General features: G+C 41.2%; 7 protein-coding genes and 1 non-coding gene across 15 annotated transcripts; 6 read left to right on the top strand and 2 right to left on the bottom strand.

Annotated features, from left to right (window-relative positions):
• The first annotated feature begins 4,475 nt into the window (after positions 1–4,475).
• Positions 4,476–4,548, top strand: trnak-uuu (transfer RNA lysine (anticodon UUU)). The gene has a single exon. It is a non-coding gene; the product is annotated as a tRNA-Lys (tRNA).
• A 3,365-nt stretch (positions 4,549–7,913) lies between these two features.
• pcnt (pericentrin) lies at positions 7,914–41,954 on the top strand. Of its 4 annotated transcripts, XM_085440653.1 has the most exons (61): positions 7,914–8,137; positions 11,903–12,079; positions 12,583–12,723; positions 13,996–14,145; positions 14,246–15,132; positions 15,221–15,553; positions 15,905–16,307; positions 16,535–16,951; positions 17,041–17,259; positions 17,358–17,453; positions 17,544–17,687; positions 17,854–18,109; positions 18,213–18,292; positions 18,430–18,703; positions 18,862–18,962; positions 19,297–19,408; positions 19,558–19,684; positions 19,838–19,957; positions 20,054–20,126; positions 20,235–20,339; positions 20,459–20,570; positions 20,652–20,692; positions 20,791–20,922; positions 21,080–21,323; positions 21,466–21,604; positions 22,459–22,900; positions 22,976–23,173; positions 23,270–23,341; positions 23,757–23,861; positions 24,173–24,325; positions 25,037–25,183; positions 26,825–26,985; positions 27,095–27,267; positions 27,428–27,609; positions 27,726–27,888; positions 28,053–28,295; positions 28,762–28,994; positions 29,169–29,276; positions 29,832–29,852; positions 30,261–30,497; positions 30,589–30,762; positions 30,996–31,148; positions 31,805–31,984; positions 32,083–33,108; positions 34,278–34,448; positions 34,564–34,741; positions 35,004–35,314; positions 35,405–35,507; positions 35,611–35,783; positions 35,863–36,135; positions 36,327–36,484; positions 36,678–36,807; positions 36,929–37,720; positions 37,811–38,026; positions 38,141–38,356; positions 38,524–38,750; positions 38,833–38,909; positions 38,998–39,139; positions 39,240–39,367; positions 40,461–40,616; positions 41,551–41,954. In XM_085440653.1, exons 1-61 carry the CDS (start codon positions 8,090–8,092, stop codon positions 41,580–41,582), a joined length of 12,585 nt encoding a protein of 4,194 aa, XP_085296779.1. In that variant the 5' UTR covers positions 7,914–8,089; the 3' UTR covers positions 41,583–41,954. The 4 variants fall into 4 exon arrangements, with proteins under 4 accessions (XP_085296779.1, XP_085296780.1, XP_085296781.1 ...); XM_085440654.1 differs by lacking the exon at positions 29,832–29,852; XM_085440655.1 differs by lacking the exons at positions 40,461–40,616; positions 41,551–41,954 and adding an exon at positions 39,476–40,450.
• A 704-nt stretch (positions 41,955–42,658) lies between these two features.
• Positions 42,659–50,702, top strand: senp2 (SUMO specific peptidase 2). 2 transcript variants are annotated; one of them, XM_085441727.1, is made up of 17 exons: positions 42,659–43,035; positions 44,413–44,474; positions 44,561–44,670; positions 45,945–46,011; positions 46,146–46,227; positions 46,392–46,566; positions 46,700–46,806; positions 46,908–46,990; positions 47,425–47,473; positions 47,563–47,635; positions 47,719–47,862; positions 47,950–48,081; positions 49,315–49,539; positions 49,734–49,813; positions 49,929–50,013; positions 50,095–50,190; positions 50,337–50,702. In XM_085441727.1, the coding sequence occupies exons 1-17, from the start codon at positions 42,857–42,859 to the stop codon at positions 50,397–50,399; spliced, it is 1,812 nt and encodes a 603-aa protein (XP_085297853.1). In that variant the 5' UTR covers positions 42,659–42,856; the 3' UTR covers positions 50,400–50,702. The 2 variants fall into 2 exon arrangements, with proteins under 2 accessions (XP_085297853.1, XP_085297852.1); XM_085441726.1 differs by having other exon boundaries at positions 47,716–47,862.
• A 1,829-nt stretch (positions 50,703–52,531) lies between these two features.
• LOC146686313 (transformer-2 protein homolog alpha-like) lies at positions 52,532–56,323 on the top strand. The gene is made up of 8 exons (XM_085441146.1): positions 52,532–52,717; positions 53,961–54,106; positions 54,213–54,372; positions 54,587–54,775; positions 55,097–55,212; positions 55,292–55,456; positions 55,588–55,652; positions 55,745–56,323. Exons 1-8 carry the CDS (start codon positions 52,685–52,687, stop codon positions 55,753–55,755), a joined length of 885 nt encoding a protein of 294 aa, XP_085297272.1. The 5' UTR covers positions 52,532–52,684; the 3' UTR covers positions 55,756–56,323.
• A 1,132-nt stretch (positions 56,324–57,455) lies between these two features.
• Positions 57,456–62,718, top strand: ola1 (Obg-like ATPase 1). Its single transcript, XM_085441145.1, has 11 exons — positions 57,456–57,557; positions 57,857–57,954; positions 58,041–58,184; positions 58,258–58,385; positions 59,221–59,396; positions 59,500–59,580; positions 59,674–59,771; positions 59,881–60,021; positions 60,620–60,716; positions 61,390–61,512; positions 61,663–62,718. Exons 2-11 carry the CDS (start codon positions 57,857–57,859, stop codon positions 61,762–61,764), a joined length of 1,188 nt encoding a protein of 395 aa, XP_085297271.1. The 5' UTR covers positions 57,456–57,557; the 3' UTR covers positions 61,765–62,718.
• Positions 62,719–70,661: 7,943 nt separating this feature from the next.
• Positions 70,662–78,744, top strand: LOC146686311 (transcription factor Sp3-like). 3 transcript variants are annotated; one of them, XM_085442551.1, is made up of 9 exons: positions 70,662–70,873; positions 71,203–71,300; positions 71,920–72,150; positions 72,252–72,854; positions 74,181–74,393; positions 74,476–74,680; positions 74,788–74,977; positions 75,145–75,341; positions 76,784–78,744. In XM_085442551.1, the coding sequence occupies exons 1-9, from the start codon at positions 70,867–70,869 to the stop codon at positions 77,035–77,037; spliced, it is 1,998 nt and encodes a 665-aa protein (XP_085298677.1). In that variant the 5' UTR covers positions 70,662–70,866; the 3' UTR covers positions 77,038–78,744. The 3 variants fall into 3 exon arrangements, with proteins under 3 accessions (XP_085298677.1, XP_085298678.1, XP_085298679.1); XM_085442552.1 differs by having other exon boundaries at positions 70,662–70,913; XM_085442553.1 differs by lacking the exon at positions 71,203–71,300.
• A 1,385-nt stretch (positions 78,745–80,129) lies between these two features.
• Positions 80,130–111,926, bottom strand: uggt1 (UDP-glucose glycoprotein glucosyltransferase 1). 2 transcript variants are annotated; one of them, XM_085442550.1, is made up of 41 exons: positions 111,873–111,918; positions 107,541–107,679; positions 107,192–107,271; positions 106,366–106,496; positions 106,154–106,266; positions 105,899–106,073; positions 105,016–105,112; positions 104,830–104,908; positions 104,476–104,576; positions 102,309–102,408; positions 102,123–102,183; positions 99,800–99,891; positions 98,995–99,145; positions 98,581–98,700; positions 98,408–98,493; positions 97,908–98,043; positions 96,040–96,171; positions 94,896–95,060; positions 93,858–93,978; positions 93,476–93,574; positions 93,264–93,287; positions 91,895–91,989; positions 91,147–91,353; positions 90,875–91,006; positions 90,612–90,742; positions 90,442–90,537; positions 90,117–90,219; positions 89,914–89,993; positions 88,904–89,093; positions 88,482–88,640; positions 88,242–88,327; positions 88,019–88,103; positions 86,210–86,298; positions 86,023–86,127; positions 85,774–85,858; positions 82,954–83,136; positions 82,469–82,629; positions 82,242–82,356; positions 81,594–81,710; positions 80,954–81,098; positions 80,130–80,868 (listed from the first exon to the last, which is right to left on the bottom strand). In XM_085442550.1, exons 1-41 carry the CDS (start codon positions 111,901–111,903, stop codon positions 80,849–80,851), a joined length of 4,617 nt encoding a protein of 1,538 aa, XP_085298676.1. In that variant the 5' UTR covers positions 111,904–111,918; the 3' UTR covers positions 80,130–80,848. The 2 variants fall into 2 exon arrangements, with proteins under 2 accessions (XP_085298676.1, XP_085298675.1); XM_085442549.1 differs by lacking the exon at positions 93,264–93,287 and having other exon boundaries at positions 111,873–111,926.
• Positions 111,927–121,114: 9,188 nt separating this feature from the next.
• hs6st1a (heparan sulfate 6-O-sulfotransferase 1a) lies at positions 121,115–179,690 on the bottom strand. Its single transcript, XM_085442338.1, has 4 exons — positions 178,836–179,690; positions 129,175–129,397; positions 127,293–127,541; positions 121,115–125,268 (listed from the first exon to the last, which is right to left on the bottom strand). The coding sequence occupies exons 1-4, from the start codon at positions 179,333–179,335 to the stop codon at positions 124,957–124,959; spliced, it is 1,284 nt and encodes a 427-aa protein (XP_085298464.1). The 5' UTR covers positions 179,336–179,690; the 3' UTR covers positions 121,115–124,956.
• Positions 179,691–243,793: the final 64,103 nt, after the last annotated feature.

Genomic DNA, 243,793 nt, shown 5'->3' with positions numbered 1-243,793 from the left:
CTTCCAAAATAATGGCCTGTTGAAAATGCCCATAATTTACCTAACTTTCAGTGATTTCGGAATGCTCTAAAAAGGAAATTTTCTGTTTCCACAGAATAATTTCACTTTAAATTAACAGTATACAACCTCACGATGTTACCATGTCAATTTCAAGTCAGTCTGATTTTGCTTTTCAAAATAAAAGCTTTTTCAATTTGCCCATATATGACTTACTCTTGGAGCGAATTCAAAATGCTCTAAGATGGAAAATTGCTGTTTCCACAGCATAATTCCACTTTAGATCAATAGTATCCAACCCCACAGTGATACCATATCAATATCAAATCAGTCTGATGTTGCCTTCCAAAATAAAAGACTTTTCAAATTGCCGATATACGACCTACTCTTTTAAAGAATTCAGAACGCTCTAAAAATGAAACTTGCTCTTTCCACAGGATGAATCCATGTTAGATCAAAAGTGTACATCCACACCATGGTACTACTTCAATTTCAAGTCATTCTGATTTTGCCTTCCAAAATAATGGCCTGTTGAAAATGCCAATAACTTACCTAACTTTCAGTGATTTCGGAATGCTCTAAAAAGGAAATTTTCTGTTTCCACAGAATAATTTCACTTTAAATCAACAGTATACAACCCCACAGAGATACGATGTTAAGATCAAGTCACTCTGATTTTGCCTTCCAAAATAAAAGTATTTTCAAATTGCCCGTAGACGACCTACTCGTTTAACGATTTCAAAATGCTCTTAAATTGAAAGATGCTGTTTCCACAGGATAATTCCACTTTAGATCAACAGTATCCAACCCGACAGTAAAACCATGTAAATTTCATGTTGGTCTGATTTCGCCTTTCAAATTAATGGCCCGTCGAATTTGTCCATATGTGATATACTCTTTCAATTATTTCAGAATGTTTTAAAAATGAAAATTGCTGTTTCAACACATATTGGGTTTTCATTTTGAAAAGCAAAATCAGACTCAATTGATTATGACAGAATTGAATCATAAAGATGATGTAAAAGGAAGCTGAAATTGCCACTAGGTTGTAATTGATAGTACGTTTATATTTTAAGTCTGTGGAAAGATGTCATTCTAAATAAAGAAATTACAAAACAGCTTGCAAACCAACCATGACATCTTTCCACAGACTTAAAATATAAACGTACTATCAATTACAACCTAGTGGCAATTTCAGCTTCCTTTTACATCATCTTTATGATTCAATTCTGTCATAATCAATTGAGTCTGATTTTGCTTTTCAAAATGAAAACCCAATATGTGTTGAAACAGCAATTTTCATTTTTAAAACATTCTGAAATAATTGAAAGAGTATATCACATATGGACAAATTCGACGGGCCATTAATTTGAAAGGCGAAATCAGACCAACATGAAATTTACATGGTTTTACTGTCGGGTTGGATACTGTTGATCTAAAGTGGAATTATCCTGTGGAAACAGCATCTTTCAATTTAAGAGCATTTTGAAATCGTTAAACGAGTAGGTCGTCTATGGGCAATTTGAAAATACTTTTATTTTGGAAGGCAAAATCAGAGTGACTTGATCTTAACATCGTATCTCTGTGGGGTTGTATACTGTTGATTTAAAGTGAAATTATTCTGTGGAAACAGAAAATTTCCTTTTTAGAGCATTCCGAAATCACTGAAAGTTAGGTAAATTATGGGCATTTTCAACAGGCCATTATTTTGGAAGGCATAATCAGAATTACTTGAAATTGATATGGTAACATCGTGAGGTTGTATACTGTTGACCTAAAGTGAAATTATCCTGTGGAAACAGCAATTTTCACTTTTAGAGCATTTTGAAATCTTTAAAAGAGTAGGTCGTATCTTGGCAATTTGAAAAGTCTTTTATTTTGGAAGGCATAATCAGAATGACTTGATATTGATATGGTATCACTGTGGGGCTGTATACTGTTGATCTAAGGTGGAATTACCCTGTGGAAACAGGAATTTTCCATTTTAGAGCATTTTGAAATTGTTCCAGGATCAAGTCAGATATGGGCATTTTGAAAATGCTTTTATTTTTGAAAGCAAAATCAGAATGACTTGATATTGATGTGGTAACATCGTGAGGTTGTATACTGTTGACCTAAAGTGAAATTATCCTGTGGAAACAGCAATTTTCACTTTTAGAGCATTTTGAAATCTTTAAAAGAGTAGGTCGTATCTTGGCAATTTGAAAAGTCTTTTATTTTGGAAGGCATAATCAGAATGACTTGATATTGATATGGTAACATCGTGAGGTTGTATACTGTTGACCTAAAGTGAAATTATCCTGTGGAAACAGCAAAATTCTTTTTAAGAACATTTTGAAATCGTTAAAAAAGTAGGTCGTATATATGCTCAATTTGAAAGGGTATTTATTTTGGAAGGCATAATCAGAATGACTTGATATTGATATGGTATCACTGTGGGGCTGTATACTGTTGATCTAAGGTGGAATTACCCTGTGGAAACAGGAATTTTCCATTTTAGAGCATTTTGAAATTGTTCCAGGATCAAGTCAGATATGGGCAGTTTGAAAATGCTTTTATTTTTGAAAGCAAAATCAGAATGACTTGAAATTGATATGGTAACATCGTGAGGTTGTATACTGTTGAACTAAAGTGAAATTATCCTGTGGAAACAGCAAAATTCTGTTTAAGAACATTTTGAAATCGTCAAAAAAGTAGGCCGTATATGCTCAATTTGAAAGGGCATTTATTTTGGAAGGCATAATCAGAATGACTTGATATTGATATGGTATCACTGTGGGGCTGTATACTGTTGATCTAAGGTGGAATTACCCTGTGGAAACAGGAAATTTCCATTTTAGAGCATTTTGAAATCACTGAAAGTTAGGTCAATTGTGGACAATTTGAAAAGGCTTTTACTTTGGAAGGCAAAATCAGAATGACTTGACATTGATATGGTATCACTGTGGGGCTGTATACTGTTGATCTAAAGTGGAATTACCCTGTGGAAACAGGAAATTTCCATTTTAGAGCATTTTGAAATCACTGAAAGTTAGGTCAATTATGGACAATTTAAAAAGGCTTTTATTTTGGAAGGCATAATCAGAATGACTTGATATTGATATGGTATCACTGTGGGGCTGTATACTGTTGATCTAAGGTGGAATTACCCTGTGGAAACAGGAATTTTCCTTTTTAGAGCATTTTGAAATCACTGAAAGTTAGATCAATTATGGGCATTTTCAACAGGCCATTATTTTGGAAGGCATAATCAGAATTACTTGAAATTGATATGGTAACATCGTGAGGTTGTATACTGTTGATCTAAAGTGGAATTACCCTGTGGAAACAGGAATGTGCCATTTTAGAGCATTTTGAAATTGTTCCAGGAGCAACTCAGATATGGGCAGTTTGAAAATGCTTTTATTTTTTAAAGCAATATCAGAATGTTTTGATATTGATATGGTAACATCGTGAGGTTGTATACTGTTGATCTGGAGTGGAATTACCCTGTGGAAACAGGAAATTTCCATTTTAAAACATTTTGAAATCACTGAAAGTTAGGTCAATTATGGACAATTTAAAAAGGCTTTTATTTTGGAAGGCATAATCAGAATGACTTGATATTGATATGGTATCACTGTGGGGCTGTATACTGTTGATCTAAGGTGGAATTACCCTGTGGAAACAAGAATTTTTCATTTTAGAGCATTTTGAATCGTTAGAAGATTAAGTCAATTATGGACAATTTCAAAGGGCCATTACTATGAAAGGCAAAATCAGACTGACTTGATATTGATATGGTATCACTGTAAAAAGACTGTGGTTGGAAAGTGTTGATATAAAGTTCAAATAGTATTTGGAAATACGACTTTTGCTTTTAAGAGCATTATTAAGTCATTGAAAGAGTAGTTCAAAAATGAAGATTCACAGGGCTTTTACTTTGAAATCCAAAATAAGATGGCCTTGATAGTGACAGGGCACAATTAGGGTACAAGGCTGTGTCATATAGATCTAACATTAGAGTTTGTAAAAAAAAAAAAAAGCCTAAATTATATGTTATTATGTTCTTAACATATCTGTTAATTCACTCGAAGTTGGCTTTTATTTTGAAATCCGGTTTCCACATCCATTCCCGTAATACTTTGAATACACAGGGAACGTAAAACAAACTGGAGGCTGGCTTGACTGCAAGTCTCGAATTGGAGGCTGGCTTGACACAAGTAACATGATCCGGTTTGTAATGTGTTATGATGAGTAGGTTGACGGTGACTAACCTTTCGTATTTTAACGTCGCTCTAGGATACATGAAGTTACAAAAGGCTGTCTGCAGCGCTAGCTTAAGTTTAGCTTGCTAGCGTAGTTCGCTGCTAACATAACGGCCGTTTCGTCTTGACATCACGGAAGCTGAAAGAAAAGTTTCTGAGACTGGTGAAATAAATTGGCGGCGTTCAGTCTGGTTGTAATTCTTATTGTGTCCTGTGCGCCTTGTCGTCAGAGCCCGGATAGCTCAGTCGGTAGAGCATCAGACTTTTAATCTGAGGGTCCAGGGTTCAAGTCCCTGTTCGGGCGTCAGTCTTTTTCCCTTCGAACGAAGAATGACGAAAAGTTTAATTTCTGCTCTTCGACAAAAATGAACACACGAACGATATTCATCGCTGCAGCAGACATACCCATTTTAAAGCTGTATGTATGTTTTAAACCTTCAGTCATATAGTTCTTACAAGCTGCTTTGAGCAGTTTTTTCTAAGTTGCCTCAGTTTTTTCTCCTTTTATTAGTTTTGTTTAAGATAGTTTTCCTAAGTGCAGCAAATCTATTCTCTCAAAGAAGTCTACTTAAGATCAGTCATTTGGATCCAGTGCTGAACAGATGAAAGAAGACAAGGAGACTGTGTAGAATGAGGAAATATGCAAAGGAAGAACAAAGAAAAAATGGAATGGTCACCATTCCAAGTAGCCAGATGTCCTGGGAGGCGATGTATAAAACAAAGAGAGAGGTGGCAAAGGGAAAAAAGGCTTGTTGGACGTTTTATATGAGCATGGACACTGAGAAAGGAGAAAATAACTTGTATTAATTGGCTGGAAGGGATGTGCAGCAGGTTAGGGTGATTAATTATAAAGACAAAATTGGTATGAATGAGTGAAGACAATGTGTTGAAAACTTTGAAGAAGTACTTTTTCATTGATGAGCCTTACCACAAATTTAAGTGTATGAGTTGTTAAAGCTGGGTTAAGAAGAGAGATGACGCTCAGGCAAGCAACAATCAGGCTTCGGAAAGAGCAGATGTGACGTTTACTTTGAGAGTAATGATGGAGAAGGTGCAGAGAAGGTCAGAAGGGACTGCACTAGGTCTTTGTGGATCTAAAGAAAACAAGATATGATGGGGTGCCAAGAGAGGAACTATGGCACTGCATGAGGAAGTCAGGAGTGGCAGAGAAGTACGTGAAGATGGCGCAGGACATGAACTGAGGACCTGCTGTGATGGAGATGGTGGCACTGACAAAAAGACAGGACAAGCTGGTGGGAGAGTTGAAGATGTTAAGATTTTAAGCGGGAGTAACCACAATGGACAAGATCAGAAATGAGTATATCAGAGGGACAGCTCAGGTTGAGCAGCTTGAAGACGAAGTTTGAGAGAGAGGCAAGGCTGAGATGAGAAAAGAGGAGGACCACCGATTCATGGGTCTATCAAAGGAAGATGAAGGTCTCTACATGTGCAGCAGTGAGAAACGTCACCGCTGGTGGCTGATGAGCATGTATGGTTGCGGATTGGAGGCAGTTGCGGTGATCTAGGGGCAAGACTGCAGTGATGCTGATGTTGATGCACAGCCACACTCTTTATTTTGAAATCAGGTCTTACAAACATGATATCCATGGTAACTTGCCTGGAAGTAATGAGACAAAAAATGTCAATTTGGTAAACAGTGTAGCCATTTTTTCACTTTGTCTCTATGTGTCAAGGTGTTTGTGTCTATTTGCATGCTTGAGAAATGTAGTGTGAAAAGCACAGTGACTGAGCCCACCAGGTGATGACACGGCCACGGAAATGGGAGGTATGGCTTGGAGCATGATGTCGTGCATCATGGTCTGATCAATCTGGGCTTTTTGTGTCAACATCAGCTACACCATGTCAAACAGTACCAAACATATACTGTAGCTATACATGACATAAGCAGTGCTGTTACACACCCTTTGTGATGACTGTTTTGCAGGGCAGGACTGAAGGAGAAGAATCCAAGGAAGCTGCAGTTGCCTTGCCACGGGGTGCTGCGATAGTTGCAGTGCCAAGAAACGTCACCCCTGTCAAAAGTATCGTGTGGTTTGTCCTTTTTCTCATATATAATCAATAATTTTACAAATTAACAAATCTCGCAAAAAAAAAAATACTACAAGAAGCACATGGATAAATAATTTATTTAAAAAATATATACCGTTTCCTTGTCTTAAAACTCAAATAATCTATATAACACTAGATTAAATCAAACTGCACATTTTCAATTTATTTTGGTGTATATGGGATTTGGGATATAGTATAATGCAGGGAGGTAAAAAGATAACTTTACTTGGGGATTTTACCAGAGCATTTTAAATCTAATCCGTGCAATCTTGTACGCAGTGTAGGTCAGGTTGGGTCAGGCAGCAGGAGGAGGAGAACAATATTGAATACACTTAACAGACCGAATAGAAACAGAGGGGCACTGGGGTGTTATGAGATCTGTATCTCATAGTCTGCTGGAGTACATGAGGAGGCTGAGTTGGGACAGGTAGTGGTAGAGAGGGCAGGAAGGGCAGACCAGTGGCTGGTTGATGGAGATGGGTGGGTACTGTGGGTGGATGGTGAGGACCACTGATGAAATGCGACTCGTGCCATGTTTCTGATCATTAAAAGCTATGGGTTCTCTGTTGGACTAATATATGAAATAAAAATAAAAGGTTGAAATACAAGAGACAAGTCCTACTTTCATCAGAATGCATGGAGAAATACTTCCATCCAAATCCAAATTCAAGTTGTTCCAATATATTTTTTATGAAGTACTAACCACACAGACTTACAGCTTGATTTTGTGACTTTTATGTAGAGTTTATATTTTAAGCCTATTTTGTTTAAGTTGTACAGTGCTCTCGACAGCTGAGGTTGTTTTGAATGTACTATAGAAATAAAGTTTGACTTGACTTAGCTAAACTGTACTTCATGTCGTGGCACTTGGAGTAACTCAGACAAACTAAAGCCACAGAGTAGCTGCCATGGGACACACCTGTTTATTACTACTGGACTTAACTATGACTTGCATTACCTGCTTGGTCTGGTTTCTCTGCTGCCAAAAAAACTAAGGGTGGGACAGTGAAGAGAACCTTCAAACAATAAAAACATTAAATGTGTCCTATTCTTCTTTTGATTTGTCACATACAAAAGCCTAAAGCTGGGTTCTGAATTATTACTGGGCTTTGTTGGATGGATTTAGTGCTTAAGTGCTGGCTGCTGCTGATGCTCACCTCATTTGGGTATAGTCAAAACCTTTCTAACGTGGCACAATCATTGACTCCTAATAAACGGAAACGCACTGTTTGAGTACATTAGGCACCAATCTTTAATTAATATAAACTGTAGATCGTTGCTTTGCGTTTTTAATAAATATAATGTTAACGGTACTCATGTTTTTAACCTGCGTACTTCACTGCGAACGCCCCCTAAATGAAAAACTCGTCATCCAGCTGTGACAGGAGTATGATTTGTATGAGCTAACTGTGGTTGGCTACAAGAGACGTCAATCCAGTCTAGGCGGCTTAAAGCAGCAATTTGATTGGTTAACTGAGTGCTAGTTTTGACTGCTATATACAGTAGGCGGTGCTTTTAACTTATTTTTAAACAACACGAATTTAATTGGCTGAAGGTGAGGAAAGTAACTAATTAATTGGGCAGTTAGGCAAGGGGGAACCCGATAAGGGCGGAGCTACGTTGACTTGGCGGCCATACTCAATGTTGTCTGTTGACAGTTGCATGTAAAGATTTGTTCAAGGGTTAACTTATTCTTTGAAGGAAGGTTTAGCATTATTTTCAGTTAAATCAGGACCTATGTCCTAAGCCGTTAACGCGTTTATTTCGATCGAGTCATGGATGAAGATGAACGTCGGAGGAAGGTAGAAGCTGGGAGAGCTAAGGTTTGTTGCTAACATGTAACGCATGCTAATATTGAATGCTAGCACTTAGCAAACTCTTTTGTCATAGCCCTGCGTTTATCCATTGCTAACTACACTCACCACCAAAATGACTGCACATTTATTGTCGCTTGAATTACCTTTGAATGTTAAATTGCAGGCTCTCGCCATGTATTTCCCGCGGTTGGGCGTAGAATATGAGAAGCGAAGAGTAACATCATTTATGAAGCAGGTTAATCAGCTGGTAAATGAAGGCAGTTTTCATATAAGTTACTTGGTAGTTCAGCAGTAAACGCATATGTGATTGTTCCATTGACCATAGCAAATAGCTTTCATTTTTATTTAGACATATGTGTTAAGTTTGCCTTTAACTCGTGTGCAGTGAAGATGTATTCGGTGGGAGATTTGTGGCACTTGCTTGATTTATTTTGCTATTGAGAATGCAGGTTGCACATTACTCACAGGCCATTACAGCTCTAAACAACGTGGATCAACATCATATGTTTACTCACTGAAAGGGTTTACTTGTGCAGTGGTTATAACAGAGCCTCAATTCCAAAGTTAACTATTCACTAAGTCAGTCATCTGTGTTTCAAAATTGTGGCAAAACTTTATGTGAGCCTATCCCCCACTAAGCTCTCTAAACAAGTACTGTTTACTTGTATCTAAGTGACATAGTGCTCAAAAATCAGGAAGAAGAATTTTTTTTCTCTCATTCTTTTGTAAACTTGTCATACATGTCAGATCAAACTAATTTTAATGTTAGCCAAAGACCCCCGCCACCACCGAGTAAATGCAAAATGTTTTTAAATGATTTAATTTATTAACTGGTTACTCCAACCTTGGCAGAAAGAACTGCAATCTGCGATAACTGGAAATGAGTCCTTCACATCACTATGGAGAAATATTGTGCCACTTTTCTTTGTGGAATTGTGTGAATTCAGAGGTTTTGCAGCATGAAAAGCCCGTTTAATCCCATGCCAAAGCATCTTAATGGGAAAGGTCCCTCTAAAACCTTCATTTTGTTTTGTTTGAGCCATTCAGAAGTGAACTTGCTGGTGTGTTTCAGGTCATTGTGCTGGTGAGAACTAGTGAGTCAGACCTTCAGACCACAAACTGATGGTCTGACATTCTTCTCCAGGATTTTCTGAGAGAGCAGTATGCATGCTTCATTTAGTTATAGCAAGCCCCAAAGTAGCAAAAAAAAGAATAAATAAAAAATTTCAGCCCTCATCAGTTTTGAAATTGACTCCTCTGGTGTTTACAAGTAGAAATGGCAAGCAGCTGATTTCACCTTAATGGGAAGCCATATTATTAATGGCCTAGTAGTCAAAAATGGCTTGTCCCACATTGACAACAAGCCATGTAGTCTAGAAACAATGTATGAAACTAAGTCACCTTTTTAGGATAGCCATTTACACGGCATGTGTTATATGATATAATCCATCTATAATTTGTAATGGAACTCATTTTGGGGATAATAATAATAATAATAATAATAATAATAATAATAATAATAACAACAACAAAAAATTACTCAACTACAACATTTATATTCCTTATAGAAATCTTCCACCATGCCTCGGAGTCAGAATGTAAGTATAGAAAGTGGTGGATGAAGGAGCAAATCAATGACTTGTGGGCTTGTGGCTGTTTCTTCTTTGATTTTTCTTTTTGTTTTGTTTTGTTTCTGTTGAGTGATCAATCACAACTTTCTTATTTTTCTGCGCCGTGGGGTAATCGCTGTCACCTTTTAATGTATATTGCTCTTCAAACAATACAGCATCTGAAAGGAAATCTGCCTGCAGTCATGATCTGAATGCCTAAAATAGCCATGCACCTTGCGTATGCTGTCATGTTAGTTACAGGCCATCAGGTGGTGCAGTGCACCCATGAGATTGGGTGAGGTGGAGGATGTTGCGCGTGTGTCTCACACGAATGGTGTTGCTATGGTAATGCAGTGCTGTCTTTTGCCTTTACTATGTTTGTGGCATCGGTAAGCTCTGATTTCTCTTTGGCATTAAAAACGTGGCACAAATTTGATACAATCACCAACGTGGACAGCAAATTAACCCCTTGTTGGAGACAGCAGTCCCCTCCTGACCAATGATGACATTGTTGAGAACACCGTAGCAGCTTTCAGCAGTCCAATTGCATCTAATTTGACTAGAGTGAGCTTCAGCCAGCTTGTTAGTCAGTCTCAGTAGGGCGGAAGTGGCCTTGGGCTAAACACAGCTCATCCTGCTGTCTTTGAGGGCTTTTTTTCCCTTCTTTTTCTTTTTGTGGTAAGCGGAGGCAGTGAATAGGGTGATGGATGGAGAATGGGTGCGGTTTTAAGCAAGTAAGGAAAGAAAGCTGACAATTTAAGGTAGGAAAACATTTAAGGGTGCTTAACTTGATAAAGGGCTGCTTTCAGGAGTGGGACACTGAGGTTGTACAGTGATGGATGCATTTCAGGCTGCTTATAAAGCAGAACCTACAATGTGGCAGTGTAGTCAAGGAACATGTGATCAGAACAAGGTTTTATGCACACACGATATTGTTATGCATCACGCTTGTGAGTCATCACATAAAGCAACAAGTAGGTCTCCCAGGGCCATGTAATCTCAAATTGAATTGAGCATGCACACTCCAGTGCTGCTTGCCACACATAGAGTTCTGTCTCCTCCTCTCTATGTGAATGCATGTCCCAGTCTCCACCTTCTTTCTTTAGTCTAGACACATGCCATCCTCTACCCAGAGTTTGTGGATCCCTCTGCTTTGGATGTTGGCTGTTGGCAGTGAGTTTTTGGATGAAAGGTTGGGCTGACTGCGCTGTTGCCTGCAGACTGCAAGATCTATATCTGGACAGTAGAGCAACTTGTCCGATGAGGAAGAATGGATAGGTCTGACAGGCAGCAAGAAAGGAAGTCAATAATTGCTGTCAGATATTGATGGAAAGCTCTATGAGGGTCTCTGTCACAATGTGAACTGCCGTGATCTGATTTAAGCTGCTTAGGAAGAGAGACGGGGCATGAGAGAGGCAGTGAACAGAGGAGAGGGTGTGTTGCAGTCAAACCGACCGAGGTGAATTTCTATCAAATTGTTCCCTCTGGAATTTAAGATAAATATTGTAGCTTTAATGTAATTATGCATTTTTTTTTCTTGTCAGGTTTAGTCTCGATATACTTTTCCTTTTATAGCTACAGAGAGGACTTTAAGAGACCCTTCCAAAAAAAATAGGGGGAAAAAAAAGCTGCATCTGTGATTTTATTTATTTATTTATTTTCTTGAGGTTTTGATAAGCTGAGAAATACAAAGTGACAGTTGCGTGTCCTTTTTTAAACCTTGCTCTGTTTCTGTTCTGCTGAGAGGTTGTCCACTGTGTGTCAATGTAAAATCTGCACTTCTCATCAGCCTGTTCTCTGGAGATTTGAGAATATTTAGCTGCCTCACTTCATTTTGAACTTGGATACCTTGTCAGGCTATGATGTAATCTATTTTGGACTTGAGTGTTGGGATTACTTTTGGGCTTTTTTTTTGCTGCACAACTGACTCATCAAGACGAGGGGTTTTCCTTTCTACACTGTGGACTATCACTAACTTCACATGATGACTTTTGTCTGGTTTTGATTCATTTTGTATACATTTCCCTACCTTGAGGAGATAAATCTGGACTCTGACCTCATTTCTCCTTCAACCCCTGAGGTTCACCATGCTGATAGTGTGGTGGTGCTCTTTGGTGCTGACGTACGTGTCCATCTACCTCTCGCTGTCCTTCTTGCGCAGCTTGCTAGTTTCAGACAGAAGCGGGCGAAAAGCGACGGGGCGGGGGCGGCGAAAAAGACGCAGAAGAGGAAGGGCCAGGTTGACTCGCAGAATGACCGCTCGACGGAAGATCACCACGTAGAACCAGCTCTTCCATCAGCCAGTGCTACAGAGCATAACAACAGCACCAACCATGAGGTATGCCGCCAATTGCCTCGAGAGCTCATCAATAATAGTTACAAACACTGAAGCAATTTTGATATGTAGGGAGCATAAGATTATTAGTTTTAATTAAAACTGTTGGTTATTTTCATGACGGTCATGTCTCCATTCATACTCACAGTCCCCCCCCCCCCCCCCCCCACCCCACCCCACCCCACCCTGTTTGTCTAATTTTGTTTATTCACTGTATGCTTCAACAAGTGGTCTATGCCCCCCGTCTGTAAACATACATTACAGAAATGGGTCACTAACCATCACATTGCCTGTAGGCCATGTTGTCATGACAACCTGGCCAGGATTAACTGCCCCCCCTTTTTTTTTTTATTTTTATTTTTTTTCTTCTTCTTCTTCTCTACTAAGGCAGAGTTCACTAATGACATTAAATGTGCAAATTTGCAGCACATGCGTTTTTTCCTGACATTTCTTTTGTGGACTCAGGTACGATTAGACTTTAATTCTAATACTTTTTAATCCTTTAGGAGCCTCAAATGTCAGGGAAACCAGAGGTTCGGCAAAACGAAGCGAAGGATCAGCCGCTCACCCCCAAGCATAGCCCGTCCCCTGTGGATGACTTGAGAGAAGAGGAGTTAGCTGCACTTACTGGCAAAGAGCAGCTCAAGGTATACAAAGCCAGTATCTGGAGACTGCTGTAGGATGTCAAACTTTTAAAGTGTGTCTGGGGGAAAACTCAAGAATACCATAGATGGGTTCTCTCGTGGAGCTGGTTTTGTTTAGAAGAATAAAATCAAGGAGCGTAGGTCATTATTGTTAAAGAGGACAGAGGATTTACATTTGTTCTCGTGAGATGAGCCAGAGACGTTGACCAAATCTGTCCCCTGGATTGAGCTGTAGAGGTTGAACAAGTGGTGTGAATGGCTTTATAAAAACGTGAGTGATTTAGGTTTATCAGAATTGACCCGTACTTCTGCAAACATGTTTTTCCCCCATGTCCTGGTGCTGATTGGATTAATTACATAAAGGGCTTTGTCTCCATATTTGGCGCAAGTTAACTTCTTGAAGCATTTTCCAAGTTGGCTGGTTTGCATCTATTAGTGCAGTTCCAAGGAGCATGTCAGGATATTTGCATGTCTTTGTCTTGTATGGCATAATTCAGTAATCCGTAAGTAAGCCGTTTGATTGGAGTTCATCATCATGTTAAACTCAGCTGGCTGAAGCATAACTGGAAATGGAGAAACAAGATGGGGTTTGTCATGAATACTGTAATCTACTTGGGCTCACATTTTTAAGTTCTGTATTGACACACAGTAACCTCAGAACTGAGCAGTTATCTAAATCGGTTCCATTGTGTGATTGGAATTGGATGTGTTTAATTTGTCCTGATGCTTTGTTTGCTCACTAAGACAATGAAAGTCTTGTTATGGTATTGCTATGCGTGTGAGGAGGACTGTTTGTTTGGATTTCTGTGTCATCACCTGCCATGGGGGATTGTACCAAGTCTCCTCTTCTGCATGGCTGCTTGGTGCTCTGGACTGAAAAAGCAGCACAGTTGGTCTAATGTGAAGCTTTGTATGCAGAGGAATCTGGTTAGTGTCTTTGGCACGTAGTGTTTCACGTGTTCACTGTGTATTTAAATCTCAAACTAGGGGTGTTTTCTCTGTATATAAGGTGTTGTAAGTTAATGGTTTGATTCTTCCAACCAGATTGTGGGCTTCATTTGTTGTTGTAATTTGCATATAAATTGTTTGTTTTGAAGTATTTAGTCTGTTTTCTGGCCAGCCACAGAGGGAAAAATAGAAAATTAATTTGGAAGTAGGAATGCATGCTGGATATTTGATAATATGTTCTGCAAAAGCTAATGGAAGTGTGTGAAGTTATGAGTGTTTGATTGCTCGTAAAACTAATACCGGTACATACTTTTGTCCTGCTTGCAGCTGCTACAGCAGGCTGTGGAGAAGCGTAATGAAATAATTGCCAAACTCAGCTCCAACCTGCAGGAGGCACTGGCCAGCAGAGACCAGGTACAGGTGGAGGCACAGTCTCTTGCTGGACAGCTTCAGGCACTGCAGAGGCAGCTCCAGCAGGTAAGTGCCAATCAAACCGAATGTGGCTGTGGTTGTTATTTGTGCTTCGTTGCTCATGCACAACAACTGCTGCTTGAATGTCTTCTCGTCTGTCACACAGACCAGTGTGGAGTTTCTACGTATCAAAAATCTGTCAGGAACTGAAGCCCTTAATAATCAGCAGCCTTACCATGAACCGTCCTCCCAAGAGCCAAACATCAGTCATAAGGAAGCGCCATCAGAGGGCTCAGGAAGTTCTGGCTCGCAGTCTGATGCTGAAGGTGAAACTGATGTAGAAACTGTTCTGTGCAAGCTGAGAGCCGAGCTGGAGGAAGAAAGAAGAAACAGCCAGCGAATATGTAGCGAACTAGTAGAGGAGATGGAGAAAAACAAGCACGTGCTTTCTTTGCTGGAGAATGAGAAGCAAGAAAGAGAAGAAGAGCGAAAAGAAAGGGAAGCAGAATTGCAAAACCTTCATTTCCAGTTAAGCCAACTTCAAAGTCAGTGCCTTGAGATGCAACAATACAAAGAGGAGAAAGAGGTCCTCAACATAGAACTGCAAGAGCTCAGGAGAAGGCTTCAGGAGGAGGAAGATGCAGGGAAGAGTTATAGTGAGAAGCTTGCTAGCTCTGCCCTTTGTTTTCAGAGTCTTGAGGAGGAGATGAAAAGGCTCAAAGAGGAGCACACAGTGGAGGTCGAGCAAGTCAGGCAGCTTTTGGAAGAGAGGGAGAAAGAACTAAAAATCAAAGAGGAGGAGGTGGTGGGTTTCAAAGCGTCTAAGAATTGGCAGAACCAGGTAAAAGCTGGCGTTAGCTCTGATGAGACTGTCAGTATCGACGAGGCTAATCTGGAAAGTGGAGCTGACCAGGGCAGTATGAATGAATCAATGTCTGGAAATCTTCTGATGGAGCGCTACTTGTCTTCAGCTCCGCTTGCACACTTGCAGTCTTCAGCGATAACTGAGAACCTTGACCAGTGCAGTCAGCTGGACATATCTGCAGACCGCAGGTGAGAGCAGCTGTTATTGTTGCACTATCTATCAGCTGTAGATATTATATTATATATATTAATCTTCTTTGTCATTGTGTCTTCTCAGTTTTGAGCTAAATAGTGATGTGTTTGGAGAAGAACTGTTATCAATTTCCAAACGTCTGATTGAAGAACACGACGACCGCCAAAACACCTCTAGTCCACAGGACTCTCTGGCTGATGAGTCCAACCCTCAGTGGCTTCACAACGTCGCTTCGGGCAGGATGGAAAGGAGTAACGTGTCCGAGCAGCAGTCTGAGGACACTAACTTGGAAAAAGAACTGCTGAGTCAGCAGTGTGAGGAGCTCCGTGAGGAGCTGGCCCTTAAGGAGAGGGATCTAAATGTGTTAAAGGAGGAAGTAATCAAGAGTGCAGAAGAGCTTGAGGAGGCAAGGAGCAGGTAATGAAGTTCATGCCGTTTATCAAATGACTAATTCAAAGTCCTTTTAAAAACAACTCTGTGCTCTATACCTAACAATGATGTTGCTATTGTGTTAATACAGTAATATTTACTTCTAAAGTAAATTGCATAACTCTATTAATTTTGATTAATAATAAATATTTATCTCAAGGTGAATATTGTTAAATGTCCACGTTGGAAAAAGGCATTTCTAAGAAGTAAATCACTAGTTTACAATAAACATTTGAATGTAAGCTGGTTTGCTGTGGTTACATTTATTTCTTACTGTAGATTGATATAAATTTTATCTTTTTTTATTATTATTATTATTATTATTATCTGTCTTTTTAGGTGGGCTCAAGTCACAGAAGAGCTTAGGGAAGCTCTCCAGGAGCTCGAAGACGAAAAGGAAATGAGGAGACAATTTGAGGAGGAGCTGAACTTGAAAGTCTATGAACAAGACAGCCTTAGGAGCAAACACTGTGCCTTATCAGAAGAAAGAGAGCAGGAGAATGTAGTAATGTTGACAGTAAAGGAAACTGAAATCTCTGCTGAAACTTCCCTCCTCATATCTGGTACCTTTCCATCAGATGAGGATGAAAAACTGGTAGGGGAACTAAAGGAGGAGGAAACTGCACTCCAGTCTCATCAAAAACAGCAGGAGCTGCTCGTATCATCTCTGCAGGAGATAAAGCAGACTGCAGATTTAGAGAGCACAGAATTCAGAGATGACAACCAGCTGCAAACATTACAGGTATGCCAGTACCACAAGTGTGCAATAATTACAATGCATTCAAATATGATGATAATAGGTTTCTGAGCAATTAGATTTTTTTTTAATTTTTTTTCTAACAAAGTTGGAATGGTGGAGCTGATTCAGTAGTCATATTAGTACTAAGACATCAAATTGGAGGTTTTGAGTTGATAAGAAAATTATTGTATAAATAATTAAAACAGTTTCCCTGGCTTCCTTTTCTCAAGGCCAACTATGAGCATCTCATGTCACAACTCGAGGAGACAAAAACTGAGCACGAAACTGCATCGACGCTGTTGAGTCAAAGGACTACAGAGCTCGATACAGTTTTAAAGGAGCTTGAAACGACACGTGTGCAGATTTTAAGTGTCCAAACGGAGGTGGAGAGGCTGGAGAAGGAGCTGCAGCAGAGCCTCGATAGTCTGCACTGTGCTGAAAAAGAGAAGCATGAGCTAGAGTCTCAGATCTCCTGTCTGAGAGAGAAACTGACTTGTTCGGAGGAGGATCGGGCTCAGGCTGTGAAGGAGAGGGATGAGCACAGCAGAAGAGAAGAAGAGATGGATGAACAGATCAAAAAAATGGAACAAGTGCTAGAGGAGGAACTCGAACAGTTTGAGAAGCTGCTAAAAGCCAAGGATGTCGAGGTGAGAGATTACGTAACGCCATGCTTTAAATGCAAGGCAGTTTGAAATGCTAATGTGCAGTGATTTAACCTATAAAGTTATATTCACAGTTGGCTGAAGTGAAGGAAAAATGGGAGGAGGAGAGGATGGAGAAGGACAAAGAGATTTTTGATGCAAGACATCTGTTGGAGGAGCAAATGAAGGAGAAAGTAGACGAGGTGAAGGCTCTCCTGGAGAAGCAGGCACAGGCTGTGGAGGAGGCTACAGAAAAGCTGAAGGCATCTCATCAGCAGGAGATAAAAGATCTGATGGAGAAACATCAGCAGGAGGTGCGATTCATCAATTGCTGTAGGATTTGTAATAGAGTCAGATTAAATGTTAATTTTAGTAGCAAGCAATAATAAATATAATCTGCATGACTCTTTAGATTTCTGACTTGAATACTCGCCTGGAGACAGAGCTGCTGAAGCAGCGGGCCAGTATGGAGGAAGAACAGAAACAACAGATCAGTCTAATCAAACAGGTATCAGAGCAATTCACTCCTTCACTGCTGTGAGGACTCCATTCACCAAGAGCGCCATTTTAGCTTTTTCTGGCTCTTCTTTCGTGACAGGTAACTGAACGTGAGCACGAGCGGATGATCTCAGAGCTCAGTGCCAAACACAATGAGTTTGTCAGTCAGCTGAAGACAGAGGTTTCTTTGGAGCTGAGAGAGAGCATGGAAGCTGCTCACCAGGCTGAACTGCAGCAGGTTCAGGTATATTATATGCAGACGCACAAGCCAAAACATTATTCATTCAGTCAGCCTCTTCTTTTTTTTTTTTTTTCTTTTTTTTTAAATATTCCAAAGTCAGTGAAATATATTATTGTCCTCTTAAATACTGACTTAGATTCATCATTTCATTATGCTTTTATTCCTCTAGGCTCAAAAGGCCATTGAGCTTGAATCCTTGCGTCTGAGCCTGACCACAGTCCACAAGTCTAATCTTGAGCGCTCTCAAGAAAACGTGGAACAGGAGCAGACGTCTGCCCTCATCAAGGTCCAGGCCTCTATGCAGGAGAAATTTGACCAGGAAATTGCACTCCTGCAGGCTCGCCATCAGTCAGAGGTGGACCAGATCAAGAGGAAGAACCAGGAGCAGCAGGAGAGGCTGCTTGAGCTGCACCAACAAGACATGGGTGATTACACACAAGATCATCTCAGCTGCTCAATGATCTTCATTCTTTAGCTGTCTTTGTTTGAGTCGTCCGGTTTCTAAAGAATCGTTTCTCGTGTGTTCAGAAGAGATGAAGGAGCAGTGGGAGACTCGTGTTGCTCAGGAAAGGGCTTCAATGGATGAAAAGCAGGCCAAAGAAATACAGGTGAAATTTCATTATAAAAAGCAGCTTTTGTATAAAAATATAATTCAAAAAACTGCTGTGGCTTTTAAAAACATGCACTGTCTTGTCATTGTGTGTATTATTCTATTTCACTCCATTTTGGTTTTATTTTGTTTCAGGATCTAAGAGCACAGTGGGAGAAAGATGCTGAAGCCATGGAGGCAAACTTTCAAACGTCCCTTTTGGAGATCCAGAACAGCCTCAGTGCCACCCAGACTGAACTCACCAGCACCCAGGCCTCCCTCGCTGAAGCACAGGAAGCTGTGTCCCAGAAACAGTTAGAGGTACAGGAGACGCAAGCCAGTATAGAGGAGCTCCAAACCTCCAGTAAAGAACAGACACAGAAACTAGAGGAGCTGAAACGAGCCTTGGCTGAGAGAGATGCTGCTGTCTGTGAGTCCTTCCACAGTTCCCATATTCCTCAACAGTATACACTTTCATAAAGAGGCTGCACAGTCCTCTAAATCTATGATTTGAATTTGTGTATTACATTAATATATGCATAGTAATGATGAGTGAAGCCGACTCTGTTCTGGTTGTTGTTGTAAAAGGTTCCCTGGAGGAGGAAATTTCTTCTAATAAGACACTGCTGCAGGAGAAAGAGCAGCAAGTCCTCCACCTACAGGAGAAAGAACAGCAACTGCAACAAGAGGTTAGTTTCTGGCATGTCCCGGGTCGGTTCCACAAAGTCTGGTAAAAATGTATCCAAGCACCAAAGGGGCATGCCCTGCAGTTTGAACTACTGGTCTACTGCAACCCTAAATATGCATTTTATCTGCAGCTTTCTAAGTCTTAAGTCACAGTAAAAAGGATAATCTTTTTTTTTTTCTTTCTTTTTTTTTCTCAGTGTGTAAAAATTCTGGATACTAACTTATTAATATAATAATTACTTCCTGAAACATATTGACATCTTAAAAACCTGTTGGGTCATTTTTCTTTTTCTTTTTTAATTTCATAAAAACATTTTTCCAAACTTTTCCACCCAGGTTTCACAGCTACAGGAGGCGAAGAACTTGCTCAAACAGAGCTCGGATCAGGAAATCAGTCAGCTGTGGACTCAGCTGGAGAGCATGAGGACTAGTCGTCAGGAGTTGGGTGGTATGAATAAGCCTACCAGGCTAAAGCTTGGATTTTTTTTCTTTCTTTTTTTCATACACTGGATTTCTTTACATTCTAACAAACATGATATATTATTAGCAATGCCTGTTCTTAGTGATTGAATGATATGTCTGTTTGTTGTTTTACAGAGCTTAAGGAGCAGCTGCTTGCACGCTCATCTCGGGTTGATGACATCGAACGCCTAAAGATGGAGTTTAATGAACAGAAACGAGAAATTAAAGAGCAAAATGAGGCCGAGCTAGAAAACCTGAGGAGGTACCATAGAATCACCTGAAAACACAAATTTTTTTTGATGCATTTATTCCTGAATATTAACATTTAGTGTAAACAGACATCTGAATTATGGGTTTCTTTAAATTGAGCTTAATTTCTCTACTCCATCATGTTTTACCCTCATCCTGCTTTTAGGTATTTTGAGAAGCGGTTACATGCAACAGAGGAGAGTCACAAAGAGGAAATTGCTCTGCTACAGCTGAAGCTGGTAGAAGGTGCCTTGGAGGACTCTCTGCTTAAAATGACTGATGATGGGTATTTCACTTTATCTGGATATAAAAATAAGATTCATGCTCTGCAGTTTTGCACAAATGTTTTTGTGAATATTCAAGTCTTTGGTCTGTGCTTCAGTGCTCTGTCTCAGTGTCAAGCTCAAGGGGATAAAGACGTTTTGTCTTATACCGTTCAGCTGGAGAAACAGCGGGTAAGAGATGCAGATGTTTAATGGGTGCTGCTGTCAGTTAAATTTTAAGTCGATACATATTAAGTGTAATTGATTGAGAGGCTGTTTTGTTTCCTGTGCCTCATCCAGGAAATGCTTGACAGTTTGACACTTCAGCTTGAGGCGAAACACACAATGGACCTTTCTAATCTGCGATCCTCTTTGACTCTTTGCTTTGAGGAAGAGGTGCAGAAGGTCAGACATCAACTTATATGTTCAGCCTTTTATTAAAGTGATATCATAGTAATATGTGACTGCTTGTTGTCACCAAGTGTTTTTGGTTAACTTGCTGCATGTTGTAACTTGTACATCAGGTGCGCGCAGACCTCACTGATCATTACTATAAAGAGCTGCAGGAGATGAAAACTTGTCATGCTCTGGACCTTGAGCAACTCAGAGCCAAACTTTCTGACAGACATCTGCAAGGTCCTTCACATACTTTTATTTTTATTCATTTATTTTCTGTGTGTGTTGCAAAATGAATCAACTTGAATATCTTTGTTGTAGAGCTCACCAGAGTCCATTTGGAGGCAGCAATACAAGTTGAGGTGAGGAGAAGGCTTAATAATATAGATAACAAAGAGATTACATTAATGAGATTACATTGTTTGGCCCAAAATCTGAATGTCTCTATTGTTATAATTAGGCTGAAGTGGAACACAGGATATGGTCTCACACTGAGGAGCTGCAAACAGCAACGACCATCATCTACACTCTGGAGAACAGAGTGGCTGCTCTCACCGAGCAGCATGATGCTGAGATCCAGAACATGCAGAAGGTATTTCTGTAATCCTTCATACTCAAAACTATCCTACACAGTAAAAACAGAAAACTGAGCAGCAGGTGGTGTAGTTGCATGAAAATACTGATTTCATAATACAGTGACAAGCTTCGGTTTAGTAACAGCTATTTAATGTTCCTTCAATATAATGCAGATGAAACAAGAGTTTGCTGAGCAGCTTGCCCGTCTTGAGGAAGCTCTTGAACTAGAGAGGAGTCGAGCACAGGAGAATATGAACAAGCTGAAAGAAGAGCTGCAGGAGAAGTATGAATCTGAGATCTCTGTCCTGAGGTCACACCATGATGAGATGGCAACGGAGCAGGCACGGCTTGAAAAAGCGCTTCATGAGGAGAAGGAGAAATTGAAGTCTCTTCAGGATGCACTGGAAAATGATGAGAGTAAGAATCTCTAGGACTCGTGTAATTTTTATTTATAGAAAATGTTGGTGAATTGCATCTTCTAGCCAGATCTCATGTTTTGAAAACTGTATACAGAATCTACCTTTTGGTTCTCCATGAGTTTTTAATTTCTGCCTTCTAGGCCAACAGGTTCTGTTGTTGAAACAGAAAGTGGAGGCCAATGACGCAGAGCTGCAAAAGACCAAAGACTGCATGTCTGTAGAATTCAAAGAGCTGCTTCATGAGCAGGTTGAGATGCAGCTGTGCCAGGCCAGAGAGAGGTGAGCTCAAGAGTGTTGATTGAAGCTAAAGTTGTATAATCCAGAGTGTATTAAATAGGTAATCATATTGATTGTGTATGATTTTTTTTTCTCAATTAATAATGATTATAATAAGTGAGAAATACCCTTTACAATGGTTTGAAGCTATATTTCAAGAAACTTTTTATTATATTGAGTATTTTTGGTCATAAAGGGAAAAATATAAACCTAGGGTTCTTCAGGAGCTGCCCAAAATTGTCACGTAATAAACTGAAAAATGTTTTTTTTTACCTGGTTGTAGCTTTTTAATAAGCTGCCTAAGGCGCTGCTTTTTGTAACCGCGCCAGTAATATAAATTGACCATTTGCACAGTACAACCAAGTGCTCCAGCGGCGCATGGTGGACTGATTTATTTATCTCCAGGCCACACATCACCAGCTGCTAATATCTCCTCCTTCCTAGCCTTGCTGCACTCAAGGGTGTTTCTGCTTCAAGTGATGCAACAAGTTTGTTTCCACCTTGAGCAGGAAGGGTTTTCTTGTTGTTTGTTGGATGTTGTTGAAATGACTCCCTTTTAGATACTAAACTGAATCTGAGGCTGACACATGACATGCCCAGGCTTGTCTCGGGTTATACAGGAAGGAACAAATGCATATGGTTGCTATAGCAATGATGTTGCAGCTGTATAGGTAAACTGTAATGAAATGGACACTCAAAAAAAATTACAATTTCTCTTGCTGTACTGCTGTGAGGGTCTGCACTGCAAACTCAGGCCACATGGTAGTAAATCAAAAACTGAAACATGGTATTGGAAATGTCTCAGTTACTCTTCAAACATGTTAGCTTCTTGGTTACTTTTTCATGTCTTTATTCAGGTTCCAAGAGGAAAAGGCAGCGGTAGAGCAGCGTTTAATCGAGAAATATGAAGTGTCTGTGGCAGAGCTGAAGGACAAATATGAAGCTGAGCTGGAACATGAGAGGGCAACGCTACTGAACACACACTCCAAAAAAATGGATGCACTCAATGCCAAACACAAAGCAGAGCTAGATTCACTCTGTGCCTCTCACAAAGATCAGCTTTCAGCTAAAACAGCAGAGCTTGAATGTAAGCATAATGCAGAGCGTGTTGCCTTGGAAGTATCCCTCAGTTCCAAACTAAAGGAAGACCTTGAATGTCTTGAAGAGACTAATCGTGCTAAGTTGGAGGCTTTGGAAGCTGAATTGACTCTTAAACACCAGGAGGAGAAAGATGAACTAGAAAAGAGGATGCTGAGTAACATGGATACGTTGGAGGCCACCTACCTGAAAGAAGTGCAAGTAAGGAGATGGAAGCCACAGACAGTTTCTCTGTTTGTTTGTGGATTTTAATGTCTTTGTCCTTTACAATTGCAGACACTACGTGATGAAATGGCTCAGCTTGAGGAGAAACATCGCGAAGATCTGATTTTCCTGAATTCAGAACATAAGCAGGTAATAGAGCGTCATACTGCAGAGCAGCTGTCCATCAGGGAAGAACTGAGGAAAGAACTGGCTCATGTGCACATGGAGAAGTTTAAAGCCATGGCAGCCGAGCTCAGCCATGTTCACAAAGTGAGTAATGAAGAGTAGGGATCGTGCCCCCCCGTCAAATAAAAATACCAAAAGTTTCTTTTACCAAAACAATAACTTCATGTTTTATTTTTACAGTCTCAACTGGCTGCTCAAAAAGAAGCCTTGGATACTGAACACTGCAAAGCCCTGGAAGCACTCAAGAACCAGGTACATGCACAGTCATCATGATAACTACATCATGTTTGTTTTTCCACTGTCTCAAAGCCAAATAGCTGAGTACCATCTCATTATTAGGCTGGTTTAATGTCACAACAATAAGTATATAATTGCAGATTTCCTTTCATTTTTAATGCAAATATCTCTGAAAAAGATGTGTAACTATGGCAAACAGATGGTCTCTGCTTAAACATGATATAATGGGATTGTTGGCAGTTATTCATAACTTGAAGCCATTAAAACTTTATGAAACTGATTTGTTAAAATCCAAAATAAAAGCATTGGAGCAAAGTTTGTTTGGCTGGATAATCAAATTTGATTTGTTTTCATCTGATTGACTTAGTCTTGTGCATTAAGTACCAGGAGACTCTAAATCGGACTTGATTTGCATCGGTTTCTTTTGCAGGTTTTAGAGCTTGAGCAGCAACACAGCACTGCTCTGCAGGAGCTCTCGCAAACCTACACTGCTGAAAAAGAGCAACTAACCAAACAGCACCAAGTCCAGCTGCAGGTGTGTGCGTCACAGTCTGTCATAAATCCTCTTGCTTTTTTTTTTTTTTTTTTTTTTTTTTAAACCACGTGAACTAACATCCCGTTCTCTAAATTGCGGGTTGTTTTAACGGTGACCTGTTGGTTCTTGTCTCAGTGGCTCTAAAAGCCCATTAGTGAATGGACTACACTCAATTATTGTTGATCCTTCATAATGGTCTATTAGAGGCACAGAGTATTTATTTGGATTTTGTTTTCTCCGAAGCACTAAAAATTTGACCTTCTGACTAACTGAGTACTGCGGTATTAAATAAATACATGTGTCTGCTGTAGGAGCTGAAGGGAGTCTCGGCACGGGAACTAGAGGCATGTCGCAGGGAGCTTGAAGAGGAGTCGTCAAGGCAAAGACAGCACTTCCTAGAAGAGGTGGAGCTCCTCAAAGTCCAATCAGAAGAGCGGCTGCAGGACAGGATTAATCAACTGAAGGTAAGAGGAGGGGGAAAAAGAAAAAACTCCTTGGGATAGATGAAACAGTTAGGATTAGAAGTATCCTTTCAATTAAGATCTTTATTAATGCTGAACACCTTTGAGGTAGCCATGTTTCTCCATATAAGCAGTTTCTGTGAAAATACATTGATGTTCCCTATATTTGTTTCTTTATTTAACTCGTTTCAAACATTTATTATGGAATAGCTCCGGATTATTTGGAGCGCGTGTGTGATGCCATTGGCCTCTCTAAGCTTTAGCTGCACCAGTTCATTCCCAGGGATTTTTTTTTTTTTCTGTTGGACTCTATCCCACTGAGGCCTCATCCAAACCCAGTTTTCTCATAATCCCTCCATCATATATGTACAAGTGTTCGTGTCCGTCTGTTCTCTGAATGTGTGTGCTGATGGGTCGTGCATGTGTTCGTGTTGCTGCCATCTGAACAGTGGCTAAATGGGATGGATCTAAGCTTTTTATCCCCTGATGCAGAAGGTTTTAAGGCTGAAGTTGTTGTTTTGTTTTTTTTTTGTTTGTTTTTTTCCCCTTCCCCCCTCCAGACTTTTAGCATTTTACCATCTGAAATGTGCAAGCCAGTTGTCAGCTATAAGCCAGTCAGTCCAAAGATCTCTGGAATGAATGAACCTACTGTGTACTTCAGCTGTTGCTCTGCGTTTTTGAATTAATCTATACACATCACTGTTTTCTTTGAAGACGGAATTTGAAGAGCAGAAGGAGGCGGAGCTTGAAAACCTGAGGCGGAGCTTCACGTCTGAACAAGAGGAAAAAGAGCAGAGCTACACAGAGAAAATGAGTCAACTCACTGCCCAGCTGCAGCAACTAGATGCTGTGGTGGCCCAGGTACCAGTCATGCATACATACATATATGCATATAAATATATCTATGAAGTCTTAACTTGGATAGGTTGACAATGGCTGTTTTACTTAAGGGGGGGGGAAGGCAAGACTAACTGGGCGAAGTGGACAGAAAAAATGTTGTATTTTTACTGAAGGACTGGAAAAGGTCCACAAGAGGACTGAGGAGATGCAATGATTTGGAAACTAAAGCAAAGAGTGAGGGATGGTTATACAGACTGTGGATCTGTGGGTTAGTTTCCTTATTCGCCATATATCAGATGGTATCCTGTGGAAGATGAACATATTAATGAATAAAATCACCAATCTGGTGTTTTGTTTTTGTTTGCTTTTCAGATTAAGGTTAAAAGCATTAGTCGAATAATCGATTAGTAGATCAACAGAAAAACAGTTTTACTGCATTTGCTTTGGCTTTTTTGTTTCTGGTTTTTTTTTGTTTTTTTTTTTTTTTTTTTTTTTTTTTTTGTTGTCCCTCCCCCGAAGTAAAGCAAGTATTTGATTTCATCCTGATCTTCAGAAAATGACTTTTTTCTCTCTCACATTTTTGTAACTTCATTTGGACAGTTACAAAAAGCAGTTACAATAATAATAATAATAATAATAATAATAATAATAATAATAATAATAATAATAATAATAATAATAATAATAATAATAATAATAAAAAAAAATCATGTCCTGGCACATAACTGTATTCAGTTATGTATTTGGGATTTATAATTTATCCTCACTGACTTTTTTTTTTTTTTTTTTTTGATTGGTCTTGGTTATCTTCTAGGGTTGTAACAAGGAAGTTGCAATATTACCTGCATTAATATTTCCTAAAACCTGCAGTCCCATTCTTGGGTTTCACAAACTGATCGGTCTTATGACTGATTGGTGTTTGCATATATTTGTTTCCATGGCACCGGTCTAGCTTGACTCTTTGTAGTGAGATACTAACAGACGGCCACACTTGTGTCCCCCACGAGGTTAAAAAGGAGCGCTTAAGAGAGGTTGGGAGGGGGCTGTTGTCATGGCTACAGCATTGTTTTGGTGAGGCAGGTGACTGCATGAGATGCAGTTGTGGGAGGGAGCGGAGGGGAAAAGGGAGGGAAAACATGGTGAAAGCTGAGGGAGAGATCAGAGAGGCTGAGGAAGGAAGGGTAAGGACGCTTACAACAGATATGCAAGAAAACTCTTCCAGCTTTTGAGTGTTTGACGCCCTGAAGTTGGATTTTGTCACCGTACTGGGTTGGTACTTAACATCAGACACCTTTGATATTATATACTTTAAAATGAGGAGTATTTTTCTCTTCAGCCTTGTAAATGTCTTCTGTGTTATGCTTTTGGATCTGGATGTTTTTGTGGTTTTCCCATTTCCCTTGTTAAGACCCAGAGGCTTTAATCAGAGACTTGGATGGTGCAGAACCAGTGTTTCAGTCTTTTTATTATGTTTTGGGTTTAGAGGTCCTGCCATGCCCTTTTTTTTTTTTTTCTTTTTTTTTTTCCCTCAGTCTGTTACTTCTGTCCTCTCTGGGTTTCAGCTGCACACAGGTTTTAAACAAGCCATGGCATAGGTGAGAAACTAAAGGTTGGTCACAAGTGTAAGGAGAATTAACAAGATATCTTTGTTCGTTTTAACAGCTGCGGGCAGAGGTCGGGTGCCTGCAGGGAGAGTTGGAAGGAAAACGTGCAGAAATGGAGACCATGGACACGCTCCTTCAACGAAGGGAGCGAGAGACACAGGAGGGAGGGAACCTTCTTAAGATGCTCACTGATGACTTGCAGACGGCTAAAGAGGAAAGGTGTGCATGTAGTTGTGTAGTTAATATTTATTATAATTATATCTTAAGCAGCAGCTCTGAGCTTTCGCAAATCCTGAATGTTCTCATTTCTGTGTACCTGTTAACCCAGATGCAAATTGCACCGTACAAATGAGAAGCTGAGGCAGGTGCTGATCGAGATGCTCCGCGGCATCGTGGCAACAGAAGAACTGATTGGACAAAAGATCAGTGCCCGAGCCAAAACGTCCGAGCAGGCGACTCGCCAAAGGAGCTCAAGCGTGAACAAAGAGGCACAAGAATCAGGTCTGACTGATGTATTCTATAAATTTACAATGAATGCTAGGATTTTTTTTGTTTGTTGGGGATTAACTGAAAATTGTTTTATTTCTAAATGAACCAAGGATGACTCTTAGTGTAATTCATGTGAGAATTGGTTAAAAACACTTAATTTGCTCTTTTGTAGGTATTTCAGTTGCAGACTTGTCTTCAGAGGAATTGGAGCTCACTCAGCTGCTCTGTGAGAGTCTCCTGGTTTCAGATGGTGAGATCAATCCTGGTGGAGAAGAAGCAGCTCTAAGTGCTTGCAGCAGACTTCGACATACAGTGGACACACTGCTAGAGCTGCTCAACCAAGCCAATACGCAGGTAAAGGAAGTAGAGATGCTCTTCATTCCACATAGGGTTTTTTTTTTGTTTTTTTTTTTTTCCTGTTTTACAGCCTTGCAAGGTGTCTGATCATTTTATGCTGGTCATTTCTCCAGCTGGAGCAGACTCACAGTGTTCATCTTTCTCTGGAGGAAAAGTTTTCTCAAGGCAGAGAAGACTCTGCACAACTCCTTGAACAGCACAAGCGTCTAATGGAGCAGCTTGATCAGGAGGCCAAGCTTAAAAGTCAGCTTCAGGTGGAGCTTCACAAAGCAGAAGGTGAGCACTATGTCTTTGTTTGGCATACTGCTGCTGTCTTCTGATTATGCTGCACATTTAGCACTTGCACCACAGTTTAACAGCTCTGCCATTTGTAACGCTCAGTCGTGTTTGAGGTCGTTCCCTTTTTAAATAAACTTGTACCATTTGCATGATTTCTTCAGGTCTTCTTGAAGGCTACATGGCTGAAAAAGCAGCCCTAGAGGAGTCTCTACAGCAGAAGGAGACTCAAGAGGAGAGGCTTGTGGAGGAGCTAGAGGACCTGAAGGTGAAGCTACACCAGATGGAGGGTCTTACCGCAGAGCTGGACACTCTCAGAGTGAAGCATCATGAGCTGACTGAGGAGCATGCCATCCTCCTGCGACACAAGGAGCATCTCTCTGCTGGACTTGGGGAGAGAGAGAGAGGTTAGTGGAGGGGAGTACAAAAACATGAAATCATTTGTCTGCATAAAATGCTACATGACCTCTTTAGCGAGTTTGACTGTGCGCTTATATAATGTCTGTGCTCAGACGTGTCTTCTCTCCGTAGGCCATTGGCTCAATTTAGATCCTGACGCAGGTTTGTGGGTCAGAGTGGAGTATTAGTGTGTGAGAAGGGAGTGGGGATGAATATGCAGTATATTTGCAGTGCTGTGAGGTTGCTTTTTGTAATATTGCAATTACCAATAGCGTGTGGCAAAGCATCTTGGAGTGCTGTCATTTGCTGTTCTATTTCTTAAGGCAGATTATGCTGAATTGTCAGTATTTAACCTCACTCATATTCTGCCTCTGCTTTTTTTTTTTTTTTTTTTTTTTTTTTTTTTTAATTCATCTGAATTTAACTGAATGAAAACAATTTTACTGACTTTAATCCCTCTTTTTATTTTTCAAGCTTTGTTGGCAGAGACTGATCGTTTGTCCCAAGATAGGCTGGACTTGCAGCGGCAGGCAGAGAAGGACCACCGCTCTCTGTCCCTTCGTCTCCGGACTCTGGAGAGGGAGCTCGAGGAGCAGGAAACCAGAGGCCTGGAGACGGAGCTGCACCACAAGACCCACACTGAAGACCTCAACCAGCGTGTCCAAGCACTGGAGAAGCAGCTTAAACATGACAGGCAGTTTATCGAGGTGAGGCTTGACAAATTAAACTGGTGTGTAATCTTTGGGTTTGTTTGCATTTGGATATCATGGATTCTTTCTTGATTGTTTTTCCAAGGTTATTAAAGTGTCATAGACTATTTTCCAAGTTGGTGCTTAATGCAGCGGACAGGCTTTCACTGAATTTGTTGCCTTCCATAATAGGAGCAGGCTGTGGAACGTGAACACGAGCGGGATGAGTTCCAGCAGGAGATCCGCAGGCTTGAGGCCCAGCTCAGACAGACTCCTAGTGTGGATAATAAAGGATACCAGGTGAGGCACTTAACTGTGTGTGTCTGTAAATATTACAGCTTTTCTCAGCCTGTGATTTGGTCACAAAGCATTTCTTAAACTCAAAACAGAAGTACCTTAACAGCAGCTTTTGTTCTTCTTTTCTTTTTCCTTCAAACATTGTCTTATCAGATCTACTGCTATCCTGTAATTCAGCCTAAATTTCAAATTCATTACCACAGGCATAGTCTCAGTTAAAACTCTCGTGTTTGGATCAATGGCTTTGTTGGCTTCAACAACAGATGTCTTTTTTTGTGTGCAATGTTTTGTGATTTAAACACAGGTTAAAGTATTTCAATGCTCTGATTTATATCTACCCATAAATACTGAAGCACGATGTATTTAACCAGAATTTGTTAAACAAAATGTTTCTGTTTCTAGTGTGTCGCAGTTGTAGTGTTTGTTTGGTGTGATTACTGTTTGCAAGTCAGCTGTGGAGTACATAGTGTTACTGGTGTTGAAGTGATGAATGTGGTGTTTGCCAATGAGCCTGACTATTACCATGTGTTTATCCCTGTGCTGAATGGATTGCTGTAGTTTGAGGACTTGGTTCTGCAGGTATGAAATCTAACTGTAGCATGCTTGTCTTAGCTCTCTGTCGTGCATGGTGTGTGTGTGTGTGTGGTTTGCATCATCTTTTTTGTAGTGCTTATGTACTGGTTATAGGTTCTGCATTCATTAGTATTCAGTAGTCCATTTGCTAATATTCATTTGCATCTTTTTCATACGTCATCTGTCTTTCATCTTCATGTTGCTGCTCTCTGAAATGGCTTAAATTCAGTGTCCCAACCAGTGGCTGCAGATCTGGATTGGCTGTGTTTATGTTTTTTGTTTTTTTTTTTGTTTTTTTAAAGCATCTTATCATGTAAGCGTTTTGTTCTTTGGCTTGTTTGTTTTTGTTTGTTTTAAATTTGCAGTTTTCCATCTTAAAACCCTGAAACTGAATCAATCTTTCTGCCTCTGCAGGTTGAGAGCTTGCAAGGTGTTATCAAAGATAAGACCGAGGACTATTCTTCTTTGCTTGGAACCTGTCAGCAAGCCCAGTGCGATCTTGCAGAACGCAATGAGGAGATAGACAAGCTGGCCGGTCGAATCAGAGAGTTGGAGCAAGCGCTGCTCAACAGTGTAGAGAGTAACAGATGCGTCGGTCAACTGGAACAAGAACTTCAAAAAGCGAAGCTGAGAGAGCAGGAGCTTACACAAGTAAGGGCAAAGTGCACACTTTGAGTTCAGGTGAAGTGTTGGTGTGCATCCTCCCTCAAGAGTTAGCTGATGTTCTCGCTCTCTTTGTCAGGATAAACAGGCACTAGAGCAGCAGCAGCTGTCCAGCAGGCTTCAGATCTCAGCCCTGCAGTCCAAATTGGATGAGACGAGACACTGTTACCATGACAACATGCGTGACCCCACCCAGGAGCTTAAGGATGCCCTAGACACTGCTCAACAGAGTCTACAGAGCAAAGAGCAGGAGGTCTGTTAGGTTTTATGTAACGCTAGTTTTTAGTAGCTAAGAAGATTTGAGCAGATGTGTGGTGGCGGTTGTTGTTTGACACGTTTTGCTGTGCTGCCACCTTTTGGTTGGAAAAATGTTTGTGATGTCTTAGTCAATCTTTTAAAGCCATAAGTCTGATTAGTTATCAGCAAATGCAGAACTTGAAAATTGTATTTTGGTTTTGATTTAAATAGTTACGTTGCATTTCTTAGGTTGAGGTTCTGCTTGGCCAGCTGGAGACCGTGCAGAGAGACTTGAATATAAAGGAAGCTGAAGTAAAACACCTCACACTACAGCTGGAGCTGCTGACTAATTCCAATGCAGCACATGTTAATGAGCTCCAAGAGCAAATTACTGCCCTGAAGGTAAGAAGTGGGATGTGTTTCTCAGATGACTAAACAATGTAACTGACCTAAAATATGTTACACTATACAGTTCAATACAATTCAATAAGTTGCGTTGGTCCAACATTTGTACTTTCATGTAAAACCATGACTGCAGCAAAGAATACTTGTGCCATAATTATATTGTCATCTCAGCTTTTGAAGACTTGGTTTTTTTTGTGAGTCTCCTCCCTTCCTGCGGTTACTTTACTGTAGCCTTAGCTTACTTGCACACTTCATGGCTGATAAAAGTAAGATGATTACTTGTTGCATTTACTTTTCTGTTGCTACATCAACTTCTATCAAGCCTGCTACGTCAGACTGCTACACCCAAACAAAGCCTGACTGAAATTTTTTTTTTAATTATTATTATTATTTTTAAATGTGACTGAGTGAAGCAGTGCAGATGGGAAGACTGTTTTATCTGCTGCTCTGAGCTAGCCCTGTACCGTGAATCACAGGTTTTTACAGTTTAAAACGCATCGATAACATTTTTTTAATTTTTTTAAATATCAGTTTTTCTGGTTTTGCAGCAGATTTATTTTTTCTCTATTTAATATTTCCTCAGTTACACTCATTATGGTTACTTGAAAAACAGTTGAATCTGAGGATAACTGATAATGCACCACCAATTCCAGGAAAATGTGTCTGCCCTGACGATACTTAAGGAGGAAAAGGAGCAACTTTGCAAAGAAGATGAAATGGATGAAGAGACGCTCCCTTCAGCACTTCTTCAGGAGAAAAACCACGAGATCGACCACCTCAACAGTGAACTCCAAAGACTGGAACAGGAACTTGAGAATACCAGCGATAACAAGGTCAGTGTAAACGCTAACTAAATATTTGAGTGCACATACCTGGTGAGGCCATGATTTATTTTTAATGGAATCGTTTTGATTGTTTTTTTTGATAAAAGGTTCTGGAAGCTGAGCTTGAAGATCTGCGCTCACAGGTGGAACATCTTAAATCTGAAATCACAAGAGTGCGCCAAGACAAACAGGAAGAAGAGGAGCGCCTTCACGAGGTAATCAGTACGCTGCAAGCAGAACTCGCCACCCTGGGACCCAACCTGCATGAAGTCAGTGACTCTCAGGACGGTGACAGCATCAATCCTTCACCCGCCCCCAGCCCCGAACCTCAAAACGATACCATCCAAGAACAAGAGAAGAAAGCGGGGCCGAACAGCCTAAAGCATGAACTCAGCCTGACTCATTCTACCGCCTCCCGATCTCTTCGTTCTCGTATCAAGGCCCTTCAGAGTCAACTCGAGACTGCAGTGGCAGAGAAAGAGGGACTGGAACGATTACTGCTCACCCAGGAGGAAGAGTACAGAGGGCACGGGGAAGAATTTGGAAAGAGGCTAAAAGCTGAGAGAGAAAAGTCAGATGAAATCCAAAGTCTCCTCTCCCTGAAGGAAACTGAGCTGGAAGAGGTCACAGCCCAGCTAGAAGAGGAGAGGGAGAAGAGGAAGCTATCAGAGGAGGAGCGGAACGGCTGGAAAGTTCAAGCAGAAGAGGCGGGTACCCTGCAGGAGGAAAAAGCCCGCCTCAGCTCTCAGGTTTTGGAACTCCAGACTAATGAAGAGGAGAGGGTGCGAGAGATCAAAACTCTAAAAACAAAGGAGACGGAGATGGAAATGGAAATGGGCATCCTCAGAGAAAGCAGTCTCACTCTTGAGAGACAAGTCCAGGAGCTACGAGCAGAGGTGGTCGATATGGAGGAACAGGTGGCTCAGGAAAGGGCAAGAATTAAAACCCTGGAGACTGTGAAGGGGGAGCTTTCTGCTGAACGTGAGGCACTGAGGAGGAGAGAGGGCCAGCTCCAAGAGGAAATTGAAAAGCTACAACAGGAAGTGACTTCACTGAGAGCCCTCATCCAGGACCTGACAGTTAAGCTAAACGAAAACGAAACCAGTCAAGAAGAGGCTCAAAAGGAAGTGCTGGTAGGTGTTGGTTTAGTTTTAAAGAACAAACCTTATTATTGGCTCATTCACTTTGAACACAGCTATCTGTCATCAGTGATGGTCTAATTTGCGGATACGTCGGCCATATTTCTGTCTCCCATAAACCTTTACTGTCTTTGTGTGTATGTACAATTGGAAGGTTGGTGGTTCGATCCCTGGCTGCTCTAGTCTGACACATTCATTGGAGTATGAACATGTGTGACTGTTGGATTAAAAGCATTTCAGCATAGGAAAAAAGTGCTTGTATGAATGGGTGAATGAGACACGTTTGTATAAACCGCTTTGAGTGCTGCAGGAGAGTAGAAAAGTGCTATACAAGAATCGCTCAATTTATCATTCAATCTGTAATAACCATATAATATTAAAATGTTTTAACTGTTTGAGTATTTCATTAAACAGAGCAGTAAAACATGCTCTAATCTTCAGTTTTTAAAATTGTAATAGTTTCACTGAACAAATCTGTTTATTGTCACTCAAAAGAGTTATTTTTCAAAAATGTCAGTTGTCCAGCAACCTCTTTAAAATTAAACAAGCCTCAGTACGAAACAGGAAATATTTTGCTGCTGCTTTTCTTTTTCTTTCCCCTCCGAAGCATACAGCTGTGCCGCAAGACCACATCTGGTTATAATTAGGGGCGTTGCTGTTGTGACGTGGCGCAGCACTGAGAGATAGCAAAATCTTGACCCGCACAGAGGAAGTGACATTAAAAAGAGGAAGCAGGAAGAAAATCTTTGGTAGCACTGGCTTTTAAAGCTGTGTTGCACTTTATTTTTCGTGTTTTGTTCTAACTTGGCAGGATGTGGTAAGAAAAGAGAGCATGACTTATTTAATGCACTGGTTAGTTTGTAGCATGTCTCTGCATTTTATCGGAGCTTGTTGTTTTTGTTTTTTACTAGTTCACAGCTGCTTTTGGCAAATTTCTCTCTTCATGTTACATTGATGTAGTTGTTTGTAATGCGAGTGAAAGATTACAGCTTATGCAACAGATGCATACACTGACTATACTCAGTAAAATGCTGTTATATTTGAAAGTGTTTAAATCTGGTTATATAAGGTTTGTGTATGTTTTCTTTTTTGGGGGGGGGCTAAAGGAAAAGGGGTGTGATATGACACTTAATGTTTCTGTGGATGTCTTTCTTCCACTTCAGACCCATGCTGAGGAGACCTTGGCTAAAGCAGACACTGCCTTGAGACAAAAGGAGGTTGAGCTGTCCAAGCTCAAGGAAGAACATCAGGCTCTGAGGACAGAGCTGACTGCACTGAGACAGGGTCTGAGTACCAGTACAGAAAGGGCTGAAAAACTGCATGAGGAAGTTCAGGTGGGAATCGGAGTGGACCACACATTATCAGATAAGATGTATAGTGGTTTTAATGTGGTGGTCTGAGTGCTTGAAGCTTGACTGCTGCGTTTTAATGTCACAATTTCTCTGGCAGACCAAAGATCGTGCTCTCATTGACCTTGAAGCGGACAACCAACAACTGAAGGCAGAACTTCAAAGCGTTCAGGAGGACTTGGCTGCACAGGAGGAGGAATTGGCCTATCAGCAGAGAGAGCTGCAGCAGCTCCGACAGCAGGGCCAACAGGACACACTTCAGGGATACCCACATAAGGGTGAGCACTAAATAAGTCTTTGCACTGATTGTGTGAGGGTAAATATTGATTTATGATTATGTGCAAGCCTATAAAAAGCAATGACAATGGAAATCTATTTGACCTAGCCTTTTATGTTTACAAGGAACAGTGGAATTTGGGTTTTAAAATAAGAAATGCAAACTTTGTTTAAAACATGATTTATAGAGCCCCCTGAACATTTTAACAGAAACATGTTCTCATACTGATCTTTTTTTTTTTTTTTTTTTTTTTCCGCTGTCAGATATTTCTGTCGGAGCTTTCGAGGACATTGTGTCTCACCACGAAGACTCTCTGAGCTCTCCGGAGGTTTTAAGAAGACTCGAGTGCTCTGAGGACCGAATCCTTGAACGTTTCCACACCTCTGAGCTCAGTGGCTTGAATAACACAGGCCTGGACCTCCCCCAGGTCAAACCCTCTCCCAGGGTTGTAATGGAGCCTCCTTCACACTCCAGGACGATCACCCCAGACCCAGCTACACAGAGTTCCCACTCGCCACGCTCTGTGTCAGTGTCTGAGAACTACTCCATCCTCGATTCACTGGATGCCGATAAAGTATGTAGTTCGAGCTCAGATATGTAAACCATGTGTTCATTTCTTTTGGTTTCAGTTCTCACTCAGATTATTATGTTTTCTTGTTCACAGGTACGTGAATTGGAAGGACTTGACCTAACGACTCCTTCCTCACCACTTGGCTCCACCTCTTCCTTGTCGGCACCTGAATGGGCCAGTGACGGATATGGCAGCAGTGAGTATTTCCACACCTGTGACTTGTGAGGATTTTGAGTCACTTTTATATCTGGATATTCTGCATAAAGGCAGCTGAACGTCGCTGTTCTCCTCTTATTCAGATGTGAGTTCAGAACTGGGTGCTAGGCTGAGACTGGAGTTGGAGCAGACTGAGAGACTGGATGCTCAGTTTATTGAGTACCTCCGCTGTAGAGGAGTTGACCCCACCGCTAACACGGACAGTGCTGCGGGCAGTATGAGCTACAGTGATGATCTGTTGTCACCTGAGCTTCAGGTAGGCTTCACACACATTTGATAAACATGTTAAACTAACAAAAAGCCAGATTTTTCTTCACTTCACTTTCTTCACGCAGGGACTGTTGAAGAAAGTTTATCAAGAAAGCTGCAGAATTCTGACCTTGTCTCAGCGTCGTGTCAATCCATCAGCACAGTCTCATGTGTTGGACTTAAAAGCCTGCTCACTGAGTCTGTCGCAGCATCATGCTGAAGATGGCTCTGCTGTACTGCACCACCAAGATAAATCATCTAATCCTCCCATGAGCTGGCAGCAGGAGAAGAGGGCATTGCAGGAGACTGTGATTGCACTCAGAGAGCTGCTCTGTCGAATGGCACAAAGACACTCCCAAGTGAGTTTCAAGCGCTGGTTCAAAATTTCTTCTATTTAAAGGATAATTTGTTTTAAATCGGTTATTGGCATGAAGATATTATTTTTCATTCAGGTGTAAGATGAGTTTAACTTAACATGGTGCATTAACTTACCTTGTATCTGTATAAATCTTTTTTTTTTTTTTTTTTTTTTTTTCACCATCTTTCTCAGACTGATGACAGAGTTGACAGTAACTGGCACAGAGATCAATTGCAGACTGAACGACGGGATGAATCCCAACTGAGGGCAGAGCTGGAGGAGAGCCAGAAACAACTCAAATGTGCACATGACGCTCAGCAAGAGCAGAAGAACAAAACGATGTCGCTCAGGTATGTATTACCTGCTCAGAATACAGGCACTTAAACAGGCCTCCCCTGTGAATCAGCATTTTGCAAATCAGATGGGTTTCAACTTCATTGTTGAGGCATGTTAAAGGGCCCCTTTCCTAAACTTTTTTTTTTTTTTTAATGTTTTAGTCTAAATGTAACTATGGTAAAGTTGGAAATGACCAATTTTCTTCAGGCTGACGATAGAAGAGGCTGAGGAAGCTTTGAGGAGAGAGCAGGCCAGAGTGTGTGAGCTTCAACAAGAACTGGAGCAGGAGAGGGCTCTAAGTCTGCGTAAAGGAAGGGAGGAGGAGGAAAGGAGAGAGGTAAGAGAGCACTAAAAATGGACACTACTAAAATTTTCTATTCGTACAGAAAACTTCAGTTCGCTACATTTGTAACATCACTACCCAATGTTTGTGTTTTTATGCAATGTACTCTGTCTAGAATGTACAGGTGTCTTCTGAGAAGCTGAGGTCAGAGGTCATGTCTCTAAAGGGGCAGGTGGAGCAGGAAAGGGTGGCCTGTAGCAACCTGAGACAAGAACTTCAGATTGAACAGTCCCGCTGTTTGCTGCTAGAGAAACGCCTGGAGGACACTCAGAAGGAGCTAGAAGATGAACGCAAACTTTCTTCCCAGCAACAAGAGCTCAGCTTGCAAGAAAAGACTCGTCAGGAGCTCCTGCTGACTGAAGCAGAAACTCGCTTGACTGAAATTCACTCGAAGCTTGCAGATTCTCACAGGAAGCTTGATGAAGAGCAAGACCGCTGCTCCAGGCAGGTGGATGAGCTCAGCCGTAGACATGATGCCGACGCTGCAAGAGACAGGAAGTTCATCTCGGACTTGCGCTCCCAGCTAGAGCAAGAGCGAAGGCAAGGGGAGGAGTTGGCAGCTGTGGCGGACAGACTGAGGGCAGAGTTACTACAGAGCAGGAGGCGATGGGAAGAAGAGGACAGAACGAGGAGGGAGGAGCTTCAGAAGGAGCAGGAAGCAGCCACCCGAAATCGTATCACAATTGAGACTCTGAAGGAGCAGAAACAGGAAGCAAACCAGGCTTTAGAGGTGGAGCGAGAGCAGTCCAGGCGCCAAGGGGTGGAACTCGCAGAGCTGAAGGAGAGACTCCGAGTGCTGAAGGACAAAGAGAGGGAGAGGGAGGAGCAGTGGGAAAGGGAAAAGAGGAAGGAGATGCAAGAGCAGATGGAAAGAGAGAGGCGACAGGAGAGGATCAACAGCAAACTGGTAAGATGCATCAGCCCAAATCTTCTCTAGTGTACTCACTGCCTATGCAAATCCATACAGACACATCATTGTGAACATTTCTGACTTTAGTGTGAGTTGGAGTTGTTGAGGCAGCAGGACCAGCAGCGTATGCAGGAGCTGCAGCGCACTCTGGCAGAGCTGGAAAGAGACGAGAGAGAGATGGCTGCTCAGCGCCTGTCTGGACAAACAGCGGGACAACAACGCGAAGCTGAACCTTTCCAGCACCCCCACACCAACCTCCATACTGATGGTGGCCAGGCAGGAGTGTTAAAGCAGCACCAGCAGGTATTCAAGTGCTTTAATCCCTATGAGGAATCCAAACTATTGTGACAAAGTTTTTCATTAGGATTACATTTTAGCACATGTAATCATTGCTAAATGAACTTTTTGTCACCTTAGACGCCGTCCAAGTCGTCTTCCAACCTGTTGGAGACGTTACTGAAGGAGAACTCTGAGTTGACAGAGCGTGTGACATCACTGAGCCAGGAGAGGGCCACTCTCAAACACAAACTCACCTGCCTGGAGCGACAACTGCGCCGCACAGAGAATGAGCTCGCCAAGGTCACCGCGGAAACCGAAAATAGGCCTGTCTACGACATATCCAGCCAGAGCAAGGTCAGTAGGCAGCACATCAGGATAAATTAGGGGTGTAATAACCATTTTTGCAACAGCTTTTCAAGAACAGATATTGACTCCAAAGGACCTAATTGCCATTTCTGGCTTCGCTGTACGCTGTTGGTTGTATAGGGATGAAATGTTGACAGCGTTTGCTTGATTTGCAGCTTCAGCGTTACTATGAGCGCTACCTGCGAGCTGAGAGCTTCAGGAAAGCTCTGGTGTACCAGAAGCGTTACTTGCTGCTGCTGATAGGAGGATTCCAGGAGTGTGAACAAGCCACGCTGTGTCTTATCGCTCACATGGGAGCTCGACCCTCACCCCCAGTCTCCTCCAAGCGTAGACCCCTCGGACGATTTAGGGCTGCAGTGCAAGTCATAATTGCGGTCTCAAGGTAAGAAATGTATCATCATATACATATTAGTTGTATTCCCTAGAAGGCAGAGATTATTAGTTAATTCCATGCACTTTTTCAGAATGAGGTTCCTGACGAGGAAATGGCAGAAAGCAATCCGAAGATTATCAACTGGGGTTGTCAATGGGCATGCTCCAGGTCAGCTCTGTCTACATAGTTTAGACTTGCGTGTATTATCCAAGTGAGTATGAGTGCATAGGTAATTTAATTTTATTGTTCCTGGCAGGGCCTAAAGCTGAAGTTTTAAGGCAGCAGCAGCCAAGATCAAATTCTGACCCGACGCAGATCCGAGACAGCAGCGCCATCTACATAGACACTCTGTCAGCGCTCGTCCCACCCAGCAAATCGCCCTTCAGGCTGCGCCACAGGTTTGGCCTCGCTTAGCAGATTTTATTAGAAACTGATATGATTCAATTAGTTTTTAGGTTTTTTTTTCGTCTTCTTAAATACGCTTTCTACACTCTTCAGGTCACACTCCAGTACCCCTTTGGCCTCTGTACAATCAGGTGGAACAGCTCAGGATCCAGAACAATCCCTGACAGAATATATCCGTCATCTAGAGAAAGTCCAGCAGCGGTTGGTGGGAGCCAAGCAAGGTGAGTAGCATTTAGAATACGAAAGAGGGGAGAGGGGGGGGGGGGGGTTATAAGGTATTCACTGCGAACACAGGGTGTATCCCTAATGGTAAGTTCATTGGTTTACAGGTGGGAACACTGTTGCTGTATGTCTGCTTGGCCATAGCAAACCATGACAGATTGAGCAGTGCACAGGCTTGAGAGAAAACACTGTGGTGATGGTCTTCAAACAGCTCAACACTGACAGCATTGGGTTTGCCTTATTGAGCACAATTTAAGGGGTTCTGAACACTTAATTTATTTGAATATCAAACTGGAAGATGTTTCAGGGCACTGGGATATAGCACTTGTACCAGCATCAGACTACACAATAGTAGCCTAGGAATGGCCCAAGTGTACTTTCAGTACACTCTAAAGAACACAAGATAATACTTGTAAACATGGAAAAGGGAGGAAAGAGTCACACAATCATCTCTCTTGGAAGTGCCCTAAACCAAATTAACCAACCAGCCACGAGACGGCTTTACTGACAAGTGACTAAATTGTATCGGGCTCTTTAAAATGACTTTCAGCTGCTCCCTGGTCACCACAGCAGGTTGCTCCACATGTTTGATTTGGCAAGGTTTTATGCCAGATGCCCTTCCCCGACATAACCCTGAAGGAGTTATGCCGGGGAGCTTTTGCCTGGGAAGCAAAAGCTTGCTGGTTCCTTACATAAAGGAGACCATGTTGGGCTTTTTGCATATATAAATGCACTTTGTGCTGTTGAAGAAACTCCCAGGTACAATACATTCTGTTAAAATGTATTGCAGGCATGAGCATTCTAGTCTGCTTTGTCTGCCATTGAAAGAATTTGTCAATCTGACTGTGTGACTTAGCAACCCTCTAAAAAGATAAATGTTGTGTGAGCTGATCCTGGTGCTTCATGCATGTCTCCTAAATAAATCACCCTGTTTCTTGGAGATGTTTCCTATGCATTTTTATAGCCATTAGTCTGGTGCAAGTCAGTTAACCATTCAGATAGATATAGATATAGACCATACTGGTTTAAAAAAATGAAATAAAATTGTTTCCACATCCCACAAAACCTGTGCTCTATCATCTTCCAACCTAGTAAACAAGACTCATTTATCCCCACCCCCCAAAGAGGAAAGGAAACTACAGTCACCCTGTTCCCCTGATATGATTGGTTATCGGCAGCACTGGCTGCAAGAGAACGGGACTTGGCTGTACCTGAGCTGCTTGTCGCCCCTTTACCTATATGGGCCAGGTGAGTGTGAGTGTAACACACTCACTCCACTGAAGGACAAAGTAGCACAGTGCTCAGGGACTGACTTGTCACTAGTCACCGAGCACAGTCTATTACAGGGGATAACTTTGGTCTGGAAATGTACATGTCCTGCAGGGTTGTTCTATAAAATTGAATTCAAACGTATTAAATAATAATTTTTGAGAGACATGTCATGTGGTGTGCTGTGAGATCTGGCTGTCAATGCAGTGAGAAGCTAAGCTGTCAGAAATGTGATACTGAGGCATGATGATGCCATAATAAGTGATGATTCAAGATTTAAACCGTGGCTGAGCACATGGCAGAGCTTCCTGTCAACACGGTGAACGAGTTGAATGCATCTGGAAAAGTAGAACAAAGGAGGTACATAGTTACATCGAGTACAATGTCTGAAGCCCAGGTGGCTCTGTATGTGTGAAGAAAAGAGGTTAAGCTGGTGCAGTAGATGCATAACGTGGATGCAAAACCCTGCAGAGCATGAAGTCACTGAGTGGAATAGTTTATTCCATTTCAGCTACATTTGTTTTTATGTCTTGTTTTATTTAACTTTGTTTGTGTAAATGTTGAACTGTTTTGAGGTGCACTCTGAAATTTTGAGGGAATAGTGGCACATGCTCATCTACTTATCTCATAACTTTCGCCATCAATGCTCCTGTGCCTTACTGCTTTTAGTCTTAGAGCTAGAGATGCAGTTCTCTAACAAGAATTATGTCAGTGCTATTTTTCAGTACATTGTCATAATTTTAAAAGTCAAGTATTTTGTTTATTAACTAGTTGGAAAACTACTAAATAACTACTACGTTTACTGAAAGGAACTTCTAGTCAAGACCATTTTAAACTTTAGCTTGGTTCCTGTTTATGTAAGGTGCCAGTTTTGTTGCTGCATCTAATTTTTCTTCTTCTCCCCTTTCTGTAGGTTCATCTGGTCTCCTGCCTGATCCAAAGTAGCCTGAAATCTAAAGACTGAATCTGCCTGCATATTGTTTCAAAACTGCTCATGCCTTACATCTTGTAGAAATGTATAGAAATTATAAGTTTCCTGACTTTTATACTAAATTATTTTTTAATTATTTTTGGAGGGTAATTTTTCTATCCTGTGTACTGCCAATATTTTGAAAGTCACTCTTTATACACTGTTTCTCAAACACTGTTTGCTTTTTTTGTGCTCTGTAAATGGTGTTAATGTTCTCCACACGTGTTACTAAATGCACTAGTTTTATACTCTAAGTCTAAGATCTGTGCTAAACTTGTGCACCATTATAAAATGTAAACCACGTCCATGTTGTTTTTATCATAAAGTAAATAAAGTGTGACTATGAACCAGATGGAGTGTTTCTTGCAAAATCTCAAAACACAGGTATCCTGATAAATATTGAACAATGGCGGGGTGTTTTAGTTCTGTTTGTAGTCCACTGTTAGGCTTAATAAAGAGTTGATTTAAAACAGGAAGTTTTTAGTGCACAGAGTAAAGCAGTGAGCATTTTGGTATACTAAAGCTGTACAAAGGTAAATCCAGTCAGTAAGGAACTTCTAATTGGGTAGTTTTATTTTTGGTCTCTTTACATTTTCTACAAAAATAGGGATTTTTAAATACACATTATTACATTAGTAACAGAAACATCAGCCACTAAATCAACTATTAATGACAGCCACATTTGAGAGAGGTTAGAATACTGAGGTATTTGGGATTTTTTTTTTTTTTTTTTTTTTTTTCCCGTATGCTGATTTAGTATTATGTAACAAAGAATGGACCTATGCTAGAGGTTTGCTGTCAGCTTTGTAAGAAGTAAATAACGCTGAAATTGTGATTTAGATTAAATGAAACCAATCTTTAAATAAATCTAAAGAAATCCATGCTCTAACTTCTCCCACTTGCTCTCCTAATGAGAAAGCTGCCAAAGATACCGCTCCGTGATCAGGGGTTCGTTTGTTTATTATCTCCGCCACGATGCTTTATGTTTAGTATTTTATCTGTCGTCTTTAGACTTTACACTTTAGAACACCGCCCACTCGTTTTGTTTTGGTGTGTAAAACGTTTGCCCTTCGCAGAACGTCAACACGGAATGACGGACGTTGTTGGCGTTTCAGCACAGCGACGCTAATGCTAAGCTAAGCTAATGGTGGGCGGTGTGTCGTAGATTGCGGTTTGACATCTTGCCTGTGGAGAAATAGTCCTGGACCGCATTGAAAACGTCGTTACAATTTTCTCGTATTTGTCTGGGATGTATGGATGGATACTTGGCGGATTCTCGTCGCTGTTTGAGCCCATTACGGGGCAAAACCCCACGGAGTGGCCTGGGAAAGGTAGCGTTAGCGCAGAGGTACCCACGCGACCAGGCGTAAAAACAGCAGCTTGGCGGCAGGAGAGTCACTGCAGACCCGCTAAACGGAACTACCAGAGGTCGGTGATTGAAAATGGTCTATATTTTTTTCAGTCCTAAATAGTTCACACTTCGTTGGCCATTTAATCATTTGTTTGGATTGTTGAGGGCAGTCATTCACCCTTCCAGCTAGCTAACATTAAGTTTTGAGTTAACTTTAGATGGAATTTGTTTATTCACAGCAGGTGAATTTTAAAAAACTATTTTACTGAAGTTTGCTGACAGTATGTTTATAACGGTGTCAGTGGACACCCACATCACATTTAATATCAAGTACACTCATAGCGAAAGCGGAAGTAGTCTAAAACAAACTATTATGACCGTTCCAATATTAACTTATTTTTGTTTAAAATCCTATTTAAATCCAGTAGCTTGCTACTGTAGCACAGCACGGCAGACTTGAGAGTAATTTTAACTGATTTTGTAAGCCTGCTGGTAAAGGTCGCCCAATGATATCTGCATGGTTTTGTTTGGGTTCAGGCAGCACAGTCAGCAGTTTGTATATACTATCAGTACACAAACAAGCTCTAGAAAGACTGGAAAAGAAACAAATACAGTGGCATCATTGTAAATTTTGTTGGTAGAAAAAAGTATATGTTAAACTTTGAGAATTTGATACATTTTTTTTCTTGAAATGTATTTTTGTAATTTGTGAATGGACATAAATGCGTAATTTAGTCAAAGTATTTTAAAATTTAGCAGCAAAGCACCTCCCACAGTGGGAGTAGTTAGTGATCACTCCAAGCTACCAGTATGCAGAACAAGATTTATACAGTCCTCTTTTACAGTTAAAGGTCTGTCTCAAGAAATGGGTCTTTTCTTGCTGTTTTCTTCATTATGTTTTTTTTATGATTGTACTGACAGGTTGTGGCTTAAAAACCTAACTGGGGCCAATGCCTGCAAATTAGCTGTAGCTAGAATTCCTGTGTACATAGCATTGGTTGCATTTTATATGAATGCATCATTGCTAATATGTATGGTCACTGGTATATAAATAAAAGTGCTAATGAATAAATTCAAAACCCTTGTTTCAGTTTCTCAAACATTTGTTGATGCAAATTGTGTCTTTATCTCATAGAAAGTGCATATCTTTGGGTTTTGTGCAAATATATTGATGTTTGAACTCGTCACTTTGGGCTGTCCAAATCTGCGATGGCCTTTGGAACTATTGCCAAATTACCTCCAGGTTAATGGATGTTAAACCCTCGTTAGAATTCAAGAAGAACACAAAAAGAAATCCCCTCATAATTAATAGCTACATTTCCTCTGCGCTTTTATTCACAAAAGGTTGCCACAGCTGGTAGTGTGAGATTTATTTATTTATTTTTTTAAAATCTCTTTGCAAGATTATGTATTTTTGAAAACCACTCATTTCGAACCATTTTCTGTTATTACAGCGTGCATGTTGCAGAGAGTGTTTGCCAGAGTGAGCAAGTCGAAGTGAAAAGACGCAAAAGAGGTTTGTTAGAATATAAAACTGCTTAATATTTTTTGCTTCCTGACGTGGAATTCGGTGATCGTGATTTGTGGTGTCCTGTCTTTCAGATGTCGTCATCAGCTTCATGAAGAAGACTGTGGCTCGGGTAGCAGGTTTACTCAGACTGCGGAAATCACTGACGAGGTGTGAGAAGCCCAGATCTCATGAAGAAACACAGGTGAGTGCCCCGTCTGTGCTTCAGACGCATACATTTGGTATTGTTTGCTACAGTGTATCAGAGTTCATCGAATAGACAAGTACTGTAATGACTGGGAGTTCTAAGCTGAGGTGTAATGATAGGTAGACACACACCACTTCTTAGGGCGTTTTCACAGCTACTCTAAGGAGCTTGGAAAGAACAGCGTCTACACTTCTTTAAGTTGCTTCAAGATGTTTCACCTCTCATCCGAAAAGCTTCTTCAGTTCTAGGGTCAAAGGGTGGAGAGTCCCAGATGTAAGCCCCGTGGGAGTGTCCCCCAAGAGGGACAATGATCCTCTACCTAGTCAGACGACTCAAGGTGTTAAGATGGGTGTAGGTCACAATCAGCCAAGGTTTCGGGTGAGGTCATTGTGAAACCTAACCTAACCCCACCCTGTCATGTGATTTCCTGAGGTTAGATGGCCCAGGATGTGAGTAGGCGTTAAGGCGTCTGGGAAGGGATCTCAGAACTGGATTATAGATGGCAGACAGTTGGTGCCGTAAGCAACCGCCTCTGTTCAAAGGTGGTCGTTCACAGTGGACGTAAATGGCTTCTTTCACTCCTCTTTCAAACCATCTGTCTTCTCTGTCCAAAATGTGAACATTGTCATCCTCGAAAGAGTGACCTTTTTCTTTTAGATGTACAGTAGATAGACAGCCGAGTCTTGTCCCATGGAGGTGGCTCTTCTTTCCAAGCTCCTTGAAGTACGATGACCTGGATGTCTGAGAACCTTTACAGACAAAAAAAATGTCCCATAAGCCTTGCATTCTGGGATGCAGCAAGGTACTATAGATGTGCAGAGGGTCTGTACAGGCTAGCAACTAGCTGTGAAATGAATGTCAAGTCTCCATGTTGTCAAATAATCCAGAACACAGGCCCTTCTTCCTGTATTTACTTTTGTTGCTCCCACCCCAGACACATCTGGCCAATAGGACAGAACATTCTCACATGGTTTGTAGTCACGCATATTGGTTCACTTGGAGCTCACTCAGATTTTCTATGTGAAAACAAACCAAATCACAGGGAAAAGCTACAAGTTAACAAACTCATCAAGTGATTCGGACCTTTATGGAGGAGCGATTATGGCTAATTTAGGCAAAACAACACTTTAAGTCTTTTGGGAGTCTCTTTGTGAGATGTGATGCATACTACATGTGCTGCTTTATCCATGTGGATACATACAGTTTCATAGCTAACTTTATTTATCCGTGTAACTCTCTGTAATTCCATTGAATTTCCTCTGTTGATCCAGCCTGTCGCTCTAATGGGCATAGATGAGCTCCACACCTCATGGCTGAACAGTACTGAATGGAGAATGGGTAAGCGAAGATGGACCTTTTAGTGCACAATTCATGATTATACTCACGTCACTGTGTTTCAACCAAGCTTGTCAGTGCAGAATGATCTCATCCTTATACCCAATGTCATTTGTTTTGATGTTCTTTCTTCAAAGATAAACCAGTAGCTGGAGGTAATGAGAGTCAGGGAAAGAATCCTTTTCAGAGCTCTTTACCTCCTTTAATGAGGAAATACAGGCAAGTGATTCAGTACTGGAGATTTATGTAAAGTACAAGTCATCCAGTACCTTTTTTTTAGCCTTTGTACTTGCAGTCTTCAGGCTGTTCTTTTTCTTTTATGTTACCACCTATTGAAAACGGGTCCCATGCTAATCTACCTCCCTCTTTTTATTTTAATCCAGTGGGACAACGCTCCCTGTAGGGCTTCCAGACAGAGCAAAGGACAGGGAGAGGAGAGGATCCCTCCAGCTGCTGTCCTCAAGGCCTGTGCTCAGGGTGGGAAATGCTAATCCTGACCCAACATGCAATGGCTTTGGACACAACCGCTGCTACAAGCCCAGTCTTACTGTGGAAGAGGTAAATTAGTCAGTTATTTGTATATATGAAAATATACTTAAATTCCACTTTTCCCCACCTCACAGTGCCAATAATCAAACTTTAAAAGTATGAACCTCTGCACGTTCATTTCTGATATTTTTGGTGTCTTCAGGCCATAAAGCAGAATAATAAGGAGCACTACAGGCGGCTGCTGGAGATGGTGACAGAGAAATACAGCAAAAGCCAGCCACTACCTTTTAACCAATCAAAACCACAAGAGTTAGTATTAGCTTTGATTTTTACGTGTTTTTTTTTCTTTTCATTTTAATATTTCCATTGGCCATGAGCTAATAAGTGGCTTATTTTGTATTTATCCTCAGAGATCCGTTGTCACAGGTTGATCACAAAACTGCTGCTTCAGTAAAAACTTTTGAATCAGTACACAGGAAGACGGGACAGATAGGTGGGGCACTCGGCTATCCATTACAGACAAAGCTGATTTGTTTTTATTCATTGTTGACGATTACAACTAATTGCAGATTGTTATTAGTTTAACTTCACCCTTTTTTGTAATCTATAAATAATTTTGTCAATAACACATGATCAAATATCAATTAATGAATATAATTCTTTTGTAAGGTTACAAGTGGCTTTTACTTGAAAAAACAACTTTAACAATCACAGAATTGTCCAGATACTTAGTTGGGGGGGATGGTGTGTTGATTAAATCATGACTGTTTGATCTCTGGTTTATTTGTAATATTTTATTAGAATAAATAAAGCCTTTCATATCACACAGTCACTTCACCCAAAGTAGGTTTAAATGCATGTATACATATTGATCAGTAAACATGTTGCAGTGACTCTTCTGTTCATGGTTTATGGTTTATTTCACAGCTGCTGCAAGTCTATTTACATGGAGAAATGCATCTGCGGCTAACGACAGGTTGGTGCGGTGCTATTTTTATTTAAACGACTGCGTCATGCATAACGAGGAATGATTGCTTTAACTTCTTTTATGCGACTCGTCTTCAGCAGGGGGAGTTTCACCTTTAGTAAGCCAATTAGTGGACCCTTTGAGGACCCACAGCCTGTTGGATATATAAAGGTAGTCACTCCTCCTCTTCTCTGACATGCCACAGCATGGATACGAGTCTGTCCTGTCCATAATCTTGACCTGTGTTGCAGCAGAAACATCCAGCAGATTTGGATCTTTCTACAGAGGTAGCTACTCGCCTCAACCTCGTGGACAGAGACGCTCCTGCTGTCGGTCTGCCTGACACACATTCTGCACATACAAGGCACAGTGAGGAAGACATACCCAGACTGACCAAGGTAAGAGTCTGTGTTTAATGTGGACTTTTTATGCTGAGATTATTTATTTATTTATTTTTAATGTGTATATTGTCTGTGTGTGTGTAGGAAATGGCAGCAGAGGTGAGTGGAGCTTTGGCTCAAAGTGATCCCAACCGTGTCCTGAGTGCAGCTTTCAAACTTCGCATCACACAGCGAGACCTGGGTACACTACAAGAAGGCAGCTGGCTCAACGATGAGGTGAGAAAGTAGAAATGCTGGAAAGGTTTTTAAATAGAATAAATTTCATGGTTATTTTAGACAGTTATTTAATCTAAAAGCTCTTGAAAACTTCACAAAAAAGTACACAGCACAAAAAGTCAAAAACAGGACAAGAGCAAGTTTTGCACAAAAACAATGGAGGAAACAATCATGTCTGTATTTACCTTGATTTTCTTGTTTTCATAATTGTTAGATAATTGTTGTTAGTTAATGTGAGTGCTTGATTTTTATTGTGTGACGCATAATTTTATTTATCACGCCCAGGCCAGGCAGCCTTATAAGGCACCAGTGACAAAGGAGCTGAGCCAGTGGACTAACTAGATATTCTTTATTAATCATAGGGGCAGTACAAAAGAAGGTGTAATTCATTCTCAACCTCTCATAATCCCCATAGCCTCTTGCCATCCTAGAGTTCAACAGTGATGTTTGGCATAATTTGAATACATCTTCACAATTTTGGCGTTAACAAAATATCTAAAGTATTTGTCTTATATGTTTATCTTTCTTCAAATTTGATTCACATTGCTACTAAAATGTCATTGTAGAGATACTGTAGTGGTTCAGCTTCCTCAAAAACACCAAAGAGCTCCACAGCATTCTTTAAATCCCTGTTTTTTGCAGCATAATTTAATATAGAGTTATCACATGCATCATGCATTTGTGTCCTAAGAAAAACCCAACATGTCAGCTAAATCTAGCAGCTTCATAGTTCGTAAATGCATCAAGATATTTGTGTCTGATCCAGTGTTACAGGCCAGAGGTTTCTTGCTTCTTAGTGTGCCTTTTTTCCCTAAAATTAAAATTCTTACTTATTTAATTATGTTTGTAGCTGACCATCATCTATAGCACTAGCTGTTTAATACATTTAATGTCTTACAAATTATCTTCAGACTCAACCAGTATGGTAATATCATCTGCATACAATCAAATGCCCAGGGCGAAATCACCCATATAAATTGGATTCCTTAATTCTAAGAGCTAAATAAATTGTACACAGGGTAGGAGAAAGAACATCACCTTAATGCCAAAGAGTGTTAAACCAACCAGTATGCATATTATTAATTAATTGCATGTATAAATACTAATTTATGTTATTTTGTTGTAAATGTTTTGTTAAAAAAAAGCTGTAGACTCAGATTATTCAATGTGTGTCTTTAATGAGTGTTTATGTATGGCATGTTTTATATTACAATTTTTGTGTTCTCCACCAAGGTGATGAACTTCTACCTTTCCCTGATTATGGAGCGAAGCTCTGGTGAAGCAGGGCGATTAAAAGTCTACTCCTTCAGCACCTTCTTCTTCCCAAAGCTGAGGGGTGGAGGAGGCGGGCAGGCTGGAGGACACGCTGCTGTGAAGCGCTGGACCAAAGCTGTCGACCTCTTCACGTTTGACCTCATTCTGGTCCCTCTGCATCTAGGCGTCCACTGGGCATTGGCTGTGAGTCACTTTGGATCTACCAGTTTTTGACTTGCTCTGCCTAAAAATACCTGTAATATTGCAAAGGCTCACTCTGTACATCTAAACTGTGATCAGTATTTTTGCCAGTCATTGTCACAAATCAAATGTTTGCACTGTTTTTATTCCAGAGAAGCAGAAGTGCACATTTTAATTGCTCACCTTTTTCTTTGCAGGTGATAGATTTTCGGTCAAAGACAGTGAAGTCTTATGACTCGATGGGCCGGAGACACGATGACATCTCGAGTCTTTTACTGTGAGTCGTCAATTTTCTCTTAAGCTCCATTTTACTGGCTACGTTAGACATGTTTTCACTATAGATTTGTTTTTACTGAAGCATTATAAATGATGTAATTGTGCTGATTTTTCAGACTCTACCTTATAGAGGAGCACAAAGCAAAAAAGGGTAGAGAGCTCGACTGCACCAAATGGACTGTTGGAAGCTTGAAAGCTAGTGTAAGTCTGTGATGAATGAAGTAACACTTCAAATGTGTTATTCCTCACAGTGAAATTAATGACTCTGTATTATGCATGTAGGAGATTCCCCAGCAGAAAAATGGAAGCGACTGCGGTGTTTTTGCCTGTAAATATGCTGACTATATCGCAAGAGGACAGCCCCTTACCTTTAAACAGGTGTGTATTCTGAAATCCCTGCCTTTCTTGGCACATTGCAGCATATCAGTGAATTGGTGTGAAACCATGTATGAAAGTCCAATTTAAATATACATATGAACAGATAACAAACGATATACGAATAACATCTGCTTCTTACTTTACAGTGCCACATGCCTCTCTTCAGGAAGTTGATGATTTGGGAAATTCTTCATCAGAAGCTGCTATAGAATAGAAGGGTCGCATCCATTGTTAATGGCCTACCAGAAGAGACTGAGTCAGTGGGAACAACCTCTCGTGTACAGTGACTACATGTGAAGTAAGAGAAGAATAAATGGGCCAAAGAAGTGGACTTTACCGACTGAGATCTAACCCAGTCTCGCTCTCCAGATCTGGAGTAACAAAGACTAGTCTTAAGAGTTAATTGTTGCTTATCGTGTCAGGGACATGTAAACATTTTGTATTCTCTGAGTTGTAATTAGAGACAGTATTTGTAACAAGTGTGTGTCTTAAAGAAACTTTGGCACTACTGACTGAATGACTTGTTATTGATTGTGTTTCCTTATTGTTTGAAGTGCTGCTTGAAGTGCCTTAAGTCTTCTCACACTGAGCTCGGCATAGTTTTTTTTTGTTTTTGTTTTTTTCCCTTCAGTTGGGAAATTTGTTATTTACAACCCAACAATCTAGGTGTAGTTTACCCCTCCCAGCTATGATCAGAGTGGACAGCAGATGACTGGGGTGAAACTTAATCTTTTTCTAAAAATATAGACAATGGCAATTAAAATACCTCCTCCAGACATTTGTCTGACAAAACGTGCATGATTGAGTGCTTGTCGTAATGACAAGATGTATGATTCCCGATTATTTATGACTGGATGAGTGTATTTTGGAGTGTCTGTGTATAGTTTTTTTTTTTTCTTCATGACTGGAGTATTAATAGTTGTCTCTCCATATTTACCATAAAGCGCTGTTAGAGCTGTGAATCTGTTCAATAAGTATACTGCAGCAGGCTATTTAGGGCTGTTACAAAGACTCGAATTATAGTATACTCCATTTAAAAGACAAACTACTGTACACACATGCATGTTTGTGCTCATGTCTTTTTTCTTTTTTTTTTTTTTTTTTGCTAAAATAAAGTATTTCTCCTCTTTTTTTTTAAAATTATGTATTGATTGATTTATCATTAGATTAAGTGAGATAAAGGCAAATAATCTGTGTCTGTGGACTGGATCAGCCACAAGAAAAGGTGTTGAGGGATATTAGGAAAAGTATTGCAAATATATAAGCCTGGAAAATGGAGGTTAGTATTAAAAAGAAATACAGAGATCTAATCGCAAAATAGTGTTTTTGCAATGTCCAAGGCATGTTAGGTTTTTAAATTTTTTTAAAGTCTTATGAAAATTAATCATCTCATTCATGAATATTAAGAACAGTGGTTTGATAAATTGTTTGTTCATAATAATAAAGCTGCTGTACAATAATTCTTTTCCTTTCCATCATTATAACACCAAATTTAATATAAATAAAAATTATTTCTCAGGAAACCGATTTTGATTTGTTAACCAAAAAGTCCGAGTTTGATTACAATCCCAAAACATGTTTTAAAGTTTAATAACAAGTGTTATTATTATTATTATTTTATTAAGACTGAAGTGTTTTCTCTTTAGGTGATAATAGGTAGAATGAGCTCAGGTTGATCTTTAAAGAGATTTTTCCTTTTTAAGGTGAAGGAGAGAGCTTGGATGTAAATGTGCCCCTTATCAATTTGTATGTGTGGAAAATCTAATTTCCATACAATCTATATCATTTATATAAAACAACAGCTTCTGTGGTATCATCAAACACACTGAAAATTATTTTTATTACTGCATTTCAAAAAAATACTTCTCAGTAAAAACATCATATTCAAGAAAATTCCCCTTTGAATCCAAATACCTCTCTCCACCAAGTTGCAATAATAAAGGGATTTTATACATCTGTTAGTACAAACAGGATAACTGAGGACTGAAACTGTGCTTATCATCGGATTAAACCTGGAAAGTTTAAAGGGTAATTTAGAAACACAAGTCAACAAGTCAAATTTAAATAGAAAATCTACTCCGACACATAATAAATATATTGGATATAATATAGTCACTCCGTTATATCGGAACCTCTTTTCGATTAGATTTTGCTAGCTCTTTTAGATTTAGCTAGATTTTATTGCCCCCTTTTGTAAGAAGTTGTTTTTCCAAATACAGTTCTACATTCCATTGATTAAGGGATCTAATCAAAATTATAAGAATACGCTCAAAATATACATGATTTCTTTAAACTTTATTTATGCATATTTGACTTAGGCGCTTTTAACTTGAAACTCAAACCGGAAGAGGAAAGCGTCCTCCTTAGGCGCAGACCGTTTCTGTTCAGGTCAAAGCAGTACGCGTTTTCGGTAGAGGCAGCAGTAAAATTAGTCTTCAGAGCAATTTTAGCGTTAAATATCTTTTAACGCATTTGCTAAACGTGTTATTTTATAATGAGCGACAACGAGAAAGAGTTCAGGGAGCAGGTGAGTTCACGATTCATGACAATCAGCGTTAGGACGAAATAAGCTGTTAGCTACATTTGCAGATCTGTTTAACGGCTATATTTTCTTTTTAAACAGGCCTCGAAATTAGTAAAAGTCGAGTTTATACAAGGATATTAAGCACGTTGTGTGAATTATAGACTTAGATTCTTAAAGTTTATTGGGGCGTTTATGTGAACATAAGAGGGCTAGCGCTTGCTTGCTAAGCTAAAGCGTGCGGCCTGCTAAGCGCAGCGGTCGGTAGAGGAGGCCGCCACCTGGCCGCGGGTGCTTTCACTTTCTCATTTACTTGTTATCTAACGTTGCTTATTGAAAATATAACTAGCCAGCAGCAAACATATGTGTACAGTTAATAGTTAGCTACCTCAACGTTCAGCTGTTTGTGAGTAAGTTGTAGTTTAGTCCCAATGAAGGCCAGTTAAACGTAAAAAGTGCACCTTTTCATTCCTAATAATAATGTTTCCTAGTTTTTCTTGATGTTTTTTTCCCTTTTCTTTTCATTTTTTTAAATTTCTGGTTTTAACAGACACCAACATGCCTTATCACCCTTGTTTGTTCTTTGTTAAGGTTGAGGTTGGAAGAAAGAAAAAGGCGGAAGACGTTTCAGATGTGAAGTTATTGTTGTTTGAAGCTGATGGTGTTGATGCATGCTAATGTATGGGAGAGATGCTGAAAAAAGAAGCGATCAAGAGCTGTCCCCGCGTCTAGTGTTGTAATGGCAGATGGTAAAAGGGGGAAGAGGAGGAAAAAAAGAAGTCATATATTCAAACGGAAGAAAGAAGAAATGAAGGGTTGTTATGAAGTAATGAAGTTAAAGAAGTTATGAAGTTAAGATGAGAAGTTTTCCAGGGTATGAGTAATTTCCTAACAGCCTGCTATGTTATTACTCTATTTCATCCTATTATTTTTCTCTATATCATGCATGATTTTCCCTCTCTGTATCAGCCACATCACTGGTCAATTCCTCCATTCTTTATTTTTAATTAACTTTTTGTGCAGTCAATATTTAAGCTACATTTCTTAATATCTGCTTGAAATATCTTTAGTATTTCACCTAATTCCTCAATATTTAGTCTCAAACCTGTTAAATGCGAAAATGTGGTTAACTTCTTCTGAAAAGGGCATTGAAGGTGGTGAGCGGTGTCACCTCCAGGCCCTGTAGTGTTGTTGTTTTGGTACATTTGGCTTTAGAGTGTTTCTGACATCTGCAGTCTGGTTTGTTCAGGACTCTCGGGCCGGCTCGCGGAGCGCATCCCCTGGAGGCTCACCTAAATCCACTAGCCGCTCACCAGCGCGCTCCAGAGGTGGTTCCCATCATTCCAGATCCAAATCTCAGTCCCGATCTAGATCTCGGTCAAGATCTAAATCCAGGTAAGTCAGGTTTCTGATTTAAGGTACATAACAAGATAATCGTGTGAGATTTTGGTTTCCTCACCTGTGATTTTTTTTTTTTTTTTTTTTTTTTTTTTGTCTGCAGGTCTCGATCCCATCGAAGTTCACGCAGACACCACTCCCGTTCCCGCTCTCGTTCCCGCCGGCGCCGCTCCAGGAGCCGATCTCGTAGCTCTGAGTACCGCCGGCGCAGGAGCCACAGCCGCTCCCCCATGTCGAATCGACGCCGACACATTGGCAACAGGGTATGGTGCTACTTTGTTAACTTGTACTCAAGGTGTTTATGGAGACGCGAGTCATCAATTTTTAGATTAAACAGTTTAATGTTGACTGTGTGATGTATAGTTTAAGGTGTGTGTGTTTGTGTGACATTGTGAGATATGTTGACATGTCACAATCATGAATTTCTCATCTTAAATTATTTTTTTTGTCCCCACACATCAACGTTTCTGCTCACAGGCCAACCCAGACCCCAACAACTGTCTGGGTGTGTTTGGTTTGAGCCTCTATACCACTGAGAGGGACCTAAGGGAGGTTTTCTCTAAGTATGGCCCGTTGGCAGACGTCAACATTGTGTATGACCAGCAGTCACGTCGATCCAGAGGCTTTGCCTTTGTCTACTTTGAGAACTGCGAGGACTCCAAGGAGGTCAGTAGAATAACATAGGGATATGTATTTAAAAACTTAAAATAGTTGGCTTATTTGTCCTAATATAGTTAACCTCTTTGCTGTTAAAAAGCTATTTTAGTTCAAACTAAACTTCAAAGAGCACATCCATGGTTTTGTACAAGGTGAACAATAGTAAGTAAAATAGCATAAAAGACAAATGTGAAAGTGAAACTTGTTTAATTATGCAGCTCGTCTTGTCCGTCCAGTCTGCTGTTTAGTGTCTACAGAAGAGTGAAACAATTTGCAATGCAAACAATTTCAGTTAGTCTGCTTCTGACTGTGCGTGTGTGTTTATTTTAGGCCAAGGAGCGAGCTAATGGAATGGAGCTGGATGGACGCAGGATCCGAGTGGATTTCTCTATTACCAAACGAGCCCATACTCCCACTCCAGGAATCTACATGGGACGCCCCACATAGTGAGTGCTTGTCCACTGGGGAGCTTGAGATGTTATATGGTTACTTGAGCAAAATTGACACACTATCATTTGTTTTAAGTGGTGGTGGTGGTGGTGGTGGTGGTGGAGGAGGCGGCGGTGGCGGCGGCGGTGGCTCATCACGTCGTGTCTCAAGGGACTACGACAGGGGCTACGACAGAGGCTATGATAGAGGCTACGATCGTGACTACGATCGTTACGATGACCGCGAGTACCGTTCATACAGGTTGGTGCTTTTTCCAGCACCGTTTGTATCCCAGTGTTGATCACGAAGATTTGATAATGATGCATGATTGATAAAGACTCAAATTAGTCAGTAACTGTAACTAAATTTTTTTTCCTCCCCTCATCCTACAGGCGCAGATCTCCATCTCCTTACTATAGTAGAGGATATCGCTCTCGATCACGATCCTACTCACCACGTATGTTTAAACCATGTTTCTGCCATTAGACTAGTTTATTTAGAAAACCTTCAATTTGACTCAATCTCTAAACTTTATGTATTTTTAAACAGGTCACTACTGAGCAACAAGAGAAGAGGCGACAGAAGTGTTACTGTTTGGATGACAGTGTTTTGTTTTAAATCTGACAATATTATGTATGTGGTTTAAAAACTCTGCATCTGTTTGTGTATCAAAAGTTTAACAAAATTGATCCAAAAGAACCCCCTAAATTTCTCCCTGAGCACAAAAAAGTCATCAGGGAATCATGCTGCACCAAGTCTGTGCGAAGAATCCGTTTTTGGTTTGTTTATTTTTTTCTGAAAAATGGGAAAAAAAAAAAATGTTTTGTTTTGTTTTTGAAGACTCAGTGTGATCAAATGAATTGAAAGCACAGTCAGTGGTTGTAAAAAGGCTAGGATGTTCTCAGTAGTTTTTGTTTTGTTTTTATGTATCATAGCTGGATTTTTCTGTGCCAGTTTTACACTTTCTCATTTTGCTCTTTGTTGGTAGGTGATTTGTTAAACTGTCGTGAGCCTAGTTTGCCCCTCATTAAGTTTTAAATGCCATGTTTCTTTTTCAGTTTGTTTTTGCTTGATCGAACGTCCACTTTTGTTTGTATATAAGAAATTAAAAAAAATAAAATACTTTGACCATGCTGTGCTCTTTGTATTTAAGATGTGCTTCCATTTTTTTCACACCTAAATTGTGTTATTATCAAAATTGTCAGAGTTACTGGTTAAAGCATTAATTATTGAACATTATTTGATTAAACTAATGTCTTCCACCAGTAAGAAAAGTATTGCTTACTTACTACAAACAATATAAAAACAAACGTTTGGGTTTTATTTTAATAAATTACAGCAACAGCTACACGCAGTCATAAGCACTGCTGCTCCCTTTAGGGGTCAGCACAGTGGATCATCAGCCTCAATCTCATCCTATCTAGAATCTTTGTTACAGCAACACTGTAAATCCTCCACAACATTTGTGAATCTTTGCTGTGGTGGTTTTGTTTTCCTCCTGCCTGTCAGCTCCATGTCCTTTGTCCATTATATTCCTCTACAATCCACTCAACCTGATCTACTCATCTAATGTACTCATAATCTTGTCCATGAAAATCTTTCTGCTGTCCTTTTGTCACAAAACACCCCTGTCGCTCATCTTCCCTCCACCTTGCCTGCCCTCTTCTTCACTTCTTGTGCACTTTCTGTTGCTATGGATAGTTGATCCATGTGGGGAACAGGCTAAGCAGAGAAGCTCAGACCTCTCTCTGTCCAGCCACTGGGACACCAAAGCATTCTTAGGATATCTGAGAGACATCTCTCCAGCATTTCTTGCTTCTGCTGTCTTTCATTCCTCTTCTCTCCAGTGCATACTTCAACCTCTCCAGGCTTCTCTTCTACCTGCTCCCTATATTCACTTAATTTGAGGACATTGTATTTTGAAAAAGTAGACCCCTTTCTGTTGTTGTCCAGCGTATTTTAATAAGAAATTACCTCAGATATCCAGTTCTATCGAAGCTAGTTCAGAAGTAAAGTCTTTTCTTATGGGTTCTGGCCATACTGACTTCGTGTTCTTGAACGCATTACGCACACGTCACGGTGAAACAGACCGCGGAGTAATTTTAAATACTCACGAGACGACTCACGTATCGTATAACAAAAGAAAGGCAGAAAAGTGCATTTAAATTAAATAATTTGGGGCAAAATAAAAAATATATGTCCAAGTTGAGTTATGTCGTGGCATTTCCAGCTCTTCGCCCGACCAATCAGAGAGCCCTTACGTCAAAACACTTCCGCTTTGCTCCCCAGCTTGTCTTTCCAGTAGAGCGGCCGGTGTGAACACGCATCAGGAGTGGACAGCACGTAGCCTGCAGGTTTTAAGGTAGCAAAAGAGACGTTTTCTTAGCCAAATAAATGTTGGTGTCTTTGTAAAGTTCGGACGGTACAAACAGGACTATGTATTCTGGTTTAAATTTTCCCATCTGCTAGCTAGGAGTGGTTCCAGTTAGCTACTAGCTGGCGTTAGCATGCTGTGTTTGAATGAGCATATGACCCTACACGTTTTTAGTGGAGCCAGCTGACATGCAGCAGAGCCGAGGAGTTGGTTAAAAAAAAACTCTGCTTTTTTTAGTATCCCAACACGAGTGTCTTAATCTGACCATCTTGTTTTAAATCTCGTAGATGCCTCCAAAGAAGTCAGAAGCTCCGAAGCAACCTCCATTGATTGGACGATTTGGAACATCCCTAAAAATAGGAATAGTGGGATTACCTAATGTTGGGTATGTAAATTTTATAGCATTTTTTCCTAGCTGAATGAGTGGGAAAAAGTGTTAGGCGTCACCATTCTCTCTTAATGCTGTTGCAGGAAATCCACATTTTTCAATGTGCTGACTAAAAGCCAAGCTGCTGCGGAAAACTTCCCCTTCTGCACAATTGACCCAAATGAGAGCAGGGTACCCGTTCCTGATGAGCGATTTGATTTCCTCTGCCAGTACCACAAACCTGCCAGGTGTGTATTGCAACAGCTGGTTAGAAGATGTAAGGACATCTGCATCATCTGATGATCTTCCTTGTCACTTCAGTAAGGTTCCCGCTTTCCTGAATGTTGTGGACATTGCTGGTCTGGTGAAGGGAGCTCATTCTGGACAGGGACTCGGAAACGCCTTCCTCTCTAACATCAGTGCTTGTGATGGGATCTTCCATATGACTCGTGAGTTACAGTTGCTGCACAAACTACTGCAGCTGCTGTGTAGTAACAGCTGAGAGAGAGCACAGGTGTCAGGGCATGCTGGAAATAAAGGTCTTATGGGGTAATAGGTCCATCTTAAGAACTTTTCTCAGTGTACTTTTGGCTTTGACTAGGACTGGGAATTGAAGCCTAGTTCCAAACTGTTTCCATCTACAGTTTAAAGGTGTGTTCTGATTCTGAACCCTTAACTGGATAAGCAGTTGAGAATAAAGATGGATGAATGGTTATGATGGGGACATTTAAGTTAAAATTAAAAAAAGAAGAAGGAATCTTTATCAGGGTGACTAATATATATTAGAAGTGAAATCTGTGTATTAAATCTGAGCAGTTTGCGTTTGTTTGTTTTTTTAATATCCAAGACCAGAGGTGTTATCCAGCATTGTCTGATTTTGCATTTGTGTCCATATCTCAATGATTCTGTTTCATAAATTGGTATAATGAAATTTGTGGTCATTCGAAGGTAATGTTAGGCAGATCTTGAGAGACTAAAGAACAATTAATTTTTTGTTTCCCTCTCACCAATTAGTCAATAAATAATGAAGGCAAATGAAATAAAAAGGCAAAATAATTGGCTCTTGGCTTATTTGTTAGTTTCACTTTTCAAAAAAGTGAAAGGGGACATCAGTTTGCTTAGAAATAAATTAGCAGAATTGAAAATTTAAAATATGTTTTAAATTGATTAACAATCTATTAAGTCTTGCTGTTGCTGTACTTCTCCAGTGAAAGTATTTGCATTTTTTTTTTCTTCAAGCTATGTCGTTGCACCGACAGTCTGCTGACGCTTGTTTGTGTTAAGGTGCGTTTGATGATGAGGATATCATCCACGTGGAGGGCAACGTTGACCCGGTGAGGGACATCGAGATAATCCACGAGGAGTTGCGGCTAAAAGACGAAGAAATGATCGGTCCAATTATCGACAAACTGGAGAAGACTGCTGTCAGAGGAAGTGACAAAAAACTAAAACCTGAATATGTAAGTGAAGGTTTTTTTGTAGAAGCATTTACTTTTTGTCTTTTGTTGATTCTGAATTAAATCGGTCTGTATATGCTGCTTCACATGCTTCTTTTTGCTTTAGGATATCATGTTGAAAATAAAAAACTGGGTGGTAGAAGAGAAGAAGCACATCAGATTTTACCATGACTGGAATGACAAAGAGGTACTGATGTGTTCCAGTGTAAACAGTTTTTCTCCCTGAGACCCTATTTGAAACGGCTTTTTCATAAAGAACTTCATCTCTAACTCTTCACAGATTGAAGTTCTGAACAAGTACCTGTTTCTGACTTCCAAGCCCATGATCTACCTGGTTAATCTTTCAGAGAAAGATTACATCAGGAAAAAGAACAAGTGGTATGTTTGCTTTCACCCTGCGTGTCTACATGTCGCATATATTAATCTTACCGTCCTCTCATTTCTTTGCCATTTGAAATGACTCATCCTGCGGCCTGTTGTTCATCAGGTTGGCAAAAATCAAGGAGTGGGTAGATGCTCATGATCCTGGCGCTATGGTCATTCCTTTAAGTGGAGCTTTGGAGTTTAAATTGCAGGACATGGAGGAGGAGGAGAGGAATAAATACTGCGAGGAACAGAAGACACAGAGGTATTTGGTCATTAGTCTTTAAGTTGTTAATATCATGCTAAACTTGAAGGGTACTTTCTTTATGGGTGTACTGTGAAGCAAGCAGTCTCTGGTATTGTAGGTGCAATTCCAGCAGGGCAGAAGAAATGTGTAGATGCCTTTAAATGCATTGCTCCCTGAATACATGCACATGTCAGTTAGAATGCAATGCACAATTTGTGCTGCTGTAACTTTCACAGCAGGGTTTATTCATGGGTAGTAGTAAGGAACGGCTCAACACGTTGCATGCATAAAACAGTTTTATTTAGGCAAACTCTGTATTGCAATCAGAGGAATAATTGGGGAAGACATGGCACTTTGAGGTGACTTTAAACTGAACAACACTAAAAACTTTGATTTTAAGTTCATGGCTCACTAACCCTTTAATCACTCTTTGTTAGTTGCACCTTTCTGCTGTAATGATATTAAATGGCTGCAGGCAACTTAATACTGAGTACTGAGTAATTAATTAAAGTTTGCACTGGTCCTTATTTACTAATGTGCTTTGAAACGTCCGTACCCTGTGCAAAAATTGAATTTGCAAACCATTTTTTGTTTTGTTTTGTTTGTGTGTTTCTAGTGTTTTGACCAAAATAATAAAGACCGGCTATGCAGCGCTGCAGCTGGAATACTTCTTCACAGCAGGACCAGATGAGGTGCGAGCGTGGACCATCAGGGTGAGTGTTTTGACGTGTGTGTGTGTGTGTGTGTGTGTGTGTGTGTGTGTGTGTGTGTGTGTGTGTGTGTGTGTGTGTGTAACCTTTTTAAAAATACATAATTAACTCTTGTGATTGAAGATAAACCACTCTGATAGTTTTGAATTTCAGAGATCTTCACTGAGTTTAAAAAATAAAAAAATAATTTATTCAAAGAATATTTTGGAAAGCTTAATTTTCCAATGTTTTTTTTTTTTTTTTTTTTTTCCTAATTTGTGATTAGAATGTTGGCTTGTATTAAAATTCCAACATTTTGCGTCATTTTTGTTATTTTTTTTCTGACAACCAGCTTCACTTTTGTTTTCCGTTATTATATTTAAGTAGTCAGTGAAGATCTGACTTGTAAAACTGAGTGATGGAAACATCTGACATAGATTTTTAAATATATGTGATATTATATTACTTTGGCTTTTGCCATTTGGTGTCTTCAACAGTTCTATAATTGAATACTGATAGAAATTTTATTGTTTCTTTGTTCAAAACAGAGCCCTGAAGTAAATTTTTGACAGTTGTCATCATTTTGTGATGATATCAGGAGCGCAGATTGTTACTTTTGCAGAATTTCTTAAATGTGATGCATTTAATAAATACATATTTTATTTATAACATGTCCTGTTGTGCTTTGGTCCCACAGAAAGGTACAAAAGCTCCTCAGGCTGCTGGAAAGATCCATACTGACTTTGAGAAAGGCTTCATCATGGCCGAGGTGATGAAGTTCACAGACTTCAAAGAAGAGGGCAGTGAAACTGCAGCCAAGGTGTGAGCTTTTGTTTTGTTTTGGGTGTTTTTGTTTGTTTGTTTTTCCCCAGCCCAATTATTCCTGAGTTGCTGCATGTGCTGAATTTCCATCAATAACTGTTATTATTCTGGAATATATCAACTATAATTTTGTTTCTTTCTCTCTCAGGCTGCTGGGAAGTACAGGCAACAGGGCAGGAACTACATTGTGGAGGACGGGGACATTATCTTTTTCAAATTCAACACACCCAATGCACCCAAAAAGAAATAAGACCACAGAGTCACTGGGTTGGGGGAATCAAAACTCAGAATACAGTTTAGTCCCACAGAGCACACTGTCTGCTGGTTTTCATACTTCTTTTTTGATTCTGATGGCTTCAGCTGTTCGAATCAGTTTTTGGTAACAATGCTTTAGTTGTTCATGTGTTTTTAACACATAAAAGACTGTTTTTTGATAATTTAATTTAAAGAAAAGCTCAGACTTCTTTTGAGACAGGTTTCTGTTTTGGATTTTTTTTAAGACTTAAGTGTTTTATTGCTCCGAGCAGCTCATCTTTTCTCTCTTCATGAATTGCAGTCATGGCTACAGCTGATTAATCTGTAAGCTTTCACATTCTAATGAGCCTGTTGTTTGGTGCATTAGTAAGGGCAGGCATGGCTGTTCTATCATAAAAATACTCATAATTGCATAAAGCAACAACGTGCTGCAGGTGAATTAGTTTTAGATGTCATCCCTTAAAATTTAAAAAGAGCAGCACAGTTCTATTAAATTTAAAAGGTGCTAAAATATATTGTGTCCAAAAATCAATCATCATTTCTTCTTGGGAGAACGAAAGCCATCGGTCGGTGTTTCATTGAGGGTGGGGCTGAACTGTATTGTGCTGATAACATGAGGGATATTATTTTAGAAAGAGGAACGGAGACCTCGGTGGCAGTGCCTCATCAGATTCCTGAAGAGAAAGCTGCTTTTATTGATTTACACTCCTGACGTAAAGGAGTCCACCCCGCATAACGAGAGAATGCACCATTGTGGATCATTTGGACTGTACAGCTTTAAATTGCATCATGTTTCACCTCTCTCACTGCCCACAAACTATGCTCATTTTCATAAACATGCTGCCACACTGTGGACTAAAATAGAAATCTTTCTGACCTATGGAAACCAGTGTACAATAAGTATCACCCTCATCAATATGCATGTGTCAATAAAAGGAGATAAACCTGTTACGGTTTTGTATGTTTATTTTCTTTCATTCCAGGCAAAACAGATCGTCGTCCCAAGCTACTCTCATCTCTTTATATTTTGATAGGAAAAAGTTGCAGCATCTATTGAAATTATTTGTGAAACATGTACAGTTGTTTGTGGCAGTGCAGTATATATAAGGAAAAAAAGCTCTTTGGATGTTTGGGTCCATTTCAGATCAAAATCAGGTCCAGGCCTTGAGGAGGTCGATCGATGAATGTTGGTGTTCCACTGTGTTTTTCTATCCAGATTTGCTTTTACTACATTGGCAGTGTGTTTGGGATTGTTCTCATGCTAAAAAAATGAAGGCACTTCAGGCACTTTTTAGTTGGTATTAGGGCTGCCACAAACGATTATTTTGATAGTCGACTAGTCACCGATTATTTATGCGATTAGTCGACTAATCAGATCATCATCCACTGGACGTAAAACTACAGCTTATTGCACCATGCAGCATATGCTCTTATATAACTATCATTAGCTTACAGCTTTAAGCTTTTAAGGTGCTAACTAAAAATAAAGACAAGATGATAGTTTATTCAATTTTAATGAAATTTGCAGATTGTTTCGGTGAAGTTTAATAAACTCCTTGCTATCTAAAATATAACAGGACAACGGAGTATATTCTCCAGCATCTCACACTTCTGATAATCAGCTGTCTGCTTGACGTTTATTCAGCTGTGTAAAAACTATAACTTTAATCTCAGACAAACCGATTTACTCAGGAACAAATAAAATACTGAAAAAAGCCAAACAATAACATTTTTAATTTATCTAAGTGACTCATATATATTTAACCTGAGTAGCGGAAGACGGCGGTGGGTTTGAAAACAATTTGCCGGGAGTCCGGTGTTCTCACCGTGCTAGTGACCTAGCCCCCGGCTCGCTATCGAACTGTCTCCGAAAACGTCGGAGCGCTTTTGAAAATATGTGGTGTCCTGATAAACTGAGCCGATATTTGAGGTTTACACAGCTACATTCTCGGCTGAAAATATGTTAAACGTTTATTTTGTGACCCAGAAAGAATAATAAGAGTAATATTAAAACTAACTAGAAAAATTTGCATTTCCTGCGAAAATGCAGTGTGGATGCTTAAAGCTGAAGCTGTATGCAAAAACTAGCTGAAAAAGCTGAAAAGTTGCAGAAATTGTAAAAACTTTGCAGAAGCAAAAGAAGTTTGCTAAAATGGAATAACTTAGCAGAACTGCAATATCTTAGAGGAAACATAATACTTGGCAGAAATACAATAGCATAGCAGAATTTAGCAGAAATATTGTAACTTACCAGAAACATGATAACTTCTCAAAAATACAAGAATTTAGGAGAAATAGTATAAGATAACAGAAAGAATATATTTAGCCAAAAATACTTAAACATTACAGAAACACTATGATTTAGAAAAATAGTACAACAGAGCAGAAATATTGTGATTTACCAGAGACACTGTGATGAACTATGAATATTGTAATTTTAAATTGAGACTATGTTTTAGCACAAATATTATAATTTGGCAGAAATACTATAATTTAGCACAAATACTATATTAAGCACAAATCCTATAAAAAGCAGAAATGGTATGATTAAGCACAAATACTACATTTAGTAGAAATACTTTGTTTTAGCACAAATCCCATAAAAAGCAGAAATACTGTACTATGATTTAGTAGAAAAACTATAATTAATCAGAAATACTAAATTTAGCAGAAATACTATATTAAGCACAAATACTATGAAAAGCAGAAATAGTATGATTAAGCATAAATACTACATTTAGCAAAAATACTATATTAAGCACAAATCCTATAAAAGCAGAAATAGTATATTAAGCACAAATCTTATAAAATAGCAGAAACAGTATGATTTAGCACAATAGTAATAAGTTAAACAGAAAAATTGGAAAAGCAAAATGGACAGCTGAAAAAATGCTGAACATGCTGAGGGTCCCTCAAATATACTTGTTAAATGACAAAAATCTGCAAAAAAATTTATTACAGCCACACAATCACAAATATGTACACATGAGGAAACACACATGCACAGAGAGACCCACACACAAGATCCAATTCAGTCAACCAGTCTAAATATATTGAATTTAAATCTTAGAATGAGATCATCCCATTAAAAGCCTTTCTCTCTCTCTCTCTCTCTCTCTCTGTCACACACACACACACACACACACACACACACACACACACACACACACACACACACACACACACACACACAGGGAGAGAGAAGTAAGTTTCTAGGTCAGCCTGGGAGCTGCTGAATTTGAATCCACCAATCAGAGAGCCTGTGTACTTTTTCCCGCCAAAACAGGTGCATCTTTTTACACACGCAGCAGAGAGAGGCACAGGATTATTGCAGCCTATTTCTCATAGTTAGGACTCCCCTCAAACAAATGACCGTAATTTCCTAACCGTAGGGGCTAGAACGGTCATTCTTACACCGTTTTGTTCAGAAGAGATGGGGGAATCTTCAAGTGTTGACAATTTAATATTAAAATATGAATTTTTAGAGATATATGACATGGATGACTTGTTGACTTAGAAGCCACGAATTCCCAAATATGCAAATTTGAATGCCTGAGACCACATATGTGATTGGCTGGCTGGGAAGCCGTGCAGGCCCTGATTTGTGGATTTGAATTCCTCAGCCCTCAGATATGATTGGCTGGCTTAGAAGCCACGAAGGCCCCAATATGCAAATTTGAATGCCTCAGGACACTTATTTGATTGGCTGGGAAACTGTGCAGGCCCTGATTTGAAAATTTGAATGTCTCAGTCCTCACAGAGGATTGGCTGCCTGGGGACCTGGCAGAAATATATAGAAATACTATTATTAAGCATAAATACTACATTTAGTAGAAATACTATGTTTTAGCACAAATACTATAAAAAGAAGAAAAACTAATTTAGCAGAAATACTATATTAAGCACAAATCCTATAAAAAGCAGAAATACTATAATTTAGAACAAATAGTATAAAAAGCAGAAATACTATAATTTAGCAGAAATACTATGTTAGGCACAAATCCTATAAAAAGCAGAAATACTATAATTTAGCAGAAATACTATGTTAGGCACAAATCCTATAAAATAGCAGAAATACTATAATTTAGCAGAAATACTATATTAGGCATAAATCCTATGAAAAGCAGAAATAGTATGATTTAGCAGAAATACTGTATTTAGCACAAGTACCGAAAAGTACCAGAAATACTATGATTTAGCAGAATAGTAATAACTTATTGAAACACAAATGCACAGAGGGACACACAAACACAGGCTCTAATCCAGTCAACCAGTCTAACTATGTTCAATTTAAATCCTACAATGACATGCTGTCAAATAAGGGCAGGGTCCTCTCTCTCCCACTAAACACACACACACACACACACACACACACACAGGGAGAGAGGACTAAGTTTCTAGGTCAGCCTGGGAGCTGCTGAATTTGAATCCACCAATCAGAGAGGCTGTTTACGTTTTCCCGCCAAAACAGGTGCATCTTTTTACACACGCAGCACAGAGACATAGACCTGCTTCTTTCAGTTTATTTCACATAGTGAGGATTCCCCTCAAACAAATGACCATAATTTCCTAACCATAGGGGCTAGAGCGGTCATTCTTACACCGTTTTGTTCAGAAGAGATGGGGGAATCTTCAAGTGTTGACAATTTATCATTAAAATATGAATTTTTAGAGATATATGACATGGATGACTTGTTGACTTAGAAGCCACGAATTCCCCAATATGCAAATTTGAATACCTGGAGCCCACATACATGATTGGCTGGCTGGGAAGCTGTGCAGGCCCTGATTTGTGGATTTGAATTCCTCAGCCCTCAGATATGATTGGCTGGCTTAGAAGCCATGAAGGCCCCAATATGCAAATTTGAATGCCTCAGGACACATATATGATTGGCTGGGAAACCGTGCAGGCCCTGATTTGAAAATTTGAATGTCTAAGTCCTCACAGAGGATTGGCTGCCTGGGGACCTGGCAGAAATATATAGAAATACTATGATTAAGCATAAATACTACATTTAGTAGAAATACTATGTTTTAGCACAAATACTATAAAAAGCAGAAATACTATAATTTAGCAGAAATACTATATTAAGCACAAATCTTATAAAAAGCAGAAATAGGATGATTAAGCATAAACACTACATTTAGCAGAAATACTATGAGCAAAAATCCTATAAAAAGCAGAAATACTATATTAGGCACAAATCCCATAAAAAGCAGAAATAGTATGATTAAGCATAAATACTACATTTAGTAGAAATACTATGTTTTAGCACAAACAGTATAAAAAGCAGAAATATTGTAATTTAGCAGAAATACTATATTAGGCACAAATCTTATAAAATAGCAGAAATAGTATTATTTAGCACAATAGTAATAAGTTAAACAGAAAAATTGGAAAAGCAAAATGGACAGCTGAAAAAATGCTGAACATGCTGAGGGTCCCTCAAATATACTTGTTAAATGAAAAAATCAGCAAAAAAATGCACAGGGAGAGAGAAGTAAGTTTCTAGGTCAGCCTGGGAGCTGCTGAATTTGAATCCACCAATCAGAGAGGCTGTGTACTTTTTCCCGCCAAAACATGTGCCTCTTTTTACACACGCAGCACAGAGAGGCACAGGATTATTGCAGCCTATTTCTCATAGTGAGGACTCGCCTCAAACAAATGACCATAATTTCCAAACCGTAGGGGCTAGAGCGGTCATTCTTACACCGTTTTGTTCAGAAGAGATGGGGGAATCTTCCAGTGTTTACAATTTATCATTAAAATATGAATTATTAAAGATATTTGACTTGTAATGCACCATAACTGAGTAGAGCGAAGCAAAAACTGCCTTGACTTGCCCTCAAACAACGCTTTCTAACTCGAAATCTATTTGGAGTATCGATATCATTCTTTCACCGTAAGAGACAGCAGGCTTTGGTGAACAATCATGGAAATTTTCAGGTCTCTGTGGAAATCCAACAAAAAGTTATGACGAGAGAAAAAAGTGGTTCATTTCCACAGTTTTAAATCTGAAGAAATCTGAGCGAAGGACGAATTTCCTACCCTCAAACAAGTCCAACTCATTTCAGAACGGTAATAGGTGAGAAAGAAATTCTTGAATTGTGAGCGTCAGGGGTGTCTGAAGATATTCGGGGACAAGCCTCATGTCTTAACTTTGCTTCGTTAAGGAGATATGACGATTCGAATATGCCTCTCATTACAGAAATCCAGCGGTGATTTTGAACAAGCTCTCCATTCACTTTATATGGAGAGTTTTCTGACCTTGTGTTAGTCTGAGGAGATTTGCAAAAATTCTATAAATCCCACAACAATGATGGTGACATTTTCTGAAAGCCAGCAAAAATACCTACGTTTTGATGTATAATTTGTGGAAGTTGAGTGAAAATTGAGCAAGTAGCAGGAAGTTGTTCGGACATGAAGTGAAAATTGCAAAACCTTCAGTGGCACACTGGAAGCCAAGAGCATAGCAACCATAACAACACATGTATTTTGTGAAAAATCACAATTTTGCAACTCAAAACTTTAAGAGGCATAAAAGTAAAACAGTAAAAGATTTGAAAAAGCTGAATCATACCTGAATAGCCCAATAATTTGTGAACATTTTAAAGTTTGAATGGTTGTTCTAGGTGAAAATATGAGGAAGTAGTTAAGTTTCAAAAACAAGCAAATTTTAGCAGAATTGCTGAAGTTTCCCATTCATTTCAATGGGACAAATTAAAGGAAAAAAGCTTAATATTTTAAAAAGTATAATAGTTAAAAATAGCAAAAGTCATAGCGCACATTAGCAGAAATAGCAGAATAGTTTAAAATTTGAACGGTGAAAATCGGCTGAAAATTGTGGAAGTAGTTAAGTGCCAAAAAGTGTACGGAAGCAACTAGAATAATAATAAAGAATAAAGAGAAACAGGAACTCAATAGTGTGGATGCTTAAGCATCCACACAACTAGCTGCCGCCATTGTTGGAAACTGAGCTGGGCCGCGCTATGAATTCTGGGACACAGCTGCTTCTTCTTCTTCTTCGGGGTTTAACGGCAGCTGGCATCCTTGTACATGCAGTGCTGCCATCTTCTGTTTCAGTCCGTTATTACACTCTTAAATCCTGCTACTTATTCCTGCGTCTTTTGGGATCTTACAAAGCTTCAAACGACGCGTCGACTATTAAATCAGTCGTCGACGATTTTGATAGTCGACGTAATCGTGACTAGTCGACAAATCGTGGCAGCCCTAGTTGGTATTGCATGGAGGATCAAAATCTTCCTGGGATTTTCTGCATTTATAATTCCAGCAATTTTCACAAGATCTCCAACACCATTGGCTGAAACGGAGATCCAAACTGTGACTCCATCTGTTTTACACATGGCTGTAGACACTGCTGTACCTCTCTCCTTACCTTTGTACATATTGAAAAACAAAAACATATTACCAAAAATGTCAAATACGAATTCATCGCTCCATAAGGCCTGTTGCCACTGATTTTATTTTCAGTCTTTGTGTAATTTGGTATACCTCAACCTTTTCTCACCATTTCTCCTCCTACACAGTGGTTTCTTCATAGTCAACCTTCCACTGAGACCATTTCTGATGAAGCTTCATTGAACAATGGTGGCTTATCTCTCTGTTCTTTGACACTTCTTTTTTTGTCCTGCTAGTAACCAAAGTGTCTAAGGACGCTACCAGAGCAGTTGTATACTTTTACACGGACACGAAAGACTGCTTTGCTGTACTTTTCACACGTTCTGGAGGTCGGTCTTATTACTTCACTGGGCTTCATGCACTAAGTGATACAGTCATGTGGCAGCTTAATTCAAAGTTGGTGGTTATAAAAATGTTTTTAACCTATTTTCATATATGGATAAGCTTTCATCGTGGACCCACACATGAAATTTAGCCAGAACAAATAATCTGCTCACCTTCAAGGCCATTCATAACCTCGCTCCTTCTTACCTTTCTGACCTGTTAACCACCACTTGTTCTGCCCGTTCACTTCGTTCTTCTTCTATCCAGCTTACTGTACCTTCCTTCCGCCTCACCACCATGGGAAGCAGAGCTTTCAGCTGCTCTGCTCCCAGGTTGTGGAACTCTGCCCCCAGAAATAAGAAATATTGGTTCTCTCCCCCAGTTTAAATCCCAACTCAAAACTCATCTGTTCAAATCTGCATATTCACTGTGAATCCACTGTTTGTTCATTTTATCTTGTGCTTTTATTTTATTGTTCTTATTCTGCCATTGTTTTACTAAGTGTTTTATCCTATTGTAAAGTGTCCTTGGGTGACTTGAAAGGCGCTCATAAATAAAATGTATTATTATTATAGAACGAATTTAATTTTTAAACGTTTATTTTAACATATTTTTATGGGTTTATAAACTCAAAAGACAAACAGATCTGCAGTGGTTGAAACATTTGGACGTTTTAATCCCGAATTAAGTGAATTAAAGAGCTCCCGATGTTTGATAGCACTGCTTTCTTTAATTATGTGGCATTTGGGATGTGGAATTAACTATTACAACGAGCTAGCTCTCGGTGTGAAGCTGTGATAACACGTGAAGCTGCCTGGTTGTAATTATGGAGGTTAAATGACGTTTGCAGTGAACATAAGTAGTTTGAACTTTTTTTAAAAAATCCCCTCGTATCGCAAACGTCTACGGCTTTAAAGCGAAAGCAAATCAAAAGAGATAAAGCAATACAAAATAAATAAATAACTATTTTTTTTTGTACTGGAGCGTCTCCGTATTCAAACTAAGCCCTGTTTAAATTTCAACAACTGCATTCCTTCTCTTGTCTCCTTCAACAAACAGGAAACACTCGTCCTACAAAAAAATGACTGGCGCCCGATTTTAACCAATGACGTTCCACCACAACCTCCGCTCAGCCAATCGACGTAGAGAAGAAGGGCGGAACGTCCTGTAATGTGATGCAAATTCGACGGTCAAGCTTGTTAGTCCCACCTTTTTGTGTTTCCCGCACCGTCAATCAAAATAGAAAAAAAATCGACCCGAATTCGCCGATCAACACTGGCCCGCCTTTGATAAAATAATCATGTTCGGAGTTTAGTTGATCCGATAATCCCCTGGGTTACTACCACTCACGCTATGACTGGTACGTAAACGTTCAGCACATCGAAGCGTGCAGCTAATCGGTGAGTTTGTGAGAGCTGGAGCCGAGCGAGCTACGTCTTTTTATCTTTAGCTCTGCTGCTAACGAGCTCGATATGGTTAGCTGACTGAGCTAGCTGGCTAGCCACGGAGTTGACAAAGTAAACAGTCGAGCTCGGCCCCCCAAATTTCTTCAGAACCTCCGCTGCAAAGTAGAATTTCGCAGTCGGCTCCTTTTGGGACCGGAGAGTGGGGATGCTTTGCGGGCTTTTCTGGCAGGCAGGAGTTGAAGATTACAGAGTTTTGCTGAGTTTCCCCCTCTCTCCCTGCTAGCGCCAGAGCAGCCTCTGAAACAAGGAGAAATGGCGTCCGCGGACGTGGACAGCAGTCAAAGCGAGTTTCTGCAACCCGGCGGCGCCGCGGAAACACAGGTATCCGACATTTTCTAGCTCGTCTTTCTCGCTCGCTTTCGATTTCTCGGTTGTGTTTTGTTTTGGGAGCATGAAGTTCACAGGTTTTAACATTTTGATGGCATGGGGAGAAAGCCGTACACTTCCTGTGTTCCCCTCAATAACGGCCACCCACTTTACCCCTGTAAAACCCGCCCATAGTGGGTAGGACACTGAAGTCAGTCACTTGGGTCGGCTCGCTGGAAGATAGCCGGTGTACCTTGGGCTCGAAGGATGCAGGGGTGGGATAATGTAGCACGGATAGCGTCCATAATCAAAACAGTAGCTTGGAGTTGTGTTGTAATGGCCACCCATCCCCCACACCCTGCTCTCGGCTGTATCTGAGCCTGCTATCTTCACTCTGTATATGTGTATGTGTGCTGGTAGTGCTCACATCTTTCTTGTGACTTTAAATGCTGCATGATCTACTCCTGCCCGTGCTCCACTTGTTCCTTTCGTGCATCTGCACAGTTTCTGAATCCAAACCTGATTGGTAGACAATAGCCAGACTGTGATCTAATCTGAAGCTGAGAGGAGTCACTGTCTCCCTGTTTGAAGTGTGATCTGTCCCTGTTAATGTGACTTTTGATTGTGCTCCCAGACGACAGATATGTCAGCCATTCAGCTGACGAGCTCAGATCGATGGGAGGTGTTGACTCCCGTATCGGCTGGGAAGGAAGACCAGGGAGTCGTTCACATTCCAAACTCGGGGATTATCACGTCCAACGGGCAGTACGTGCTTCCTATTGGGAGTATTCCCAGCCAGCCCATATATGTTACAGCAACCGGGAGTGAGGCTGCAGCAAATGGAGTGTCGGGCATTCAGTATCAGGTAAAAAAAAAAAGATGAACAAAGAAAAACATATAGATCAGAGCACTCCAGCATAGGTGATCAGCATGCTCAAAGCTGCCCCCCCCCGCTCTGTCTTTCAGGTCATCCCTCAAATCCAAAATGCAGATGGGACAATTGCAGGATTCCCCACGCAGGGTTTGGATGACGGTACGGGGCAGATTCAGCTACTCCAAGATGGCAGCCAGGGCAGCATTGGAATCAGCTGTGCCACGACGGCAACCACAGATCTCTTGACACAGGCGGGGCAGGTTCAGTCGATCCAAGGCGTTTCGCTAGCTGGAGGTTCGGCGTACACGGGCACCATGCCTGTAGGGCTTCCTGGCAACATAACATTCGTCCCTATAAACAGTGTGGATCTGGAGTCGCTGGGGCTGACCGGGGCTCAGACGGTCCCCATCGCAACAGGAGTCACACCTGAAGGCCAGTTGATAATGAGCAGCCAGGCTCTCGACACCCAGAACCAGGACACCGGAGCCAAACAGTCGCTGGTCACTGTGAGTGACCCGAGCGCCAACCAAGAGCTCTACGTGCCAACAACCACTTCCTCTTCCAACTCCGCCCAGCTTCCTGAGACCATCGACGGCACAGGAGTTCTCACCCAGGCGACTGCCGTGTCCGCAGGCGTGTCTGATCTGTCGTCCTCGGAGAACTACAACTCCCACAACCACCTGCAGCAAATCCAGGTCAGCGTGTGTGGCTTTAGCAGCATGTCATGTGAATGTGTGTCATGCCCAATGGTCTCTGGAGACATTTGATTACAATTTAAATTATAAGTGAGCAATTTAATAAAATGAAGCAATCTCAAAAGGAAAAGTTTTTGGTCTGCACTAAAGCCATAAGTGGGGACAATAGGTCCTGGAATATCGTCATTCCTGAAGACTTATTTGTTGCAAGAGTTGACAGATTCCCAGCTTTAGTCATACTGTTGCCAGTTTAATGGGAAGGTTTTGCACAACAACCCCACAACACTTAGAAAACATTTGTTAATGAAAAAGATACTAAAGAAAATCTATAATAATAGTAATAATAATAACCTGTAAAGTAAACACAATTTAATAACTTTGTCGTTACTGGCAACAGAATGTGAAAAATGACACCCAGCCCAAGTAATGAGGGGTTAAGCAGATTCTTCTAATCACCCCAAGGCTAATAATGTCTGTGAGGCACTGCTTTAAGGTGTGCATTTAAAGTTTACAAACTCCTCTTTATGTTTGTTGAAGTTTTTATTGTGACTGATGTGTATCGCAGAACATATTTTGGCCAAGACCACCTGGTGGTTCCTATGGAAACGCACCAAGAACCTGGGCTCGACTGAGGGCTGAAATCATGTTAAAATGATGTAGCTGGCTAAAGTCATTTGATTGCACAATGTCTCTATTATTTCAGCACAGCGTGTCATGCTAGCAGTCAACTAAAGGACTTATGAAACTGTTACTCACAGCTGTCTGAATAATCAACATCCAACTGCAACACAAATGCATTCACAAAAATATTGTGGCCTCAACTCATATTTGGAAATTGTTTTTTAAATCACTGCACACTGACACATACTGATCACACTTTTCCTGTTCTTCCTGCTGATGGTTCCTCTCAGTCTGTTGCTGATGTCCACTTTCTTTTCACTCGAAAAATGCAGTTCTTTGGTTTGTCAGGCAATAAAAATGTAGCTTTGTGTACTTTCATCAGTTCTTCTTTAGATCAGAGCGCTGCAGTGCATCTCACATCTGTCTTTTTACAATTTTGGGGGGATAATTTCTAGTAGATGTGATTGACAAGAAGGCATCTGCACATGATACAAAGCAAAAGGGCCTAAAAGTGCACTGCTGATAATAGGTTTGGTTAATTTTTTTTCATGCACTTGTGTTATTTGGGCCTTTACATAAAGCGGTAATGTGCAGTTTCTCCGCTGCAGAAAGTACTGCATTCAAAAAAAAAAAAAAAAAAAAAAGGGGAAACATATGAATTCTACTTTTTTGGCCCTTGTTTAAAAGTGTAATTTATTCCTGCAGGTGTCATCCTCCAATGCCACCACTATCTCACAGCCCATCTTGCAGCTGTCTGGGGACAGTCAGGCCCAGGTAGCCCAGGTGGCTCAGGGTCAGGACCTGACTGCAGGAGCAGGTCAGACTCTACAGAGCGTGCAGCTGGTCAACCCTGGGACCTTTCTCATCCAGGCCCAAACTGTCACTGCTACTGGACAGATCCAGTGGCAGACCTTCCAGGTAAGTTCAAGGGGCTGTTTTGCTCTTTCAGGTGAGCTTGCTTTGCCATAAGATTCCCAAAAACATCTGTTTTCTCTCTTAGGTTCAGGGTGTCCAGTCACTCCAAGGACTTCAGCTGCCCCAGGGTCAGGGCCAGGCCCAACAGTTGACTTTAGCCCCAGTCCAGACCCTTCCCCTGGGCCAGACAGGCCAGGTCAGCCTGCCCAACCTCCAAACAGTCACAGTTAACTCTATAACACAAACTGGGGTCCAGTACTCGCAGGGAGAGGATGCAAACAGTCCAGCAGGTACGTGGCTGTATGCTTGTGCATATATCACTCCTCATTTCATTCATTTAGTTAATCCCTTACAGTTTCTTAAATCTCCCTCTTTCATTCTGTTTTCCTCTGCTCAGGTATCCAGATAAAGGAAGAGCCAGACTCTGAGGAGTGGCAGCTGAGCGGGGATTCCACGTTGAACCCCAGCGACTTGAACAACCTGCGTGTTCAGATGGGAGACGAGGACATGGAGACGCCGAGCGGGGAGGGCAAAAGGCTCCGCAGAGTCGCCTGCACCTGCCCCAACTGCAAAGAGTCTGGAGGAAGGTGGGCCTCTGAGAACACACACACACACACACACGCCATGGATAACAGGAGGTGTAGGTGCTGAGCTCACCTTTGACCAGCAGAACAAAAAAGGAAACACTAGTAAATGCAAAGTTTGGAAAATGGAAGCACTTCCCTCTTATCTTCACTCTCCCTCGTTTCCACAGGGGTTCAGGTATGGGGAAGAAGAAGCAGCACATCTGCCACATCGCCGGCTGCGGCAAGGTTTACGGGAAGACATCCCACCTCCGAGCTCACCTGCGCTGGCACAGCGGCGAGAGACCCTTCGTCTGCAACTGGATGTTCTGTGGGAAGAGATTCACCAGGAGCGACGAGCTGCAGAGACACAGGAGGACGCACACAGGTGAGATCACCTGTCGACACGCTTTTTGTTTTGAAATTGGGGAAAAAAAAGAAAAGAATAACAACAAAGTAACAGTTTTATGGTCGGAGCTCATGTGGGGATCGCGTTGCCGTTACAATGTTACAGTTACAAAATGTTTTCATGTCTGCTGCTGCTGCTGTCCAGAGCTTTGGTTTGCGATCACGCAATGTTCAGCAAAGACGTGTGAAACACGAAGGGAAAAAAAAGTGAGAAACCGACACTTCACAGCAGATCATCAGCGATATCAGTTTTATTTTAATTGTAGTTGAAATGAATTGAATCAGCTAATAAACACTTGAAATTACATCATTGTTCATCTGAGCAGTTAAGTAGCAGATAATATCAACTCAGCACGAAGCATTTTTATTAAATCATTTTAACGAGGCTGCCGTTGCTGTGATAAAGCCTGAGATGTAGTCGGGGGCTGTGATGACAAACTTATGATGTGTGCTTGTCCTTAATTAATACTTTGGGTTAAACGACAACTAGAGTCAGGCTCTGATTTCTTTAGAAATCTGACCCCATTACTGCGATCACATTTCTATCACAATGATGCAATATGTGACCGTCTGTCATTAATAAATCATTAGATCCATCAACAGTCTTCCAGCAGTATTAATGTAGAGGTGTAGCTGCTCAGTCTTGCTATCTTGGTAAAGCCTTTGGGTTCCTTTTTGGCTTTTATTTTGAAAACCCTCTAAGTCGGTGAGGGAGGAAACCAAAGTTTAGGATCTGATCCCAGATTTTGCATTGAGTCTTGGGTCATATGGTCACCTGATCAACCAGGTGATGTCGTGAATCTGAGTAGATGGTGATGAAGGCTCTTGCTCACGTGACTCCAAGAATCCAGTGGTCACGATGAGTGAGATCCACACTTCCTTTGAGGAGATGGAAGTTCAGTGTAGAATCAGATTAGAGATCTATGGTTTCAACATCACATATTTTTTAAGATGTATGGAAGAGAGGAAAGGTCACATGACCTCGACAAGGGCTGCAAATCAAGTCGCGTTGCAATAAAGTTGCTCTGTAGCATCTTAGTGAGGAAAGGCAACTCATTAACGGCATCCCTATTGTCCAGTGTGCAGCGTCATCATCATGCTGTAGGGATGTTTTTCTTTCTTTTATTTGCTCAAAATCAAGATTCATGTCAACATGCTTTATATTGTGAGGTAAAGGCCCTGAAATGTTATGACTCTAAATTAATGTGATGCTGAAAACTATTTAACAGTTACACTAAGAAGAGGGTTTTGGAAAGGAAATGCTTAAAATGGGGTCCTGAGTAGGCTCGAGGGAGCCGTCCCCACTGCTAAGTGAAGGATCTGATGCTAGAAACAAGCGACAAAGTCTCCAAATGCTCCAGTTCAGTTAGTTGCAGACAAAAATGTGCGTCGCCACTGATGTGTGCTTGTTGGACCCTGCAGGGGAGAAGAAGTTTGTGTGCTCAGAGTGCTCCAAGAGGTTCATGCGGAGCGACCACCTGGCCAAGCACATAAAGACTCACCAGAATAAAAAAGGCGGGGTGCCCCCCTCCACGTCTCCGCCCACCTCCGACGCCATCATCAACACGGACGGAACAACGCTCATCCTCCAGGCCACCAACGCGCACGACCTTGTAGCCAATCAGGAGATCCCCTTGCAGCTGGTCACAGTGGCGCCCAGCGAGGTCATGGAATGAGGGGGTGGGTGGGGGTTGATGTGGTGAGGTGGCTTTTTGAGAACTGGCCTATCAAAAGGGACCTCTTGGGCTTTTCTCTTCCCCTCTTCCCCCCCCTTTTTTTTTTCCTTGTTTTGTTTTTTTTACATATGAATATATACCTAAATGTATATGACAAATATATATATTTTAAGTAAGAGTTATCTTGACTTTATGTTTGTTTTTTGCAGTCTTTTTATAGGCGGGCAAAAAGAAATAACATTAAAATGTGTTTGCTATGTACACACGCTCACACACACACACACACACACACACACACACACACACACACACACGAAAACACACATTAACACTCAAAACACGACATGAATACTCAACACGATGAAATGCCTTATTTTGTATTATACTCTTGTATAAAATGCTGGAGGTGCATGTTGGTTTTTTGTTTGTTTTTAAAGAAAAAGCTTTGCAGATGATGTAACTGTAACGGGGGTAAATGTGTTTGTGAAATCGGACCGAGGGAAAAGGAAGCCGTGGAAACTCTCGGGGAGAGTCGTGACAAATCTGAGCGCCCTGTTTGAAGCGGCGCGGCGTCCACACCGCTGCCTTGATTTGTTCTTTTTGTTTTGTTTTTTTAAAAGTAGTTTTTAAATGTTTTTTGGAAATGTGCTGATTCGCTTTTTTCTTGAGAGTGAAAAAAATCCAGCAGTCTGGTACCACCCCCCTCCCTTCACTGTCGTCGTGCTAAAGGTAACCAGCTGCTCACAGGGGCTTCGCGTTTGGCGTTACAGACTTTAGTAAGACGGCAAATCAGGTTATTTTCCAGCCCAGTCAGGGCAGCGGTGCTGATGTCACGCCGCGCGCTGCTCGACGCAGAGCACGGGCGCAGCTGGCTGGTCAGGTTAAGATGACAGTGCCACCATTAACCGGTTTGAAGTTTGCATTTTTGCCTCAAGGACGAGGGGAGGGGAGGGGGAAACAAATGCAAGCAACTTCTTTCAGCATCTGTTTTCATGAGCACGCCGTCCGCTGTGCTTGTCAACATTTAAAGAAACACCACATCCTTTTTTTTTCCTTTTTGGGGGGGGGGGTTAATTCTTGTTATGTTTCAGTTCTCCACGTCTCTTTGCTGGTCTGGGTGTCGTCTATGTTGAAGCCACACGATGATGGGAATCATAGGTTTTAAAGCGTTCTGGGTTATTTGTTGGCTGCAGGAGGAGTCTGCACACACCAGTGTTGCCATGTGAAGAAAACGGATGCATCAAATCGGCCTCATTAAAGGCAGTTCTACTTTTTTTTTTTTTTTTTTTTTTTTTTTTTTTTTTTTTCCCCCCCCTGCTTCTTTTTGTGTCATCACATTCCAGTTGCACGCCACACGCTGTGGGATTCGTTTTGCAATAACCGCTCTGTTGGTAATTCTGGCCAGATGTCACTCAAGTGAAAAAGCAAAACAATCAATGCCATTGTTTGTGTGTTTTTATTTTTTATTTTAATTGATGTAATCCCTTTGTTCGTCCTCATCTTTGTAGCATTCATTTACATGTATATTATCTTATTTTCACATTGTTCATAGAAGCCATTAGTTAACTGAATTTTGTTGTATCAAAACCTTATTTTAAGTGATTTTTTTTTTTTTTTTTTTTTTTTTAAAGAATTGGTGTAAAAATTGAATGTTACCTTTTTGTAAAACCTTTTTTCAAATGGATCACAATAAAAGTCTGAAACCTTCCAGTAACACGTTTTGTGTGTCGGGGGCAGAAATGGGACGCCCTGCACCAAGAGAGTTACGCTTTAGAGAGTATGCAGATGCTGATGGTTGGTAGAGGTAAGATGACAGTAAACAATGGGGGAAAGGAAGAGACCAGCAGTGATGTGCAACGAGATCACAGTATGAATCGCTGCTCTGGAAAAAGTAGATCTGTAATATTAAACGGCATTGTGGCAGATCCAGATGTTGCCATCAGATCTGTTTTTAAGAAACTCAGCTGTGCATAATGTGAGAACAAGAACCATCACGACATGCTACATGTGTGAGAGGGGTCGTTTCCCAGTCTTATATGCAAAAAAGGTACACTGTTAATATCCATACTGTCTTCATTACACTTCTAGCTGTGACATAATCACAGTGGAAACTTTAGTCTCACAGTAAATGCACCTAAGAGATAAATTTGATAATCCTAGGTGTTTTTCAGAAAGGCTGGTTTCTCATGTGGATTCAGATTGGTGCAAGGAAGTGACATCACTACTTTGTCATCCAGGAACTACCTACACAGTCTAGCCATTGGCCTGCATAATCAGTCTGATGATGCCATCCTGGTAACGCCAGCGCAGCCTGTGGAGGTCTGTGTGACTGAAGGATATGAATCCCCCAGATCACCACTGACCCACTGCCAAACCTGTCATGCTGGATGATGTTGGAAGCAGTGAAACATTTGCCCAGCTTCTCCACACTCTTTCAGGCTCAGAGTGAATCTGCTCTCCACATGGGAGAACGGAGTCCCAGCGTCAGACCGGCCAGTTCTGGTGTTCTGTCAAGCTGCGCAGTGCTGGGGTGAAAAGGTCCCACAAAGGGACGTCAGGCCCTCACACCACCCTCGTGGACTGATTCAGACAGCCTGCACATGAATACCTTGCTGGAGGTCATGTTGTAGGGCTCTGGCTACTCTCCCGTTCCTCCTTGCAGCTCCTCCACAGTCTTGAGGCTGTGCTGGGAGACACAGCAAAGCTTCTTTTGACAGCAAGCATGGGCTGCAGGTACTGCCTCATGCTGCCAGATGTGACAAGGACACTAGGCAAAAACCAAAACTAGAGAAAAAGCAGTCACGAGGGCTACAGGGGCAGTCTGGTTGTTGCCTCTGATGTCACTGTGATTTGCACCAGAGCAGGTGATCTGGACTCACAGTGGTTCATGCTTCCTACCAGGACAGAATGATATCCCTGAAGTTTAACGGACTTGCTGTTATCATGTGATCCAATGTTTCCTTTTTCAGCAGTGTACTTATCTGGCTGCTAACTAGCTTTCTCACCAGGATTAGGAGAATCTGCATAGGACGTAAATAGTTAAAGCAGAATATTGTTCAAGTAATCACATGTAAACAAAAATACACTGGACCACCCATTAATCGGAGTTTATTTAACAAAAATATCTGACAGCCGAAACAAGATGAAGATGACAAATCCATCAATGTTACCAAAGAACAGAAATCACTTTTGCTTTAAGCCAAATTTTTAAGGCTCCTCTTCCCTTTAGAGTATAACTTTGATCAGCTTCTGACTTTATGCTGCAACATCTGTACCTGAGAGTCACAGTGACAACAATCCTACTGATTTTGATGTTCATTTTCAGGTCAAACACCTGTGGGTGAGAGTTTACAGTGCTTCTCCTTGTTTTCTTTAAAATCACAGCCTTCACGTGAACTTGTATCTTTATGCAATCCAGAGAAAAACCAAACAGCTTCAAATGAGCGAATGCAAAGTGTTCCCAGCACCAGATGTTTGACATACAGCAAATAAACACCAAAATGAACCAGCAATACCATTCTCTGAAGTCCTCCTCCCTTTGTGCTTCTACAAAAGCCAGAACCAGAATCCCAATCAGTGCAAACAGACTGACATCAACTACAGGGAGAAAAAAAATGCACGATTCGCTTCACAAAACACATCCTCACAGTTTGCACCCACACAGTCACCGAAACCTATAAAAACAAAAAACTGGACATTGTTTCAACCAGTCGGTCAGTCTGTCAGCAGTCCCCGAGGCAGGAGAGGAGCGTCGTTCTGAAGCAGACTCTTTAAACAGAGTCCAGTTCAGCGCCTCATCGTAGCGAGCGCCTCACAGCTCCGTGTGAGCATCTGGCAGAGGACAGAGGAGAGAGACGTTAGTCTGAGTGATTAATGCGGAAAGCTGCGCGTATCGGTTTCTGCGAGCGAGGCGCACCTGTGTCCTGCTGCTTCGCCATGTGGTTCGCTCTGTCTTGGATTCTGGCCTGCAGGCGTTTGATCTCCTGGTCGTAGTCGGTCCACTCTGCCACGATCCTCACCGCAGCCTGCAGCTTGGGCTCTTTGGTCATCGGGTTGTTGCACTGATATTGGGAAAATGAGAAAAAAGACAAAACAGCTCATATCATGGGTCACATAATGTGGTTTGGTACAAAAACAGGATGCAGCATCAAAACTGATTTATGTCCACCTATAAAACGACTATTTAAAACCTTCATGGCAAGGCTGAGATGGTTTGGACATGTGCAGAGGAGGGATAGTGAATATTCTGGGCAAAAGATATTAAATATAAAACTGCCAGGCAGGAGGAAAAGAGAAAGCTTCATGAATGTAGAGGAGGACAGGCAGAGAGTTTGTGTGACCGAGGAGGATGCTAGGGACAGGGTGAGATGGAAGCAGATGATCTGCTGTGGTGGAAGAAGAAGGTGGTCTTATTTTTAATGTGAACTCATTCTTAAGCCTGCCTGCCCTCTAGTGGCTGTAAGGATACATGTGAATCTTTAGAAAACTGCCATCAATCCTCTGTAACTCTGACAAACTGTACAGAAAACAGTTAAATAAAAAGAAGCATTCTTTACCAGATCTATTGTTTTGGCGCTCTTCTTGGAGCTGTCATCACACCAGGTCTCACACCACAGCCACTCCTGAGGTAGAGACTTTATGGGCACCTGGTGGATCATGTTGTTTGGAAGATCCTGGAAAAAAATCAAATCATATAAACAAACAAACTAGTGAGAAAAAGTGCAGAGCTTAACTAAAAGCAGAGAAGGGAAAACTATTGTTAGGAAGGTTGAACCATCATGTACAAACAAGCATTAGAAGCAGCATCTGCTTCCCCTGTGTACTTTCACAGTTGGCTGTCTTTATGTTTTCTTTCAGCTGCGTAGTAATCAAGTTGCAATCACAGACTACAGTTTGTCCTGTCGCTGTGCTCAAGGACATCAGAGCCTGAAATGTAAAAGCTGCTGAACAATGCCGCAATCATAAAACCAGCGATGCGCTGTCGTGAAATCAGAAGCAGAGCAGAACATGACGAGTAAACACGAGCGGCGACAAGGAACAGACGCACGCTAACGCGAGGCTGCTCTAAAGTCTTCACTGAAAAACTGGAGAAGAGTGTTCAATCAATCTAAAAACATATGGCTGTTTTACATAAAACACGTGGCTCTGATGTCACGTGTACATAAAAACACGAATGCAGACAGTGAGTGAAGAGAGCGTCAGACCTGGTCGAGGTTGGAAAGGCTGTTGGGGTCTTGGCTGAGCCCCTGGTACTGTCCTCTGAGTCGATCTCCTGCAGCTATTTTCCTGAACTTCTTCAGATCGACGACGTACAGCGCGCTGCAAACGATGGTAACACGTGAAAGTTGCAGGAAAGCATGTTTGCAGATAGTTGATGTTAAATGCTGCTGAAACTTGATTGCGACACTGGAGCTGAGCGATCAGCGTCTACCTGATGTGGTATTTGCGTCCAGCGAGGTGGCTCGCCCAGTATCCGGACTTCCAGAAGCGGTATCCGTCCATCTCCCTGCGGCTCTCGCAGAATGGAGTGTATCCGTACGGAGCTCCCTCCAGGTCGAAGTCACGCAGCTCCTTCAGGTCTGTGCGCACGATCTGAAGCAGAGGAGGAGGTGTGAACAGCTTAGCTGGCACAAAACAGTAAAAATAAAAAGTAGAGAACATATCTCACATAAAAAAAAGGAAAAAAAAAAAAAGGAGTCTAGGAACTCATGTGGAACAAAACTGAGTGTGCACTTCCAAACTTTTCTATAAAACTACTTCCAAACCTTTTAGTACTTCATGGCAGTCATGAGGAATATTATATTGAACAGGTTCTCTGAAGCTGACAGTTTCCTCCTTTACTGAATAGTAAAAGAACAAATATTTGGACAGATGCAGGATGAGTGACTGTGTTTGCACAGCTACATGTGAGCAAACCTGGTCAGCATCCACGAACAGGATCTTGTCGACGGCCAGAGGGAACAGCACGTCCAGGAAGAGGATCTTATAGCCCCAGATGATCCTCTGCTTCTCCGTCTGCTGGTGTAACCAGCGGGGCCACTTATACTGGACCAGCTCGTACTGGAAGCCGTATTCCTTTGCCATGTGGGGGATAAACTCCTGAAAGATGGTGACACACAGGAACAGAGCTGTCAGCATGTGCACACCTCATAATTTTCCCCTTTGACAATATGGGGCCATAAATAATTCATAAACAGGCTGACAGCTGACCGACAACTGACCCCTGACAGATTTAATGAAAATGGACTCAAATATCGAAAATGCAAAATTAAATAAACACAATGTAAGACCAACCCCCCCCCCCAAAAAAAACAAAACAAGACGGTAACTTCAACAGACAGCAAATCTGGCCTTGCTATGCTGCTCTATGAGGTCGTAGAAGGACACAAACTGCTCCCAGCCAATTGGCAAAGAGCAGGCTATGTGATGGCTAGAGACATTATTGCACGGACCAATCAGTAATGGCCTAAAGCATTTCAAACTTCACTGTTCTTCTGGACTTCAGAAAACTCTTACATCTGTAACACTGAAACTAAGAGTGGTAAGCTAAGTGAAACGCAGTCATTCTGTGGTTGAATAGTTGCTCTAAATGTTGAGTTTTGTGTTGTTTACGTAGGATTTCTAGAAATTAGTGAAATATGTGGCATGACAGATGATTTTGTAGGACAGCAGAAATCAAAAGTAAAGTGAATGCCACATGTTTGTATAAAATTGTGCAGTAATCTACTGAGGAACGAAACTCATTCATAGAAATTTTCAAGTGAAATAAGTATGATTACACTCAGTTTTAGCAGATTTTATTATTCTTAAATTGTTTATATATATTGATGTTTATTTTTAACTAAATCTTATTTATGGTAACTGATAGGTTTGTAGCTTGAACCTATCCGCTGGAACGTTGAGGACAATATAATTACACTGCAAAGCAAGACACCAGTAGGCAAAGTTCTTCATGTTTCTCGTGCACGGGAGAGACCGGACAAAGCGCCGTTCCTTCGCCTGACCCCAGTTGCTCTCGTCCGTTCTCCCGTACCACTGTTCTTTTATTGAGGTTACATGAATATGCATCGGTTCATTAACATATGACGTCTACATACACACAAAGAGTACCTTGCCTGTGTATGTGGGTGGGTGTGTGTGTGTGTGTGTGTGTGTGTGTGTGAGATCCAGATGTGACCCTGTGAAGACTCCCCAAAGCTGGTGCCAGGAGTCTAGCGGTCCATCTGAACAAAAGGCTCTTATACTTAAACAGATATACGTGTGCTTGCTATACCATAAATCAATAAGAAAAGATACGACCTCTCCTAGGAGGTGTGATCTACGCTGGAACACTCTGTAGAGGGAGTGAACGCACTCCCCCTTCATGCTACACAGAGCTGTTACAGACCTCCTAGGATGAGACATTCTTTCAATCTACAAATGATTATACACCTCTAAGCATATATGGTTAAATATTTCTAAGCATAAATGACAATCAACAATACAAATCTAACAGTAACAGTGATCTACCAATTTAATATTTGTGATGTATTTAATTTTCACTGACTTACTTTTTGTTGAATTCACATTTATTATGACAATATGTTTTCTACACTTTGCTGTTACTGTTTTTGGCTCAATATTGACTTAAAAATAATCTCTTTTCCTATTGCAGCCGTCTGCTTGGTTCTTTTATTGAAAGAAGGCTGTTGTTGTGCCGTGCTACAGAAATAGCACAAGCTGCTCGATTCAGTGTTTATGAATGGGCTTAAATCTTTGAAGACTAGTATAAATGTTTGGTGCAGTCACATCAAAGCCACATTAGATAGATCAGACACAGAAGTGTAATTCACATTTCAAACCGTCTACGGGTGAAATAACCGCTGGCGATGCCCAATGCCCGGGACCTGACAAACTTTCTAAGCTTCCGGGCGAGCAATTGAAGCAACAACCAATGAGAGAGCAGGATACCGCTGACTGACACATGACCCGACAACCAGAGCCTGGAACTTCCACAAGGGATCAGCCGTCAGCTTCAGAGTGATATTCAATAACACTCCGGTGGTTTCACCGCGAACAAATGGGTTTCAGGTGTGACGCCTTGTGGGCACAAAAAATGTCCAGTTAGTGCTTCTCAAACGTTCACTGCTGTGTGTCACATGTGAGTAACTTCGGACAACCTCCTGACCCAATTTTCCTGAAATAGTCCAGAGGTCATGTATGAAAACAGCGTCAGTGAGGTGGTTGTTACATTTCTTCACACTAGCTGCACTCGGCAGCGTTAGGAAGGTTTAGTCTGCTTTTATGGTGAGAACATAAGAGAAATGCTCCTTTGGGCCTATTCTGTCACAGTACTGTACCGTGGGTGTACTGTGCTTTAAACAAATAACTTGTTTTCTAGTGAAATACTAAGTACATCCCACATTTCTCTGTTTTCCTGCAAGCAAAGGTTGTTACGCTCGTGTTAAAACATGCAATACATTCAGCATCCTATCCACTAAACTGCAGCACCTTCAGAAGCCAACAGTATCTCCCACACAAATTATTTTTAGACATAAAAACGAAAGAATATTTAAAAGAAAAATCAGGGAGTAATCCGATCCCTGCTGCACGTTTCTGCTTGAGCTTCACATCGATGTTGGACAGAGAAAAAGCTGCAGCCATTGGAGAAGATTTCCACATCAGTGACGAGATGCCAGCTGAGTTTTAAAGTAACACCAGAGGCAAAAAATTGAATAAAATAAAGTAAAATCCTACCTTAAAAGTGGGAGACAAGTAGTTCTTGAGGAACCAGAACTTGACGGGAGTTTTGGTGTGCTTTAGAACTGACAGCATCATGATTCTGAGAGAGAAGGAGGACAGTAAAAAGACTGGTGGCAACAGAACTGGGAAGAAAAAGACTCTAAAATTAAAAGTATAAGGAAGAAGCAGGGATGTTCGCTTTCAAGGATTTTTGGCTGACACAACAATCCCCTTTCTTTGCCTGGTCACATCTCTGACACCCACCTGAGGAACCTCTCGTACAGATGCCCCGAGGCCACAGAGAAGATGTTGATCGTATCTTCCTTGTCCTGCTTAGGCTCTTCAGTCTTGCCTCCACCCGTGAAACCTCTGAAAGACAAAATGAAAAGCGATTATTTGACAGTTTTGAACATCTGAAAATGAAAAATGAGATCACTGTTTTGAGCTGCACCTGGTCAGAGAATTCCAGAAACCAGTGTCGTTCTCCTCCGTCCCATCACTCAGCAGCTCCTCGCTGAACTTGTCTGGCTTCTTTTGGACCTGATCAACACACAATCATAACTCAGTCAGTCACAACATACTGTGGGAGGAGAAAAGAAGAAAATCAATTATTCTGTTTAAAATATGAATCAAATATCATATGACGTGGTTTTGATTCAGGACTGAAACTTACACAAAACATTAGTGGTTGAGTTTTTACTCTGACTTAAATTTTGTATTGGCTTTAAGATCACACGAGATCGCATGTTCACATGTTGCCATGAGTTCAAGAGTGCAATTCTCGATATATTAAGTCAAAGTGCTTCAGGTGATTGCTTTCTTACACAGCTTTGCTCTTTGGGCACATTATCAAAGCTAATGCTAAGCTAATGCTGCGGCGATGTTGCCTTCAAAAACACGAGTAATCCACAGAGTCTCAGGACCCTCAGATTCTGGGAGCAGAGCTACAGACATGGGGTGGATACTGGGCCAGATGTCATATTTATGAAAGACTTTCACAGTAGTTTAGTCACAAAAGCTTTTCATCTTTTTATCTTAAATTTTGGAAATAGAATTGTAGACAACAGACAAGTATAGTCTCTTGTTTTTGCTGTTGTTGGTTCACCAATTAGCCACAGAGAAGAGCTAACAACAAAGAGCTGAAGTGATAAACAATGAAGTTTCCAGGATAGTCACTGTCTGTACTTTTCATGCTGCATCTTCCCTCTCGGTCACGGCAGGTTTAGCGCCTGCTTCTGCCAGAAGTTACTTCCTGTTAAAGGGGTTTTTTTCCTTCCCACTGTCACCAAGCGCTTGCTCATAGGGAGTCGTCTAATATTGTTGAGTCTTTAGATTACAATATGAAGTGCCTGTCGCTCCCTTCCCCTCCCAGCTCACTTGTCAACCAATTAGCATTCAACCTACACAAAGCATCAACCACACCTATTGTTGAAAACCTCTCTCCTGCAAAAACCTCCACTCATAGACACAACAGCAGGTCAACAACCTGAGAGTAAAAGCTGACAGTGTTGTTGGATTTTACCTATATTTTTGCATAGGAGATGAGACTGTATTTACCACACAGGGGTCAAGGGGCATAAGCAAGACCTGGAGTGAAGACATTGTTCACTCTGGCAGCCAATATTACAAAAACTGGCATGCGTTGCTTGTGGCTAACCTTTATTCCCTCACTGTGCTTACTCTAAAGGTCGACTGTGAGGCAGCTGCTCCTTCTTTGAGGAAGGGCCAAACAAGCTGTTTGGTGGGCATTATGGAAATGTGTTACACAGTGATGTAGATGAATGGTGGAAGACAATTTTGAAGCATACTTTTGCAACTTCTCAGAATTTTTGAGAAGACGAACACGAACAAAACACTATAAATCCCACTAAAGCCCAAAACTTATAATATGGGCTTTTTAATGTGAAAAACAAAGAGGTGAGAGAAGCTTAATGTGTATGTGCTTTTGTCTGTAGTTGAAAAATGCACTGGCACGTGGGCACATCTGTCATATGCAAATACCGCTTCAAAGTCTGATTTTACTTTAGTCATCTTTGCACAAATTACATATTTATTCAGCTCAAAACGGCTCAGTTCAGACTGCAGTTTCTGCTTCTCGTTAAAATTTATGAGAAACCTGAGAAATTGAGCAGTCTGGATATTCTGCTCACCAACTTTCCATCCTGGATTTATCCAGCTAACAGTGCTGAAGGGCAGATTCCTGCCATTGCTTCTGTGCTTTTGTGCCAGAAAGACGTCACTGCATTGCAAGTGAACCGACCTTGACTTTAATGATTCTGCTCTTGAAATTGTTCAGCACGACTACAATGTCGTCCGAGTCCGCTGGAGAGTCTGTGCCGTCATGGCTGCAACAGAAGAAAGAAATGATAATGAAAACATTAGAAGAGAGATTTTCAGATTAATTTATAAAACCAGGAGCAAAGAGGAGTGGCTGACATTTCATTTATATGTGACAGAATATAGCCAATTCTGCACATTATTACCTGTAAATCTTGTAGATTTCATCAGAGCGCCCTTTCCTTAGCTTCAGGATCCAGGCGCCTGGGTTGGCTTTGAGCTGAAAGTAACCCTGCAGAGCAGAACAAAGGAGATTTACAATTTCAGGCTGAGAGAATATTAATGTCTAGGAAAGTAAAAAATATGTTATTTATCAAGTAGAAAAGCATTAAAGTATAACAAATCAAAGCTGTGTTATAGAGAGGGCCGTGCTTTGAAGCGATTACCAGGTTTGCCATGACGATAGTGTCCACGATGACGGGCTCAGACTCGGTTCCCAGGGTGAACTGAAGGCCACGTGGAGGCTGACCCGAACTGACGTCAAAACAATGGCCCTCCAACAAAAGGTGCTCCAGCTCATACTCTGCTGCTACAATATTCTCCACCTGCAAACACGGAAGCACAGCCAAGGAAAGTTTACTTCATGCAGCCCGATATCAGCGCCCAGGGGCTCCACAGACACACATTAATAATGGTTCCCAAATTAGCTGAAGGTCTCAATGAGGACTGGACTCCAAAATGTTCAATATATAAGCTACTTATATTATCTATATGTTGTCCAGCCAGGTGAGTTACTGAAACAGCAAAATTAAATAATTAAAAACAAACAAACAAGCAACCCTGCCTAAAAACAGATGTACTGCTGTACCTCCTGCAGGTAAATGTTGTCCAGATCATATCGAGTGTGCACAGACTCAACCATCCAGCTCTCGGGAGTGTTGAGGTTTAGAGTGAAGAGTGGAGACTGGGGCATGTCCAGGAACTTTGCTATAGGCCCAGGAGAGAAACTACCATCAGCCTGAAACGCCACCTCTGGCTCTAGGACGTAACGATAAAAACTGGAAGACAAACACACAAGCAGAAAGCAGGTGAACTTTTATATGGTGGAGGAGTCTTTATACCACGTCCTGCCTGCTTTAACAGAACAATCCTGACTTATAGTAAGTGCCATATGCACATGAAGCAACATCAAAAGATTCAGGAACGGTAACAACTTGTTAGCAGATGTCCATATCAGAATCAGAATACTTTATTGATCCCTGGGGGAAATTATTTTTTGTTACAGTGCTCCATTTTAAACCAACATTAAGACAAGACAGACAATACGCTAACTAAGAATAGTACAATATATACATATATATACATACATACATACATAAGTCACTTATAAATAAATAGTTGGAAAAGAAACATGTGTAGCTGTAGCAGCAAACAGTGTGTTAAGTGGATGCGTTGTACAGGGAGATGGCCACAGGCAGGAATGATTTCCTGTGTCGTTCAGTGGTGCTTTTCGGTAATCTCAGTCTCTCACTGAACGAGCTCCTGTGACTGACCAACATGTCATGGAGTGGGTGGGAGGTGTTATCCAACATTGTCTTTATCTTGGACAGCATCCGCCTCTCCGACACCACCTTGAGGGAGTCCAGCTCCATCCCCACAACATTGCTGGCCTTACGGATCAGTTTATTAAGTCTGTTGGCATCTGCGACCCTATATTATATTATTATAAACCTGCATAATAATATGATATTTGATGATTCTGTACTTTAACTAAAGGATAAATGAAAAGTGATGTGGGAGAGGAAATAGAAAGACCATGAAGGTGTTACCAGGATGTACAATTTCAGCATGGAGTACAGAAACTGCTTGTTTTCTCACCTCTTCAGGGGCATTTCTGACAGCTTTGACTGGCAGTTCATGAAGACACGCAGGTTGACGTTTACCAGCTGCTTTATAACCTGCAGGAGGCGCGGAGAGAAAGGTGTTACACAGAACAAAAGCAGAACACGTTGGAAATAAATCAACTGGACATACAAGCATGATGGATCACAAATTCAAAGGAGTTATCACAGATAACCTACCAGAAGAAGAGGAGCAAGTTTCTGAGCTTCTCTGGTTACTGGATCTACCACGGCAACAACATCAAAATATACATCTCCCTCTTTGGGACGAATCTTCACAGCACTGCCAGCAAACAGCAAATCAACGAGAAAATCAAGCAAACAAAACCTATTTAAGATCCTCCTGCTTTCTCCAGAAAGAAAAGCAAACAAAAAAACTTTAACCGACCTCTTCAAGGTCTCCCTTCTGAAATAAACCATCAAATCACCCTTGTGAAGTACTCACTTTTTAAACCTCTCAACTCAATAAAGAAATCTTGCTCATCTGATTTATACACAGCTGTACCTGTAGCGGTCATCTGCAAAGCCATACTCCACACGGGCTTCTCCTTTAGGCTGAGACGAGAGCAAAGCGTCCACCTTCATCACAAGGTCGCTGGCCCTGAGAAAAATGAAGTGTTAGCGCGACAAGAAAAGTTCATCTGTAAACTTCTTCTTAGAGGAGCCTGAAAATACCTGTCCTCCTCGATTCCAAAATTCTGAACTTTGCTTTTGATGCGCTCTCCAGAAGTCTTTAAGATGATGCTCTCCAAAAGCAGGAAGTCGTCCTGGTTAAACACCTCCGCCTCCTCCAGCGGACCTATGATCTGTCAAGAAGAAAACAAAAATACTGACTGAATAACTACAGCAAATGTGGGTAGATGGACATTTTTGAAATCAATATAAGCTATATTTGAACCTATACAACATCTAGGACAGGTTTAAAATTTCTGACTCACTCTTCCGTTGCTGATAACTGCTCTTTGTCCTTTCTTCAGTTTGAGCACATCTCGACAGTAAGCAGCGTGGGAAAGCAGGAAGTTGAACTTGGAAGCCTCATACGCACTTTTAAACAGTGACAAATCCATACCCTGAAGAAAAAAACATAGATATTTTTGTAGGCAGCTGACAAAAGGACAAATTAGGAGTAAAAAAACTAGGATGGCTTAGTGCCTTTGCACTAAGCCACTAAGCCATGATCCTGTTTAGATTCTGTGTGTAACCCTCTCACCCCGACAGCGAACTCGCCGACGTCGACACCCTTCTGCAGGGCCGCAGCGGTCTCTTCTTTAGCCATCTTTGTGATGAAGTTCTTGGCATTATTGGCAGTTTGTGTCTGCATGGCGGACCAGATTGCTCTGGTGACGCGGGTCGTCTCAGCAGACACGTCAGCTGACGGGTTGTTGATCATCCCCAGTCGGACGTTGTTGCTGGTTTTCTGTTGTACAAGAGGGGAGAGATGGTAAGCTTCTGCAGGCTTTAATGTTCTGACCGTCTATAAGCTAAACTCCACATGAGTATCACTGTAAAGGAAACTATGATACACAGAGTGGACAGTCTCAGTTTTAAAACTGGTTCACCTCTTTTTAACAAGCATGTGCATTTATTTGGTTAATGTCACAGACCACGTTTCATTGCTTTGCATCCGTGTTTTTCTTCGTGCGAAGGAACACAATTACTTTTTGGCATTCTGCCTTTTTGCTTTTCTCTCCTTCAAGTTCTACAACAATAAAGTCATCACTCTTGTGTCTGCACGCAATGATGCTATAGCGAGCTGCACATTAGCCTAGCTGTGTATAAAAGTCTGCAGCAGCCACAGGCTGCAGAATAAAAACATCAAGTAGTAGCTTTATGTGGTGGTTAGGTCACATATCCTTTGTGAAAAAGCAACTTTTGGAAGGTATCAGAATTTGTTTTATACAGTTTACTTGACATCAAAAATTGTATAACAATTATTTTAAACACAGCTCATTTCATACCATGTGTTTGATGGCGTCATAAAGGAGCTGGCGTCCTGAGGGTTTGTCAAAATCTCCCACTACCCAGAAAGTCACAGGACGAATGTAGGCATCATCTGACAACCACAGAAGAAGAAAGACACGAGGTAAGAATAAACAACCACAGTTGTGCTACAGATCAACTTCAGTGGTATTAATGGTGTTGGCAAACAAAGATAATACACTCACTGGCCACTTTGTTAGGTACGCCTGTTCACGGTTCATTAAGTTCAAATTTATTTATAGCCCAATATCACATATAGAAGTTCAAACAGCTTCACATAAAAACATCAAGGATCAAGATCACTTATATCTAAAAAAAACAAACAAGCAAGCAACTCATCAGAAACACACACACACACACACACACACACACACACACACACACACACACACACACACACGTTATTTACCATACAGACCATAGGAATAGAGAAGAAAGGTCATTTAAGTGACTTTAGCCATGGGATAGTTGGTAGTGTCAGACATACTGGTATGAGAGTTTCAGAATCTGCTGATCTACTGGGATTTAGAGAATGTAGTCAGAAAAAGAAAATACTCAATAAGCTGCAAATTTCTAGGTGAAAATGCCTTGTTGATGCCAGACGTTGTTGGAGAATAGCCAGATAGGGTAACAGTAACTCAAAAAACCAAGTATGCACTATGCAGAACAGATTCTCTGAATGCACAACATGTTGAACCTTGAAGCATATGTGCTACAGCAGTGGAACACCACACCGAGTGCCACTCCTGTCAGCTAAGAACAGAAGCTACGCCCAATGAATCAGGATGTTGCACAGCTCAAATCATCTCAAACTGGTTTCTTGAACATCACATGACCGCTCTACTCAAATGAGCTCAATCCAATAGATCACCTGTTTGATGCCATCGTGTTGATATGGACCAAAAACCTCTGAGACTCACTTCCAGCACGTACAAACAATTAAGACAGCTCTGAAGGAACCAGCACTATCAAGCTGTACCTAATAAAGTGACCACTGAGTGTTAAAGTGCTGCTCTCTGCTCCAAATTTTGCTTCCTTATCACACCGTTCAAACTTTTCATGCAGTTTCTTTGAAATCATACTGGGTGAACTATCATGCTCTCCCACTGGAACAAACAACGTTATAGTGAGCAGTTACATAAACAAATTTTGGTACTCATGCTTGGAGACTGGTGTACAATTATCACATGCATAATTATTAGTCATTTGTGTCCTTTGAGAACTGAACACAGATGGAGGAGTGGTGGTGGATTCACAAACACGGTGCCAACAATGTCGTTAACAGAAAACTGAAAAAAAGAGCAAGTGAGTAGGAGGGGGAATAATGTGGAGAAAAAGGGTGATTACCATGCCTGTTGGTGGTGGTCATCCCTGATGCAGGGAATTTAAAAACACATGAATAAGAGGCGGAAGTGGAGGAGGAGGAGGAGGGGACAGAAGGAGAATACACCAGGAGAGAGTTTAGCTTTGAAATTTTTTATCTTCACAAGTAACAACAAGAAAAAAAAATCCACAGGCATGCTTTTCTACTCAGTGATCAGATGCCAGAGTGCTCTTACCTTTCTTTGTCATATAGTTCATGCTGTTGGCCACAGCTGTGTTCTTCTCTACTGTGTCTAGCGTTGAGAAGCGAGCGTAGTCATCTATGAAGTAGTTATCTGCAAAACGAGATGAAAAAAAAGGAGTAAAGTATCGATTCTGGAGCAAATGTTTTTATAATATACAAACTTTTGATTACATCATATCTGTACTGCAAAAAACGCCAACAAAATAATAATCATCAAATAAATAGAAATAAATAGTAGCAGTAATGGTTGAAGAATATTTGGAAAACTAACTGTGCTTCTACATGAAGCTTTGAGTCATCCATGTCACAGACAGCACATTAGTTTCTGAGGATGATCTAAAAAAAATTGAAATTTAAGAAACCCTCATACTTACTGGTATCAGACAGATCCAGGTAGGTTCTGCTGGTGGACAACACTCTGGGGTTGATTCGAGGAACAACACTGGGCTGGTTCATGATGAAGTCGACGACATCGTGGTCTGTAGCCAGCTCGCCCTGCGAGTGACATGAGAGGAAACGTGCGAGGTTAAAGTAAAAAGTCAGAGTCGTCGCTTTAGCTGCAGAGCTGACAGTCATGCAGGAGGTCCTTCTCTGCAAGATTTCCCTGCTCACAGTTTAAAAAGCACTTCTTAAATGTTAATGGCCTTTTCACTGCAGTTACGGGTGCTTGTTTAGAAAGTTTTCTCTGAATAAGTTTGAGTTAAACATTAAAAAAAAGAAAAGAGAAAAGGTAGGTAGGATGACTAATGCTATGCTGACCAGTAAGACTTCTATAGCCACCAAATTAAATGCTGCTTGCTGTGTTTAAATTCCTTAGAAATCCTTTGAAAGAATCAATTCAAAGATTTGGCTCCTCTGTGTGATGGGCTGACATTAAAAGAGGAAAAATGACAGATGGCATGCTCACAAAGATCCTGCTGAAAAGAGAATTTGTTTTATGACCTCAAAGACAGACAGTGTACTTTAGCAAGTTTACTTTATGGTGGCTTAACTTCTGCCTTTAATTTTACACTAAGATTTTGTAGCAGGTCCAGGAAAGAAAAACCTAATTAAAAGAAAAAGGACTGACAAATAAATATATCTTATGAAGTACTTTTTAGAAAAAACAACAACACATTTTTATTGTTAAAAATGAGAATAGATTTGAAGTTTGCTTGTGAAATTAAGGCAAACTATTTGTGCTGAAATGCAAAATGCAGTTTTCTGCATATTGTTCAAAATAATACAAATATAAAATATCAAAAGATGAAACTGAGATATATTATTGGTTGTTTTGAATTAAAGTCCAGCAACAGATTTTTTTTTTTAGAAACTGTGACTGATGCTCTAAAACCTGTATTTTAGAATAACCCTTAATAAAATAATGATATGGCAGATAATGAGCTTTTATTGTAAATGTGATTGTAACTGACCAGGTAGACGGCCCTTTGGTAGAATGAGGTGGTCTCCAGGATTTTCTGCATGGTGACAGTTTCCAGTTCATCCGGGTCCAGCTGTTCACGCTGGTAAGGTATCCCGTTGTACATGACCACAGGCAGCGGGCCTACTCCTGTTTGCTCATAGTATGCCCGTCCTTCCTGAAAGGGAAGAAAGAAAGAAATGTTATCTAGTTAACCCTTAATTATTCGGCTCTGCAGTCAGTTTTAGGTGACCACTTTAAAAAGGCTGTTCTATTTCTCTTTTAGAACAAAATCACACTTAATATTCTTGCATCTAAAAACCTCTTAAATACATGATACTATTGTACAGTTGCTGCAATTCCACCACATCCCAAATGTGCTCTACTGGATTGAGATCTGATGACTGAAGGTCATCTGAGTACAGTGAACTCATTCTCATGTTCAAGAAACCACTTTAAGATGATTTTATCCTACTGGAAGCAGCCATCAGACGACAGATACTCCACGTCAGATTCCTTTTCTTAGCTGACATGAGTGTGACGCAGTGTGGTCTTCTGTGGTTGCTGCTTCAAAGTTTAACATGATGTGCATTCAGAAATGCTCTTCTGTATACCTTGGTTGTAGCCAGTGGTTATTTGAATTACTGTTGGCTTCCTATCAGCATGAAGCAGTGTGGCCATTCTCCTCTGACTACAACAAGGGTTTTTTCTCCTGATGCTCACTGATTTTTTTTCTCTCCTCTTTTTTCAGACCATTTTCTATAAACTCCGGAGATGATTGCGTGGGGAAAATCGGAATAAATCTGCAGTTTCTGAAATACTCAGAGCAGTCCCTCTGCCACCAAAAAACATCCCTTAGTCAGAGTGACTTAAAATAATCTTTCTTCCCATTTCTGACGCTCAGTTGAGTTGGTGCCGTGTGATTGTCTGCTCAGATATTTGTGTTTGTGAGCAGTTTAATGTGTGTACCTAATAAAATGACCACTATTCATCCACTGATGAATTATCAAACTACTCTTGAGTTGCTCAGTTATCCTTTTATTCTGGTGCTACATACAGCTCTTTTGACTGTAATTGTACACTTAGATTTGCTGTGTTAATAAAAATGTAATTTTAGATTAATAATATGAACAGAAAAAACATCCTGCTCGACTCACCTTCCTGTTGCTGTCATAGCTGGAGTCGGCTCCGAGGACACTGCTGACTTCGACGTAGGGAAACTTCTTCTCCAGCACTTTAACTACATCCCCGACACTCAGCCGACCACCAACTGGCACACGGTTAAACATCTATAAGAGGGAGAAGAGAAGAGAACGGGATGAACAAGTGGGCAAGGCAATTTCATTTGTATAGCACACTTTCAGCACAAGGCAATTCAAGGTGCTTTACATGATTAAAATAAAACAAAAAATAAAGCATAAATCACTATAAAAGTAAAAAACAAGAAAACATTTACAAGAAAGCATTTACAATAAAACAATAATCAAGACAATAATTTATATTAAAAATTAAAACAAACATATAGAGAGCCATAATAGGATCAGTTACTCATAAGCAAGTCTAAATAAGTAAGTTTTAATTTTAGACTTAAAAGAGTTCAGTGTCTCTGCTGCTTTGCATTCTCCCGATAGAGTATTCCAGATGTGAGGAGCATAGAAACTAAAAGCTGCTTCTCCATGTTTAGTTCTGGTTCTAGAGACGGTCAATAAACGAGAGCTGGAGGACCTAACTGATCTGGATGGTTTGTACCATGATAGCAGATCCCTAATGTACTCTGGTGCTAACCCATTCAAGGACTTATAAACTAATAAAAGCACTTTAAAAAGTCTATTCTCTGAGCTACAGGGAGCCAGTGTAATGACTTTAGAACTGGAGTAATGTGCTCCATTTTCTTGGTTCTAGTGAGAACACGAGCAGCAGCGTTCTGAATCAGCTGCAGTTGTCAGATTGATTTTTTGGGTAAACCTGTGAAGATACTGTTACAGTAATCAAGGTGGCTAGAGATAAATGCATGGATGAGTTTTTCTAGGTCTCCTTGTGTCATCAGTCCTTTAATCCTAGAAATGTTCCTCAGGTGATAGAAGGCTGACTTTGTTATAACTTTTATGTGGCCCTGGAGGTTCAGGTCTGAGTCCATTGTTACACCTAAATTTCTGGCCTGGTCGGTAGTTTCTAGTTGGACCAGTTTGAGCTGATTACTGATATTTAATCAATCTTTTTTGGGTCCAAAGATAAGTCAGTTTTGTTATTGTTCAGTTGAAGGAAATTATGAGACATCTAGTTGTTAATTCGCTCAATGCATTTATTAAGAGTTTGGATAGGTTCAACATCACCTGGTGACATTGAGATATAAAGTTGAGTATCGTCTGCATAATTGTGGTAGTTAATATTATTGGTGGTTATAATCTGGCTTAACGGGAGCATGTAAATGCTAAATAAGAGGGGCCCGAGGATGGAACCCTGGGGGACCCCGCATGTGATTTCTATATTTTGTGATGAAAATTGGCTAATTGACACATAGAAGTTTCTATTCTTAAGGTAGGACTTGAACTAGTCGAGTGCTGTACCAGAGAGTCCGGCCCAGCTCTCTAGACGTTCCAGTAATATATCATGATCAACGGTGTCAAACGCCGCACTAAGGTCCAGTAGTACCAATACTGTGGATTTCCCACGGTCAGTATTTATACGGATGTCATTAAACACTTTGACAAGGGCTGTCTCGGTGCTGTGGTGCCTACGAAAACCAGACTGATAAATATCAAAGCGGGTGTTCATTGTGAGAAAGCTGTTTAACGATAAATGGAAGATTAGAGATTGGTCTGTAGTTTTGCATTAATGTGCTGTCTAGGTTCTTTTTCTTTAATATTGGTTTGATAACTGCTGTTTTTAAGGCTTTTGGGGAAGACACCTGATAGGAGGGATGCGTTAACTATTTGGATCAGGCAAAGAGTAACAGAGACACAGATTAGATAAAGTCTTACAAAGGTCTTTTTCACTTCCTAGTTTCTGTGAACAATGGACTCACCGACATGACGGCTTCAAATGCATTCTGACTGTCCACCTCTTCAGTGATGTAGTTGTAGGCTCGGACGAGTGCCACACCGGCATCTTGCATACCATCTATGTCGTCTTCATCAGACACCACAAACACCAGCCCGATCCTAAACACAAACACGGAGCAAGTAAGCTTCCAAAAACAGTTAAAATGCAGAGCGTGTGCTGCCTGCTTCATCAGTATTCAAACAAACTGACCATCCCAAGATGCCACATGCAGCGCGGTATCAAAGGTCTTCCAAACATCCCTGACAAAACTCTTAAATTAAAAATGGATTTTTAACTACACATTTCTACTGACTACCAATGCTCTGCAGCACCTCTTTTATTTTATTTATTTATTTTAGTTTTCTGGTTACTGTACAGCAATAAAAAAGTGATATGTTGTGCATTCAAATTCATAAAAGCTGATAATTAATTCCCAAGAAAATGTCCAAAAAATGTATACATCTTGATGACAGAAACACCAACCTGAGGGGTATATTATTAGCATAAAACATCTCTGCGACGCTCAGCAGTTCTACAGTGTTCTCCTGGGTCGGATCCAGAATGATCACCTGCAACAGATGCGTGTTAGCATTCATCAGAAAAGCTTCAGACCTATTTGGATTCACAGGGGTCTGATTAATAAACTGCGCTCTTACCAGATTGTGAAAGTTCTTGCGGATCTGCCTGATGACTCCAGGGAAAGTTGGTCTGAGCAGCTCCTGCACGTTGGAGGGCCATGAGCTGTACCTGTAGTCGGTCTCCAAGTTGTTAATCCACTAAAAAGGAGAATGCAGTGAAGAGGAAATGGTTTAAATTAAGTTTAAAAACAAGAATGAGCAGACAAGAGCCAACAAGAAATTACTTTTCACTGCTAGCGGAAGGAAAGCACAACGATAATTTTGGAGGGCTTGAAATGCCTCCAAATTTTTTCAAATAGAAACTTGATTGCACAACAAAAATCTTCCAAACACAACACATTTCTTTCCAAGCTTATTTTGGTTAAGTCCCTCATTTGCTGCAGCATTCAACAGTTAGTTATTAGGGACGTGTGTGAACACGGACACTCTTACACTGATGGCCGGGCTGCGGATGTCGACGGCGTAGTCAGAGTCGGAGGGCTGGACGTTGAGCTTCAGGATGTCGTGAATAAAAGGTGTCTCGATTAGCAGGGAGCGCAGACCCTCCATCACCCGGGCCTCGCTGCGCAGCACTTCAAACACACTGCAGGTAGCAAAGGACAGAGGCGAGTTAAGTGGTGCAGTGTGTGTGTATTGTAATCAAGAATTTGAGCGTAGCATCTAGACTGCCTTATTATCTGAAAGAGATGTATAAGTAGAGCTCATTATTTTCAGTTTTGATCTGGCTTATTTAAATCATTAAACAGCAGGTAAGATGTGAATGTGAAATCAGATTTTAAAAACATGACAAAGAAAAAGCAACAATCTCCGTTATTATACAGTCTCACTCTCAACTTATTTTATCGATTGGTCGAGCACAACCTATTAATACCTAATACAAGAACTAATTTTTGAATATTCCAGTAAACCCAAGAATATCACTTGGGTACAGTTTTCCATATGGAAGCATTTGCTGCTTCTGTGACTATCATTCAAATCTTTTCATGCCCCGTTTTAGGCCCAGTTGTCTTAACATTCCCAGGTCTTAAGAGCCCAAACACACGCACACACACAAAAATCTTTAATTTAATTTTACTTTACATTTTGTTCTAAACAATTGTTAAAGTATATAATCAGTCAAGCTACGGTCTTGACTGATTATATACTTTCATTTGCAAAAGGTTAAAGCAACACAGATGCATTTCTGTGCTGTAATTACTGCAAATTAGATGCTCAAAATATGGCTTTTTATGTGTACCTGAAGATGTCCTGTGCGTCCAAATCTATATGCAGCCCGTTGATGAACAGCGCTGAATCCCCGGGCTGCAACCCCAGAGTTCCTTTGAAAAACTATGGAAAGAGAAACGTCAATATGACTAAATATCCTGTTTGTGTCAAGCTCCCCATTCAACACCAGCTGAGCTGTGAGGCAAACAACATCAAAACCAGCCATCATGTAGTCAATTATACTGTAAAACTAGAGGCAACAGTCAACACAAAGCCACAACGTTGACAGCTCTAAACAAGCACTGACAACTCTGTTCAAAATCAGCCTGTTTAGAGCAATTAAACCCCACACTAAACAAATCTAATTATCAAAGAAGGGGTGTGTAAATGTGTGTGAATATGTCTATGAGAAGAGACCCGCATGTGTGTTTGTGCGTCTGCACAGGCAAAAAGAAAGCTCAAAGTCGTTCTGGCACAGTCAAATCTCATTACAGAAAGACAAAGACATCAGATTAATCATACTCCAGACATTGCAATTACAACAAGACATGATTAACACAAATATTGTTCATCCCACTTAAATTGTGTGAGTGTGTGGATGCATGCCTGTGTGTGAGAGAAAGACAAAGACGTGTCTGTGTGCGAGCAAGTGCACGTGTCCAAACTACTTCAATCAATAATCATTTCTCGCTGTAGGACTCTGCGCGCCTGCTGAATGAATCACCGATTCAGTAATTAGGACGTTTGTCTGCTCAGCCCCACCATCAGCCCGAACTCCTGTCTGCACACCAAGATAATGTGAGCACAGCTTCAGGAGAGGAGACCAAGCAAAGGAGAGAGAGAAAACACTGACAAGAAGAAGGGGTGAGTGCCTATTCCACTAACAGGCGAAGCAAAACACACATTGTCAAAAACTGAATGCTTTCAAATCAGATGATGTTTACAATTGATCACAAAGTAAAAGGTAAAACAAAACCAGGAGGGGCAGTTTCATTTTGAGAGACAAAAGCTACTTGATTGTGGATGTTTGCAATAATGCTGTATGTCTCGGTTCGTCCTCTTTAGTGGATTAAATTGGTAAACAGCTAAAGCTAAATTATCCCTAACCACTAGAGGACACAGTCTGCAAGATTAAAAGAATAAGGATCCTCGATAATGGAAAGACAAACATAGGACAGATGATGAAATCGAGCAGTTTGAAAGCAGATGATTTAGTCTTAGCCACTGAACTGCTGAGCTAAAAGTTAATGATTCAGGCTGATCAAAACTCAATTTTAGAGTTTTTTTTACTCTCACTTTGTGAGGGGCAGCCAATCACAAGAAATACTGCTTAAAAGGGGAGCAAATCTATAGGGGAAGGAGCTAAAGCGACGTCTTTCAGACAGCGGATGAACTGAGCAGCTGCACCAACGCCCACTATAAGATTTATAAAGGTTATTTTGAACTGTGAAGCATACAAAGCTACTCCAGGGAAGCCCAAAGAATAAAACATTTCTGATGGATATGAAAAGATCTCACTTTATGCCAACGAAAAGGTCTTGGAGGCACAAAAGAAGGAACCAGAATATCAATGATGTAGCAGCTTATGATCCACCAGAATTCACAGGTTATTGTAAAATGTAAAGTTCTTAATGAAAGGTCTAGGTTTTGTTGTAACTGGTAAAATCCACCGAGAAGTCAGGGAGGATCACAAACAGCCATAAGGGGGACAAATTAATCTTGTTTCACTAAAATCACACTAATATTCTTTAAAGAAGCAGCAGATCTTGTGAAAACGAATATGACCTTCATCTTGCACCAATTCTTGTGAATTGTGGAGATATGTATGGACAACAGATGCTTTGCCATCACATAAGCCTATCAGTCCTTCGATTGGATGAGTCAATAAAAAAACAAAACAAAAAAAAAGAGCCTTGTAACAGCCTCGTCATCCGGTCTTTGCAAGAAGACAAGAAAAGCTTGTGTCCTAATGAGATTTTTATGTGACATCAGTATTGTTTTTTCCCCAAGTCACACAGCAAAGACGTATGACATCAGAGAGAGGAATATAAAGACTAAAGACACTGACACATCGTGTTGAGGTTGGGATCGGAGGTAATGTTGCATAAATTAAGTCAGCTTAATTCATGTTGTAACAATTACATGTGGTTTCTAAACCTGAAAATACCTGAAATGATCAAGTCATTTAGTGTTAGTCTAACAAGCACATGAAGGCCTATTAACTGCATTCATGATGTTAAAAGAAAGTGAAAGAGACTAAAGGGTTCATTTTCATCTTTAACCAAAAGCAGAAATGTTTTCATTGTGTTACAAAAGGGCAAGTGGGAAAAAATAGAAGATGATCAAACATGTACCTTTTGATTCTCGCCAATCTCTTTACGGATCTCCGAGTTGACCACAGTTTTAGTGATTGACCTGGGAGAGAAAAGGAAGACTGAACTGTGAAACTGCTGACTATCCAAAATCTACACAAACCAAGCTTCTTATTGTAGTTACTGCTCATGTGTGTGTATCTGTGTGTGTTTTCGTTTCTCCTCTACCTGGCCTTGGTGGGAAAATTCTGACTGAGGTCTTTCATAACATTGAGGGCATCAACAGCAGGAGCAGCAAGAATGCGAGCAGCTGTCTGGAAACTCAGATCTGTAAAAGAGAAGGTGGGTGGATGTTCAGGCAGGCGATGAGGGTCAGAATGGGAAAGAGATGAGTGGAAAAATTAGTAAGAAGAACAGGAAACACAGGAAAAGAAGAAAAAGAAACAATGATCATAATTAGAAGACATGTGAGCACTTAGACATAAAACAAAGACAAGGGCTGCTTCAAAGATCGTTAACTTACTCTTGATTATTTAAAAGGACTAAGGCTATATGCTTGCAGCTCTGTACAACACAGACATTTCATATGGGCAAATTACGATTCACATTAAAGTGTCGATGCTGAAATGTTTGTGTTGAGCAGGAATAATGTTTATGATGTTCGCCACCTTAAATTGATATAAACGCAGATATACTTATCATCACGTTAATTTGTAAGTGTGGAAAAGATAAAGGGGTGTATGGAGCTTTGGTGTGCAAGGAGGGAAGAGAGCAGTGAGGATTATTTCAATGCAGTGAGCATCTCTGTAATGGTGTTGTAGTCTGTGTGATTATTAGCCTCTGGAGGTCTCCCTCTCTTTGTAAACAGGCTGAGCTAATGAGCCCCACAGGGTTAGGAGATAAAGACAGACGCCCACATGACAGTCTGACAGTCGAGTTCAACCTCCTCATCTCCTCGGAGCCTTTATTTGCCAAATATAAAAGCAGCCGAACGCTCACATCCTGATTACACCTACTGATAGGCTGACCTTTTACATATGGAAGCGTTTTCTTTAAGAAACATAAACATAACAGATGAGCTGGAGCCAATATAATTTTTTATTTGCTCGATAACATCAAAAAGAAAATGACAAAATTAAAAAGTATATGTGATTGCATCTGTGAGAGTGAGTTTGAACTGTTAATCAATATATGATGTCATCTTAATCAATGCTTTTATATTGCTGCAGACAAAGCTTTCATGTCTTCAAGGTATTATGGCTCAAACGCATCAAGAGGACAGTGATCGATTGCAGTCGTAGATCAGAGATCGATACAGATACATTTTCAGCTGCTAGTTTGATTTACAGGTGGAATGACATCATGGTTAAAGCAACAGAAGACAACTGGAGAAGCCAATGTTAATTTATTTTCATTTATTCCTGATCAAAGGGTTGTTGAGACAGAGAATAGGAAAGCATTTTTAACTTTCTAATAGTTCAGGAAACTCCCATGGTTAACAGATGATTTAAATAAATACAGTATATGTACGGTGCTAGCATGTGAAATTACAGATACAGTTTATTTTCTCTCATATAATACTGTTTTGAGGTGGACCCATTTCTTGGTCCACCTGTTTGACTCGCATTAACCAGTCCTCTACCTATAATGAAAACTACTACCAACTAGTTGGTAATAGTTAAGCATATTGGGCATTTTTTCTATTTAACACATGTTAGGAAATCCCAGAAAAGACATGGGCTTCTAGGAAGCACAGGCTGACTGCTTTTACTGTAGGCGGCGATTATGTTTTCTGCTGTCTGTAGTCACTCCCCAAAGGCCCATTCTGTGCTAGAAAAAAAAACCTTGAAATGATCTTTTTTCCCCCCATTTGTGGAGTAAGGAGGGTATCTTTAAAATGATTGTGTAACGAGATACTCCTGTGAAATTGTAAGAACGTCAGAGGACGCTCTGGGTCAGCTAACAATTGATTTGAATTTAATGGGTATGAGGACATGGGATTTTTCCCATCGGATAATTGTCTTTGTCAGCCATAGCTATGGAAGTAATAGATAGAGAACTATGTTCAAGTCCTGCAGGTATATTTGCAGGATCATAAAATTGATTCTCTGAAAAATTAAGTCACAGGAGCAATGCCCACAGGTGTTATCTGTAGATTAAGAGGGCCTCACAGTTTATTTTCTGCTAGCCTGTCAAGATGTTGACTCGGTCAGTTTTGACAAGTTTGTTTCATTGTGCTGTATCATTATTTATTTACACGTGTAATACCAGAAACAGATACTTCCTTACAGAGCCTGTTCATATTGTCAAAACCAATCACTCAGAAGGAAACTGCAAACACAGAAAAATCTGCTGATGTCTGAAATAAGACAATTAAATTTGGAAAGAGGCCCACCTTGCATTTGCCAGACTTTCAGAGGTGCCATCTCGTTGGTGCTTTCAACTAAATGCTTCCTCAATTCTTTAAGCTGTTCCTTGAGCTCCGGGTAGAGGGTCCTAGTGAGAAAGATGGACAGAATGCATGCATCTGTTAAATGACTTAAGTGCTAATTAAGAAAAAGTTGTTGGATTCACAGATTGATTTGATTATTTCTGGTTAGTTGAGCACAGATGTGGTCGGTGCTTCAAGACAGGAGGAAAAAAAAAGAAAAAAAAAAAAAAGAAAGGCTTGGCTGAGAGAGTGTGGTGCAATTCCTGGACCTAATCCAAGCTTTGAATTTTTATCATAGGCTGACACAGAGTCACTCACTTGAGTTTGCCAAAAAGGAATCCCTGAACCTCATCCACTGGATCATTCTCTCCGATCATTGTAGCATTCACCTCCGCCCCTGAAACCACAATCAATTAACTCGATTTTCAAGTCAGGACTCCTCTGGGATTACAACACTGTGGGCATGTGTGTATCGACTGTGTGTCTTCCTGTGAGTATGTACACCTTGGACTTGTGTGTCATCCTTTGCTTTGTACTCCTGGCTTTTGATGGCCAGCTCCACTCCATACCCGGACAGATACACCTTCTTTCCTCTTGACTTCTGCAGAAGAAGAAGAAAAATAAGAAAAGATGGGACATCACATGCTTATAATTGTGTCACACACAGAAAACGCTTAATTGCAATTAATTGCATTTGCAAACAGATTAAAAGACACAGTTATGCTAACCTGATGACAAAACAAAAATTTTTTTTTTTCTTAATGTAAAAAGCTCTGTGAACGTTCTTGTGTTCCCACTTGTAAAAAAAATAAATCCCACTCACATTATAAATGCATGTGCTTGCTGACTATCTTTCATGTGCAGACAACCAGCTTGCTAAGTACTTAAGCCACTAACTGTCCCTGGTCTGGCCCCAGAGCTATATGCACAGAGTAAGAGTTAAATGTTACAGCCTTTCTAGTGCCCAGGACTTCCTGCCTGAAAGACAGATGGTGAGAATAATTTAGCATAATCAGGGGGAGGAAAAAAAGAAAAACACTATCAAATGGATTTGCATGTGAGGGGAAAGTAATCCAACTTGAGAAACTTGCAGTCTAGCATGAGGAACTGGAGAAGCTCTTTTCATCCCAGGTGTAAATGAGGACCGTCTTAAACTGCAGATTTTTTTTTGTAAGACGAGGATAAAACACAGGAGCCCAAAGTAACTTTGGGATTTCACCACATGACTATAAACCAACTTACACTTATAAAACTATTCCTGACATGGAAAACATTTGCTTTATTGATAATTTCACATACCGGTAGTAGTGACCTAAATACGCTCAATCTCAAACTATCTATTGTGATCTTCTCATTTAAATTATATTAGAAGTAAAGCAATTCTTACAGGCAGGTAGTGGCGAAGCACGTAGGTCACCGAGCCTTCATTAACTTTGGATAGAATGACTTGGTGAAGCTTCTGGAAATCTGCCGTCCCAAACTGGGCGTAAAGAATCACAACAGGAGCATCTGGATTTGAACCTGGGTATTTATGATCACCTTTAAAAAGATATGGCTTTGTCCTGGAAGAGAGAAAAAAAATTTAATCTTAATAATATAATTCGTAATCCTTTTGCTTTAGATGTATGTGACTTTTTTTTACCTTTGAGGTGCACTTTTTAGGAGTGCCTCTAACTTCTCTGCATCACAGGTCTTCTCTCCGTGGATGCTCAAAAAAGCTGAGCAGCCAGAAGGAGGAGGCTCAGTGGACGCTATCTAAAAATATACACCCAAAAAGCATAATCAGTACTAATATCATCCTACTCACATGTATGCTCAAGCCTTCAAAACAGCTTTAAATTGCCCTGCTGTTACCTGTTGGAAGGAGTGTACTGTTGCAGAGTAAGCTCTCAGTGAGAGTGCGAACTTCAGCATGTTTAACTGGACGGAGCTGAGCAAGGCACTGGCTCTCTTCATGATCAGATCATAGTAGGCCTGATCTGTGTCTGTGTGGGGACAGCAAATGTGCACACGTAAGATTTCGGTGTGGTCTCGCCCCTCCCTAGAGGACCTATTACCCTTCATATTTAATTACTGTAATCTATATTAAATAGCTTTGCAGAATTCACAATTCAGAATAATCCTTTTTTATGTTACACTGGGCTGTGAGGCAATAACCACAGATCTTATCTCGCTTCAGGGTCACGCTCCCTGCAAGCAAACTTTCTTCTAATTCGCTGGGCCTCACAAACGGAAGGTCTGAACAGCAGGTGGACGGGGCTGCTGTGCTGAGAGAATATCTGTTCTCACTTACAACATAAGGTGCCATAATCAAAAAAAGGAGAAAAAACTGTGTTCAGAGCAATCTGAAGCCTGAGTTTTCACTGGGATTACTTGCACAAGCGCTGACCTCAATATCGGAAAATCTGACCAAATTTAATATGAGTAACCACCACTGGTACAGTATATATAATAAAGAGAATAAGGAAAAGCATAATAGGTCCCCTTGAAATTGTGTTACAGCAGTTCTGGTCTAACTGAGATACACTTTTTATTGTGTTATTGCTCCAATGAGTATGTGGCTAAAACCCCGACAATGCAATTACTGCCAAGATGCTGCATACACATCATAAATTCAGCTGCTCACAGCGCAGAAACTAAAAGTGAAATCTTGTCCACAGAGTCCAAAGTTTTACTTTACCGTCATGCTCTCCTTCTATGTTTTGATTGGCCTCTACAAAGTCCCAGAACTTCTCCTGGCTCTCCTCTGCCATGAACTCACTGGGGAAGGAGAATATGAAAGTGGCGGTCTCATAAGCTGGAAATGCATAGTGTCAGCTACTGCAAACAGCACAACACCTAAAGCCCTTAATTATTCACAGTCTTCCTCAAGGACATATCAGTGAGACAGAAGTGTAGTTTAAACTCACTTAGAGGACAGTCACATGAATGACCTCAGAACACTGATTTATCTATTATCTCCTTTTGAAATGTAATTTATATGTAATGCAGCCAAAGTGCTGCTCCCTTTGAGCAGTGCAGTGTCATACCTGGCCTCCAGCAGCAGCGGTGTATCAGCCCATTTGGTTGTAAGAGTGGTTGTGACAGCCTTTGAGTCCGCACCCCCAGATGCGACAGAGAGCAGCGAGAGCAGCACGATCCACAGAAGCCACATCCTCAAGCCTACACCTGAGGGAACAGAAGAGTTGGGAAGTGAGGCTAAAGATTTCCACATTGCTGTTAAAGTCGAGCTCAAAATAAACAGTGTGAATGATAGTATCATCCCGCCCATTGTGCTATGCGGTAGTGAAGAACGGAGCCCACTCAGCCACCAAAGTAGATTATAATGTTATCTGGCTCTGTACGAATTGGCTGAACATCTCACTGCCAACAGAGATAAAACACAGAGGCAGATCCTAACAAACTACAAGCTCAGTGACCACAAAGATGCCATTGAAAGATGAAGACAATAAAAACATGGAAACGGAAATACAACACAATATGTAGCCACTGTCAAACCTTTAATAACAATAAATCATTTCCTTTAACAAATTCAGCTCTGTTTATGCAGATTTCCAAGAATGCAGTTAATTATCTCTCAAATAAAAACATACAGATATAACATACTACAACTACTGTGTATAACCAACATATATTATTAATTGTATATTAATAACATTTAGTTGCTTACACTCTGTCCTAATGCGTTGGTGCTACTGTTTGCTGACACTTTTATATACTAAAGATGACCTTTGAATTGAACATATTTAAACCTTGGTTTTCTTCATGGATGGGGCCATATGGACTTAGGGAACACAGGGATCAAATGAGGCCGTCTATGTGCAGTTCTAACCTTTGTACCGTGGTGATTTTTTTTTTTTTACCTAGAATTTGCTTCAAAAGACCCTCCGTAGGATACAACATCTCAACTCAGAGTAAAAGCTCCTGAAACAAGGAAATGTTTCAAAGAGACCTCTGAAGAAAGAGCAACAGCGCTTAAATAGAAAACACATGTTGCCATTTTTACACATTTTTGCTTATCATATAATTTCATTTTTGCTTATCATATAATTTCATTTATGCTCTCATGAGTTCTTGCAAACAACATTTCCAAATGATATTATTTTTAGCAACTTATATTTGGATTTCACCTTAATTAAACACCAAATATTCAGTGGCTGTAAGGGCACTGATTTTAACATAATTGGTTGATTTTATTGTATTTATATTGCACAGCAATATGACAAAAATAAAGTTAGCCTTCCTGAGCAAGGTCGATTTAAGTCCCCACCTCACTCGTTTATTGGTCACAAGCAAAAGGATGAGATGGTGGATGCAAGTGGGAGAAATGAGCTCCCTCAGAAGGGCGGCTGGGATTGCCCTTAGAGACAGGGTAAAGATTTCAGTCAATTGAGAGGGTCTCAGAGTAAAGCCACTGCTCCTCCACATTGAAAAGTGCCAGTTGAGATGGGTTGGGCATCTGATTAGGAAGCCTCCTGGGTGAGGTGGGTATGTCCTACCAGGAGGAGGCCGTGCGGTAGTCTCGGGACACACTGGAGCAACTATATCTCTCAGCAGCCCTAGGAAGGCCACGGTGTTCTCCCAGATAAGCTGGAGGAGGTGGCCTGGATAGGAGGAAGTCTGGGTTTCTCTGCTCAGGCTGCTGCGCCCGCAACCCGGCTCCGATAAACAGACAACAAAATAAATAGATGGAAGGAGTTAGTTCTTCCTTTGCGGTCTTTTTATGTTAGTCTGTTAACTAAACTACACGCAAAACTGTTTCAGTAGCAAGGACAAACAATTCTTATATTTTAATGGACAAAATGAGCGTTGTTTTTGCCTTTGTATGTATTTGTAAGACCACAGTATGGTGGGTGAACTCTAATTTCTGACGGCACTGAACGATCCATTATTCAGTGCCACAGGGTGTGCATAACAGGCTTTTATCAGCTTTCCACTGAATAATATTGAGATCTGATCAAATCCTGTTATTAAATAAAAAGTCTGCTCAAACAATAAATGGTTCCAAGTTAGTCATTTAAAATTAAAATAAACAAAATTAATATTATTGTTTTACACATATGTATGATTATGTGGTCTAGACTTTATAATCATCTTAATAGTAGGACACATTGCGCTGCTTCAACAAGTGTAGTGTCAGAAAATATCCTTAAGACTCCTTATTAACATCGTGATACCGCCTTCAGCAGTGCTGCCGACAACATAAGGCTTGCCAGGCACAGTAGGATACTGATAATTTGCTAAGAAATTCAAACACGGTTGTGAAGTGTTCACCTAAAGCAAGGTACCAGATCATCTCCTCAAGCTGTGCAACTGATTCTACATGTTTGACTACTTAGCAATTATACAAGAATACACATAAATTAAATATTAAAGAAAAGAAACACCTGGTCATTATTTATCACTTCATGGGAAAAAAACTGTAATTAATCTAAACAAAGCTGGATTTTTAAACATTTTATTCCTCATATTATGCAGAATCATTTACCTGTGCAAGTTTAGCTGCAAATAACATAACACAATGCTTCCTATTCACGATTGTAAAAGTTATATTAGTTATATTTTATCGTATGTTAATATGACAATTTTTCTTCTTGCTTTTGGGATGCACAGCTATTAACCACACAGCAATGTCAGACCTTGCCGATTACCGTGTGGAAACAAAATAACATTTACCAAAGGTGGTGGCTGAGGTTTACTTTTTTTGTGTCTGATCATTTTTTGCCCTGGATCAGAGCTCAACAAAGACAAATAAACAGCAATGAAAAATTAATGAAATAAATAATTAATGCTGGTATCAGGATCATCTGTCAAATTTAAACATCGGTATGATGCCAGGTTTTCCATATTGTTGCATTTTAGAAATATTTTTTTAGGAGTTCAGTATTTAGAACGGCTTAAAAAAAAGCCTTAGAGCCTTTAAAGGCCTAAAGAGGATGCACCAGTAACCTTGTTTCTTTGTGTTACCTGGCTCAATAAACTCTAAAAACCTGGTCAGAATTAACAGGTATCAAAACAGCAGTTATCAGCTTTGTCTACTAACCTAGACCTTTCGCCTCAGGCTCTGTGCATGTTCACATATAGCCTGATACTATCAAGTATCATTTCACTCTTCTTCCACACAAAATTGATCAATCGAGTGCTGCCTACTTCAGTCAGAGACATTATTACAGGAACTGGTGATAGAGATCTCCAAAGAATAGACTATAAATATATAATGACAAAAGCCAGCACCAGTAAATGTAAATGTGTCCTGCCAGTTCATCTTTACAGCTGTTCAAATGCTTTTAAACACAAATATCTAATAAGCCAATCACATGACAGAAACTCAATTAATATAGGCATGTAAAGTTCTTCCCCATTCTGATGGCAGAAATGAGGAAGAAAGGGAATAAGACACAAATTACCACTGGTTGTAACCAATGTATGCAGAAGAGCATCCCTGAATGCACAAAACATCAAACTTTAAAGCAGGCTGGCTACAGCAGAAGGTACACAGTGAAAGAATGGACCCATTCTGCATCCTATCAGTGGTTCAGGCTGGTGGTGTTGCTGTAACTAATCCAATATCACAGTAGTTGGAAGTTATCTTGCTATGGTCAATAATGATACTCTGCCTGGTAGAAGGGGCGAGTGTGTTTTTTGGGCCAAAAGGGCGAGTTCAAATACCCTACCACAAAACAACCAATGGGTAGTGAACCAGTGGTTATGTATAATCTGCTGGGTACACTACACTTCATTGAAAGACACCTGGGTGACCAGCAAGTCAAACTCTAAATAACTCTAAGATATAAGGTCTGAGAAGACAAAAAGAAGAGACAAACTGACGAGGAGGAAATGCATGAACCCTTCATCGCCATATCATAACGTTACAGATTTCTTTAATAGTGTTACGCTTAATTACAGCAGAGCAGGATGCTGAGGCTGTAAACAAAACGTGCCATCATTTCTATCCAATGGGAGAGTTCAGCGTGGCTCATCCGTCCAATGAGTGCACAGTTTGGACATCCGGGCTGTCTCAATGACAACCCTCAGAGCTGTCATAATAGCTGTAATCACGAGTTAACTGCTAATTGTAACAAACACCTCACACGTTCAAATTTTACTGGTTTAACCAGCTCTAATGTCTGCTATATTTACTCTTCAGAGCCCATTCAAAGCCGGAAAACTCACGGCGAGCTAGCGCTACCTGAAATTAATGCTAGCTAACGCCTCCCGCACAAAAGCAAAACTGCCCGATTGCACCTGTTTTTGTTTACTTACACGCACAAATTGTCAAATTCTGTTGAAAAGACAATAAACAGCCTTAGCTACAAGCGTATGAAGCTCCACAACACAGAAAATTAATGATTTAGTCTCACCGAAGCCGGCTCGGTAGCTTCCTGAATTCATGATCCGCTGTGGAGTGGGCGGGTCCTGACAGGCTCATTAGGCAACCACAATGTTGCCTGTTCAAAATTACTGAACCTCTCAGCAATAAATGATTAACTAATAAGACGTGCCTTAGACGGTGAACTGCAAATTTCGCTGATAATTGATTCACTAATTAAAAACAAAGACTGTCAAAATCCTTTTTCTTTTTATATTTATTATTATTGTTGTTGTTAGTGTTGTTGCCTAAAATTATTTTCCTGATTTAAGTAAACTATGTGAAAGGACATTATTTTTTAAAAGTGTAAGAAGTGAGAAGCAGAAAATACATAATTTAATAAGCCGTATTATTAAAACCACTGACAAAAAAAGCAGCACCCACTTAAAGATATTTGAAAAGAAAGTATTGCCAGCTCTTGGCAATAGCACTAACCAAGGACTTACCATTGTCTCTTTTAGCTTGTTTCCCAATGGTCAGAGGTGGGAAGTAACAAAGTGCTTTAGGTAACAAACACTTTTTAATACGGGCCTGACAAAGGGTGTAATTATCTTAGAATTAAATGGAATTTCCACGTATTATCACCTGGAATTACAATATAATTATATTTACCTACAAATACTTAGTAGTAAATAGACTACAATAAGGGGGTAATAGTTCAAGATTTAACAAGAAAGAAGAATTATAGTGTAAGTCATTTTAAGTAAATTTCCAGGCATTTTGTATGGTTAATTTTTAATTTTACATCTTACAGTGTAAATATACTGTACTTTTTGGGGTGCCGCTGTATTATGTAGTAGCTTAACCTTACTTATACTATATACTACCTAATACTTCTGTGCATCACAGATGTTCCACTATTCAACTGTCCTCCTATATTACATATAAACATGTGATTAAAGACTGTTGTCCCTTTCCTACTTAGAAAAAATTAAAATAAACCCACCAGCAAAAACTGCAGGACATAGGCACATTTGATCTCTATATTAATGGAGATAGTCAAACTTGAGTTCTTTCTTTCACAATGATCAACCATCAATCAGAACTTTCAAAAGGACTGTGAGAAAACACAAATGATTAACACAAATGAAGAAAGACTCCAATAGAATATTTTTTAAATTTTTAATTGTAATTCAAACTCGAACACAGTTACAATAAACTGCTCTTATTGGCTAAAGACAACGTTATTTAGCCTTTTCTATTTGTACAGTTCAGTCATTTCTTTGCTTTTTGTGCTCTCTTCTTTTGTTCTTAGACCTTAGTTTTAAACAGTTGGCAAGTGATTACTGGAGGTTGCAAAGAGGTGTACAGTGCTGCATCGATCTGCTTGTGATTGCTGTGGTCTTCAGCAGTTTGCATGGAAGATGCAGACATGTCTGTAAACTACTCGCTGAACAGTGTTGAAACTGTTAATGAGACCAGCTGAAATAACAAGACATTCCTAGTCTACGGTAAGAATGAAATTACAAGAGAATTGATGTGAACTACAAGAGGGACCTGTTTGTATCACGATGGAAGAAATGGATGGACTACATTAGAAAACGCAGGCCAGTTTTTGCTTTTGCTTTAGATTTTGACTTTGTTAACTACTAGAAGACTAGAGGAAATATTAGTTATATTAGTTATATTAATGGAAACAAAAACACACTCCCTATATTTATTTATTTATTTTTCTTTCCTTTTTCTTTTTCCTTATGTATTTTTTATTTATGTTGTTTGTTATTTCCTGTTTTGCTTCTTTTTCTTTTTTTCTTCTTCTTTCATTCTTATTGTATGGATATTTTAGTTGTTTAAATATAGAAAAAAAGAAAAAAAAATATATGTACTGAAAGATAGCTGAAGTTGATGGTATTGTATAGTGATTCTAAAATGCCAATAATTAAAAAAAAAGAAAAAAAAAGAAATTACAAGAGAATTAAAAACGTCATACAGTTAGAAGGAAGTATTTATGTGTTGAAAATGTGTTTAAAAACAGTAAAATGTTGTCTTGTTTAAAAAGTGGTTTATGCTAAGTATTTGTAGGTAAATATAATTACATGAGATGAGATGAAAGAACCAAAAAAAGCATATAGTTCATGCATTATTTATTATCTTTTTGGTGCAGATGTACAGAAGTTGTGGTTGCTGTATTACGGCATCTAGCTTATGCTACAAAAAAGGAATGAAAGGGGTTGCTTTTGAAAGCATATCATTTCAACTACAACATTTCCCTGTGTAGTTTTTCTGTGCAGTGTGTCTGCTAGTTAAATGTGCATCTGCTGTGTTTCTCAGAAAGACAAAAGAATGACTGATAACTTTACTCAGAGATGGAGGAAGAACCATCCGTTCTCTTCTGTTCATCCTCATAAGGGTCCTGGGAGAGCTGAAGCCTATCCCAGCTAAATTTTGTAGTTTTGTAAGTTTGTAATTCCTTGCATTTTGAATTCTTGTATTTTTATATTAGTATGACATGAGGTTCAGATAGCTTTTCACAAAAATACCCAGTAGAAATGTCTTCCAAAGAGCTCCTGTTTACTTTTATACTTTGAGGACATTTCAGAGTCATTACTTTTTAATTATTACTTGAGCAAAGAAATTGAATCAGTATTTTAACCTTTATCTGAATATTTTTTTAACACAAGCATTTTTAAGTGTAGAATGCCTGTGCTTTTGCCACCTCTGCCAATCATGCACCCTGCTGTCTCCTGTTACAGTGCTTTCTTTTTTTATATATATATACAGAGGTTTCTCTTGTCTTATTTATTTTTCTTTTAAAAATGCGCTCTTTTCACTTTTCACTTGAGCCGAACGGGTTTGCACACAATTTTGTTCTACTTAAAGCACAATGACAATAAAGATTCTGACTTCTGTTACCGATGTAACTGACACATGCACAAGATGCACTTCATAAAACCAAACAGGACCTTCTTCCATTGCTCTATGAGTGAATTCTGACACCCATATGTCCACTATGGGCCTTTGACAGTGGTCAGCATGAGCAGTCGGAAAGGTCTTGAACTATTTCCAATTTCTTAATATTTTGGATAAATATTTATTGAAACACGAGGAAACATAAATAGGAATACAGTAAATCAGGCATAAGCAGAGTTTGTAAGATTTTAACAAGCTCGAAAGTCAATATCTGGTGTGACAATATTTATTCTTCAACAGGACTGTAGAGCTGAACTCCAGGCAGTCTCTGTGGGCCTCCTTTCTTTCTTGATTCGTGTGTGTCTTGCACATCTTATGATTTTGTGTTCATAGACCATATTGCATAAAAAGAAAATCACTGATACATTCATAAATATGCACGGTTTGTATGGTTAAATAAGTTTTGCTTCGAGTATTAAGTTTATGATTGTATTATTTTCTTAATTTATATAAGAATTCATGATGCTTATGGTTTATAAACAAAGTTTAAAAGTCAAATCTGAGTTTCTAACACGCTATGTCTGCTCCTCATCCTCACCATCACCCTCAGGGCGGCCATTATTGTTCTTGCATATTCACTTCCATCAGCTTCTATGACTTATATCTTCTGCTGCACAGACAGCCTGATGTTGTTTTCAACCTTTTTGGTGCTATGGCACATCAAAGGTCAGAGACTAAGGGACATCGTAATGACTGTAAATAATGAAATCATCTCGATAATAGTCCGTTTAAATAAGTATCCAAACCTACAGTATTTGTGTTTATAGACCTGCATCAGTGTAATTATAGTACCTTGGCTGAGTTGGCAGAAGAGCATTATGTTACAATGCATTAGGTTAAATGAGGTTTATGATATGTGCAATGATTTGATATATAATAGCTATTTTCTGTTAGTGTTCACTCTAACAGTCTTGTGGATATACTGTGTGATTAAGTAAAACATTAAATGGTTTTCGAGGGTGTACACATGTTAGTGTGCTGTCTGATGGTGTTTTATTAGAACTAGAAAAAGATAAATAAATCTATTCATCCACATATAACTGACAACCTACTTTAAAAAAAAAGGTTACATTAAAAAGCAGAGTCATTGTGGTATTTTTAAACTACTCTTTCAACTGCTTGAAATTCACTGGCTTCCTCAAAATCTCTTGCTTACCTCATGGCATACCAATTAAAAACTGTGGGCCTAACACAGAATAAAGCTTAATGCTGCCTGACGATGGCTTTGCTAAGTTTTCAACTGAACCTGCTACCAGAACATATAATTCCTTGGAAAAACTGTCAATTGCCACTATATGAGCTCACCTTGTGTCTCATCTTGAATATCTGGAGTCTGTTGTTGAAATTAAGGGCCACGAATTTCAAGTTGTGCTGGGTCATTCTGATAGATATGGAGTCACATTCCACATTGCCTCACTTTCTTTACCAGCTGCTGATAGGTGAACCAAGCAACTTAACCTGTTACTGACTTTACACAGCTGACTTCCCTTAGTTTGCTTACTTTCCTCCCTTTCTTTTGTTTTTGATACGTTTTGCTTTTCTGGGAATACAAAGGACTGGACTAAACTATTTTGTCGTACTTTGTAAAGGGTGAAAGGGGCATTAGAAAGCCTACACAATCCTTTTAAATCAAGGTTCAGTCTCCCAACTTATTTATTCAGGCAGCTTAATTATGATGCTAATTACTTGAAACAAAGTTCATTTCAGCCTTGCAAGAGCCCCTCCCGCCAGCATCCCCCTGGCTCGTCAGTTCACTTTACTGCCGCTGTTCTTCAACACGACCTGAAATGTCTTATTCAGCTTTCAAATAATTTCTTTAAGTCGTCTGCAGGAATAGTTCTCCAGGCTTCTTGAAGGGCATTCAAAGCTCTTCATTGGATAGCTGCCTTTTGTTCCGTTCTCTGTCAAGTTGATTGCACACTGCTTCCATATTATTGAGGCCCACGCTCTGGGGAGGCCAATCCATGACTGACAGTGTTGCATTGTTTGTTTTCTATCCAAGTATAGTTTTACCACATTGGCAGTGTATTTGGGATCATTGCTATGTTGAAATATGAAGCTGCTCCCAACCTGCTGCTCTCCTCATGGTATTGCATGGTACATTAAAATCTGACAATGCTTTTTTATGTTCATAATAGACACTCACTGTTGTACCTCTCTCATGACCGTCTCCATACACTTTGTCTATGTCAAATTAGGATCAATCTTTACAGTCCATGACCCTGATCTCACTCAGATACTATACTTGCCCATCAACTTCAAGGAAAAATTGTTCAATTGGTGCCAATACATCCAACCCCTTACACATGTTTCACTATGATAAGACACATGTTTCACTTCCTAATGTTGTGACTGATTAGCATGCATATTCTGAAGTCAAGTCTCCGGTGCTGATCCAAATCTGAAAAACTCACCTGTTGTAGAACTGTAAAAGAGAGAGCATTGTTCAGTGTGTAGTGGCTGTTGAGCTATATGTATTTGGGATTCTAGGTATTACTCTGAAATGCAGCTCCTGGAATTACATATTCTATATGCACAGTGTAATAACCATGGGAAATAAATCCTTCATTCATACCTGTCCTTTTGGTTAAAAGTATTTGTTATGTGGTAATGAAAAAGTAGATAAACTGAAAACCCTCTTATTTTGAAAGGAGCACCTGGGATCATTTTGTAAACCTTTACCTTGAGTTTGTGCGATATCTTTTAGATAGACAATCCCTGTGGGGCAGATTTGGTAAAATGTGCCAGACTGCCTTTCTACCTGTTGTGTGGTCTTGATAAAGAAGATGAAAGGTACGGAGACAGTGTCCCAGGGGGCAGAGACATGGCTCTTGCATTTTCATTTACTCGCTCTAGCAGCCTAAATTAAATTGGACAGTTGATCCTCCAGAGGGAGCAGTTCCAGGGTTTGATTTAACATTATATAAAAAGCAGCAACATTAATTATCCTTCTGGTTTTGACCTTCATTTTGACGTGCCCATGCGGACAGACTCGCAAAATCTAACACATACACAGAAAACTCAGCCATATCTCTATTAGGACAGGCCTAAACATCCCATTAGTCCGCATAAGTATAGCTAAAACCCGTCTCACACATGCACACACACATTGCCCACAGGGCCTGTTCATCTGTCAGGAAGGTGACATCTTCAGATGAATTATGGGAGATGGTTGCCATCTTCTCTGGGGTCACATTCGAAATGGCGAGCTCGGGCTGTGGGCTCCCTCTCCTCACACTATCGCACGTCAGCCATTTTAGAGGTTGAAAGCCTCGACGGGGGACCAAAACGACCTCAATTAAACCTCCATTAATATTAATACATTTTGTCGTTTCACGTGAGTTGCTGCTAATTAAACGTGTCCCTGACTGTATAATGAGGGTCAGCTGGGGTCACTAACATGAAGCTAATTCACCACATAACAGCGACCAAACACTCTTTGCTGATCTGAGCTCGCTTCCTATAAATACACCCGGAGACGAGGACCGTTTTGTTCACACCCGTACGTAAACATCTGCGCAGGTTCTCAGTCATTCAGGTCACGGTAGTCTCGAGAGCTTGAAAAGAAGGAAGGCAACTGGACTTCATCACCACAGCTTAACTAAACAATGTAGCATATGCTGTGCAGGGCAGTGAGGAGTGCTTGGATCTCTACGCAGGAGAAACTTCACAAATGCATGGTGGTGGCTTACGTCAACCACCTACAATGCATTGCTTCAAGCCCCACTCACAAATTTACCTCAGGTGACGTGAGTAAGTCAGCCAAGGTCTTACAGTAGTTTCACCCTTAACCCCCAGTGATGGCAATGATCCACACCCTCACATGATCAATAACGGGTCAACGATCACCTCTGAAGGGGACAGCCCCCACTAGGCTTTAGCTGGGATTCTCCAGCTTTTAGCTTTAGAACTGAAGAAGCCTCTTGAACGAGAGGTGAAACGTCTCCACAACTTAAAGGTACAATATGCAGTATCTCACCACTAGATGTCAGTAGATTGCAGGCTGGGTGAACTGAAAGTGGATAATCCTGGCTTGGTGGCTACAGTATGACAACTCTGGTCATTCATCTGCAGTGAGTGTAGGCTGTCAGTTCGCTGTTCGCCTCAGCTGTTAATATATAGTCACGTTTATTTACTCTTGCACAGAAACTCTTACATGGCGCTTTCACAAACCGATGCCTGCACCTCTATATTTTTAATTGATTAATTCAAAGTTCATAAGAATGCATTAATTTGTTGGGAAGCCTTAATTACACCCTGATAAATGTATATGTTTGAGTAAAATATTTGCTTAGTCCATTAAAAATGTTCAAAAAACAACATCCAGGTGCTTTCTTTTGAGAATGCACACGCTTAATGAGCGCATCACTTTTTCCCTGCACTGTAGCATTTTTTTGTGTTCTCTGAAGGATCCATGTGTCACTTAATGTGAATATGTTATCCCTTTTAAACAGCCTTTTAGATCTCATGGGCTGGCCCAGCCCCTGTGGGTTTGTGTCCTGTTACATTTCCCCAACATCAACATTTATCAGGCTTTTATGTTGAGGTTAATAAGTTTGCAGCAGATCAGCTCTTTATGAGCTCCTGTCCCACAGCTCCAAAGCTCCACACACACACACACACACACACGTGCGTGCAAACAAACATAATGAACACACATTTTTCAAGCCTAATAGGATTGTGAGATCCTTCAGATTGGACTCCCACTAGTGTAAGTCAGCAGAGCACTGCCTGGGAGGTTAGATTCTTCTGTTCAATCCTGCAGTATCACGAGAGGTGATTTGGTGTTGACCTGGGAGATTAGCCAGACGTGGAGTGGAAGGTCAGATAACAGCCCCAGATGGTCCATCTAATCATATTTATTTTATTGCTAAAGGGAAAAATGCGTACTCCCACTCTGGACTGCTGTCTCTCCCTCACCGCCCTCCGCATTCACAATCTGACAAAACAGGGTACTGAAACTCTGCAAATTGTTTGTGTAGAGAGATTTATCCACATTGTATATCTGGCGATGAGGGTCTAAGCCATGCCACTGCTGGAAATGACTCAAGCCCGGACACAAAGACCAAACTCCATCGTGACCAGCTGCCGGCGCCAACAGGGCAGTCCTCCAGAACTACAATAGCCTGGCTCAATGCACGTAAGGGAGCAACTCGGTATGAACTTATCTGCAGAATTCCACGCTGAAAATAAGCAGTAATAACGCCAGAGTTTCTTTGTTTACACGGCGCACGTATGGGACCAGCACTGAGGAGCTGTAGCCAGTTTGACCTGCTAATAATGGACTGCAGCCAGAGTCCGTACAATCAACTTGGAGCTGGATTCCCACTGCAAAAGCGAGCAAGCGCTTTCTCTCCCAAACACTCACATGCACACATTCAGCCGCACAAAAGCTGTCCACCCCTCTGCAACGGTCGAGCCATTATTGTTTGTCCAGTCCAGCTGCACTTGGAATGACAGCGACCCAGAGCTAGGGGGAGGATTAAAGACTGCGTTCAGTCTAATACACCATTTGCCAGCTGCCAGAGAGGCTTCGCAGCTCTTCCTTTTCCATCCCGCTCTTCTGTTCGTATGTCAGGCAGAAAAAAAACAAAAAACCCCAGCATCTCTTTCCTCATGTCCTACATAAAGACTCTCTCTGATTCCTCATCTGCTCGACACTCTTGCTCTTGTCCGTGCCAGCTTTGATCTCCCTCCAGCCAACTGGCCCTGCTCGTCACTGTCCTGGCAAATTATTTTCTACGCCTGCCTCGATAGGTCAGAGTTGAAGCTCACTGGTGTGAGGCAGGGTGGAGGCCTCTCTCCTCTGGAAGCTCAGCCAAGGACACGGAATTATATTTATACAGGCTGTCCTCTTCCTCACAAACACCCACCTGCCACAGCAGAGGAAGAAGCATATTTGTGTGCATATAAGTGCATCAGGCAGGCTCAGAGTGTCTGCACATTGAATTAGGCTGTAGATCACTGGCGACAGGACTGAGGACCGTCATTAGGTGGGGGAACGGGCATCTTTATGGGGTCACAGTTTTGCAGTTAGTGTAGGCAAAAGGTAAAAAAAAAGAAAAAAAGAAAGAAATCCTTTAGTTACAAATTGGCCTGTGAATGGGAGTGTGGAAACCTGCAGGTCTCGGCTCCCACTCAAGCTGTCAAAAAATCACTGAGTGTAATTGAACATGTGGCTCGTTTTCAAGTTCAGTACCTTGGCTGTAATTTCCAGCTAGAAAAAAAAGAAAAAAAACGGGAGATATTTTTCATGCTTGATAATAAAGTGACAGAATGGGAAACATCAGAAATGACACGCAGTGACAACCACAACACAGCCCGGTCTGTAAAAATGAAATATTTTAATTGGTGGCTTGATGATTCATTTTTGCAATCATAAGAAACAATCCCAGAAATATGCATACAGAAGGAGCCAGAGACAGACTGCACACCAACTCAAAAACAAAAACAAACAACACACATCTCTATCACACTCTTTAAAAAAATAAAAAGCATGATGCTAGCGACACCCGGGTTGCTTCATTGTCACAAAGAAAAATGCTGTTAAGACATCAGATATACACAGAGATCAGACACAAAAATCTGAGCATAGCTTCAGAGCATCGGTAACTGGAATCATTTCGGTGAAAGGTTTGAGATTTCCTCTCACACTCTGTTCAGGTACGGGGAGTGTTTTTGAGGACTACTACACTTGAAACTGGGACGCTGAAAATGAAACGCTCTTGAGATACAGAATTGGTGTCTTATTTGTTCCGAAACCACTAATGCGGAGCCAGATATTATTGGTTTCGAGCCAAAACATGGACTAATGTGAGTGTGACTCTGAAAAAGAAGTTGTGGGCAAAACGCCCGGAGCTTAGGGGGGGAAAAAAATAAATAAAAATCTCCGGTTTGAAGAATACAATGACTGAGACGGAAAAATATGAAAAAGGGAGCTCTCTCGTTCTATAACCATTTTTCCTCTCCCTAATGCATTACTTTAAAAGAAGCATATTGACTCTGGATGTGTCCCAGTACATTTTCATCATCCCCCCTCGCCCTTGTTCTTTTCTCCTTCATAAATCATCCCTGATTTAAACAGAGCTGATCAAATAAAGAGATCTGCAGGAGGACAGGAGGATCCGGCCTGTTAAATTTCAGCTAAATTGTTCCCTTTGTTTACAAAAAAAATAAAAATAAAATAACGTTAACAACCAGATGAATCATCTTATGTATTTGGATACCAGGAAAGCAGGTTGTTTGCCTGCATCCTTTGCCTGAGGACACAAACAGCGGACTACATTCAGTTTAGATTCTTCCCGTCCCACTTTTACATTCTCTTCGTTTTCCCGCTTTATTGCTGACAGTGTTTGCTTGCAGGCAGGGTCGATGAGGGATTTTTTCCAACTCCAATCCACTTTTAAACCCAAATTCTTTCAAAATGCTTCCTTCCATGCATGTGAAACAAATACATTTATTGTTTCCAGCCTGTAACTCAAGCCTAAAGCGAAATCCCACTGTAGCACAAAGTCTTGATTAAGTGATAATGAACAGATGTAGCTTTGCACCATATTTTTCAGTGAGCTGGGCGCTATTAATTTGATGACCTTAAAGTATTGATTATATTCCTGAGACGTGTTCAGCTAACCAGATAAGTTCCCAGCAGTTATAGAAAGGAAACAATCATTGGCAGAATACAGAAAATTGCAGATATCTCTCAGCTGCTATGGACTTAATGTCGATTAGCTACAGATGACTGGAAACTGCTGCCATTAGAGCCCCATCTGTGACCACGTCAGAGGTCCTACGCAACCTTGGGCTTTGAACTCAAAATCTAATTTTCTTTTTACCTGTGATCTGGATAGAAGTTGTGTCTCCAGTTCTCTTTGTGGTGACTCAAGCAGCTACTTACTGTAGAAAACAATAAAATGATGACCCTGGGCTAAAGACGCATTTAAATCCGATCTTTCCACAGGCTTCCTGCTCGACCTGTGCCAGTAGCTGGCACGCTGCGTGGAAATAGTTTTTCAGTCTTCCCCATGCAAATATTTAACTTTTCAGTTAAAAAGCTGACCCCTGTGGGAACGTGGAAAAGCCTTTGAAGATACGGCCAGCTGCTGGATAGCACGTTTGGATTCCCTCCTGCAGTTTGCATACATAACGCTACATGACCAAATCACTGAATAACATAGAGGGGAACTAAGGTCACAAAAGGAGAAAAATCCCACTAAGCTTACTTATGACTGATTGACAAAAATGCACATTAGGATTTTAAGTGGTCGTACTGATAGTCTTTATACGTAGCCTCATCATGGGTAACAGACAAAAAAAAACAAGGGTTAAGGACAGGTCGCGGGGGAGGAGGAGAGGGGAGGGGAGTATTATTGGCTTGCATCACTGTGAGGGTCGCACTGCTCTGACATGCTGCCCTCCACAAAAACAAAAAAGGCATTATAATTGGTCATGAAGCCACTCACTCGCAAAACTCATCGCACATCCTCTGTCAGTCAGTCAGGCACACTATTTACAAAGGCATACACATACGCCAATCAAAGGCATACTGTACATACTATTTACACAAACACACGCACTCTTGCAGAATTGCACTCATCCACACAGACTCACGAGTAGTCAGAGAAATTACTGTAGTGTAATGCAGACATAGTATCAGCAATAATTATGGTGACTATGATTCCCAGTACATAGAGGCACTGCTACCTCGCCCTGTCCGTTCTTCAGGGTAAAAAGACAGCTCCCACTAACGAACCGCGGGTCACCGGCGCTGTGGGTGCCCTTTCAGCAGGTAGGGTGGAAGCTTCTTTGAGACTGCTACTTTTACAACGCAGTCAGAAGGTAAAAGAAAGAAATGGGAATAAACGGTGAAACTGAAAATGCCACCCACTGCAATAAGAGCTCACATTGCCATGGTGACCAGAAGTTCCATGGCTCCCATCTCAAGCATTTGTCTGAGTTAAGGCTTCCAAAGCGCTTGCCGCTCACACAGTTCCTGGCAACAACCTGCAGCACACTTGCTCCTCTCCCCTCCCTTTGATTTCCTCGCACCTATGTGAGATTCTGCGCTGTAATTGGCTGTCATTCTCTGCAGGATGGAGACCAAAAAAAAAGAGAAATAATGAACTTATCAAGCGACAAGGGCTGTGGAAACCTTGACTAGAAAAACAAAAAACAAAAATTCCCACCCCTAAGAAGCAAGGCTTCAGTAATGGCTATGGTCCATAGTACATCAATCTAATCCATTTGCTTTGACTTATAAAACAAATAAAAACAAAGACATAAAGGAATTACTTTTCTTTAGGCAGCAATGTTGGTCTCAGTGTTATTACAATTGTGCTTTTTTTTAAAAAAAAAAAGCATCAACACAGAAGGAAAAATACAAATAAATTCATCCTAAAATGAGAATGTCACTATTTCATGGCCAAAGCATGTTCATGGGTGAGATGACAGATTTTTTTTTATTTCATTTTTTTATTTGTAAAGCGGAAAGCTTTTATTACACAACTTTTCTTTCCATCTTTCTGGGGCAGTCTCTGACGCACCTTTTTCTTTGTTCGGCCCAGCAATCAGCACATTTTCATTGCTCTCCCAGTTCCTTTGAAATTGGAGAATCCAGGAAGTAGACTGGTCCTTTATTTTCTCCTTTCTCCCTCTTTCTTTCTTTCTTTCTTTCTTTTTTTGCAAGGATTAGCAGGAATTCACAGACTTAAATTCATTTTCTCATGCTCCATATCAGGCCATAGAGACGGAGAGGAATACAGAAGGAGGAGCGGAGGCGGGAGTGCTGGTTGGGTTACTCAGCTGTCAGCGACTTTTAAAAATATCTCTCCTCTGCTCAGTCAGTAATGATGATGGGAGAGACAAAGAAATGCACAGGGGAGGAAAGGTCAAGCAGGCGCTAATAACAACTGGGCAAATCTCAATAATGTGAGCTGATGCAATCGACCAAGCTCAGGTTTCCATAGCAACCCACTCGGATTCTGATTCCCGCAGCCCAACTCTGGTAAAGTCAGTTTTCTTTTTTTTTGTATTTTTTTTTTCCAGTCAGTCGGGTCTTTGAAGCAGGCGCCACTTTCTGTGAGTGTAAGTGTGTGTGAGTGTAAGTGTGTGTGTATGTGTTTGCATTTCACATTACATATGCATGTCTGTTCTTTGTTCTCATTCTTCTGCTACCAGCGGTTGATGATCTGGTTCATGTAGTCCTCAGTGGGGAGCCTGCTTCCCGCCTCCTCCGTTCTACCTCCCTCCTCGCCCTCCTCCCGCTCTCCGTCCCCGTCCTCCAGTGTCGACACCAAGCTCTGCTGGCTGCGGGAGGGCCACAGGCTGATGCCCAGGCCCTGGTGGCTCTGTTGCATGTGGTTCTTGATGCGCTGCTGCCGCCTCTCCTGCTGTCTGGTATACTGGTAGCGCTGCTGGAACAGGTCCCTGGCGTAGTCGTACAGCTCCATGTCCAGCTCGTTGAGCTCCTCTATACGCTGGACCTATTAAGAAGAGAGCAGGAGAAATTTAGCTGGGTGGATGAGATGGAGAAAGGGGGGGGGGGGGGGGGGGGGGGAGAGAACAGGGAAGGCTTTTATTAGCTTTTCTAAAAGTTTCAATAGCTCCAGGTTTCTTCTTAGATTGCACTGATTTCTAATCGGTATTGTTTCCATAAGATTTTTAAAGTTGACCTCTCACTCTAGTTTGAGGAACCAGAAAGGGTCAGTCATGGCGGACCTTTTTGGAGCACAGTGACCTGACTGCGTCACGCTCTACCTCGTGCTCTGCGTCAAGGACGGCCTGGCCGCTTGCTGACAATGCAAAAAACACAAAGTGTTCCCTTATCTGGAGTGTTGATGTAGGCGGGAGTAAAAAGAAAACTCTCTGTGGAGAGATGAAGGTCAGAACACAGTGATCATACTTGACACGCGGCTCATCTCCCTTTTTTGGTCAACTAAACTCACAGGGGAAGTGAGATGGATCACAAGTAAGGCCGATATGCTTGGAAATGCATGGAGCTGAATGTATTATCACTTTAGCCATGGTATTGGATTGCTCTGGGATTGATGTGGAAGCCTTAATTTCTTCATCAACTTGTGTCCACTCCTAACCCAAACACTGACTCTGGGGACACAGGGATATTTCTTTGATTAATGACCCATCAATACTGCTCAATATTACAAACTCAGGCCCAGAAAGTTCCCAAAACACTCAAGGCACAAGCCCAGAAACTAAATATAGTCTCAGTTTCCTCCATGCGATGCTGGGAAAGTTTCAAAGTTGGAATTGCGAAAATATCCCATTGTGACATTTGATCACATGCTTTATAGCGCGTCTGCAGAGAGAGGGAACTGAAAGAGAATGCATCGCCAGCGTGGAGACAACAGAAACACGTTGTTTGGTTGTGCCATGCAGCTGGCTTTGTAATCTGCTGTGTGCAGATTGAACATGGAGGTGGGGGGTGTGTGTGTTTAATTAAGAGAATCCCTTTGAAATCTGTGATGGAGTGCTGGATATCATTTGCGAGCCATGTGTGGGATAACAGGGGGAAGCGACGTGATGCGTCGATGTTAGAAAATCTGAGGCGTTTGATCAGCGGCGTGGGGGGGGACACCAGCAAAAGAAAGCCAGGGAGAAGGCGCACAGCTATCTGAGAACAGGCGTCGAATTATTTAGAAACCAGTTTCAAACAAAAATGACTCACTGAGATCTTGAAGGGATGAGGGTAAGAGTGGGCTTTCAGCAGCTTTAGAGGAGAGTCTAAAGTAAACAGTCTCCGCCAAACCTGCTGATATAATTATTTGAATTCCTTTAAAAAAAAAAAACTAATTCAGCTTCGCAAAGATTTAAACCAATTTTATAACCTACTTTTTAAACAAAATGCGACACAAAACGCCACATCTGTCGGAAGCATATTTTATATTCTCTGCTCCAACTGGTTTTGATGTATAAATCACCAGTCTGCTGTATACTGGAAGATTTCTCTTTTCTTTCTTTCTTTTTTTTAAGATGAGAACTGAGCTTAAAAACTCCCACACAAGTGTGAAGAACATGTTTAAAGCTGCTGTTTTCTCAACAGCAACAGTCATTCCAACTCATTTCACAGCAATATCAGACTGCAGACTTTTCTCTCCGTCTCTTTTTGAAATTTCCCTCCCCTTTCTTCATTTTTCGTTTGAGCTTATTGTACTTCTTCCTTTTTCTTCCAGTTTCTATTAAAAAAAAGTATCTGCCAAGTAATACAAATTTGAACGCAATGAGAAATAAATCATCTTAAAATAGAAACAGCGTGATTATAGTATAAGCTGCTTTAAAATAATTGCCAGAAAATTCTTATTTTTGAACAAATAAGAAAGAAAGGAATGTAATTTTTATTTAACTTTTGTTTGTTAATTTTTGCTACATCTACTACTTTTGTTACTTTTGTGCAATTTATTTAGGTTTTTCAGGGGAAAAGAGAACTCGTATATCAAAGATGATACATCTGGCATTATAGAGTTACCGGTAAATACAATGTTGCACTTACCGTAGTGTTGTCCAGGTCCACCCCTGCAGCCCGCGTGCTGTTGTACTGCATGAAAGGCCTGATGAAGCGCAACCTGAAGGTTCGTTCAAAGAGGAACTGTGTTTTCCTCTGGTACTCCGTCAAGCCAAAGAAGGCCATGTCTCGCAAGTTCTTCTTGGCAGACTCCAGGAGAAGCTGGGCCCTCTTCTTCTCTGGAACTGTGGACATGTTGTAGCAGCCTACGAGACTCAGGTCCGCCAACATACGAACCTAAAGACGGGAGAAAAGGACGTGAAGGCGGCTGTGCGAGCCCATGGAGTGTCTGTCACTCACTGCATGTGCAACAGAATTTATGTAGGTGGTACAAATATTACTTGGATTTTCACTATTCATCGTCCAGCCTTGATCCTGAAATCTTTGATTTTGCCGGCACATCATATGTTATCTTTAAAATGTTGGTATCAGTAACAAATTTCCCTCTGAAATTCCAGTAGCAGGAGCAGATTAGAGCCAAGAAAATTTTGCTCCAAAGTGAGAGATCACTTCATTAGCAAGGGTATACGGGGGGGGCTGTTAAAGTACAGTAAACAAACAGACTGGACATAAATTTGGATTCACTGCATGCACCATAGCCCGCTGGTCTATCAGGATTCCTCAAGTATGCATGTGTGTGTGTGTTTGTGCGCGCGTGTCGCATTTATAAGTCATAGGACCCTGAGTAATAACACCCCGAGGCTCAGATGAGATAAGCTGGCCAACACGTTGAGGTGGGAGACTGAGATAGCATGAGAAAACGAGGTGCGAATTTGAGGTGTTTATGACCAGAAGGCAAACTCCTGACGGTGTACTAGTAAATGTATGTGTGTGTGTGTGTGTGTGTGTGTGTGTGTGTGTGTGTGTGTGTGTGTGTAAGAGAGAGGGAGAAAGATCTAGTGTATTTTCACTCATGCAGATTTCATCTTACAAGTGTACCAGGCACTTTTTATATGTAAGAAATGAAATAAAGTAGTAGGAGAACTTGTTTAACTTTAATTCAAGCCAAAGTGCATCTTTGCTGGTGTTTTCAACATCTGTACAGTAATTCTCACGGTGATAAAGCAACCTGATAGGAGAGAAGTCAGGCCTGGTGATGTGATGCAAGTTTGATGGACCATTTTTGACCATTTGTGTGAAAACTGTTAAAAAAATCTGTATCTATAATAATATGAATGTCCAATTTCTTTTCAAATATCAGTATTGGCCTTAAAAATCCTATATCGGTCAAGGCCTATTACAGTGCACAGGTTTAACTTATTTTATTGCTTATTTTTAAAAAGTGACAGCACACAGTTAAAAGTATTTGCACAGCATCTAATTTGCATCCATTATCCCTGGACAGGTGGATAAAAACAACCACACTTCAACTGAAACGGCACACAAGACTGCACAAAAGTCCATCAGTATTAAATTATGAACCAAATCAATGGATACAAAGGAATAACTCCTGGTTGGACAACGTTTGAGGCTGGTTTTATACATTACAAAGCTTTGTGATTCCATTATGTTTATGGTATGGATTTTTGCTTCCTCGCTACTTTTAATAAGAAAGCAAACTGAGCTTTTTTAAGCTGTGGTACCCGATCACCAGTCGCTACCACTGCCAGGACAGGCCACACATCTTAGAGGAGACAAAGCAAGACTACAGACAGTTTTAAACATCAGGAATAAATGATAGTAAAATAACAATCTAGCTCTATGAGAATTTGCCAGTACACCTTCTTGTGTGTTATGAGGTCAAATAAAAGGGAAAAACATGGTGTACAGAAACTTTTCCAGTGATTTGAGACATTTGGTGTCTGATGTTCTTAAAGTTATTGAGATTAAAATAAACATTGATGCTTATGATCCCCCCCCCCCTCTGTACCTGTCTGTTATTGGCCAGGTTGTAGGGACAGTCCATGAACTGTTGCAGGGTGCACCCCGACCAGTCGGACCCCTCGTAGCAGGAGGGCAGCTCCTCGGGCGTTGGGGTTCGTCCATCGCACATGTGCAGGGAGGTTTTCCACGTGGCGCCCCGCTGCACGTGCCTCCACTCGCTGAGGTAGCGAGACACGGGGTCCCTCAGCAGAGTGATGTAGTAGAACTTTCTATTTGGGGACAAGGATGGAGCAAAAGGGAGGAGAAAAAAAAAGCAGAGGTTACCTCAGTTGTACAGAACATTTGGTGTATGCACAGTTAAAGTTTTAAGTGAATTTTATTCGCCTCTTTACACGCATCAACAAGAACGCTAAATCAACACGCAGTTCTTTAGCCGACCATATGGTGGCACTGTGTGCAATGGTTTCCCGAAGCAGTTCATTGTGCATGCTCCTAACTCAGGGCTTCACACTGAGCTTGTCATATTTAGTACCACATTATTTGCATTTACTAGAAGCAGCTCCGTGTTGCACAAAAGAAATCTGGGTGGAAGACTGGAAGCCAAACTGCAAATGAGCACGGGAGGAGGAGGAAGTGAGCGAGAGAGTTGATTTGTAAGGCAGAGGGATCGGGTCAGTGTTGGGGCCATGCTGTGCAGGAAAGGAAACTGCTGGCACAAGCACATCTCATGTGTGCAGCACACATCTCCACGCTGCAAACATCCTTCTGTCTCGGGCTCCGACGCACGCACGCGCGCGGCAAACATCCTTTCCCCTTCCTTCGCGCTTGCACCAAGTCTCTCTGAGAGATGACTCATCCCACATCTTGGATTTGGATGGAACCATTTCTGTGGTGTTTGTCTGTGCGTGTTTGTGTGTGATGTAATGGTGCATAGCACAGTTCAACATCTCTCTAGAGGGGACACTCCCACCAGAGTGGAGACCTTTCTAGGCCTTCACACTCCAGCTAATTACTGCAGTCTAATCAATCAACACATCCTCATTAACCAAAACGCACACATATAACCCACGTGTGTATGCTTATGTGTGACTATGTGCCTGCAGCGTGGCTCAGAGTGGCGGTATGGATTTGTCTGGGCAGCAGACGCACGTCAACTGTCAAAAACACACACACGCAGAGGCACACACGCTGCCCTTTTCCCCTGGGCCTGCATCACATCAGAGGAATGTTTGCAGAGGGAATTTTGTGTGCTGACAGAACTCTACGAAATCGCCTGGTTCACACACAAGCCGCCTCTCATATACACACAGAGTCTCTGCTTTCATCGCTAAATCTTGGGCTTCACACTACAAAGCTTGCCTGGCGAGAGAAGCGGGACTGCTGGGTGGACACAAAGCCCCAAGTGTCACACAAACAGTAGCAGTGTCTGGCTATTAAAAAGTGGCAACATCCCTTAAAATCCAGCAGCACTAGCAGCTGCAGCAGGAGGAGGGAGATCCTGGACAACAAAACAAATAAACCCAAAATCTAGCCACAGCTGAGAGATAGAGCATCATTATAAAGACAAAAAAAACTAAATCCAGCAGTTATGAGGCGATCCCGGACAGCTAAAGAAAAAAAAAAATCATCTGGGAGACCCTGCACGACAAAACAGCCACACCCCGATTGTAGCTGCAGCACAGAGACATCTCTGCAAATGAAACAAATCAAGTAGCGGCAAGGGGGGGATCATGAACAATGAAACGACTAAACCCTCAATCCAGTGGCAGCTGGGAGATCCCAGGCAACGAACCAAACAGACCTTCAATCTCGGAGACAGCGGGGAGGTGGAAATCAAAGCCACAGAAACAAGAATCTAAACTCTAAATCCCATCACCCTAAACCTAAAATCTCCCCCACCCCACCCCATCGCACCCATCTAATCAAAAACAGAGGAGAGGCACAGTCAAACTGGAGCCTGCAGGACACCTGAGTACATTATAGAGATTCCTGCGATGACATTATCAAGATTCCTAACACTCCCCAGAGTGAACTGTGTGTGTGTGTGTCTCAGTAAGAATATGCCTATTAAATCAGTGATGACATTTTCCCCCTCTTGGCTTCCATTCCACTGAAAAAACACGGTACTGTTTGGCCCTCGATACAGGAGACGGGAAGGGAGAACGAGGGAAAGGGTGAAAAACAGAGCGGGAGGGAAAAAGAAAAAAGGGGAAGCTAGAGCGAGGGAGAGAGTTAGGAGGGGGCGGAAGAGAATTTCAATTAGTTTTCTAATACTGTGAAAGCAGTGAGGGCCCCAAGCCCAAGTGATTTATCAAAGTTATGGCTCCCGCTATAATGAAGGCTCAGGCATATTACCAGGCAAAATAAATAAATAACACACACACACACACACACACACACACACACACACACACACACACACACACACACAGCCAAATAAATGATCTTAAACGGCATGCCGGCCTGTCGTGTCTGCTGGGTCAGGCAGACTGCGAAACCAGTGCCGCGGAGACTTTCTCGCCTTAAAGCCTAATGATGTCTGGCCGTGTACTCAGATCCCAAGGTAATGATGGTTCAACCCACACACACACACCTAGCCTCACGTATTTTTACTCACTCACCAGCAAGGCCACTCCCTTTTCCATGTTTTTTTCCCTTGGCTCTGAGGGAGCGGAACATTACAACAGGTATTCTGGTTTTTTCTCCCCCACCACAGGTGACATGGCTCGTAGCTGAAGCTTATGTGCACTTGTCAAATCAGCTTCAAAGGTAATATGAACTGCTCAATCTCTCACCGGCGAGATTAAAGATCGTCATACTCCGGCTGAGCACGGCTGTGGATTCGTAGTCATGACACTGCAGCTTGAAAGGTCCCCTCCTGCAGACTACATTTAAATGCATTGCATTGTTTTCCTTCCATAAGATTCGCCGGTTTGCCTTTGCGTTATCTGCAAAAGCAGTCAAAATTACATTTATGAAACACGTCGACTAATCGGCGAACACTTATAGATTTATCCCGTCAGACTGGTGGTGTGTGGAGCACTGATAAAAAAAAAAGACAAAAAAAGACGACTGCTTGATGGGGAGAGGTGTGAGGAAGCCACTGCGGGGCTTTGTCTAGTACCTCTTTTACTTCATCCCTTTTTACTTTGTCCTGATCAGTAAAACTGAATTCAAAATTGAGGCTATAAGCTCATTATGAAGCTCACTAGCTGACTGACTGACAAAAACAAAGATAGGACGAAGAACAAAGCAAGCCCATCATGCAATGATTCCAGTAGTTTTCCATTTCGAGAAATTTCCCCCTCCTTTCCTCCTTGTCTCTTGTGTGCATCTGTATTTTTCCACATTTTTATATTTTATTCACATTTCCACATTTCCAAAACTACGACGATGTCAGGAAACACTGAATGCTTGTGATTCCTTGCAGGTTTTGGTGGACAACTTGGAGGACAACTGAATAAACACAAAACGTGCTAGACTCATCCCTCTATAACAACGCAGTCCAGACTCTCTACAGTGCAAGTAAGTGTGACAACAAGTGAGGTTGCTGAGTGTTATCAAGAGGAAACACACAGAACTTGGGCTGGCTCCCTCAGAGCCCGGAAAAAAACATAACCCTGTTTCCTGAGGACCTCAAATCATCACTTCTACAACTTCTACCTCCTTTTTTTTTTTAAGCCTCTATTTCCTTCTGTTTAAATCTTCCCTTCCCTCTGGGTCGTCTACTTTAGCCCATCCAATCTAGGAAATTATTTTTTTCCTTTTGGAGTAACACCCTGAAAGTGCGACACCCAAATCTTTCTCTACCACTTTACTGTTAGTTAGTAAAACATTAGAAAGCAAGACTGCCATTAATTAGGGTGAGGAGGTCTGCAGGTTGTCCTCCAATTAAAATCTCTTTTTTAAGAAATACCAGAGGTTCGCTTCAGTACACAAGAGATGCAAACAGTTTTTTAATGCCTTAAGAACATGAAAGGGTTAAGACAACTTGTTTAAATATAAATCTGAGGGTGTTTACATGCGTAAATCATGCTCATCCGGCCCTATAAACACAGTGACGCCAACAGCACCCTATGATGTCGCAGCCATGATTTATTAATAGTCTGGAACCAGATCCACTCAAGAATGAACTTTTTCCACCTCTAAAAATGGAATTGGAAGCAAAACCACCGCAAGGAGAGTCCAAACTGACCATTACGCTTTAATGCCAACGCCACAGGCTGGTGAATTTCTCTTCAAAAATCAGACGAAAAGGTCGGAAATAGCAGGCGAAAAACGTGCACGAATATCCTCAGATTGCTGGTCAATTATGCAAAGATTTGAAATTCCAGCAGCACATCTTGTTTCTTAAAGATGATGAAGAAACGCTGAGGATAACTTGTGTAAAAATGAACCTCATTTTAGATAAAACAAGCAAATTAAAATGTACTTTATTTCACTTAATGTGTTCAAAGTAGGAAGGATTGATTGAAACTGGGATACTGTGATCAGACATTGGCCAGAGGTGATCAAATCCCATCACTTCTTTCTGTCAAAATCCACCATGTGGACCAGTGAGAAGTTTACGGTCTTCTGCATGGTGGCAATAACGAAGACTAAAACAAAATGCATCAGGAACGCAGAGCACGTTTAAATATAAACCATATAATATAAATGCATAAGTATTGGTTTGCACATTCGGCTAACAAGCGAAAGCTCTCAAGTTTGATCCTGGGAGGAGACACAGAAAATGCATCAGACATAAAAACCTGTCAAACAGGAGCCTGGTTAAGAGATATATATATATCTCTATATATCTATATACATATACATAAAATCACAGTTACAGCCATCATTTTTAACATCACAGCTACGTTTGATACATAAACGGTTTTTAATTAGTACCACCACAAAAGATGCCAGAAATCGGACTTTAACATCCTCTCCTTTTAGCACAATATATGCAAGTGTGGCTTTGCTCTTTTTTCTTGTCACATTTAGATTTCTTCGCCCAAATACCACAAACGAACATCAAGATTTGACAAGGTCTACACCAAAAACGAAAAATAAGAATCAGATTTTGAATGTGTGCGTGTGGTTTAACTCTCAATAACAGGCACTTTGAATGCTGGCAAAGGAGCTGGTGTGTGGAATAAGATGGCTGTAAATTCAGATGACATCAGCCATGTTGGAGTGAAAGCAGGGATCAACATGTCGAGACTTGACTCTCAGCAGACTACCACTGAGGACTTCCTTCACGTCATCATTTGGATGAACGCGCACACTCGACACAGGCCTAAAATAATTGATCGTCAGGTTGGACACATGTTGACCTCATTTCATAAATCAAGTAGTCAGTCTTTTTCGGAGTTGGCAGGCTTCAAGCTCCAGAACCGTCCCACCCGCACAAAGCTGACTTATAGTGCCCGTTTGTCCCTCTAAAAGGTGATCTCTTGGCCTCCCCCCTACTCCTGTTTTCCTGTTCCTGTCCCAAGTGTCTCTAGCCAATAATGACGCACCGAGACAGACAGAAATAGACCCTCCGGTTCAGACAAGCTCTCCGGGCGTCTTCTTCTTCTGGCTGCCCTAGCTCACTCTTCCTCCCTGTACCGCTTTCTTTGTTAGTTGATCAATAACAGCCTCGGGACTCAGACAGCCTGCCTTGGTAATTTGGACTTTAAACACAGAAGACGTATGAGAGACTGAGTGGAAAGAAAACAGAGTGGGAGAGAAGTGGGAGGAACAGGAGACAGTGGGGACAGCGCTGGGGTGAGGGGACGCAGAGGGAGCACAGTGGGATCAAGCAGACATCCAAGAGCGTTTGTGGTTAAATATTAAGGACATTAACAGAAATTCTTTGTTCTCTCAACAGCAAGAGAGGAAATTTATGGTTTCTAAATATTTTCCATTTAGCGTATCCACATTTTCTATATATCAAAACATCCTGACTTAGATTTTTGGATGCAACTGGATATGTGCTGATGTGTCAAAGAAAATGTGACTGGGGTAACGTGGGTAAGGCCAACCTTCAGAGCAACAGAATTCAGAATTATATCACATTATGACCTGTAACTGCAATCATTATTTGGCAAAACAATGAAAAATCAGTTGTCCCTAACCATGTGGAACATCCACTAAGGGATTGCTTTGTGCAACTAAATGTCCAAACCCCCCAAAAAACAGCAAATCAAACCATTTAATAGAGAACCTGATGTCATTTTGCTTAATGAGACAATATTACTGAGCCGTCTATTTGTGATTGAGAGTAGAAGTAAAAAAGGGCCCTGCTTGAACTGATGTTGAAATGAGAATCGGTGGTTTTTATCTAGTAAATTGAAGACATTCAAAAGCAGGTTTTGTAGTAGTTACACAAAACCAGCAACTTAGATTTGTACTTTTTTTTTTCTCCATTAGAGAAATCACATTATCACGCGATTAACATCATCATTCAGCTTCACAAACAGACAGGATTACTGCCACTATTAAGATGCAAAATGAAATCGTTGATTAACCGATCAGAACAGGTAAGAGGAAATTAATTAGCACTATTAATGATCTAATTGCTCATTTATTCAGTCTGTATATTGAACACTGGTTAGCTCCAGCTTATCAAGAGTGTGGATTTGCCTCTTCTTTTTATCTCTCCGAGTTCTGGACTTTCTTTCAGACACTGAAAATGAGTGAAAAAACAGTCAATCCAGTCTTAGTAGGTGAAGGTATCTAACTGAAGGGATGAGCCAGTGCTCTGTCTCCACACAACCAATATCACAGCAAAGAACCAATTTTAAGTTGTATCTTTAGGCAGTAGCAGCCTGACACGAAAACACAATTTGTTTCAATTTCTTTAGTCAAATCTAAGGAAAGATAACACAATTTCAGAGGCATAAAATAGTTTTTGTGCGCCAACTAGCTGATTCCTAAAGAACTATTAGTAAAAAATGAATAGTTTGACATGATGTGTATATAGACTTTTCTTTTAAATTATGAAGAAATAGGTGAAGAACAAAAAATAAGTGACAGGTTTAGAGAAAAATATCTACAGCAGATGAACAGTGAAGTTATGCCCTTAAAAAATAGGAACAAATCCAGTAAAGATTTAAAAGATGAATCTGGTCCTTCAGTTTATCCATCTACTGTTCACTGAAGCTTCAATAGAAATGGTCTCAGTGGCTGTCAAGAAGCCATTATTAAGAAAGGGAAACTGGTAGAATTGGTTGGGGTTTCCCAAAGTACGCAAATACTAGAACGAAATTTTGTGGCAAAAGGTGTTATAGAGTGAGGAGTCGTAAATGTGAAGTTTTTGGTTCAAAATTGTCATTGATGGAAGTATGAATAAGATTTTGAGCCACTATGCACTGTATATTGTACTTCCTTGTAGGGCTGGGCCATATACTGTTCACGGTAATACCGGTATAATGTTGGGCAACGATAAGAAAATGAAATATCGCGATAGAATATGGGTAAAACCGCGCATGCGCAGTGCCTTTGTTTTCATACGCACATGGCAGGAAAAGCATGGCGGCGATGGAGAATGAGAAGGGCGACAGCGGATCGTTGAATGAAACGGATGAACCAGAATTGGTTTGTAAAAATGCTGCAACTTCAGTGGTGTGGAACTGGTTTAGCTTTCGTCCGTCAGACACACAACAAAGCACTATTTTTGGTAGAGCATGCTAGCAGGCCGTCGTTATTACCGTGTTCTTTGGAAAATACGGCACACTTAAAAATCAATCCTTTGATTTTTCTGAAAATCAAGAGTGCCCCTTATAATCCCGTGTGCCTTATGTATGAATTCTGGTTGTGTTTACTGACCTCGAAACGATTTTATGTCGTACACGGCGCTCGAAAATCTGACAAATGTTTTAGTACGACTTTCCTAACCTACGAACCCGGACTGCTTGATGGATTGTCGGAGCATTACGGCTATCGTAGGCAGGAACCTCGCGGAGTGATACGTACTGTGCTTCAACATAATATTACCGTATTGTGTGTGTATAACCTCTTTTTAAGTTTTGTGGATATTATACATGGTTATGCTGAGGATATGTCGGCCAATTTCCACTGGAAATGCCTTTTGGTTAAACTGTCAGCAAGGAACTTTAATGCACATAAAACAGCTGCTAGTTTAAGTAAAAATACATTATTAGTGCAAAAAAACCCATCAAAGTTGTGGAGTTGTAAAGTGTTTTGTCTAGTGTCAATTATATCGTCAGTTATATAGTTATTGCAAATTTTCAAATGTATATCGTGATAAATATTTTTGGTAATATCGCCCTGCTCTACTTCCTTGTACGTTTGCACATGTTTCAATAGCTCCCATTTCATTTATGTCACCCAGCAAAATATAAAGAACTGAGGGGTGACTCAAGAGTTTTTGGTAGGACTGCAAGATTAGCAAAACAACAATTACTGTAGTTGTATTAACCAGCCTTTATTACTCATTATTTTGTCAAGAGAATGAAACCAGTGCCATTAGGCGCACATTTTGCCAGCATCGCCCCCAAAAAGGAGTCTTATTATGATGTACAGTAACAATTTTGAATCGTCGTTCCACTGGGGCAGTAAATTTGGATCCAACACCGAGAATGCTTCAGAGCCCCTGCAGTCATTAACAAAGCATTCAGGCGAGCTCTTCTCTACAAGCAAGGTATTCTTCACAAAAAAAAAGAAAAAAAAATGCAAGTTGGCAATGCAAGTGGGAGTTGCTGTGCGACCATAACTAAAAGAGCGTGTGAAACCTTGGCTTTTGCCATGAGTGCAAAATAACTCATGGCTCGCTGCATTTCAGCACAGAAATGCATCCTCTTCGTGATTACAAGACAAAGAGGAGCAGCAAACAGGGAGCAGAATGCCTCGTATGGAAGTGTAGCCCACGGCTTACGGAGCTGTTCGTTACAGTTCGGGAATGGACAAAAACAAAGAGAGGGCAGGAGGAAAAGAGAGACAGGGGAGGGAATCCCCTGAGTGCAAAGCTATGTTCGGCAGGAATGTTCGGCCGCCTGTTCGCTCATGTAACTTGGCTGGCAACAGCCCAGAGAACTGTCTGACAGACGGAGGGAGAGCGAGAGGGAGCCGGGAGAAAGTAAGATGGATATGGTGAGAGGTAGATGGGTGGAGGACAAGGAAAGTTGCACAAGTAATCGCAGATCATTTTTCATGTTTTTGCAATTTTATGTTATGCGCGCATGTTAGGATAGGAAGATGTGGCTGTATGAGATGTATCTGCAGCAGATATACAATTCTTAAATGTCGATGTTTCCCCTCAACATTTAGAGTGGAAATGATGATTAATTGATTATTCAGCCATCCAGATAAGTTAACCTGCAGCTAGCACGACAGTTGACGAATGTCTCCGTTTTTGACAAGCTGGGACAGTTTGATAATTATCAAAGTAGTTAGCAACCACTTTCGTGTCCGTGATACGCACTTATAACCTCATATTCATTCCAGCATGTAACGCTCATCACTGTGACCAAAAACAGCAGTTAAATTTTGTGATGCAGAGTGAATTGGCTCATCTTAAGAAAAGACCCCTCCCCAAATCTGAGTTTATCTTCAGTTTTAAGGGAGATTATGACAAATAACTGCAGAATGTGTGCTAAGTTTGCCTCTGGGCTGCAGCTGTGTCCCAAAGTAATAAAGAAGTGATTATTAACTGAATTGGGTGCAAAAAGGACCACAACGAGAGTATAAAGATCGCAGAGTGTGGAATAAAGCACTCTAAGCAAGTTTAAGAAATAGTGCACGGAAATAAAGTGGAAATGTATGCTAAGCTGCAAACAAAATCCAATAAAACAATCTGCTATAGTCTCCCAAAGCTGAGACAAATAATCGTTGTTGTAAGTGTGAGCGCAGTAGTAATAAAAATTCAGTAATCAGAGTCCTTTTTCATAATCGTGCATCCAGTTAAGCAGAGGAAATGTGAGCCAGGAAATGAGAGGGATGAAGGTGGAGCGTCACGCTGTTTAAGGTAACAGACTAAACCTTATATCCTGTTGTGTGTGTGTGCGTGCGTGCAAAAGTCCCCTCCACCCAGCATCATGTTCACATGCCTCCTGATACTGAGGTCAAAGCAATCACTTTGCTGACATATGGAAAAGCTGCAATCAACGCAACCTCACCCACTCCTATTGCACAAACGCACTCGAGCACACACCTGCAAGTTGTGACATAATCCTCGCCATATGCGGTGATGTTAGATTATTGATATGTCCCAACAGTTCACTTATTCCAATGAAGGGGAGGGGGGGGGAAGAAGAGGAGAAGAAGACGAAGGAGGAGACTGTGCGGAGTTTGGGGGCAATTAAAAGGCTGGATAACGAGGCTAATGAGTAGACAGGTGGCCCCATTACAGAAGCAGCCACACACACACACACACACACACACACACACAAACCTCCCCTCTGGCTGGGATTAGTGTGTGCACTTTATGTGTGTGCATGTGTGTGAGAAAGAAAGGGAGAGAGACCCCCCTGTTTGTCCGTTAATCAGTCGCCACATACGAGACTGCAGGCAACAGGGTGTTTTCTGTGTGCGTGCATTGTGTTTGTGTGTGCGTGCGTGACTGGAGGCGAGAGTGTGAAATTGGAGTGATAAGGCAGTTAACATTCAAACCTCCCCACCTGCCTTGCGCAACCCTTTCCACGCGCAGACACACCACGGCGCTCTCTTTACTTCTCGGCTCCAGCGCTACATCTGTATATATGCATGCGCGTGTAGAGAAAGTAGGCATTCAGCTGTGTGAATAAACAGGATAATGAGATATTGCTGAGCCAGTAGCAGCGGTGGATAGTGTACGCTTGTGTGTTCGTTACCGAGAGACAAAAAAGGCGAGGAGGCAAAAAAGCGAGACTGGGGATTTTTCTTTCGTTTGAAGTAAACATCCTTTTAAGGTAGTGTCAAGCGTTTGCCCGAGAACGATAAAAAAAAGAAATAAATTTTTAAAAGAGCAGCCCGATGCGGGTGTAATTACGCAGACATAGATAGGCACGCTGATGCTTCACGATTACCTGGAAAGTTGAGCATATGTGCAGCACAAAGAAAAACAAAAAACAAAAACTGCAGTCACATGAGGATAAATCTCAGTATCTTTGAAAAGTAAAAAAAAAATCCTCTTCAGGTAAAAAACATATATATAAATAAATATATTCTCAGGCAGTAAGACAAAGTTTACTTAGAAACAAGTCAGGGATGGAAAGAAAGACAAGTCAGGAAAAAGAGGTAGTGGAGAGGTAAAGACTAGGTGGAGTTAGGAAGGAAAAAAGCGAGCACGGAGACTTTGAGGAGCCAAAGGCCAGGAGAGCCCAGTGAATTTGGAATATATTCCTGCATGTCAATGGAGCTTGTATTGGTAGTAGTTATTATCTTTTTGACTGAAAACGGGGAGAAGGGAGATGTGGGGGAAGTCAGTCAGTGAGTCAGCCAGGCCTGGAGACAAGCCTGAGGCTGGATTTACGCGGTCCAGCCTAGGAACCACAACCTCACCCTGGGGAATAGGACGGGGACAATTGGTTCTTTAAGAATGGAGGGAAAAGTGTGAAGGGAGGAGGAGGGGTGAATATGAGTGATGGATGTGTGTGTGTGTGTGTGTGTGTGTGTGTGTGTGTGTGTGTGTGTGTGTGTGTGTGTGTGTGTGTGTGTGTGTGTGTGTGTGCGCGCGCGCACGCGCGCGCGTGGTTAAGGGGTCCTCTAAGCCCAATTAAGCCTGACTGCATGTCGGAGGGCTGTGCCAAACATGCCCCACCTGTTTAGAGAGGGCCAAGGGGCTAATGAGCAGTGCCTGGAGGGAGGGACTGGCATGAACAAGGTGTGGAGGAAAATGGGAAAGAAAATTCCAGGGAATTAAAGAATAAAGGTGGCATTCCCTAGATTGTGTCCCCATATACTCTCTCATTATGCAGCCACAACTTGGAGACACAATGTCAGAGGGATTTCACAGCTAAAATTAGCCTTTGTTATCATGCGCAATCATACGACACAGGCTATATACATGTGACAGGGCAAGGCAAGTCCAAACGCACAAGACACACACACACACACACACACACACACACACACACACACACACACACACACACCCTCCAATCAGTCGGGCAAAAACAAGCAGCCAAGGAAATTACAATCAGAGATGGTCAGCAGAGGCAGGAGAACAGGAAGAAGGGGGCATAGCAAAATAATAACAGCCAAATATTGTGCAACAGGCACAACAACTGATTTCTACAGAACCCCTGTGCTGTGTGTGTCTGTGCGTTTGGGTGAAAGAAGACTATTGTCTAGTAACATAACTCGAGCTCACAGCTCCAGCTTTGTCTCGAATAAGCTGTGAGGCTATAGCATCCTTCCGCCTTGCCTTCCCTCCCTCCTTACCTTCAATCTCTTCAATAAGGCTCAATCTATTCCTAAAAGAGCAGTTTGACATTTTGGGGTGCAAGTTAAATGAGAAGCTGATGTATAGTTATGGCTAACAGCCTGGTAGCTTAAGAGGCCTTAAAAAAAAAAAAAGAAAAAGCAAAACAAAAAACCCCAGCAAGTCCTCCCTCGTCTGAAAGTCATTATATCTGCCTACAAGCTTGCTAATTAACATGTTATGACTCGTCCGCTTAAGTGGTATAAACACTACTTGAAATAACCCCACAATAACCCTATTACACTAACTGCATTATAGTCTGCTAAAAATCCTTTATCAAAAACAGCCTGTGACAGGCAAACAAGAGAAATTATGTAAAATGGGAAAGACCTGTCACGGTCTAAAAATATTTAGGCAAACAATCATGGAAAATTACAATTTGTGGCTTTCACACTTTTTGCTCACAATTGTTGTGTTGATTAAACAAAAACGATTAGATATTGGAGCTTTAGAGACACTAATAGGCAAATTTATTTAATGTGACCAAAGCCACATCTGACTTTGGAGCTTAGCCTTATTTCCCTGTTAGAACAGAGCATAACAGGGGAAAGGGTAAGGCCCATGAGCCACACAGGCCTATAGATTAGGAGATAACTACCTGTTGCTAGGAAAAAATGTATTCCCCGACTGGTTTGCAGGTGGTTGCTGGTTGTCACCAGGTGAAATTGGAGAATTTCAAAGTAAAGGTCGTGCCTTGCCACACCAACCAACATGTTAGAAAAGGCAAGACCTTTACTTTAAAGGTGAATAGTCTCCCTTTTAGTTTACATTTCACATTCAATAGCTTCACTAGCACTCCGTGACTGCAGCAATTAACAGGTGACCAAATCAATCTTAAGGAGGTTTCTGGTGCAGCACTGTACAGCTATTAGAGGCCGAGTTCACCTAACGGCTGCAATAGTTCTCCAGGGTTGCTCTTTCAAAGTGCTGTTAGGGATCTTGACAAAATTATAAACGCTGAAAAGTACAGTCAGATTTCAATCCACCGTGCAATACCATGTGGGAACAATCTGATTGCCAACGGCTTCATTTTTCAGCATGATAATAATCCCAAATACACTGCCAGTGAAGTAAAAGCGCACCTGAATAGAAAAATACATCAGTCATGAATTGGCCTCCCTAGAGCCCAGACATCAACATTATTGAAGCAGTGTGGGATCACCTTGACAGAAAATGGAACAAAAGGCAGCCAACATCCAAAGAAGAGAATGGCTTACAGGATGCCTGGAGAACTATTCCTGAAGACTACTTAAAGGTTTTCAGGTACTTTAATAGAAAAAAAAGAATGTTGTACTCATAAATATAAACCGATTAGTGTGAATCAGATCTATGTTTAATCATCAGGAAAGACAAAACATGACTAGAATGTGGATTAAAAACGTCATCATCTTCCTCCTCACCTCAAGCTTCACCTCCTAAGCTGAAGTCAGGGCTTTAACACACAAAGCTGTGCATAAACATGCTTATTTATTCCTGATATCGTCACAGTTACTTATTGTCAGATTACACATGCGGCCCTCCTGTCTCCATGGCTGACAGCAGGCCAGCTAAACAACAACAGCTGGTTAGAGACTAATTTTATTGCAGCTAATGTTAAGCTCGAGTGTAAAAATCAAACTTTCTCTCTGATAAACAGTTTGATCACATTCTCAAATTGTTAAATGTCCGAGTCCAAAAATCCAGGTTAAAGAAAGCTTCACTAAATCTAGCTAACAACAATAAAAACACCAGCGCTTAATAATAGAAAAGTTCTATAACTCACCTCAGTATCACCGTCACCTGATTCTTAAACTTGTATTGGACTCCTTTCACAAAGTGTTACAGCCTGGCATAGGTAAACAGCCGACTGACATCCTACACTCACTACAGATGAACAATAGACTGAGTTGTTTGTTCTACATTGGCCACCGTAGCCGGGATTTTGCACTTGGATTGGGAGGAAGGAAAACAGAATTCAGTTGACAGGAATTTGCAACCTACTGACATCTAGTGGTGAAATTTTACATACTGTAACTTTAAAGAAATTATAAAAAAAAAAACTTGCCCCAGAGTTCAAGAAGAATAAAAGTCATACCAAATATTGATTATCAAGCTCATTGGAAATTTTATTTAAACTGAGTTCGCTCTATTTTTGCCTTACATAGCGCATTTCCATTTACTTTTGCATATTTATCATTTTGGTAAAATCTAAAGAAATGAGGGTGGCTCAAGACTTTTGCACATTATTGTGTTTTTTTTCTTATTCCGTTGCACTAGTGCGCTGTTGTTCAGATAAGACAGAAGTTTTCTAGTGAAACTTGAATCAAGACAGTTTGTGTGCGCATGTGTGTGTCTGTCCAGCTTGATCAACATCAGTTTATTCCTTTAATTATCCACTGACCAACAGCTTTAAATACACACTTACACATTCAAGTGACCAGAGCGTTAAGGGGGATTTTAACTGCTTATTTAATTCTTCACACAAGATCACGCAAACACACACACACACACACACACACACACACACACACACACACACACAAAATCAACTGGCAGCTGCTATCAGTGAGATTAAGGCCAGTGTGACAGACGTGATTTCAGGCTACATCTGCGACAAAGAGAAAGAGAGCAGAATAAATCAATGCAGAGCAACATGCAGCTAACGTACACCGAGCAGCAAATTGTTCCTAGCTAGTGGAGAGGAAAAAAACAAGAAGAGGAAAAGCAGTGGAGCCAGGCACCATCTGTTGGGTGCATATTGACTGTGCATTCAGAGATTCAAAAGGCTGTTAATTCTGCACAAAACCCAACACAGAGGGCAGCTGGAAAGACCTGGAAATGCTGTTATGAAGTAACCTTTAAACAGGAATTAGAAAAGGCAAAAGAAGATAAGATGTAAGACTGAAGAGGGATGAAAAACCATGCCCTTTTGATGTCTCCGTCTTGGGTTAAAAGGAAGAAAAGGATTTAGAAAAAAGAAGAAGAAGAAGAAAAAAAAAACAGATGTTGTGTTTGCATTTGATGCAAGCAGGCTTTTAGCAAAGGAACCTGGCCTTTGGTCATAGCTAAAATTGAATTAGATCTCCATTTAGCCTGCCACAAACAGCTCTGCTCTGCCAGTGCCCATGTTCTCTTCTGCTCTCAGCTCCGTCTCCCCTTTTCTCTCATGACTCCCTCTTCCTCTATCCGTCTTATACCATTACGAATGACACCGAAAATAATTGAAAAGCCCGCTCCGTCCTCCAGAAAACTTCAAACCTGCTTCTCAGCATGGAAAGAGGGAGGCAGAGAGATAGAAGAGAGACTGAAAAAGAAAAGTGAAGTGTAGAGGGGAGTATTTTTTGTAGTGGTGGGGGGTGTTGAGCTGCTCATTGATATGACAGTTTGATTTTCTGGGCTCTGCTGTGAAGCAGCTTAAGGGGGCATCCCTCTATTATAAGGCCCGTGACATCTAGCCTCTCTAGCTCTTCAGCCTTCACCCTGCATATGTGTCTATGTGATTCTAAGCTGTGCATGTGTGGCTCTAAGTACATGTGTTTTTCACCGTGTGCGCATGTGTGTGTGTCTGTCCGAGTCAGACGCTCCCCTGAGTTTCCAATCTCAGATCACATGCAGGGGAATGTGGAGTTGGAGCAGCTGCTATCCTGGCAACACTCCTCGCCAACCAACTGGGATAAAAACTTACCAAGCATCAACACCCCGACATTCAACACAGCAGAGGACAGGGTACATGCAGTGTGTGTGTATATATATATGTGTGTGTGTGTGTGTGTCAGCTTAAATAACCATTCATGTTGTCAGCAACTATTACGCATTCAGCTGAGGAGCCTACCTGGAATTATTTAGTCAGAATTCAAAAGCAGGACAATTGTAAATGTTGGTATTTGGTACAACAGCGCCTTTCAGAATTTGTGCCACCTGGTTGGATTTGGCATAAAAATCTATTCATTTACTTTATATAACTAAAGTTGCATAAGGCTGCTGTTCTCCCAGCACGAATCAACCACATGCTTTGGGATTTTCTTCCAATAGAAGACGAATGACATGGAAAAACAACAAGTGAAAGGCTGATGGAAAAAATATACATCACAGCTGACGGGTTTATTCTATCCTCCAAAATGAAAGTAAACAAAGGCCAAGGGTCAAAGCTGGAGTGCTCCCTTTAGAGAGGCAAGAAAAATGAAAATAGAGTGAATAAATATCTCCTTTAATGGTCATGTAATTGGACTAGTCCTCGCACAGAAACAAAAGAACAAAAAGCCAGCTGAATAGAGAGTTTGGGTAAAGGGTGTAACATGTTTAATGAGAGCAAAAACTGGAAGACCGTGAAAAACCATTTAGTCTCATGTGAACCAAAAAAAAAGGTTGTTTGTAGCTTATCGTGCGCAGGTCTGAAATCAGCAAAAGGAAATCTTGATTGTCTCAAATCACACTCTTTAACCCCTCAACAAGGGGGGGAAAAATAATTCTGCATGCATATTTTTATGAAAACATAACATAAAAGTCAGCGCTTTTAGTTCTTATTAGTAGTTCTTATTTTGGTGGTGCCAGGAAAGGCCTCCGGCATAAGCTCTGCCAGATGAAAAACACTCTGAGCGGACTTTCCCAAACTCAACAAACTAAACAACAACACACATGATCTATTGAATCCTGCAATTTAAATTCCTATTCAGATACCGTTTTCCTGTTTTGATGAGAGAGAAGGCTTCACATCCAGCTTCATGTTAACAGAACTGTGGCTGGGTGCACGTGTTCAGGTGCTGGCCGCGTGAGATCACAGCCTTTGAACACAAAAGATATCATAACGCACACCAGTTAGCCCCCTTTGTTTCAGATAACGCACAGCAGTTGTTTTTGCTGCTATATGAAAAGTGCTGCTTGTAGAGTTTCCACTCAGCTTCTTCGCAATCCACTTTAACAAAACACAGCCACTCTGTTGACTCGTTTGACATGGTGCCACTTAGTTTGGAGCCAACTCAGACTAAGCATTAAATAAGTTAGACCCAGCGGTCTTCATTAGGTTGGGTGAGCTCAAAGTTACCAAAAGCACGGGGGTGTTTTTGAAAAGCTGTTGATGTTGTGCTTTTCACCATATAAAAGTAACACCGCTGACTGTCTCAATAACACGTATTGATTAGTGCGTATCAACCAACCAATCAATCAGCTAACCCTGAGTCTGCAACCCTATTTATGAAGGTCCTTTTATAACACCTTTTTTATGTTGTAATAACATCAAACTCATCACGCTATCTACTAAAAATTTAGGACCATGACAGTAAATAGAGTCACAAGCATTCAGTTGGCCAGATCTATGTGGAAAAAAGCTGCAGACTGCATCGTACACCGAGTTGGGCATTTATTCATAACAGCTATGTCCTGTGTTTTGGAGCGGATATTAGTCAATGGAATGTCTACATAACAGTAATAGTATCAGTGTGTGAAAGTGTGTGCGCGAATGTGCGGCAGCACATCCTACCCTCACCAATACGAACAATGCGAGATTTTGTCTTGTTGGAAAGATATTAGAGACTGTGTGGGAGGCTGATATGTAATTATCCTCATGTGCCCAGCCAGAAGAAACATGTAGAGACGAGCACACGAGCGCACTGATAAAGGGGAGAATCAGGGTGAATCCAAGAGAATCCCAAACAAATCCTTGGATCAGATGCTGTGGTGACGGTGTTGGGAAGTGGAACGAGGAAAAATAAGAAGCCAGACTAGGCGACTGGAGGTCCCGGTTAGTGATTCCGTGTTAATGTGCTGGTTACAAGAGAGTATATTAAAACTCGCAAGAGACCATGTGCCAAGGGAACAATATACTATGCAAATAAAGCTCCTCCATATGGTGAGTCAACTGAGCACTAAACACACACGTCTGCGCTGACGAGCCAAGTGCTTTCCCTCATTTTCATGCTAAATCTGCAAAGCCTTCTAACTGCTATCCCTGCTCAGCCTGCGACGGAGAAAAGCGAAAGAGACGAGAGGAACACAGAATGAGAGGAGAGGACAAGAGATGATAGGGAGGGAAGCAGCAGACGCTCAATAGAGGAAAATAGGAAAAACTAGCCAATCTTGTCTTCTGCTGCTCTTGATTAGCATTCAGTAGGAACTGGAGGAAACAGTTAGCAGTCTGGCCCTTATCAGAGTCTGCCTGCATACCTCCCACACTGGGTCACCACGCTGAAAGCTCACCGTGTCTTTTTCCCGTGTCTTCCCACTGACTATTATCTGTTAATCCGCCCACATTGGTTCATTCCAGACTAACAGGAAACATTACCAACTGCTGAGATCGACCTCAAGGCACACAGGGAAAACTAATCACTCCAAAAGCCCGCTGGATAAGTATGTTCGTCTGGCCTGCACTGTGTTGTCTCGCCTAACAGTGAGGCCGATCTACCTACACAATGCTTTGGACGGTGATCTGGAGCTTTCACAACCTGTCCCCGGGAGAGCAGTGACAGGACAGACGGATAAGAACGAAACAGGAGAGATTGGAGGAGTAAACTATAGACTTCTGTAGAGGTCAGACACGGTTCGGCGTACCAGAGAGATGCTGCTGTAGCAGAGGGATTCTACCAACCCTGTACTTTATTTTGTAGCATTTAACCTCCTGTGTACAAGCAGCAGCTGGCAGGAGCGTCAAACTCACAAACATAAATCCTTGTAAAAAGTAAATAAAACCATCTGTAAGGGTTGGAGGCGAGCGAGCTCCACAGCTGGGGGTTAAGTTATCCCTTAAACTTTCCCCTTTCCACTGGAATGTGTGTCTGTGTGTGTGGAAGTGTCTGATGCACGTGCGTTCAGAGAAAAAGGTAAGCAGTGATGGAATGATGATCCTGTGATTTCCCCCGAGGCCACATCTGCCTCCGCTAAGCAGGCCGCCCCTAAAAAGCCTCATCCGACATTCCTGGAGCATTCCACTAGCATTCATCAGCCGCTCCAAGACCTCTTCACAAAGCCCCCACACACCCCTGCTGTGTGTACCTCTCTCCCTCCACTTCCACAAAGTTCCCTGAAGCTGGATCCAGAAATGTCCAGAATGTCTGCTGTGAGATTTGCCAGAGCCAGAGCGCGATCCCGCCCTCCCTCCCTGCAGCACCGGGGTCATTGTTCATCCCTCTCTGCTCATTTCTTATCCATCGCTCACTCCATCTCTTTTCTCCACCTCTGCAGGGATTTGCGGCTCTCTAATAGAGGCATCTACCATGTCCCACTAACTGCTGGAACAGCTGGAGCTGGGATGCATGCAGTGAGCTGCCCATAATGTGTGTGTATGTGTGCAGCGGGGTGCGTGTGTGTGTGTGTGTGAGACAGGGTGTGCGCAGACGAACATCTGTGCTGAGAGGAGCAATGGGAAATGATGTTGCAAGCTCCAAGCTTGGAATATCTGTCACTCTTTGACATATCAACGCGCCCAAGTGCATCCACACACAAGCACGCACAGCTGAGGATTGCGCCGCTCACGCCTACACACACACCGAACGCTAAAGCGGCTGTTTTTCTTTTTTCCTTTTTTAAAATCAGGTGTCATAAATCACCCATCTTCTAATTGTCGCCGACTTCCTTGTTCTCTGACAATCTGCTCCCTGACAACCAGCCCATATAACTGATAAACGGTACCCAGGACTTTCGTCGTCCAGGGTAACCGGGACGTTTATCAGGGGCCTCCATCCCTCTTGGATAGGATCCTGCTTGGCAAAGCACTGAAAGTTTGATAAGGTGAAGGTGGGCATGAAGCTCCATATTTAGCCACTGCTGTCAGGCTCTGATTTAGCACCGCAGGTAATTGCAGAGTCACAACGAAGCAGGCGGGAAGTAACTTGGGGGGCGTAGGCAAGGACGAGCATGGAGGGGAGGGGGGGGGGGGGGTTAAATTATGCTGAATAGCACTGCAGTGATATCCCCATTGCTGTTGAAACAATGCATTGCCGCCAACTACTTTTCATTGAGACAGCAGCATTAAAGCAAGAATAATGGATCCTTACAGGAACCTCGGCTCGATAGTTGGAGAAACAAAGCTCTCATTGTAATCTCAGGCTCTCTCCCTCCTCTCGTGCATTCATCCCAGCGTTAATCCTTTTCACATTACCCTGACTCTACTGTAGGCCATTAGATGAAGAGAATTACAATTCTACTGTTGGTTTCTAATCTCACCCCCCCTCCTATTCTCCTCCCATGTTCAATCAGCTCCTGGCAGCAGTAAAAAAAAAAAAAGATCTATAAAGAAGTTAAAGACATACATCACAAGCATTCACAGCTGTTCACAAGAAACAAACTCGCAGCTGTATCTTATATCAAACAGTACCACATCACAGCGTGCTCTATTATTTTGAAGCTTGACACACTGACATTTGCAGGAATGCAAACATTTTAGGTTAAGGAAGCAGCTACTGAGGGAAAAAAGGGGAAAAAAAGCGACCCGAAGGTGTATTTTGTCTTTGAAAATAATGTCGGTGAAATTTGAAACCAGCACGGATAGAAAAATCAGCACCTATCCAATGACAACGGGGAAGACTGTCTGCTTATGACTTCCTTGTGATACGGGTAAAGTAAAATCTAATTTCGTTTCAACCTCCAAATAAGCAAATCAACTTCATGGTGCACAGAATATAGAGCAGCAGTTTAAAAATACACTAATATGGTTAAAAACTGGGCAACCTTTAGATATTTCTGAGACTATTTCAAGCATGTTTTTTTTTATTTTTTAATACCCTAGTACAAAACTCCGGCTTTATCAACTGCTGCCAACTTTTAGAGTTGTTCGCCGACTGCTCACAGCTAAGAGATCTTCTAATATATTACCAAGAAGTACAGATGGTAGTTATGACTGTGACTTTATTTCATGTGAGATTTAATAGAGACACTACTGAGTTAAGGCTCCATTTGCACGGTCACTGTCAAGGCAAAATAAAATATCAAACTAAGGCTTAAAAAACACGACGAAAACAAATCTTTCTAATCAATTGCAAAAACAAGCTGTGCCGCTGAAAACTCTTTAAAACTCAAATCACATCGATACTTACATAGTGTGAAGTCTTCACATTCTGAGAAAATCTCAACGTGATTGAATCGATTGTTCCTCGAAACGTCACACGTGAGCGCACGAAGTACGTGTGGTGGACAGTCTCACTGCGGGGATAAGAAGAAGTGACCACAGGCAGAAAACTACAGGATGCCATTGACAACAGATCCATACCCATCTGACTGGAACTAGGCCTGTAGTGGAAAGAGGTCAGCTGGAAAAATAGATGGGTGACCGTGATGTAAAAGCACCTTTTCGGCTCCAAATGGCTTCGGTGGTGATTATTGTAATCGATCAAACGGGATTTCAATCACCTGCACAATAAAAAGCCTCAGACTCAATTTTCAAGGCAGGATTCAGTGTTTTGTTTTTCCCAGTTTGGGGGACAGAAAAAAAAAAAACCCAACAAAAAAAAACAAACAGACCTAATATGATGTATTCCAGTTTAGACATGTTCACACATGAACTTGGAACAATTTCAAGAGTATCAGGATGGGATATTTCTGTCCGTTTCTATTCTCACATATAGCACACAGCAAGAAATAGTGCTGCCCACACTGCTGGTGCAGGAGGGAACACACATGACGCCTACTCGCAAGCGGTAAATCCACTGGAATACTTGCCGGTTTGCACATCAGCACAACAGAACATCACATGGACTTTGCAATAGGAAGCTGGCAGGCCGAAGACCAGTTTATGCCTGACTGGGCTGGACAGCTGCGCTCTGATATGAACCCGTGTTGGGAAATGTGCAGAAGTGTTAAGGCCTCTTTCGAGCCCCCAAAAATCCACCTAATTGGAATTAAACTAAATAAATTAAATTCTTATCTTGTCCTAGAAAGAAAAAAATTATTGAAGAGTATTTAAGGAAAAAACCAAAACAAAACAGTGTGGCGAGAGGAAATAGCTGCTCGGAGATTCACTTTGGTGAGACCTTTTTTTGCTTCATTAATGGGGAGCTGATGTCAGCAAGGACTCTGTTGGGAAATGGAAGAGAGCAACATAATTCAAATTCGAATCAATCACCGAGCTGCAAGGACACCTCGGCTCTAGCAGCCGACATTTCGTCTGAGAATTCCGGCTCGCTTGTCTACACGGGATGGCCACATTGCTAATCACCCCTGCAGGAAACATTTTAAAAAGCTCAAAACTATCGCGCAGCCTGGAGCCTTTTAGCCACTATGTGGCCATTATGTGATTATTAGGGTATTCACAATTCTCCAGGGGCAACGGAGGGGCTGCCAGGTACGGCCTTAACACAGAAATGTTGTGATGTGTGATACCAACAGGTACCTGGAGGGTCTGCAAGTGCTTCACACAAGGACACTCCATCCACATCGGTGCTTCCTTTCCCAGGGGAATATGGAAACAGACCTTCCAGCTGGAGGACAGTCTTCCCATTTATTATGTGAGTGGGCATTTATGCTTTACTGGATAGCCTCTGTATAGGACAGGGCAGGATTTATTAATCTCCTGTGTTTTGGATTCCCGTTTAGTGTGTAAAGACTGGGAAAATAAGGGCCCTAGCTAGTATACAGATATAACTGATGAGCCAGTGCAAACCTCTCTCATTAGTCCGCAACCTCAAACTATTAGGCAATTAATTTATTAACCATTACATTACACATTCAGCATTATACACATATTAGCTACTAGATTATCATAAAAAAATCATTATTTTCTTTTCTCTGTTCATTAATCGTTTTGGTTTGGAACTTTTCAAATGACGCAAGGCTTAAATATCTAGAATTTGAGTAAATTGCTATGGATTTTTCTCACATTTACAGCTCCAAAGTTGGAGGAAACAACCGGCTCGATTATCTGACGATGAAAATGACGGTTATTACTTACATCTGTAAGAAGGGGGGGGGAGGCTTGTGTCCTATTGTGGCTGAGTGCTTTCAAACAGAAAATGAAAAGCAGGTTTGCTCCTGTGCATCATGTGCAGACTCATTTGCTCCTCTTCCACACAAGTAACTTCGAACAAACATCCCCGTAGACTCTTAACTGACAGAGAAGTCTAAGATGGTGTAATAATGTGTTGTTTATTATTTTCTCCGCATCCCTCCCCGTAGCAACACTCCCAAACGTATATAAAGGAATTTGTCGGCTTCCTCTCTCTGCTCCACTGGTCATCCTTTCAGCATTCAGCTGGGACAGCTAATCAAATTTCATTTTGGGCAGGAAAGGAATTTTCTATGAAAAGCTGCAGTGTTGCTTAAAAAAAAGAAAAAGAAAAAAAAAATGTTTGCCACATTATCCTCCGTTTATAGATTTGTTATTCCATTTATCAGTTTTGTTGTCTCTTCTATTCAGCATCAACACGAACCACTCGATATGAGTGAGTGTGCCTCCACAGATAAAACCTGAGCCTTACAGATTTATCTATTCTGACCCGCAGGGCTTTCCAAGCAAGGATAATGCTGGTGTTTAGCAAATCACCACCATGTTCCCCCCCATCTCGTCTCTGCTAGCATATAAACACAGTCAGCATAAATGAAATATGGGCTTATTTTCTCACCTTAAAGGAGAAATGGTTAGCCGCCATTCACTTTCATATAGTATAAAAAAAAAACCCAGCTTATTTGTCTCAGCGAGGTGGTCAGTGAGAGCAAACATGACGTTTTAATTTGCTTTTACCTGCGCTGGGTTATTCCAGCGAGCCTGGCCTCAGACGACTGCTGCATTACACTACTCTGCTTACTGTCAGCAGACTGAAACTGACAGGAAGACAGAAGCCTCTGCCAGGAAACAGTCTTAAAAGAGCATGATAGGATCTTACAAAGCATTAGATTCGTGTTTTGCTATTACAGATGTCCTCATAGAGTTATTTGAACTGGAACGCCTTTCTTTTACTTGAGTATATCTTTTATGTTCATTACAGCCAGCCTGCTATTTATTGTGTTCTCATGTGTTATTAGGTCCTAAACACCAATAGGTCCTGTTATTTTTTGTTACTTTTTATGTGTAACATTGTTGTTATTGGAGGATCGTGGCATGGAAACTGGTATTTGTAGTGGTGCTAGTACTGTGATCATTTGTGGGACTGTACCTTGATACCACTGCTCTTGACTGACTGATTCCCATCCCTGTTACTTACAGTCAATTATTAGCTGCCAGATTTTCACTTCTCGCTAAAAGAGTTTGGAAAAAAAACATAAGCAACACACCGACCGATACGCGGGATAAAACTCAGTTCAGCATTTATCCCTTAACGGTGTTAACATTTGCTGCAGCAAAATATACTACAGTACATATTGACTCAACTGAGATTCATTCCACTCGCTGTTGGAAAAATAAAAATCCCCCAAAAGCCTTTCTGCTACCTGTAGCTCTTTCCGGCTCCCTGAAACACGTAAGCACAGAGTGAGCAGGGCCTGATCTGGTCTAATCCAGTCCCTCGCCAACCCACCATGCAGTGGAGGTCAAGGACACCCCAACGCAACCTCCACCTGTCAGCGCAGGTTGGCAGGGGAGGGATTATGGTGAGACGCAGGAGACAGATTAAAGGGCGCCACAAACAGAGATCTGGGGTGTCAATCTGCTGGGCGGCAGGGGATCGTCCACATTGGTGAACCAAACTATGCACCAACACAGTGAGGCTCAAACAAATGCTCCCTCCTCTTCTCTGCAACATCAAACACCCCAGCGTCACCATGACTAGAATCACAGAGCAGTGCTGACACAAATTCTGTCTTAGCTTTTATGTGCTGCAGGTTGCAGGCACTGCACCAAGCAATAAACGGTGGGGGCCTGGGTGTGGAGTGGGCTCTGAGGCCTTTAAGCACAGAGCCTGAGGAGCTGAGGCAAAGAAAATCAACCCCAACTTCGGAACCATTTTGCACTCTTAGCGGCGAGCTTCCACATTATTTTCTTTCAGTCTGATTCCGGCTGCGTCCTTGCATATTCTTTTCCCGCAGTCGTGCTTTTAATTCGCATCAAGCAGTTCCATCTCATTATACTATTATTCTTAATGGCTTCGCTTCCTCACTGCTTTGTAAAGCTCTTAACTGTGTTTTGAATGTAGTCGCAAATGTGAAGTTTACTGTGATTCAGAGGGCCCGGTGGCGACAGTGTCCGGCAGCCTCACCTCTGTCAGTGCGCCCCAGGGTGGCTGTGGCTACAATGTAGCTTGCCATCACCAGTGTGTGAATGTGTGCGTGAATGGGTGGATGACTGGATATGTAAAGCGCTTTGGGGTCCTTAGGGACTAGTAAGGCGCTATATAAATGCAGGCCATTTACCATTTACCATTCAAATCGCGCCGCTGCTCAAGCAGCTGTCTAAATTAGAATTCATGAATATAAGAGGAAACATTTCATTTCACCTCTGCCGTTATCTGACAGCTTAACCCAGAAAAAGAGCACAATCGCTGGCAGGTAACGCCGCGTAAACGGAGGTTGTTATAAGGGAAAGCATTTCATTGTAACAACTTTCACTATAAGGTGACTCCACGTCCAAGTGCTGACATCAGTGGAAAATGTGCACCGTGCACACACGCTTATAATTTGCCTCTCGGCGAATGTGAAGTTGTTGCTGTTGGAAACTGTTTAAGTTAAACACACAGAGGAGAGCGAAATCCAGATGAGCTAATAATGCTCTCTGAAAAACACCCACATGTGAATGAGCGAGTGCATTTACTTACACGCTGTAAATACTCATGGCCACACACACGTTCATGAACTCCCTTCGGCAAACACACGTGAACACACTTGCGCACGAACGCACAGGCCCCCAGACTGACCGCCCCGGACGCACACTCATACGTGGCCTTATCGTCTAAGATGTCCAGCTTTCAACAGGCCCTCATATTCTCCTCCTCTCCGTTTGGGCTTCTCCTCCGTCTCCCTCCCACTCTTTGCAACCATTCAGAAAAGCAAAATGTGAAAAACACGCTCGCCTCCAAACACTGATTTAATTAACTGATTTAATTAACTGATTACCAAACTTCTATCTCAATGCTACAAACAGCAGCCAGCATTATTAATCATTATAGCAATACTGTCGCACTTCCCACTCACTGCTGAAGCTGTTGCACCGAAGGAAAAGGGACAGCTGCCCTACTTGCACACTCCACGTATACACACTTAACAATCAAACCACTGTAAAATTCACATGCATCCACTATGATATGAGCCGAGTGAACATGTGCGCCATCGTGCACGCACGCAGACGTCGCACTTTGGTTCAGAAACAGTCCCAGTGGTACCCATGCCCTGTCACTTCAGCTCTCTTGCTGTGATTAACTCTGTGAAGGTGTGCGTGCGTGTGCATCCAAGTCCCAAGTTACTGTCTGTTGTCCTTCGAACAAAGGAGAGAGGAGAGAGTCCCAGTTAAATTAGCAAGTTTCATTCCATCAATGGTCATCATTATTTCATGGGGTCTTGAATATTTTATATACTGTGAGCCTGTGTGTGTTTGTGTGCACGTATGTGAGAGGTTATATGTGTGTGTAAAAGCATGCTTACGTCTTGTGTGTGTGTGTGCATGTGTTTATGATTTTCTAGCTCTACGTACTACAAATGCCGGTGTGTGTGTGTGTGTGTGTGTGTGTGTGTGTGTGTGTGTGTGTGTGTGTGTGTGTGTGTGTGTTTGTGTGCATGCTGGGACATTAAGTATTAACTGGGCTGGGGGGCTCAGAGATGAACGTCCGGGTCTTCTACCATCCCATCATGCTCCACTGCTCTCCTGTCTCGCCTTTCCAGGATAGGAGCCTGGGGAGCTGTCAAAACTCACTGCACTGTGTGTGTGTGAGAGAGACAGTGTGCGTGCGCGCGTGCGTGCGTGCGTGTGTGTGTGCATTGTCTGGGAATGGGAGGCGACTCATGCAAAACCCGGATGAGTTAATAATGCTGTTTGAGAGTAACTCTTCAACACACACTCTCAGACATGCTCGCGAACACACACACGCTGAGGCGCCCGCACACACACGAACTGAAAAACAGCTGCGCACGGGACTTCTGCCTCGCACCCTCCCTCCCAGCTTGACATGTTCCTGTCTGTCCCCTCCTATTCCCTCGCCTTTTCGGTTCACGGGCGGCAGAAGTAAAAAAAAAAAAAAAGAAATGTGGAAAACACAGAAAAATAAAACCAGATTGAGGAGAGAGACGAGGGAGACGAATAAAAGCGCCCGTTTCGACGGAGCGATGACACGAAGCAGGTGTCGCCAGTTAATTTCTCGACTGTCACACCCCTCCCCTTTCTTTTCTCTCAATATCACTTTTTTACCTCAGCGCAGCCTCTGTTCCTCCTCAATCCTTCTCTTCCCCACCCCCTATCTGGGTCATCCTTTCTTCTGCTTCCCTGCGGGCGTACAGTAGGTACAGAACAAGGCAAGAAGAAAAATAAATAAATAACAGAAAATAAGACTGAGAGAGAGAGAGAGAGAGAGAGAGAGAGAGAGAGAGAGAGAGAGAGAGAGAGAGAGAGAGAGAGAGAGAGAAAAAAAACTTCTGACAAATATCAGCGGAGGAGAGTCCAGCACCACCACCCCCTCCCCAAAAGTCTCCATACCGACTGTTCTTTTACAAACTCCACATGCCGAGACAATTAAATATCTCTGAGCCTGTGTTCTGATTGCCAGCCCGGGGAGCGAAGCTACAGACTCTACAGGCTGGCGTATTTGTGATGGAAGCTACTTTGTTTTGGCTGTTTTTGTTGGCCTTCTGGTTAGTTATTAAAAAAAAAAAAAAAACCCCAAAAACTGAGAAATAGAAAAAAAGAAGGAAAAAAAAAAAAAAAGAGGATGAAGCAAAGCTTGGTGATTTTTTTTTTCACCAAAGAAGAAAATACTGCAGTGCTGCCTGATGCACCAGTGACCAAGGACACACACACACGCACGCACACACACACACACACTGAAGTGAGGTGCTCAGCTAGACTTTTGGTTGTAAGACTGAAGACCAGGGGAAAGGTGGGGAGAGAGTGAGAGAGAGACAAAAGAAAATGAATTGGACACAAGAGACGAGTGAGCCGTGGAACGTGGAGAAACACCTTTGCAGACTACACTAGAGTGCACCAGAGCAACACACACACACACACACACACACACACACACACAGGTCCGCACAGGTGCTGTTTCTGGGCTGGGTTTGGCTGCAAAGAAGAGATAAGGGACCGGAGAAAGAGGAGGGCTGAGGGGGGAAAAAAAAGAAAACTGAAAAGAAAATGGGGAGAATACAGAACGATGGGAAATTAGAGAAGAGGTGCTTCAGAGGCGAGAGAGATCACAAGAGACAGCTCAGGGAAAACAACATCCTGCAGGTGATGAGACAGCAGCGCGCACACTTACGCGCGCAGACTACACAATGTTCACACTTATAAAGAAATCACACAAATACAAACGGGTCCCACAGGCTGGGTGAATGGAAGAAAGGAAAAGGGCCAATCCCATTTGGGAGAGCTGAAACGTCCCAACAGGAGGACGACGCGCACGCACAAACACGCCGCGAAGGAGAACAAACACAGACGCAAAGACCTTCAGCGCTTCAAAGTCGAGTTAACATTTAACAAGTTTAGTAAATCAACACACGTGGACCTTGAGTGTGCGAGTGTGACCTGCGATTGTAAACGCATGTGTGAAGAACAAAGTGGGTCTGTGTCTGCGTGCTCGGGGACAAGAGATCGTGTGTGTGTGTGTAAAGCCACAAGGGCAGTGCAAATTGTTTGATTAGCAAACTCGCGCGATGTAACTTTGAGTCTTGTGACAACTGATCTGATTTACATAAACACACAAAAGAGGTCAGATGAAAAGGTCTTACCTGCTCAGGAAGAGGCCACGTGGAGGAGGAGGAGGAGCCATGGAAGAAAAACACAAAAAAAAGAAAGAGTGGTAAATAATGACTTGTGCTGACATAAAGGTGGAACAAAGTGTCCTATCACAGTGACACTGTGTCAACAGTAAGTGAACCACAGAAAATCCCCATAGCAATCACACAGTCTGAAATCAATAGTTCAAAATGCCACTCCTTGGCTCATTTATAGGACGCAGAAGAATTAATCTGACACGCTGACAAGTGAGGGGAAAAATGAACACCCCGAGCGGCAGAGCGGCACAGAAAGATCGACAGGTAGGAAGGCCAGTTGGAGGGACAAAGTGATAGGTGGGTGACCTATTTATTTGACAAAAGGAGTGACAGGCAGGAGGGCAAACCGACAGGTAGACAGATGCATAAATTGTAAAGAGACAGAGTGAGATGGACAAGTAGACATACAGACACGACTTAGAGTGTGCCAAAAGCAGGGAGCCTGTGCAGCCACGGGGACAGGAAGGCTTGACACCTCATTATAAATGAATGAGAGATGCGTGCCCAAAGAGGCTGACGCTGGGGGGACAAACACACAAACATGGTGAGAAATCTCCTCCCTGGAGCTGGCAACCAGATGGACAGGTAGAAAGCGGGTGGTGGGGAGGAGGAAGGTAGAAGGGAGGAAGGAAGTAGTAGCAGAGGAGCCAGTTTGCTTTGGTGTTCCTCCAGTTCTTCTGCTGGCGTTGGCCAAAGCTTCAGAAGACGGTCCAACTCGGACACAGGCGCTCGCTCACAAGCAGGTATGTTCAGATGGAGTTAAACAGAAGGACGGTGAAATTAGGATAGATGGTGACAAATGGAGAGAAAGTGTGAAAACAGAAGAGGGAGCAGGCGATGATGCGTGTGTGTGTGTGTGTGCGCCTGTGTGTGTGTGTGTGCGCCAGTGCCTGAAATAAGCCTGATGGCAGCTGTCGGCTTCTGAGGAAAGGAAGAGGGAGAAGAGAAGAGGAAGAGATGATGGAGTGAGCGGTTAAGATAAGAACAGACAGAAAGAAAAATAGAGAAAATCACCTGATACATAAGCATGTGATTACACACCAAGAGAGAGGGGAGAAAGATCAGGATGTAGAAGACGCCCATTCCTTTCGACATATCCGCAGCATGTCAGACACCATATGCGAACGTCTTGCTTCATGCGAACACGCGACAGTCACTTTCGCCTCAGAGTTGAGTTAATTAAAACGAAGCGTGGCGAAGCTGACAGCCTTCGTGTCTGTGGTCATACATATGTAGTAATGGATGGAGATGCCACGTTACTACCACGCTAACGCACGCACAGATCACTGGGTACAAGAGCGGGGAATGAACCCCAATACAGTGACAGTCGGAGTCTGTCACTCTTCAAAGAGAGGAGAGTGGCTGGGTTTGAAGGAGCTAATAAGGCATTTCCTTTTCCTTATCTTTTGTTCCATCTTGGCTTATTTTATGTTTTTAAACTTTCAGCCAAATTTTCTATCATTTATACAACAACAGCTCTGGGCACACTAATAGCTTATCTAAAAACATGTATTAAAATAAATCCACCTAAAAGGGAAAGCAATGAAAGCGCTGGTAGCATTCTCCCATTTCCATGACAGACAGCAAAATGCACTTGAACGCCAAACAAGCGAAAGAAAAAGTTACTGAACCCCAGGGAATTAAATCAATTTCATCTATGATGCCTATTTTCTGTTAGATGCATAATTTGGGGAACTGGCAGAATAAAGACGAGCTAATGTTCTTATGTGCACCTCTGTTTAACAAGCATCTATCAACAGGCTAACAATAATTCACCAGTTACCAGAACAAAACACTGAGTCCCTACCTAACATAAGGTAACTCCCGCCACGGCCACCCAGTATAATCCATCCTTGCAAAGAAAGTTGGTAAAATACATCCTGTTATTCCTCTCTTGCCGATTGAATACGCTCTTTATTTTACATCTGTGTCTGCAAGTGGACTCTTTAGCTAAAATGACTGATCTCATCTAGGATAATAATGACGACTTTAGCGTAATGTCTTGTATTACTACGCTATTAGTACGCTATTATAGACCTTTTTAGCAGCACAGCAGATAGTTCGACTTGTCACAGTGGGGAAAGCACAGGTACTAACGATGGCTCAGGTCTGTTAAGTGTCCCAGTAAGCCATAACAGTGAATCCGTCTACAAGGCTTTCCTGTATGCGGTATGGATCCATCATTAATACATCTGTGCTGTCCCTACTTCGACAAGTGTAGAGCGTATGAAAAATCGACGTAGCTTCCGGGTTTGAAAAGTGAAGCCAATGCAGATGTGCATGGAACCTGCACTATGAAATCCATTTTCAACACAAAACTGGTGACAGGTTGGATAAAGCAGCTAAACACTGAGAAAGAATTTAAGTTTGCTTTGCTTTATAGCTTTATCGGGCTCAGGAGGTAGAGCAGGTCATCCAACTGGAAGGTTCGTAGTTCCATCCATGGCTGCTCCATTCAGCATGCCAAAGTATCCTTTGGGCACGAAACTGATCAGTAGAGTAAAAAAAAGCACTGTTTAAGAACTACCCTATTTAGCTTTTACCACTTTAACTAAACCAGTGTGTCTTGCCTCATCAGGTTTCATCACATCCATGTCACCACCTTGACTTTGTACAGTTACTCATTAAACTAATTCCGATGTATATGCTACCCAAAAGGAAACGCTTTTCCCCCAATGGCCCTTGTTTCTTTGTTAGTCATTAATCTCCAGTTGGAGAGGACTTCCTTAACAGCTAAACAAACATGAAGCATCTGCTGCAGATGTGGATCACTACACTACATTACCAAATTCCCCTTAGAAACGTATCCTGATGTGGTCGCAATGTACAACAAAGGATCACATCACTATTTACAAAATGAGATTGCGAATAAACGAGTCATCCTATTTCACTGGAATTCTCAGTTTCTCAACACAAGGACCGACTGAACCGTCGTGAACACTTTTCTGGAAATCTTACAATTTCTTCCATGTAACAGAGTTAGACGCCAGTAAGATCAGAATCTCTTTAGAGTCGACGAGCAGCACGCCCTCTCAACGAGTTCCTGGTCTGATTGTTTTGTTCCCAAGTGAAATTACACAGCCCGATTTCTTATACGACCCACTAAACTGAAAAGCACTCTCAGCTACTTCGACTGATTTAGTTGTAAAAATGACCTCAGCTGAGATGTACAGACACAAACTGCTACTCCAGATTCAATTAGTGACCGAACAAATACACAAATTGCTTTAAGATGTGTCAAATAAGTTAGTGAGAGAAGACTAAAAGTGGATCTTTTACACAAGAACAATTACTACAGATAATTTGAAACAACACAAATACGAGAGCTTTACATTTAAGTAAAAAAAATCTGGTTAAAATAAAATACTGATTATTTCGTATGTTTAATGAAAAACTGAACATACAATCTTCAAATCTCTCTCGATGGGTTTCTTCATAGGATAAATCATATGTAGTACAGCTAGTACAATGCTAACTCCTGCCATTTTAACCAATCCAAGACTGTGTTTCCTTCTTTTTACATCACAGACTATTTCGGGCAGTTTCCTATACAACTTAATTTATTGGTGTGAAGAATTTTTTTTACCCACCAAAAAAAGACTCATGTAGGAGAAAATCCTTTAGTTCATTTATAACAAAAGCATCTTAGTCTCACAGCTGCAATTTTTATTTATGCATTGTGTTTATTTTTAAGCAGTGAAATTTTCATTCACTTTGTTGAAACGCCAATGTGCACGATTCAGAAGGGGGGGGGGGGGGGGGTGTCTATGATGTTTTTGTCAATATCGCAAAAGCCTTTTCTCTCACCCCAAGGCGATCGCTGCCCTGAAATAATCCTCCACAGACTTCTTTAATAAGAGGAAATGCACAACATGTTTTAAATCTTTACTGTGGACGACACATTATGGCTCTGTGGCTGTTTAATGATCTACAATCCTGTGGGTCCAACCTGTAGATCTAATGCACTGGCAGCATAATTCCCTTTCTGGGAATGAAAAAAAAAAAAGCAGGCAGGTAAAAGCTGCTCATAAAGGCTGACGGCTGCACTTACAAAACAGAGAGTGAAGGAAGAGAAGCTGAAAAGACGGTAAGTGCGATAGATTTTTAATATTTAATAGACAAAAACACAAGATTTTTTTAATATTTAATAGACAAAAACACAGTCGACAGATATCTGAGGCCACTTTTCTAAATCTGTCAAAACTGATGGATCATCATCGGGTGTTTATCTACAATTTGTGACTGCGACTGTGTTGTGAAGAAAGTCGTAACGGACCCCTGTGTAAAGTCGTTCACTTCAAGGACTTTAAGATGAGGCTCCAAAGAGCCAGTACACCCATGTCTGACCTTTTCACCTCGTCACACTCTCTCACACAGACGCACAAAACGCCGCAAGGGCTGACCTCTTTACACTGATTAACATTCCATCATGTTAGGAGGGGCAACGAGATAGTTTCACCTCACCTTCTTGATTTCTGTTTCTTTTACTTTTTATTTATTTATTTTTTTAAAGAAAAACCTCCATCATCTCTCCCAGGCTTTTCTTTCTGTTTGCCTGCTCAAACACAATTATCCCACCCCTCCAATTTCCTTCATCGTGGCGCTTTTATTAAGCTTCTTTCTCCCTTCATATCCATTTTCTCCTATGGGTGTTTTAATGTTTTAGCAGGAGTGTGCATGTGTGCCGGCATGTCCTGGCAGGTCTGTTTCTCAGCCACCAGGCTTACAAGAACTTGCCCGACTAGCCCCATAGGGCCAGAGTTTGTGTACATAATTTACACGCAGACTTATATAGATGAATACTTAAAAATACAGATATATTTTTATATATGGACACAAAAGCAGAAACACACATTTTATCACTGTGGCAGCGAGAGTAACAAAAAGGGGAAAATGACTAGGTGTTTCATTAACTATTCTGCACCTTTTCTGCTTTATTAAGACCTGTGACTCATGTTCGTCTCTACACCTGCTCTCTCCGGGCTTTTTGTGGCCGTTGGTGCAGAGCTGCGCCCAGCAGCTTGTGTGTGCGTCTGCTAGAGTGAAGTTCAGCTCATGAAGACTGCACACGGACACGGTATTTGACTTTAAAATCCAAACACTGCGGTCTGCGGACACGTCAGCTCTCCTGCCAATTTTTTGACGGATTCTCAGCGGGCGCAATTTCTCTTCTTTGCTTTCATTCCCCCACTTTTTAAAATGCAGCGACAAAAACAACATGTCAATATTTTTGAAGCTTCTCAGGCTGCTCGTTCAGGCGGTTGAATGCCTTTAACGGGGGCTTCTGTGTTGCTTAAAGCTACAAATTTATGTTTTGTTTGTCCCTATTTACACACAAGAATGGTAAAATATTAAAAAACACGGCCCAATGCATCGTTACTTCTACCAAACAGAGCTAAAACAATGCCAGAAAGAGCTGCTTTGGCATGAGCAGCACTGTGTATCTACTAATTTCACATTTTTGCCTCTAATCGCAATTAAAATCTCTTTTCGGCGTTAAGAAAACTACATTTGAAGTGAATTCAATTATAATAAAACTCTGAAATCTCTCATTTCTATGAAATAATATCCTAGCTACCTACCTATCCTGAGCTTTGATAAAATGAACGTAAAATGTATTTGAGGAGGACTTTGATGTTTGAATATTTTGAAGGAAATCAAATTTGGTACAAAAAAATAAACAAAAAACATAAGTTACACTTAGGGCTGTCTTGAATATCGTTTGTTGGGCTTCAGACGTTGACAGTAAAATGATCCAAAAGAGGCAGAATTTCTTTTTTCCTTCTCCTCAGTGCATGCTGCTCTCCAACTTGCTGAATGGCACAGAAGGAGACAATTGACTGTAGAAGGACCTTCGTTGCTGAACAGCAGTTGGTTGACGTGAGAAAAATGCTACTAAATGTCTGCAAAGTTGCTAAATGTAGCAACAAACAGTCAAGCTGAAACAGGAAGAGGATCACTGCTTAGAGTGAGTCGTGTCAAACGCATAATTTAAGATGATATAGATTAAGAACGCAGTTTGCAATAATAGTGCACCCAAGACATGAACACAAGATTTATAAAAACAAAACAATGGACTGTGAAAAATTTGTTGAACGAATTCAGCTTATTGGTGCAAAAGCCACAGTTTCTGCCACAGGAACTAAAAAAAAAAGAAGAAGTAAAGACCGGAGTTTGTGTAATTAGTGTAAGAATTAGTTTAAGAGTAGAATAGCCCTTTATTGCCATCGTACATGTATAACAAAATTACACATCTGCACTTTAAAAAAAAAAAAGCTAACTGGACTTAAGGAATTAAAATGCTATTTTGACCTATGTATACAATTCCTTGCCGAGTTCATGGGTTCAGTCTATCATTACATTTACTCCATTTTTTTACTCAGTCTCAGTTTCAGAAAGGAAGATTATCCGGGATGACCGTCAAAGCTACACCTCGCTCCTCAGATCTGGTTTCAGAACCCCAGCATATGAACGGAAACATCTTGAAGCTTCAAAACAGCGCTTCAGAAACCAGTAATGGATGCTACACCCATCTTTTACGCTGAATTTCCCATCAGAAAAAAGTGTGAAGCCTCAAGTAGCACCAGATAGTGAGGGGTGCCTACGTAACACCTTAGAAAAACAGTTAAATTGTGCTGTATGGGAAAAAATATATTAACAATAAAAAAAAATAATAATCAAATTAAATAAATATGAAAAAAACAAAACAAAACATCTTAACAGTCAAATATTATTTTAGGCTCTTACGCTCAGCACACAGTAATTGCAGGGTGCACAAAAAATAATAATAAAAATGACAATGACATATTACCGTTCACTGTATGCATATACTTTTACTTTCTATACAACAAAAAGCCGTTTCAAACTTTTAAAAGTCCTTCAACAGGCACTGGCATCCTTACATAAGACCATAATTACCTCTTGTAAAAACCTTAAAACCTGCTTGTTGAGCATGAAAGGTTAACTTCGGTAAGAGTTTAGATACATACGGTACATGCCCACACACAAACAAGGTGAGTCATAAAGAAATCGCTTCTCCATACAGAGTGAAAAACCACAAAAACAGATCGTAGCACCCAGAGCGTCACAGTCTTTCAGTTGTGACTTATTACTTGAGAGAGAAACGCAAGTAAAAGCCGGGATGATGAAAAGACATGAAGGTGGATGAAAGACACCTGGCGCACCTACAAGAAATCTTTACAAGTTAAGAAACCGTGTGTACAAGGCCACAGAACCACATGTCCATATAAACCGGTTATAAAAGAGAAAAAAGAGCAGGATGAACAATAAGTGTGCATATCTGTGTGTGCGAGTGTGTTTGTATGCAGTCGAGTGTGAGCCAGACTCCAACTGAGAGGGGAGGCAATAGCAATTCCCACTGACCTGAAAACTAGCTTGTCAGCCACCTCAAAATACAGAGGAATGGGAAAAAAGAGGGAGAATGTCAGTGAACACCAATGGAGTGAAAATACACATTTAGAAATAGTGGCGAGTGGTCGTGTAGAAAAGATTTGAAAGAGAAAAAAAAATACCCAGGTGCAGTGAGGGGATTACAGAAGGAACGGGACTCGACGCCCCCTCTGCACCGCTGGCTCAAATGAGAAGAATGAGAAGACAAAAAAAAAAGACAGAGAGAGAAAACGGAGATTGACAGAAAACGATGGAAGGAAATGTGCACGAGGCATCTGCACACACCCAACAGGATGGAAAACAAGTGTGAGACAGTTTGTTTAAGTGCTGACAGGGACTCTGTATGGGTGTGTGGATGTGTGGGAGCATGTCCCTTTTTTTGCTTTTGTGACTCCCAAGGTCTCCCGCGGTCAAGAGCGGATCCCCTTTCTCTCTCGTGCCCTCTTTTCATACACTTATCCCCCGCCCCCCCAAAGCACACTCTTTTTTTTTCTTTTTTATACACTCATTCCTCGTCCCCTCCCTCTCTTTTAGCGCAGCGCTGAATGGCCCTCTCTTTCTGATGAGTGACTGATGAATGAAGTAGCTCTTTGAAGTCAAGAGTCACAGCAAGGCCGGTCAAGCGTGAAGAGATGCCGGACAAAAGATGGCAGAGAGCGAGGGGAGAATGGGAAGGAAGGGAGGAAAAGAGAGGGAGGGGGGGGGGGAAAGGCACATGTGGGGGGGGGGAACAGTGAACATCATAAAGTCTGTAAGGGACGGAGGGAGCATGTGTGTGGCAGAGAGAGCACGGTCTGCATTTTTGCACGAGTGCCTCGGACTATTTGCATTGTGATGCTCAAAAGGCCAGCATCACGCAAATGGGAAATAGTCCAAGTTGTGATGAAGTGACATCTTTCTGGACTCCAGGGAGTTTCATGCACCTTTAATACCTCTACTCTCTTTCATCTATTGCTATAGACACTCAGAAGCAGAGAAAACGGCTACTGCCTAGGTCTTTTTTTTTCTTCTTCAAATACTGTTAATGGTACTTCTCTTTATTTTGTTTCGGTGGTTTAAGTGTTGCATTACAGTTAGTATCTTGCCTTCTGCAAATTAATAGCCTTTTAGTCCTATAACCGGTATTTGTCTTTGTTTATGCGTAGTGTTTCTGAGTATCAGCTGCTTAATTTGAATCATTTTTTTTCCAAAACCCTCTGCCTCGCCACCTCTTTCAGTCAACACTGTGTTTAAATTACTTTCCTAGCAGGGAAAAAGGAAAAAAAGCTTAAATAAAAGAGAACAATCTCACTTGTTTTACTCATTTTCTGGGAACACCTTGCTTCACAATGACACACTCACCTCTGAAAGCTTCTCTGTGCTTAAAGGCTCATTGGTGGTGGGGTAACGTTTGTTCAAAGCTTTGGAGCTAACACCTCAAATTACCTGGCTTTCCACTAGAGGAGAATATGAAATTCATAGACGGCAGCGGAGTGACAAGAAGTCATTGGGAAAGCGGTTTGATAGTTATTACTTTGGCTTCATTTGTCGAGTAAGTACAGACTGGGATGTGCAGCCAAGTCCAATTTTCAGAACAAGCGAAAAACACAAAAACAAAGACTGAACGATTTCAATACATCTCGAGCTCTTAATATCCAGTGTAGTAACAAGGCATGTCTTATCAGCATTTGGTGGGACTTTCGGATCCCATTTGCCTTCAACCATGGGGAGAAGACTCCATTAAAGGGAAGCGCACATAATTAACTGTTTGCCTTAAAGAGGCAGGATAAGTCTTGTCTCTCATAAACATCTAATTTACATACTCAGCTCTAATTGGGCTGTTATGTTCTACTTTCCGGGACATGACAAAGCCCTCTTAAGCACCGCTAAGTGATGCGTTTTCATGCGTTTGAACTCGTCAAAGCTCCTTTTTTGGTCATCTGTTCGGTTGTCTAATAAAATATTTTTTTAGGAGGTAGCAGGACTACCTTGGAGATAATTACAGCATACCAAAATTTCCGGGGTTTAGGCCGAGACTGGAGTGGAATGCTCGGAAGCGTATTAGCAGTGGATGCCATTGACTAAGTATGAAAATAAACTTTGAAACAGATGTTCAGGCTTAGTTGGGGAGTTATCTAAAAATATCCGCAACGGGCAGCACCAGGGTGCAGTGGTTAGCACGGCTGCCTCACAGGAAGGAGGTTCTGGGAATCCACACTGGTCGGCTGAGTCCTTTCTTTATGGAGTTCACATGTTCTCCCTGTGCTCGAGTGGGTTCTCTCTGGGTATACTGGATTCCTCCCACAGTCCAAACATGTGCATGGGGTTAGGTTAATTGGGATTTCTAAATTGGCCATAGGAGTGAATGTCATTTTCAACAGTTGTCTGTTTCTCTGTTATCCCTGCCATAGACTGGTGACCTGTTTAGGATGTACTGGCCTATCCTCTCCCCACGACCCTGATTTTATAACTGGTAGAAGATGGAAGGATGCAATGTTCAAGTGGTTGGTTATGGTATTAGCCTTGCCTCTCCATGTGTATCTACTCTAATAAATACAGCAGTTTTAAATATAAGACACTAGACTGTCTGCTGAAAACAGTGCAGCCTCAGTGGGACTGGATTTTCTCTGCCTATTAAAGCCTAAGTAACCAATCTATGTGGTTGTTAGGACAACTCCAGGGGAAAATCTGAAATATTGATACACTTTGTATCCTTTTCAAGTACTAGTCTAAAAAATGTCACAACACTCTACTATGCATCTGTAGGAGCTCCTGAAGTAATTTAGTATTTTTTTGCATTTATTTGACAGGCTAACAAAAAGTATAAAACTAGAAGCTGATGGAAGTTTAGTATCTTACTTAAAGACTGTAACAACACAAAGCTGTCGGAAGAAATATTACATATCATGGGGGATCAAACCAGTGATCTCACTGTTACAAGACTTCGTCCTAAACTTCTAGTATAAGGTATCAAAGGAGATATTTTAAGGAATTGACGGGCTTAGCAGACATGAAAGACCCACTCCCTAGAATTCCCTTTGTAACTTGGCAATTACCCCAAGACCACCTGATTTTTCTGTCTGTGCACATGAGGGAAAAAAGGCACAGACAGAGGGTGGGGGGAAAAAAGAAACCCGTCGTACAGTTCCCCAGGGTGAGAGAGGGAGAGAACATTATACTCCTCCTGTGTTTATCTCAATCTCACATCAGATCAGATCACTGGCGGATAAAGGCGCATCCTGACACATCACTTCCTCTCTCTGGAGGAAGCTGACACGCGCTGGGGACTCGGAATGACAGCGGTGGTGGCGCGCAGGATGAAGAAGTTTTTTTTGACAGAGCGAAAGAGAGAAGGGGAAAACAAAGGTGAACCTGACATACTTGCAGCCCAGATCCACAGAGCCAAGTGAGATGAAGAAGAGGAGGAGAAGGAAGAGTGGCAAGAGACAAAGAGGTGAAGAGGCACTAAGAATAGTATAACTGGATTAGCTTTAACGCTGACCTTTATTTGGCAGAGTGACACTCTCTCACTCGTCTCTTTAGTGCAGTTACAGGAGAGGCCTGCCCTACATTTAAAGCTCAGATCAACATGAGTCGGTGCTGATTTTCAAACAAGGAGACGTATGGATTTGTGCATTTGTGTGCAAGAAACATCTTTTAGTAGCTGCCACCTGACAGCTCCTCATGCGACTGTTTGTGGTACAAGTAATCAGCTGCGGTTCGCCTTTAATTCTGCTCAGCACAAAATAAAAACCTAAATCTCTCCGAGCAGCCCGATGAAGTTTTTATTATTTATGCCCAGCTACAGATGGTGCACAGAGGGCTGAAATGAAACCAGAAGTTCGGGGGCTTGTTTCCAGAGTTAAGACAAAAACACTCAATGTCACCAGTGGCATTTGTAACATAGAACTAATCCGACAGAAGAATCCAAGGGCGAGTCAGGAGATGCCAGTTTGGATGAGAGGCGGCAGCGAGTTATGGAAACAATGGAACAGAGGCGAGCGCAGATGTGACGTCACAACTATCGCTCTGTTCATACTGGAGAAAAGAAAGCAGCGAGTGACTTTTTGCTGTTCGGTTTGTCCTTGTTAATATTTAAAGTGACCACCGTCGAGCTTTTTCGCCTTTTAAAGCCTTTAGAAAATGTAGATATTATTATGCAACGTCAATCTTATTCATGTAAATGCAGTGATTTTGGAGACACATCCCTGGGAGGGCCTCTGAAACAAGAAACTGCATCATCTGAAGCTGACATTGTGCAGAAATAATGGTAAGGTGCACCTAAATGTTCACAAACACACCTTGGCTTTTAGGAATTGTAACAAATCACAGCTCAAAGCTCATTATTTGTATTAGAAGATAATCAGAAATATGCATTTTCAGTGACGCTTGGCAGCAATGTAAGCAACACATTTCATCTGTGGTTTACCAGGCAAACATGCAGTCACGGGCAGGCTCACAAATCAAATTAATGTACAGTGCTGTGAACACAGATCCCACAGGACACACATTCACACGGCACACACACATGCACCAATGAAGTTAGAGGACATGCACTCGCACACAGACACACACTGCACTTTCAAAACAACCAAAACAAAACAAGGAGCAACTCTGGTGATCTACAGCTCTGCCCTAAAGCAAAGTACACAAACCAAGTGTAGCAGAACGAGGAATTTCATTTTTCCCCCACTCTGGCGGGACCCTCACATGCAAACACATATGAACACACACACACACACACACACACACACACACACACACACACACACAGAGACAAAAGAGGTCCTGGGATGGCATGACGGGCAGAAAAACTGAGAAGGATGATGGGTAATGATGGGAAGAGGCGTCAAATAGTAGCAGGCAAAACTGTTTTTTTGGGGGGATCGGTAAAAGTTAGCTCAGTGTGTGTGTGTGCATGGGCGTGTGTGAGCAGAGACGGTCACAGTCAGCTGAAACTCCTCCCCCTAACTCAAAGAGGCAGTGCAGGATTTGCATTTTTCCCACAATTCAATTAACACGCTTGTCAGCCTCGCCTCTCCGTTCACATGCCTCCTTTGGCCATCTCTCGCTCGCACACACGCAAGCACGCACCCACAGACACACATCAGCTTCGTGAATAGATTATTCATAAATCCTAGCATGCAGAAAACGGTCGCATTTATTTGTTTGTTAACAAATAAAGGAGAGGGAATGCACACTGAGAGATGAGGAGCAGCTCCGGGTTCACATCCTGTCTGGACTTGTCATATTGAGGGACGTGAAAAGACAGTGCCGTTAATGGATGCAGAGAGAGGCTTCCCCTAGGGATGTCTCCTTCCCTCTCTCTCTCTCTGTCCTTCTCCATCTCTGAGGAAGGAAAGAAGATGTGAGGGAGGGCAAAAGATGAGAAGTGCGATCAAAGAATAGGGAATCATTGGGTGTTAAAAGAAAGACAAGAAACTCAGTGTTGATATGTAGCGAGAGACCAGACAATGGAGACAAGGCCAAACCTCATTTAGGAACCAGAAATAAGCCACAGATGCGCTGACTTTGCCGCGGGGCTGGCTAATGACTCCAGCGAGCCTCTTGTCTGATTAATAGACTGTAATCCCATTCTCATGGACAGCATACCATAGCATTCCGCAGCACCACTCATTAACCACTATAGAAATGCTCACTAATCAGCCAGTCGCTTTTAGCTAGCAAAACTAATGCTAGGCTAGGATAATCAATAGGCGGTAATCCTGTTGGCGGAGCTGCTGCAGCGTAACACCCCTTATTAACAGCCATAGAAATGTCTGCTAATCATTCACCGCACGGTTATTTGTCCACAGGGCCGCAGAATCACTTCGGTGGCGGTGGCGAGGGTTGACATTTGACAGTCGGCAACAGAGGGTGGAAGAAAAGGAGTGACACACAGAGCGGTAGGGGCTGTGTAATGATTAAGAAACACATCACTCCTGCTTTTCTGTCCCGCGCTCATGCTCTCTCTGTCTGCGTGTCTGTCGTCCGTCTTCAGCATACATCCATACTGGTCTGGTAAGACTCTGCTCTATGTTACTGTCATTCAAGTTCAATCAATCAATGACAAAAAAAACCCAACCTATCTAATCCATAGCACTCAATCAATAATGAAGTCTTGCAGGCAGGGTAATGATAACCTTTCACATACCATCAATGGAGACGATGTTTAGCAGTCCCTCTACTTCTCCTGCCCTTACAATCCACTGAGGTGAAACAGCTGCGGCCAATCAATTACGTGCAATGGCCTCAACTCGGCTTCACTGTACTGGTTTGATTTCTGTGCCGGTTCATGTTGACTTTAAGGTCGATTCTGTAATGCCCAACGTCAACAGTTTGGTTCTAATCAGACATTTGCATCCCTGATCAACCAAAGCCAACCTTTCGTTTGCTGCAAAACGTCTGCAGATGGTCTCCGTGGCACGGAGTCAAACTAAAACCCTGCGTATGTGTGTAGTGATGAGGCCCAACAGAGGTATTGGCATATTCTATTGAGCTAAAGTCTCAGCTCTGAATCCTGAGGCTGTGTTATGCGTTGACGCAATGACCTGAGAATGAACCTGAGCTGAACTCCTGAAGTCAACGCGAAGCAGCAGTGAAGCACAGACCTGTCAATTCTACGTTACCAAAGGAGAAAACAGATACAGAATCCATCTCAACTTTTTCTAACAGTAGAGAAATAACCATTTTATTTGAGGACATCTTGAAACAGCATTCAACTAAACAGACTACAAAGAATCAAAACCTTTACTTAACTTTTAAAAATCCCCAAAACAAAACTATTTGCTGTATGATAACAAATGATTATCATTTTTCCCAATTCAAGATAAAGCTAAATGACGAACTAGTAGTGCAGTGTTTACCGATCCACCTGACATTATCCACTGTCCTGTCAAAGTCTCAAATAGGCTGTGAGCAACGAGTTGATATTTGAAGCTTTTGGCACGTCTGTGGTGGCTTCATTATTCGAATCCACACTAAAGCATTTTAAGCTTTAAAAAGAAAACTTTAAATAAAACAGGTTGAGCAGCAAGAACTTTGGATTATCGGCCTGGTGGCAGCTTGTACAGATATACAACCTATAAAGCTTCTTTCGGTATGGTCCTGCAAACGTGCATAGAGAGTGGTCTTCGCCCAGTCCTCTAAAATTCTAACTGTGCATTTCTGGAAGTTGATGATGCATCGGTCTGCCGAAAGATGGACTGCAAACGTGCTATCCCTGCTGAACCACAAATTCTGCTTTATTCCTAAGGGGTCGCCATAGTGGATGGATCTGCATATTTAATTTGGCATGGATTTTTACACTGGATGCCCTTCCTGTCGCCTCCTACAGCAAGTGTTTGATATTTTACTTAATTACCAAACAGGTCATAACAACTGTCATTGATCAATTGTGTGTCCTTTGAAAACTCCATTAATCTACTAATGTTCCCACGACTAAATGTAAACATCCATCCAGACACTTATCACTGCATGTCCACTGTACAAACATGATATTCATCAGGTAAAGTAAAGCAGCTACTGGTATTATTCATGAGAGATAAACCCAATCAGAGCCTGGTTTCTAGGAAGATAAGCAGGCTTGCCTGAGAAGAAAAGGGGATTTGAGTTCATGAACGGAATAACTGGCTGGACTGATCTGGGAATGTTTGTCGGGAATACTATAACCGCAGCCACAGGATGAACGGACGTAACCGGCTTTGGTGTTCCTGGCCGGCAGCGCTTAAAACCAGCTAATCTGATTGGATTAACACTGACCTGCCTGACTACACATGAGCGCGTGCATGTGCTCGCATAGACAAACACACACACGCACATATGATATGCCAATCAGCCGTGGCTGCCTCTGCAAAGTTAATCTGGATGCTGGGTTGCACTGGCATCATGCTGGGCTACCACATGCATACGCATCCGCTCTCACGCCACACACACGCACGCACGCGCACGCACGCACACACACAGCCATCTTAGGGTGCAGTGATTTGTGCTGTGAATCTGAAACAGACCTATTGAAAGAAGAGTAATGCCCAGTGCTTGACAACCGTGCTAATTGACTAGCCCCCTCCCCAGCAATGAAACTAAACGTTTTCACCCCTCCATCCTTTATCTTTCCAATCATTCCCTGACAGCTCTCCTCTTGTCCCACACTCATTCCATCCTCTTCCTCATATTGCTCTTCATCGCCGCCATCTCTTCTTCTGTTCCCCCCCTGCCATCGTCCCCTCCCCTCCCTCATACATGTAATCATTCATTAGAACCAAGGCAGTTGTCCATTAGGCAAAGCAGCCATTTTGGAAATTGCAGCAAATCTTCCATGAAAAGACATTTCCTCTAATGCAGTAGTCACGCTCGGGGGGAGAGCGAGAGAACGATGGCAAAGGAAGGAAAGAGAGACAACGGGCCCGAGATGGATGGAAAAGTGAAAGAGAGACAGCAAGAGAGCCCCCAGCCATAAAGCCACCAAGCAGAAAGCAAGCCTGCTGTTTGATTAGAGTGACACCGTCATGTGGACGGAAGGAGGGAGGAAAGGATGGAAGGAGAGGGAGGGAGGGAAAGTGTTCTAGAGAAAAGCCAAGGGGGGCTGAAGAGGAGGTGGGGGAGAAAGAAACAGGGAGCGATTTGAAAGAGGACTGAGACTAAGGCAGTAAAATTAGCCCCATCACTTTGCTTACTAAGACACTCTTTGACATGCCAGGATTAAAAAAAAGAAAGAAAAACAGGCACACACAGTCATGAGATGTGTGTGTATACACACACACACACACACACACACACACTTCCAGAGGACAGATGGTTTCCCCCATTTGAAAGTGGTGCTTTAATTTAAGTGATAGGAACCTCCTTAACCAATTAGAAGCGCCATATCTTAAGCATTGCATTTGACTGTTTGTTTCACACACTTATTAGTGGACGTGTGTGAGCGCGAGATAGTGTGTCCCATGGGATCAGTGGGGAACATTAAAACTGGTATAAGGAGTGGGAAGATGACAAATCCACTCTCAGTGGCGCTCTGCTAAGTAAGTGAGTTACTTTCTCCCACAATGCCACTGTTCATATCGATCTCATCTAATCACCAATCAAAGCCAGACCTGTCTCCCCCATTACCAACTATTCATCACGCCGCTGCTTGCTCCTTTTAATGCGCTTTGCTCTGAAGCTGCCACATTTATCTCCACACCAAACTATGTCCAATCAACTGTTTTATTTTCTTCAAAAAAAAAAAAAAAAATATTAGGATTCACTGTATTTAAAAGAAAAAAAAAAGAAACCATACTTTATCTACTTTCTTCAGCGTTTTTAAAGCTGCTGTTACGCTCTCTTCAAGTGGAAATATTCAGAAGAAATGGTGCAACAGACTCATCTGTTCAATCAATAACTAATCCAGCCATAACAACTGGGCTTGGAAAGTGTTACAGCATCAATACAAAACAGCTCCCAAATCCACAAATGTTTTGGAAATCTCATAAGGGTAATTATGATGCTCTCTAGCTCTTATTAAAAGGGCAACATGCCCCCATATAAACATAATTAGAAACAGTTAATAAATTAGGCAACTGTCAAATATCGCAGAATTTTATTAATGGATGCACTTGTTTGGACAAAAACCATATTGATACTTCTTTCACAAAAGGCTTGAAAGTATTTTTTGGTTTTTTGCTGGTATGCTTAATCAGCAGAACGAAACAAGCAAAGACAAAGTTCTTTGATTTCATCATCACGTTAAAGAAGTTCCCAAAGTCAAGAGTCCTACAGCCTACTTAAAAACCTGAAAATCCCATGGAATCTGTGATTGTGATGTGTTTCCTTGAAATTTTTATTTAAAACAAACAAACAGAAACAGGCTCTTGGCTATAAATTGCTAATGCTACCAAGTCATATGCAAACTGCTGAGCCCAGTGAGTGACCCACCTGCCACTTTGACACAAACTTCAATACAAAAGCAGTAATGAGTACTACCACAGACTAACCAACCCATATTACCAGTTTTAATTAACGTTTGACATCAATACACAAATTTAAATAAATATGGAACTGTACATACTTGAGTAATCTCAAACTGATTTTCTATTAGTAATTTGCCCCACATGCAATACTTTTGTGGCCCACCAGGGGGCCCCGCCCGCAATTTGGGAATCACTGCATCAAAGCATAAATCAATTAAAATGGGATAAAATATAATCAAAAAATTAAAACAATGTAAGAATGAAACATTTCATTAATGATAATTACATATTATATGAGTCTTAATTTCACTCCAGCTCAGTGTGTGCATCTGCTCTGTTTTACTGTCATTTCTCTCCTCTGCTCTCTGTTTCACCATGTGACTGAGCGACGAGTAAAAGCTTTAAAACACTTTAGCTCCACTTAAACCCAACGACAACCCCAGCGTCCGAAAGTCAGCCCTAAAATCTCCTAGTCATCATTATTATTTCTTAATATGCATCCCACATGAAGCTAGTAGCAAGAGACAACGCTGCAAGAAGCTCTGCTGGTAGAGAAGCCAATCCTGACCACGACCCTGGTGGCTCTCCTGCTGATGTCATTACAGCTGCAACCCCACCGATAAGCTTCCTCAACCCTCCCATCCACTTCTGGAGACAGTTAACCTCGGGGAAACACTGCAAGGCTAACCCTGGTAGCCTGCTACACGGATGAAAAGGACTGGTGTGCTGCCAAAACACTGTGGGAGAAAGCTCATTGATTTTCATTAAGGGCGTGTGAACATAAAGACATAGACATGAAATAGATGTTTGGCTTACATTAAAACTCAGGAAATATCCATATCATATAGAGCACAGCATACCAAGCAAAGCCAAACTGAATGAGTTTGGGATGTATTCACATACCCTTACAGTAGTAGTAGTGGTAGCCATCTTTAGTGACTTGTCCACTATTAAATCTTAAATATGTTTGTTTGTCTGGACTTTATTCAGGTTTTCCTGCAGATATATATTTTCGTTGACAGCCAGGTGGTGTATTTATGTGCCTCAATCCAGCTGATGGAAATGGTCCTAATTCACATTTTATTTTTGCAGCATTTGAGACGTTTGTGTAAAATCCACTCGACAGCTGTATGAGCGCACAGCTGCGGAGAGAGGGATGCTGGATCTGTCAGCACAACAACTGCTCCTGCTACATAGGTCTGTTTTAAATAATCATTTTCCGTTTCACACAGACATAGATTCACTCAAACCCACTTCCTCAAACATAAACGCACTACGAATATACGCAGTTGATCGGAAAGCTGCGGGTTGGGGGGACACCGAGAAATGCCACACTGACACCTTTAAATTCACGCTTTAACTCGCCTTTGCACGACAATGCCCTCAAGATAAATGCTCCCAGCATTATAAGAGTGCCACAAGAGGACCGAACAATGAGGACAGAGGCCAGAAAAAGAGGCAACGAGGGAGAAAAAGGAACAAACAGAGCCGTGACAGAGAGAGAAACAGAGAGCGCTTCTTGTTTCTTTGCAGTTATTCACTTCTCTTCTTTGTGAAAGTTGCGCTGTACACAGCTTGGAGCGGCACAGTTTCCTTTAGGCCGTTTTTACCCTTGCAGTGCCTTGTTTTTCCTGCCCCGAGTGCTCAGACAGTCGATTACACCCGGGCCAAGCGATCGTCTGTCATCTGTGCTCTCACCCGTGCATATTTACTCTCATCTTCTCTGCCTTCTTGTCTCGTTCTTTTCCTGTGGCCTCTTCAGGTGCGCGCGGGCTCAGAAACTGTTCACAAAGTGATGAAAGGCAGTTTATCCTGCATCCACGGTGATATCTCAGCCCTCCATGCAGAATGGCCGAACACGTTATCACCTCTGCCCCAGGGAAACCACAGGAGTCAGGACAGACGCCAGTAGCAAATACCACTGCTAGTGTGTGTATGTGTATGTGTGTATGCGCGTCCCAGTGGTAATAATCACCCGGATTAGAGCGGAGCCAAACCCCCGCAGGGTCCCCCGATCTCCCTCCCCCTCTACCAGCCAAGCCCAGCCCAGCCTGCAGCACTGATCCCCCAGTCTGAGCAGCCATGGGAAGCAGAGCAGCCGGCCTGACATCTCCACCACGCCTGGCTGCCAGACAGACAAATTTCCACAATTTCTAATCCCTCTTTGTCCTATTGATCATCCATAGCCAAAATAAAATATTGAACAAGCTCAGACAACACAAAGACACATAACCCATTCAACAAGCGTACCCTTTAACCACAGGGGTGCAGTGAAATGGAAGTTGATACAGCCGTCAATATGTCTGGGTGAGGGATGCAATATGTGGGCAACAACAATGGGGAAGGCGTGGAGAAGAAATGGGTTATAACTTAATAAGATGCGCATTGTGTCTGGGTACCTCGCAGTCAAAGAGAGGGATTATTACTGAGCGGAAATGTTGCCTGGATGTATTACAGCCCTCCTGAAATAAATTCAGCCAAATCTCAGCGTACGATTCAGTGGGAGGGCACCCTGATATTGGCACCGATCAACAATTGTCAGAGATGCTGCTGAGCTCCTGTGGCATTTCGTGACAGTGTAGTGTTGAAATGTCAATCAACATTTGCCTCTCAGCATCTATTCTCGACCTACAGATAGATGACTTTATGAAAATTATATGGTAATGCTGTCCCATGCAGAGAACAACACATCCGTGAAGAAGCTGTGGGGATTTTCATGCGTTTGTTACATTCGTTTATGAGACTATAACACCTTTATATTACCCTCTGTTGTGCTTTATCTTCTCTGGGATCACAATAACAATCCTGCGATTAAAAAAGAAAAAAAAACCCTGCTCCAGGTGGACTTTTGATATTTTTATGAGGAGAGATGATCTTTAAACCAGTGACTATTATGCCTTTTAAAATGTCTCCAGGGGGATGAGGTAAAATATGTCATGAACAGAAAGAAGCTGCTAAGAACTGAAAGGCAGTTTGACTGAGTGACATAAGTTTATTTATCAACTGTAAGTTTTTACGAGCTTTCAGTGACCTTATTGTACCTCCAATGGAGAAGAGCTCTAAAGTTTCAGACAAACAAAATCCTCCGCAGTTTGGGGGATTAGAACCTAAACCACACTTTGTGTCTTTTCCATAGTCTACAGTAGCCTGACTACACCAAACACCTCCCAGTCTCACCTCAGGGATTTCTGCTTGTTCTCCTTCTTGTTGAGGACCCCTGGCACACAGTTGGTGAGCTCCGTCCAGTCTGCGTGTAAACCGCAGCTCCAGCCGGTGGAGAACCGAGAGAACAGCCAGGTCTCCTTGCGGTTCGGCCGGTAGCAGGTACACTTCTTCTGGCCCGGTCTGCAGTCGCAGGGGACCTCCAGACGGACATTCTGCACCAGGTGCCTACCGAAGGTAGTCCCCCCGGTCTTCTGGATGTGCAAAAACACGATCACGTCCTCCCCTTTAATTTGGAAATCAATCGTCCTCTCCAGGTCCCTAACGGGGAAGTAGTATTTCTTAACGTAGTGGGGGTCCGGAGTGGGGAAGATGTCCCCCTCGTCTTCTTCCGTGAAATAACCGTGCGGGGAGCCGAAATTGATCACCCCGGGGGCCACGTACTGATAGAGAATCAGCATAAAACACACGGATCCGACGACGATCAACAAGAATTTGCTGCTCCTCTCGACCATGATCCTTCCCAGTGCGGTCCCTACAGCACGCTACCATTTCCCAGTCAAGCCGGCAACGGGGAGCAGGGCGCTCGGCTTCTTCATTTTTGCTTTCCCCCCTCCGAGAAGGAATCGTTTTCGGGGCTCAACAGTGGCTAATTCCGCTTCGAGGCGACCGGCTCGTGGCTCATGGCTCACCGCGACCGTTCAACACCGTGAAAGACGCATCGTAACTCGCTCGGAGAGCCCCTCGGAGCCGACCCGCTCCAGTTTCACTTTACTTTGGTGTCCAGTCAACACAACAGGCTCACTGCATCACAGTGGAGCTATGTACCCAGGATGCAGCGCGAAACCTACCTTTCAACCTCTCTCACTCCCTCTCTCTTTCTCTGAAAATCTAGTGAAAGGAGAATCGCTTTAATTTGTTGGTTGACATGTAACGACCGCGGCATTTGCCAGCAGCCAATAGACAGCGAGATCGAGCGTTACAGTAACGAGCTGTAGTTAAATACTTTGTATTGGATTATTTTACAAACAGGGGGATTTGAATGAGTCATAGTGGTTATAATGTTGTATTCTGAGTTTATGTTTTCACTTTCAAAATACATTTGCTCTTTTACTTTTACTTTTATTGTTTAAATCCTTCAGTTTTTGCTTTTTCTCATTAATATCAGCGTAGCTTTTAGACTTTTTTTCTCCTTAAATTATTCTAATGTGGAAGCCAAGATTCAAAGGAGTTCTGAGCAGACAGATAACTAAAAGTGAACTAAAAACTGGGTGTGGAAAAAAACATTAACACATAAATGGTAATAAAAATAAAACCTATAGTTTAAAAAAGTAATAGGAATTTCAAAGTTAAAAAAAATATATATATATATATATATATATATATATATATATATATATATATATATATATAAAATATTAAGTAAAAATGAAAACATTTCAGACATTTATTTTTATTTTTTTTTACTGAACTGGAACTCAACTCTGGGAATTACTTGGAACTCAACTGATTTGAAAACAGAAACGAAACAGAAATCAATACCAAACTATAAATACCAAATTCTAAAATTAACTGATAGGACACTTTGTGCTGGCAGCACACTTACAGCATGTAGACAACCCATGACTCCATAAACCAACGTAGCAAAATCCATCTGTCAAGTTGTGCTCAGAAAATGTTCCAAACTGACCTTAGTGTGTTTTGTAAGTACATATTATTGTTTCACCAGGGACAACACACATTTATGTACATAAAAATACAAAAGAATAGAAGATGTAATGTAATGTAATGCCAGATTAAAGCAGAACTGCTAATCTACGTCTGTGGTTCCATGCCAGGTCACATGAAAATGTCATAATTAAGAAAGACATTCAACAAAAACTAACACAATAAAACACCATACAGAAAATGTCCTACCTCACCAGGACTGAGTTTTAGTTTTGTTTCAGAAAAAGGACTTCAAATAAAAATAAAAGAATTTTTATTTTAAACCTTTTTATACACACTCATCACAAATGGTAAATTTTTAGTAACTGCAGAGTGGTTTCGATATCTCTGGAGTTGAATTAGTCTGTACAGTACCTGTGATGAGCCTATGAATGCTGCAGTCTCAGGGGCTTTGGGGACCCGGCTCCTGTGGGTCTGTGTGGCATTTACTCTGCAGTAATTTGATTATTCACAGATCTGTTTGCTAATACCTTCCCCTAACAGAAAACAAAAGCCGGAGTGGATGGTCCTTAAACGGCCCCTGCATTTTTTATTAGTTTCAAAAGATCTGGCAAAAAGACGATGATTTTCTGAAAATATAGCCTTTTGTATGTTTTTGTAAGGACACTACTTCTTAAATTTTTAAAGCTATTTTCTCAAAAACACATTACTTATAAATCCACATTTTTATAGGCACATGTTTTATTTAAAATCTTCTAACTTCCTTTTGTTGTTGTTATTTTTTTTTCTCTGTTTTCATCTTTAGATTGGGGTAACCCAATATTGTGTTATTTTTCCTCTTGCTCAATAAATTAAGAATTTATATAAATATATTTAAAATAGCCTCGAAATCTCCATCACAAAGACACACTTCACACAGCCAGAAAAGCAGCATTAGGTACAAGTTTCTGTTGAGCAAAGCTCCCCTAGCTCATTTACTAGAAAGCACCGAATATCCGACAACCATGAGATCAACCTTCCCCCTGTGCTTCACGTTGCTTCTCGCGTTGCTCCCGCTGGTGGTCAGTAAAGAGTCCTCCTGCTCGCTTTTCTTCGAGACAGCCTTCCAACTTGTCAGGCATATTTACGCGATTCCTCGGGGCGATTAATGTCGAACATGTTTTGACTGATCACATGTGCGAGTGGAAGAAAGAGGCATGTTTTAACAGCCAGGTGCTGCTTCATCACAGCTGACGGTGTGTTTTCTTTGCCCTCCCTGTGGTTACCTCGCAGGTTCTCACACATTTGTTATTGCAGATGTTTATTGTGGTAATGTGACAGAGCGAAATGAATGTGCCTCTAATCTCACCAAACTACCCGCCCTGATTCCCACATGTCTCTTAAATGAGGCTTAATCAGGAAGATCGGCCTCATCAGCAGACTGGGGTTGTGAAAACAGCAGTTTGTTGGCTGTGGGTAGTAAGCAAGTAAGGTATGAGGGTATGCTTTCACTTAGAGAGGTTTCGGTTGATGCTGAGTTACGCGTTGAGTCAGGCTGTAATTGGCCTCGTGGTTCTCCATGATTTGATTATGGAGAACCACTTATATAAATATTCTTTCATTTTTAGCTACTTTAAATCTACCCCCCCCCCCCCCCCCCCCACACACACACACACACACATAAAAGCTTTAATCGTTAAATATTCTTGGGTTTTATTTACCGTTATTGACAACACGGTTCCCTCAGATTAATGAAAAAAATGCACAAAACAGACCGTGATTGGTATTAACACGTCTTACACTTATAGTTCAAATCCCTTGAACATGTTGAAACATGGGCAGTTTTTATGACTCTCTTTTTTTCTCACATTCAGTTAATTGGTAACACATAAACGAAATACATCAAAACCGAATGACTCTCAGATTTAAGTTAGGCAGATCAGAAGCACAGCCAGCAACAATTATAGCTTATTTTACTGCAGGGAAGCTCAGGTCAGGTGCACTGGCTGCTTGTCAGCAATGTCACAGGGAACTGCAGATGCAATCAATATCGCAGGGTTTTGTGGTTTGGTTGAAAACAGGCAATGTATATGAGGCGCTGTGGATTTTGTGCAACAAGTGTGCAAAACTCGCCACATTGGGAATCAGCAACTTTGTTTAAGCCCTGAAGATCTCAGATCAGCTATCTTGGATGTGTCGCTTCAATGTTCACAAACAGCCTCAGCCAAACCACAAAACCCAAGCAACTCTTACATTACCTAATCTTGTTTTTTTTCCCTTCAGCTTTTCTTAGAAAACAAAAAGATATTAAAAAGGCTTAAAAATCTAACACGCCTTAAGCTGCAGGAACCCCAAAGAGATATTAACAGATTGGTTTTGATACAGATTCTCTCCACGTGTTATTCCAGAGGTTACATAGTCCATTTTAGACCTTCAATTATAACACACTAATGTGTTATAATTGATCTGGCATGAGTAGAATGATGAAACGATTGATTCCTAATAAAGCTATGTGTTAGTCACAAACCCTTAACAATATTGTCCCTTATTAGAGTGTAGTTATTTGCTGTGTGAGCTATCTCAATAAAGGGACACCACTGCTAACAGACTCCAAACCACAAATGCCTTTGTTTGCCTGAGGAAAATCTGGCTCACATCTGAAAGTTGTCTGTGCAAATTTGTGGTTTAAAGTCTGCGTCCAGGCATTCCTCTTGTTATTGGCAGCGCTTTACAGGAGCCTTTCACCTTCTTGCCTTGTGCATGTAATTATACGCCTTCCTTTACAGCTTGTAAGCATTTTTTTTAGATGTTTTCTATTACCATAATGGCATTTAATGATGCCAGTTTGGGCTTTAGAAACATAAAGAAGACATTATAAACCAAACAAAGCAAACATTTCGACTTATCAACTTCACTCAGCAAATAATGAAATAGCAGGAATTTGAACTGCTGATTATTTGGTCGATAAAACATCTAACGAAAATGTTTAAATAAGACAAAGAATGGCAGCAAATGCTACTTTGGGAAAGCTGCAAGAAAGCCATCATATGGAAAGGGCTGCAGACAAAACTGCCAGCAAAAAGAGTGACTGTGCCACGTCTATCACTGAAATAAACTGTAGAGAGACATTGACCTTTACCTGAAGAGTAAATTATGATCAAGACGTGAAATATGGGGGGAAAAACAAATCACAGATAGATGTGCACTTGGACGCATGTTCCTGAGAGATGCTGTACATGTGTTAGTGTCACATTGTCCATGTTAATCAAATATTAAAGCCTGAAATTTTTAATTAAAGTGGTCCTACTGCTCATTTTCTTATTTATAAGACAAACTTGAATGTCATAATAATATTAATGTTGTCAGGGTATGTGCAAGTAATCCTTGTCTTCAGACTGCTCCAAATACTTTTTCTTGGATCTCTAGGATGTCAGTGAGTATGGAAATCCCTAATATGGTCATCTCAGGCACGCAGCTCTGGCTATGAGCTCATAAGCCCCACCCAACTGCTGTTCAAACCATCTGTTTATGAAAGGCAGCCAATCATAGCGAAGTTGGCTTAAAGGGAGCCAACGAAACCCAGTATATGAAAGCAAAGCTACTCCAGTACAGTCCAAGAATATCAAGTTGGAAAAAAACAGGAAAAGTCTGCTGTAAAATAAAGTTGCAAGAAATATGTTTATTTCTTTTTTTATTTTCTTCTTTCATCCCCATCTGGTCATATGCAGCACAAAACTCTTCTGTCATCCCGTACACATCCCTGACATCTCCCCTGAGCCTTGTGGAAGCCACATGTGCCTCTTCACAACTTCACCAAACTCCTGAATCTGCAGGCACATCACGTGAGTTCACTACGCCCGCTGCATGATAAGCACTCCTGCTTGGCTCCGTCTTGGACTGTTTGCACCTTGACAAGCAAAGGCATTTTTTCCTGAGATTATCCCAGCATGTCTGGATCTGAGTGTGTGAGGGTGAGCCAGCACGAGCGAGCCAGTCTCCCGTCTTGAATAATTCAGCCCGCTTATTTACATGTGCTTTACTTACAGTGAAGCAGCATCCGCCTGTCACACCGCTGTTAAACACACTCGTGATTATGAGTTCTGCCTCGCCCCTGGCATTACCCAGTTGTATTAAATACTGGGAGAGTCTATATATGTGTGTCAGGCTGAGAGAGAGAGTGCAAGTGAGCATATTAATACTGTGTGTTTGGCAGTGTTAACTTGTGTGTGTGTTCTGCTCCCGCCATGCACAGTGCCATTACGAGCAGCGTTACTTAAAGAAGATGGATGTCACTGTGTGTTGCCCTCTGGCTTGGGTATAGAGATATGACAGTCTGTTTATCATGAGAACCAGTTTATTGTTGCCTTTGCATAATGTTGCTGTTTAGATGGATATTTCCATGCTGTTTCCAGAGGCTTTGACTTGTGGATTATGTCCCGCTTCAGTGTCCATGCACACATCGAGTCTCTCTATTTCTCTTGTACAAATGCATTATATTAATGTGTCTAAGCCATAATGTATAGATGAGATTTATTTTGTGATAATGAAGTGAGAGCTACGTATTTTACAGGGTGGCTACAGATCCTTAAAAAGCATGAACTCTCTTAAACGCATAATTTTAAAAAGCGTTAAAAGCATGAAATTGTTTCCAATTGTCTTAATTGTTTTGTACACAATGTTGCTTTTAGATACTTAAACCTTGTTTTTTTGTGTGTGCAAGTAGTTATTGTTTAGTTAGCCCAAGAATACCACTAGTGGAAGCCTTGACGTAATGATGAAGTTAAAGGCTCTGCTAGCCGGCCTGCTAGTTAGATCCAGTAATGAGGAGACGTGAGCTTAATGCTAAATGTCTTGATTGGAATAAATGTTATTTCAATAAGGAGAGGTCATTAGAAGGAACTGAACGTGATTTATTGATATACAGAATTCAATTTAGCTACTTGGCAATTAGACTCCGATGGCCCATTGCAGCAGAACGGAATCCCAGTGGTGATAGGATTTAGGGCAGGACCCCCCCCCCCCCAGAGTCTAGGCGCTGGTGGCGGTGAAGATAAAGAGGGGGAGGAGGTGCGTTCCATGAAGGCGTCTGCAACGGAGAATGACAGATGAGCAGTGAGATTTAAAGTACGCAGAGTGATTAACTTAAAGAAGGCAGGCAGAAAGATGATTGGACTAGAGCAGGGATGTCAAACTCATTTTACATTGTGGGCCACATGCAGCCCACTTTGACTTTAAGTGGGCCAGGCCAGTGAAACTCCCCGATCTGTCAGGATAAAGATGTTAAACTACACATTGAATCCCTGAGCTATATTCATACAAAAAACAGGGGTGCATTTTTTTGTTTTTTGTTTTACTGTGGAACCAATATATTAAAATAATTCTATTTATCTATACAGAGTTGTGTTTTCTTGCTTTTGTAACATGTGGTCTAATAAATGTGTTTAGCAATATACATATGTTACATATGTGCAGGCATACTTGCGTACAAGCAACAATTTTAATACTAGCCCAAACTTTTTGGTGCAGACATTTAAAATGAACCATAGAAGAAGGCAGTTTGTTCCACATTTTTTGGGTGCTACAACCTCAAAAGCCTGGATTTTGATATAGCACCATGGAGTAGTTAAAATGCCCTGATCAGTTCATTGGTGATCCATTGCTGGAATAAGGTCTTAGCACATCTGCTGTACATTTTTTAAATGAGTTCTAAATATCACTGGACGCTGCTGAAGGAAAGCAAGAATGATGATGTGCGACTTAGTTTCGTTAACATTATAGTTGTCCTGCTCTGGAGAAACATGAAAAGGGAATTTGTAGATGGAGGGAAAAGTGTGTAGTTAAAGTTGCAGTTTATTAGGAAAATACAAGCCTGGGTGACTTTAGAGATGTAAGATTTGAAATTTGAATGCTGGTCACATGTTACCAAGATTCTCAATGAATCATAAGATGTTGCCGGGAAGTCGGCCAGTCAATAAATATTTAGACAGTATTCTTAAAAGTCATCCAAATACTTTCATTTTACAGTATTTTATATTCAGAACCAACATCAGCATGTATATCTGCATAGAATATATTATCTAGGTTATGCTACGATCACAATAAGAAAAACAATGATGCTTTTGAAACTGTGACTTCGAAGAGAGGAAGCAGGTCTGCCAGCGCTTGGAGTCAGCTGTGATTTTCAAAGTATTTTTGACATGTCAAAAAAGTAATTCTGTGATTGAATGGGGTCAAGTTGGCAATTCCATGCAATATACTTGTGATAATACACAAATTACAGCAATTGAATGGTTAAAAATTGCAAATTAGTTGCCTTCTGTTGCAAATATGTTGACGTACAAAGGAAATTCTACGTATGTATAAATTCACATTAAACAGAAATTTGCATTAACTCCAGTCCAGAATTGACTCTGCCTCCACAAACAGTGAGATAGCTGCTGCACGATAGCGATTTCACATCAAAGTGACATTTTCACTCAGCAACCTTGGTTTTATGCAAGAATACAACCAGTAGGCAACCAATTGAGTTGAATCCACAGATGAATTACGCTCATTGGTGAAGACTCACTTAAATTGCCAACACTTTGCAAAAAGTCTGTCTGTGTTTATTAATTAGATGGCAGTCATTTGCAACCCTTTGCCAATCTGTCCGAGAGTGACTGCAGTCAGTCTGAGTCAGACTGACTATTTGAAGATAGGCTGCTTCAGACCAGGTGACCCTTCAAAGTGGTTGGCTGCCTGCTTAATGTCTGGGAGACCAATTGGTCATCACATCTACTTGCAACTGATTCCCAGATGTGAAAAAAATGTAACTACAGCAAAACCACCGATTTTTCTTACTTTCAAGAAGGTTGCTGTCTTATTTTTACTCTACTGAGACTGAGTCATTGAATTCAATCCAATCTTATTTATATAAATCACAACAACAGTTGCTTCAAGGAGCTTTATATTGTAAGGTCTTTACCTTACAATATAAAGCTCCTTGAAGCAACTGTTGTATATAATACTTCTTATAATACTTCTTTAAAGTATTATAGGGTCTTTACCCTATAATACTTTAAAGAAAACCCCAACAATCAGTTAACTTCCTATGAGCAAGCACTTGGCGACAATGGGAAGCAAAAACTTCCTTTTAACAGGAAGAAACTTCCAATAAACATTCTTATATCTGTAAACTATGAGAAACAAATATGAGAAATGCATGAAAATAAAAGCATATAAATATTTACATGTGCAGAAGAGACATTAAACACCCTCAGTTATTGTTGGTTCTCTTGCTGACACAAGCTAAAGAGGGTTCATTCACGGTGCTTACATATCTGTCATTTCCTGATTTTTAAGATTTTTTCCCTGCAAACAAACAAGCACACACATCATATTCACACACCCTCCTTCTGTTTGTATGTGCCCCCCCCCCTTTTTTTGTTTTTTACTCAGCCAGCGGCCAGGACCGAATACCACTGTGTGCAAAGAACATGAAAACAAGAGCAGGAAGGTATTAAAAGCACGCACGCAGAAAATGACACAAACGCACACACCAAACTCTCATTTTTTTTTTTGTCATGAACGCAATCACGCATTTGTTTGCTCTCCCTTATAAATACACAGGCCGAAGATAAATAAAAAAAATCTTTTTTCATCAAGAAGCCCAGAAATGAATTATTCCCTGAACTTTCAGAGTGTTTCAGACACAAATATTTTCTTTGGATGTGCCTAAGGGGAAGTGCACACTGTCGAAAGAAAACAAAACTGGGCGCCATGTAGTTCCTACATTCCACAGTCTGTTTGAGTGTGTGTTTGAGGAGGGCACACAGGAGGTTTGATGCATGCGAGTGTGTGTTAGACATAAGTGCATGTACGTTAGCCATACAGACGTGCAAATATGCTGCAGCGTATGCACATGTTTTTTTAAACAAGCGAGTATACATTTGTGGGAATGTGTATGTTGTATGATGTTAATGAGCCATTCTAACTGTGTTCCCTTGAGCTCCCCCTGGATAAAGATATGAACTCCTCCAAAGAAAAAAAGCTGGTTGGGTTGAAATGTCTACTATATTTGTTCTATATGACTGTGATCATTAATACTAGTGTGTGTATCAAGAGGGGCTCTGTTCTCTGTGAGGGTAGCAACACAAGACTCATTCTTAATGTACTGTATGTGGTAGCTCTGCCCCGGTGAGTATGCCTGACTTTATCTTCTGTCAGTATTCCTGCAAAATGATGCATCAGGACATGTGCGGCGTGTTTATATTTATCATGGCTTATGGGCTGCTTTCATGTGCTGCTTTGTGCCCCTATGCGTAATCATTGTGTGTGTGGATTTGGTGTCAGATCAGCGATTCTCAACGACCGGCTGGAGTGCACCACCTCCTGACAGTGCATTTGCTTCAGCGGCCTTTCTTTCATCTCATCAACATGATTTTTCCACACAGTGACAATTATGTTGTGATAAATTAGATATAGAACTAGAAATACGCCTGCATTTCTCATGCAGCATAGGCTTGCTAAATCTTTTTACTTTTCCTTGTATTAAAGTAAGTAAAGTATACAATGCTTAAGAAATGTATTAGAGCAAAAAACAAGGAAGCACAAATATAACAAAAAAGAAAACTTAACGAAATTTGCATTTTTATAATCCGTTTTTATAATCAAATTCCGACTTCTCCGAGAAGTCGGAATTTGAGCAAGCATAAACTTCAATCACTAAAATAAAATGTTCAGGAATGCAAGTAAATAGCTGTAATTTAATATCTTACTCAAAAAATAATATTTTTTCTGCTTTTCAAAATAAAATTGTAAATTTGAAAATTCATGGATAACAACAAAAATTATATTTTAAAAATGTTTTAATAAAAAGATATATATATGTAATGTAATATTGATTACACATATTGGTGGATTAAACATTCTCACTCAGAGAACGTAAACCTTCGCCGAGGCAGCTCGCTCTTTGGGTGACATTTACTGTAAAGGGAATAGTATTGTATTTTGCATATATTCATTTTGTTTCTTTCTTGTTTTTGAACATACTTTAAGGAGTTTTCAAACTAAAGGCATTAGAATTTCATGCACAGTGTCACGATCTGTGGGAGAGACCGTGTGGAGGGTGTTTGGAGGACCCAGGTGTGGACGGAATTAACTCTAAGCAAATATCGAGCCTTTTATTGTGGCTGGTGATCATGAACAAAAACGAGAGCAAGAGCAGAACAGGAGTAACAACTAAACAGGAACCTAAACTGGGAAGAAACTATTAAAACTATTAAAACTGAGATAACTACGATAACTCTGAAGACTATGACGATGAAGACTATGAAAAACATGGAGTGAAGTAACACAGACGACGCAACGCTAAACACAGGAAGACGGAGGACTTAAATAGACACATGAGGTGATCAGGGGAATTGGAGACACATGAGGAAACAGCCGACTAGAACGAACACATGATGCACAGAAAAACGTAAACCTGAACGCAACGACATGGAAACCGGACTTTCAAAGTAAACAGGAAAACATGACGAGAAGCACACATGACACGAACTTGACAACATCAACCATGCAGACCTGAAACATGACAGAATAAGACTGTCACGGTTCTGGGTCCGTTGGACCCAGTATTTTGAGTTTATTATGTTTTGGTTCACTTTTGCATCATGGATTATTCTTTGTTTCTCTGGTATTTTGTGTTTCAGTTATCTTGGTGTTTTGGATTGTTTCTCATTCTCTTGTTGTGATGTTTATTATTATTATTATTATTATTATTATTATCATTATTAGAGTTTCATGTTTCTATTATCCATGTTTTAGGAATGGTGGTTTCATGTATAGTTCAGTTCCATGTTTCATTTTCTGTCTCTGTGTTGAGTCCATGTCTCTGAGTTGTGATTCATGTTTCCTGTTTTATTGTGAAAGACTTTGTCTTATGTTAGTGTGTGCAGCTTTGTTCCCCATGTCTCGTTAGCCCTGATCTCTCCCAGCTGTGTCTCCCTTCTGTGGCCCATTTCCTCATTACTACCCTGTGTATTTAAGCCCTGTGTTTTCCCATGCCCAGTGTCGCGTCGTACCCTCAGATTATGCCTGTGTGTTTTTGGTTTCGGTGTTCAGTCCTCACGTCATGTTTTGTTTTCTGGCCAGCAATAAAGCTGAGGTTTTTGAGTTGCATTCCGTTTTCCGAGTCCTGCATTTGGATCCTCCTCTCTGCCTGCCCGCACACAGAGCCCTGACAAAGACACACGCAACAACAAGGGGATATTTAACTCAGGGATGATGACACAAGGGGAACCTGATAACCCATGAACTAAAACCGTAAACTAAGCATGAATTTAACTAGATAACTGAAAAGAAACTAGAATACAGATGAAATAACAAAATAACATGGAACTCAGAAACACTGGGTCGCATGACCCAGGACCATGACACACAGCTTGAAAGAAACTAAATTTTATGAAAGGCTGGCATTATTTGACCTTGTAGAGGTCAGAGGTCAAAAGTAACATGGTACTTAGCATCCCCATAAACCATTCCCTATATGCCTTTATGTTGTCAATACAAGCAATGGCAGTAAGATAATTGTAAATAGCTCAATATAACATTATCACTTTGACCTTCAGATCAATCTATTGACTTTGAAGGTCAAAGGTCAAATGTGTCATGATATTTACGGTACTTTCTACATGTTGACAACACACACAACACTTGTAAGAATCACAGTTTCTAAGTTATAAGACTTTTTGTAAATTTGAATAAATCATTCGGTTGAACTCAGTGGCTGTATACCAAATTTTAACAGACTGTAAACATGACCCGACTCTACACTGCTACAAAGTTTTATCAGAATTCATTCAACACTTTTTCAGCTTTCGTGCTTACAGGCAGAACGACACGCAATCACATGCTACCACAAACATATCCTCCTCGGTAGAGATAATTATTTTAATAATTACCAATACTGGCACAAACCTTGCATTGGGCGGTGGCCTAATAAAGTTATTAAACACTGTATATGACACCTAGGAAATTACACCCCAGGAAATATTACACTAATTAACCTTAATTGTAAAGCACAAATTATTTACTGACAAGGCGCAGCTGTGGCAAGTTAATTTCAATAAGGCAGTAATAAATCAGTAAGTCAAAAACAAGACTGCAACGCAAGAAAGTTAAACAGGCAAAAACAGTATACTCTAGTAAAAATATTACTGTAATATAATATATATATATATATTTCTAACAGAAGACATGCACAATCACAGTGGTAAAATAGCAGCCCAACTGACTGTCTGACTGCAACTGTCACTGCAAACTAAAGTAGTGTCCATTATACTCATGCAATTAAGTACAGGCACTGGGGCACAAGTGTGGGAAGGGGACCTCAACAAATGTCCCCAGGCTCCCAACAAGAGTTTCCTCTCCTTACTAAAAAGAAAAAAACAAAACAAAAAAGGTCGAATTAAAGAAAAGACCTAAAGAAGCCAGCAGCAAGGGAGATCTATAAAAAGGAGAAAACATGTTATCTGAGGTCCACCTTACTGGAATCCCAAACTACAACCTTGATGCTGTGACCCTACTCATAACCAGTAGGCACTGGACAACCAAAAACAGTCAACAAGAGAAAGAAATCTGGTCCACCAACACCAGGATCAGATCATAAAAAAGAAGGAGCCGCTCACATTTAGGCTGAACACATGAAATCCATTTTCCACCCCTGCTGTCTGCAACTAAGATGAAACCCGAAAAGCCAGGAGAGACTGAACAATGAGCTGCAGGTCCCCTTTATAATCAAGCTTTAATTGGAGGGTCAGGGTAGGAGTTGGGGTTAATGCTACATTGACAAGCACTAATCAGGAGAGGGCTACTTTGCAGGATCATCCCTGGATTTTAAGAACAGATGTATCACTTCAGTATCTGATTTGGCACTACAGGAAAAGACAGAGGATCATGAAACTCATCAGGATTCATCATGTGGTAAGCGTGAGATTGCAAATGTTGGTATCTATCCGATACCAAGTAAATACAGGCCCAGTATTGCAGATACCGACACTGATACCAGTATGGATACTTTTAACCTAAATTTTTCATTGTGCATGTTTGAGGTACATTTTTTGATTTCTCCTCCAAAAACTACTGAAGATAGAAGATACAAAGTATTTATCTTATCACTCTATTATCAATTTTATACCAAACCCAGTGTTGGCATTGATACTATCGATATTTGGATTGATTTGCCCATCTCTGCTGTCAACCATAAATATGTATACAGTTTTCACGGCACTCGCTCAGCCGTTGGTGGACAACTTGTCACACTTGCAAGCATGGCCATTACATTATTATTTTGACCCTAAATTCTTCTTTTAAAACTTTTTTGCTACTGCAAATCAGAAGCAGTTAAATCTGAACCTTTAGTAGACGGAGCTGCAGTGTGTTATTGTGCAACTGAAGGTTGATTTTTTATTTTTCACTCAAACACAACACAATTATTACCAGTTCAAGTAGACAGCGATCTCCCCCTTCTCACCAAAAATGTCAACACGGTTCAAACAAAGTCAGATCACTGATTCAGCCGCCGAACCCTCTCACTGCTAAACTTTCAGTATTGAATGTGTTTTCCTAACTTCCCAAAACTGTCATTTTGATACTAACACACCGTGCAAGGTGATGTATGTGTGACAGTAAGATTCAAACCTTTCTCACAAAGTCTTTTGTATTGATTATTGTGTGTATAGAGATTTTGGATCTTCATACAAAAGATTATTGCAATCTCCTTTAGAACAGACCTCCAAAACACTGCAGGCTTAATCTTCTGCAAGCTCAAACATTTTTTCGTGACAAGCTGACCCTTGAACCTTTTTGCACGAGGACATATATTTCCTGCGGGTGTGACGATTTTATTTTCTCTCACAGACATGACAGATTAAAGTCCATAAGCGGTGTGTCTGGAGGGAACTAGGTTGCTTCACATTTCAAGGCAGTTCTTAACGATTATGGGTTTATTTAAAATGCCGTGCATAGCTACCGTCCGCCGCCTAGTCCACTATTGATTAGCTTTTGGCTCAAAAGTCAAATTGTATGTTTTTGAGCTGTATTACTTAACAAAGTAAGTTTTATTATGAATTTTTGTTTTACACTAAAGTTTCATTTTATCTAAGTTGTGTGTCTAAAAACTCTCAATAAAGGCATTTTTCCCAGTCCTGTATAAAAGCAGATGAATGCTATGCAGACATCACAGATAACAACTTTTATGAAGGAAATGCCTTGTGATCGGTGAAGAATAATATTGCACTCAATATCAATTTTCTCTGTCAACATTTGCCTTGGGAAATTTAGCCGGCACAATGGCAGAGGACTCAAATAACCAAAGCTCTTTGTTTGAGTGAGGTGCAACCTGATCTAGCCGCTGCTCCAGTTCTTGGAAGACAACGGACGACTAATGGAAGCTGCGTAACCTCACACTGTCTCACTCTCTTTCTTCCCTACTCCTCCCCCTTTTTATCTTTCTTTCTTCCCTTGTACTCTTCCCTCACCACGTCTGTCCTTCCTTTCGTGAGCCACATGGCATTGGGTTCTCGCACAGAGAAACCCACAATATCCCCTGTCACACCGCTTATCTCCTTTGAAATAAATGGACAGTAATTACTGTGCTGTAGGTGGTTTTCACCTCACAATCACAAGTTTCCTCCCCTCATCCTCACCCTCCCTCTTGCCCGTTAGCTCAACTTCTGCCTCATGCTAGTTGCACATTATTGGCATGACTGATTGGCAAATGCAGTATTGTTCCAAAGATAGCTGCATAGTTTGGCTTCGGCGTTGTCTCCCTGCCACGAGCAGATTGCAGATTCTAATAGAAGCTTGGTTTCAGTTGTGCAATGAACCTGCCAAAGTGTCTTCTCAGGACAAGGGAACAAACATTTGCAGCAGTGCAGTAAGAGTGCTCAGAGTTAATGAGGGTCAGCTGCGATCACTGCCAACATGCACTACCTTAATTTTGAGGTTGTTCCCAGAATGTTTGCACCGCGTTCAGAGGAAGTCGAGAATCATTTAACTTCTCTAATTCATGTTTATTGCAGCAGTGAAAGGAACTCAAATGCTGGGAAATAAGATTAACATTTGTGTTTGTCTGCAAATGACACATTAATTATAGGGATTGAGGCGCTGCTGCATGCAAGAAATGATAATTAACTAAATATACATAAATATACAGAGCTGTGCAAAAGTTTTGAGCCACACCTTTGCTTCCCAGGGGCAAAATCTTTGTGTACCTCTAAAAGTGGCCATTAGCTATAACTCTCTGGACTTTCTGAATGTCTTTCAAAGTTTTTCTTTACACATTGGCTGCTTTTTTACTCATGTCCAGTCCAGTCCCTGTACTTTCACAGGAATTTTCCTTTGTTTGTTAAGCTGCTTAACACTGCCCTGTGAATCATTCAAGCGTCGAAAAAGCACCTAACCTTAAATACCATTTTTAAATTGTATCTTTAGGCACTTTGTTACTACCAGCTTGTTGCAAAAACACATAATTGTTCACATTTCTTTAGTCGAATCTACAAAAATCCAAAAGATAACACAGTTTGACAAGCATAAAATAGTGTTTTTGTGCCAACAAGGCAAATCCCAAAGATCTGTCAGCTAAAAACTTAGCATATCTCAGCATGTTTGTCCCTAAAAAACTTTGTGGAAACTGGTGGACAAAAGAAGACGTGCCTAAAACAGCTGGCAATAATTTCGTTTTTCTGCATGAAAATGATCCTAAAAGAACTCCCAATGCAACAAACACATACCTGGATAGAAAAACACATTAAAAGATTATCAGTCATGGATTGGCCTCCACAGAGAGCAAAACAAAAGGCAGTCAGCATCCCAAGAAGAGCTTTGAAAGTCCTTCAAGAAGCCTGTCGATCTGTTCCTAACTAAAGCTTGACCGAAGAAAGTTTGGGCCAAACAGAAGAATTAAAGTTATACCAAATGTTCATTAATAGTGTACAAACTCTGTTTTAGCCTTATATAATGTAGTTTCATTTCATTTGCGTGTTTCAATAAATCTACGGTGATTTCTAATTTTTCTAGCAAAATATAAAGAAATGAGCGGTGGCTGAGACTTTTGTAAAATATTGTAAAATATAGGCATTTTCTTTCAGAAAGCCCCTAGTTTCACTTCCTGACAGCACAGATTCCTTAAGTGAAAAAGATCTTTAACAGAGAATCACTTCACCTTGCTCAGGGTTTCATCACTGTTGCATGAAATTCAGTAAACAGCAAGGGTTATTTTTTCTCCCAGAGCTCTGAGGATGTTTCTAGAGGCTCAAGTGAAATTCTGACATCTGACACAAGATAAGAGCTGGCCTGAGAACAGCTTCGCATCTGGACCGCCACTGACGGAGGGTAAAAGCTTACAAACCAACAAAAAATGAACACAATGTTGCTCAGCTGACTCTGAAATGTCGTTTGTCAGGATTCTAACACATGATATGATATTTCAAAGCAGTCCATCATTTTTGACTGAATTTTCACACACCTGCAAGGCAATTTTCACTTGTACTGACTAAATGCCTCTGCTGCCAGCAGTTTACAAGCTTTGGTATTTTGATTTTCGCTGAATGAGCAGAGGGCAGGTGCAGTTTGGATAGTAAACACACTTTGATATACTTGTGGAAAGAGAAGACGTGCAAACTGTGAAATGTTCCTTTAAAACAAGTGCAGTCTATAACTCCTCGCTGACGTCACATCAATAACATGAAATGCAGCAGCAGATGGATCCTGCACTTAAAAAAAGAAATTCTGCATTTATTTCCCTGTGAACCATTTTACTTCCCTTTTTTTCCCAGAGCCTTTCTTTCCATTTTGTCAGATGGACAGAGAAGATAAAACTGATCCTATGATGGATATTGAAATATGGAAGCCAGATTGCGGTGCCTCTCCCCTCCCCTCCCCTCCTCTCCCCCTCCCTCTCCTGCCAGGCTGCCTCTTCTGCCTCCTAAGTATAAGCAGATTAAAGTTAATGATCTAAAGTGAATTAGATATTTAATCATCTTATCATCTTAGCATGGTCAGGTCATAACTGCACTGATCTGAAATCCCGTCTGTTTGACAGCGCTCAGCAGAAGCACAATAAGCTGTATTCAGAGGTCAGTTTGTAGGCTTTTGGTTGGTTCCACTAAATCAATTTGGAGATTGAGAAATTAAATTCACCCCCGTGTTTTTCTTTTCCAGGCCTTTCCGCTTTGCTATGATTCAAAAAAGTGTGATTGAGGACAAACAGTCCTCAAGTAATGGAATAGAACTGACCCCAAAAGATGAAAAATAACCTGAGAGACGCCTCCATTGATTCATCTAATTTCCTTCGCTCTTTTTAAACCGCTCTCTTCATCATCCCCTTTGCTGCACTTTCTGTCACCCTGCGTCTGAACTCTCACTGATTGAGGTGCAAACACTTTTTTTTTTTGCACACTTGGCTGCCCCCCTCCACGCACACTCACACACACTCTTCTTGTTGATTTTCTCCCTCTTCTCGGTGTGGCTGAGGTGCCCTCTTTAGTTGTCTCTCGATCTTAATTTCATTGCATCATTTCTTCCCTCTACCGATGTATCTGAATTCATTTCCATCTGCTCAGTGTCTACCCTCTTTACACCCTCTCATCCCGAGAGTTTAAACAATGCAATCTGATTCATTTCATCTGTATCTGCATCTCATTCAGTGTATTCCAACCTTTTTCAAAAATGCTGCCTTGCAGCGATTCTTAAAAGCTCTGTGAGGGGAAAAAAAACACAGAAGCCCGACATGATTTCGACGCTCAGCTGACTCATGATGCCAATTCACCATGACCGCCTGTCTCAGGCTGCTCACAGCCAGACAGATCTGGTGATGGAGTTTTGTGGTGACAGAGTGGAGTGAGGGGAAGGAACAAATCAGGAAACAGAGTATTGATGTTATTGCAAAGAGATAATGGCTGCTGGTTCAGCAGCACAGTTGGGTTCTGTAGATTTTGAAAGAGGAAAGCTCAGTTTCACCAACATCAAAAGGACTGCAGCTTGTCTGCCAAACGGCAAAACAGCATGCGTGTTAGTACATGCACCTACAAAATTCCACCCAAAAATCCTCTCTCTCTCACAGTTATGGAGATTGTCAACCCAATTTTTAAGCACACGCATATGCATATGACAGAAAAAAAGACTCACTGAGGTGTATTTGCACACGTTGGTGCACAGTGGGGGCAGAATCCCGCTAGTACGTCTAGTGAATTTGTGTAAATGTCATATTACTGAAGGAGCCACATGCGCCTTTCCTCAACAGCCAGCCTGATAAAAGCTGGGGAGGAATAAAAAACGATGAGACGAAAATTTGTTTTGGAGGAAGGTGGGCTAGATACAGGAGGTGAGGATTCAAACGGCGAGTGTGAGAAAATTCTGGTGGAAGGTTGTGATTGTGTCTCTGCAGTGTCTGTAATTGTTGTACCTCTTTGTGGTTCTCTTTTGCTGCAGTCTTCACCTTATCTCACTTTCCACTCCACAGGAGATAAGTGTTTCAAAGGAAATGAATAATTTTCTTTTGCTTTTCGTCTGTGCTCATTTTTGTTGCTTATTTACAATTTCAGTGGTGAGGCAGGGTGCTCAACTCCACAGTTAATTTAGTGTTTTACAACTGTCTGGTGTGTAAAGTCTACGCAATCATCATATTATTAAGAAAAATAATATGTCATATTCATAAAACAGCAAGAAACTATGTTTTTTCATTATAAAAGCAATAAGGAAATCATCAAAAATGTGGTGCCCCTGTAGATAAAGTAAATGAACCTCTTTATTGCCATGGAGTAAACTTCATTTAGACTAGATTAAACTTGTGTTTGCTATGAAATGCATGGTTCAGTCAGGGTCCTGGGGCCTCATTCAAGTAGAAGTTGATGTTTCCTACAAACTTCTTTCATTGATTCATTGGTAAAAACAATGAGTCTGTGTGGAATTGGGACCATCTTTAAACTTCATGCACGCTGTTTTATTTGAAGATAGTTCGCAGCAGAAAAAAGATTGTTCAAGATTAAAAGTGGATGATTTTATTGGTAATTTAAAGGTACAAAGTGTAAAACGACTTAATATCCTTGCCCTCTGGACTATTCCACAGAAAAGTCTGCAGTTACAAAAATAATTTGTATCGCTACAACACATCAGATCCTATCTGCTCATCCATTTCAGTTGTTTGGGAGCTGTTTTTTTCTTTCTTTTTGCCCCTCAGTTTTAAATTAAACCCCATCCTTTATCTTCTTCACACATGTGCAGTCTTAGGCTCAGCAACTGCACCAGTGATATCCTGGGTCCATTAGTCTACTGCTTGATCCATAAACCATGTCCTTCTCACATTTATCCTTCTCGTGAATCGGATCCTGGAGAGTTTTTCTTTTTTTTTTCTTATTTGTCATTTTTCTCCAAACAAACTTAAGAATAAAAACTGGGGGAAGAAAAAAAAAATCAATATTCAGCAACATTATAGTACCATCCAAAAGGAAGTCTTCAGTTAGAGAGTTAATTAGCACTGATGGATGTCTTTGTCAATATGAAACATGGCAGCAATCAGATTAGTTACACTTAAACACCAGACAGAGAACAAGCGGGTCTAGTACGAGGATGAGAAGGCAGAGTGCAGTCAGAGAGGTTTTCATTACTGTGTACATATGTTGAATTTTATAAAAACCTACTGTTCATCCGTGGAAAATGACTCATTTAGTCTTTCAGCTTAACTGTAAATAAGTGCACCGTAATAAGTAAAGGTGGTATGGTTGTGTATGTAGAACATATTAAGTCTACAGGACATTTTAGATTTGTTAACCAGGAACTTATCAAAGTAAATCAAACTCCACAAACAAGTAACATGAAAGAAAATGAATAACTTGTCTTCTGAAGCACAAGCAGCATTATGAAAAATACCTTATATGTTGTCATTGTGGCAGCAGTACAGAAAGATGAAAGGAAATATCGCTTCTTGAAGCTGCGCCATTGTTTGTTCTGTTGTCCAAATGCTACAAGTATTCAGGTTTTTAAGGTCCATAATTTGTTGGACACAAATTGGATTGTAAATCAAACAGTCAAAAGGTGATTCAAGTTCAGACTTTCAGGCTTTTGCAGAAAAGTTTTGCATGAACTGTTTAGGGGTTACAGCCATTTTTATACATAGTCCCAATCAATAGAGCTTAAGTTTGAACATAAAGCCAACAACGCAAAGTAAAATTTAAAACTGCTCCAAAGAGACTTCAAAGTCATTGCAACTGTGATTCCACTGTAGAAAGATATAGAGCTTGAAATGAACTCTACAGTGCTACAAGCTTGATTGTTCAGCACTGTTTTTGGTACCTGCTGAAGTTCTGAGTCTGCCGGGCTGACTGCAGGAACTCAGCTGTAACATCATTCTGGGATCTTCGTTAGCTTTGTCTTTGCATGCTGTCTTTGCAGATGCTTGCAAAGAGGCAATTTTGTGTTAGTAATACAATGAAGTTGTTTCTGTTTGCACTTTCTCCTTTCATGCAATAAAATCCAAACGTAACTTTTATATTTGTAATCTTTAAGTTTAAGTTTATGTTGTAGACGCTGCACCATTTTCCACCATGTGAACTAATATTAGCTGATTCTAGAGTAGGTGGGCAGAAAGAAAAAGGCATGTTTGACATTTTTTTTCTTTCTTTCTATCAACCCATCATGCAGATAACTGAAAAAATCTTTGTAACATAAGCAACAAGATAATTGTAATTGTAATGTGATTACTGAATTTACTGTGACGCCGAACTGAACAAGTAGAAGACAAATTGGATGGATGGATGGAAACAGTCAGTTACGGCCTTCCTGTCAGTTAAGCTATCAACAACACCAAATGCTTTGTTCCCCCCCTTGAGATACTCTGCAAGGCCTAATCCAGTCTCCTTTTCTTGAGTATAAGCAGTGGGTTGCACCTTGTTGTAAATCCTCTGTGTTTTCATTCATGAAGGCATCTCTTTATTGTAGTCTTTGATAATGATATGCCTGCCTGCCTCTAAAGTGTTCTAGACTTGTTAAGTTGTTGTGAAGTCATTTTTCTTCACTAATCCTGCCATCACCCGCTTCAGTTTGTCTTTAGGCAATTTGGGTGTTGCTGGGCTGCGGTACAGTACTTCTTTTTAATCTACCAGATTGTTGATTTGGCCACTCCAAAACTTTTTTGCCGTCTCTCTGATAGGTTCCTTGTCTTTTTTTCTTCCAGTAAACACAAAATCTCTATTGCTATGCATCAAAAAAAGAGATCCAGTGTAAAAATCTGCCAAATCAAACATGCGGCACTACCCGCTGTGGCAACCCCTTGTGAAAAAAGCGAGCAGCCAAAAGTAGCTTTCTTTTTTGTAAAAGCCCTTGAATTAAAGCTCCAGTTCGGCTCTTCAACCACATGTTGGCTGTGTGATTCAAAATCCACTGTGATGGCATACAGAGATGAAACAAACAAAAAAGGGGTCCTTTTCCAACATATAATGGGCCTAACTGTAAAGTACAAATTTAATTAATACTGAGGAGAAGTTTGATGCATAGTTCTTGAGAAGGATTCACCCAAAGAAGTCGATATCAGTAAATATGCACTTAGATGGGACTGGGATATATTTCCTCTGAATTAACAGTGGAGTTTATAACTGTATTATTGCTGCTTCCTGCTTCTCTGCATGTGTACTATGTTGTGTACTATTGAGAATGTTGATTCTGATACAGTTGTTGTCATTTCAGTGTGTTATTGTCTTGTGTGTTTCTTAATCCGTCACTGCACTGGTTTTCAGAAAGCTTGCCAAAGGATTGCAGTTGGAAGTTAGCCAGCTGGCTAACACTGGTGTAATTAGTGCTGTCCTTATAAATAAAGAAAAGGAATGAATATGAATTGATTTACATGGGGAAAAAAAAAATCATTTAATTGAGTTTTTTTTTCATCTAACCGGTCACCTATGTGATTTGACATCATCTCATTTGGTATAATTATGACTGCTTTTTAATTACCAGTTGCTCCATATAAAGGTGATATTGAGAAAGAATGGTGAAAAAAAAGAGTTCATGCCTGTGAATCATGAACTGAATTGCTTTTCTCTTTTTAGTTTAGTTTATTCTATGTATAGAATTCATATCAAGAAAACATGAACAAAGGCCAAGTCCAGTGAAGATCATGTGTGATAATATGAAGTGATGTTAAATTTGACATACGATGTAGATATTATACCTGAACAGGAACAGGTAGTTGAATATTTAAAAAGTCCCTGTGTTTTTGTAAATGCCCGTGCCAATCATCGGAAAATCCAGGACTTTGGTTCAGAATAAGCTACCTTAACAGACATGTGGATTTTGTAGAAAGCTTATTTCTATCAAAGAATGACTTCTGCACAGTTATTTTCTCTCTGACCGTGAGCTTGCCCACGAGGTCCCTGAGCATCTAAACATGCAAACACACATTCCTTTTTATAGCATTTAAGTGAGAGTTGCTGCTAGTCTTGCTTCTCACTCTGTACATGTGTCTTAATTTGACAAGCACGGCAGCTATACTTGTTAAACATCAGCATATTTACATCATGTTGCCACCGAGTTAGGGTGCTGTTTACAGCCTCAGAACTTCTAGCATCACTGCAGACTCAAAGTCGTGTTTCATAGTGATTGCCGTGTAAAGAAATCAGTGTACTTGAAGGCGCTTTTAAAATGCTATGAATTAACTTGCCAACGTTAAACTGGAGCTAAAGTCTTGTTCCGATGTTCAGCTGACCCCCATAAATGATTGCCCTGAGAGGTGCTTTGACAACTGTGCAACTGCATGCTTCACTATTAATAATAATGTGAATCATTCATGGTGAGAGTCATACATTATGTCTATGATTATGGTAAAAAGAACACCCAACAACAACTGAATGTGCAAGATGAAAGATACAGTGCCGTTTAACTTCGGATGTGGCGGCACTGCTGCTAAATAATGTGAATTGATAACCGTGTTTATTTGATGATTACTCCATTTCCGCCTGCAAAATGGAACCGGAGTGCAAGTAGCACATTTATAATTTCTCAGCGTGGTCCCTGGTTCACAGTGTCTGTGCCTTGTTTTGATTACTGATCAATTTATGACCCCTGTGTCCCTGATGTCTGGTTTCTTTCTTTCCTTCTTTCACTCTTTCTTTCTTTTTTCAACTCCTCTCTGTTCACCCTCTCCTTCTCTCTCTCTCTCTCTGTCTGAGCAGTGTGGATGAGTAGTTACATCATTAGTATGCCATTAGCTGTGATCATTGATTCCTTCTGCAGATCCTGCCCTCCTCCTTCCCGTTCGCTGACACGGAATTCTGAGGAGATCTGTGAACTTTATCACCTTCAGCGTTCCAGTTTCCTCCTCAGAATTCCCACTGGATCAGCACTTTCCTCCCCTCCAGACCTTTTCTAATTATCCTGTTCCTGCCTTTCAATAAATAATTACAATAAAGGTCATCAATCAAAACTGAAACATTGATAACTGAAGAGAAAGTCCAATATCCCCTCGGTGCAGCGGCCCCGCTGTCATAAATACGATGAGGAACTGTGTGTGTCTCTGTGTAGATCCTGCTGTGAGTGTTTATAGCGGCAAATAATTTTCACATAAATCATGTGCTATGAGATAGATGAGAAGGACCAGCGAATTCAGTGAACACATGGGCTGCTGTGATTAAGCGCTGTCTGTTTCTGTGTGTGTATGTGTGCATCGCAGAAAACAAAGCACGATCAAACAGTTTGACCGGGAATTAAGCTCAGGCTAAGCCCACACACACAATAACCAGCCCTAGTGCATTTTGATTACCGCGCGCACACACACACACACACACACACACACACACACACACACACACACACACACACACACACACACACACACACACACCTGGATATGCAAATGTGAGTCTGCAGAGAGAGCCATGGGGTAGCCTCTTTGGTGCCAGTGATTGGTTGCTATCTGTCTTGCCTAGAGGAACGGCAAGGCAACCAGGCCTCCCACCAGGCTCAGCCCAGAGAGGAGCTCTGATAACAGCGTAAAAATGTGAGCCATCCTCGGCGTCAGCCTGGAGGAACAGCTGCCTCGGGCCTCTTCTGAACTGAAGCTGCAGCCTAAATGAGTTTCTGTGCCTGGCAGCTCAGAAAAATTCGACACTGTTACACGCTCTCTACAAAGGCACACACGAGGTCGCACGTGCAGGCTCCTACACGAATCTGCTCTTACTCTTATCCACAGACACCTAGCTGGCCACTAGAGAGGAAAATTAGAAAACCAAAGAGGAATGTTCTGTGTTAGAAGAGTAAACAGACTTGTGTCAGAACGCAGGAGCCTGAATGCATTCATTATCCTGTTGCTTATGGAGGCATTGTGCTCTGCATGTCAACACTCTGCCACCCCCGTACACTCATCATAATGCAAAGCCAATCATAGACACACACACACACACACACAGGCACACAGCTTCAATGACACCAAAATAAAGAGATGACTTCCCATGGACTTTAAAATATTCTCAGCTTTTTTCTTTTCGCTCTCTGTTTTGGTCTCCTTTGCTGCTTTCTAATTGGTCCAATACATGCTGGCAGCGCTACACATAGCGCTAAATTAGCGCTAAAAACACAGCTCCACCTGAGTTTGAGCTGCAAATGTGCTGAGCACACAAAGACAAAATGGTTGGGCTTTTAAGGGTGCCGGAGCTGAGACATTTTAGTTTGGAAGACAGATTTGCTGAAAATGAGATTTTTGGGGATATTGTTTGGCTGAAAAATAGTTTTCCATTAGGAACAGGTAATGGGTAGAGCTAGCAATATCTGTCTAGAGTAGAGCTCACAGAGAGAGAGAGCGAGTGGGGGAGAAGCTTTCTCAGGCGTCATTGAAGAGACAGAGCATGAAACAGTTTGGTAGGCATGTCTAAAGATAGCGAGTAGAGCCGACAGGGACGAGTTGGCAGTGGGTGGTTAACCAGCCAATAACACCGCATCCTAAACAGGTGAAAAATGCGTCACAGAACAGATTGACATCCAGGATGATGATGATTTCTCATCACCTGCATCTGACGTTGATGACATCATTGTAAAGCACCTGGTAGCTATGGACATCCATAATCATGGGAAGTGTGGATTTTTATTTATGTCTGTCTGAGTCTGAATTTCTTAATATCACTGTGCTGCACAGACACTTTAATGACAAAAAAAGAACTCAAATACATCTTTTAACTGAAATACTGATCCATTTAGAACAGGGACAATTTATTTCACACATGAGAAAATGTGTTTGTTGTGGAGGGCCGCACCAATAAACTGAAGTTGGTTCGGCTCAGTATTAATTTTTTTTTTTACCTCTTTATAAACTTCAGAGTTCACTGATGAAGATCATGTGGTGAAGTTTACAATCAATTTTTAAAAAACTTTGATTAAGTTTTATTTATATAGCACCAAATGACACTTTAAGGCACTTTATATTGTAAAGTAAAGACACAACAACAATAGAAAGAAAACCCCAACAATTAGATAAGTGCCTATGAAAAAGCACTTGGCAACAGTGGGAAGGACAAACTCTTAACAGGAAGGAACCGCTGGCAGAACCAGGCTCAGGGATTAAAATGTACAAATTAAAAGCACTTCTTTGTCCAAGGTCAAAGGCTGAAGTTGGAAGATTTTAAAGGAGATCACACAATTTAATTAATAATGGAAAACAAAGGGAGGTAAATATTTCTATTAGCCCACTTTTTCCATCTGCTAATTTGAACAGCTCTAGAAGGCATAAGATTTAAAGTCTAAATATTGAAAGTGAGCTCATGGTGACTATTTTGGGATACCCAGTGGGATTTTTGTTGCAGGCAATAATTTCTTTGTTAACATGTAAGTCATTAAATTTTATGGGGACACAATCTGGCTTTTTAAAACTTTTGTAAATCTCTTGCTAAGTGTCATTTTGTCACGTTTCTAGCTTTCAAATTATATTTCTGCCGTCATTATTTAAAGGATCGATTATTACGTACACTGTTAGACGTATGCAGACTGTTCATTAACCAATGCTACCGTGGTCACTAACATCACAGGGTAATTTTAAACATCTGTGACATATTGAACAAAAGGTTGATATCCGTGCCAATTAACACTAAACTGATTGGTCATTTAAATGATCCAAATATCAAACTGTCAGGAAACTTTTTTAATCGATTTCCCTGAAATTTAAGTGTCAAACATTTCAGATGTTCAACTGTAAAAGTTGCTGTTCGTCTCTTATGAAAATCTAAATTAAACAGACAACAAAGTGGGTTATCGTGAATGTTTATCCTCCAAGAAAACATTAAAAATGTTTTAATCTAAGTAGAAAATAACAGTTTACCAGTTTAATTTAGTAAATTTATTTTTGGGTAAAAAACAAACAAAGAAAAAAAAACCCCTCCAGAAATCAAAAGACTGAAGCCTCTTTGTAATAAACTCAGTTTTGCTTGCTAAAAATTGTCACTGGTATTAAATTAGCTCATATTTGAGTACATCTTGAGAGGCTTGCCAACAAGGGATCAACTAGAGACAGCTGAACAAATTCAGCTTTTATAGAAGGCTATCATGTTTCTGACTTTTATTAAACAATGCATTTCCTTTTATTGCAGTAGAGGGTACAACGAAGTGTTATCATAGACAAGTACTAGCAAGTCCTTAATCTTATTTTTACCCCTGAAAGGCAGTGTCATAGCCAGCTCCATCCCTCCCCATAGTCACACACCCGTTAATAGTGACGGTGCATGAAAGCTTTGTGAAATCTCAGTCAGATTTTTTAGATTTGATTATTACAACATGATCCATGCATGTTGTTTTTCTAGAGTATTGACGCAGACACCAGTTATCAAAGTTGTCATAACTTCCCACACATATAAACGCAGAAAACAAAAGTAAGGAAATTTGTGTTTGGGTGATTATTTCTAATGCTTCTTGGCGATAAATGTTATACTGCTGGAAAGCTTGTTTATTTCCCCTTAAATGGTGCCATATTTATGAGGAAAATACATTTGTGAGTTGAATATGTGGTCTGCGCCCATGAAAAATTCTCCAGATCGTTTCTGCCAATGCCAAACAACTTATTCTGCTGTTGACTCTTGTTTGGTGTTTATTGGATTGGATGATTAAAGTCTGAAAAAACAACATTAAACAATTTATTCATTTAACAAACAGAGACTTAAGTAGCATGTGGAACCACAACATCCTGGCAGCTCCCCCTCATGCTGGTCACCAGGTTGGTTACACACTGCTGTGGGATGGCATCCCATTTTTGAACCAGCGTTTATTCCAAGTCAGCCAGTGTAGTTGTGTTACTCTGGCACGAACAGCACCCACCTGCATTTTCCTTACAAATGTGGCACCATTTAATGGGAAATAAACAGGCTTTCCAACTGTATAATATTTATTGCCAAGAAGCATTGTTGCAAACGAGAAATAACCAACCAAATACAATCATTACTCTTTGTGCTAAGTTCATAATAGAGCTGAATCATCAAACCATGCTGGCAGAAAATAAGCTCACTTCTTGTGTGTTTATATCACGCTGCCAATGCTTTCTGTACTTATTAGAAGTCATTTCTGTCTGAGCTGCTGATGCCCATTACACCCAGACATCCAGGCTGCCTTGACTTCCCCCTTAACTCTTCCTCCTCTGCGGCGAGTAATGCTGCTGACTGCCATCAGAAAATATTAATGGCTTGTGTGTGCGCCTGTGTGTTGTGTGTGTGTGTGAGGCACACTCATTAAACAAGGTCTAGGCACATTTAGTGTTTACAGATTATACGCAGGCATCAACACTGATTGGAATAGAGAGATAATTGCTCCAAACAAGCTAGGGGTCCCTCTCTTTATCTCTCTCTCTCACACACCTAGACACACACAGGCGCACAGTTTTTGTCATATGATATTATGATATTCTCATTCATGATCATCTGCATCGCCCTCTCTCGCATACCTTTGACAAACCAGCTCCTCATCACCTTTTCCCATCTTCCTCCCACCTTCCTAATCCCAATGAAACGACGAACACCTGTCACAGTCTATACAAGCTGTATAAGACAATTAATCAGACACTGCAGCAAATGTCACAACATTTAAATGTGCATGCACGCGCACCACACACACCACACACACAGCAGGTGTTCTTAGAGGAAACAGCTCAATAGATGTGATGTAAAAACCATCCTTCAGATATGACTGAGTCATTCTCAGCCCGCAGACTGCATTGAGCGTGTAAATGCGCTCTATTGTAAACTCATGAATTACTTTCCTATAATGCATTCTGTCAGCCTGACCTTGGCAAAGAGATTCTGTCCACTGCCCTATAAAGCAGGCTGTAATGCTGGCCCCTTTACAAATACAACACAACACATACACACAAACTAGGAAGACAGGAAGGGAGGAAAAGGGAACAGGGTCAAAGAGCTGAGACTAAAGACCTTGTCAAAACCAGAAAATGGCTACTTCCTCCACGATTTCTGCACAACATTTTTGGATCAGTGCTAGCTCACTGAGCTTATCCAGTGCCATTCAGTTCTTTTAAGTTAGATGTTCCCAATGGCCCTGTCAGAGAAACTCAAGTAACCCCTGGTTTAGTTGTTTTCCCCAAACTGTTTGTTTATCTGTTACCTTTAAGTATTTAGCTTTTTTAGCTAATTAACAGGACATCACTGTTACTCTCTGAATATTCTGTTTTATGCTTATGTATATTGGAGCTTTTTTGGAGCTCCTATGTGTGGAGTTTGCATGTTTTCCCCTGACTGCATGGATTTCTTCCAGGTACTCTGGATTTTTGACATATTAGGTACACCTTGCTTTCCAGAACTGTCCTAATTTTTCTTGCTATAGATTCAACGTGGTGCTGCAAATATTCCTCAGAGATGTTGGTCGATATTGACATGATAGCATCACAGTTACTTCAGTTTTTTCAGCTGCATTTCCATGATGTCCCATTCCACCACATCCCAATGGTTCTCTTCTTGTCATCTGGCTATGGGAAAGAAATTGATTGGAGATTTGACATTTGCAGTAATGAGCCATTTTAATGGGTGTGCCTAATAAAGTGGAGAATGTTATTGTAATTGTAGTACAATGAAGTAAGGTGTAATACAATTTAAACTGATGAATTATATAACACCACCCTTCCCCACAGAGTTGTCATAAATGACAACATTAGCTATAGAGACCAGAGCCGATTTTTGTAGGAGGATGTAAACGTGTTTCTGTCCGCTGTAAATTTGGGCATTTTTATATGGCTGTCTGCAGGGAATGACTGCCTTTTGGAATCAGCCTCAATTGGACATTCAAGGAATTTTGATTTTTCTGCACGCCTGCAATCATTTCATTTTTCAACCCTGGAGGTTGCCACTTTTTCAAACGATGCTTTTGTACCATCTCCTCTGGGCTCATAACTGTTAAATGCTTCCTCTTTTGTGCAGCAAATAAATTAAGTGGAGGTTGCAGCACCTCTAATAGGCTATAACAGCTTGTGTCATTTTGTGGACTCTTGACTTCAGAGGTCAAGAGAGCTCGCTATTAGTCAAAGGGGTAAATTTACATGTCAATGTTCATAAGTGGGTGTAAAAATGCGTGCACCTTTTGAGACCCAGAGGAAATCAGGGAATGACGATCTGGCAAAAAGGGAAAGTCTGCACTAAGTTTTGGCTGCGTTTTTACGTTATCATCCCAGTTTTTGTGCCTTCTGTTTCTCGTTTTCTATCTCGCATGCCTCTCATAATTTTTCTGTCTATATCTTTGCATTTTTTATGCGTCACTCTTCCAGTTGCATTTTTGATTAATATTGATTTAGCTGTAATCATTGGGCTACAGGGACCCCACATTTCAATAACTTCTAATTACACGCACGTACACACTCGCACCAACACACAAGCTTCGATAAATCTAATTGCAAGTTCCACTCATAAAGCCCCTGAGTCCCGGCCCACAAATTACAACCACAGTCTGACAATGTCAATAAATATGGGTGCCACTCTGCCCGGCTGAATTCTCGTGAAATGAAAGATGCAAATAAATATTGCGAGACATTTTCTTTGATCCAGTTTTTGGCAGTCTTTCTTTCTTGCATTTCTGTCCTTCCTTCTTTCTTTTTTCTTAATTCTCCTGCACGTCATCCCCTCCTCTCTCTCAACCCACCCTTCCCTCTCAACTTTGTTTCAGCTGTTGATTCAGCATCAATCACGGCAAAATCTAATTTGTCAAACCTCAGTCTAGCAGGGCCCTCAACCCCGTGCTGCTGTCTGTTTGTCTGGAGCCCCACAAATGAGATGTGTGATAAGGCAACAGAGGGAGTTCTGCCGGGAATAAAAACAGACTTTTGCACTTTGAAGTCAGAGCAGATCAAAAACAACAGAGGGCTCTTTGTGGTACAAAGGGAGCGTTCTCCCCCTTCATCCATCTTCGCTCATTCCTGCACCTTTTCTTCGCAACCAGTCTGTCACTCTGAACTGTCACAAATCACATAGAGGCCCCCAACCTGCCTCACCTACCTGCAGTATCTAGCTATCTACCTACCGCAGGGGAAGAGATGTGAATCCGCCTGTGTGTATGTGCCTGTGCATGTATATATGCGCATCCCTTGAGGGTTTGTGCCACTTTGCACAGTCTCTACAGTTGATAAAGACATGCAGTATATCCTGTTTGTCTATTTGTCTTCTCATTTCTGGGTCGTATGCTTTTAGGTCGCATCTCACAGGCAATCTTCTTCCCTATTATTCTTGCAGACTCAGGCTCTTTCCTGTCACTTTGATTTTTTTTTTTTTTTTTGCTGCACATTTGCGCTGCCAAGTCTGGAAAGACGTCGTCGCTGTCAGTGCTGATGTTAGGGACTCACTGCACATCTCGCATCCCACGCACCTGCAACTGCCCTTCATCACGCCACCTTCGTCACCCTCCCCTCCCATGTACACGACATGGGAGTCGTTTGTCTTCTCTGTGTCCGCTGCAATGATGTGGGATAACGTTGGGGGCCAGTGGAGCAGACAGGGGAGTATTGGAATATCGATCCTCCTCCTCTCTCACTCTTTCTCTCTCTCTGTCTCCTTGCTGGAGTTTTCTTCCTGCCTGTGATAAAGCGACTAGTGCCAACGGGTTTTGGATCCATCCATTGCTTCTTATACCTTTTGTGCATGAACATGACTGCAGGCCAGGAAGATCGTGAAGGACCTCAGCCATCCCAACAACAGACTGTTCTCTCTGTTGAGGTCAGGAAAGCGATTCCGCTCCCTGAAGACCAACACAGAGAGACTGAGGAGGAGCTTCTTCCCGCAGGCGATACGGTCTCTCAATCACACCACCACACAGTACTGACCCACACATACAGTTCTTACACACACACTGGACTTTCTGGACTTTGGTTTTGCACAACACTGGTCACTATATTCTTCATTTCCGGTTAATACTTGTACAGCTGCTGTTATTGTGTATATATTTATTTACATTTATATTTCTTCATACATTCTTATATAGTTCTATATTGTGTATTTTGTATTTTGTTGTACAGTTATTTTATTTTCAACTTTAATTTATATATTTATCTTTATCTTATTCTTCCCAGTTAAATTTACCCTTCATTCTAATTTGTGTTGTACAGTTATTTCATTTTTAACCTTAATTTATATTTTATTCCTTCTTAGTTAAATTTACCCTTTTTAATTTTTCATATTTATTTCCTACCTTATTCATAGCCTTTTCCTTTTTTGTTCTCTTTAGGTCACGAGCAGTTGTCCAAGCATTTCACTGCATATCGTACTGTGTATGACTGTGTACGTGACAAATAAAATTTGAATAAAATTTGAATTTGAATTTGAATTTGAGTTTATCGTAGCAGGGAGGGTTTGTTGCTTTAAATGAGTATTCATGTTCCAGTTATCTCTGCTCTTCTCATCATTCATATCAGTTTCATGCCTATTCAAGTAACACTAATACCTGTAAAAGTCTGTCAGGTGCCTGTTACAGTATAGGCAAGGCAAGGCAAGTTTATTTGTATAGCACAATTCAACAACAAGGCGATTCAAAGTGCTTTACAGAGACATTAGAAACAAGAACAAATAAAAAGCATGATTTAAAATTGATTAAAACAAGCAAATAAACTAACTAACTAATTAACAAACAAACAACAGTATATAAAATCAAAACAGATAAAATCAGAACAGTAGATAAAATCAGTAGTTAAATGTAAGTTTTGAAATTTAAGCTTAAAGTGTGGATTTGGTGCTTTATTCAAATGCAGCTGAGAACAGGTGAGTCTTCAACCTGGATTTAAATAAACTGAGTGTTTCAGCTGATCTGAGGCTTTCTGGGAGTTTGTTCCAGATATAAGGAGCATAAAAGCTGGATGCAGCTTCTCCGTGTCTGGTTCTGACTCTGGGAACTGATAAAAGACCGGATCCAGATGACCTGAGGGATCTGGATGGTTCATACTGGGTCAGGAGGTCATTGATGTATTTTGGTCCTAAACCATTCAGAGCTTTATAGGCCAGCATCAGAACTTTAAAGTCTATCCTCTGACGGACAGGCAGCCAGTGTAAGGACCTCAGAGCTGGACTGATGTGGTCCACTTTTTTGGTCTTAGTGTATAACATCTTACTTATAGATCTAATAAATTTAAAAAGATCCTAATGATTTGGCTGCCTGTTTCTCCCCCATAAAAATAACTGAATCTAGATCTGATTACATTTTTTTATGAGTTCTGTGTTTTCTTCTCGACTCTCTGGACTCTGAATCAATTTGACAAGCACATTATAAAAATGATGACCGATTAAAACAGATTCATCGATGGTTGGGGTGATGATCCTGGTTAAAGCTGAGCCTTTTCTTGCTTGCTCTGCCAATTCTGTGCACACATGAATGACACATGAGATAATATACTGACGTAGTTCACTGTGAGTTTTGTGGTCGTTTATTTTTAAAGCTGTGAGAATCCTACAGTGTTTTTGAAAATATTGGACTGGAGACCTGATAGCTATTATAGCCTCTTGCTGTACCAAAACCCTAACAGGATGAGGTTAAGAAAACAGATGGATTGATAACTAACATTTAAATATATGTGTAAAAACTGCATTTACTCAAATTGCAGCACAAGCCAGGCTCCAAAAGTGAGTCAGTCCCCAAAGACTTCCACAGTTGAAATGTCCAAGTTTAGAGCAGAACAAAGCTTGGTTACCGCCTGGTACAAAAAACATTTTGATCTCTATATAGCTTTCTTCGTGACAACTAAATACTGTTGGGTATATAACTTGCTAGAAATAATGCATGATTAAGCGCCGGCACAGACGGCTGTCTGCTATTTGTCACCTCAGCTAATTGGAGTCAGTGAACTGAACCTCTTGAATGTGTTTGTGGTGGTTTTGCATTTGGAAACATTTATAGAGGAATTGTCTAACAAATAAAGTGGCTTGGTGTGCGGTTAATTGCACTAACAAACCATACAAGAAGTCCGGCTCAAATTTAAAGTGTCACGGTCGCAGTGGCTGACCGTATGGAGAGTGTGTGGAGGACTCAGGCGCAGACACTGGCGAAGACATGAAACGGAGTTTTGAACGAAAAGCGAGCCTTCATTTTGGCTGAAGACATGGGGTTCAAACAAGGCAGAATCACAGTGAAGAGAACTAAACTATAACTAAACTGGGGAACTAAAACTGTAATAAATCATGAAGACACGGAAAGCTATGGCTAAGACTACAATAGACTGGGCATGAAAACATGGAGGGTGGGAACACAGATGACGTGACACACAGAGACTAAATACACATGAGGGATGATCAGGGGAAGTGGCCACACATGGGAGCACAGCTGACATACATGAACCTAAAGACAGGACAGGAGAAGTGAAACTAAATACACTGATATTGAATACAGACTTACAAAGTAAAACAGGAAACATGGAGATTGGACATGACATGAACTAAACATAACCACGCAGACATGACGCATGAACCAGGGAGATTTAGTACAGCGGGAGATGACAGAAACGACAACATGAACTTGACAACATAAGACAGACATAAACACATGAAGGGCAAGGGAGACTTAACACAAGGGTAATCTAATTACAAGTGAGCTAGAATAACTTAATGAACCTAAACAAACAGTAAACATCAAAATAGACTAAAACTCAAAACACTGGGTCGCACGACCCAGGACCATGACACAAAGTCTTTACAGCCAAGGTTTAAACAAGAGCATCTCTGAACACCATGTTAGACAGTGAGGCAGATTGGCTACAGCAGCAGAAGACCACACAGGGTGCCAGGAGAGAACAGAAAACTGAAGGCACAACTTAAACGAGCTCACTAAAATTGGACAACAGAAGAGCAGAAAAGTGTTGTCTGGCATGATGGGTCTTAATTTGGATGGCGGGGGCAGAATTTAGCATGAACTGAAGTATTGTTAATCACCATGCCTTTCCGTTCAGGACCATTTTCTGATGACTGATTCCGGCAGGATAACACAGCATATCATAAATTTAAAACATTTCTCAAACGTGACAAAGAACTCACTGTACTCAAATGGCCTCCACATAGATATTGCCATGCTACTGTGACAAGCTACCAAACTCTTTGAAGAATGTTTCCACGGTTCTTGTTGAATCTACTCCATGAAAAATTAAGGCAGTTCTGCAGGCGAAAGGGGGCCCCTGCAGCCTGCACATAATAACGTTTCTGGTGAGTCTTGAGTCTGGTGAGATGCAGCTTTATCTTGGTATCTTGTGCTTAAACTGAAGGTTCAAAGTACAAGTTACCAAACCAATGTCATGGTGACTACATCAGTTTTCATATACAGTTTAAGCAGGCAGCCAGTCACCATTTCTCCAGTAAAAAAAAGGAAAACACTGCCATTCAGACATTAATGATTTAAATCCTATCCACTACAATTGCAGCAGACAGAATTTAATTAGTACTACTATTATCATTTCTTTTACGTGATCTGGATTTCAAATAATTACACCAGAGGTAGGTGCCACAACCCATAATTAAACCTGTAGACATCTGTCCACAAAATAATTTCCAAACAAATTACAAATCTATTATTAATTATTCTATGAAGAATGAATTATTCTTCTGTGTTGTCTGTTGAATTTGTGCACAAATGGAGAATGCCTTATGTAACTTCCCATTACAGAGATTATGATTGACTGACTGAGTGAAAATAGCCTGTCGGTTTGTATCATCACAAAAGCCCTATTATCCTTTTGACCCAGTCGCTGTTGTGATGTTCATATCTGGTCAGTAATGCTTACTTTGGCAATCACAAGAGCCAGTTTCTAAGTGGCTCTTTGTTGTTGTGGAGCTCAACACACCCAGATAGAAAGAGATATCTGCAAAACAAAAACACACACCTGATGGGGAAAGATTAGCACGCGATAGGCGAGGAGGGGTGATAACAACTGCTGTGGAAATGAAAACACAGGCACAACTGCATAGATAAGCACACACACACACACACACACACACACACACACACACACGCCTCTTGAAACCATGCATCTGCCAAATGCTTACTTTCCACAAGTTGGGAATAAACACCATATTTTTTTTTTGCCTTGTATTGTTATTATTTTACTCAATTCTGCCCTTTTTAAAAGATTTATTTAGCTTTAGGGGGAACTCTGCTGATTTTTCACATCCAAGTGTGAAGTCCGAAGGGAGCTGAACACAGTCCCAAGTGATTGCACTTGAGTCAATCCCAGTTGGGGCTGAAGGTAATTTAAAAATGGAAAAAAAAAATAAAAATCTAGAGGTGTGGAGATAGAAAGAAGTGAGCTTACAAGCCCTTTGGAACTGCTGTGATCTGCTGGAGGCCCAAACTGTCAGTGGCTAGGCTGCATTTGGTAATAAAGCAACAGACTGTGATGACTTAGACAAGTGCATCGAACTGAATGATGCGTTCTACTGAATTAAAGTGCTTAATGCTTCGATATCATAAAAAATAACCACACTTAAATTGTACTTTACAGTATCTGTAAGTCATGTCCTTAAGAAACAGAGAAGAATCCAGCAAAGACCTGACACAGGACCTGAGAAAGGCAGCTCCACCTTCAGCTGATTCATCTACTGTTCACTGAAACCTCATCAGAAATGGTCTCAATAAAATTGGATGTTCAAATTGTCATTAATATCTAGAGAGGAGCTCATAAGGCAGAAAAGTACAGTCAGATTTTGATCCACTATGTAATACCATCTGGACAGCTTCTGATTGGCATGATCATGGTGCCAAACACCCTGCTGGTACAGTAAAAACATACCTAGATTTAAAAAACAAAACAAAACACACACAGAGGAACACTATCAGTCATGGACTGGCCTCCTCCGAGTCCGGGCCTCAACATTATTGAAGCAGTATGTGATCATCTTCACAGAGAATGGAACAAAAAAGCAGCCAACATCCAAAAAAAGAGCTTTGAATGTCTTTCTGGAAGCCTGGGAATATTCAGGCTGTGTAAATCTTGACCTTCAGGCTTCTTAGAATGCACTGCATTTCCATTCATATTTGCACCTTTCAATAAATTACTACAAGTGTCTCTCATTTTCTTTTTATCAAATTGCAGAAATCAGCGATGACTAAAGATATTTGTACATCTGATTAAGAAAAATATTACATGCTGAAACAACAGCTACTGTAATCTATATTTATTTTTCCACAGATGGTTGAATACAAGTACTCAGAGCAGCTATAAAATGCAAGGCACAACCTCTCTTACAGTATACCTATGGGCTGATTGTGATCTGTGGACGCATGTGGCCTGAGCTGCTCTTAACATGCCAGCGCATCAAGAACAAAGCAGTAATTCTAATCTATTCCCACCTTCCACCTTGCAGAGCCAAGATGCTGCATATCATTTTATAGGCCCTGTGCCACTTTACACTCTCTTACTCGCACACACACATATGCAAACGTGCGGACGACCAATCCGCTCCTCAACACGACCAAAAGTAATTTGTCATGTTCATGATAAATTATACCCTCTCCAGTTCATAGCCTACAGAGATTTCTAGAGGGAGAGAGAGAGGGAGAGTAGGTGGAGAGAGAGGGGGAGCCAGTTGTTTACAGCTGTCATTTGTATTTGATGCTAAGCGGTGCCAAATGAAACATGACAAAATATGGTAAGATGAGGAGGTGTTTGTGCGTAGTTCCGTTACTTCTGCATGGTATCTGCTGTGGGTGGTAAAACGTGGGTCATTTACGGGGTGGGTACACTTGCCAATTGAATTTGTCCTTGTAGTTTTTAAGTAAATCAAACCTTGAATAAATAATGTCACCCATTACTGTTGTGCTTATGACTTATGGCTCAGTGAGCCCAGTAATGTAGAACAGTAAAACAGCATGCAAAAAGAGCCGGACCGCCGTAATTGCAATGCTACATTAACTCTGAAGTGAGATAAATGTGATATAATAAAAAACAAAACAAAAAACAAGCTAATGGAGTATTAAAAACTTAAAAAAAAATGAGCATCAGCCTCGGATTCAACTTTTTAAAACTTAAGTAGGAGGCTAGTAAAACGAACGATGTGATTGCAATGAAAATTAAGCGGTTAGAATACTAAAAGTTCTGTAAAAGAACCTGAAATTGTCTGCTCATCTCGTAACTCACAAAAGGTTCAGTAACACCCTGATTTACAAGAAATTTATTCATAAGCTTTTGTCTGCTGCACTGGAAGTGTCTCTTGGTATTAGGGAGGGCTAAAAATTTTAATGTGTGGCTTAAAAGTCAAACTATCTGCATGGTCATCTGCTTTAGAAAAACAAATAAATGCTAATACAGAATTCTAAAAATTGCTCTCTGTATGGGACCATTGGGATTCCCAGCCTGTGCCTGCTAAACAATTAATTTAACTAAAGTTTTAGGCGGTCACATTCAAGATCTGTTTAAAAAACCAAGCATGCACAACCAAGCCACAGATTTTATTAAAAAGAGTTAGTCTTGGAGGTGCAGGGCTGGGGGATAGGGCACATTTTAGAATAGCCCTGCACAGCATGTATGTTTATGGAGGCTGAATGCCCACAGGACCAGCATGAAGCGCGGATAGACTGTTAGCCAGGGGAGAACTCATCTGTTCCTTGGCTCTTAGCTCTTCCAACACTCATAATGCCTCCGTCCCCTGGGTGGTACTGCTTCTATAATAGCCTGAGACTGTGCAGCACTGAAAAACAACCATGCTAATTCTCACACACTCCATGAGCGAGAGAGAGAAGGAGATAGAAAGAGAGGATGGAAACAGAGGGGGAGGGAGCGAGAGCGTGGGGGAGGCTACGTTCTTGAGTCCAACAAACCTCTTTGGTATTCAGGTGAGTTGGCTTAAGCGTAAAATGCTGATAACTCCTTGACACAAGGTCAGGCATTATGTGGCATTAAAAAGCAAATACAGACATGCATAGTTCCCGCGAGCACGGTCTCTCTTGCTCTCTGTCACATACACAAGCTGACAGGTCAACCGAATTATGTAAACCACTTCGTTTCGTCTTCATAATCACCTGAGAGCTTTGTGCAGTCGAGGTTGTTGTGTTTACAAGGTTCTATAATAAGGGAAGAAAATTAGTACATGCTGTTACCCTGTCAGACCAGGGGTGTCGCTAATGAGGCTGGGTAAGAGAAAGAGGAGAAGAAGAAAGTAGAGAGCGCGAACAAGATGGAGCTCCGCTGTAAAGCCTAAAATTAAATGTTGAACCCAGACGTCGCCTCCGCTGCCTGATTACACACCCAACAAATTGGCGACAAAGATGAGCGCTTCAGTGCCGAGCCCACCGCCCTTTTTGCAACATGCGGGTGAGCCGCCAATACCGTTTATGACGTGGCGCAAATTCTTTGAGAACTACATGCTAGTGATAAATGCTACGGGAGATGCATGGCCGGAGGCGAGACGACGAGCCGTCTTATTACATTGCTTGGGACCAGAGGGACAACGACTGTTCTACACACTGCCGAATCAAGGTACAACGTTTGCTGAAGCCATGACTGCGCTTGAAAACCACTTTGTCCCTAAAGTGAATGTAGTGGCATGCAGGCACACATTCAGACAGCGAGTTCAGCGGGCTGATGAAACGGTGACCCAGTATGTTGCCGCCCTCAGAGCATTAGCTGTGCCATGTGGTTTTGGAATAATGGAGGGTGAAATGATTCGGGATCAACTTGTTGCTAATGCTAATCTCAGTGTTGTTAAAGAAAAATTGCTGCTGGAGGAGGACCTTACATTGGACAAGGCAGTTACTATTGCATGTCAGGTGGAGGCTGCGGTCAAGAATGCTACACTCCTCTCTGCTGCGCCCACGGCCCAGACTGCGGCAGTACAAGCTGTGGAGGTGAAGGACGCACGTCTTCGGGGAAAAAGAGGAGCGCGACCGGCTCAAGCTCGGGGACCTACATCTAAAGAATGGCACAAAAAGGCAAGTGATAAAGAGCAACAGCGTCATTGTTTCAGATGTGGATCCGAGAAACACCTGGCTAATGATAAAAACTGTCCAGCAGCAACAGTAAAATGTGATAAATGCAACAAAAAAGGGCACTTCGCCAGAGTTTGTAAATCAGCTGTAGCAGTGGTCAGGGAAGTAGTTGTTCCTGAGTTTACAGTTTTATGTGTCGATGATCACAAACTGATGACTGCAGCATGTGATAAGATTACATGCAAAATGAACATTGAAACACCACAGGGAAACTCTCAGGTTCTGGAGTTAATTGTGGATACAGGAGCTTCAGTATCTATCCTCCCAGAAGCCATCTACAAAGAACATTTTGCACCCTGCGCTTTGACTGAACCGAAAGTTAAGCTTGTCACTTATGCAAAAGGTGACTTGCCTGTCATTGGCTGCCTACAGGCTTCAGTGAGGGTTGCAAACAATGAGAGAAAAGTGCCAGGATCATTCTTCATAGTTAAAGATGGATCACCGTTGCTGGGGTTGGACTTAATTAAAGCACTTAACATTGATATCATTGCTGGAAAAGTCATCAACAAAGGAGAGGATCCTGCAAGAGGAGCACCAGCCAGTAAACAAACATGCATGGTGAATAACATTGATTCCTCTTCTTCCCATCATCTCGGAGCTGTTAAAGGGTTTATCCACAAAGTTCGAGTGAACAAGACAGTACAGCCGGTTCGCCAAAAACTGCGGCGTCTACCACTCAGCATACGTGAGGAGGTGTCAGCTGAATTGAAACGTCTACTCCAAGCAGGCATCATCGAACCAGTGGATGCAGCTGAATGGGTGAGTCCTCTGGTGGTTGGAAGAAAAAGTAAGGGAGACTTAAGACTTTGTGTGGATCTGCGTGAACCTAACAAGAGTGTGATCATGGACTGTTACCCTCTTCCTCACATGGAGGATTTGTTCGCACAGCTGGCTGGGGCTACACAATTTAGCCAGATTGATTTAAGTTCAGCTTATCACCAACTACCTCTTCACCCTGATAGCCGAAGCCTCATAGCATTCATAACCCATGAAGGACTCTTCCAGTTTACCCGAGTTCCATTTGGACTTGCTTCAGCCCCTTCTGCCTTCCAAAAGATGATGCAAACAGTCCTAAAAGACCAGACAGGAGTACAGAACTACTTGGATGACATAATAGTGTATGGACATTCCAGAGAAGAGCATGATGAACGGTTACAGGCTGTCCTCCAACGCCTGAAGGATGTCGGTCTGCAGATCAACTTCAACAAAAGTTCATTTGGACAGACATCTATTCCGTTCTTGGGACACGTCATTTCCAAGGATGGCCTGAGCCCCAGCCCAGACCACCTGACTGCCATTGCCAAAGCCCCTGCACCAAAGGACATGGCTGCTCTTCGTTCCTTCTTAGGCTTGACTTCGTGGTTCAGCAAATTCCTAGCAAACTATGCAACTGTGGTTGAACCACTCCGTGAGTTACTTCAGACAAGCCAGACGGCTGAACTTCAATGGACTGATACAGCAAATGAAAGCTTCAACAAACTGAAGGAAATGCTACTAAAAAGCCCAGCACTGGCAATCTTCAACCCAAATCTGCCAATGTTCATCACCACTGATGCGTCAGATTATGGTCTTGGATCTGTTCTGACCCAGATCAACTCAAACAATGAGGAACGTGCTGTTGCTTTTGGCTCCCGCACCCTGTCCCCAGCCGAGAGGAAATATTCAACAATTGAAAAAGAAGCCCTCGCCTGCGTATGGGCCGTTGAAAGATGGAGGACGTACATATGGGGACGCAGATTTACTCTGAGAACTGATCACCAGGCCCTCACCACCCTGTTAAGTACTAAGGGGATGAACAGAGCTGGCATGAGGATAGCACGTTGGTCAGCCAGACTGATGTGTTTCCAGTATGACTTAGAGTACCGTCCAGGAAGCCAAAATGTTATAGCTGACTGTATGTCCCGTGTTCCCCTGCATACCACAAACACAAGTGAAGACTCTGAACAGGACTTAATTACAGAGATTGCTGAAATTTCTCCTCAGCTAACAGCGCTTCCACTGGCTGACTTCAAAGCAGAATGTGAAGACTGTCCTGAATTAACAAAACTAAGACAGATCGTTCTTTCGGGCTGGCCGAAAGTAAGAAAATCCTTACCAGATGATGTCAAACCCTACTTCCTGGTCCGACATGAACTGGCAGCAGAGTCACCGCTGATATTTAGAGGAACACGGCTGATTGTTCCTAAATCTCTGCGAGGAAAAGTAGTGCACCTAGCCCATGAAGGACATCAAGGCATGGTCCGAACCAAACAACGCCTGAGAGATCTATATTGGTGGCCAAACATGGATGAACTGGTCCACGAAATATTGTCCACATGCACAACCTGCCAATCGTGTGACAAGACTGCAGCTGTTTCACCTGCACCGTTACAACCCATCAAATTCCCAGAGGGTCCGTTTCAACATGTTGCTGTCGACATTGTTGGTCCGTTTGAACAAGGAACCTATGACTGCAGGTTTGCCATCACACTAGTTGACTATTTCAGTAAGTGGCCTGAAGTCGCATTCACACCAAACGCCTCAACTGCGACAGTGATTGCATTCCTGACTTCCATTTTCGCCCGTGAAGGAAACCCTTATGAAATTACAACTGATAATGGTCCGCAGTTCACCTCAGCTGCCTTTGCTGAGTTTCTCGCTGAAAGGGGCATAAAACACATCAGGACAAGCGTCTATCATCCTCAAGCAAATGGATGTGTGGAGCGCTTTAATAGAGTACTGAAGGACTCCATACAGACAGCACAAGCTACTCAGCGACCATGGAAAACTGTGGTTACAGAACTGCTTCAAAGTTATCGAGCGACTCCCCACGCGACAACCGGTGAGTCCCCTTTCCAGCTCCTCAGAGGAAGAGCCATGCGGACTAAACTCAACATTCTGCCACCACCAAAGGATGCTGGACAATATGACCACATCAGATCCAAAGTGACATTGACACAGAAAAGAAGTGCACTTTATACAGACAGAAAGAGAGGTGCTAAACCTACTAAAGTGACTGTGGGTGCGTCAGTGAGAGTACGAAAGCCATTCCATGTGGGAAAAGGAGAGCCACAATACATCAAGCCGCTGGAGGTACAGCAGCAGACGGGTGAGAGTTCTTTCATCCTCAGCGATGGGAGAAGATGGAATGCAGCACGTCTCTCACTTGTCCCAGAGAACTCAAAACACACACAAAGAGCTGATACAGAGACAGAAAACATCAGCTCAGCACAGACTGCTACACGTCCCACACTGCAGAGGGACAGACAACCACCAAGATGGACAAAAGACTTTGTTATGAAATAGTTCAGAGGTAAAAAGAAAGGAGAAATATGCAGATGTGAGAAATGACTGTGAAGGGAAAGTGCATTTGAGTTTCATTAGTTATCTTTAATTCCAGCTGTGACTTCTGATAAGCTGAGAAGAGGGCACATGGTTGTTCCTTTTGATTCAGGGTTGATCCGGGGCACGTTTACTTTGCCATTACAGTTCTTTTATCAGGATATATATATAATACTATTCTGAAGTTACTAATTCCCTCAAAAGTAAAAGGCTGTCGAATGTTTCAGGTTGTGCTACAAGGGAAAGAGTATTATTTGAGAAAAGGGGGAGATGTTGTGTTTACAAGGTTCTATAATAAGGGAAGAAAATTAGTACATGCTGTTACCCTGTCAGACCAGGGGTGTCGCTAATGAGGCTGGGTAAGAGAAAGAGGAGAAGAAGAAAGTAGAGAGCGAGAACAAGATGGAGCTCCGCTGTAAAGCCTAAAATAAAATGTTGAACCCAGACGTCGCCTCCGCTGCCTGATTACACACCCAACAGAGGTCACTGACACGATTATCCTATCATATTAGATAAAATGAAGGAGATGGAGAGAAGCGATGAGAAAGAGCAGAAATTAAAACGGGCTCAGGCACGCTGGAGCATCTCCAGTTAACAGTACGAAAAATGTGCAGGAAACACAATGGATTCCTCTGTGACTACTAAGAAATTCTACCTTCAAGAGCAGGTGTGTGTGTGTGTGTGTGAGAGAAGGAGAGTCTATATTTTGTGTGCGTGTGTGTGACAGAAAAAAGGTAGAACCAGAGAGATGGGATGAGTCATGTGGAGTGACAGTAAGAGAGAGGAGGATTTCAGAGTGAACTTTGAATGTACATCTTATATATTTTCATCTGGCCTCAGGGAGAGCCGAGACTGGCTCTCTACTTCACTGCCAGCCATGACAGACTCCCCTGATTTGCTTTATTCACCCTATGTGTGTGTGTGTGTGTGTGTGTGGTGATGAATATGTTGATGCACTTGTGCAAATTGCTCTCACATAAAACTGTTCCCCAAAGAATGCACATAAGTAAGTTGTAGGAAATGCAGAGCTGTTCTGTGTATTCACCCCTTTCAAATGTGATCACCCCACTGATGCCCATTTACTTGTTGATAGTCTCGTCTGACTTGTTTGTAGTTATTACCTCGTTAAATGGTGGTTGTTACACCCTTCGATGTGCGGAGTGTTTCTAGTTTAAAAGGGCCGGGAAAATTCTGCTCCAGGAGTCAGAAAGGCTGCAGAGGCATAATCCATTCGGCTCTGCACCATAACGCAAGTTGGAGCTCTTTTGGGCATAACTTTCGTTATGACAGGCTTCATAATTGTGGTTTTACTCACTGTTCACGTTCACTTGGACCCACTGTGTGGTTAGGTTTAGAAAACGTAGGCTATTTGGTTATGTTCTGGCCAGTAAAAGCAAACAAATCAGTAAGTAATTAAGTAAGCAAGTAAATTGCTTGGGATTAAAATCTGTCAATTTGTTTTGTTTCACTTTCGTCACTTATTGAATAGGTGATAAGATCAAATCGGGTGATACTAATGATAGGAAATCCTGGAAAATAGGTAATAATAACATAGTTTCTAGAAAGACTGCTCAAGTTCTTTGTAAAAAAAAAACCTCACTTGGCTGAAGACGAAGGAATGTCGGCGCTGACGGCGGGTGAAATGCAGATCTTCATTCACTCTCAATGTAAAAAGTGATCTTGTCAAGACTTTTTTGTCTTGCAACTAAAGTACATTTTCTAACTTTGCTGATTTTATGTCATATTATTATGTCATGATGTGATTCCCAACACTGCAAGACCGGCATACAGTGTAGTTTATGTAACAGTCTGCATTCGTTTGAACCAAATTTGTGAAACCTGGAGTCTTTCAACCTCACGGGAATTAAAAGCTTCAGGGAATCTGTGTTACCTTCCAAGAAATCCTCCTGCACTCAACTCCCATAAAACAAGTCAATCATCTACTTTTATTTTTTTGTGTGGCTTAAAGAGAGCGAGGCACAGAGGAGACTTAACTAAGTCTTCTTCAAGCATCTTGATAGGTCTATATCCCAAAATGCTAACTGATTTCTTTAACACACATAGTGATATGACAAAGGTTTTCACATGCACTCCTCTGAAGAAAAAAAAGAGTACACCTTCCCTGCTTCCATAGAAATTCATAGGGTAAGTAACAAAAGAAAACACACTTGATTATCAGCATTGATTAATAATAAGCAAGTCTGACCACCTCTATAAATACAGGGTTTTGGCTGTTAGCTGGTGTGGAGCATTCACAATTCCACAGTCTTCCCACAAGTGGACGTCCAATGAAAGTCAGCAGGAGGACAGAGCGTCCAATTCTTCTGAAATTGCAAAAAACTCAAGTGGTAAATGTCTGAAGTTAGCATGTTAACTGTTAATGTTCATGACAATACAAATTAAAAAAAAAAGAGCATTACAGCATGGCTTAGGTTTGCAATGTTGCACTTGAACACACTATAGGACTTCTGGGCCATAATGACCACAATGCAGAGAAAAACAAACGGAATATTGGCATGCACACTTCATACCAACTATCAATCACGGTGGTGGAGGGGTAATGATTTCAGCTTGTTTTGCAGTCACAGCACCTGAGCACCTTGCAGTCATCAAGTCAAACGTAAACTCCTCTGTAAGTATTCTGGTCAAATGTGAATCTGTCCAACAGCTAAAGCTTGGCTGAAACTGCAATACAATGATCCAAAGCACAACAGGACATCCACAACAGAACGGCTGAATAGGAAAAGAACAAAATGTCTACAAAGATCCAATCAAAGTCCAGCCATCAACCAATTCTTGAGATTAAGAAAGCTGTGTATAAACAAATCCACACAAACCTCAATGAACTCAAGCAATGTTATAAAGAAGAGTGGAGCAAAGTTCCTTCACAACGATATGAGAGGCTGAAAAAAAATAAAAGAGACAACAATTATTGGTGATAAAAGCTGCTGAATTATGGGGGCAGATTTAGTTTTGTACAGGACTTCATAGAGTCCTGTGAAACCTCTCGTTTTCATGACTGTACACGTAAACACTCAACCCCCACACACTATAAAGATGCAGAAAAAATGTTACTATAATTGTAAACAATTTTCTCCCATTTGGCAAAGCAAGTAACTAGTACAAAAATGTATTTTTGTAGTAAGCCAGGGTGTAAATACAGGCAGTAATGTGTAAGGTATGAAATGAGCTCAGATTTCCCAGCAAGCAGCTCAAAGTGAAAAGAGAATGAGAGCTGACAGGTAAGACATCTCATGAAGGTCTGCATTAGTAGGATTTTGAACCTTCGAGTAATAAAACTGATTCATGGAGTGGTATTGTGCCAAGCTTTTATAACTGACCCTAAAACAATTTTGTTTGCCCCTCTGCTCGGTTTCAATAGGCTGAAAATATTTTTAAGTGTTTTTTGTGCTTCTAAGAAAGGTGGAAATTGAAGGACTGAGGTGAAATGATAAAGTAAAAGCACTGAAAGCCAGCTGTCAGCGATGACATTCCCTCTGAACCTGACAAATGTTTGGTAGTTAGGAGAAAAATGCACCTTATATATTTTACTGATGGAAACTGAAAACACTATAAATCAGCGCTTGTGAATCATTGCATTTGGTGTTGGCTGAGTCATATATTCTGCCGGTATACTGAAGAAAGGAGCTCACATTCAAAACTTAATATGACAGCACAACATTTATTTTGGAAACCTCCTAGATAAAAAAAATACCAGAGTCTCTCTTTTATTCACATTTTTTTTAAAAATAAAAATTGTTTTCTGCCATGAAAACACACTTTGCAGTCATAACGCTCAGAAGCAGAAAATGAGAAACAACAAAAGAGGAAAACCTGGGTTTATCATCCGCCTTGCGGTGCTCTGTAATGGAATGCTATTCAAATCCCCAGCTCCCCTAAATACTTTGCTGCATGGCTGCGATCCAAAACAAAAACCTCCTTCGCTGTACCCTTGATGCTACAGCCCTAATGGTCTATTTTCATGACAAGCTGGAGAACAGAAAACACGCTTGCAGTTAATTTTCCCGACTGGCTCTATGATGATGAGCCTTGACGTGGTTTGCTCAAGGGCAGCAGATAAAGATGGGGGGAGAGCAGGGAGTGTGTACAGTATCCTTGGTTTTGGAATGCAACCACTGTGTCGCTCTATGTTTGACACATGCTGCAGTGCATTAGAATCAGCTCAGACATCACTCGACTGGGCCCTGTGCTCTGAGCCTGCAGCATCAGTCCAATCAAATGAGCTTTTCTGACCGCCGTGCCTCTGGAGAACAGCCCTGAGCATAGGAAACATGTCAGTCTAACATCTGACACACACGCTATCTGACTGATCAAACAGCCACAGAGATAACAGCTGAACAGGGGCTTCGACATGTGTTTGTGAGTACATGAGTGAGCGGAACAACATCGCAAAATACTCGAGTGGAGACGGAACTGCTACATAAGAGACTTCGCCGCTGATTGACTGATAATAATGAGTCTTGCTTAAGATGACACAATGGGTAAGTGAGAGGCCACGAACTGTTAAATAAGTGCAGAAGAAGAAAAGCACAGGTGAGGCTGTAAAAACACAAGTTGGAGAGGTGAGAAGAAGGAGAAAGTGTGAATGATGAGAGAGCTGGAACAAGAGGTGCAGGAGGAAGAGGAGGAATGAGAGAGGATCAAAAAAGATGGGGGAAGAAAAAAAAAGTATGTTTTCGGAAGAAAAAAACAAAAAAAACCAAAAAACAGGCCATCTGGCGAGATGGAATTACATTAGCGACGCACATACAACCCTCACGCTCCTGTCTCATCAACACATGGCTCTGGCTGAGATGGTTTATGTGCATGTATGTGTTGATGTGTCTGCACATGTGTGTGTGGGTGATTGCTGAAAGAGCTTAAAGTGAGGTTTCGACCTTGAAATTTTTGCTGAAACCCAGCACCTTTTACCCTTATTGGACACTGTATTAAACCAAAACTCTGTCTCATTTACAACACAATAGAGCGTGTGAGGTGTCCATGCCCTGAAAAGCCTGTTCAAACTGTCCAAAGAGAGGGAAAAAAGGAATTAAGAGGGCTTGTGGTGCCTAATGCTCATAACTATCACCTCACATAAGAGCTCTTCCACATTCCCATTTACTCAATATTACATGCATGAATAATCCAATACATGCAAAAGTGCAATATTTCCACCAGGACCCCGACTAGATTAAGAAACGGGGTTGGGCACAGTCCCCCCCCCCCGAGAACTCCCAAGCCTCTCCCAGGAACACAGAGCAAGAGTAATCAGACACAAGACACATCTTTCTTATCTCCGGCCCACTCCTAACAAGCACATAATTGCCAATATCTTTGCTGAGTTGGAGAACGAATACCCTGGAGACTAGCTATGTATATACACCCTGATAGAGAGATGAGGAGGGGTTGCTATAGGAACAAGGAAGCCCTAATGTTTTGTAGGAGGACAGGAGCGGAGTGGAGCAACATGAGAGGGAACAAGAAGATTGAAGGACCCGAAGAACCATAAACTCAAGCACTTGTGTGGGCCCCCTTTGAACTTTTCTTTTTTGTTTAACCAAAGTGAATCACAGTGGATGTAATTAGGCCTCTTTGAACTTCATCAACAGAGGAGACAACTTAATATCAGTTTGAAAATAAATCACTTTACATTGCAGTTTATATAACATTAAAGTGCAATTAAATACAGGAAAAGGAGATAAGTGATCAGAGAATATGGGCTCCTTTTACAGGGGCTGCTGTGGCTCAGGTGGCAGAGTGGGTCGTCTATCCCCCTGAACTCTTCCTAATAGATAAAAGCATTGTATGAATGTGTGTGCGTGGTTGTGTGTGTGTGTGTTTTACTGGGTAAATGAGACTGGTAGTACAAAGCGCTTTGAATGACCAAATTGAGTGGAAAGGTGCTATATAAGTATCAGTCCACTTACAATGGCAAATATATATTCTGGAAAATAGTGGGTGTTTTTATTAAACATATTTCAGCATTTAAATAGAGACCTAGGTTTACTTAGAAGTAATCTCTATGAGGCAAATGTTCTGTTTGAGAGAGCTTTTTCTACCATTGGCTTATGATGTTAATGAGAGCAAATATCCTTAATGTGGTCAATTAAGGCAGAGTAGTCTGGCTGTAAGTACAAAAGACCTTCATATCTTCTTTTTGTGAAGGGCAGCCAATCATAAGAAAAATGCTTTAAAGGGAGAAAAGCTACAACAGCTTGTTTTGTACACTGGATGAATTATGTGGCAGCACCCAAACCCCGACACATAAGCACTATCATGCAAAGCTACTCTACACGGTCCAAGAACACAATTATGAAGCTGGAAACAAACACCAAAGTTCCTCTTTAATCACTGCTGGTACAGCAACTAGTGGTTTTAATTGAGGTAAGTGAAGGTCAACAGTGTATTAAAGTGTCACACTTGATTTAAGATAACTACCCCATGTGAGAAAGCTTCAGTTGTAAGTAAATTTCCTGCCAAGAACTAATTGATAAGGACAAACATCTGAGAAAGATCCTGGACACAGAAGGTAAAAATTACCTTTCAAGGGAAAAGACAGGAAGGGAAACTTCCAGCAAGTTAAAACATTTGAAATTATGGCCAGGGTAATATGAGGAAGCGTGTGTAATGCAAATAGAAAACAGAAGATGAAACTGAGCCTCTTGGTCATTACACCTAATGCAGCCTCAGTCAGAGACCCCTGTGTGTACAAAGGGTGATTTGGTGGAAAAGGGTTTGCTCTTTAAAGGAGATTCTGCTAATCCCTCCTTTGAACACATACATATTAAACAGGGAAAAATGTGTGTATCAGCAGATTAATGCTGAAATGAGCCTGGCCATGGTGGGCATACTGTACACCTGCGTGAATATTAAGTTTGACACCCCATTTCCATGAGGAAATGGGGTGTCAAATGAGAGCATTCGAATATAAATAGGTTAAAAAGTGAGAAACATCATTCTTTTTAATGACTCTTTCAACAATGATCTTGATTAATGTTTGGGAATATTACTTTTAAAAGTTACTTGGTGTATTACAAGATTACTAAAATGTAATCTGTTTTAATTAGAAAAAGAAAACAATACGTTTTTCATCGTGGCATGAGAAGGAGATCATGTTATACAAGATGGAAAGTTTATTTCATTTGAAGAACTTGTATCAAAATATAGAATCAGCAAAGATACATTTTCTTGAAATCCATCATACCGGAAAAATTCAATCCCAGTCAACTGAATGTAGAATTATGTAGTTGGGAAGCAAAGTTTTTAAATATTTGTGCCCCAAAATGGTTATGAAAAATTGATAAACTATTGTTAAAAATTGACAAATCAATTTCCTCCCAACTGCTAAGTGGGAGCCAGATCTTTCCATCAGTCCTGATCCCAACTTCTGGTCTCTTCTTGGCATTGCCAGGTGCTGGGCCAGTGTGTGCGCATTTGTCTTTAGGTCTCTCTGTGTCTCTCTGTGTCATTGGTGAGTAGGTGAGAGGGAATGAGTGAGCGAATGGTCTGTAAGAGTGTGTGTGGGCATGGCTGGGCCGGGGTCAGGGGCTTGCTGGGCCTTAACCCCTGTGGGACATGGTCACAGCTCCACGCTGAACGCCCCTCCCCTGGAATGCGGGTGCTCGTTGGATCTGGGATGCGTGGCTGGATGCTCTGTTGTGGTTGTTGGTCTGCTCCCTCCCTGTTGCCTCGGGGTGGCTTGGACCTCTTTGGTTTTTGGGCACCTGGGGCCCCGGGACTGTGTTTTCAACTCATACCAGTTACCCCACCCCCCCTGCCTGTCCTGCCTTAGACATTATCATATTATACCACATATAATGTAAAAACTGAAATAACACAAATAGAAATTAATGAATGAACATATAAAAGATTAACATGAACAAGAGGAGGCTATAGAGATTTTATATAGTTGTGCTTGGCACCACAGTTCATTCAGATCACAAAAGCTGCCAGACAGGACAGGATTTAAGAAAAATCTGACAGTAAATAATATTTTTCAAGTGTATTTCTAAAACAAGTGTCCAACTGTCTTAAAAAAACAAAGCTTCATTAAACATCTACAGTGAGTGTGTTTTGCAAAATAATAAAATGAGAAAAGTCCACAGGGGAGCGTAATTTGCAGTTCAACAACAGAGTTGGGAAGGAGTGACACACAGCCGGTAATTAGATGGCAGAAATAGAAACTGAGTGAGTCGAAGAAAAGCAGCGAGAACAAGTGACAAAGACACAAACACACCTCAACTTTGTAAAACAGCAGAAAATACACATCTAAATGTTAAAGGACTACACGTTAGCTGCACATGTGCAAGTTTTTCATATAACACTTGTTTGTCATTAGTCTACAAAATCCATCGGTGAGACCGTTATTGAATTGAAAGTCTATAGTTCTTATGGTGGATTACTGGATTACCAGCTAGCTATCTGTAAAGTCAGCTTTTGTACAGCAACACCAGAAAAACTGAGGCCGTAACTTATGTGTGCAAGAGATCACATTATGTTGGCCGAGCTCTAATCATTCTTTGATGCCAGAGGCGCTCCGTTCAGCCTCCCTCTCTGTGTCTTTATCAGTCTCTCTCTTTCTCTCTTTGCCCATGTGTGTTTGTCTCTATCTTCTGCTCTTTATATCTCGTTTTCCTCCTCTCCGCCTCTCTGTAATGGTATTTCAATAGGACAGATAGCCACAGGAATCCAATACGCAGAACGTCTAATTGAGTCTTTAATAGGCTGTCTGATGTCTGATGCCGCTGGTTCACACTGAGAGAGAACCGAGTCACACTTCAAACAACGTACTATTGCCAGCTGGACTCGTTTGGAAAGGTCACCCTTACATGGCTGGATCAACCGCACTATCACGTTGTTTGTTAATTATGCACACTTTAAAGGATTTTCTTTCTTTTATCGTCCAGAGGAAATGTTGTGGTAAACTTTTGGGTTAGCTAAAAAAGACCCACATTCTTTTATTTTCTTTTTTTCTGGAGATGCATTCATAACGGTTGAGAGTGGATCAAAGAAGCTGCTCATCAGGGCCGTGTGCAGTTCCTAACTTTCAATTCGCTGATTTAAGTTCGCTCCCATCTGATAATCTTAATAGAAAACAGGTTGTTGACATGTTGCCGTGTGTACAGGGTGGAAAATTAGACTTTGGGAAGCAAAGACTCCAGTGGTGATACAAGAAGCCAACAGAAGAGAGCCAAAGACTGCAGTTTCTAAAATGGCCAATTGAGGCTGGCTCCTAAAGAGTGTCATTACCCACAGACTCCCGTGATAAAATGCCCAACTTTTCAGAAGAAATAAGCATGTTTAAAGCTTGGTACAAATAAAAAAAAGCTTTTATTTTTGTCATATAGTGTGAGTGGCAATGGAGAAAGGACCCAAATGCTGGACATGAAGGCAACGTGACATTATTTAGCTGTCCAAAGAGCTAACAGGGAACTGAGAGATAAGTACAACATCCAAAATGAACAAAGAAAATAACTACTACTACTACTACTACTACTAATATACAGGAACATATATGGCTGTACAACAGGGATCATGGACACTGATTTATCTCATCTCCTCTGTCTTCCAAAAATCTCTCAAACAGGATGTTTTTATCTGTATATTATGCCGTACATTTAATTGAAAGCAGCCCTAAATATAAAATATGTCATGAACACGTCACATCTGAGATCAGAAAATGCAGCAGTAGTTGGGCTAACTTTATGACACACATTGAATTGACAGTTATGTCAAACATTGAATTTAACTGATGTTTTAAAATGACAGCTCCAAAAGAGGGATGTGTTATTTTGTTAAATGCCTGCTGCATTGACTCTGCTTACTTCTCTGGTGGAATGGACTAAAATGCGAGGAGAGGAAAATGTGTGATTTGGTAAATGAGAAAGGGGGATAGAGGGAGACAGGACCATTTATAGGTATATATATATATATATATATATATATATATATATATATATATATATATATATATATATATAAATGGTCCTAGGTGTGTGTATATATATATATATATATATATATATACCTATAAATGGTCCTGTCTCCCTCTATCCCCCTTTCTCATTTACCAAATCACACATTTTCCTCTCCTCGCATCATATATATATATATATATATATATATATATCTCAGTATGAGGGGAATGAGACACAGGAGAAAGAATCAGAAAATTACAAAAGAAAGCTAACCTTTAAAATAAAACAGGAAGTCACTGAAACACAAGCCTGGACAAGCTTAACTTCAACCCTTATTATCATAAAGGGGCGATCGTGGCTCAAGAGTTGGGAGTTCGCCTTGTAATCGCCTTGTAATCGGAAGGTTGCCGGTTCGAGCCCCGGCTTGGACAGTCTCGGTCGTTGTGTCCTTGGGCAAGACACTTCACCCATTGCCTACTGGTGGTGGTCAGAGGGCCCGGTGGTGCCTGTGTCCGGCAGCCTCGCCTCTGTCAGTGCGCCCCAGGGTGGCTGTGGCTACAATGTAGCTGCCATCACCAGTGTGTGAATGTGTGTGTGAATGGGTGGATGACTGGATATGTAAAGTGCTTTGGGGTCCTTAGGGACTAGTAAAGCGCTATATAAATACAGGCCATTTACCATTTATCATATAAAGCAAAACAATGACTCAAATACTTAGTAATAATATCACAAGAGGTAAAACTTACAGTCTACTAGACTAATAAATAAACCCCCAAAACAAACACAAAAATCAAAACTTCAAACACTAGAGTACCAGCAAAAAACAAAGAGAAACCAGGAAAGTAACGATCCCAAAGGTCAGTGTCACAATAAAAAAAATTATCATTTGAAACTGGAATAAAAAAAAAAACTAGTCTAAAACTCGAAAACGTAACCAAACCCCGAGAACATGACATGTTCCATAGCCCGGCTGCCCTTTCAGAACAACTGTACAGTCAATGAGAGTCTGAAAGACAAGTCGGCAGCTCAGTTTCAGTGAAGACTGATCATTTGATTGTTGCGGTTTTGTCTGTAGGGTCTTTACCTTACAATCTAAAGTGACTGAGGTGTTTGAATGGCTGTAACTTACCTGGGTAGCAGCATTGACTAATTCATTACCAGTCATTCATTTGTCACAAGTAAGCAGCCAACCCTGTACTTCCTGGTAACACTTGGGCACCAGCCATATGAAAACAGCACAATCACTTTTCTTTTTGTTCCTTTTGGGATTACCACAGATGATCATCTGTCTCTATCTCACTCTGTCCCTCTTCTGTCATACCAACCCTCTGCATTTCCTTCTTCACTCCATCCATGAATCTTCTCTTTGGTCCTTTCCTCCTCCCTTGCCGCTCCTTATTCAATCTTTTTCAATACATCTACTATCCCTCCTCTGCACATGCCAGAAATTTGAGCTTTGCTTTTACTAACTTTGTCTCCAAACCACTCAAGCTGAGCTGTTCATCTGATGTACTCATTTCTAAACTGTCCATCCTGGTCACTACCAATGGAAGTTTTAACATCTTCAGCTCTGCCACCTCCAGCTCGGCCCATCTTTTTGTCAGTGCCTCTAAACCATATATCATAGCAGGTCTCTCTACCATCTTTTAAACTTTCCCTTTCACTCTACCTACTATCCTGTCACAAATAACCCCTGTCCCTCGTCTCCAACAACTCCACCCTGCCTGCACTCGCTACTTCACCTCTCCTCTGCACTGTCTGTTGCTTGGATGGTTGACCCCAGGTATTCAAACTCATCCACCTTCACTGTTAAACCTGTCTCTCTCTCTCACACACATATTCTGTCTTGCTTCTATTGACTTTCATTCCTCTTTTCTCCAGAGCATACTTCCACCTCTCCATGCTCTCTTCCACCTGCTCTCTACTCTCACTACAGATCACAATGTCGCCTGCAAAGATAATAGTCCACGGAGACTCCTGCCTGAACTCATCTGTTCATCTGTCCATCACCATCACAAAGAAGAAGGCGCTCAGAGCAGATCCCTGATGTAATTCCCAACCTTGAACCCATCTGTCATTCCTACCACACACCTCACCACTGTCTTGCAGTCCACTAACAAGTCCTGCAGCACCCTTACACACTTCTCTGCCACTTCTGCCTTTCTCATGCAAAACCACAGCTCCTCTCTTGGCACCCTATCATCTGCTTTCTTTAGATCCACAAACACACAGTGTCACAGATTCTGACCTTCTCTATACTTCGCCATCAACACTCTCAAAGCAAACACTGGATCTGTAGTGCTCATGGATAGAATAGAATAGAATGCTTTTCAATTTTTCATATGAATGAAAATACTTTTCAACTAAAAACACAGTTTAAAAGAATAATGTGGACATTTGTAAATGAAAACGTGACACTTTATTCAGATATATGACTACATTTCAGGCCAGAAAAGCAGCTTCGGTGGTTATCTAAGTTTTCAATAACAATGTGCATCATTGTTCTGATAAGCATTAGCGCTCATGAAATGTTTTCCCCGTATCTACTGAAGCTGTTGGCTTAGGTCACGTCTTTAGCTGGACACAATTTGTAAGTAGGAGTCCTGAGTTGGATTGTTTTGTTATGTACAAATTAATACATTTGTTTTGGTTATTTGGTTTGTGAACAGCTTGTGGAGCTGCTGATAAAATCTCAGGAGTCTAGCAGCTAAACAAACAAGCTAAACAAAGATCAGCTGATATAAAAGATGGTGCACAAAACTTAGAATTTCACTCATTTCTAGGCAACCGACAGGATCCACATTGACACAAAGAATCCAGACCTATATATCGAACGGTTGTTATATAATGAGGATGAATGCGAGTGGATGATTCAGGTTTCAAGTCTGTTATAAAATACTGCTTTTTGTGTGCTTGTTCGTGTCTTCTGAGGGCTCAGAGCGGCACTTTATAGTATATCTGGCTCATTATGGGGGTTGTTCAAGTCCGGGCACTGCTGCTTGTTTTGAGTGCATGCTGGGAATACAAGGGTGAACCCAGTTGATTTAGAAATATATTGATTTAGGAAAATATTTAAGCAGTGATTCTCTTTTTTTTGTCCTCGGCTTCAAATGTTTGCTTTCACATGGTGATTTGTATATGAATGCTCATGAGAAATCATATGTATGTCAGCCTTTGGGCACGAGTCTGCGCACTAACGGGTGCCGCAGGCCTGTGACTATATTCGATCTGCATAACTGTGGGATAATTAACATCTTCACCTGGCTCCTGGTTTGTTCGTTTAAAAAGCCTAATTAATCACAGGGACAACGTTGAGACTGGAGTCAGTGCCGTCGAGCGTGAAATTACCTTTCTCAGAGACTGGGCTCAAACGTCCATAAACAGTGATCCTTCCAGCCTACCCTCTGTACCAGACTCTGACATTCTTTATCTTACAATGTACATGGCCTTGGAAGGAGGGAGCGGGGTGAACAAGAGGAGGAAAGGACAGCAGAGGTGGGAAACAATGCTGATGAATAAAAACGAAGCTAGAAGGAAAAAGAGTTTTCTTTTGTGATATCCCACTGCGCAGGCAGACGGATAGTCCTGCTCCGCTGCGTAAAAATAAAATTAGCTGGTGGGCCAGGTATGTGGAACACCTACTCGGAGTGAGCTCTTTGGCCGAATCGATAACTCTGAACTCTCCAACATGAAAGCAGTGAGAAACTCTTTACATCAATAGGCGTGCGCTATCATATCCCACTGCTGATGTTGAGTACAGCAGTAGCCGTTCTGGGAGTCGCTTGTATGAATCATTCAAGACACCCACTCTCCTAACCTCTCCCTCTCTACCTACCTGCCCACCCGGCACCCCCTCGCCCACCATGAGCCGCCGTCAGCATCAACTGTCTTTGTACTTAACCTCACACATCACAGCTAACTCGTATATCAATGTTTTGTTGAGACAGCAGAGAAGTGATGCATGCCTATTTCTGGCTCAGTAGGAGTAGATGATAGCTCCTGTGTGTGTGTGTGTGTGTGTCTGTGTGTAAGGGAGGCATGTTGCTCAAAGTGATGGAGATGTATGCTTCATGAACACTGTGGAAGTGCTATCTGTGTATTCAGATCTTTGACGCTAAAGCATGGAGACACAGACAGACACATACAATAACAAATAATGACAATGACAAGCGTCAGTGTGACAACATCCTTTAAGGAGATGGATATGACCATAACATACATGTCTGCCAACAATTCAAGGTTAGAATAAGTGTTAGCTGTAGAGTATGCCTCTTACTGGATTGCTAGGGCTAATGGCTAAAGATATGATTGATATATCAGATAATATTAATAGTTTAGTGTCAGAATTTGGCTTAAAAATAAAATGAAAGCATGGATCCACCCTGCCTTGTAACAGCGGTTCACGTCGCTGCTGCTGCTGGTATAATGGTGAAGGGATATTTTCTTGGCATTCTCTGGGCCCTTTAATACCAACTGGGTGTTATTAAAATGCCACGGCCTACCTGAGTATTACTGCTGACCATCTCTATTCCTTTATGACCACATCTTCTGACGGCTGCTTCCGGCAGGATAATGCGTCGTATCATAAACCTCATATTACCTCAAACTGATTTCTTGAACATGATAATGAGTTCACTGTGTTCAGATGGCCTCCACAGTTGTCACATCTCAGTCTAACAGAGCACCTTTGGGATTTGGTGGAACAGGAAATTCATGTTATGCAGCTGAAAAATCTGCAGCAATTGTGTAATGTTATCACATCAATATGGACCGGAATCTCTGAGGAATGGTTGCAGCACTTTGTTGAACCTGTGGCACAAAGAATTAAGAAAATTTTGATCTCCAAAGTGGGGTCCAACTTGATACTAACAAGGTGTACCTAATGAAGTGGCTGGTAAGTGTATGTTGCTTCTGTATACCACTACAAGGGATTTTAGATCAAAGGGTGAGGATGAAGTTAAAGTGCAGATATTCAGCTTTAATCCAAGCAGTATACCCAAAGAATAGGATTGCACTGTTATGGAACAAAGCCCCACATTTTCAGAAACTCACAAGTAACTGCATCAACTAACATAATTGTAAACATAAGAATTGTTTTTTCATACTTGGATGACAATCTGTTGCACTCTATGACTGCCTGAAGCCTAGAACCCACAGACATCTCCAAATGCTGCGTTTCCTCCAGTGAGATTCGCTGCCACTGAAGCCGCCTCCAGCTGCTGCGCTTGTGCGGCTCTGTCTGCGTTCAGTTTTGTCTTCAACAACTGAAAGCTGGCAGTGTTGGGTTGAGATTAGGTGAATGACTTGACCATGGAAGAATATTATTTTCCTTTGCTTTGAGACACCCTTGGGTTGCTTTTGCAGTATGGCTTTGCAGCATTTGGCTGAGCTGAGAGTATAGCACTGTACACTTCAGAATCCATCCTGCTACCCCTATCAGCAGTCACATCATCAACCCGTGTAACCTGGTTCCACTGGCAACCATAAATAGCCGTGCCATAACAGTGCCTCCACAATATTTGACGGATGATGTGGTATGCCGCTAGACTAAGCACCACTGCCTGCAGCCCTTTGATGCTCCTCCGCCACATGTGCAACAGACAACGCTGAGTGTGTAGTAAACATTGGTGCTGCAGCCGATCTCCTGGACAAATTATGTGTTGATGCCATTTCTAAGTTACACAAAAACCGATACAGACATGGTCATATCTCTTGCAGACCAATACACCGGTCAAGCTCCAGTTAGTTATTGAACATTTCAAAAAAATGTGAGATTTGAGTTGCTATCCTAATGCAACAAAAGGGCAAGATGCATTTAGTGAGATCAAAATCACTGGGAAGTTGCAATGTGTATGTTTTTAAAGTAAGAAACAAAATTATGTTCTGGTGTTTAACATATTTTGAGATTTTTCTGTGTGAATGAATATCGACATATGCAGACTTTTTCTATTAACTACGTCATTTAAGCTGGACCACCGCCTTCTGGCAGTGAGAATACATCTGTTGCCAAGTCAGAGCTCAAGTGTGTATGTGCAGCTGCATATGCGATGCAACAATAACGTGAAGTGATGATGTGGGGTGATTTTATTCTAATTTTCACATTGTATGTAAATTTCAGACATTTAAAGGTGTCAATATGCTTTAGGCAGACTGCTTTTGGATTGTCAAGGACTACCTGAGCCACATGCTCTGAAACTTTTCCAATAATTGCATTGAGGGTTCAGTTTGCTTGCCAATTTTTGTATCTTTCCAAAGCCAAAATTATACTACAATCACACCCACACTGCAGCAATTTGCCAGTTTTCACAATTACAGAATGTTAGAAAGGCACTTTTTAAGTACCAGGGGATTGTCGTCTTGCTGTTTGGCATTCAAAAGTTATTAGACCCCCTACAATGAAAACTGGAGATTGAGGAAAATATTAAAGAACAACCTTGTTTTTAAAAACTTGGGACTCTGCGTAAAATCAAAAACAGGACGCAATCATTTGCAATTATTTTAATGCAGAAACAAAGATGTCATACTGAATGTTGAATCTAAAAAATTGGTTGTTTGTTGAGTGATTTTAGCTGATGGACCACAGAAGAGTTTTTCACTTCATCCCAACTCGTGCCCAGAGCAGCCAGTGTTTCTGTCTTTTTTTGTATATGTTTTATTTATTTATTTATTTTGCTTTGCATGGTAGTTTTGACAAATTATTCACCAAGAGTGGTTTTTAAGTATTACTGAGCCCATGCAGTAATTTCCACTACAGAGTCTTCTTCAACAGGTTTGACCAGCCCACAACCCCCCCACCCTCACCCTCACCTTCACTACAGAGTCCTCTCCCCACTCTCCTGCCTCCCTCGCTCCCCCCCCCCTTCCTGACACCATGACACCCCCCTCCTCCAATCCCTCTCTCAGCAGCAAGACATCTCCCCCCCTCCCCTCCTCTCCTCCCAAACATCTCCCAGTGTCACAGTGGATCAGGTCAGGAGGCAACTGAGGAAGCTTCACCCCAGAAAGGCAGCAGGCCCAGACAAGGTGTGTCCTAGGATGCTTAAGGCGTGTGCTGCTGAACTTGGGGAGCCGCTACAACGAGTCTTCAACCTCAGTCTGCGACTGGGGAGAGTGCCCGCCCTATGGAAGACATCCTGCATCGTCCCGGTCCCTAAAAGGAACCGGCCCAATGAGCTGAATGACTTCCGACCGGTGGCACTGACGTCACATCTTATGAAGACTCTAGAGCGGCTCTTCCTCAACTTCCTCCGACCACAGGTACAACATGCCCAGGACCCACTACAGTTTGCATACAAGGCGGGTGTCGGAGTGGAGGATGCCATCCTGTACCTCCTACACAGAGCCCACTCACACCTGGATGAGGGAAAAGGCACGGTCAGGATCCTGTTTCTTGACTTTTCCAGTGCCTTTAATACCATCCGGCCCTGTATGCTTCAGGAAAAACTGAACAGGATGGAGGTGGACCCCTGCCTGGTGGCTTGGATCTCCGACTACCTCACCGACAGACCACAGTACGTCAGGCTGAAGGACATCACGTCTGACACTGTGGTCAGCAGCACAGGAGCACCACAGGGAACTGTGCTGTCCCCTCTTCTCTTCACCCTGTACACCTCTGACTTCTGCTACAACTCTGAATTATGCCATATTCAGAAGTTTGCAGATGACACGGCCATCATGGGGTGTATCTGGGATGATCAGGAAGAGGAGTACAGAAGTCTGGTGAGGAACTTTGTCGCATGGAGTCACACAAACCACCTGCAACTCAACACCTCAAAGACTAAGGAACTGGTTGTGGACTTCGGGAGGTCCAGAGAAGGTCCACTGCCGGTTCAGATAGAGGGGGAGGAGGTGGAGGTGGTCAACAAGTACAAGTACCTCGGGCTGTGGGTGGACAATAAACTGGACTGGTCATGCAACACAGAGCACCTGTATAAAAAAGCCCAAAGCCGACTGTACTTCCTCAGGAGGCTGAGGTCTTTTAACATCTGCAGGAAGCTCCTGAGGATGTTTTACCAGTCAGTGGTTGCTGGAGTACTTTTCTATGCTGTGGTGTGCTGGGGGAGCAGCACAGCAAAGAGGGACTCATCCAGGCTGGAGAAACTGATCAGGAAGGCTAGCTCTGTGGTCGGCATGAAGCTGGACACTCTGGTGACAGTGGCAGAGAAAAGGACACTAAAAAAGCTGCTGGACATTATGAACAATGCTGGGCATCCTCTGCACACGGCCATAAACAATCAGAAGAGTCTGTTCAGTGACAGGTTGCTTCTCCCCAAGACAAGAACTAACAGACTTAAAAACTCCTTTGTCCCACACGCCATCAAACTGTTTAACTCCTCTCTGGAGGGGAGAGGGAGGGGAAACAGGAGGACAAAGGAGGGGGGAACAACTAAGCTGTAGTGCCTCTTTACCTCACTGTACAATACCTTGTGCGATACTTTTTGTAAATAGTCAACAGTACAATAGACTCAATACTTGAAATGTGCAATTCACTTGTATTTTTATTTTTTATTCCTATTTATTCTATTTATCCCCTTTGTATATTTTATTTATATTTGTCTCTGTATTTATATATGTGTGTGTGTGTATATATATATATATATATATATATCAATTCTGTAACTGTAACTTCGGTCGTTGCTGTGCTTTTTGGAAGTCGAATTTCCCAGAGGAACCCACCCGAGGGATTAATAAAGTTCTATCTTATCTTATCTTATCTTAGAGTCATGTCTAGTTTTGAAACAGCTGCCTGCCTCTGGGTCTGTAAATCACAGCCATTCAGTACTGTCGCTGCCCTTGCATGGAAGCCAGTTTCCACCATTAAAGAAAAAAGTATCCATAATATAAATTTCAACTTATTAATTCAAAGTTTTGAGAAAAGCAACTCAAAATTTTGAGTTAGCTCTGCCAATCATCTACATGGAATGCGCGCTCAAAACCGGACTGCAACAAACTGGTGCTTTCCAGAGTACGTTTTCTGATAGTAACAGCATGTGATTCAGCTGGATTTCATCATTTGTAAAGCCACGCTGAAAATAATCAGCAATTTGAGCATTCATGACCAGTGTTGGTCAAGTTACTTGAAAAAAGTAATCAGTAACTAATTACTGATTACTTCCGCAAAAAAGTAATCCCATTACTTTACTGATTACTTATTTTCAAAAGTAATTAATTACTTAGTTACTTTTTAAAAACACGATTTACAACCTGAAGAGATGATAAAGCGATAGATCTTTCAGCCCAATTCTACTTTTTCTACATAATCCATCATACAAAATGTAATCAAATGGAAAAGTCTCTTTTTTAAACTTGTTTTAACAGTTTTAATCTTTTAACTTTATGCATCAAGCAAAAATTTAATTATATGCAACATTCTCTGACTTGAATAAATTAGTTTAACATTTAAACCTATTTTCTACACATTCCAGCACATAAAATAAAATATTTTTTGTGATTTTTTTTACAAGTAACGCGTTACTGCCCATCTCTGTTCATGACTGGCTGTAATACTGGTAGCTTAGCTGTAGCATTTGTAGCTGAGGGCTTCAGCTTCCGGGTAACAAGGAAACGACATCATTCACGTAGATTATTGATTGGCAGCGCTAACTTGAAATTTCGAATTATTAACTCAAAATTTTTAGATAAAGTAAGTCAAAATTGCAAGCTATTTTTCTCAAAATTTCAAGTTAATAAGTCTAAATTTCGAGTTATGGATACTTTTTTTTTTAGTGGCAGAAATCGAATTTCCCAGAGGAACCCACCCGAGGGATTAATAAAGTTCTATCTAATCTAATCTAGAAACAGGCTTCCATACCCTTGCCCTTTGCATACAGAGATTTCTTTCTTTTAATTTATGATGTGCTGTAAATGGTGTCCTTACCAGCTTTTCCCGTCTTTTGTTGCTCATGTCTCAGTTTGTTTAAAATGCAAACTGATCAGAAATTTAAAAGAAAACAAAACAGGATTTCTCAGTTTCAACATCTGATATGTTGTCTGTGAGCCATTTTCTGTCAAACAAAGGCTTTAAATGATTTACAAATTATTGTCTTTTATAAATATTTTGCACAGAATCATACCTTTCTTTGGAAACGTGTTGCATAGCGTGGGCTGAAATCAGAAGTGGACTGCTTTTTTCTTGAGCATCCTTTTCTATCAAGTAATTGGGCATGTTATTGTATTTTTTATTTATTTTTGAGTCAATAGCGGAGAGATAACAGGAGGCAAGGGAATGGAGAAGCAGGGAATAATTTGGAACGAAGACCCTCTGGCTGGGTTCAGCTAAAGCAGATGTAGCATAAGATCACTCAAGATCTTGTACTGGTGCCTTAGGAGTCACCAGTGCACCCCATAATGATCTGTTAGTATAATGTAAATAGCATTAACCATAAACTAACTGTATTCTAAGATATGACTGTATTATCTGTTACATAACCATCTCAATTTTTCTGTGCAAAATATGTGAAATATGTAGACTCTTAAAGCTGCCAGGAGTATAGAAATGAAAAACACACAACTGCCAAATAAGGCACATTTCAACACAAGCACACACACAGTTTCTGGTGCATATTTGCAGATAGACAGTGGAAAACACCGCTTTAGGTCAGAGGGGACTAACATTCCAATCTTCTGTACAAATCTGTGAGCAGGGTCCTGTGGGAACTGGCACACATAATTAATTTGGTTTCATAAACTTCTGTTACCACATACTGGGGGACTGGGAGCTTAGAGTAAACAAATATTGAAATTATTACATCCAGATGTTGTAATTCCCAGGTAATCCACATGGAAAAATCCTGTGTATGTGTTTATTTATATATATATTATATATATATATATATATATATATATATATATATATAGTTAGGCGTGTGCTCATGCAAGTGTGACTTATTTTTTTGTATGTGTGTGTCTGTTTTTTGTGAAGAAAGAAGGCAGACGTCTGCTGCTGCTCAGTTCCCAGGGAAATCAGAAGGCACAGCGAGGGGGTGGGAGAAAGAGGGGTGTGTTGGAGGAGGGGGTGGTGGCTGCAAATAAATAATTTTCTTGAGGAAGGGTGGGGAGTGGGAAGAAGAATTAGGAAAGACGAGGGGAGATGCAGCGAGAACGAAAAGGAAGAAGAAAGGCAGAGTTTCAGGGAATAAAATGTTGACGCCAGGCTGCTCGCTGGCAGCTGACAGACAGAGAATGTGGCCTGGTTTCTGGGTTGCAATCAAATCCCTATAAACAGAGTGATCATTCACTCTGCCTAAACTCTACTGCATTACTGCCAGCCAGCGAGGACACACACTAGTGCTTGCTCACACAGACACACACTTGCAGTTTTTGACAACAAAAAGGTAGGGTTTTTTTTCAGCAGGGTTTGTGGTTTATGTATGCAGGAAGTCTTTGCATACATATCACAAAAATAAACAAATGCACTGCCACAGAACAAACAGTGAAAAGTGGCAAGCGGAGGAAGGAAAATACGGGAAGAGACAGTAAGGTGTTTGGACAGATTAGATTTAAATCCCTAAGCTCCCTTGGGGGTCAAGAGTGCCTCAGTACGTCTGATGTTTATGAAGGTTTCGCTGTCTGGAGCAGTGCGAGCTTTCAGAGGTGATGTAGGAGTCGTGACTTTGTTGTTGGTGGTGTTTATTAAGCTGCTTAGCAATA

This window comes from Copadichromis virginalis, linkage group LG19 (genome assembly GCF_057382275.1).
Source record: "Copadichromis virginalis isolate Kocher_CV1m ecotype Utaka linkage group LG19, C_Virginalis_male_GT1.1, whole genome shotgun sequence".
NCBI classification, from domain to species: Eukaryota; Metazoa; Chordata; class Actinopteri; order Cichliformes; family Cichlidae; genus Copadichromis; species Copadichromis virginalis.
This window is presented reverse-complemented; position numbering and strand designations above follow the sequence as displayed.

Bases quoted from the DNA above. Each gene is read 5' to 3' on its own strand.
- ola1 (XM_085441145.1), top strand. From the start codon at position 57,857: ATGCCTCCAAAGAAGTCAGAAGCTCCGAAGCAACCTCCATTGATTGGA. The intron at 59,581-59,673 runs GTACTGATGTGT...AACTCTTCACAG, and splicing joins ATGACTGGAATGACAAAGAG to ATTGAAGTTCTGAACAAGTA. The intron at 60,022-60,619 runs GTATTTGGTCAT...GTGTGTTTCTAG, and splicing joins GAGGAACAGAAGACACAGAG to TGTTTTGACCAAAATAATAA.
- LOC146686313 (XM_085441146.1), top strand. From the start codon at position 52,685: ATGAGCGACAACGAGAAAGAGTTCAGGGAGCAG. The intron at 54,373-54,586 runs GTATGGTGCTAC...TTCTGCTCACAG, and splicing joins GCCGACACATTGGCAACAGG to GCCAACCCAGACCCCAACAA. The intron at 55,213-55,291 runs GTGAGTGCTTGT...ATTTGTTTTAAG, and splicing joins TACATGGGACGCCCCACATA to TGGTGGTGGTGGTGGTGGTG.
- LOC146686311 (XM_085442551.1), top strand. The intron at 72,151-72,251 runs GTAAAAAAAAAA...TCTGTCTTTCAG, and splicing joins TGTCGGGCATTCAGTATCAG to GTCATCCCTCAAATCCAAAA. The intron at 74,681-74,787 runs GTACGTGGCTGT...TCCTCTGCTCAG, and splicing joins GGATGCAAACAGTCCAGCAG to GTATCCAGATAAAGGAAGAG.
- hs6st1a (XM_085442338.1), bottom strand. From the start codon at position 179,335: ATGGTCGAGAGGAGCAGCAAATTCTTGTTGATCGTCGTCGGATCCGTG. The intron at 129,398-178,835 runs GTGAGACTGGGA...GTCCCCAAATAG, and splicing joins AACAAGCAGAAATCCCTGAG to AAAGTTCTACTACATCACTC. The intron at 125,269-127,292 runs GTAAGTGCAACA...TCTTCTTAATAG, and splicing joins TGGACCTGGACAACACTACG to GTCCAGCGTATAGAGGAGCT.
- uggt1 (XM_085442550.1), bottom strand. From the start codon at position 111,903: ATGAATTCAGGAAGCTACCGAGCCGGCTTCG. The intron at 106,074-106,153 runs GTAAAAAAAAGT...TCTCTCTTCCAG, and splicing joins CTAAAAAGTGCACCTCAAAG to GACAAAGCCATATCTTTTTA. The intron at 88,641-88,903 runs GTACAGCAGTAC...CCGTGTTTGCAG, and splicing joins ACAACATTTACCTGCAGGAG to GTGGAGAATATTGTAGCAGC.
- senp2 (XM_085441726.1), top strand. From the start codon at position 42,857: ATGTATGGATGGATACTTGGCGGATTCTCGTCGCTGTTTGAGCCCATT. The intron at 48,082-49,314 runs GTGAGAAAGTAG...TTCTCCACCAAG, and splicing joins GCAGCTGGCTCAACGATGAG to GTGATGAACTTCTACCTTTC. The intron at 49,540-49,733 runs GTGAGTCACTTT...TTTTCTTTGCAG, and splicing joins GCGTCCACTGGGCATTGGCT to GTGATAGATTTTCGGTCAAA.
- pcnt (XM_085440653.1), top strand. From the start codon at position 8,090: ATGGATGAAGATGAACGTCGGAGGAAGGTAGAAGCTGGGAGAGCTAAG. The intron at 15,554-15,904 runs GTAATGAAGTTC...CTGTCTTTTTAG, and splicing joins CTTGAGGAGGCAAGGAGCAG to GTGGGCTCAAGTCACAGAAG. The intron at 36,808-36,928 runs GTAAGAGAGCAC...TACTCTGTCTAG, and splicing joins AGGAGGAGGAAAGGAGAGAG to AATGTACAGGTGTCTTCTGA.